The sequence below is a fragment of the Pristis pectinata genome, chromosome 5 (genome assembly GCF_009764475.1).
Source record: "Pristis pectinata isolate sPriPec2 chromosome 5, sPriPec2.1.pri, whole genome shotgun sequence".
NCBI classification, from domain to species: domain Eukaryota; kingdom Metazoa; phylum Chordata; class Chondrichthyes; order Rhinopristiformes; family Pristidae; genus Pristis; species Pristis pectinata.
In genome coordinates this window covers 88,043,228-88,331,585 of record NC_067409.1, presented here as the reverse complement: position 1 = coordinate 88,331,585, position 288,358 = coordinate 88,043,228, and the positions used below count along the sequence as shown (strand labels likewise).

Genomic DNA, 288,358 nt, shown 5'->3' with positions numbered 1-288,358 from the left:
ACAAAAACTAGCCTCCCCTCCATGGACTCTGTCTGTACTTCTCGCTGCCTCATGAAAGCATCCAACGTAATCAAAGACCCTACCCACCCTGGTCATTCTCTCTTCTCCCCACTTCCATCAGGCAGAAGATACAAAAACTTGAGAACACATACCACCAAGGTCAAGGACAGCTTCTACTGCTGTTATAAAACTCTTGAACTGACCTCTTGTATGATAAAGAACTGATCTCTAATCTAGCTCATGGCCCTTGCACCTTACTTGACTACCTGCTCTGCACTTTCTCTGCAAATGTAACAATATTCTGCATTCAATTATTGCTTTTCCTTCTGTACTACATCAATGTACTTATGTATGGAATGATCTGTGTGGATGGCAAACAAAGCTTTTCATTGTATCTCGTTACATGTGACAACAATAAACTAATTATCAATTACCATTCTATGATTGCAGTCTAGTGCCAACTTAAGTTCATAATGAAGCAGAGCCACTGGCTGCATAATGAACAAGCCACAACTGCAATGCCCGACAAACTGATAGCTGACCAAGCCACACCCCCAAACTCTGCAAGACCCAAACTTATCAAAATTCTGTACATTTCTGACAATACTCAGGTCTCACTAAAAGCTACTAAGATAGTTTAAAAAATGGGGAAAAAAATGGAAAATTTCAAAGAATGTCTAAAATACTTAGAAGCATTTAAATAAATACAAATAATTTACAGTCATAATTAACTAGTACTACTTCTCCCCTGAAGTCTCCATTGCTATAGTGGAAATTATAGAACTTATGGGCATAGTTTCAGAGTAAAGGATCATCCATTTCAGATGGAAATGAGAAGGAATTTCCTGAGGATTGTGAATCTTCGCAACTTTCTACTCCAGAGAGCTTTGGAGGAGGACTCTCCAATATATTCAAGGCAGAGATTAACAAACAAGCTACAATGGAGTCAAGGAGTGTTGAGAGAGAGGTGGAAGCGATGTTAAGGCCAAGATGGGTTTAACCAATGATCTTAGTGGAAAGTGGAACAGGATCATGAGGCCAATGGCCTACACCACCTTCTTTCTCTTATGTGCTTATGCTCTAAAACAGAGAATCACAGACAAAACAAGAACTTGCTGTACCAGTGTTTTATCCACATTTATCACTAGGGGGCACCAAACTAATGCAGTCCAAATAACCAGGTTCAATGTATAGAAAGAACAGCTGACTGCTCTGAAGTGTCTCACTGGATAATGTGCTCAAATCTCTGGAATGGGACTTTAATCAGATATTAGAACACAACTAGCTAAGGCTGCTGTATCTTTTCACATTTTGCTGGGATATCGGACGCATGCCCGGGAAAGGATCCGTGGGGTTCGTTTTTGGCAAAGTGTTCCACCGTTCGACTATCCTTCACAATCACAACCAGGACTTCTTTTGGATTACTGTTGGTACAACACAGCCACATCTTTTATGTTTGGTTCCCATGTTCTGCATGGGAGGTCTAGCTCAAGCCCTGTTTCTGTCAGGGAGGTGTTGAGGTCTTTGTTCAGGATATTGTTGTGGTTCCATTGAGGCCTCAACACTCCTCCCTTTTAACTGATGCGAGTAGTTGGAGCTCCTTCTGCAGTGGTTTCCTTGATATGAGATATACCTTGAGCTTGCCTTCCACCTTGCTTAACCAGATGTGAGGGACTCCCAAAGGTGTGATCGACAAAGCAAAGTAGAGAGGTGGGAGTGTGGGCAAGGTTCAGTGTCAGGAACTAGGAAACAGTCAGTGCTCTGGTAATGGCACACACGGTCATACTTAGTTGGTGTGTGTCCATGAGCAACAGGGTGACAATCTCCATACATCTCTCCGCTGCCTGATAACATCTCTTGAAAAATGCCATGACACTATACAAGAACTTAACCTGAAGAAATTAGCAAATGCCACTGCCTGGCCACCAGACATGTCAGCATTTTCTTAGTTCACACAGACAAGACATACTGTGGTATGGGACATGATCAGTTCTCAATGCTTTCCATCAAAGACAGCAGAAATTGTGGGGATTTCTCTCCACTGACAAGGCAAGAAAAATAAATCTCAGTCAACACTATTGATACTGAATTAGAATATTGCAGACTCACGTCTGACTCCAGAAAGTGGAGCACGACCCAGGTTGACATTCTGCTGCAGTACTGATGATACAGCATTCCTCACCATATCAGACGTGAAATCTTTCAGATAAGACATTAAAACCAAGTTCATAGTGATTTGAGAAGGTTACATCTGCCCTCTCAAAGAGAAGGGGAGCTTTCCCTTTGTCACAGCAAATATCCATGCCTCAGCCAAATTACTGAATCAAATTATTTATCTCATTGCTGCTGTAGAATCCTACTTTGCATTAATTGTTCTGATGCTCTTCAACAGTAGCCAGTCTTCAGATGTACTTAATGGGGAAGAAGTGGCTGCAAAGAGAATTATAAAAAGTTTCCTCCCATCCCGTGTCCTTTCTGGCCAGGAACTAGAAAAACCAACAATCCCATCTCTGTAATAAATAGAGTTCAATATTTTAATATATGATTTTTAAAAAAACTCATGGTGCTCTTCCCCAAGTTACTCTGTGTGATAGAATTTGAATGTCATTTCTCTTCCCCTGCACAAGTCATACTTGTGGGATAGTAATAACCTATGATTTTATAAAGGAACTTTATTCATGTGTAGTAAGCTCTTAAAACCAGCTGCATTGATTTCAGGCCAATAAAATGCAATAATGAAGGACCTTTTACATAGATATCCTTTATGTTTTCAATTATATTTTACCCATCTTACTTGAACCTCTGGTTTTAGTAATAAATTCAAATACTATGGGTTCCATTGATGATTTATTCCAATCACTTAAATTGGAATAGCTTAACTGGATGCACTGTACCAGGTAGCACAAGGCCATGTCCTCAATTGGTAACCAGCGCATCTCTTTTGGGTCCATTCTACCTTCCAGAAGATTTATGGCTCTATAAGTTGCCACAGCAACAGAAATAGTTCCAGATATCTGAGATGAAAACAACCCAGCGATCTCTCTCTCTCTCATACCTTATACTGTTCTGCATTTTCCCCAAAGACAGTGATCAGGGTTATTTTTAGTTTCCCGAGACCTGAATTTTGTCAGCAAGGATAAATTAGCCTGCTACAAAATTCAGAGAATGGTGCTGTGTATAAAGCACTCGTTAATTGAGATTTGTGCCTGCGCTGCATAGGCTTATAGGGTCATTATGGATTCTCTGGGAATTTAAGGCACCTGCTGCAAGCAAACAGGGGAGCAAAAGTCTCAGTGGCATGAATAGTAATTGTCTTTATAAACCTCCATTTTCTTTGAACACTTTCATTTGCTCTAACAAAGGGAACGGAAGCAAATGGCTGGATCAAGAATAACCAAAATCAGGTTAAACAAAAAAGCACATTCACCCCTTTCTGACTGGTCCTTAAGAGGTATTAAGCTATTGGATGAACATGTTGGGCAGTCAGTGGTGGGAAGTGGTAGGAAGTCGTGATGTGAAACCTCCAAATGTACATCTAGATTTGGCAACCCTAATGGCTCTTTGGTGAACGTTATAGAAAGATCAAATTTGTTTTAAATCTTTTCCTAACAAAATTCAACAAGATTCACATATGTTAAGACAGAAGTTGAGGTAAAAGCAGCACCCTTCAGAGTAACAAGCAATTCCACAGAGGCTCTCCCTCTTTATTTCAGTAGGTCAGTCATAAAATAATTGAAAACAATTTTGGTCAGCAGAACTAGGATTGTCAAATGCTATCATACTGTGCAACTAATTTGATGCTTATTACACTTTGCTTATATTTCTAGGCAAGCTTAAAACTTTAGAGAAACTGAAATATTTTCACAGCTGAATTCTGACAGCAGATTTTTCAATAGTTCTGAAATGTTTTTAAAAGCATATCAGTCAATTCATTGTTTAAGTTCTCAAATGTTAATTTTGGCTTTTTATCTCCAGAATTTTCTTCCTTTATATCCACGTTCTAATTACGGCTTTCAGTTGGCCCAGTTAAATCATATTTTTCATACTGTACTACACCAGAACGTTCCACATTCCCCAGCTTTATAAGCAGATACTAGTCTTTAGCTGGATTGGAGGGGAATAATAGGATGGGAAGGGGTTGACAGGAGAATTTGTCCTCAACTGCTGGCACTAAATACATAATGGAAAGATGGCTGCCTGTGATAATATGCTTCTGCAATGTTTCCTTGAACATGAATGCAGAGTTCAAGAAGCAGAATACAACAACTAGCTGCTACTAGATGCACATTTAGTGCCTATGACAGAGGAAGAACTTCTATGTATAGCTCTTAAGGCAAGTGCTACTCCACTCTAAGCAGATTTAAAACATTTTAGACAGTGGCATGCTATGTAATCTCAAGTGATTCCAAAGCATTTTTTCTTAAATGGGCTATCAGATTCATTACTTTTTTTTAAAAAGAAATTCTTCAGTTCTTTAGAAATTTTCTGTGATTCTTGAAAGAATTGCTTCCAGGCCATCACCTTTTAAGATCTCCAAGTGTCCCAATTTTATCACTTTGTTATGGAATGTGCATGACATAAATATCATGTACTTGGAGAATGACAACTGGAAGTCAAAAGCTAATGACAAAATTACAACATTGTTAATGCAATTTATTTTCCAGTCTTGTAAAGTGGAAGCATTCTTTTATAAGTAAGCTTGTAAAATGATGCGACAGAGTTTGGGATCAACTCATTAAATATGACAAAACATAAAATTTTGTGCCAATTCTGAATGTACGTTCTAACTGATCATTCTGCTCACAACGAGCGGCTTCATTGTTAAGCACTAGACTTTCATTTGTAGAGACTGGATTAAAGAGTTGTAGAATAGAATCCTTTCAGAAGATAAAGATATTGTTTCAAAAAATCTTGGACATTGTTACCCAAGGCCCAAGTAATTAGGGCTCCAAAGTGGAAAAGAAAATCTTTCTGGAACCCTGATTCCAAAAGCACTCTACCATTGGCTTTTTCCTTGCCTGACATCTGAAAAAAATAAATTGCTACAATTTGTCAACAATTTTATTGTAGCTATTCCAGGATGGGAGGAGGAGACCTAGATGGGCAATTGAAACGGGTAGAATTAAAAAAAAAATCACATTAATAAATGTTAAATTCACCCCATTGCAAAATGCCCAAAATTTAACAGTGTTAATCTGACCAAGAGATTATGGGCATGGTAATTGCTGGATATTCTCCCAGGGTTAGGTTAAACATGGACAGCATTGGAAACATGTCCTCAGTTTCTGGGCATTGCTACTTCACTGGGAGCATTTGCTGCTATCCGTGAACAAATGTGGAACAACTCTATTCCACATTATCAATACACAACAACAGTTCATGGGAAAGCTACATCCAAAACTAACGTAAAACACCTTCCTGCTGAATGCATCCCCACAAACTAGTTAGGAAATGACAATTCAGAAAATGAAAGTTAAAATCAGTTCAAATTTCTGAAAAAAACTGAGAAGCAGGCATTCTCGATCAGTAAAAGTGACTATTAAGTCGTGAAACCAACAGAAAAACAAAACTGACATACCTGTGAGGGATCAAAGCCTGCCATCCTTACATGGTCTGGACTAAATTTGATACCAGATTAACACCGAGGTGCCCTAACATCTGACCACTCAATGATATCAAACTCTTGAGATAATGCAACTAGGGTTAAGACAGTATAAAAGAACATTTTAGGGGCAATTTAGATAGGCAATGATCCCAAGTCCAATAAGATATTGGTGCAACATTAGACTAGAAGAAAATTTATCAAGTATTAAACTCTGAGCTTACCACAGTGACTGCATCATTAAGAAGAGATTCTCCAAAGACAATGATAAACAACACTTCATTAACATGAACCTCTTCAAACACAGCCAATACAGCTACTGGATCAACTGCAGCAATCAGACTTCCAAACAGAAGGAATTCCAGGAGGCCAGCATCGAGTTTTCCTGCAGAACAAATAGAATTCAGAAGAAACAGTGGCTTTCAGTAACAGCAACATTATAAATGCGATGTACTGACAAATGGAGATGCAAGCACACGGTCCACAGTTGAACCTTTCTCCAGTCCTTTATTATGCGTTGTTGGATGGTGGTGGTGATAGAGGGCATTACAATTGGGGCTCACAAAATTATGCTGCATTATCTAACAAGCCACACATACTCCTCCACTGTTGTGGTAGAGGTCATGAGCAATAAGTTGCAATCTTCCGATCAAACGTAGGATAGCTGGAAAATGACTATTCAATTTAAAGAATCAACAAAAGAACTTGGATTTACATGGTGCCTTTCATGACCTTTAAAATGCTTCCAGCCAAAGTAGTTGTTTTCAAATGTCAAACGTCATGTGGTGTACATGGATTTTAGTAAGGCCTTTAATAAGGCTTATTCAGAAAATCAGGAGGCATGGGATCCAGGAAACCTTGGCTGTGTGGATTCAGAATTGGCTCACCCATAAAAGACAGAGGGTGGTGGTAAATGGAGCATATCCTGCCTGGAGGTCAGTGACCAGTGGTGTTCTGCAGGGATTTTTTATAAATTACTTGGATGAGGATGTGGAAGGTGGGTTAGTAAGTTTGCTGATGATGCAAAGGTTGGTGGTGCAGTTGATAGTGTAGAAGATTGCTGTAGATTACAACAGGATATTGATAGAATGCAGATCTGGGCTGAGAAGTGGCAGATGGAGTTCAACCTGGGTAAGTGTGAAGTGATACACTTCGGGAGATCGAATTTGAAGGCAGAATACAAGGTTAACGGTAGAACTCCTAGCAGCGTGGAGGAACAGAGGGATCTTGGGGTCCACATCCATAGATCCCTCAAGGTTGCCACACAGGTCGCTAGGGTTGTTAGAAAGACGTATGGAATGTTGGCTTTCATCACTTGGGGTATTGAGTTCAAGAGCTGCAAGGTGATGTTGCAGCTCTATAGAACTCTGGTCAGACCACACTTGGAGTATTGTGTTCTGTTCTGATCGCCTCATTGTAGAAAGGATGTGGAAGCTTTAGAGAGGGTGCAGAGAAGATTTACCAGGTTATTGCCTGGATTGGAGAGCATGTCTTATGAGGACAGGTTGAGTGAGCTGGGGCTTTTCTCTTTGGAGAGGAGGAGGATGAGAGGTGACTTGATAGAGGTATACAAGATAAGAGACATAGATCGAGTGGACAGTCAAAGACTTTTTCCCCAGTGTGACAATGGCTAACACGAGGGGACATAATTTTAAGGTGGTTGGAGGAAGGTATAAGGGGGATGTCGGGGTAAGTTTTTTTTTTATATACAGAGTGGTGGGTGTGTGGAATGCTCTGCTGGCAGAGGTTGTGGGGGCAGATACATTAGGGACATTTAAGAAACTCTTAGATAGACACATGGATGATAGAAAAATAGGGGGCTATGTGGGAGGGAAGGGTTAGATAGATCTTAGAGCAGGATAAAATGTCGGCACAACATTGTGGGCCCAAGGGCCTGTACTGTGCTGTAGTGTTCTATGTTCCATGCTGTAATGGAAGATCGAATAGAAAGTAAGATCACGGTCAGGAAATATTTTACTGATGACAGATTAACAAGGCCAGGAGACCAGAGAAGTTACTAGCTCTTCACCAAAAAGAATCATAGGATGTTTTACATCTCATGTGAAAGATGATATCTTGGCCATAGCAGCACTTCCTCAGCTTTTTTTGCACAGAAGTGTTAGCCTGGCTCAAATCTCTGGAGCCTACATCCTTCTGACCTCCAGGACAGATCAACAGCCTAGTCAAATTACTCCTATGAAGTTAAAAGAAAAATATCTATGGTTCTCTTCACAAACAAAAGTTTGAGAAATGCCTCAGTAATTGTTGCATAGGTATAGCTCATTGAGACAAGAGGGTTTATTTATGGAGGGCAGCAGGTTATGGCTGAAAATGGAGATATGGAGCCAGACAACTACTTTACAATTTTGTTAGATTCCATTTGAACCCATGTAGGCTATTCAATCCCTTGAGCTTGTCCCCATTTTAATTTAGATCATGACTGATCAGTACTGAAATCCACTTGGTTTTCTTTGTCACCACATCACTGTATATGTTTATTTATTAATTTTGGTATTGAAGTTTGAATTGACAGTTATTTGGGGAAAGTAAACTTTCTGCTGAATTTGTCTCAGCGAGCCTCTGAAGAGCACTCAGGAAATCAGCAATACTGTTGCAATGAGGTCAGCCATGTACCCACACAAAGCGGACAAAAAAAAACAGAACTCCAGACTTATTCACATACATTTACAAACAACCAATGGGATAACAACAGTGACAGAACTCTATTGGTATATATTGACAGGAGAAGACATTGACAGGAGAAGACATCGACAAGAGACAACTTGGACTGCCTTTGGACTTCAGATATCAAAAACAGCTGCTTATATTTTGCCCTAGCTCACTTCCATTGGATAAAAAACTACATTCCAGATCTGTGCCTTACCCATAGCACCCGACAAGAAGACACCATAGAGGGAGAGGCCAGTTGTTGCAGCATTCCAAATTGTGCCAATGACAGCATACATGAGAATCGATCCGAGGTTGCCAAAGAAGTGTCGGTTGGGCATGAAATATCCAGCATCCAATACGATAGGTGGCAAGAGGTAGAAAAAGAAGACGGTCGGTGTTAAAGTGAAGGAGGCAGTGTGATCAGCTGCCCAGACAATTCCTCCCAGGATGAGACCTAACACAATCAGCAGGGCACTCTCTGGAACCACAGAGGTGACTTTTTCAGACAGGTGGAAAACTAAAGAGAAGGAAAATGGAAAATTAATAACCAGGAGAGTTTTTTGTGCCTGACCATGTTAAACAATCAATATAATCAAATAAATTACCCCACTCAGCAAACAGAGTTGAGTCGTACTTTGGCACCAAAAGACCCCTCCCCTATTTAGAATGTGCACAGTAAGCTCCCAAGATTGTGTCAGAGGCAGATTCATCATATTACCAATACATATTTTCTTACAGATGCAAATTATTTAAACTTGTAGATATATTTAAAAGAATGTTTAGCACATAGGCACTTGAGGGAGCTCCAAGCCTGGTTACCTTGCCTTGCACAAAATATTTGAATAATACTTAGGACACTAGGTTAGGACTTGAGTTGACCAATAGCATTGTGATCATATATCATAATACAGCAGTTCCTCTTCTGTAATAATGACACAAGTAAACATGCAATTGTGGAATAAGTACAGGCACTTCAAAACTGTGAACATGGATATTTTTAGATTTTTTTTTGTAACAGCATCATTTATATTTCTAAACTGCTGCCAAAATTACTTAACTACTGGGAATAAAAGCCCAATTGGCTTCATTCTCATTTCATCTCACAGCCCAAGACACACAATTTAATCATTCAATTCTAATTATTGGGCATATATTCTAAAACCAGTCCCTCTCTCATAACTGCAACAGATTCACAACCAAAGGTGCACATCTAAATTAGTTAGGTTCAAGATTTGTGAACTCCAAGACATTTGACGACCCATGTTTTCAAGAGACTTACTAAACTTCTGCACAATCTGTTCTACAATATAGACATGTGATTCAGTGACACCAAAACACCTTGAGCTCTGAAAAGAGGTTATCTATCATGGTGCAACCAGCACAAAATGAAAAGAAAATTGTGGATATCCATTCCCAACACGAATCAAATTTTTGCAAGCTTCTTCCTTCAGAATTTGAAGGGAATATTCCAATTCTTTTAGGACTCAAATAATGACAAGACGGAGTAGATGAAAGAGATAGAGAGTCTAGTAACATGGTGTCATGACAACAACATCTTCCTCAATGTCAGCAAAACGAGCAGATCATGGACTTCAGATAAAGGGGCAGAGCACATGGCCCTGTATGTATTAATGGTGCTGAGATGGAGATGGTCGAGAGCCTCAAGTTCCTAGGCGTAAATATCACCAATAGCTTGACCTGGTCCAACCACGTAGGTGTTATGGCCAGGACGACACACCACCACCTCTACTTCCTCAGAAGGGTAAGGAAATTTGGCATGTCCCCAATGTCCCCTTAACAATTTTAATAGATGCACCACTGAAAGCATCCTATTTGGTTGCATCACAGCTTGGTATAGCAACTGCTCTGCTCAAGACCACAAGAAATGGCTGAACTGTGGATACAGCACAGTCCATCATGAAAACTACCCTCCCCTCCATGGATTGTATCTATACTTCTCGCAACATCGGAAGAGCCACCAGTATAATTAAAGACCCATCCTACCCTGGACATTGTATCTTCTCCCTCCTTCCACCAGGTAGAAGATACAAAAGCTTGAACACACACCAGGCTCAAATACAGCTTCTACTATGCTGTTGTAAGATTCTTGAATGTACCTCTTATGTGTTAATGTCAAAGTAGAGTTGATTGTCATATGAACAAGTACATGTATGCACAGATGCAATGGAAAAACTTACCTGCAGCAGTATCACAGGCACAAAGCGTCATATAAGCAGCATTCACAAGAAAAACAAATAATACGCAACTTTTACAAGGAGGAACACAATTTGAACAAAAAAAACACTAAGTCCATTTTAGTGCAAAGCGATCAAAGTGGTCAGTGTTGCTAAACTGGAGTAATTAGAGTTTTACCAGTTGGTTCAAGAACTGAATGGTTGAAGGGAAGTAGCTGTATTGAACCTGGTGGTGTGGGACTTCAGGCCTTCTGTCTGAAGGTAGCTGCGAAAAGATGGCATGGCCTGAATGGTGGGGATCTTTGATGATGGATGTTTCCTTCTTGCTTCCTGTCAGTATTACCAATGATGGGAAGGGATGAGTCCACTACTCTCTGAAGCTTCTTACGTTCCTGCACATTCAAATTGCCGTACTAGACAATGATGCAACCAACTAGGATACTTTCAACAGTACATCTGAAGAAGTTTGTTACAGTGTCCAGTGACAAGCTGAACCTGAACCACCTTAACCTCCTAAGAAAGTAAAGACTCTGAGGCGCTTTCCTTGTGATTGCATCTGTGTGCCGGGCCCAGAACTGGTCAACTGAAATGTTAACACCCAAGAATTTAAAGCTGCTGACTCTCTCCACTGCCGATCCCCCAATGTAGACTGGTGCACATTCGCCCTCCTTCCCCTTCTTGAAGTCAACAATCAGTTCTTTAGTATTGCTGACACTGAGCAAGAGGTTGTTGTGGCACCACTCAACCAGGTGTCCTATCTTGCTGCAGTAACCTGACTCATCGCCACCCGTGATTCATCCAACAACAGTAGTATCGTCAGCGAATTTGAAGATGGCATTGGAGCTCTTTACACACAACCTACCTTATGGCCCTTATTGTTTACCTGTACTGCACTTTCTCTGCAATTGTAACACTATATTCCGCATTCTGTTATTGCTTTTCCCCTGAACTCCCTCAATGTACTTATGTTTTGAAATGATCTGTATGGATGGCTTGCAAAACTAAGTTTTTCACCATATCTCAGTACATGTGACAATAATAAACAATTCCAATTCTAATTAGGAAATATCCCTCCACAGTCTCCAACCTCAGAGCCCCCACACTGCCCGTGACCATCTCAGATAAGATTCATAAACAGGACCACCCAGGCAGGCTCAATGTTTCTGCCTGCTCTTGCCCCTTCAACTCTTTTCTTCATATCTGAACTCCATCCTGTCCCCCCCCCTGTTCAGTCCCTTGCTATTTATGTCCAGAACACCTCTCATGCCCTCCACCATTTTGATAACATCCAATTTCTTGGTCCCAACCTTCCCATCTTTAACATGGGCATCCAATTGCTGTACACTTTCATCCACCAAGGTGGTCTTAGAGCCCTGCATTTCTTTCTTGAACAAAGGCTCAATCATTTCTTGTCCACTAACACTCTCATCCACTTGGAGGAACTTGTCCTTACCCTCAACAACTTCTCTTTCAAATCCTTCCCACTTTCTGCAAATCAAGAGGGAAGCCAGAAGCACTCACATAGGCCCTAGCTACACCTGTCTTTTTGTTAGCTACAAGGAACAGTCCTTATTCCGAGCCTATTCCAGCAGCCCCACTAGCCACAACTCTTTCTCTGCTACATCGGTGCTGCCTCCTGCACTCATGCAGTACTTATCAACTTCAGTCTTCCCACCAACTCCCACCCTGCCCTCAAGTTCACCTGGACCATCACTGATACTTCTCTTTTCTGGATCTTGCTCCATCTCGTGAGACAGACTTGCCACTGACATTTTATAAATTCAACAATTCTCATTGCTACCTGGACCATACCTGCTCCCACCCTGCCTCCTGTAAGGATGCCACCCTTTTTTCTCAATTTCTCCTCCCATCTCAAGCTTCCTGTCAACTCTCCTTCCCATTCCCAGACTGACCTGTCTGCCCTCTGCCTTGTCTATTGCTCCAGAGGGGCCAAACACAAATTGGATGAACTTCTCATATTCCATGTGGGTAGCTTACAAACCAACAGTATGAATATTGAATCTTCCAATTTCACATAACCCACACCCCTGGCGCTCTCCTCCCACACACACACTCACCTGTTCACCTAGTTTCCTCTCCTCTTGCTCATCCGACCCGATTCCATTTACCTATCATCCCCTCCCCACCTGGTCCCACCTATCACCTACCAGCTTCCCTGCCATCACCCTCTGCCCCACCTGGTTCCATCTGCCCATTATCCCTTCCCCATCTGGTTCTCTCTCTAACCTACCAGCCTCTCTCCCATCCCCCTATGTATTGCTTTATTCTGGTAATCTTTCTTGTTCCCTCTCAGTCCTGATGCAGGGTCTTGACCCAAAATGTAAGATTACACTTTTGGCCTCCATAAATGCTACTCAACTTCCTGAGTTCTTCCAGCATTGTTCATCTAACTCAGAGCAGCAGGTTTAACTATTGAGCTATTACTTAAGTTTTCCTTTTAAATCTAAAGAGGAGTAAAATATTCTTTTGTTGGGATTTCTAGAACACAAAACACAGAATGATTAGTTTATATGACAGCCAGATAGCTAAAATTCTCACAAACTGAATTTATTTGATTTATATATCTCTATCTCTATCTCACAACATTGGATCCCAAGAAGAGTTTTATTGGTTAAATAATTTTGAAGTGTAGTCACTGCAATGGTAGTGCGGCAGTTAGCGTAACGCTTTACAGCGCTAGCGACCCAGGTTCAATTCCCACCACTGTCTGTAAGGAGCTTATACCTTCTCCCCGTGTCTGCATGGGTTTCCTCCAGGTGCTCCGCTTTCCTTCCACATTCCAAAGACGTACGGGTTAGGAAGTTGTGGGCATGCTATGTTGGCGCCAGAAGCGTGGCGACACTTGTTGGCTGCCCCCAAAACACTATGCAAAAGATGCATTTCACTGTGTTTCTATGTACATGTGACTGATAAAGATATTTTATCTCTTATCCTAAAGTGTTCTGTATTAGTGACAATAACCCAACAGCCATTAAATTTCCACACACACACTGAATTTTTTGAGACAGCTTTTCAAATATTAACAATGATTATTCAAGACAAGGAAACAAAAAACTTATCTAAAGAAAACTATTTAATGATCATCTTGTATCCAACGCAATAGTGATTGCATCTTAGAAAGTACTTCACTGGCTTGAGAGTGCTTTGGGGCATACTATCAAAGTAAAGGGTGTTAGGTAAATGCAAGTCAGTTCATCACTTCAATAACCCATATCTTCAATGTCCACAACACTTGGACTGGTCTCATTTTTAAGCCCAACATTCTCAATGATAGGTTATTGTGGCAGCAACCACTGACCCACAGAACAACAATTTTTTCTGCACGTTCAATATAGGAAAATTGCCCTTATGTTCTACAGGCTGGGTTTCTAAAGGAACCTTTCACACTATACAATAATTTCCATCTTCCCTTTTCCAGCAGTCATTCCCCATAGATGTTGAACAGATATTCCCCATTCTGTTACAGAATGCTACTCAGCTTGCATCTTCCACTGAACTGTTTCCTTCCCCTCTTGCCCAAGATGTACAATTCTTCAGAGAAAAATCAATGTGTGCAGTTATGAAGTCACAATTTATGAATATACAACTTTGGACTCTGGATCATGCAAGAAAGATTTATGTTAAATATTACAGAATAAAGCAGTTGATCCAAGTTTGCTTACAAAATTTTATGGAACATATTAAAAAATGGGTAATTAACATTTGCCTTTTATGTCTTTTATCTTTAAAGTTTGGATATGGTAAAGTGTATGTGTTCAGTGGTTTCTTAATCTTTAACAAAGTGATTTATTTTGGTATCAATATTGTTGCAAATTGTACACAATGGATATTTGACATGAATGACAAAGCTATAAAGTAAAATAATTTACAAGATTCCAAGGTCTCCAATCTTTCCTCGTTGGATGGAAAAGTACAGCCATTCTTCTCTCCACAGCACTGAGGTAACCCAAGTCCTTGCTTCCCAGACCTTCTTGCATTCACCTCAACATCAGTTCAAGATAATTGGTTGACAACCTTTCCTCTCCTCCACAACCCCCCCCCCCCCAAAAAAAATCACCTATTGGTCAATAATCAATTGACAAGGACAACTGCAACCCCCCAAAAGCAGTGAAAAGTACAAGCTCCTCCAAAGCAGCAAGGAACTCACTACCCTTCTGGCCTCAAGCTACATCAGTAGATAATGTACTATTGGTTACTTTAAAGCTGTCAACCCTTTGAAGAACATGTCATATGACTTGGTAGTCCTTGGGTCACAAAAACATTTACAGAACGCTCCAAAGAGACAGTCCATGAAATGCCCTTGAATTAACTTGTACACTTTGACTAAGCATTGCATGTCTCCTATATACAAGTCTGTACACTGCAGTGGATTTCATCAGAATCAATGAATCAGGGGATATCAGTAAATCAAGGATACCAGCACATATACTTTGCTACATCCAACCAAACAGTGCTTAGAAATAGAAACATGACACTCGAGGCATTGAGCACTGGGTTATGGAAAGAGAAACCAAGTTACCGTTTAAGTCAGAGACTTGTCATCTAGCATTGGATTTCAGATCTGAAACTTTAATTCTGCTTCTCTTTCCAAAAATATTTGTCTGATCTGCTGAGTCTTTCCAGCATTTATTGTTTCAAATTTTGCTTACTACCACATGGTATTAAACAATTACTGGCTTACCGCAATAAATTCAAATCAATAGCCTTTAGCTCAAGTTTGATATTGGTCCCTCAACAACTATATTCTGTCTGTGAAAAATCAAAATACCGCAGATGCTGGCAATCTAAAATAAAACAGAAAATGCTAGAAATACTCAGCAGGTTAGGCTGCATCTGTGGGAAGAGGAAGAGAGCTAACTTTTCAGGTCTAAAATCCTCCATTAGAACAAAGTGCCTTAGATAATAAGAGTTCTGATGAAGGCTCTTCGACCTAAAACATTAACTCTGTTTCTCTTCCCGCAGATGCAGCCTGATGTGCTGAGTATTTGCAGCATTTTCTGTTGTAATGTTATAATCTACATTCTGTCAACTTGTACTAATCAAGTACTCTATTCCCTACATTTTTCTGGAATTGGAATACAAGAACACAGTAATCTTAGTAAAGTCAAGTTTAGACTATTAATAATAAGCCTATGTGGAAACTGATATGAAATATAGAAGTTCAAAGTGGAACAAGTGGATATATTTCAATGAAATTCCTCAGCCCTCCAATGTCTCCATTTTTCAGGCCTTGTGCCTAGACAGCAAGTGCTAAACTACCCCATCATAGATGACATTGTGATGGGGCTTAATCCCATCTTCAAGCTTGGTTCACAAGAAATCACATCAACAGGGAGAATCTTGGATGAAGCTTTTACCCTTGTGCCAAGGCTACCTGTTCTGAGTTCCAGCAAGGTTAATTTCCAGGACAGTTTGCCACTCCAACTAAGCAGCTAATTCAGCAACCTCCAAGGCTTTGCTGAGTGATCCCACTGGGTTGCAACAGCAAATTGCTTATTTAAATGATTCTGAAATGGCTCTACACTCCAGCTCTAATACTATTCATTGCATGGGTTTATAGTAGCTCCCAGCTCATCCTTGCAGCAGACTCCTATAGATAGATGTTGCTTATTACAAAACTTTAACACAGAATAGGATTACTTTTTGCACAAGTATCTAACTACCATGTAATACGAATACTATGAATGATGACAATTTACATTACCTGAATGCACAGGCTACCTACTCAAGAAACGAAGGCTACTGACGCAAACCTACACTTAGCCTTTTCTTCTTTCCACCATATCCCTTGTCTGCAGCTGCAAAAACAGCCTCTTCAGGATAAGATAGGATAAGTTATCTTTATTAGTCACATGTACATTGAAACACGCAATAAAATACATCTTTTGCTTTGTGTTCTGGGTGCAGCCTGCAAGTGTTGCCACGCTTCCGGCACCAATATAGCATGCCCGCAACTTCCTAACCCGTACGTCTTTGGAATGTGGGATGAAACCAGAGCACCCAGAGGAAACACACACAGACATGGGGAGAACATACAAACTCCTTACAGAGTGGCAGAGAAGGCAGAGGCACTTATAGGTATATTACCATAAGTCACGTGTAGTCAGACTTGGAAACATTTCTTCTACATTCATGCAGAACTTCCAATTGCAAAGAACTGGATTGGGGAGAGCAGGTTTAGGTGGGTGCAGGGGGGTGAGTCACTGCACCCACCTAAATCTGCCCTCCCCAAAGGGTTGGGCAAGAAGAATGAAAAAGAATACATCTTTTTCCTCACATTATAGGTGCGAGCTGTGGCTCAATAATGGCGCTTTCAACTGAAGAGGTTTTCTTTCAAATCCCGTTCCAGGAAGTTTAGTACAGGGAGTGCTGCACTGCCCAAACTACTGTCTTTTAGATGAAATATTGAACCAAGAACTTGCCTGCCACATTAGATTTCTTTTGGAAGTAAATCAGAGACAAACATCATTCAACCTCAGTACCAGAAACTTCAAATGTAAACAATGGGAATTTGCAACACTCGATGTTCGGCTTAAGTTGCTGCTTTTTGGATGAGATACTAACCCAAGGACCAATCTGTCCTTTGTGAATGTAAAAGATCTGATTCAAAAACGAGTAGCAGAGTTCTCCCATTTACTACCTAATACTTGTCCTGCATCACATTAAAACCAACTGATTATCTGGTTGCTGTCTGTGGTACATCACTGCACACAAGTTAGCTAGAGTACTCATACTCAATGTCAGCAAGACCAAGGAATTGATTGTGGACTTCAGGAAGGAGAAGTTAGAAGAACACACACCAGTCTTCATTGAGGAGTCAGCAGTGGAAAAGGTGAGCAGCTTCAAGTTCCTGGGTGTCAACATCTCATAGGATCTATCCTGGGTCCAACACATTGATGCCATCATGAAGGCGGCACACCAACAGCTCTCCTTCATTACGAGTTTGAGGAGATTTGACGTGGCACCAAAGACTCCTGCAAATTTCTACAGACGTATAATGGAGAGCATTCTGCCTGGTATGGAGGCTCCAATGTGCTGGGTTGAAAGAAGCTGAAAAAGGGTTATAGACTCAGCCAGCTTCATCAGGGGCACAACCCTCCCCATCATAGAGGACATTTTCAAGAGGTGGTGCCTCAAGGCGGTGGCTTCACGTTGCTACCAACAGGGAGGAGGTACAGGAGCCTGAAGACCCACACAACATTTCAGGAACAGCTTCTCCCCTCCCCCCCCCCCACCATCAGATTTTTGAACAGTCCACAAACACAACCTCATTATTCCTTTTTTGCACTATTTATCTTTGTGACTTATAGAAATTTTCATGCTTGCACTGTATTGCTGCCGCAAAACATGTCAGTGATAATAAACCTGATTCTGAGTATTTCACTACACTGCGAAGTACTTAAAATATGCTTCAGGAAGTCCAGAGATGAGAAAAAGCACAATGTAAATGCAAGTCTTCCTTTTCGTGATACATTGAGCATTAATGGGTGAACTGAGTGAGGGATGTAGGAAAACTCCAAATCATCTTTAAATGCATAGAATCATACAGCACAGAAATGAACCCTTTCGACCCACCTCATCCATGCTGACCTTGATCCCCACCTACACTGATCCCATTTGCCTACATTAGGCCCGTGTCCCACTCCATTATTCCTAAGTACCTGCCAAATGCCTTTTAAGTATTTAACTTTACAAAATTGAATGCAGTGGTGCATTTCAGAAATGAGACTTGGCCTCTACCTCCCCCTGGAATGTACTGTCTGGTGAACAAAGTAAAATAAGTTGAGAAATCTTCTAGCAAAGTTGCATTTAAAGCAAATCATTCAAAGCTTGGAGCTAAATTAAATAACCTCTGCAAACTGGTGCAGTGTTTATGATGTCTGATTTGCCTGTTCCTCTTTCGCCAGATGCAGAGTACGCAACCAATTTGTGCTGCCTGATCATTTTGATGGTCCATACATTGCAGCCAGAGGAGCATTAACATTTACCCCCGGCCTTGAAGAAAGCTACAAGTAAAGATTGGTAATTGCTGTGGGGCAAACCCACTTTTCATTCCAGTGCCTTGCCAATAAAATGACTGGTGTGCCAACAACAGGTGCTGTGTAGTCAAATTGTGCAGCGTCATTGATTTTATTTTGTTTTTCTAGCAATCTCTTCCTTTTAAATTGGCCAAGTTCCAATGAAAACGTTGATGCTTGCAGGCAAATTTCATTTTTACTGTTTGCAATTAGGTTTTTTTTAAACTTGTGATCTTCATAGATGAATTTGTTTTAAAATCAGGAAACTCCAGGTTACTACTGTTAACCTGGAAATCCATCTCATATAAGAGACTTAAACATGCAAGGGAAAAAACAATGATACTTTTAACACAAGACCACACTGGCCCTTCCTTTCTCTGCAACCTTCTCCATCCATGCTTCCTTCCAAGTCTTCTGTTCCCTTCAATTCTGGCATCCTGTACATCTGATTTTTATTTTACCACCAATCTATTTAGCTGCCCGAGCTTCAATATCTAATTCTTTCCATCTCTTGCTCTTTTTTGAATAACACTCCTAAACTTAACTCTGATCAAGTTTCAATAGCCAGCAGGATGTCTGCTATTCAACAACGGATGTTTAGTAGCTGCACATCCAGAACACTGAATATACCTGGTCTTATTTTACATAATATGCCAACTTGTACCATCTACCTTTTGCTCCTCACAGCTACATCCATTGACCTGCCACAGACCATGTACATTCAAACTGGAAATTCTCATCTTCATATTTAAGCATCTAATTTTCCTTGGAACTTTCACTTTCAGCCTACAACCATTTTCAGCCTGACCCAAAGCTCTGCAATTGCCTCCAAATTTTCCACTCCATTTTGTTTAAGGATGCTCCTTAAAAATCTGCTCCAAATGTATCCTCCTTTGGTTCAGAGTACATTTTGTCTGATTATGCTCAAGTACTGTGTGATGTTCCAAGACATTAAAAGGTGATTTAGAAATTTATGTTAATATTGTTAGTTAGTCAGAAAGCCTCACCTCTCCAAGTAAAAATAAAGTTCTGAAAGGCATCTCAGAAAGGCAACATCATGAGGGACCCCCACCATCTGAGCCATGCTCTCTTCTCGATGATGCCATAAGGTAGGAGCTACAAGACCTGAAGACCCACAACTTCAGGGTTCAACAACAGCCTCTTCCTCGCTGTCACCAGGTTCTTGAATTGACCTGAAGAACCATAACGCTACCTTGGACTATATTTTTTTTCCCTCATTCTCAATGCTCTTAACTTGTTTTGTCATTTATGTATAATTTATGTTAATTTATGTTAACTTATGTTTGTCATGTTTTTAACGTACTGTGTTGCTACTGCAAATAGCTGAACTTCATGGCATTTATACCCTGTCTAAGCATGCCAATGATAATTAACTTAAACTAGCAGTCAAGTCAATAACATTATTTTCTGACAGAAGGCTCAAGACCTGAAATATTAATACATTTCTCCGAGATAGATCTGCCTGATTTGTTCAGTATTTCTAATATCTTCTGGCTTTACTTCAGACTTCCAGCATCACCAATGTTGTGATTTCAAATAATCTTTGCAAAGGCATATTACTAAAATAAATCCCACAAAGTTAAATGTTACAATGCTCCAAGTGGTACTGTACTAAAGGTAATCAACTCTCTAATCAGTAACAGCAACATAAACAGTAAAGCTGACTCTTTTCACAAGGCTGTTATTGGTATGATAAAACCAAATGTGGAATTACAAGTCGCTCTTCATTATGAAAGTGATAGTTCAATAGCTGGGAAATAAGCCAAAAATTTATGCAATCTATTTCATTCTGTAGGTCATGACAGACATTATTGTTCTTAGGCAATCCCTCAGGGTCAAGAATGACTTGCTTCTATTACAGTTCTGAAATCAATGATTGATGAGTCCTATGTGGAATCTACAATCTCTGCCATAGGAGAAACAGGTGGAAATTTAGAGTCGGTGGGTAGGTTGGGTTCTTGTATACTCCAAATGTTCACCACCTCTCCAGATACTACTCCACTACTTTAGAGTGGTCTTGGGCCAAGTATTCTCATTTGCTGGTGAGATTGTTAAATGTTTTCCAAGCATGTCTGGGGATCGCCCTCAAAATACTTTCTCTGTCAATTGGTTGTCACGGTGGAGTTCAGAGCAGAGTGCTTACATTGTGAATCTGGTGTCAGGCATGCAGACAATGTGACCCACCCATAGAAGAATCAGATCCTCATGTTGGTCTGGAAAATGGACAATGACAAAGGAGTGCCTCTCCTGTCAATGGATTTTTGCAAAAGCAGAGTTGGTGATACTTCCTCAGTATTTCGAGATGCCTATTGTCCATGTCTGCAATGGACATGCAAGGACAAGGAATGTGGAAATCTGTGCTGCTCAGTCGATCATATGCTTGGTGCTGGATTTAAGGTCTTGGTCTTAAAATACTCTTCTCTGCAGTCAGTCAAGGCTGTGTTAGCAAATTAGAGGTGACGATGGATCTTGTTGTCAATGCCCACCTTCAGTGAATAGTGATTTCTGATATATGGGAAGTGATCAGGAGCAGTGGTTTTCAGCAGCTGGTTGGTGAAGGACCTTGGTCTTGATGATGATCAACGTGAGACTCATCCTCTCTGTACCCTTCAGTGAAGAAATCAATAACAGTTTGTAGATCATCCTGCAAGCTAGTATTGTCAATGCCTGAAGTTTGGGAGACAGTTTTTTTGGGGAGTACAAGAGGTGATGAAGGTTCAGTAGATGTTTGCTCATCCGATAGAATAACTTCACTCCAGAGGAAAACTGGGAGAGAAGCAGATCTCTTAACATCCCACTGATGTTACTATAATACACTAAGTAAACTTGTCAATTTAACAACTGAAAAGCTTGTGGAGACAGAATGTGAGGCACCCCATATACAATGCCTTGCACCATCTCAGACCATCAAATTTCTTAATGTATTCACATTGCTGGCAAGGCCAGCTTTACTGCCTGTACCTTCCTGTGGCCTTCAGAAGGTGGTGGGGAGCTAGCTTTTTTGACCACTGTAGTCCTTCTGGCAAAGGTACTCTCAAAGTACTCTTTGTGAGGGAACCCCAGGATTCTGACCAGCGACAAGGCACCAATAATATGTTTCCAAGTCAGGTGGTGTGAGGGGAGGGGAACCTGCAGGTGGTGGTGTGCCCATGCATCTGCTGCCCTCATTCTTCTTGATGGTAAAGGTTGCAGGTTTGGAAGGTGCTATTGCAGTTGCCTGGATGAGTAACCGCAGTGCATTTCTTTAATGCAGCCACTATTGACCGGTGATGGAGGAATTAAACATTTAGGGAGCTTTATTGAGTGCTAATCAAGTGCCTACTTTGTTCTGGGTGGTGTTAAGTCTCTCAGATGCAGCAGTTGGAGCTGCACGCATTCATTCAATTCACTCATTCATTCACACTCTGACTTGTGAAAGGTACAAAAGTTTTGGGGTATCAGAAGTTATGTCCATCCTCTGCATGCCCTCCAGTGAAATCACTTCCTTTCTAAAGAGTGGTGATCAGAACTGCACATAGGACTCCAGCTGTGGCCGAAACAATGTTTTATATAGATGTACCACAATCCCCCTGCTTATGTTCTATGCCCCATAATGAAGGCAAAACATCTCACATGCCCTCTGGGTAGTTTACAACCCAATGATATGAACATGGAATTTTCCACTTCCAGGTAACCCACACCCCCAGTGCTCTCCACCCCACACACTTCCATCCATCTAGTTTTCTTCTCCATTTGTTCATCCCTCCTATCCCCTCCCCTACTTGGTTCTATCTGCTCATTACTCCCTCCCCATCTGGTTCCACCTATCACTTACTGGCCTCTATGCTATCACCCACCCCACCACTCCTAACGTGCCATTTTATACTGGCAATCTTTTCTGTTCCCTCTCAGTCCCGATGCAGAGTCTCCACCTGAAATGTCAGCTTACACCTTCTGCCTCCACAGGTGCTGTTTAACCTGTTGAGTTCTTCCAGCATTCTGGTTTTATTCAAATATCCCATATGCCTTCTTTACCATTCAAACTTCCTGTGCTACTGCCATCAGGAATATTTGGATACCTACACCAAATGCTGAAGCAGCTCAACATTAACCAGGCCAAAGTAGTCCACTTGATTAGCACCCTGTCCGGGAATGATACACCATAACTATATGATGTGCCCTCTGCAAGATGCAGTGTAACAATTAACCTAAACTTCCTTCTTTGATTAATGATTATAGTATGTACCTTGGGGTGTTTTATTATGTTACTGGCACCATAGAAATGCATCTATTTCATTAACTTTATTTTAAAGAGGTTAGCCTTCAATTTCATAATTATTCTGCAGGCCTAACAGAAGCATAGTTCAAGGTGGAGATGGAATTTACCCACAGGAGGATCTTGAAATACTTTTCAATGAAACCATATAAAACATTGATCTTTGGAGCTTGTTATCTGTAATTGCAATGATGTTACAATACCTTGGTTAAAGATCAAGAAATACCAGTGCTTTGCAAAGCTTCTTTATGAGCAAGCCCATTTAATTTTTCAAATGCTAAATATTAACTTAGAAACAAAATGCCTTGATTAAAGAAAGACTTCCATTTACCCATCATCTATCATAACACAAGCAAGTCACTCTGCAGCCAATGAAGTGTTTTTGAATTAGAAGTCACTGCACTAATGTCAGAAACACAGTCAATTTATACACGGCATGCGACAAAGACCACTTATCCTACTTTGTTCATCATGTATGAGGGATTAATATGGGCCAGGACACCAGTCAGAACTACACTGTACTTCAAAGTACATTCAAAGCTTGGTTATCGACTGTGCGCCGACTCAACAAGCGCCAGTTAATTAATAATGCTGATTGATCAAGCATAGTCCTGGCTACTCCCTTGGTGTCATCCCAATGCCAGCCTGTCTGTTATCTCAGTACTACACTCACATTGGCTAAGTCACTCCCTCGGCACTGTCCTGATGCTGGCCCATGGACTCACAAAGCGCTGCTCCGACATTGGGCAAGTCACTCCTTTACCATTGTCTCTCCATTCTCCCAGCTGCTCCCATGATCCTGTCCATCCAATGGCATGGCTATTCCCTCTGAAACAATGATTACTGAATCACACAGGTTTGTAAAATATCAGATAACTGAGCTTTTACTGTAACATGAGCTCTTTGTAGGCAGATTGGAGCTCGATTTAGATGTCATATTCAGATGACAACAAATAATCTATGCAGCATTCTGTTCTTACCTGGTAGTACAATCCTGTTTTACGTGCTCAGATTCTTGGAGTGAGATTTCAAGTCCATGACTTCTTAGCTCAGGACATGAAAGGGCTACAAATGAGGTCCAGTTGACACCAAGTCTCCAAAACATTTTTCCTTTTCCTTCTTTGATCCAAGTGCAAATCATCAAGAATGTCACACTTTGGGAAACTAAGTGGACATCAGAAGCCTTCCAAAGAGTAGAACTAATGTGAATAAATTATTAGTGCTCACATCCCTCGGGAAAGAAATGGCATCTCATTTCTTCCAATTTACGAGGTGATCAATAAATCTGATGGCATTTTATTAAAGATCTCTCTCGAACAGAAGCTGTCTGACCATAAACCTGGGCATGGAATTTAGTACTCATCTTGTTCTTGCCTTCTGGTTACTGGGGGGAATTTTTTTAAATAAGTGAAATGAGAGGTTAACTTGGCACGAGTCTGATGATTGAAAAGCATACACAACTAAAAAGTTTATTCACATTCTCAGCATTCATTGAACAGATAGAAAATCTCAATATGTAGGCACTTAGAGGATCAGATAAGTAAATAATAACTAGGGGATCTCCTTTCTCTCAAAATCCAAAACTATTTAAGTCCAAGACAGGACTAACAGTCACAAGGGTTGTTTCCCACAAGAATCACTTCAGATGAGTGAAAGTGAACAGAGTGACTCCTTGTTTATACTAATTACACTGAATTTAAGGCTCAAAAATGAGCCATTACTAATCGATGCTATGTTTTTGGGCCAGAAGAATGTCCATTCACTCTACTTCAACTAACCTTATCGGCACATTGCTTTTCATTTTCCTTTGTGTACGCACTTACCTTTCCCTTAAAACCACTTATTTTACCCAGCTACTCCACGGAGGAGTGCATTCCGCATTCTAGGCATGTTGGGAAAAGATTTCTGAGTGGATTTATTAATGACCATGTAATAGGTACAGCCCTTGGTTTTCAACTTCCAGAGGAATCATCATTTCTACTTCATTAAACCCCTTCATAATGTTATGGACTTTTATTCATGCTTAATGTAGAATATTGTACAACCTAGTACTGTGCTATGCAAATGTTAATGACAGTTATTTGAATTGTTTATTCAGACAGTCACATCAATATGCATCAGCAGATAATGAATGAGCAGTGGTTATAGATGGCACTGAACTTCAGTGCCTGGATCAACAACATATGCTGAAGTATCTCAAAGCTTTGAGAGTTCATCACTAATGGGAGGAAGGACTTCATTTCTACTTCTGGAAGTTTAAGGTATTTACAAAGGCCAAGGTGGCCAAAATAAAACCACCAAGGTCATCAAGGCAGATTTTACAAGACTATTCAAGAATAAATCCAGCTGGAGATATCTTTCAGAGGTTCTATCCAGCAATACTGGATTGGACATTAGCAAAGGCAAAACTCAGCCTTTCAAAACAAAAAAACACTACTGAGGTGCATGTTTGACTCTCAGGATAATATTATTAAAATTACTCCAGCAACTACAGAGAAACATGGTTTTCTGCAAAACTGGTGAAACATTGATGCAAAATCCACCCTTTCAACATCTTGCACATGGGAGGTGTCATCAGTAAATGAGAAGGGAGCATGAACTCATTTCCTTCCACTGCTCACTCAGGTGACATCTCCCTCTTCACAAGAAAAGCATGCACTTCCGTTGCAGTTTTTATATCCTCAGAAAATCCTAAATGACCTGTGTAATGGTTCACTTTTGACCTATAGTGACTTCTGTAGTGTCACATGCCACCCAATGTATCAAAGTCCAACAAATGAGATAGAGTGAACAGATTGTCTCCTTGTTTATACTAATTACACTGAATTTAAGGCTCAAAAATTAGCCATTTGACATTACTAATCAATGCCATGTTTTTGGACCACAAGAATGTCCACTCAACTTCAAATAACCCTACTAGCTCATTGCATTTCATTTTCCTTTGTTTGTTTTTCCTTTAAAACCACTGCTATATGCCTCAACCACTCCATGTAGGGGTGCACTCCACATTCCAGGCATTTTGGGAAAAGATTTCCCCAGATGGGTTTATTAGTGACTAATCGTTACAGGCTGTGGTTTTGATCTTCAAGAGAAATTATTATTTCTACTTCATTAACCCCTTTCACAATTTTATGGATTTCTATCAAGCCACCCCATAGCACTCCTTTGGGCACAAAGGAGCTCTTGCCAATTGAAGCATTTCTGACAAATAGTTCTGATATCACCCTTTGGGAGGAACACTGCTCAGAACACCAAGAGAAATTCTGTGCTCTTCTTCAGTTAGCCCAAACAAAACGTTATGACAACTCAAGCAGCAGATAGGCCTTCAGTTTTTCTCTTCTTAGCCACGATAGACTGGTGTACCTCAATTGGTATTAAATGAATATAGTATAAGATAAAGCTATTCAACCCATTGAACGTAAAGTAAGCTCAGCAATACAAAGGTCTTGATAAGCTATATAGTTGCTTTTATTGCATAGTGACTGGATTCTGGACACAGTTCCTTGCTGTCATTAAACGTTCATGATGTTATATGCATGCAAGATTTTTCTCCTGTTAAGTACTTTGCAACATCCTTGCCACCTTTAAAAGTGCCACATAGACAAATGTTGCTGAAGATGGGGAGATTCAGATGGCCAATCAGCTACCATTACACATTACTTTAACCAACTGTACCTCTCCTGTTTCATCACTGGATGATTTGTGACATACTAAACTTCAGAGATGCAAAAAATCAATTAAGCTTTTTACTATAATGAGAATCCACACGTTTGTTGCACCAGACTTGGCTGTTTCAATGCACTGCTGACTTTTTTGAGCATTTGATAAGCACAGCTAGGAGAGGATGGCCATGGTTCAGTGGGCGTATGAATGGATGATCTGACAAGTTTTATTTTTGGTGGTTTGTTACAGGAAGGAACCATGCTGGCATTGACATCTTCAAACACTTGTGCTTTTCTGGTTGTCAGCATTGGCAGTGAGACCACTCCCACCCTCTGAGGCAGCAGATTGTGGCTTTTAGGTCTGAATATTGGCTAACACTCATGTGCAATATAGAGTGAATGCTACACCATTAGAGGCACCACCGTTTGGACGAGACAAAGGAACTGTCTTCATCTTCATGCTGGCTGGAAAGCTGGAGACATTACTTCAAGGCTACATAGATTGTGTGCTGCATTTACTACGAGTACCTGCATTTCAAAATGACTTCATTGACAGTTCTACTTTGGAACATTGGAATGTACTCTGGTCACAAAGGCGTGATATCATCCCAATTCATCCTTTAAGGGATGGAAAGACAATCCAATTAGAAACAGCAAAGAAAGCAAGGATGAGGAAAAACTTGCATACATATATCATGAACATTTAATGTCACCAGTGAAGCATGTCCAGAATGTAATCACAGCTGTAATACAAGCATATAATAAAAACATGGGTAAGGAATGGCCAGCTAATCCAACAAACCTACCCCATACTCAAGAGAGCCAAAGCATCTAACATTTAATGGTCAAATACGCCAAGAAATGCTGTGGGGAGCCTTTAAAAGCAGAAGAGGTTCAGCTGGTTAAAGCAGACTGTAATGGTAGCAGGTTGGCCAGCTGAACCTCCCCATCTTCAGCAACATCTATGTGGGACTTTTAAATGTACAAAGCACTTCACAATAGTGTCATCATAAAAAGGTCGATGGGGAGTAACATAAACAGTGTTAAAGCAGCTGCTATTAAGAACTGTCTCAAAAGGAATGCAGAGAGTCAAAGGGCAGGGATTCTAAAGCATGGAACACTGTTAAACATATAGCTGGGTACCTCCTCCAGAAGCACTGCAGCACTGGAGGCAGAGGTGGAGGAGACGGGAAAACCAGGTTTTTATTAAGCTAATTTTTTGAACAAATGCAGTCTCGGTGTTAGGGCAGGAAGTAAAGAAATGATAGATAATAAATTTTGTTGTGAACTGTGCAGTGCAATATTGGATGACTGTGTGTTTAAAAATAATGAAGTGAAAAAAGCCAGTCAGCAGTAGATTGAAGTAACCAAATCTGGTGCAAACACATGGATTTTCATTATAGTAAGAAGCTTAATTGATTTGCTGTATCTGGAAAGTTTAGTATGTGATAAATCATCAGTTGCTGAGATATCACTGAGTGGCACAATCCTTCCCACTGGATTGAGGTAATATAACCTTAAGTATTTACAACAAATCAAGAGACAGGGGCTGTGGGGAGGAGGAAGGGGGGGGGGGAGGAGGAAGGGGGGGGGGAGGAGGAAGGGGGGGGGAGGAGGAAGGGGGGGGGAGGAGGAAGGGGGGGGGAGGAGGAAGGGGGGGGGAGGAGGAAGGGGGGGGGAGGAGGAAGGGGGGGGGAGGAGGAAGGGGGGGGGAGGAGGAAGGGGGGGGAGGAGGAAGGGGGGGGAGGAGGAAGGGGGGGGAGGAGGAAGGGGGGGGAGGAGGAAGGGGGGGGAGGAGGAAGGGGGGGGAGGAGGAAGGGGGGGGAGGAGGAAGGGGGGGGAGGAGGAAGGGGGGGGAGGAGGAAGGGGGGGGAGGAGGAAGGGGGGGGAGGAAGAAGGGGGGGGAGGAGGAAGGGGGGGGGAGGAGGAAGGGGGGGGGAGGAGGAAGGGGGGGGGAGGAGGAAGGGGGGGGAGGAGGAAGGGGGGGGAGGAGGAAGGGGGGGGAGGAGGAAGGGGGGGAGGAGGAAGGGGGGGGAGGAGGAGGGGGGGGAGGAGGAAGGGGGGGGAGGAGGAAGGGGGGGGAGGAGGAAGGGGGGGAGGAGGAAGGGGGGGAGGAGGAAGGGGGGGGAGGAGGAAGGGGGGGAGGAGGAAGGGGGGGAGGAGGAAGGGGGGGAGGAGGAAGGGGGGGGAGGAGGAAGGGGGGGGAGGAGGAAGGGGGGGGAGGAGGAAGGGGGGGGAGGAGGAAGGGGGGGAGGAGGAAGGGGGGGGAGGAGGAAGGGGGGGGAGGAGGAAGGGGGGGGAGGAGGAAGGGGGGGAGGAGGAAGGGGGGGGAGGAGGAAGGGGGGGGAGGAGGAAGGGGGGGGAGGAGGAAGGGGGGGAGGAGGAAGGGGGGGAGGAGGAAGGGGGGGGAGGAGGAAGGGGGGGGAGGAGGAAGGGGGGGAGGAGGAAGGGGGGGAGGAGGAAGGGGGGGAGGAGGAAGGGGGGGAGGAGGAAGGGGGGGAGGAGGAAGGGGGGGAGGAGGAAGGGGGGGAGGAGGAAGGGGGGGGAGGAGGAAGGGGGGGAGGAGGAAGGGGGGGAGGAGGAAGGGGGGGAGGAGGAAGGGGGGGAGGAGGAAGGGGGGGAGGAGGAAGGGGGGGAGGAGGAAGGGGGGGAGGAGGAAGGGGGGGAGGAGGAAGGGGGGGAGGAGGAAGGGGGGGAGGAGGAAGGGGGGGAGGAGGAAGGGGGGGAGGAGGAAGGGGGGGAGGAGGAAGGGGGGAGGAGGAAGGGGGGGAGGAGGAAGGGGGGGAGGAGGAAGGGGGGGAGGAGGAAGGGGGGGAGGAGGAAGGGGGGAGGAGGAAGGGGGGGAGGAGGAAGGGGGGGAGGAGGAAGGGGGGAGGAGGAAGGGGGGGAGGAGGAAGGGGGGGAGGAGGAAGGGGGGAGGAGGAAGGGGGGGAGGAGGAAGGGGGGGAGGAGGAAGGGGGGGAGGAGGAAGGGGGGGAGGAGGAAGGGGGGGAGGAGGAAGGGGGGGAGGAGGAAGGGGGGGAGGAGGAAGGGGGGGAGGAGGAAGGGGGGGAGGAGGAAGGGGGGAGGAGGAAGGGGGGGAGGAGGAAGGGGGGGAGGAGGAAGGGGGGAGGAGGAAGGGGGGGAGGAGGAAGGGGGGAGGAGGAAGGGGGGAGGAGGAAGGGGGGGAGGAGGAAGGGGGGGAGGAGGAAGGGGGGGAGGAGGAAGGGGGGGAGGAGGAAGGGGGGAGGAGGAAGGGGGGGAGGAGGAAGGGGGGGAGGAGGAAGGGGGGGAGGAGGAAGGGGGGGAGGAGGAAGGGGGGAGGAGGAAGGGGGGAGGAGGAAGGGGGGGAGGAGGAAGGGGGGGAGGAGGAAGGGGGGGAGGAGGAAGGGGGGAGGAGGAAGGGGGGGAGGAGGAAGGGGGGAGGAGGAAGGGGGGGAGGAGGAAGGGGGGGAGGAGGAAGGGGGGGAGGAGGAAGGGGGGGAGGAGGAAGGGGGGAGGAGGAAGGGGGGGGAGGAGGAAGGGGGGGAGGAGGAAGGGGGTGAGGAGGAAGGGGGGGGAGGAGGAGGGTTGTGAGAAGCAAGAGACTTGGAGCTGAAAGCAGAAGACGACAAGGGTTGTGGAGGTGAAGGAAAATGCAGGGATTTGACAGGTGGGGGTGAGGGAAGGGGTGGTGCAGAAATGAGAAATCAGGGTAGGGGAAGGCAGAAGCCAGTGGCAGGAGAGTGAGGGAGGGAGGGTAAAGCAGGACATGGGGAAGACAGGTGGTCTGAGTTGGATGGTAATTTGAGTAATCTTCACTCTCTACAGCCACACCTGGCAACACAACGAGTCCGAGCAGTTAAAGAAGCATTGCAACTGTAAAGAAATTGAGGAAGTTTAAATAGCTAAAACAAGCAGCTCTAAAAGAGAGTTACTGACCAAATCAACTCATTTAAAAAATCTATATATAAAAAAATTATTAACCTGAAGGGGTCATTTTTGTCATCATGAATACAACATCCTAATTATTGAGTCATAAGAGCAATACAGCATGGAAACCATCTCTTAGGCTCATCAGATCCAAACTGACCATTAACCATAATTTTACACTGATCCTACATTAATCCCATTTTTAAAAAAATATTTCTACCACATTTTATTCAACTCTCTCCAGATACAAACACTCACCTACACACTAGGAGAAATTTACAGTGGGCAAGTAACCTATAACCCTGCACATCTTTGATATTTGGGAGGAAAGCAGAGCACCCGGAGGAAACCCACGTGGTCACGGGGAGAACATGCAAACTCCATACAGACAGCACTCAGGATCAAGATTGAACCCAGGTCTCTGGTGCTGTGAGGCAGTGGGGCTACTTGCTGCACTACTTCACAATTCTTCACAAATTTGCACCTCATCCTGAGCCAAATGGCTTTCTGCTGTTCTGTAATTTTCTATAATTCTACACTAACTGTTCAACTTCGATCAAACATTGTGACTTTCAAATGGACCTTACACATTCCTAAAATGGATTAAGTAATTCCCAAAATATTTCTGCACACACCTCTCAAACGCCAAGGCTTTGTGCATGCCCAATTTACTTCAACCTACAAAATAAAAGGTCTGAACTTTCAAAAAGCTATTAAAACTCATTAAGATTACTAATTTTGTAAGGAGCTGAACAAACCTCAAGGCACATTACACAAAGTACATTTATAATACATCCCAAGTTAATAGGGTCAAGGCAATGAAAGACAATTCTATTCGCAGTAACAGCATTACAATAGCTCTTTAGGGGGAGCCACTTCTGACAATAATCACCATCTGTTGATCAGAGGTCGCAAATCAGACTTGCTTTAATATTGGGCCCCACGCTTTTTTTGTAACTGTTTAAATAGACTAGCCTCTTAAAATATTTTAATGCAGATGTGACAAGATTTGCAGTATCCATACCTAGGGCTATCAGGTTGGTGCTGTGTGGGGGGAAACCCTGGAAAATACAGCAAGCTACTTTTTGGATGTGTATTTCTCCCAAGGGAACTGGTATAACCTTTTATTTGTTGTACCAGGTAATCCAACTGCTTCAAACATTGGAACACGTAGTACTCTAAAGACATAAGATACAGATCTTTGTGATTAATTCACCATAAACAAAAAATACAGTGAGAAAGTTGGATATATGTTGTTGCAGAATAAAAGAAATGTTTCTCTCCATGAAGTGAATAATACCCTTAATGTTAGCAAGTTTTGCAGTGTTCAGTATCGCTCACACTAAGACTGCTTGAGTAATTTGAAACGGGAAAATTGGGAGAGAGTAAGTGATTTTTGATTTCCACTTCTACACTTCAGAGAGATTAATTTTGCAGTAACACCTAACTGGTAATTTCCACCACCCAGCACAGGGCAGCAGCTGCCTGGGAGCATCATGTCCTGTGGCAAGTCACACAAGCCTGACTTACAAATATATCCCCCCATTCCTTCACATGAAAGTCAGGGACCTTGCTACTTAACAGAATTTTGTGTACATCTTCACTGCATGATCAAGGCAGAAGCCCTCCACCACTTCTCAAAAGTGACAAACATTTGCAAGGATATGTCAATTATAATAAGATGTTAAATATTCCAGAGCAACTAAGCAATTTATCCATGGCTGTTCTTCAAAACACCTGAAGGTACCTCTCTCAAGTAATCTGAAAGGAAAGATAATTATTGTGGCCTAATAACTGTGCTGCCACCAAGTGGCAAGTCAGGGTGTAACAAATGACATTTTCAACAGAATTCATAATTTCAGTTTAAAAGCTTTAGTAGTAAAAGGAGTAAACTTTTTGGCCAATCTGTGTAGAGTTTGCAATGCTCCTTGTGACCTCAGATTCCCTTCAGGTGCTCCAGTTTCCTCCCACCTCCCAAAGAGTGCAGGTTGGTAGGTTAACTGGACACTGCAAATTATCCCCAGTGTGAAAGTGAGTGGTAGAATCTTGGGGGAGTTAATGAGATTATGGGAGATGAAAATGAATAATGAGAGATGAAATAAAGTGGAACTAAAGTAGGATTAGCACAAGTGGATTGTTGATGGTCGGTGCATACTAGATGGGCTGAAGGACCTGTTTCTGTGCTGTATATCTTTAGGACTCAATGACTCAAGCCTGCTCAATCATTGAAGATCATGGCTGATCTTCTACCTCAACATCATTTTCCTTCCCCATCCCCATATTCTCAGATTTCTCGAATATCCAGAAAAGACCATTCTGTTTTGAAAGCAATCAATGACCAAGCTTCCATTGCCTGCTTTAGGTAGAGAATGGCAAAGATTTGGTACATTCTAAGTGAAGGGATTTCCCTTCATTTCAGTCTTATTTGGCCTACCCCTTATCTTAAGATTGTGACATCCTAAGTTCAAGACTCCTTAGCCAGGGAGAACATTCTGCTTGCTTCTACCCTGTTGAGGCCTCTAAAGAGTAATGTACTTGTCAATGAGATCAGTTTTTTCCTTCTAAACTCGATATAGACTATTGACCTAGTGTTCTCTATTTCCTCACTTGACAGACCCAAGGGAACTGCTCTGGTGAAACTTCACTGTATTTTCTCTATTTCAAGTAAGAGACCACAATTGTGCACAATTATCCAGGTGTCATCTTACCAAGGCGGCAAGTAGGGCTAGGGTTGTTTACTCCTGTAAATAAATCCTCTTGCTTTAAAGGCCAACATACCAACTGTCCACTGTAAATTCCCATTTCATCCACCTGACTGCTGCCCAGGAAGCACATTGCCTAGAGTTTACTGGATAGAGGGAAAGATAGACTCATTAGCTTGGGCTGCTCTAACACTGTTATCAGGTACCTCTAAATTAAATTTAGTAGAATCCTGCCAGCAGGTCCTTCAAACCCAAGTGTCAAGTACAATATATTGTTACACTCAGAAGGAAATATTTTTTTTAACGAAAGGTATACTTTCCCATTTCAAACTGATAAATCATAGTTTCACATCACTCCCCAATACTGCTTTGAATAGAAAATAGGAAAAGAAATTTTTAAGGTAAAAATAAAAATTAGGATTTTCACATTACGCTTGAGGCAGGTTGGGGAACAGAGGAGAAAGAATAGTGTGATTTATGGTTTACCCAATGAGGTCAATGAAAGCAAGGGATTCTGACAGAGAAGTGACAAGAAAATTAGGACATTATCCACGTCAGAGTGAGCATTTCTCACACCACTACCAGCCACAATCCCACCACAGGCACACACTCAAGATATACAGGTTTTTGTCCCTTCATTGAAGCTCATTCAAGAACACAGGTGGTTTCATAAATTGCTACTTAATGCAGTATTTCAGAAGCCTGGCTTATTGGAGTCAGTGCTTGAATTCTTCCAATGTGGCAAAGTAACCAGGCTGCTTTTTGTTTAGCTATGGCTTTGCAGCATTTAACTTGCCTAAAGCCAGGCAAAGAGGAGCCACTCTTTGATTCTAGCTTTTAAGGTGGTTTTAAAAATAATTGCTTTGTTTCCTAAGGCTACTGTGTACTAAGTATGCCAATGACTTTGAAGTGGGGAGGAATATGCAAGCTTATTCAGGTACGAGTGAAAACCTGGTCTGTTGACATACAATGTTCAGCTGAACGCTACTAAACTCAGCCTTGAGATTCTTTTCTGCAGGCAGTGAAAAATGGTCAATTAGATAGGTCATTAGGAACAAGATAGTTAGTTTCCTCAATTGGTAAGTCAGAGTCAAACTGAAGCAAAAATGAAAGCTTTTTAAAAATATTAACTTTTACACCTAAACAAAGCCAAAAAAGTAGAGAAAATAAAATGGAACCAAGGCATCTATCCAACCAAGAGCAAAGGATGGTAAGCTGGCCGATAGCATTATTTCCCACAAGCTTAAAAGGAATTCTCCAAGGAATCTTGACCAATATTATTCCAAATGAATCCACTTTTGCAGATCTCTCATTGCTGTTTGAGAGATCTTGATATGGACAAATTTAGCTCCCAGATTTCCCTACCACAAAGCTCTTTCACACCCTGGGACTTAAAAGGCACTATACATGTAACTTACAATTTTTAACATTCATTGCAGCAATAAATATATATTACAAACATGCTTTAACTTACTTCATATTGATTAGGAGGGGCTAATCAGGAAGAGTGGGCAACATTCTTGGAATAGCTATGAACAATTGGCCTTGGGAAAGATAATCATCACAAAACATCTGCAATCCTGCATACCAAACAGCCTCATAGAAGGCACTACTACATTGTTACTGCAGGACAGTAACCAGAATAAAATTGCTACTTGGCATTAATTATAGCCAGAAATATACAGAGTGTATGTGAGTGATTTGGTAGATTTACTCATTTGCTGAAAATACTAACCTTGTGTTTACTGATCATGAGAATATTTTGTATATGGTAGAATATTCTTGACCATTAATGATTACTGCAATTCCTCTTCAATAGTTTGTACAAGACAACTAAGAAATAAACAAATCAGGTTTTCCTTCAACAGATTTCCATCTGGATGCTGAGTATATGTTGTGTTGCTCTCTGGAAATTCAATGACTGGCATTAAATGCTTTTGTCATCACTGAGGTATAAAAAAATACACTATTTGCATATTTCCTCAATTTAATAAGACAAGTTTATGAGCAAAACTTTCAGAGGGTCACATTGTCCAAGCTTTGCCAGGAAGTCTTATTATATGAGTCTAAGTCTGTAAGCAAGCATATCAAACAGGCACAAGAGATTCTGCAGATGCTGCAATCTGGAGCAACACACACACAAAAGTGCTGGAGGAACTCAGCAGGTCAGGCAGCATCTATGGAGATAAATAAACAGTCGATGTTTCAGGTCAAGACCCTTAACGTTGACTATTTATTTCTCTCCACAGATGCTGCCCGCCCTGCTGAGTTCCTCCAGCACTTTTTGTTTATGATACCAGACAGGCAATCAGACATCAACATTGAAAAACCAAAGTGGTCCAATAATCATGCTTGATGATTTGAAGCTGCCTTTCAGAGGCATTATTATATCATTGGTCAGTCAGATGCAGCAGGAAGCTTGCTGTGGAAGTCAAGGGCACTCACATCAAGGACATATTCACAGTTGAGGAATTCTTTGAGGTGTTCCTTCCAGCATAAGCAGACTGCCTCTCTGTTGTCAGTAAGTTCATGTCAATATTTGACTCCAAATGGTGTGTCCCCTTGGCTGTGGTCTTGACAGAGCCGAAGAATCTACATGCCATTGTTACCAGCAAATTTCTGGACCTCCTGCACTCTTTCCACCCGTTATCTGTTCTTTAGGTCATGGGTTTTCTTTTGCACCTCAGCATTCAGGTGCCTGTGGAACTCTGAGGTACAATAGGGCTTCCAATCCAGGAATTCCTTGCGTTTGTGTTTAATTAGCTTGTGGGTCTCTAATCATTTTCACTGAAACAATATTGGTTCTTTCTGGTAGAGAGGCCAAGAGTCTCCTCATAGATGGTAATTATGGAGCACTTCAGGGCAGTCCAGACATACTGCAGCTTATGCTAGCTGGGAGTTGACAAATTATTTGAGGCACTATCTATAGAGCTCTCTATATAAAGTCTTTGAGACCCTCAATATTGATCTTTCTATGGCATCATCTTTGTTGCTGTTGTTTTAGGGTCAGGATGACAGAGTTAAAGCAGATTAGGAAGTACTCAGGTGATGGCGATGCCATCAAATGTCAAGGTTAGGTAATTAAATTCTCATTTTTAAGAGATGGTCATTGTTTGGTGTTTTTGTACAATGAATATTACTTGCCACTTATCCTATACCCGAATGTTGTCTAGATCTTGCTGCGTGCAGGCATAGATTCGTTCATTTGCTGAGCAGTTGTGAACAGAATTGAACATTGTGTCATGATCAATAAATGTCCCCCCCCTTCTGACCTTATGATACATGGAAGGTCACTGAAGATGGTTGGGCCACTGGATATCCTATAGTGAAGTACCAGGCCTGGGACAATGGACCTGCAATAACCAATAATGTTCTGCAGTATGACTCCAACCACTAAATTTTCTTCTCCTTGATATCCATTGCCAGGGATCCGCAGTGCACACTGGGTCAAGTCGCGCATTGATGTCAAGGGCAGTAACTCTCGCCTCACTTCTGGAATTTGGATTTTTGGACATTGGTGAGCAGTTTACCAGTGAGCAAGTGCCACTAAGAATATTGTCATTGACACCTTTCATTGCCTTGCTAATGATGGGGGTAAACTGACTGGGTAGTCATTAACCAAATTGGGTTTATCCATTTTTTAAAATTATGAACAGGATTATACCTTGCCAATTTTCCATATGGTCAGGTAGCTGCACGCATTTTAATAGCTGGGTCTGCAGTTGGTTCTTCAGCACAAGTCTTTGGCCCTACAGCCCAGACATCCACCTGGTTCTATTGCCTTTGCTTCTTGACTCATCTGGTGATTCAAGATGACTGAAGACTGGTTTCTGTGATGGTAAAATAATCAGTTCTCTGACTTTCATACAATTCATAGATTCTATTCAAAACAAAAATAGTCAGTCGGTCATGGCACATTCTTTACAAATCCATGTAGAATCATTGATCGACAGAAAACATTCCATGTTGTTCAGGAAATGCATTTTATAAATTCCTCCAAACGGACAAAGCTAACACGTCTAAGTTCCTCGTTTCCATTTCCCACTTGCCTTTAATAACAATATGATGTGTGTCATTTTCTATTCCATAGGAACTGTTTGCAAATGAAGATATTAGTTAAGGTTTCTTTAATGTTTTAACTCTCCTGTGATGGAAACCATTTGATGGCAACCATTTGATGACTCATTTATGCCATTACTTCTTAATGTCTCTCATCATTATTATATAAATTTTGGTCAGGCCCCATTCCTGATTCATTATTGGTTTCTTCATAATGTCCACCGTAGTATTCCATTCTTCAATTGCAAATACCACCTCAACATGTCTGCCATTTATTTATTTACGATAAATCACCCTAAGCAGTTTGAGAGACTCGCATTACCTTGTACTATATCTTATTCCTAACTATAAAAGTAACATCAATTGTTCCCTTATAATTTTCTTGTCACATTCCCTCTGTCATCCTTAATGTTAGTTCTGTCAGTTCCTTCTTTCTTCCCTTTCCCATCTGAGCATTTCTCATGTTCTTTTTATTCTCTCCCTTATGTCTTTAGTCATTCATGGTTTTTTTTAGATCAAGTGGTTTGTCTTTTAGGATTTTAAACTGGCTCCGTATAATATTAAATTTCTTGTTATTAAGAACACCTCCCACTGACCATCTGTTATTTTATTAATAGAACTTCTAGTTTACCATGCACAGCCTTCTCCTCATGTGGAAGCTAAATCATGAATCTCAGCAGCTTTTTTTCCTTTCAAATGCAAGTTAAAATTCTATCATAAAATAATTTCAAATAACTAAATATTCACATACTGTTAAACTGTTCGCCAAATCTGGTTCATCACTTAAACTGAATCATTTCTGGTTCAAAGAAATGCAGAGAGAAAAGGTTAACAAAAACTGCATTAAATACCCTAAATACAAGTCATCCATTATCCTTATGACCAGTCACTCCACTTATCCTAACCTGTATTACAGGTAAAACCACAACACCTATGCTCCATGACTTTTTGCTCTTCGAATTAATACATTCCACTACTTTACAGCCATTACCAGGGCACCAACATACAATTCTTAGTCGAGTTATTTTCAATTGTTTAACTGTAGCACCTGAGGCCTTCATTTAATTAAATCTCCTCCTTAATCAAAAGGCCAGCGTCTATAAGCTATTTTCTCCATCTGTCCTTTGTACTTTTATAACCTGGTATATTTAGTTCCTGATCCTGATTAGTCTAGCAGCCTTGCCTTAGTACCTACTACCACGCCATACTTCCAAGTTGAATTTATGCTTGCAGTTCATTCAAATTGTTTCTTATATTCTAAGAATTTGTACAAAGAATGCTTTTTTGGGACATTCACTGTAACCTTTCTTCCATTTTAAAGTGATAATTCATTTACTTACAGGACATTGGCATCACTGGGAATTCATGATTTAATGTCCATTCCCAATTGCCCTCTAGAAGCTGACCATTAGCCATCTGCCTGAAATGGTGCAATCATCCTTGTGAAAGCACTGAGTGCGATTTGATTGTGAGTTGCCAGGATATAAACGTGGCAATCTTTCTCTAGATCAGGAGGACACATGGGTTTTCATGAGAAACTGCTGGTGGCAATTTTTCCATGGGCATCTTGGTGGGAGTGGTCATGAGTTTGGTAGGTTCTACCGAAAGAGCCCAGACAATCTGCAGTACTACTTTGTGCATCTATGGTGCAGCAGTGTTAAGAGTGCCTACACAAATTTCTTGCCTCCAGATTTCTCATTTCTCCTGTTGTAATCACTTTCTCCTTTAGTTCTACCTTTACATGTAGTGCCAAAAGCGTAGTTTTATTTTGCTCTATTTTTGCTGTAGAACAATACTAATTTTGTTCACTTAGCCTCTTTCTATTCACAAGTTATAAATTCTTCAGACCAGCCGTCTTTATTCTTTCTGTTGGGAGTTTGGCCCTCTTCAGGTAAAGCTCATTGTAGTGATATAGTTCCTTCCTGTCCCAGTAAAGGAACCAAAGAGCCATGAAATGGAAGCCCTCTTTCACACATCTCACTTAGCCACATGCTGCATGCTTGCCTCTGTTTATTGCCATATGGCTTAGGTAATACTCCAGAGATTATTGGAAAGATGTAGCATGGGGTACCCAACAGCACACAGTTAAACTGGAGTTTGCAAAACCTATAGAATTAGCATTTACAGTATATTATATAAAACACATTGATATTAATCAGAGATCATTTTTTGCCATGATGCTTACTTCCATCACAGGATCTAATTGAGATTCCCAGCTGTTTTAGTACATAATATTGACACTGCACCAATATTCACAACCATCCTGGATAGAGGTTTTAGAAATACAAAAAAGTAAAGTTGGAAGTGCTCAGCAGGTTCATTGGTGCCTGACCCAAAGAACTGACCCTTTCTCTGCCCACTGATGCTGCCTGACAGCATTCCCAATTTTTTTTTCAGGTTTCCAGATTCTCTGACTTTTCACTCCAACCACCAATATATAACATTGAAATAAAGCCTTCAGGAAGTTGAATTTAACAATTAAGATGTACTTTCTAAACACAATTGAAATAGCTTGTTTGAACAGAAATCTCAGTCTCCACAAGAAGAAACAGTCAGGTCTTTAACTTGGAACAAAAGCAAAATACTCCCTTCAATTGCACACCAAAGCTCAAAAGAATTAGTGGGTAATGTTGAAGGATGTGGATAAGTGTAATAAAGTCATGAATTTTACACACATCACCAGGCTGGACTTTTCCCTCAAAAGGCAGCAGATCTCAGATCTGTCAGCTTTCATCTACCCAAGTGAGTCAAAGCTCAGGACCCCAAATGCAGGCAGCAGTCCAACTGTTCAATGATTTTGACACTTGGACCACATCATTGAACTCCTCCTGGAATCAAACAGGAGCACACAGACTTACACAGATGTTTTAGATCTTAAGCTGGAACTTGTTCCTGGTGAGCATTAGGCCTTTTGGCTTAAAGAGAAATCTCAAGTTAATTTTATTTAATTATATTGGGGTGAGCGTGACGCTATTACAGCGCCAGCGATCAGGGTTCTGTTCCCGTCACTGTCTGTAAGGAGTTTGTACACTCTCCCATGTCTGCGTGGGCTTCCTCCGGGTGCTCTGTTTTCCTCCCACATTCCAAAGACGTACGGGTAGGTTAATATGGGTTTAAAAAATGGGCGGCAGGAACACGTTGGGCCAGAAGGGCCTGTTACCACGCTGTAAATAAGATAAATAAATAAGCGACTTAGTTCATTTTTTAATTTACATGGAAATACTGCTGAAAAAGATTAATAAGATAAATGGTTTTGAACTGCATATGCCACAAACATTTAGGTGACAGCTGGAAAGCCTGGGGCAGGCTCTCACTGGCCATCAAGGCGATGTAAGGGGGAAGAAGACGTTAATTATACTGACATAGAGACTCTGCACTGCACTCAACTTAACAGCCAGCTGTGTCCAATGAGTTCTTTGTCTTGAAGTGCACCCAAAGGCAAGCGACCAGCTTGAGCTGCTCACTGGTCAGCATTAGACACTCCTGCATTTGCAAATCCAATGGCTTCACAAGGCTCTCATGCTGATTGAAGCTGTATCATTAACATTTTCCGAAAAACAAAAAGGTCATACTATTTCCGTAGCTGGACAGACCCTGAAATGGGTAAACAGAGGGTAAGTAAAGATCAGCTATGATCCTACTCCATGATAGAATAAGCCTCAGGGGCTAAATAGCTGTTCCTATGAAAGGGATGTTGTGGAAACCAAAAACAGTAGGCCAGAGATAACCGTAGGGTTTAAGAGGAAGGTTTGGGAAAAGTATATAGTGAGGAAACTGTCGGTATGGGAAGGCAAAAGTAAGGGGAGGAGCAGAGGAACAAGTCAAATGGCTGAAGGTGTAGTTTATTAGATAATAGCAATAATTAAATGAGGGCCAAAGAGAAACAATTCTGAAGGAAATCAGGAGGAAGTTGCAAATTGATTTGAGGTTTAGGGGAAGGATCCCAAATACTCCAAAAGGAATGAATCCAGGTGAAGTACTGCTCACCCAAATGGTAGAATTTGTCAACTGCGAGCTGAATAAAATGCCAAAGGTTGTCTTCAAGTTTTGGTCCACTTTGAGGTAAAGGTATAAGCTCCAGGTTTTTCCTCAGGATGATAGTTGTCTTGAGCCAGGATAGTGTCAAAAGACAGCAGTCCTCATTCCGGGACTCCATCCAGCAACAGGCAGGCAATATAGGGGACTCCAGCCAAACTGGGTTCTTTTGCAATACCCAGCTATTAAAACTTAGCTGCATCTACTGTCAACACCCACAAATAAATACTGGTACTGTGAAACACCAATAACCCAAGCACCCTTTGCCCTGCAAGGAGCCAAAACAAAATTGGAACAAGAAAATGTAAACCTAATTCTTTAAACTGGTCGGGAAGAATATTGCCCTTGGATATCCTTGATCAGAAGCTGTTGCTTACTTCATACTTTTTTTTAAACAAAGTGAGTGATTAACAAATGTTCCTGTCCATTTTATGAAAAGACATTCTAGAGTTCTAATGTCTGCTTTTTAATTACTATTGCATACCAGTACTTTTCCACTGAATGGCCTGCAATAAATCACTAAGGAAATGGCAATAAAGCCATTACTGCTAATTATGTGGAACTAAATTTTCACTTTTGTTCTTTAGAAGACACATTAGCTATTATAAAGATGATGCAGAACCAATTTTGCACCCCACTCTGATGCACATAATCCCACTCTCCACCTCCAATATTTCTTTTTTTGTAAGGTTAATTCTTGTTTGAATCCAGTTCCATTGAGTTTTAGGTTAATTGATTGTTGGATATCATAACTGAGCACATTAGAAGTGTGAAAAACACACACACAAAACTAAATTAGTTTTAAAATAAATGGGTCACCAGTAAGACCAAGATGAGGTGAAATTTTTCCTGAGGGTCAGAAATCTTTGAAACTTTCCTCCTCGATGAGCAGAAGTAGAGACTTTGAATGTGTTTAAGGTAAAAGTTGTGACTAATTGATAAGCGAGGGAGTGAAAAGTTAATTGTAGATAGAGAGAAATGCAGTGTTGAGGTTACCGTCAGTTCAGCCAAGATCTTATTCAATGGCAGAGCAAGTGGCCTACCCCTGCTCCTAATTCCTATGTTTGAATCAAGGATGACTTTCTTACCCCTCAAGAGAGGGGCCTGCGTTCATATACAAACACTGGAGATCTTCAAAGCCAAAGATGTAACATTTGAAGTGCACTGTTTTTTGGATTGAAACCAAGCAAACAAATTGCATGTGGTATAACTTCACAGATGGCAATAAGAAAATGATGAGTTTTGTCAATGGAGGTTTCAGAGCCCCCATGTGTTAACAAAATAATCAAGGCTTGATTTTGGACTAGCCAGATGTTTGAGGGAATGAGAGCATGGTATGAAATGGGGAATAGGGTGGTGGTTGTCTAATTGGTTGACAATGTTTCTGTTAAGTCACTTGCTATCTTTCTACTATGTTACAAACTACTTAAATCCAATAAAAATAGGATAATCAATTTAAAGGGTAAAACAACTGGATCTCTAATTGAGGAAACAGCTTCTCCCAATGCTCTCTTCCTTCATAATTCCAGATCTAGTACCCTAATATCATAATCATCATAATTGCTAGGATAATCAAAGAAAATAGAAAGATTAATCTAGAGCAGTTTGAAGTTTCTCTCCAAGAAATGCATACTGGTTTCATTCAGGGAGCATTCTTCTGGCACTTTTGGATATGGACTCAATGCAAATAACACCTGCAGCTGTAAACTTCAAATGCTAAAAGAATGCTTAACCTCATGTTTGCTCATTACTCATCAGTAATTCATAACGGAATGGTGGAATGACATTTCCTGTGCCTATTGGGATTCTCAAAGTGCTTTACAACCAATGAAATGTCACCGTTGCAACATAGAAAATACAGCTCATATAGACAACTTTGCAATAGTGACTAGACAATCTGTTCAAAGCTGTTACTTTAGGGATAATGGTCATAACACCATGTGACCTCTTTCATCCACCTGTAGAGCAACTGAGCTCTCAGTTTAAGTTCTCAGTCAAAAGACAGAAGCTGACAGTGTAGCGCTTTATCACTGCTGTATTGTGTTGAAGTCTCGAAGATGGGATTTGAACCCAGAACCTTTGAAAGGTGAAACTGGTTACCCAGCTAACTACTTTTTCAATTTTTAAGCTAAAAGTCTGAGCATAAATGACAAGCAATTTGGTATATAAATATTTATATAGCAAATGCCACAGGAAACAAATCCTCCAAATAAAAAGCTTTTGTCCAGCCCAATCCAACCCTCTAGTAATGACGCAATCTTTAAATGTTACGGCAAAATTAATGAAGCATAGTTTGTAGAAATTAAGTGAAGTAAAGCATATTTCAGTGACCCTTTTTAAGCCTCCATTGATTAAACAAAATTGTTTGGCCAAGCCTAGACAAATTCTATTGCAGTTCTCTTTCAAACCTAAGCTGGGTACATATTTCTGTTGACAAAGGAATAGTAAACATTATCTTTCAATTGCCACTTGAAAAGATGAAGAGGTGGCAATGCTGGAGAATTTGAAAATTTCAAGCCAAAGAATTTAAATATTAACATTAACACCAAGACAAGACTAATGTAGCACGTTGTTCCAGTATTTGTATGTAATCATCCAAACTCAATCAAATGGTATAGTTTCAAAGAAAATTTATATTTGAAATCAAGATTATATTGGTGAAAGAGAAACAAAGGACTGCAGATGCTGGAACCTAGATGAAAAATACTGATGCTGGAGGAATTCAGGTCAGGCAGCATCTGTGGAGAAAAGCAGGTGGTCAACATTGCTGGTCAGGACCCTTCTTTAGGACTGGAGATAAAAGGGGAAGTCCAAAATATAGGAGGGAAAAGCAGAGCAGTGATAGGTGGACAAAAGAGGGGAGGCAGGGTGGGCACATGGTGGTGATAGGTAGATGCTGGTAAGAGATAGTGATAGGCAGGTGCAGGGGAGAGGGGAGAGCAGATCCACCAGGGGATCGGTCAAAAGGTAAGGAGAGAGGAAAAAAAAGAAAGTGGAGTAGAAAAAAAAGAGATAGGCTAGGAAAGGGAAGAAAAGAAGAAACATGGTTGGGGGAGGATGTGGGGAAGGGGTGCGGTGATTACTGAAAGTGGGAGAATTCAATGTTCGTGCCGTTAGGCTGCAAGGTTCCAAAACGGGAAATGAGGTGCTGTTCCTCCAGTTTGCGCTTGGAATTCTCCTGGCAGTGGAGGTGGCCGAGGACTGACATATCAGTGATAGCGTGGGAGGGGGAGTTAAAGTGACTGGCAATGAGGAGATGCAGATATTGGTGTCGACTTGAGATTTCTTCTTATTAGCCCAACATCACACAAAAATTCTTGATTAGCCAACATTTAACCTATTGCAATTTGTGGGATCTTCTTGTGTACAATTTGGGTGTTTTGCCTTTATAACAGAAATTCCATTTCAAACACAAAATATAAACAAATCTTGAAACAGTGAACCTCTTGAACATTGAAAATCACATAAATACTACAAGATTTTTTTTTAAAGAAATAGGATTAGTGATTCAGCTATCAATAACGAGGGACAACATTACAGGATTAAATACAAGAGATTGAGAAGGAGGGATCGAACACTATTTAGTAGAGATGCTATGGAATTTACTACATTCTGTTTCGGTCATTCATCCAGAGTCAATATTAGATTAGCCTGATGGATCGATAAAGGATAATTAGATTAAATGATATGGAAACAGAGTGGGTAAATATTTATGTTGTAACTTCAGTTCATCTGTCTGCATGTAATTAATTAGCTGAGAGGCAGACTTGCTCCAGAGCCTCAAGCACAAATTCCAAACAGGCACTATAGTGCAGTTCCATGGGAAGAGTTCCTTCAGCAGTGACATCCTTAAGAGAAAATACTCAACTCACCTCCTTTAGACGTGGAGGTTTCTTGGTACTTGAATTTACTTCAAGTGCCATGGCTCATGTTTACCTTCACTTAGTCTCAGTGGACTAGATTTCCCAATTATTTTCAGAATGCTATTTGTGGGGGCTTGCCGTGCCTCTAATGCCAAAGTAAATACATTGCAAGAAGTTTCTCATTGGTGGCAAAGTACTTCAGAATGACCAAGGTCATAAATGGAACTTCACAAGATGCAAGCTTGCATCTTGGGAGCAATGAGCATCATGCACAGATCAAAGTAACATTCAACTAACCCCATGCTCTAGAAGAGAGTCCTATAGTAAATACTAACGATTGATTGTAGCATATGGGAATTCTCAAATTCATTTTGAATTTTCGCCCTACCTCCAACTTTATCAATCTTTGATTCTTCCAGCTGGTATTTCTAGCATCAAATTTTACACATTTTCTGTTTCATAATGAATATTTGGTGAATTTTACTCAAAACTGTTCACCATTTAGCCATTGTTTCTTTTTAATGTAAAAGTTTGTATATTTCATAAATTTAAACCTATTTTGGATAATTACTTGGAGAGCATCTAGAACATGGTACATCGATCAAAGGCAAACAAGGAGTTGGATTGGCTGGTGGTCAGATTCCATCTTATTAGCCAGCACACCATACCCAAAATATGAGACATTGCTGATGAAGAGTTGGTCTAGATTGAACTTTTGGTGACATTTGCAAGAAGCGGACTGTTCTTAAAGAGTCAAATATTGGTCAATAATAGTCTGAAAACTTTAAATTTAAAGATAATACATTATCAAAACATAACATGGTAATACATAGTCATTGAGTTAAACAGTGGAAAAGGTGACCTTTTGGCCCATCATGCCCGTGTTATCTCCTGGAAAGATCATCCAATTAACCCCATCCCTTCAACATGCCAGTCTCCAAACCTCCACACACTATTCCACCCACCCCCCCCAACACTGCATAGCTTGCTTTTGCCAGCAGATATGCCATTGTTTTAACAAGTTTGCTGTCATTATTGAGCCACACTTTTAGCCATTCCAGATTGACACTAGCATGCAAAGCACTATAATCTTGCCTGCCCATTTTCTTATTCCCATTGGTACAAAATGAACAAAAATGATGTTGCACTCTTTGGAATATTGTTCTCACAAAATCTTGTATTTATTTGCCCCATTAAGGTTATGTAGACTGCACAGGATCCATTGGGCTGGGAGAGGATACTGGTTCTTATTGTCTGCCACTGGGAAAGTCATCACTGGGGTTCTTCATCAATAGCCTCATTCCAGAGGCTAAAGAGTTGCTCCCCAAATCAGTATTACATCCATCCAGATACACATTGGATATGATCTGCACTACCCAACAAACTCAAGAAAAATGCACGAAGTAGCATCAGCTACTATAACTGGTCTTTCTCAACCTCATTGACATCTTTGACTCCAGCAATCAAGAGGGAACACTCACAAATTCATCTGCCACAGAAATTCATCTCCATTTTATGTTGTTTCATGACAGCATGCATGCCATGAAACCAAGGTCAATAACAGTGAAGACGGACGTCAAACAAGTCTGCGTCCCAACTTTTCTCAAGCTTTATCACCTCCAACAAACTCCACAAGGAATTAAAAATAATCTCTAGAATTAATGGGAAACTGTTCAAATTCTGGAAACTACAGTCTAAAGCAAAGGTCACCCACAACTCAGCAGTCAAGCTGAAGAAAGCAAATGATGCTTGCGTTTTTGTGCCCTCATCGACCAAGCTCCAAGCCATTGTTGACTTTTCATTGAAGCATAAGAAATGAGCTTTATCCTCATCTTCCTAAACATAACACAAAAGCACTCATTCCCCCATCATTTAGCAGTCTGAATCACGTTCCAGATTATTTCTTCTGAGAACTAAAATACTCACAAGTTCCGAATCCATTATCAAATGGGGAAAAAAAATGAAACATGGTATATTTATGAGTTTGTTTCTTTTCTCTTTGGTTTCTCTCCAACAAGTACCGTACAAAATCTTTCAGTTTGATATATATATCATCTGAACATCTCTTGGTAATTTATCAATTTACGCAAAATATCTAATACTAAATAGCACAATGCAACGTCAATTGACATTAGGATTCAAGGACTTTAATTGTTTAAGGTGAAAAGACGGGTATTACATCTCCTGCAGTTGTGTGGAAAAACACGTTGCAGTCCTCCAGGCTATTTCTCACCCCATAACTTGAGGTGATCCATCTGTGATATTGGCTCAGTTATTCTCTCACCTTTGGCTCAGCCTGACCTACTGGACATATCTCACAGCCCTGCATTTTGCAACATTGTGCACTCTGTATTATCATCCTCTACCTTCCCTCATTGACCCGAGGATCTTTACAATGTAGCCCTGTGGCAACCCTGGTCTCACCCTATCAGAAATGTTCCCTTTCTCCCTTCTGCAATTTAAAACTTGGTTTTCTCTCCTCGCCCCCCCCCCCCCCTTTTCTCAGTTCTGATGAAGGGTCTTCAGACTGAAACATTAACCATTTCTCTTTCCACAAATGTTGCCTAATTTGAGTGGTTCCAGTATTTTCTGTTTATATTTCAGTTTTCTTGCATCTGCAGTTTTTTGTTGACTTTAGTAACCACTTAGCCTTCCTGGATTATCAGTCATCTAAACCAAAAGGAACAAGCAGGAAATTGTTAATTTCAAACTGCATACAAGAGAAAGGACATGGCTTTTATAAAAACTGCTGCTGAGTCTCCTCAGGCAGTTCCTCAGAATCAAGAATGAATTGTTTCCACACTGATTTTGTGCATTCTGAGGTGGTGAATGAGGCCAATGTAGGAACCATCGACTCTTCCACAAATGAGACAGGTGGTGGCTCATGGATGGGTAGTTTGTGAGTTGGTGTGCTCCTTCCACCACCAGTGTAATTGGCCCCAGTGTGTAGGTGCATGATAGAAGCTGAAGGATGTTGAAGGGAACTTGGGGTGAATAGAATGGGATCAGTGTAGCATTAGAGTAGAAATGGATGCATGGTAGTCAGGACAGACCTCATGGGCCAAAGGGCCTGTTTCCATACTATATGCAGGCAAATGAGTTGGTCAATTACAATTTAGTACTTATGCTGCATTCCACTGCACACTAGTCACAGCGTCAGCTTCCAAGACATTGAACATACCATCCAAGTTACTAAGACAAAGGAATTTTGCCACACGATACCAGCAACTCCAATTTGATTCTGACATTCAGTACCATCTGCATGGAGTTTTATGTTCTGCCCATAATAGCGTGGGTTTCTCTTTGATTCTCCAGTTTCTTGCCACATTCCAATGACATGTTCGTTGATTAATTGGCTATTGTAGATTTCCCCGAGTACAGATGTGTGACAGGAAAATCAGGGAAGAGTTGATAGGAATATGAGAAAGAATAGATTACAGGAAGAAAATGGGACTGATGGGAATGCTCTGAGAGCTGACATAGACTTAAAGGATTGAATGGTCTCCTTCGAGGTCCTGAGAAAACATGAGAAGAATGAGAGAATGCAGATATACAACTTAAACCCAATATACCCCACCTCACAAGTTTGTTCAAGTAAATGCATTACGGAGTTAGCATGTCCAAGAAGTGTCTTCTTTCTGTTGTGAGATTACCAACAATTTTAAACCCTACTTTATTCTGTGTACATTTCAATCTGAAATTTTTCCTTTGTTTTTTTTCTGAAAATTTATTTGTGCTGCACTAAAATGTTAAGACCTCCCACAACCACTAAATCAAATTTCCATAACCCTACCATATCCAGTACAGAGTAGTGGAAGAAAGAAATCTAACAACCATCATGATATCAAAGTTGCTTTAAAAATCACATTCTGAACTGCAATAGGACCCCACTGTACAATTATGAGGAAATGCTAAAGCAATTACAAACATCCCTAGCAAATCATCTCAATTTTCAGAGGACTACACCAAACTAACATCAAGAATCATCCAGTTTGGCTCTCTCCACAAGTTGTAACAAGTACAACGATGCACTGGACAAAGACAAGGCTAAGCTCACCACCCAGAGAAGTCACAACTGTTGTGCTTGCAGTGCAGGGTCACTCTATTGGAATACCCCAACACCATTGTCACGAGGGTTGCATCAGGTCAGGAAGACCCGTCAATATGTTTTCATGGAAATTAGGAATGGGTGACCCATGCCACCTTGCAAACATTACTCGTGCAGAGGGTTAACAAATGTGAGTATAATCTTTTGTATTGTATATAATTAATCAATCCTCCACATCTTTAGGCTCAGATGCCAAACACTTTGCCAAGCTTTCTCAAAGTATGAATTGTTCATTACATCTGATTTTAACCCCACCCAGCTGCCCTTGGTGTCCCTTTGTGCAGTAACCTCTCCCACCTTTACACTTACAAGAGTTGACAGCCATTTAGAAAAAAAGCAGCTCAATTTAGTTAAGCAAATAATTGAAACCAACCAAATGTTTACCTGCAAAGTGGTGAAAAATTATCCAGTGGTTCTATTGTCCACGTATGGGAGATTGTTTTTGTCAAGTTAACTTTCATTCTAGGTTTTATTGGGTGCATCAAAGAGATACTGTAAGTAAATCTAATTGATGCTGGTAGCAAATTATAATTCAGAAGTAAAACAATGCTAAGATTAGAGAAACTTCAGCATAATCTATTACATTGGAAACATGGTTTCCTAAAGAAATAGATTTAAGCCATACATATGGGATTTAAATCAGAAATCCAACTGTTCACAGGTAAATTGTACACTGGCGTGTAAAAATAAGAACAAAACAGAGCATTGCTTTTCCAGTCCCCCTACAGCTCATCTCTAAAAGACTACACAGACTATTATTCCTGATCCCTAACCAATCTTTCAACGAACACAATTTTATCATCTCCCTTCAAAACAGCAGCAGCCTGCAAAATCTCCATGACCTATCCCACCCCTAACTGTTTCTTCTCTGTGACTATGTCAAAGTTGAACTCTGTACCCTTATCATCCCTGTGATTCCTCATATTTCCTTCCAACACAGGTGGTGGGCCTTCAGTGCAATTCCATCAATTTCATTCCCCCATCCACTTTCTTGGGACCTATTCTCTCTCACGTGCCAATCCCTGGATTCTCTACCAGTAAGGGTAATTTACTGAAGCCAATTGACCACTAATCTGCACATTTTTGGGACCTGGGAGAAAACATCACCATCTGGGGAAAACCCATGACGTCACAGAGAGAACTTGCCAATGCCACAACACACAGCAGAGTTCAGGATCAAACCCAGTCTCTGGAACTGAGAGTCAGCAGCACAACCTTGTATGCCCCTAGGATTATGATACCAGGTGGCAGAGGAAGACAATCTGTACAATTACTGTAATGGGACACTTGCCGTTTAAAGGATCTGATGACAAAAAACATTCACCGCAGTGTGATCTTGAATTTGGTCATTACTTAGTACTGTGTGAGGCCATCAGATAACCACAAAAAGAGAATAAGTAAATACTGGAAACATTATAATTGAAGTAGAGAAGGTAACCAGGCAGTACACCAAACATCATGGGTGCGAAGGAGGGGTAGTAGGTGAAATAGCTCATGCTAAGAAATTGTTCAATTCTTTTTTTCAATTATTCAATTATTCCTGTTTTATACACTGCACACTTTCCCATGTTATATATTTTCTGGTTATTATGCACAAGCTGCAATTCAAATTAGTCCAGAATACCATTGCTATAGATTAAGTATTCTAATTGGTCACTGACTTATGTGCATCTTCAATTAAAATTATAGTGTCACCCAGCATGAACAGGTCCACTGGCCCACCATATCCTTGCTGACCAAGTATCTATCTGTACAAATCCAATTTACCAACATTTGGTCCATAGCGCACTATGCCTTGACAACTTAAATGCTTGACCAGATGCCTCTTAAGTTGCTTCCACCGCCTTTTCAGGTAGCGTGCTCCAAGTTACAACTATCCTTGGGTGGAAAAATTTCTTGATCAGATCCCCTCTAAACCTTTTGGTCCTCACCTTAAACTTGAGACCTCTGGTCTTAGACACCCTGTCATATGGAAAAGGTTTCTTGGTATCTACCCTATCTATGCCTTAACACTAGGAACCCACGTACATAGAGGCACATAACACATTAAGTCCTACAAAAAAATATGGTTTCTTCTCTACTGAAGGATTTTTTTTTTGGTCTTCTGGCATTAGACAAACAAAATCAATGGCTGAACATAGATGGAGCACTTTGGGGAGTGATCTGGAGACATACGGATCTGTTGAAGGAATTAAATTGCATCTTGCAGGGTGCGCCCCTGGGACTCCTCTTAACTCTGACCCACACCAATGGCCTGGATATTGAGAAGAAATGTAAACTCTCATTTTGCTACTAATTTAAAGTTGTTTTTACACTCAGATTGCAGCATCTTGGAAACCATTTAATTACAAAAATATATTAAGCACTGGGTTATACCAGTGCCAAGCCTCAGAATTCCAGCTGCTTCTTCCAAAGTTTCAACCAATGATTGGAAGTCTGCACGTTAACTGACTCTGCTATTGCAGACCTCCAAGACTGTAAAAGCAACTGCAATCGGTAGGGACACAATAGTTTATTTCTTTGCAATATTCAGGTCATTGGTATATTAATCAAAAGAAAGTTAAAGCATCACACACTGTAAGATTCCATTTAATTCCTTCCTCTTTCCTCTTCAGCAGATCAACACACTTGCAAAACACTGCTGCACTGTCTAAAGTGCTCCATCTATGTTCAGCTATTGATTTTATTTGCTAAGTGCTAAAACTTTTTTTAAAAATCCTTCTCTAGAGAATAGCCCAGTTATAAATTTGATACGAAAAGGGTGTACTGAAGAAACTAATTAACAAAGTAACACTTAAATCGATAATAAGGTACATTAATGATTGCTCAAGAGGAACATCAGTTTTATTTTGTCCTCATTGATAGTTCCTATGTAACCTATCGAAAATAATGAACAAAATAAATATCAAAGAACCACCTTGCAACTTGAAATGTCCAATGACCAAATTTTTGGTATGTTAGCATTGTACATACTTGACTTTGGACATACTGGAATAATAGAAAAGGAGATGAAAAGTGGAAAGGGCACCTCACATCATAAACCTTATGGAATAAAGTAGGAGTTAATTAGCACACATTTGACAGACACCTGTTTCCAAAGCACATTCAATAAGATGCCACATAAAAGAGGTTATTGAACAAGAGATCATAAGATTGAGGGTAAAACAGAGGATTGGCTAACTATTGGGATAAATAGGTCACTTTCAGACTAACAAGCTGTAACTACTTAGGTGCCACATTGATCAGCCTCAATTACTTACCACCTACATTAATAACATGGGTGGGAATTTTCTGACAAAATAAGTGGAAAGGCAAGTTGTAAGGAGGATGCAAAGATTGAAAAAGGATATAACAGATCAAGTGATTGGGCAAGTATTTGGCAGATAGAGCATAATGTGGATAATACAAGTAGAAATATGAGTTTAGAAAACAATATTGCTTAAATAGAGGAGTCAAGAATACTGCCACAGAGGGACCTAGGTGTACTTGCATCCTCACTTCTTGTTTCATGTACAAGTACAGCAAAGTAATTTGGAAGGCAAAAGGATGCTGATCTACTTTTTCTGGGAAGGATGGACTACACAAGCAGGGGCATCTGTAACTGTATGCGTTGTCGGTATCAGTGAAACCATTTGGTGTAATGCATACATTTCTGGTCACTTAAGGAGAGATGTACCTTGTTTTGCAGCTTATTTACTGGGATGAAGTTACTCCAGAATCCTTGAATGACCTCCTTTTGTGCCACAGGTCCATATTGGCTCCTATTAGAGTCACGAGTCCCATTACCCTATTTCTTTCTCATAGTCCTCAAAACTCTGTTGCATGCCTATCTAATACACTTTTGATGGTATGACTGGATGGTTTCCACCACCTTTACAGTCAATGAATTCAAGATCCTAACTACTACAAGTACAAAAAGACTTTTGTTGCATCTCTTTTACACTTGCGCTCCAGGTCCTTGAACCATCTGCCAATGAAAATAATTTCCCTCTATTTACTTTGTCTAAACCAGTCATAATTTTGTACATTTCTATCAAATCTCCTCTCAACCTTTTGTTCCAAGGGAGGAAATAATCCCAGTTTCTCCATTCTAATCTTATAGGCAAAACACCTCATCCTGTCACCCTTCAAGTGCGTTTTTCCCACATCCCCATCTTCCATAAATTGTGGTGAAATATCTCCCCATTTTCATTTCATCCCTTACCTTAAAACCATATGCCCCAGCTCTAGATTCCACCATGGAGAAAGCATTCTCTCAGCATTACCCCTATTAATCCCCAACCAATGTTATTTTAATAAATTGTTGAGATATGCCAGCTGTTGCCCAACCAATATTTTGAACAGGACCAACCCAACTCTCCTGCTTTTGTACTCTATGGCTTGTAATCACAGGATTCACAACAGAGCAGGGTCAAATAGTTACATGGCACACCACCATTCTATGTTCTTATGAAATGTTCTTCCAGACTCCTGGAGAGTTGTTGACTTATGGTGGGCATGCCTATCCTGACAAATGATGCTTGATTGAAAGCTTGCACTACTTTCCTTAATAATAGAGAAATAAGAAACTGCATTTTCCTAAACTACTGCATTCCAAGAGTGCATTTATACTGGTGAAGGGTTTTAGAGATGTCCTGAAGTCATGAAAGGCATTAAAATAAATGCAACTTATGCAATTTTTTCCCATTTACCTGGTACCTTTTATGACAAAATGTCTTACAGCCAGTTGATCACTTTTGAAGAGTTATGGGATAATGACTATGATCAGTTTTAGTAAGGGCTTCAAGGATGGGAGCCCTTCAATATCTTCTTTAGGTAATACAATTGGGATCCTTCACATTCATTTAGAGGACAAACACGGCCTTGGTTTAACATTTCATCTGGAATCCTGCACCACTGCCAATGAAGTACAGCCAAAGTCATAAGTAGGGAATTGCGCTCTGCAGACTGACTCAAGCTGAGATTACTATCACAGTGATATGGTCGACATCTGACGGCAAGTGAGCGACAAATAGCACCCATAATTGGAATCGGAATCAATGACAATACCCTCTGCAGGCAATACTGGCTTGTTTGCAATCAACAACACTTGGCTTCTGGGACAAGATGACTGAATATCAACTTCCTGCAAGGAGAGATTACAGGAAGAAATCCAAGCAGAGGAGCAAATAAAAAAAAATTACATTGAACCACTGTGTATTTGTCTACCATTTATGGCATTATTTCCTACAATCCTGTTTCAACCTCAAAGCCTTTCCAGAAGACAAAGCACAGGACATGCATCATACCATATTTGTGCCATGAAATAACAACTTTGTCCGAAACAAAATACAATGTCTAGTGTCAGCACACAACCCACGCAAACAAGCATATCTTGACTTTCTTCCAAAGTTAGTACAAACAAAACATTTTTTGAACCAGCATGGTTTCCACCTTTATGTATCAACTAAAGAGCCCAAAATATTTAAGCTTCGTCTTCAGGAAATTTCTCATGAACAAGAGAAAAATGAAGGAATAGGAAACATCCACATAAATATTGTCCCAGAGACTCCCTACAGGGCTCAGTTAGTAAAGTCAGTGTTTGACTGAGCCATCGAGGAAGATCACTGTCCACACCATGAGTTTCTTAACCTTACTGTAGGAGACAATACCCATGCTGTGCATCAGCTTCAGTGCCACTTTTGTAGGGACAGGATTCTTCCAATCCTTCTTCAGAAATTTCCTCTTTGGTAGTTCAGAATTATTTTCTTCCACTCATGGGTTCTGAGAATATTTCAGAGGCTTTTACTGGAACCACAGACTCTGACACAGGTTAATACTTGTTTGGAACATTAGGCACATGTTCTTCTGTTTGGGAATACCCTCCAGCTCCAACCATAATAGAGACCCAAAGCATGCAGTGCCTTCCCAATTATCCTCCTCCATTTTGAGCGATCACAGGCCATCAAGGGAGAAAGATCAAATCACACTTAACCTCATAGCAGAGGTAAGCATGGTGACTTAAACAGGTGCCAATACAGTGACACTTGTGGAATCAACCCTGGTGTGAATTGAGGACTGGTTAACAGACAGAAAGCAGTAGGCAATTTTGAGTACAAAATTAAAGACATCTTGTTACAATGGGAGCCTTGATGATATTGCATTTGGAATACGTGTAGGTCAAGTCTTCCTACCAAAGGAAGTATACATTTGTGATAGGGTGCAACAGTGGTTCATCAGATTAAATCCTGGGATGCTAGAGAGATGTCCCATGCAGAGAGATGACAAACGAGAACTGTACTCTGGTGTTTAGAAATACAAGGGGTAATCTTGTTGTAGTAAGGGGTAGACACAGTTAATATTTCCCTTGGAACCAGGGATCACAGTCTCAAAACAAAGGGTCAATCATTTATCTACAAGAAATCTCTTTAGGCAATGGGTGGTGAATCTTTGGAGGGGGCTGTGAAATATCAGTTGCTGAGTATATTCAAGACAGATCAATAGACTTTTAAATATTAGAGGAAATTAAGAGACAGATAGGTGGTCAGTCCAGGTGAGGAATTTTGTTAATTTCTGTCCGTCAAACATTCTGGCACAAAAATTGAACAAGTGTGGATTCTCACTTCAAGCTTTAATTGCTGAAGATTTAAAATTTTACCGAAAACCACTCATTTTAACCATTTTCTCAATCCAATCTTCTCTTTTGTTAAACCTAAACCAGCTGTGATTCACACATTAACTTGAAACCTTGCACCATTCATTTTGTAATCCTTCAACAGGTAAACAATTGAAAGAGTGAGAGTGGACAAAAAGCAATTAAAAACTAAAGGACTAAAATCCCACACCTGGAATAGAATTGATTGGTTAAGGGCCTCCCAGCAATTTGCATTATTTACTCAGTTCTTCAGCACAAAGAGGGCACTGGGCCTTTTCTATCTCACTCCCTACAATTTGCAGACCAAACTATAATAGGTCCTACATCATGTGCTCCTTCTCCAGGGACCCTGGGCATAAATGTAACCTCAGGATTTGGTATTCAGGATGGACATCCTAATAGCCAATTGCCTGAATCAGTGAATGGACACCATTGCCAGGCCCAGGAGGACACTGACAAGGAGTCCACACCACGGCCACCCACTCTCCACACCCCCCACCCAACCAGATGCCCAATGTTCAGGAGTGTGGTTCTGAAGTGAAGCCAGGTCTTCAGAAAACCCCTTCAAGACCTCAGATAGGGACTGAAACCTCCCACATTACATATATGGTACATGGACTCACTCAGGCTATGGAAAGTATAGGCAGCCTGGGAGTCCACAGTTGTCGCATCGAGAATTACTGCCTTCAATAAAGGATGTTCTATTGATCACTTAAAAAAAAGATGGCAAGTTCTTTTGCCTATTAAACAGAAATTTTTGGATCATTATCCCTAAGGCTATCATTCCACTGGAATTCCCAGTAAACTCTCAATGTCCTTTATGTACATCTATATCTTCCTCTCAATTTCAATATTTGCTTTCTTATAACAAATCCTCTGAAATAAAACTTCAATTTGTGACCTCAAGATGTCCACATTACAGAACTCAACATTCAGAAACTGAACAAGTCAGAAAAGCAAAGGATGTTTTACTGGAATGTTCCTCAATAAACTGACTGGATCTTGCTGTCCCAAGCTGCACTTCATTATTAGATTAGCGTCAGCCACCTGATCCCCACCTCAGAGACTGAGGCTGTAGGCTCAGTTCCCACCCCAAATAATTGAGCACTGAACTCCCAGTCAAGATTCCAGTACACTACAAAATGGTGCACTGGTGGAGATGTTAAACCAAGAACCTGAATATTTTTGAGGTGAAAGTAAACAAAAAATTGCTGATGCTGGAAATCTGAACAGAACACAGCAAATTCTGGAAACACAAAGCAGATCAGGCAGCATTGGTGAAAGACAAACAGTCAACTTTTTAGGCCAAACACCCTTTATCAGAAGTAGGAAAGAGACAACAAGATAACCAAGTTGCAGAGAGGGTGGGAAAGGGACAGAAAGGACAATGGGAATCCCTCTGAAAGGGTGGAGCCAGGGTTGTTGTGTAAACATATAGTTAATTGGACAGTTAGAAGGTGACATAGATGTGTCTTGTGTTGTAAACAGCAGATTAGGATGGCTAATGAAGAGCAAAGAAAAGACTGAACCAATATGGATGACCAACAGCAGACACGGCCAGTTCTGATATAGCAAGTATTCAGAGGGTGTAGAATTTGATAGAGTCCAGAAGGTTGCAATGTGCCTAGATAGAAGATGAGGCATTTTTCCTCAAGCTTGCATTGGGCTTGGTTATAATAGTGCAGGAGGCCACATAGATAAATCAGAGTGGGAGAGGGATGGCGAATCAAAGTGGTAGGGAACAGGAGCTCAAGAGTTGCTCCTGTGGACTGAATTCAAGTGCGCTGCAAAGCAATCACCCAATCTGTGTTTGGTTTCTCCAATGCAGAGGAGACCATATTGTGAAAACCAAATACAGTACATTAACTTACTTGCACTTCTGCAAATCTAATGCTTCGTCTGGAAAGACTGCATGGGTCCCTGGATGGTGGGAAGGGAAGAAGTTAAAGCACAGACGTATCCACTGTGGTTGCATTGGAAAGTGACGTAGGACATGAAGTAGCTGGTGGGGATGGAACAGTGGCCCATGGAGTCATGAAGCGAAAAGTGCCTTTGAAATGCTGAACGGGGAGGGGAGGAGAACGCTGGTGGGGTGAAAAGTAAGGTCCAGAGGAACTCTATCCTTGCCCTATTCAAAGAGGGAGAGAGAGCAGAAGTGTGGTCGAGAGCTCTGTCCAGTGTGGTAAAAAGGAAACCACAGTACAAGGAGGAAGAAGGAGGCACCTGTGTAAAAAGTCTCTTCATTGGCGTGAAGACAACAGATGGAGGAAATAGGATAATGGAATGGAGTCCTCAACAAGAGTAATAGATGTTTGTGGCTAGCCTTTCCCCAGAGAAGATACAAAAAAAAGGAAGTGAGAGCAAGAGGTGGCCTATGTGAAGATAATAGCAGGGTGAACATTGGCAGCAAATATAAATAACTTTTCCAGTTCCACATGGGTCCAGGAACATCACCAATATGGCTGATGTACTGAGAAAGCAGTAGAGGGAGGTGGTAGATGAAGTGAGTGGAAAGAATGTTACGGCATCACATCCAAGAACAGAAGCATTACCCCAGCCCCATGTCCTGGCCGATAATTGTACATCAAACCACAACTAAAACTGTTGCATGAACTTGCTGCATTTCCTAAATCATAACAGAGCCTTCACTCCAGAAATACATCATTGCCTGCAAAGCAATTTGGGAAGACAAGCCTTATTTACCTCACTTTTTGGTCCAGTCATCTAAATACTGTAGTTGTGTGTTTTGGTCATACTCAGCTGAAGTTTGTGGGAAAAGGGGGTAAAAGAGAGATTGCGTCACAGTCAGTCCAAGCAGAGGGCACAGCAAAGTCTTTGAACTGACAGCCCACATCCACAACTCAGACAATAACTTGGGGAAGATGTGCAACCCTTCCAAGTGCATGAACCTTCTCTCCTTTAAGAGGATGCAGAATATTAGTGTCACAGTAATACTGTCAAATTATTTGTAATGTTTGTTTGACAATGCAATCAATTAAAACACAGCTAACTTTAACATAGCTGCAGAGACCTACATGATGGTGAGAAACAGACACCTAGAATATGTAACTAAAAATATCAACTTCAATCCAAGCAGTCCTATTATACATTTTCAAAGCAATTTATCCACACAGCTTTTCTAGGGCATGTAATCTAAAAGTAGGTTGCACTAACAGGGACAACCCCAAAATGAAGAGAGTGGAGAGAGTCCCAATAAAACCAGTAGAGACCCCAGATCGCTTACCAATTTTGGCTACACTGGCCACCAATACCCAGATTGAGATGACGTAGGGTTCCTTAACATCATGCCACTGGAAACTGACAATATGGTAGTCTGAGGTGGTCGAATTGGCTTCTGCCGACCTGGATTGGAGCTCTCCAGGGACCGAGTTGGATCCGCTCTGCTGGTGCCAACTGATGGCTCCTTCCACCGGGCACCAGAGCAGCCAAGCCTGGGCGAGCAGAAAAGTGACCCATGAGATGCAGCTGGTCCCACTCACGCTCGTACACCTAATCGCCATGTCGTCGCGCTCCTGGGCGATCAGATCCCGGGAGAGACTGGTTCGATCACTTAAGTCAAACTCCGGCCGCTCTATTTATAAAACAGGTCAATTAAAGGAGGTGGGGCCACTCGCTCACCTCGGACTGAATTACAGTACCTTCACCTCCAGTTACAGCAAGACTTCGCTCCCCTGCCAGATAACTAAATGAAATCCTTCTACTAAAAGTGACTTATGTCACCCTCAATCTGTCAGCAAGGAATGCCTTTCCCTCCTCTCCTTCCGCTCAAGTGGATCATATCAAAATCATTCCACGGAGCCGAATGTCCATTCAAAAACGTGATCGATGTTGCTTGCTTTCGGCCAAGAGCCGATCAGATCCGTCACCATTCATCGCATAAACCGGGCGCCCAGCTCACTGAAGGTTCCCGGGATCCCGAGAGTGATACAGGGGACACCGCCAGAGCTCTTCAACCCGAGCTACACACCGCAGACCCCGTCGATTTCGTGGCTGAACTCGTGTCAAATACTTGTGACATCCCCCGAGACAAAAAGAGGTCCGAATGTCAACATTCGACCACTAGTATGGCTAATTTACAAAACCTAAACCGCAGGACATGTTCAACAGATTGAGAGGCAGATTGCGCGCCCCCACCGTTGGAATGATTGAGGGGGTTTTGTACCCCTATTCTCCGCTCCAATTATAAACACCAGAGTCACACAGCATAGAAACAGGCCCTTCGGCCCAACGTCCATGCCGACCAAGATGCCCATCTAAGTTAGTCTCATTTGCCCTCGTTTGACCCATATCCCTTTAAACCTTTCCTATCCATCCAAATGTCTTTTAAATGTTATTGTACCTGCCTCAACCACTTCCTCTAGCCAATTCCTCTACACTTAAAACAGAATATGCGCCAATTTTTAACCTGACCCTCTCCCCACCCTCACCCCTAAAATTTGAAATAGGTGGAAGAGCTAGTTGCAGCATAAGGTGACCTCGGAGAAATCAGATTGTCTATTTAATCACACAAGTGACTACATTTCCATCGTGACCACATACCCTGGAGACAAGATTATTTCTCTCCACTCCCACCCCCTTCATTAAAAATATGTATTTTTCATTACATTGTAAAGGTCAGATTTAAAAAGAATTGTTGGGAAAAGAATGTGAATTTTAGCAACACACAAAATGCAGGTCAGGCAGCATCTATGGAAGGAAATAAACAGTCGACGTTTCTGGTGGAGACCCTTCATCAGGACTGATGATACAATTTTAATTCTCTAAGCTGTCTGCAGTGAAAATGGAACTTGCAGTGTCGCAAGCATGTTGTGAGACCGTCAGCATGAGTCTGTGATAAAATTTATTGGCTACTTGTCCCAAAATACGACACGTTGTTGAGTATCCAGCTGTCACAATTGAGAGAATGTGTTCCTGAGTATAATTTATGACACTCACCAAGCAGTAGAATGCATACATGGTAGTGTAGTGGTTAGCGTAATGCTATTACAGCGCCAGCGACTTGGGTTCAATTCCGGCCACTGCCTGGAAGGAGTTTGTACATTCTCCCCAGGTCTGCGTGGGTTTCCTCCCACATTCCAAAGACGTACAGGTTAGGAAGTCGTGGGCATGCTGTGTTGGTGCCGCTTGCGGGCTGCCCCCAGAACACACTACGCGAAAGATGCATTTCACTGTGTGTTTCGATGTACACGTGACTAATAAAGATATCTTATCATTATATTAAGATATCTTTATTAGCCACGTGTACATCGAAACACAGTGAAATGTATCTTTCGCGTAGAGTGTTCTGGTGGCAGCCCGCAAGCGTCGCCACGCTTCCGGCGCCAACACAGCATGCCCACGACTTCCTAGCCTGTACGTCTTTGGAATGTGGGACGAAATTGGAGCACCCGGAGGAAACCCATGCAGTCATGGGGAGAACGTACGGACTCTTTACAGACAGCAGTGGGAATTGAACCTGAGTCGTTGGTGCTGTAAGAGCGTTATGCTAACCGCTACACTAGAAGTTACCCATTTAAAAAAATATCCCCCCCCCCCCCCCAGTAAGGTATGAAGCTGAGAGAGATTTGCTGGTTGTGGTGACACCATACATGCTGTTAAGATCAGATCTGTTGGAAGTTTCAATATTTGACCACCTATTTAGATAGATGCTTCCACAACCTCAAGGCCAACTAAATCTCTTCACTGCTGTTGCCCTTTTGAAATGTCACCACCATAATATTGAATAGTATGTGCACAGTAGGCTTCCTCAAACAACAATATGATAATGACCAGATAATCAATTTCCATAATGGGGAAAGAGATAAATATTGTCTGGGGCACCTGCAAGAATGCTTCCACTCTACAATAGTGTGTTGCCATCTTCCTTATCAACCTGAGGGAGCAGACAGGGCCTTAGTTTAACATCTAAAAGACAGCACCATAAGCATGCATAGCATTGGCAACCTAATGTAATGAATTCATTGTTCAAAGAGTCTGGCATAAAATGCAGAAAAAGGATTGCAACTGTTTACAGAAGGTTACCATCTGGTGCTGCACTGCTGAAGCCAGAATTGATCACAAAATATTTGATTTAGACACTAAGATCCTACCTTATTCATGGTGCCACAACTGTGGAATAAAATTAAGAGCATTTGTTTCTAATCAACATCCAACAGCAGCCAGCATTTCAGTTCTCACTTGGGCAGGGTGTGTTCCAGACACAAGTGAAGCAGCATCTGGAGATTGAGAATTGTTGGGAAATAGGATTGCTCATGAACAATGGACTTGGACATTTTTAGAAAGAAGGCAGATCAAGCAAAATATGAATAGTAAGAAACAAAAGGCTAGAGGAATTCAGCGGGTCAGGCAGCATCTGTGGAGGGAAGTAGGCAGCTGACATTTCCGTTCAAGACACTTCATCTGGACTGGTGAAGGGTCTTAACCCAAAATGTTGACTGTCTATTTCCCTCCACAGATGCTGCCTGACCCACTGAGTTCCTCCAGCTTTTTGTTTGTTGCTCCATATTCCAGCATCTGCAGCCTCTTGTGGCTCCATGAAGAGCGAGCCCTATTTCATCTGCCATGCCTTCAATTATATTTGCTGCATTTTCTCAGCTCTTTCAGTATCCATGGATAAGTCTGTAGACCTCATTCTTGATTTCAAGTGATCCAGCATCCAGTTTTTTGGAGGAAGGAGTAGTGTATGGTGTGATAGACACCATTTGAAAACAGATGAGAGAAAATAATGCACAATCCATCAAACCAGAGCAGAATAAGTGATAAAAACAGAACAGTACAGCACAATACAGGCCCTTCGGCCTGCAATGTTGTGCCAACCTTTAAACCTCGCCTAAGACTATCTAACCCCTTCCTCCTACATATCCCTCTATTTTAAATTCCTCCATATGCTTACATAGTAATCTCTTGAATTTGACCAATGTACCTGCCTCCACCACCGCCCCAGGCAGCACATTCCATGCCCCAACCACTCTGGGTAAAAAAAACTTTCCTCTGATATCTCTCTTGAACTTCCCACCCATTACTTTAAAGCCATGCCCTCTTGTATTGAGTATTGGTGCCCTGGGAAAGAGGGACTGGCTGTCCACTATCAATGTAAACCTTGTGGAGGAAAGGCACAGGTCATAGAAAGGTAGAACAGGAGCCAAGGAACAAATCAAAAAATTCCAGTCAATACATTTTTTGCTGGGAATGGTATAGAGATCAATACTTGATACTGCTTCGGCAACCTCATGTAATAACTATCATTGTTCAAATAGCCTAGTATAAAAATGCACAAAAGGAATTGTAACTGCTTACAGAAGGTGTAAGTGCCAGCTATGGCTCAGTTACTGTACAATGCTCTCGACTCAGAGACACAAAGTTATGAACGAAAGTCTCTTCACTCCTCAGACTTGTTCATGATACATTCTGACAATTCAGGACTGTCCAGAGAGAATGTGGAATTAATAAACGTTGCCTTCCAAGTTCCATCCTTTAAACTTCAGCTAATGAAAAACACTGCTGCTCCGACCCTCTTCCTCTTTACCTCCCATTCCAGAACTTACTGAACTAATTGATAGCTTGTCCAGCAAAACCTTTTAAATGTAAGATTCTCAATCATTTTTTCAAATCCACATCTCCAAGAACTCCGCATTTAGCCACATCTGTCTTCTCAATATCTTTTACCCATTCACTGGCAGAATTTCTCCATTCCCCTCTCCTTTTTAAAACTACAAAAGATTTGAATCACTTTTTCCCTACTAGATCCTGTGAGACTTGGTACCAGACAAAGAGAATGCAAGGCATGAAAATGCTCTTGATGAAGAATTGGAGTTTCATGAATGGGTATCATAGTCAGGAGTTCTTCCCAGTTGCCTCCTCCCATCCACTTTCTCTTGTTCCTGCCTCAGATGTTTACCATTGAAGTTGTTGAAAGGGTGGTGACTTCATCCTGAGAAATTTGCATAGCACTCAGCAAACCAAATAACTATTAACACTGATTATTGCAGAAATCCCCCTTTTATCAGAGTAATGGAATCATTATCTGCTTCTGTGCACCACAGGTATGCCTTTAAATCACATTTTATGGAGTAGCTGATGTATCCATGTTCCTCATGCATGTGTGGTTTACACACAAATGTTGCACGTCATGTTGCCAGAAGGGACCCTTGTTACACAGTAGTCATCTTTGATTTGACATGGTGGGTTGAATGTGGGAGGTTTTCATGATGAAGAATGAAGGCACCCTGACAGATTGTCAAGATAAATGGAGGCACTTCCTATGGTCTCATCATCTGGGTGGTGAGGGAGTGGAAATACCTTGAGATGATACCTCATGTGCTTTACCAACTATCATGCCATGCTGTCATTGCCACCTTCACCATGCAACAGCACGAGATCCTCATGAACATGTGCTCAATCTTCCTGCAGTTGACTGGAAAAAAAAGTGAAAAATAACCATTTCTCAAGTACTTTAATGGCCTGTCTTATGCAACACCGGACTGCAAAGTGCAAGATGTTACAGAAATTTCCAACTCAAAGCTGGGAAGAGCCCAACACATGCAAGTTTACTGGAACAGCCGCCCCAGCAGCCAAACTGTGTCTTTGGCCTACTCTGAGGTTGCAGTTATATCTTGAGCAAGTGGTAGTTTGAGCGAAGACATCCTTATTGAAATCTATGCACTATGCAACATAGTTTCTACATCGAAGAACAGGTTGGACTAATTGCTGCCCAGACCGCTTGATAAATGTATTAAGGAGATGTTGTCTTCTCCATGTTCCAACACAGCATGGTCTGCACAGCTCTTTATCACCAGTCATGCTAGATTTCAGGTACCTATACCTGGAGCAATTGATTTGTGCAGCTGACAAGGTCTGAACAAAGTCCTTCAGCACCTGCCACACCTTCCCTGGGGCTTTTTGCAACTTGAAACAATTGAAAGTATCAGGTGTATAATTAGAGCAAGAGCTAGTGAAAAAATGGCAACTAACCTCAAAACATTGATGATCCCTTTTAATAAATCTGCTGACAAAAAGAAGCCTTACTGTTGCTGAATGAAGCTATGTCTGCTTAAAGGATATTCACTGAGACATCAAGCTGCAACATTTCAGTACCTTCATCAAGTCAGTGCTGCACACTGGCATCATAATCTGGCAGAGCTTTTACAGTGGTGGGTACTTGCTGTGTATGCACCAACACTGACCAACAGTGTCCACGTTAAACTGTGTGTGCATGTTTCAGACACCAATTGAGCCTATTCGATACCAATATTTCACAAAACATAAATGGCCAAGACTTTTGCGACAAAGGCTATTGGACCCAAAATACAGCCATCAGATAATAAAATGTTTCAGTTGCCTACAAGAGGACATGGAGTTTCACATTATCTCAGGACCTTGTTGGCAGTACATAGGGTTTCAGAGTATCAGGACCCAAACAGAAATACATGGGGTTTCACAGTGTATCAGGATCCTACCAGGTCTATTTTACCGAAGATAATATTTGGGCATAACCACTATTTTTTAATCATTGAAATACCAAAATATTTAGTTTTAGATATTACTGTACTTCACAGAACATCCTGCAGCAAAGGGAATCCAAAAGCAAAATATAGCAGATGCTGGAAATTTGAAATAAGGACAGAAAATGCTTACAATATTCATATTAGGAAGGTCATCAACCCAAAATGTTAACTCTGTTTCTGTCTCCACAAACGCTGCCAAGCCTGCTGAGTATTTTCAAGAAACAAAGGGCACACTCACAACCTGTTAATAAGCAATTCATTGTGGGGTTTGCACTCTAGATTGTTAATCATTTAAAAACAACATTTTAGCAGAACTAGAATTATTGACCTGAAGTAGATTACACTTCTCATTAAACATTATCAATGCAACCATAACTCGCATTCAATTCCAAAAGATATCAAGAAGCTTCATGGATGTTTAAATGTTTAACAAGTGTGGTACATAGTACAAAAAAAAATGTTTCTGTAGAGCAAAGGGTACGAAGGAAGTTTTTCCAAAAGAAAGGGATTTGGCAGCATTTAGGAATCAGATGACCAAAAATGCTGAAAGTGTGTGGAGGGTGTTCAAAGTGGGAGGAGGAAAATTACACAAAAAGGTTGGTCAAACAAAATACTTGGAGGTAAAGTAATTGTGAACCAAGAGGCTAAACAAGGTTACAAGGATTCCACCAGTTTTATAAAAAGGAAATCATTGATCCGAATACAAAAAGTATAGTTGGCATTGGGGTAGTCAACTAGAGGAAATGATGAACAAGGTCAAGAGACATGCAGCAGAGTTTGGGCAAGCAGTAACTTAAAGAGTGGTAAACAGAAGAGAAGCAAGCAGCATATTGGCATAGCCTGGATATGAAGGTAGTAACAGCAAATTAGGTTAACTGGCAGACGCATGGCAAATCATATTTAATGCAGAGGAATGAACTAATGCACTTTCACAGGAATAATTGAGTAAACAAGAAATAAATAGTATTATTTTAAAAGGAATGACAGAACAGAGACTACTTGATACCAATCAATGAATGTGGTCGGATCAGCCAAGAAGATTTTTTTTTAAAAGTATAAAGTCTAACAGAGTACAAAAACAAAAGAAATTTTAGTTATATTTTCCAAAATAATGGTTTGGCCTCAGCTAGGGTACAGTGTTCAGCTTTGGGCAGCACAGAAAAGAACTGGAAAGAATTATATCAAGGCTTTGGATAGGGTGCAAAAGATCCATACCAGACTGGTACCAGAGATGAAGGGGTGCCTGAGGCAAAGACCCTCAAAATTTGAGAAGAATCTGAATTACAAGGCATAGTAGCCTATGGACCAAGTTCTGGAAAATGGGATTCATATAGAAAGAACCCGATTATCAGCGTAGATGTGGTGGGCCCAAGGGTCTCTTTCTATAGTGTACGCCTCATTGACTCTGAGGAAATTCTGTTATAAAGAAAAACTGGAACAGTGATCCTTAAAGCATAAAGTTAAGAGGAGATTATTTCAAAATCATGAATTTTTTCTTTCTAGTTTATCAAAATAAGTTACCAATGGCAGAGAAATAAGGAACTAGACAACAAAGATTTAAAGTAATTGCCAGAATAAAACAGTGGGTTGTGAGATCTAGGTTGGATTTAAGTGCACTGGATAAGATAAGAAGATAAGCTATTTTTATTAGTCACATGTACATTGAAACACAGTGAAATGCATCTTTTGCGTGGAGTGTTCTGAGGGCAGCCCGCAAGTGTCGCCATGCTTCCAGCGCCAACATAGCACGTCCACAACTTCCTAACCCATACATCTTTGGAACATGGGAGGAAACTGGAGCACCCGGAGGAAACCCACGCAGACACAGGGAGAACATACAGACAGTAGCTGGAATTGAACCCGGGTTGCTGGCACTGTAATAGTGTTACGCTAACCGCTACACTACAGTGATTCATACACAATATCAGTCAAGAATGAATTGGATGAAGGAAAAAGGATGTGGTGAGAAAGCAGAGTGCAACTAAATTAGGTAGCTCCAAAATGCTTTGTGTGTTTAATATTGGTGGAAGCAGGTAGAGCTTGTCTTGGAGAGGATATGAAGGGTTTGATATGAAACTCATATACCCCATGTATGATGGATATGAAAATCAGATGAAGATCATACTGGAAATTTAACCACCTGGAAGTAATAGTCAGGTACAATAATGAAATCCATGCCCAAGGGGTTTAATTAGTGGGATGGACCAAGATGATGACTTCCATCTGTCAAGATAGAACTCAAGTGAATTTTAACTGACAGTACAGGCAGATAAGTCATGCCAAGTTAGCAGTACTTCTAGGCATGGAGCTAAGCTGTAGTGTGATAAAAGAAAGCAAGGACAACTTGAGTTGACAATGCATGGCTAAGGAAATTGTAACAGAGAAAGTATTGCTCAAAAGACAAAAAATGCAAAAGTTCAACAACATTTGGCAATCCTAGCCTGCATGACTGTGACAAGACTATCAGGAGAAAGCATGGTGTAACATGTTGAAGGATCAATGAAAAGAAGGATACACTATGTTCTGCATCACACAGGTCATTGCTCACTTTGGATGCAGCTGCTTTACCTGAAGCTGGATCAGAGAGATTTCATGAGACTGGACTGGAGAAAGAAAGCTGTGATATTCACAATCCTCACCGAGAAAGTGAATGGATAAAATTGGAAAGCTAGCAAGGTTAAGACCACATATCCTTTGCAAGGAGATAGCTGATAAAATTACCTTTAATATCAAGGTAAAACAATAACCCCAGAGAAGACATTGCAATTGGCAATTTATATGCTTACAGTATAAGCAGAGGGGCCCAGGAATCAGTAGATGGACCCAGAACACAGTGTGATCAGGGATTATGGCAGATAGGCAGAGGAAGAAAGAAAAGTACAGTGAAAAAAGAAATTACGAAGGAAAGAGATATTATGGAAGAAATGGAGGCCCAAGATGACATAGTAATTTTCTTCCATTCCCTCACCTCAACAACATTGCATCAGTGGTTTGATAAAGTTTGTTCTGTGTCCAATATAGATGAATTGTGGTCCTTTCTTTCTTTAACAACACATACAGAACCACAAGATCACATCAATAATTACATCAGTGAAAGGAGATATGGACTCATATGCAGCAATACACAAACTGTGTAAAAGGGAAACCATTGCTATTTAAAATACCATACACAAGTACCTACAGAAAAAGCTCAGAGAAAAGTTCCTTCACTGTTATATGTGATATATGCTATCCAAAATATCCACAAATTACATGAATGTGAAAGCTGTATTTCAGAAAAAATTGCTCTAATTATTTTACAAGATAAAAAACGGAAAGGAGGAATATGGCCACATCATAGCAATAAGCAGCAATCCTTTGTCATTTTGTCAGGAGGTAAGGGAAGTCAACAGAAGTCAGTTAGTGAAGAGGAAACTAAACAGCCAGTTGTCAGTTTACTTCCACAATCCATCCCTTAACTCCCACTCCATTCCATCCAATCAGCAGCATGCAAGTACCTCAATGATTTGCAGGTAACAATTGCACATGATGCAATGTAGGACAAGAACAAAAAACTTCAAACCATTCTTCCTTCTTTTATTCAGTGCAGTATGGATTCATCAAGTTTGCACATACAAACAAAACTGGAAAAGAGAGATACCAAGATAGAAAGTCTGTGATTACACCAGATCTTTATCTGGAAATTGCCGATTAAAAAAAGATGTGGGTCTCTATCTCTCTAACTAGAGAAGAAGAAAACTTCACATTTGAATCCTATCACTTGGGAAGTGCAAGCATTTAACTATTATTTACTTAGAAACAGTCAAGATCAGAAGCAACACAAAAGGAACTGCAGGAACTCAGGGGTCAGGCAGCATCTTGGAGGGAAATGTTTCAAGTCGAGACCCTTTCTGAACTGAAAGAAAGGGGTAGATAGCCAGTATTTAAAAAGGTGGAAGGGGTGGACCAAGAACTAGCAGGTGATAGGTGGATCCAGGGGGGATGGTGGGGGGTGATAGGCAAATGAGGGCAGGAACAAGATCAGAACTAATGTGGCTGGAGAAATGTGGGTGCAAAGAATACCTCATTAACACTGCAACAGTCAGCCCCTTTGAAAGTGCTTTTATAAACAAAGTAGTATCTGCATATACATAATGATAAGCAAGGTTTTAGAAGCCCAAAGATTAGAAAAGGAATCAGTGAGGCTTGGGAATGGAAGGCTTCCTTTCAACAATCAAAAGCTCACAAGAAAGACATTTGACCATTTATGCCCAGGGTGAGATTTTTTTGGTGAGTCAGCATACCCAGGGAGGAGACACACACAGATAGACTGGAAAAAAAGAGTGAAAGGCAAAGAGCAAGAGTGAGAGAAAAACATGCCAACAAGAACAGCTTTTGTCGTGCAAAGTTTGGTGGAATAAATCTAAGAGGAACACTAATTTAGTCATAACTGATCTTATCTTTTACAGATCCCAATTCATTGTTGCATTTGCAGCATTGTCTGGGGTTTATGGCAGATTTCAAATTGTCTCAAGTAATGTCAACACAGTGTAAAAGTCAGCTGATTGAAAATACTGTGGTTATGTTGCAAAGTCAATGCCATTTTAAACAGCCATAAAAATTTGATAGCAAGAGCATTACATTTGCTTGTAAATGAAGTATTGTAATCTGGCAATCAAATAGATTGCAGTGTGTTATGCAACAGAAAAGGAAAACATTTTTAAACTAAGAGCTGCTGCTTGTATCTAACTTGCATAGATTTCAGCCATCACCCCATTTGCTGACTTATATTGACACCCAGTTCAGAAAATTTAAATACTTGCATTCTAGTCAAATCTGTCCTGGCTTCTACCCTTTCAAATCCCCAACATCCTTCAAGTCCATGAGCCTTCCAAAACCTCCTGCAAGTTTGGCCTCTTGATCGCTCAATTTCCTTCACCTAACTCTGGCAGACTGCATTTACACCCTCCCTAATCAAATGAAACTAGAGGATGAAAACCACCTTTTGATGCCATGTTAGTTTTTTCCCTCAATAATCTGTCTCCTAGAACAATAAGATATGGTGAAATTGAGCAAAGCAAGTTATTGATCAAAATATCAAAAAATCCAAACAAAAAGCTAAACTCAAATTTTTAAAAAATTGAATAAGGGCAATAAAGGAAGACAATCACATTCATATAACATTTTTTCATGGCCTCATGGCATTCCAAAGCATTTTACAGCAATCATTGAAATAATCATTACTAAAACATGTCAGCTAATATACACACAGACCAGCTTTGCAAATGACTGGTTAACTTGTATTTGCTCTTTCAGAATGCCATGAAATCCTCTGCCTGGATAGAGGAAACAGTGATATTTCCTGCATGTGACTGCACCTTTGACGATGCATTATTCCATATATTCCCCTGTATTATTTGCTCAAATTTCTAAGGCAGTTTTGAACCCCCGCCCCCACCCAACCACCTGATTCATTGGTGACATTGCCCCCACTGAGCCAAGTTTGATAGTTAAAAAGGAAATTAGAGAACAAAACCACCATAGCAAGTGAGCAATTCTCCTTCATTAGCATCAAAGGTGAGGGAACAAGGAAAAATGTTTAATTTTCTGTGCCATCACCATCAGGGAACCACGGTGTATCTTTTTGCCTCAGAACAGATCACGCAACACCTCCAGGTAAAGATTCTGGTTACTGTCTTAACCAGATATGCAAAGTCACCAGGAGCCCAGTACAGTAAATGATTTAAAAACAAAAGTGTCCCTGTACTTGCTTGCAATACAATTTATGGTAATGTTATTAAAGCAAACAAGCTCAAACAACCATAAAATGGTTGCAGTAGTACAATAAACTTTAAAGACCAAAGAGGAATTATTTTTAGTTCCAACTAAAACAGTACACAAATACTGTTTGTCTATGTTCATGTTGCAAATATTTTACAGCACAATGAATAAGCAATTTTAGGTGGAATTAAAGGAAGTTTGTACTACATGCACCCTAAGGGCTAGCTGGGAACTAGGCTAATTCCTGGAATGAGAGGGTTGTCCTTTCAGAAGCAGCTAAAGGAGCTGGATTTGTATTGTTTAAAGTTTAGAAGAATGAGGGGCAATCTTATTGAAACTTGTAAATATCTTGGGGGGGGTGTGGTTTGGCAGGGGAGATGCTGAAATGTGGGAGATTCGTAAACAAAGGGACATAGTTAATCGCAGTGGTTGGTGAATATCTAGAATTCTCTACCCTGGAGGGTTGTGGAGGATGGATCATTACAGAGGTAGTAGATAATTTTTGAAAGATTGGGGAACTGAGGGTTATTTGGAACTGGCACAAAGAGGAATTGAGGCCTGGAGCACATCAGCAATGACCTTATTGAATGGTTGGGCAGGCTTGAGGGATCAGGCAGTCTACTCCTGCTCCTATCCTTTCTGTTCATGAATACAGCTGTTTCTCTCAACTTTGATGTCAGGGACCAGCCAGCTAACTTTCTAAACTGACTAGGACCTCTTTCAAGTTCCCAGCACTTTGTGTCCAGTTTTCACTACTAGATTTATGTATACAAATTTGAAACTAAATGAATTTGCACACACTGGGGTATAAATAAATTGAATAATCTGAAACTTGTCCCATTTAGTGCAGATAAAATAAAAAGCTTCCACTACCCCACCATGTTGAATTTTAATGTTTTTGAAGAAACCTTTGACATGAAGTGAGCATATTCATTTCTTTTTAAAATGTAGGTCCTCTCTCTCTATTATAGGCAAAAGTTAATTTATACACAAATTGCCCGCTGCTCACCAACCCCCACTCCCTTACCTCTGCTTGTGCTCCAGTCTCCAGCTCCCAATCTTAACTAGAAACCTAGCCCACAATCCCAGTCTGCAGCTCCAGCCACATACCCATCCCACACCCCTTACCCCTTCTTGCCATACACCTGGCCCACTACTCCTGTCCTCCTGCTGAGACACGAAACTGCAGATGCTGGAATCTGGCGCAACAAACAATCTGCTGGAAGAACTCAGCGGGTCAAGCAGCATCCGTGGGAGGAAAGGAATTGTCAATGTTTCAGGTCAAAAACCTGCATCAGGACTTCTGTTAATTGAAAACCCAAAGTGAAGCTGCAATGGATTGGAATGTAAAGTTACTATCAGCTCTTTGGGATTTTGTGAAATTCTGCTCCATTCAGACATTAAAAAGTCCGTGCTATTTTACTCTATTTCTCAAAATAATTTTTTCAATCCAAGCTGACAAATTCGTGCAGATACTACCACTGCACTGATCCAAGATTTGGTTGATGTAAAAAACTGGTTTAAAAAGTATACCCAAAAGGAGAATTTACAAAAATAACATGTTTCAGTACATTCCAAGTGTTATTAACTTGAGTAAATTACTTAGTACTCTCTCCCACCACCCCCCACCGCGCCGCGCCCACACCCCCCCCCCCCACCAATTTATAGTTGCAATTTGGAATATGTGCACATGTGCATCACCAGTAGATCACTTCCAAAATCTGGACAACATTATAATGTAGTAAGGTCCTTCCTCTCACTGCATTACAGATTGTGTCAACTCCACATTTTAATCACAAGAATTTTTATTTCACTTAACTGATATCCTTTTCCCTTATCTTAGGTTTCAATGTAAGTGCCAAACCACAATAGGTAACTTAATACAATTGACTATATAGCAAGCACTGAATCACCAGCTTCATAATGATGCCACTGCAATATATCTGCTAAGCTTCAAGACCAATTTTCAATCTTAAGGCAGAGATACAATTTAATAACCTTGGTTGATTTTATAATATTACAGCATGATGCTTGATTGAAGTCAAGAAAAATAATTCAGTATTCTCTAGGCTTCAGATTATGCTTGCAAATGGGGAAAAAAAGGTAATAAAGGCAAATAAAATGCTTGGAGAGATTGAAGCAGGGTCAATAATAGGAGTACTATAATTTAACTTAACCTTCCCCATTGCAAGATGACAACTTTGAAAGTCTGTGATGCAAAGGCACTGGGTAGGCCACAGCTGGAATATAGCATGCATTTTTGGTCACTATGCTTTAAGATTTAGGTACTATTTATAAAACCCAAGATCCAGATGTTTGAATGAATCAAACTCTGATAACATCCAACTGCTTTTAAATCAAAGTTAATAGTATGTTGAACTAAACAACTACAAGTCAAAGCATGATGCTCAAGTGCTATAGTGCCCTAACTGGTGTCTGCTGTTGTTTCTCAAAACACAGGGGAGGCATTTAAGAGCAAAGCACAACCACATTGAGTCCCAGGTGACAGAGTCAAGGAGAACCTGGATAAACTAGGATGTTTAACTATGATTGATAATTTAATGAAATGGAGATGGTGGACAATACAGGCAAAATAGCCAGAAAATTATTTCAAATTAACTTTGTCGAGCAGGACAATGGGTAGAAGAAAATTGTTTATAGTTCTTCAGTAATTAATACAGAGCAGACTTTTATGTTAAAAGGGTTGAATACAAAATCCTAGAATTATTTAAGTAACAATGGTCATACCACAAAGGTGGAAGGTGATGTTCTATCATTCTTCAATGAAAGATAGGCCAAAAGCGTTCCTAACCTCAATTATTTTGTGACAATTGGATATTGTTCATTGAAAGTATGTTTTTCATTGATTGGGAATTACATAGTTCATTATAAAGTCAAAACACTGACGGAAATGAGAACAATGAGAAATTTAGTTATGCAATAACTGACAAGGAAAGATAAAACAATTTACAGCTTTATGGCATAAGCCTTAGACAAATGTACCAAATATATAACAATCATGTTTAAATTCCAAACCACGCTCTCATTATTTGAATATTGAACTTTCTGATTACTCTTGGTATATTATTAAACATCTGTCAGGAAAATGAGCTTCAAAATATTTAGGAAACAAAACCTTTTAAGAAAGGTCTAGCAGTCTTACATTCAATGAAGTATTGTGTGGATGTCAATTTTCACACATTTTCTATGGCTCACTAAAAGACTGATCAGCATTATCCCTCACTTGTGGTGATATGACCAATTCATTTTTAACAATTCCAGAATCAGTCTCCAAATATTGTAACCTACATTCTTATTAAGCAGCTATGCTAACCAGTTCTTTTATTTTGGAAAAATGGTACATATTTGGATCGATTTTGTGCCAATCAGGAAGGGGTAGAAATTAGGTAATTTTTTGCAACTGCATCTCTAAGTTAACATCATTCATACTACTTGACCATTTGAGTCATCAGTATCTCCAATCCTTTTTAAATGTCTCTTATCAAATCACAAAGATAAACTTTTTTTTATTGTTCAAGAGAACTGAGGAATCAATGACGCATGGGCCACAAGGCATGTCCTCTGTCAGTAAGGAGTCACCACACTCTATTGGGCATCAATATTTTCATCACTACAAGTCGCAGCAACAATTAATGACTTCAAAACTGTCATAAAAGTTAAAGCAACTTCATCAAATCTGTCTTATCAAGATCCACTAGGCCTTAAATTTCACACAAGTATTCGTAAAAGATGTTTTTGTCAACTACACCCACCATTATGAAAATATGGAAACAACTTTGCAAATGAAATAGAGATCTGTGTGAGAATTCAAGAATTATTCAATATGATATAAGAGGGAAGTTTCTGCAACAAGTATTAAACAAAAGGACAACAGGAAATGTGCACATGTGAACATGAGAAAAAATTGGAAATCACTGATACTGCCATAATTATTTACCAGAAAAAAGGACCATTCCCAAAACCTGCAATTATCCTAACTAAAGATACAAGATGTAAAAGGCAGTGCGCTGAAGGGAGAAGGAGAATTTCATTAGCTGGAACCTCAGATTGAAAATGCAAGTTGCACAGGAATACCAGTTGCCAACAGAGTGGAGCTGATTGGAGAATGAAACTAGATAGGATGCATTTCCTAATGCAGAAAGGAAAAAATATGTTGGATGTAAGACAGTCTAAAAACTGTTGTCACACAATAGGGTACTTGGAACAAGCCATTCTCTTGGTTAAAAGCATTACAACCACAGATCTTCTATAAAACTTCATATACTTTTACTTACACAGCACAGTAACAAGCCCTTCCAACCCAACAAGTCCACACTGCCCAATTACACCCATGTTTCCAAGAACCATTTTGCACATGTACTAAAAATAAATTAGTATGGACTTATGCAAGAGTAACTGACATTTATATGAGCACCTTTAACATTGCAAAATTTTCTAAGGTATTACAGAAGAGTGCTGATCAGTCAAAGAGGTTGGTTTACCAGTCAATCACATTTAACAAAATAAATGTGCAAAGCCAATAAATGGTTCAAAAGATTTGTTTCAAAATCTTCAACCAGTTCTGTAGTGTCAACCAAAGTATTCCAACACTATAGACTAGACAAATCGGGAGACCATAGTCAGTGCTGATTGGTGATAACATCTCCCCGCTGGCAATCAACACAGGCGCAGCTCAAGGATGCATGCTTAGCCCACTGCTCTATTCTCTCTACACTCGTAACTGTGTAGCTAAGCACAACTCAAATGCCATCTATAAATTTGCCAATGACCCCACTGTTATTGGCAGAATCTCAGATGGCGATGAGGAGGAGTACAGGAGTGGGATAGATCAGCTGGTTGAGTGGTGTCACAATAACAAACTCACACTCAACATCAGCAAGACCAAGGAATTGATTGAGGACAGGAAGGGGAAGTCGGGAGAACACACTGAGGGGTCAGCGGTGGAAAGGGTGAGCAGCTTCAAGTTCCTGGGCATTAACATCTTGGAGGATTCACAACGAAGGCACGCCAGTGGCTCTATTTCATTAGGTGATTGAGGAGATTTGGTCTGTCAAAGACGCCTGTAAATTTCTATAGATGTGCAGTGGAGACCATTCTGACTGGTCACATCACAGCCTGGTATGGAAGCTCCAATGCAGAGGATTGCAAGAGGTTGTAGATTCAGCCAGCTCCATCATGGGCTCAACCCTCCACACCATGGAGGACAGCTTCAAGAGGCGGTGCATTAAGAAGGTGGCATCCATTGCGAAGGACCCTCACCATCCAGGACATGCCTTCTTCTCAGGGAGGAGCCAAAGGAGCCTGAAGACCCACACTCAACGATTCAGAAACAGTTTCTTGCCCTCCACCATCAGATTTCTGAACAATCTACGAACACTACCTCGTTATTCTTTTTTTTTGCATTATGTATTTCATAATTTCTAGTAAATTTTATGCCTTTTCACTGTACTGCTGCTGCAAAACAACAAATTTCATGTCATACAAGTCAGTATAACAAATATGATTCTGATATCTACAACCCATAAGAGGTCATTATTTTGTTGAAGGTACCCATTTTAATGTTGTTGCAGCTCTACTAACTAATCATGCCAAAAGAATGTATTACGTTTATTATAAACCCTACATAGCTTTCAAGAAGTCATCAATTGTCCCTCAGCCAATAAAGCACTTATGAAATAAAACAGAAAGTGCTGGAAATACCCAGTAGGTCAGACAGTATTTATGAAGGGAAGGTTTCCCTATCCATGGATAGAAAGCATTTTCAGGATTTTCTGCCTTATTTCAAATTTCCAGCAACAGCAGTATTTGGCATTTGAAGTACTTTTGAGATCTGTTCACAGTGGTAATGCAAGAAATGTGGCAACAATTTACTTGAACCAACTCCCACATGGATATAATTGCCCTAGATCATTGATTTTATTTTGGTTGGTGTCAGACTATTAAGCAAAATTTTATCATTTCAAAGAAGTTTAACGGGACCTTTTCAATTGCCAAGGCCAAAAAGAACCAAATTAATACATCATACAAAATAGGCATCTGCAATATTGCAACGCTCACGTATTATTGCACTCTAGCATCTGTCCACCTTCTCTGCTCAGCTTCCTGGAATTGGGCTTGAATCTATAACCTGCTGAATAAGAACTGAAAATGATACATCGAGCAAAGATGGTCCAATTTTTAATCAGGTCTTGAAGTTCACCTTCGATTCAGACACGTATGGCAAGCATAGTATTTTAAATTAGGCGGATGTAGGCTCAGGGGTGGGGGAAGAGGAGGAGGGAAAGAAAATGGACAGGGAACAGAAGCCTCAGTTTTCTGTACTCTGGATCTTCTTGCAGCTACTTGATGATATTTCACCACACTGATGCCATTTCTTCCGTAATTATTATACTCCTGAAAATTTGCAACAACCACACTTATGACATTTTATTACAGGAATTCTTTTGGAGCTCTTCCTGGAAACTGGGAACCTGCCTAGTTTAAAAATGATACGACCCAAGAAGAAACAAAATGATCAACAATACCAGTAGTTGCAGGTTCTAGAATGAGTTGCCTTAGATAGAAGATTAAAAGGCAATAGATTGAGAATTCACTTCCAGAATGAACGGTTGAGCCAGAAACCATAGCAACATTCAAGATTTCATGGGACTGACAGAAGAACTGAGATGAGATAAAGTAAATGAAGCAGAACTGAGCTTGGCTAGAGGGTTAACACTGGCATGGGCTGGTGGGTCAAATGGCCTGTTCCCACATACAAATGGAGGCAAGTTGCTCAAGTAAAGCACTGTCCTATTTTGCTATCTTGTTTGTGTTACACCTGAGTGGGAGTGCTCACTGAACAAATATTTGAGTTCTGAAATCAGAATAAGTATTCCATTGGCCAGGTCAGATTCTTTCAGTACATGATACTTGGCATAAAGTATCAGACTCGTGAATATTGCAAAACCTACAATATTTCCCATCCTCTGCCATGGAAACTGCAAAGAGCAAACCTGAATTTAATTCATTGCAAGAATCCAACAGAATATTTTGCATATCTAGTTCAAATGAATCTCTTGTAGTTTAAAATAGAAGCAGAGGAATTCAGACTCCACACAAGCAAAAAATGAAGTTATCAATCAACTAGAACACAATTGTGAATCTAGAAGACATTTTAAATGTTCAACATAGAGAATATCTATTTGTAATACCTATTGTCAATTGCTTATGTTGCTAACCTTTCAGTTTCTGAAGCATTACACACTTCCAATATCTACATGTCGCTGCTAATAGCTTCTACATTTGACAAAATGACTTCACTTGTGGTATTAGAAAAGCTAGAGTGATAAAATAATTACCATTTTCCTTGAAAGTTGCTGTTCAACCCAGAAAGCTGGAAATAAACCAAACTATCAGAAAATGAGAACAGAGAGCCAAACTGATATTGGAGAAGAAAAAACTCGATGTAGCAACAACAAAACTACCAGCAGGAATGCACACTTTCACATTTTTTCTATTCCCCATTTAAAAAAAAAGTAAATTGACCAAGATGAGAAAATTAAATTAAATGCCTTTCTTCCAAATTGCAACAGCTCTAATCAGATCCCCCAGGGAAAGTCATGGAGGTCTGTTTCACCAATAGTAGATCACACAGTAGCTTCAATGGAAGTTGACGACAGTTATAGGCTGCTATTCATAATGCTACATGAAACTCAAGGCCCGAGACAAAGCTCTTGACTGAGGCTAGTCATTTTGAAAAATGCCCAACGTTTGCCTGATGGCAATCAGCATCCTCCAGCTGCACTTCTGTCTCATTGGGCTGCTTGCCATGTATGCTGTCCCTGCTGTAGGTTTGCCAACATTCTCTAGGAAATCACAAGATATTTGGAACTTCTCAAAAGGAGTGCCATAGTTACGTCATCAGAAGCCCTGAGATTGGATTAGACTCCCCTGCTCTTTCCAATCCCACCATAGGGCATCTCTCACCCCTCCCACAGAAAGGATTATTTTCCAGCCTTTTTCAAAAGCGTCATTTGTCCATTTTTTTCCTTACTCTACAATAGCTCAGCATTTCCTGGCCCTCACCATAGTTAGAACAAAAAAGTATGGTTATCCTCATACTTTTAGCTAAGGGCCAGCATGCAAGGCATCCAAGTTTGCTGAGGGCCTGAAAATAGGTGACAGCATGCTGCAGTGAGGATATTTGGATTCTGCAACCAAACATAGATAGGTTGTGTGAAGGGGGGCAAAACTTGACAAATGGAAAGTGCGAGGTCATGTACGTTGTTAGGAGAAACCAAAAGGCAGATATATAACCCAAATGGAAAAAGTCTGCAAGAGGGCAGAGGGATTTAGGAATTCTTGTGCATGAATCACAAAAAGTTAGCGTGCAGATGTAGCATATAGTTAGGAAGGTAAAAGACATATTGACCTTATTGCAAGTAGGTTGTTTAAAAATAGAGTACATTACAATAGACAGGTGTTGCTCAGACCACACCTGCAATATTGTATACAGTTGTAGTCCCCTTATCTAAAAGGATATACTGACATTGGAGTCAGTCCAGATGAAATTCACCAGGCTAATTCCTGGGATGCCTCAGCTCCAGTTCATTCCTGACCTCCAGTCCTGTCTATGTGGAGTTTGCATATTCTCCTTGTAACTCTGGATTTCCTCAAGTGCTCACATCTCCTCCCACATTCCAAAGATGTGTGGTCAGTCAGTTAATTGGCCACTACAAAATGCACCGACCGTTTAAGTGATAGAACTTGCAGGGAATTGAGGAAAATATGGGGAGAATAAAATAGGATTGGTAGATAAATGATAGTCAGTGCAGAATTAATGAGCCAAAGGGTCCATCTTTGTCAACGAATGGCTAAAAATGCTGGATCTGTATTCTTTGAAGTTTAAAAGTATGAGGAGTTATCTCAACGAAACAATAAAGATCCTAAGGAGGTAAGACAAGGTAGATGTTGAGATGATTGCATGAGTGGGAGAGTCTTGAACAAGAGGACCAAGCTACAAGTGAAGCAATCATTTAAAACTGAGGTGCATTGGAATTTCTTCTCAGAGGGTGGTGAATCGCCAGAATTCTCTACCCGAGGTCTGTGGAGGTGAGAACATGAAGTATTTAAAGAGGTAGATAATTTTCTTTGAATTATCAATGATAAAGTGTAGATCAGTGACCATATTGAATTGAAGGGCAGGCAGCCTACTCCTGCTCCCATTTTCTCATGGGTGTCATTTCTATACATACATTTGCCATTTACTTCCTTCACTGTTTGCTTGTTCCTTTCCATTGTCTTCTTCTTAAACCTACGCCTTATATCAGGTTTTTTTTTTAAATTTCCTTCTCAGTATGACGTACAAGTCATGAGCACCACTAGATTAAAAAAAAGGTTTGGAAGCATGTTCTGCCACACCTCAAACAAACCTAGTGGTAATTCATCCTTCTGAAGTCCATAGAATGTTACATTGTGCAATGTAGTTGCCTTTTTTTAGGGCTGTCATGACAGCAAGACAGGAACAATAATCAAAAGTACCTCAATAAGTTGTTATTTATTTTAAATATTTGAACAATGCACAAATTATTTTATTTATAAAGGCAAGACCTCATTTACATAAATGAACAGAAGCTATAAGGTTTTATGTTCATCCTCAGTTTTTCAGGTCCACAGAACTTACTTTTATATTACATACAATCATTTACTTTTGAAGTCCATAACAGGCAAACATGGTAATCAATGTTCACCCAAAGATCCAACCAGAAGCCATGGGACATATATCTAGCTAACTTGTTTGTAATGTTAACTGAAGGATAATTATTGGCCAAAGCAGAGCTGTTGTGTTAATCTTCCAATAGTACCTGGGATTACTTTCATTCTACTAAAAAGAACAGTTTAACATCACAGTCAAAAGCAGCATCAGTTCCAGATTTGCTAAAATTCCCTGACCTATGTCTGATTCACTGAGCAATCTCTCTCTCTAATTATGCCAAGTTAATTAAAGTTCCAAGTTCATTTTCTCTGGTTATGGTATCAACAGATCCAGAGACTGAATAACATCTTGTTATCTGGCTTCTAGAATGCCCTCTTTTGAGTTAGGCAATTTACTAAAGAATGTATGCTGCAATGACATGACCTGAAGCTTACAACATCTCTTTATACTCGCACTTTACTGGCAGTGTTTAAGTCGTAGTACCATAAATACAGTTATCAAGTTAACGTGGTGGGTAAGCCGCTATATGAAATATCACCAACTCATGTAAATTCAAAACTTCTGGAATGTATCAAAGATCATTCAAACAATTGACCATTTACATAAAATATCAAACGATCCAAATCTGCAGAACAGTGTTCCCGTATGAGTTTGCACATCACTGGGATAAGGTGGTAGACTGGGTTTGCCGAGTAATAAAACAGGCAATGTTTTAAGTCGAACTTCTTGCTCTCCGCCTCTCCTTCCGTTTCCTCCTCCTCCTCCTCCCCCCAAAAACTTGCTTATATACCTCTGGAATTGCAAGTCCTGAGATGACATTCTTGTTCCTATTCTTTACTTGAGACTCCTGTTACTAGCTCCATCATATGGCAGTGGGCGAGTGGAGAAGGAGAGGGGGGTTGGGTGGTGAGTGGGTGAAGAAACATCACTCTAATCCTAGTCTCATCACAAGATCTTCCATACATTTTTCACCTTAAACTCAAGCATCAATTGGGAACAGGAACTCTGGCTGAACTAATCTGCTCTCACTGCAATGATACAAAGGGCATGCCACACCAAGTGATGTCAGGTGATTCATTCTCATCTGAGCAGCACAACTGGAACTGTCCTTAAGTGATTCAGATCCACATTAGGTTATCAATTCCACCAACAAAAGCAACTGGGTGGAGAGGTTAGAAGAAATTAATTAATACCTTGAATTAAATCCCTTCCAAATATAAATATGTCAATTATTGAAAATCCAAAATAGTTCCTTTTTTCCTTCACACAGCATAATAAAATGATTAAGAATAATCTTACTTATATACAAGTTATTTTTACTTATTTTTCTGAAGCACAGCCACAGCATAATAAAATGATTAAGAATAATCTTACTTATATACAAGTTATTTATACTCATTCTTCTGAAGCACAGCTATTTTAGGTTGCTGCTCTCTGAAGTTAAACCTTATTTGAAACTTTTCCTGTATTATTTTATCCATTGACCTCTTTGCAATTGAGGTCAATCTATTATCTAGGTTGTTCCCATGGAAAAGCCAGTGATGAAGCTGAAAGAATCAAATACAGAACTGCAGAGCAGCAAATACCTTCAGTGTCTCCTTCAGCCACTTCCACTCTACTGTGTTACTAGATAACTGTCAAGGAAAATCAGATTCCACATTGGATATTACCATGAAAACTTGTCCCAAAAGTGCTCAATCTCCAGGTCTACTATACTGACAATGGAGGCCTTGAAATCTGTGGACAGGTTCTGAATAAATAATGCAAAAGCAAGGGCTCAGCATATACAAAAAAGAACAATCAGAGAAAGCAGTCGTTTCCTGTTTAAATCACACCAAGTGTCCTACCTCACAGCTCTGAAGTGGCCCCAAACAAAATCTTGTGCACTGTTTACAGCGGCAACCACAGTACAGCACCTCACTCAACCCCAATGCAACCTTTGGTAATGCTGACCACAAACCATGTGCCATTACCTAGTACTGTCTGGCTCACCTCCATTTTAACCTCAGTGAAACTCATAACTGCAAATGCTGAAAATCTGAACTAAAAAAATGCAAAATGCTAGAAAAACCTCAGGTCAGGCAGCATCTGTGGAAAGAGAACAGAGCTAATGTTTCAGATCTTTGATTTGATGAAGAATCTTCAATCCAAAGCTCAATTTCTCTTTCCACAGATGCTGCCTGACGTGCTGGGTGTTTCCAGCATTGTCTGCTTTTATTCCTTTTTAACCATTATCTCAGCCATAGGACCTCCACTAGGGCCTTTTCTCTGCAACCCCATACTGCAGCTTCTGGAATTCTACAAAGGGTTACTCTCGGCAATCTTCCCTCCTGACCCTTTTCAGTTGAGGGATGCTCTAGAAGGCTTCACTCAAAAACATGAGATCAGATTCCACTTGTGTGTAGTTGACATCTGGCTCTTTAATAGCTTCACTGCTCCAACGTTGTCAAGCCACTTAACTGATTTTAAGTCAGGCATCGAGCACAATTTCCTCCAAATAAAATTTGAAAAGTTCATCTTCAAACCATGCTCTATATTTTTGTCATTGATTTTCCTGACTGATATCTCAGATTTAAGTAAATTATTTTCAAACTTAGCTTCCTATTTGACCAGGCAGAGAGTTTCTGATCCTTCCCCAAATACTTTTAGTCAAAGGCTGCCTATTTCCACCTCAGTAATATTGCTCACTTCTTCTGTTTGAAACCTGCAAACAAACCTTCATCATTCCGGCATTCATAAATATTTTAAACTGCACCAAATAGGCTCCAATCTTTGCAACTTTTCCAAGTCTCAGCTCCTAAGCAAACATTGATTAACTTACCCAAGTCGATGCCTGGACATGCTCAGTACCCCAGCACCAAAATGTTAAATTCACATTCAGCTATTTAAATACCTCACGTTTTATTTTGCCTCTCTAAATCTCTTAACCTTCCAACTGTCTAAATCTAGCTTCTTTGCTCAGACTTGTGGTCTCTCCTCCCAATTTCTCCCTTTCCTCATTTGATGTTTTTTGGTTACACTTCTGAAAAACTTCAACTGCTTAACATCTGTATAAATCTTTCATTATACATCTCTCCATATATTCCAAGTGTTTCATACAAGTCATCACTTTGTAGAAAAGAGGCTGCTTTTCAACTCACAGGGCACAGCTGCCACTTTACACAAGACAATGGCATACAACCAGTGATGAGATATATTTAGTCGATCTACTTCTGATATCCTTTTTGAGTGAAGAATTTTGGCCAAGTAAGCAAGCTTTTGGTCTTCTTATAAAGATTTAAGATAATGGAGCAAAAAACAATCTGCAGGAGGAACTCAGCAGCTCAAGCAGTATCTGTTGGTGGTGCTGGGTGGGGGGGGGGGTGCGGGTGAGGGAAGAGAAGGAGGAATTGTTGACATTTTGGATCAAAACCCTGCATCAGGACTTCCCCCCCCCCCCCCATAGATGTTGCTCAACCCAGAGTTGATCCAGCAGATTGTTTCTCCAGATTCCAGCACCTGCAGTCTCGAGTCTCCATTTAAGACAATAGACTGGACTAAACTCAAGCAAAGACATGGTCCTAGCACTCAATGTTTAAAAAGACACAGCGAAAATCCAACCTGACAAATACCAGGCCCAAAATCCAGTAACTGATCCACACAACATGCACCCCAAATCAGTTCACCTGTGAGTTTGTACATTACCTTCTCAATCTTGGTTACCACATAAATAAAACAAAATAAGCATTTTAATGCAAGGATAGCCAACTGTGGTTCATCAGTCACATGCAACTCTTTTGCAGTTGGCCTCTTAAAGTGTAAATGTACTCTTTGGCACTAACTTCTGCAGACACACAACAGCACATGGTTCCTGCTAATTTGGGCTGCCAGACAATAAAACACACAACACATGTAGCAATGGACTAAGAATCTGACTGATGCACTCAAACTGGATTCAGCCTTTGTGGAGAATGCAGGTGGGGTGTTGGCCATCTTCCTACAGAACGCAGGGCCTGCGCAACCCAGCTGTTTGTGTCACATTCATCCTTCAGTAAGAAAACCAGAAAAACAACTGGAAACTCATTTGTTATTTTATGGACTATTGCTGGCACCAGATATCCTGACGGGAGACTTGTTCCAAGTGACAGGAGACGTCCATTTCAACCCTTCCAGTTCACAGGGCTACCTCATCCCCCGACTACTTTTCCCTCTCATCTATTCTCCCCACATTCCCATCAATTGCTCTTGGTTCTCCCACTCACCTACACACTTGGGAAATTACAGTGGCCAATTAGCCTACCAATTCGCACGTCTTTGGGAACGTGGGAAGAAAACAGGAGCGCCCGGGGGGGAACCTATAAGGTCACAGGAACAACGAACAAACTCCAGAACAAAACCAGAAAATGCTGGAAAGGTAAGGCCGCATCTATGGGAAGAGAAACGGAGTCAACGAACTGAAAAGGTGGTGTGCTCACGAATGGTCTCCGACCTAATCTCTCCCCACAGATTGCGGCCTGACCTGCTGAGTATTTCCAGCATTTTCTGTTTTTGTTTTGGATTTCCAGCATCTGATTTTATTTTCATGTACAAAGTTCACACAAGCAGCACCATCTGTCACAACTGAAGCCGAGCTACTGAAGCTGTGATCTGCGCCATTGTGCCGCACTTGTTAGATGGAACATTGCAGAAAGGAACGAACAATCTAGACCGGACAACACAACATTTATCCTCTGAAAGCAATTCCAGTTTCCAGAAGATGTACGGACGGGATGGAGAACCATCAGGCTTCCCGCTCTACCAATAACGACAAGATGCTGCACGTGTGTGATAAGCCTCTTTCTATGGATTTTTGTAAGGTAAATTGTTAGCAAATAAAAACAAAGACAAAAATATATTCTTCTTGCTGTTCTCGAACTTCCAAATATTACTGGACGTGCCTCCTGAGGTCAGTTGATATGGTTACTCTCTCCCAGGGTGACGAGAAATTGGTGGTACAAGTGATGCCATCACTGACACCTCTGAACACCCAGTTCAGGAACGACAGTGAGCAGAGTGAACTCTCTTCCTGCCAGCTGTTTTGGTCAAGAGCTTATTGCCTGGGGCAAACAATCAGACGAGTTGCAAATGACTTTTAATTAGTTCTATTTATAGAGAAAGGTACACGTAACGCAGCTCAGAATATTTGGTTCTGTTCAGAAACATATAAAATAAACGATAACATGTTAAATAAAGTGCTTTTTAATGGTTAAAATTGACCCCTTGTTGAAAGTTATCACCTTGACATACACGCCCTTGAACAGAGTACAATTCGCAAAGGTTCTAAGCCTCTGGTGATAGTAAGAACCATTGTAGAGTAGGTCAACTTTTTAAAGTGACAGGCAGCCTGGATTTAACAAATCCTCTCAGTTCCGCTTGCAGATAATTACCCCCACTTTAACTCCTGCTATATTATATGGGCATGTACCATCACCAAGCCCAGATTCATCTTCACGCCATTTCATCCGCAATTTACCCTCTCTAAAACAACTTCTGTGATCCACGCTTTAAACTGACAGCATCACAATGACCTCTCACAGTGGGCAACTCACCCGACAAGGCTGGAAGGTGAGATTTATCGAGGGATTAACGTTAAGAAAAAAAATGCGCATTGTACATTACAACGTAGCCCAGTTAGACAGTAAGAAAAACCTCAGTAACATTTCTTAAGACAAGGTTCCATCACTCACCTATCTTCCCCAAACTGGCCACCAGGATCCATACTGCTATAACGTAAGGGGCTTGGACATGTTCCCAATGGAAGGAGACAATGTGAAAGCCAGGCTGGTGACCATCCGTCTCATTACCTCCGTGAGACTCGCCGTGTTCGGCGTCGCTCTGGGGATGCGCTTCCTCTACCGAGTGGCAAGGCACCGGATAGCAGAGCAACAACCCAAGACCCGTCAGCAAGGCACACCTGGCCGCAAACTCGCTCCTGTCTCTCCCCATCTCCTTCCGTGAGTGTGACTCTATGTGTGTGTCTGCTTTTGACGAGATCCTGAGTGAAACCGGTTCCGAATACTCGAACCAGCCCTCCCAGCCGCTCTATTATAATCTCGGCCAATTAAATGTGGGGGGCGAGTCAATTTGCAAGTCAACTAAAACACCAGGGGACGAGGCGGAGGCAAAGGAAGGGGGGTGGCTTTCATTTTCACACTTCATCGTCTATGTCAAATAACGTATAATTAAACACATCGTTCCACAAGCTGTCAGCAGTGTGGGCATCCTAAAATGTAGTTTTACACCGCTCCTGCGCTTATCTCTCGTCACATTTTTCGTTCTTGGATACTTTTAACTTAAAAAGGGCATTGCCTTCAGGAGAAGAACTCTTCAAATACTTCGTCTGCCGCGCGTCTAATTCCAACCATGCCATAAGGTTCGGTTAAACAACTCACACCCGTAACATTCGAGCACAAAATTGTTAAAGTATTAAAGAAACATTCAAATTTGTGAGAAAGGAAGAACCTTGAAAATGGTGGGAAATGTGAAAATCGCAACGGAGATATTTGGGAAATGAAACACAGAAGTCAGAAAGGAAAGAAGGAAACTAATAACAAATGAACTTGCTCCGCAACTATCCATTGAGTCATATAGATCCCACACAGGTAGACCGGTTTGATCAACTGTGTGCGCTGAGTTCTATTACAGTCTAAACTCTGGAATTTCGTCCCTCAGCTTCTCTGGCCATTTGTCATCGCCCGCTCCCCCTTTGAATAGTCCCTCTTTGACCAAACTTTTGATTACCTGCCTTAATATCTCCAAAAACAAAAGTTAGTGTCAATTTTGGGGCTGATTATTTTTTTAATGACAACAAAGATGTTGTATGAAAGAATGGACGTTTCAAGGGGTTTCAAAATCCTTGGATCTGGGAAAATGGGGGAAACATGCCCAACCTTTTGGGAAGTGTGTACACACTGAATGTCGGCAGGGTTCAGCTCAGCTGTGATAGGTTTTTATTTATTTATTCAGGGATGTGAACACCCTGCAAAACTAGCATTTATTGTCCATGTCTAATTACCCTTTAATTGAGTGACTTGCTTGGTTACTTCACACAGTTGTTAAGAGTCACATACAGGCCAGACAAGGGAAGAATGCTAGACTTCCTTCCCTGATGGATATTAGTGAACCAGATTGCTTGTTACATAAATCCACCAACATAAATGCTGACTTTTATTCTGTATTTTAGTGAATCACTTGGACTTAAATTTCTCAGCTGCTGCGGTAGGATTCACATTCATATTTCCAGATCATTAGCCCAGGGTTTTGGATGGTAGTCAAGTCAGTTAACCAAGACGCTATCATACCTCAAGGTCATCAGCCTTCCTCACTTCAAATACTCACCCATTAATTAACCAGGGGATGGTAGTGAGTCTCCAAAAACCACATCCATGATGCCTCAGCAAGAGTTGATTATAGCCATTTTCACACTGGACAGTAAAACCAACATTGTAAGTCATGCTGTCTTGACAGGAGCTTCATGGTCTTCTGTTCAATGAATCATAAAAACCTAAGGTTAAGAAGAAAACAAGAAAATAAGCCGGTTTAAATTACTTCCATATGCCAGGTCTCAGTCTATCCTTGTAGGTTGCAGCTACTTAAGTGTTTCAGGTGCTTTTTAAATATGATAAGGGTTTCAGCCTCCACTGCCCTTTCAGGCAATGAGTTACAGAACTCTACTTATTCCTAAAGCAAAATAAAATCTTCTCATTTTGTCTATCAATTAACATATCTATTCCCACAAGTGATGAATCTTTCTGACAATCAGACATAAAAGTAACAAATTTCTTACTGGTACAGTCATGTACTTTTTTATCAATACAATCATATCAAGAACAGAATGTTGGCCATTTTCTTTCCTGTATGCCACTACCAGCCTGTTTTGCCTGATTTTCATCTCTGTTATAAATGGAATTAGGTTGTTCCCCCTAACCCTGTCTAGGCTTCTAATAATTTCATACATTTCCATTAATTTTCCCCTCAATTTCCTTTGTTCCAAACAAAACAACCCCAGCCTATCATTAGCTCCTCATGACTGAACTTCTCTAGCCTTGGGAGTATCTGTATAACTTTCCACTGAACTTTATCTCGTGCAGAGCCTCTGTCATGTGATAACCAGAACTGTAATCTAGCTGGTGTTTTATATAGTTTTAGCATGACCCCTGAGCTCTTACATTCTGTTCCTCAGTCAACAAAGACTAGTGTCCTGAATGCCTCTTAATAAAGTCTAGTATTTCCTATGTCTTAAAGATTGGCAGTGAGGTTCATTGAGTGGGGAGAGAGATTAAGAGAGAGAGACTGAGAAGCTGACTGGTTTTCCCAGTATTACCAACACAAAAATATACCCAGATGACTCACTCATATACCTTATTGAGGGGAAAATATATAATATCTAAATCATGCAGAATGTGGAAAGAAAGTGAAAAGTTAAAATCATAATATTTACAACAGTTACAAAGTAGTCCAGTCCATTTGATGCCCACCAATCACAGAAGGCTTCAAGTGCAATGACTGATGCTCTCTATTGATCCAAGGACACCTAAAGAAAGATAAAGATTCGAGCAGCCTGGACAGTTGGATGGCTTCCTAGGACATTGTTTTCCTTTCCAATGATTTCAAAATCAGGTATTTGAGCTTCAATGCAAGGGGAAGGTGAAAAAAATCAGAAGGGATGTGATTTGTTGTTAAAGAGGATGCAAAATTAAAATCTAAGCAGAGGTGATAATGGATTCAGAGAAACACAAATGCTTTTTATGTCTAGATAATTGACATCCATAGGTTGGCTTTGTTTAATGAAATTCTAATTTTGTTGAAAAGTACAGATTAGAAGAAAAATAGCATCAGTGTATACAAAAGAGAATCTTAGACTGCTGTTTTAAAGCATATCACATATCTAGCAACAATCCTTTAAATCGTCAAAGATTGGATGGAAGAAAAGTATTAGCACTTCCATGGCACTTTTCACACCTTCAGGTGACTCCAAAGTACATTAATTAAATATTTTTAAAATGTGTTCGTTGTTCATATCAGAACAAGTGCAGCAGGTGATTTGCATTTAGCAAATATCCACAATAATCGGAATAACCAGAGCTGAGTGACGAGCTTTTCAGTTTCCCTTCCATCAGTTTAATAATCCAATCTATCCACTACCATGACTGTCATGTGTATAAGATCCAAAGCTACAAGTCACCAAGCCTCCTTTGATGCACATCCCAAACTCACAACCTCCAGCACCTTAAAGTCAAGGAAAAAGGAACACTATCATCTCCAAACAACATTCCAAGATGCATCTTCATTTGGTCAAGTTCCTGGAATTCCTGTCCTTAGAGAATTGCGGCAGCATGTTAAGCACAGACTGCAGTGATTCAGGAAGATGGCAGTCCATCATCTTCTCAAGGGCAATGAGTGAAGGCAAAATGATGCCAGCCTTGCTAGTGGAAGGAATGAAAAGAACATAATGACAAAGGGTAAGAAATAGGAGCAGGATTAGGCCATAAGGCCCCTTAAGCCTTTCTCCAACAGCCAGTAAGATCATGGCTGAAATGATCTGAGCCTCAGATCCACTATCTTCCCTGATACCTATGTCCTTTGACTCCCTGATCTTGGTTTAATAATTCAGCCTCTATTTTGGTAATGCTGGGCAATGGTAGAATATCTGCAGGCCATGGGCAATGTCATGTATACACTTGCAACACTAATGTTCCATTCATGGCTGTGATATTAATAGAGAGGGGACTTTCAAGTTGAGGATGGAATGGGGAAGCTGGTTTGTGTTGTGAGGGTGAACTCTGAAGTAAATTCAGAAGGTCAGAAGCAGCAACCTCAGCTCTGTTGAATCAGTTCACTTCCAGATTAAGCTGTGCAGTAGGCTTGAAGAATATTAGCATGAAATGATCTCAGATTTATTTGAAGGGACAGTGCAGAAATGAAAACTGGATGTATTCTGATTGGATAGTAGGTATGAAGAAAGTGCAGCACCCAAATTCCATGAACCAATGTCACAATTACAGTCAAATGCACTTAGAAATTCAATGGACATGCTTTTCCCCAGAAGTGGGTGAAGGAGGTGGGTGTTTGAAAACTCATGGCTCTCAGTGCATCCTCAGCCTTGAAAACAATGTAGTTTAGTGACCAAACCATGTCTTGGAAAATGAGTATATGTGCAAATAGTTGCTTTTGGTTAGGGCCCTGCCGCTTTCTCACCATCTTGCTAAGTGTTCTCCATCAGATCAAATCTCTCAACTAATAGACTATCAGCAACACATAAGCCTTCCTTTTTTTGTTCACTTCATCATGTTTGTCTGTTCACTACTGCTGCTTCAAAGCTCCAGAGATCTGGGTTCGATCCTCACCTTGTGGTAGAGTCTGTGTGGAATTTGCACATTCTCCCTGTGAGCACTTGGGTTTCTTCTCGGTGTTCCAGTTTCCTTGCACACCTAAAGACGTGCGGGTTGGTAGGTAATTGATACTGCAATTTGCCCCTAATGTAGGTATGTAACAGAAAAATAAGGTGGTGGGGGAGGGGTGTTAATGGGGATACAAGCGAGAAAACAGGATTAGTATAGTAGGTACTTGATGGTACAGTATAGATACAATGGGCCTTAAGGTTTGCTTCTGGGCTATATGACTCCACGACTATTGCCACTCATGCCAATCCTTACACAAAGTGTTGCATCCATCTCACAGTCACCTTCACCAAGTACATGTCTATTGGGGTTATTCTTAACCTTCATCCACAGGTGAGCACAAAATGGGAGGGGAAGGAGAAGGCTGGAGGTGGCCCACCACACACACTTATCTCACTGATGCAAAGTTAGCTGGTCCTGGAGTCAAATCACATATTTGTGATCTCTTAGCTGGCAACAGAATTACAAGTATCATTGACATATATATGAGAGCAGGGAAGACTGAATATGATAATTGTCAAGATTGTGACTTTGCAATGACTAATTCATAATCCTTTAATTGTCTTTCAGAACTCTCAAGCAAAAGTTGCAGGACATTCTTGTGGATGATTACTCAGAGGACTTCCTTCCTTCTGATGGTGCAATGCAACAACTTGTACAGTCAAGCACTGCATAAATACTTTTGATCACATGCATCCATTTAGACAGTTGAGATTTCATCTGGGTGTGGCAGATTTGACATTGAATTTCTCGGCCAATTGTCCATCACATACATTAAAGCATCACTTTCTAATGAGTCCACATCCACTATAACTCAGCCATGCAGGTGACACCTGCCTCCTTAAACAAGATGGCAGATGCCATATCTGTATTCTTACAAGCATCTCCCAATCTGATCTTGCAACTATGAAAGGGTCCAATGTTGAAAAAGCTGTATTGACAAACATGCATTCTGCTAAAAACATGTTAGGAAGAGCCAAGACTCTAGCTACAATAAATGAACATATATTAAGGTGGGGCAATGACAAGTTTAATTTCCTACTTAAATTGCTGTTCAAATTTACATCAGTTTCTCTTGTATTTCCCAAGCCCTGGAGGATGAGTTAAAAAAATTTGCAAAGACTGCATTGACATTTCCTTAGTACCCACATCCTGCTTTAATTAAAACCTTGACTTTGGTGTGTAGGTTCCTCTTTGGCATCCAAACATATATCCATTAAACTGGAAGTGGAGGCACTGGAACCAAGTTATACACCCACTACGAAAGCCAAACTCTTTAACTCACCACCAGCTACCAAGCCAACTATTCTTGGAAGTTAAAACTATCATGAACTCCTGAAAGTGCAGCACTCATTCAATACTGCACTGGCAGCCCAGACATTATGTTCAAACTCTCTAATATAGCCTCAACTGATGATAATCTCTGTCCCTCAGGCAACAGCCAGAGTGATTCATTAAATTAAATTACATGGTGGTAATTATAGTTATGATGGAAAAAAAATTACATCCTCAATCTCAAAGGAATCTCTGGCCATTGATTGCATAAAACAGAGAAGGAACATTAATGATGGCATCATCAGGATCCCACAGAAGCCCAGCATAAATGGCAGCAGGATTGAACCATCTATCAAATTATCCCCTTAAACTTTCTTCCCCACCTCTGGAAGAGTCTGCTGTTCTACAATGTCTCATCAACCACCTCAGAACCAAGAGAACTGCCAAAACAAGTCATCCTCAATCCCAAGGAACTGCCTAAAAAGATGAGGATTAATTTTGAGGATGACATAATCAGTTTTGTTCATTGATGAGATACAGTGCTCATTAATGTAAATGATACATTTACTTAAACATGCGACAAAAAATACTGGAAACTCCCAAAATGGTTATGTAGTATTTACGCAGGGGGAAAATGATCAGCATTTCAGGTCGTGATATCTCATCAGAACTGGAAAGAGATAGGAATGCATCTGGTGCTGAGTAAATACAAAATCAAGGAAAGAGGGAGGGCAAGAAAGAACAAAAGGGAAGGACGGTGATAGAATGAAACCAGGAAAGAATAAATGTCAATGGGGTGATCGTGTGAGGTACAAGGAGATGTTAATGGACATGAGGTAAAAAGAAGAGTAAATGGCATTGTAAAGTCCTTATCAACAGCTGCTATGTGATATTGTTGTTAATGTTGCCAGTTGAGGGTTGTAAAGTGCCTAAATGGAAAATGAGATGTTGTTTCTCAAGGTTCCATTCATCTTGTTTAAAATAGTTCAGGAGATCTAGGTCATACTGGGAATGGGGTGCAAAATTAAAATGGCAAGTAGTCAGATGACATGGGCAAAGGTGTTCAATAAAGTGATTATTATGACATTAGGTTTCACTTCAGTAAACCTACTTTATAATAGTATTATTATAATTTGGATACTGAAAATCCCAAAATCAGTCACTGAAACAAGACCTTTAGCACCATGTCAAGTATCCATCTGTACTAATCTCATATAACAACACTTGATCCAGGCCTTCCATGCCTTAGTGATTCAAATGCTTGTCTAAATATCCCCTAAACGTTATGAGAGTACCTGCCTCCACCACCATCTTAGGCAATGCATTCCAGATTCCAACCACCTTCTGAATGAAAAAGTACTTCCTCAAATCCCCTCTAAATCCTTACCCTAAACCTATGCCCCCTAGTTTTAGATAGTTCTGCTTGAAGGAAAAGTTTCCTAATATCTGACTTATATATGCCCCTCATAATTTTGTAAATCTATCAGTTCTTCCCTTAGCCTCCTCCACACCAAGGAAAACAAACCCAGCCTATTCAATCTCTCCTTGTAACCAAAATGTTCCATTCCAAGCAAGATCCTGATGAATCTCCTTTGCACCCTCTCCAGTGGAATTATGTCCTTCCAATAGTGAAGTGACCAGACTGTACACAATACTCCAACTGTGGCCTAACTAACAGTGTATAAAGTTGTATCATAACCACCCCCCCCCCCCCACCTCTTACATTCTGTGCCCCGGCTAGTGAGCCCTAATGAGGACAAGTATCCCAAATCCCTTCTTCACCATCTTATCGACCTGTGCTACCACCTTCAGGGACTTTGGACCTGTACATTAAGGTTCCTTGATTCCTCAAAACTCCCGAGACACCCCCACCGTTCATTGTTATGTTCTATCCTGACCAGTCCTCCCAAAGTACATCACTTCACACTTAACAGGGTTAAATTCCATCCACCATGGCTCTGCCCATCTTACCAACTGAGGAAAGTCATCTTGTAGCATATGACTACCCTTCTCACTTCAACAACTGGCTTCCTAAATTTACTGTACTAATTCCTACTCCTATAACCAGATAAGCACCATCTGGAAAAAAAGAATGATAAATAAAGGAGCTTAATGTGCACAACCTCAGGTAATTTCTCAAAGCCTGAATCTTCTCGATGCTACATCCTGTTATCAATATCCATTATACTCACTGCCCTACACCTTGATGTTAAAATTTCGATTCTTGTTCTCATATCTTGACATGGCCTGAAATATGGATTACATCCTGCATTTATGCTGCACTTTTCAAAGGAAAGCACCCTGTCTATTAAGAGGGACACCAGAAGGATGGACCAAAATACTGGTAAAGAGATATATTTTAAGAAGGACCTTGAAAGGAGAGGGAAGTCCAGAGGGTGAGACCAACACAAGTAAGATGAAAGAGAGATGGACAAGGAGATCTGAACTATCTGATTGGAGAGCTGGGGGGAATCATCAGGCTGGATGAGACTTCAATGACAAGAAACCCAAGGCCATGCAAAGTTGTAAATATTAGGATATATGGTCTAACTATGATAACAGGAACGAATGTGGATCAGCAAAGACAAGAATATTGGGTGAGGAAGACACAAGCAAAAGAAAACACGGGTAATAATAACAATGTTACAAAAACAGAAAACGCTGGGTGTACTCAGCAGGTTGGACAGATCTGTGAAGTAAGGAACAGAGTTAAAGTTTCAACAAAGAAATTATATTCAGCTAATAAAACACAATTTCTCAACCAAGTAAGTTTTAATGCCATCTAATTAATTTAATCTTAGTTGTGTCAGCTGTGGCTCAGTTTGCTCTCATCCAAGTTAGAAGTCTGTTGGTAAAAGACCCATTCAGAAGACTTGAGCACAAAAAACAAGGCTGACACTCTACTGCAGTTTTGAAAGAGACCTGCTCTGTCAGATATGTCATCTTTCAGATGAGACATTAAACTGAGGTCCACTCTGTCACCTCAAGGTGACATGAATGATCCCATGGTATAATTTCAAAGAAGAGCAGATCAATTGAGATCAATATTTATCTCTCACTCAGCATTAAAACAAATTATTTGTTCATTGTTATATTTCTTTTTCTGTGGAAGAGCAAATTGCCTGCTGCATTTCCCAGAACAGTGTCATCACTTCAAAAGTACTCACTGACTGTAATGAGCTCCAGGATATGAAAGATACTATAAGAGTGCATTTTTTTTCTTCTTTTCCTCAAGTGAAAATAATGTGATTATTAACATATAGGCCTTGTCCATTCTAGCCCATGCTACTGGTGGTATATAATTGATGTACTTAATGTGCTGACGTGATACCTTTGTGATGCCAGCAACTTTGATCACAGGAAGAGTCAGAATTTTTTAACAAATCATTTCTGGCTTCTTTTGTTTTCTGTCACAAAGCCAGTGAGAAGAAGGAGCTGGGTGTGAAATGACGCAGGATGGGAAATCAGTACTGCAGCCTTTCTGTAAAACACATACCTTTATATAAATGAGACAAATTGCAGGGTTAAATTTCTGACAAGAATCCATGTTGAGGAAGCATTAGTACTTATTCTGCTCTAATTTTATTTCTGTTTCCTGTTCCCCTTTCTTAACATATGGATTCAGATTTATAGGGGCTTCCTGCCCTCCCTCTGGATTGTTACTCATGGTTACTCATGTCCCCGGCAAGATTCATCACATGACCCCAATAACTACCATCGATCGCCCCATTCACCCAACTTCTTGTCCTCTGCCCTCACATCACCAATGGGAAAGCAAGTACTATTATCCATTGAGATGATTCTTGATGTTCAAGTCAAATAGTTTCACGACCACCCACCCCACCATCAATATTTTTTGAAACTCAAAAGCAAAAATACTTCTTTCAATTTTCTTTATGTGCTATTTGATTTATTTCCCAGGCCTGCCACATCAGTGTCTGGCAGATTTATTAATTCCTGGACATGATAGATCAGATGAGGAGGTTTGTTATTTTTACCCAGAACAGATATCAGTTGTGGTTCAGTGATCTTCTCTAAGCCTATCAGTTGTAAGTTAAGCTCCCACTTCAGAGTCTTGAGTACGTAATCCAGGCTGGCACTTCAGTGGAATACTCAGGAAGTGTTGACTTACAGATGATATATTGGACATTCTGAATACAGAGGTTCTGGTGCCCTATTTGAAAGGGGAATTCTCCCAAGAGTCCTGGCCAATATTTTTCTCTTAAGAAACATAACAAAAAAGAGATTTTCAGGTTATTTACCTTATTTCCCCAAGTGGGGCCTTGAATTTGCACCACCAAGAGAATTCATGTTTTCTTTAACAGACAAACAGAGAATGCCAGAAACACTCAAAAGGTCAGGCAGCATCTGTGGAGAGAGAAGCAGAGCCAACGTTTCGGGTAATGACCTTTCATCAGGTTTTCTCTGACTTAATCATGGTCAATTAAGTTTACCCAGTGAGCGTGTATAGTGCAGGAATAAAAATGTCCTGCTGAAATGATATAGAGCCTTGGTGAATGCTATGTACAGTTAGGTCTTCTTACCTAAAACTAAATGATACAGCATAGCGCAGGAACAGGACCTTCAGCCCATGATGTTATGCTGAACTACATAAATTTGTAATCAAACATTTTCCATAGTGAAGGTTCATTGGACTGGTTACTGGAATTGCGGGTTTGCCATATAAGGAGAGATTCAGAAGACCAAGTCCGCAGTCTCCAGAGTTTAGAAGAATGAGGGAAGAACACATTGAATCCTACAAATTCTTACAGGGCTTAACAGACTGGATGCTAGGAGGATGTTTTTCTTTGCTGAGGTTCAGATTCTCGGAAATAAGGGGTATGTCATTTAGGACTGAGGTGAGCAGAAATTCCTTCATGACAAAGGAGCTGAACCTTTGGAATTCTCTAACCTGGAGGACTGTGGAGACTCAGTCATTGAGTTCATTCAACACAGAAATCAACAGATTTTAGATATTAAGGGAATCATGGAGTATGGGGATAGTGCAGGCAAATGGTGTTGAGGTAGAAGCAAAGACATGGGGGTGGAGGGTAAGGACAGCATGATAGCACAGCAGTTAGTGCGTCTGCCTCATAGCTCCAGAGACCTGGGTTTAATCCTGACCTCTGGTGCTGTCTGCGTGGAATTTGCACATTTCACCTGTGATTGTGGGTGCTTTCCCTGGATCACCCCCCAGAGTAAGTAGTGATAAAAGAATCATGCTGGGGTTAGGAGCACGTGAAAGAGAATAATCTGCAAAGTTACAGGGAAATAAAAGGGGGATTGGGACTGAAAGGATTGCTCTGCTGGGAGCCAGCATAGATCAGAGGGGCAAGATGGCCTGGTATTGTGCCTATTTGTTATGTATTTATGGTGTCACAATTAATCTCTCCCCTCTACTGAGCTCATTAATTTTAAAGTGCATTTACAGTTCCAAGAGCTTGACTCCTGATTTGCCACATCACAACCTTTGTATTGATTTCAGGAGTTCAAGGGTTTAAATAATATCCTATAATAGGTTAGCCTGAGTTTATTTGTTTAAAACTAGAAACAAAGATGTTTCTTGCCAGTGACGCAGGATTTCACCATCATAGTTCAGCTAAGATACTCAGTGTCAGAAGTCAATTCAACCACAAAGATTTCAAAAGTCAGCCAGATCCTGTCCACTCCTGTTCACTATCACATGACACCCATTGCTCAGTGGACCTCAATGGGATTTACAGAATAATAATCAACAAAAGGAATGCTGGTATTTTGTAATTTCTTCACACATCACATTTCCACATCCCAGAGACAGCTCAAGGTGAAGTTTGTCTCAGGTATTTATAACACATTAAACCTGGGTCTGTATCTGAGGCTTGAGACTCAACACAAATCAAAGTATAAGCTGGTATAGATAATACTAACATTGTATTTCAAATTACAGAGGAAAAAATTTAATAAATTGTGAATGAAGATTAATCAATGGTGTGCAGATAAATTTAAATTTGATGCTTTTTGGAGGGTCATGCACATGCAATGTTAATCTTTTCGGCAAATGTGTGTACATGTTCTCATAACTTCATGTAAGACATATTTTAGACTGTTATTAGGAGAGGCTGTGTTCGCAATCCGACCAAGGGGAGTGACAAGCCCCTCCTCTTGCTACCTTTGGGCATGTCCCAGATTTGCTCAGTGAAATAACTGTGCCAAGTAAACCCTCAGTGCATTTGTCACCATGTGCTGAATTAGCTGGACACAATATTTGGCTTTTAATGCCCTTTGATTAAAGAGGAGACAATTGGCTCAGATTCCCATGCCTGATGGCTAACTCACTGACGGTGGTGGAGAGAGGGGGTAAGTGAAGAAAGGATTGAGTTAAGTACTATCCCCCTAACCTCCACTTTCCAAATAAAATCCATTGACACTCATTGCTTCTTGATTTTTTTTTGCCATTTCTGAGAAACATCCCAGAGGAAAATCATGGAAACATTGAAAAAGAACTGGTAAGAAACAGAAAATGCTGGAACCATTCAGCAGGTCTTCAACTTGAAATGTTAACTGCTTCTTTTTCCACAGATGCTGCCTGACCTGTTGAGTGGTTCCATGTTGTATTTTTATTTCAGATTTCTAGTCTGCAGTTTTTGATTTCCACTTACGTTTGGACAAGCACTTGAATTGCTAGGGTATAGTAGGCTAGGGACCAAGTGCTGGTAAATGGTACTAGTATAGATTGGACAAGGGTCAGCATGGACACAGCTGAAGGGCCTGTTTGTATGCTGTATGACTCTATGACTCTACTGTTTTAGTTTCAATTCTTTTGAATACTTAACACTATTAACTGCTCAAACTTTGATGAAGGAAAGCAGTTGGACATCCAAGCAGGCTATGGTATAGTCATTTTCCAGTTGAGCATGGGATGGTGGGTGCCAGGAGACCGGAAGTACAAGGTGGCAGTTATAGGAGTGTGAGGGTGGCTTAGCTAAACCACCAATATATCCCACCAAAGCAAGGACCCTGATTTTAATGTACGTTCATGGACCCTGAGGCAAGAATTAGTCCTCATGAAACCAGGTGGTCAAGAACTAGGCATAAAAATATCGCATTTAACCCATTCTTATAACATTCCCTTGTAGCCCCTCCTGTTGATCCTGGTTTCATAATTAAATGTTGAGCACACATGCTATGCTACCCATTTGTAACCAAAGTTACAGTAAAGGAAGGACATGTCCTCAGGCTATGAAAGGAACAGTAATGCTACCCAACCCTATTGCACTCTGGGTCACTGTATACTACTGGAAAAACAGGATACAATAAAATTGCAGCACAGAAACAGGCCATCCAATCCAAATGGTCTATGCCAATATGTGCACTCCACAGCAGACTCCTCCAGTTCAAGGTTCAACAATACCCAGTATGAAGAGGACCAGCACTGAAAATCAAAAAAAGCTGCAGATGCTGATAATCTGAAATAAAATGTAAACACTCATCAGGTCAGGCAGCATCTGCAGAAAGAAACACTATTAATGTTTCAGGCCTGGGACCTTTTATCAGAACTAGGAAAGAGAGGAAACGAGTTAGTTTTAGGTAGCAGAAAAGGTGAGGCGGTTAAGGATAATACTGGAGTTATAAAACTATGGATAGCAGATATTCATTAAAATGAGGACACTAGAGACTGCAGAACCAATCTTCAGGAATTAAAACCTGTTCACAATTTAACTTTAACTGATACTTTAAGGCTATTGGAACCAATCACTGAGTGTGGGAAATTCTGATTCTGTCCCATTGAAACTACACAGGGGAAGACAATAGATGAATGTTCATGTTAATTGGTGGTCATTGAAAACTTCAGGATGAGATCAGGGAAGGCATTAAGTGGCCACCTCCTGTATTAGCAAATTGTTAAAGGTGTATCCCTGCCACTTAATGCACAGTTCAGTTCAGATCTGTTTTGTCACTTAATATTCTGGCTAGTTGTACATTCAGGAAGCCATCCCTCAACACCGTAACAAAAGAGGTATATTTTGGGTGTCTGGAGTTTGTGCTGAGTTTTTGGACCAGCCACCAATATCGAATATTCAAAGGGGTTCTGCTAGTTGGGATGTGCTATCACTGTAAATATGTAATTCTGCTAAGTTACCTGTCTATATTCAAAATGTTGAAGTTAAGTAGGTGATTATAGCCATTTACACTGTAGTTAATTATTTAAAAATTATAAAACATTGTGTCGGAAGAGGATCCTAGATTCTCTCCCAAATATCTGCTGTGTAAATAAAGATTTTTAAATCTCCCAGTTACAGCTTCCGTGTGGCTGTTTAGTCAGTCACATCAGAGGGGATGGGCAGAGCAAAGGAAATATCTTTGATAGAGTAAGACCAAATGACCTAACATATGGGAACAGGTAAAATCAGATTAAGCTTCTTTTTCAGTGCAATGTGTTGCTAATACTAAGGTTGTGGGACATGCCGCGAAGGCCAGACTGTACAAACAAAAACAATCTGCAGTTGTGAATGATAGGTGTTGCACTTCTTGAGGTTGCATGGGAAAAGGCCATAAGAGGGAGGTGGCAGATGGGGATGGAAGAGCAAACCAGGGAGTCACAAAGGGAGTGATCCCTTCAAAATGTTGAAAGTGGAGGGAAGGGAGGGGAATGTAGTATGAACCTGGCAGCTGGATCTTTTTGGAGCTGGCAGAAATTGTTAAGGATGATCTGTTGAGTACAAAGGTTTGTGGGGTGGAATGTAAGGACCAGGGGAACTTCATTCTTTCTCTGTCTAGTAGGATAAGGGGCAAGAGTAGAAGTGTAGGAAAAAAAGCATTGATATCACTGATCAGCATTCATTCAAGGCTCACAGATGAGGAATTGTTGCTTGAATGAGGTAATGGACAGTATTATATCTGAAGGGAACTAAAACTGTAAATTGAAAAAAAACAGATGTTCATATAGTCCCTTTCATGACATCAATATACTTCAAAGATTATAAAGTCATGTATGTGCTTTTGAAGTTGTCACAATAATAAAAAGGGAAATTCAGTAATAAATTGTACCATCAGCAGAGAAATAATAGCCATATATTCTGTTTTAAATCATCATTGGTTGGGGGATAAATATTTGCCAAGATATCAAGAGAACTCTCCTGTTTTTCGTTAAAGAGTGCCAAGGGATTTTTGAAAGTGACAACACAGGTAGATGGGGTTATGAAGAAGCATATGGCATACTTGCCTTCATAGGCTGGGGCACAGAACAGAAAACTCTGGGTGCTACATTGTCAAGGGAGGTGGTAGAAGCAGATACAATAGCAACATTTAAGAGGCATTTAGACAGACCCATGAAATGGCAGGGAATAGAGGGACACAGACCATGTGCAGGCAGATGGGATTAGTTAGATTGGCATCATGGTTGGCACAGATATGGTGGGCTGAAGGGCCTGTTCCTCTGCTGTACTGCTCTATGTTCTAACTTTGCAAAACACTGGTTAGACTTCGCTTGGAGTATGGTGTGCTGTCCTAGTCGTCACAAAATAGGAAGGATGTGGTTGTGCTGGAGAGAGTGCAGAGGAGATTCACCAGAATGTTGTCTGGATTGGAGGACTTCAGCTCTGGGGAGAGATTGGACAGGTAGGATTTGATTTCTCTAGGATTAAGGAGGCTGAGGGGTGACCTGATAGAGGTATATAAGAGGCATAGATAGAGTAGATAGTCAGGATCTTTTTCCCATGTCAAGGGTATCAAAAACAAGAGGGCATAGGTTTAAGATGAGAGGAAAGAGTTCTAAGGAGGATTTGAGAAGTAAGTTTTTTTACATAGAGAGTGGTTAACATCTGGAACTTGCTGCCAGAGGAGGTGGTGGAGTCAGATTCAATCACTATGTTTAAGAGACATTTGGACAGGCATGTAAATAGGAAAGGCATAGAAAGATACGGACCTAGTTCAAGCAAATGGGATAGGTGTAGAAGGGGAGAAAGCCCCGTCTAATGAAGGAAAGCATACCATAATGCCTTCCTCACCACTTTGTCTACCTGTGTTGCCACCTTCAGGGAACTATGTACTTGTACCCTTAGGTCTCTCTGTTCTACAGCATTCCCTAGGGCCCTGTCATTTACAGTGTACATCCTGCCCTGGTTTAATTCCCAAAATATATCATTTTACATCTGTCTGAATCAAATTCCATCTGCCATTCCTTTGCCCCCATTCGCAGTTAATCTATATCCTTTTGTTACCCAAGACAACCTTGTTCACTAATTTTGGTGTCATGCCACCTACATTTTCATCCAAATTGTGAATACTTATGACAAACAGCAGGGGACCCAGCACTAATCCCTGCAGCACACCACTGGTCACAGGCCTCCAATCTGAAAATACAACCCTCCACTACTGCCCTCTGCATCCTTCTGCCAAGCCAATTTTGTATCCAACTGACTAACTCAAACTGGATCCCATGTGATCTCACATTCTGGACCAGTCTACCATTCAGGACCCTCTCAAAAGCATTGATAAAGTCCACGTAGACAATGTCTACCGAGCTGCTTTCCCTCAATCCTTTTGGTTACCTCTTCAAAAATCTCAATTAAATTTGAGATTTAATTCCCAAGCACAAGGACATGCTGACTATCCTTAATCAGCCTTGTCTTTCCAAATGCAGTTACATCTTGTCTCTCAGAATATCCTCCAGGAACTTTACCACCACTGATCACCAGGTCACCAGCCCGTAGCTCCCTAGCTTGTTCTTGCAGTCTTTCTCAAATAAAAGCACAACATTAGCCATCTTCCAGTTTTCTGGTACCTCATCCGTGGCAAAGGAAGATATAAAAATCTCTGCTAGGGTCCTAGCAATTTCTTCCCTTGCTTCCCACAATGTCCTGGGGTACACTTGGTTGGGCCTCAGAGACTTATCCAAGTTCATGCACCTCCAGACCATCAAAATTTCCTCTTTCTTTAGAGACTGCAAATGCTGGAATCTGGAGCAAAAATCAAACTGCTGGAGGAACTCAGCAGGTCAGCAGCATCTGTAGAGGCAGAGGGATGGTCAATGTTTTGGGTCAAGATCCTGCATCAGGACTGAGAGTGTAGAGAGAAGATAGCCAGTATAAAGAGGTGAGAGGGATGGGTGAGACAGAGGCTGATAGATGATGGGTGGAGATAATGAGCAGATAGAGACATATGGGGAGAGGGGAGGGGAAAGGTAGAGACAAAAACTGGAAGGTGATAAGTGGAACATGGAACGGCACCATGCACATATCCTGAACATGTTTAGTGATTAGTGAGGGAACGGTGCAGCTGCAGCTACACCTCGACCATCTGCCCACCAAGCATGTGTACCAGTGGCTTTGTCTTAGTTCTCTGGAATAGTGTCCCAAAATTTATCTGATTTCCACCTCCCTTTCTCTACTTACAACTGCTTCTCACATCCCTATCCTTGACCAAGCTTTCAGGTACCCAGCCCAATGGCAAAATACTTCAGATACCGAGAATCTGCATTAAGAACAGAACACGCTGGAAACACTCAACCAGTTAGGCAGCATCTGTGAAACAAGAAAGCAAGCTAACATTTCAGAATGACTGCCCTTTACCGGAACCGTAGAAGAGAAAACATTTTGGTTTTAAGTTGCAGAGTGGGGTAGGGCTGCATAGGACAAAGAAAGTATTTCTAATAAGGTGAGGCCGAGTTTGCCCAAATCTACAGAATCATCTGATTAATGAAATAATCATAGTTCTTAAGGTGCTGAATGGCTTGCTCTATTCCTTAGTTCCTAAAATAACTTCTAACCACTGCTGTTCTCTGATGCACTGTAACAAAGAATCAGATGTTTCACCATGTTTTCATGACCAGGGATTCAACACCTGTCATTCGTTCTCTGATATAATGACTTAAAGTAAATCGCAGCAGGAAGCAGAAAAGACTGAACAATATCTCAGTTACTTTTAACATGTGCATAAACTACCCTGTAACTTGGATCAGGTGTTAAGAGTTCATTTGGCAGGCAATTTATAGATTGAGCTGACAGTGATTGAGCTGAATCTGAACAAAGAGCAAAGCTGAACAGAAAATGCTGACATTACTTGACAGGTTTGGGCAGAATCTGTGGAGTAACTGAATAAGTTAGTTTTCATTTTGAAGAGATTTTTCCTTTGTTATACAAGGGATCATTAACATACAGGCACCTGAAAATCAATGTCCAATTGAAAGTTTGTAATCTAAAGAACAGATGGTGGGTGGAAAAGGTGCAGAAGATCCAGTAACTAGTTGATAACTATGACATGTGTTAACAAGATCATCCATAGCCCAAACACCCAAGCATCTACTCTGCTTAAAGCCAAGAGGAGAGGTTATCAATGACAGTCAACAGCCACCAGAAGTAGCACTCAAGATCTCCTCAACCAAGGTAGCTTGCTATCACACTATCTGCTACAACCTCACTGCTATTCTGTCCCAGCAAGAGGCCAAAAAGGCCATCAGAAGTTGAAAAATAACAAGCCATCTGGAGCAAAGTGCCCACTGAAGCACTAAGAGGAGGTAGAGAAGTATTTCCAGTGTGAATTCTTCGCCTCATCTCCCTCATCTACAAAAAGAAAAGAGCATGCCAGCGAATCATCAGATGTCACAATCAAGACCATTTTTAAGATAGGAGATAAGTCCCATTGGTATTATTACAGAGCAGAATCCTTGCTGTCTGACACAATTTGCATCAACCACCTCCTCCCATTGACTGGAAGAGTCTTCCCCAGACTCAATGTGGATTCTGCTCATCTTCACATATTAAGTACAAAAGAAATGTACAGGGAGTAGCCTCAAACATTATTTGATTTCACAAAACCTCAACTCCACCATAGATTATGAAGGATTCTTCTCACATTTGGCTATCCCCCAAAATCCATCCGCTCCACAATGACATGCAACCTATAATTCTCACCAAAAGATCCACTCCAAACCTGTCTCCAGAGGTGACTGGGGTCAAGTAAGGCAGTGTCATTGCATCGGCCCTCTTATCAAACTTCCTTACAATACTTCACCTCATCTCCAAAAAGCTTCCCACAGGAGTGGAATTAATCTGCTGGGTGAGTGAAAAACTGTTTAACATTTGTTGCTTTCACTCCAAAACCAAGAATACATCAAAATCCATCATTGAGTTCCAGTGTGCAGATGACATTGTGCACAAACTGTGGTCAAGCTCCAAGCCATTCTTGATTCCTTCACTAAAGTGTAAGAGAGGACATTCCTTCAACTGCACATTCAGAAGACAAAAATCCTTTGCGTACCTGGCTCTAACATGCCAATAATCAAGACCAATGACTAGACTCTGGTTAATGTGGATCATTTTCCATATCTCTGGATCCATCTCTCAGCTGGGGATGAAATTCACCATTACTGCCAATGCCTTTGGCTACCTATGGAAGAGAGTGTCTGAAGATTAAGACCTCAAACATGGCACCAAGCACAGTGATCTATCAAGCAGCAGTAATCCCTCTACTCCTTTGGGAAACAAGGACACCTTATAATTGGTGCTTAGAACATTGGAGGAATACCACCAATGCTACTTCTGCTGAATCTTCCAAATGGCTGGATAGGCAAATCAATTATCCCAGACTAACAGCCCCAGCATCAAGGCTTTGCTCATGGTTAATCAACTTTAATAGGTGGGCCACTACATCCACATGCTTGATAGCAGATTCCCAAATCAAGAACTCCATTCAGAGCTCCACTATGGCATACAAATTCAAGGAGGGTTGAGAAAAGGCCTCTTTGATAAACTGTAATGACTGCATTGACTCATTGGAATCCCTGGCCAAAAACTGCTCAAACTGGCAAAGAAGTACTTGCATAGGGACTCAATGCTTTGAGACTCTCAAACAAGGGAACATGGAGGCCAAATACAAACAGTGGAAAGATATGCAATAGCCCAACCTACACATCCTCTCTATCAAGCTCCAACTGCCCTGCTTTTGGTAGAGTCCACAGATCCTGAGTAGAACTCCACCACCACCTCAGAACTCACAGAACTGTAGTGGAAGCAGCTCATCCTCAACCGAGGGATTGGCTAAGAAGAAGAGAACGCTGGGTTTAATACTGAGGTGGATTTTAAGGTTGCAACACATTTGTTAAGGTACAAGATCACAATCATTAAGTTGTCATTTCAAGTAAAAGATCAATCCAAATCCATACCTGGCAATTCCATACCTACCAGAAAGTGTGGCATTTGTGACACTATCATCCATCCTGTAAGTGGTGAAATAAAATGAATTAACAATATGAGCCATACAAAATTATGGGTGACTCATGGTTTTCAAAATATTGCTCAACCTCAGACTTTGAATGAAAATAAATGGAGATGCATGTGGATGTACTTGCACAAGCCCAAAGGAAATTGCTTCATACAAACTTACAATTAGGAGCAGGAGTAGGCAACTCAGCCCTTCAAGCCTACTCTGCCATTTAACAAGATCGTGGCCAATTGTAACTTCAACTCCATATTAGACCTGGTAATCTTTCAGCCCATTGCTTACAAAATATTTATCTACCTCTGTCTTATATTCAAAAACTCTTTGAGGAAAAATGTTCCAAAGACCCACAAGCCTCTGAGGAAAAAATATTGCCTCATCCCCATCTTAAATGGGCAACACCATTTTTTTAAACAACTCCTAACTCTAGGTGCTCCTACAGGTGGGAACACCCTCTCCACACCCATCCTGTCCATCCCGGTCAGGATTTTATATGTTTCAATCAAGTCACCTCTCACGCTTCTAAACTCCTGTGGATACAGACAAGTCTGCCCAACTTTCCTCTGAGACAACCTGTCCATTCTGGGTATTAGTCCAGTAGAAACAAAAAAAAGGGCTGGAAATACTTAGCAGATCAGACAGCACCTGTGTAAAGATAAACAGAGTTAATGTTTCAGGTCAAAGATCCTTCATCAGAACAGGGAAAGTGAGAAAACAATTAGTTTTAAGTTGCGAAAAGAGTTGGGGAGGGTGAACAAGACGAAGGGAATATCAATGACACAGTGAGGCTGGGGTTTCTCTGGTTTGATTAATAGATTAATGAGGACATTTAGAGAGAGAAAAAAGAAAACAAAGAAAGGAGACATGTTAAAGCTGTGAAATGCAGGTCAGAGTTGGTACTGAACCTGAAGCCAAAATGAATACTGGAAATTCCCAGCAAAACAGACCATGTCTGTGGAAAGAGAAGATCTGAGTTGACATTATAGATGAATAGCCTTATAGCAGAATTGATCAATTCTCAAATGGAAAAGACAAGTTCGTTGAAATTGTTGAATTCAGTATTGAGCCTGGAAGGCTGCAAAGTGGCCAGATGGAAGCTGAGGTGCTGTTACTCAAGCTTGGGTAGGGCTTTGTTGAGATATTGCAGAAGGCCACAGTCAGAGTGTGAGTGGGATGGAGAATTAAAATGACAAGCAACTGGTTATTTGGCCACTGTAAATTGCCCTTAATGTGTAGGTGAGTAGCAGAATTTGGGTGAGAGTTGGTGGGAATTTGGAGAGAATAAAATGAGTTACATTAGGATTAACCATTGTAGAAAATGGAGGTGATGGATTCACTATCTCAGTCAACTCCATCACCTCCATCTCCTGCAATGTGTGCTTGATCATTGGCTGAAGGGCCTGTTTCTGTGCTGTATCTCTCTACGACTCTTTGACAATTGTGGACACGTATTAAAGTGATTGTTTCTGTCAGTGCTCATTACACCCAAACAGTTACTATAAACAGTGATGAGAAGATCAGGTGAAGCAGTATGACTCAACTGGCAGGGGCACAAGATTTTCGCAGTGTCATACTGGGAACATGTAATTAAATATTGCAACAGAGAATGCTGTAAGTTTTAAAAGTTCACGATGTATGCTGATCATATTAATAGATACTTTGTTATTTTACATTCTAATTAATAAAAAGACATAGAAGGACATGGCAATAAATCTTAATTGAGGGAATGCATTGCTTGCCAGCAACATTTGCAGAGGAGTGTTCACAATTTTACTCTTTGTGGGAACATCATGGAATCTCCATGAATCACATTTAAACGTAAGATCACATTCCAGGTAACTAATTCAGATTTCTATTTGCTGAAAATCTAGGTGGAACCTGGAAATAAATAGAAGTTTTTAAAACAATATATAAAGGCACTTTATGGTGCCTTTCACAACAACTAAATATTAAAACATATAATTTTCTGTTAAACACGTAAAGTGTTGTAACTAGGAAATTTGACAGCACATTTCCACAAAGCAAGGTCCAATACAAGGAGCTATGAGATAAAAGATCATAAGATCTTTTTATTTAGTAATCTTAGTTGAGGGATAAATAATATCATGATATTGGAGAAACTGTCCTCTAGTACTGAAGTGTTATCTTCTACCTGAAGGGACAGTCTAAGTTTCTACTAGGTAGTTTAAGTAGGTTCACAATGAAAATGACACTTCGACATTGCAGCACATCCCTGCCATTGCCACTGGAATGTCAGATTATGTTCTTTCACTTTGGAGTGGGGAGTGAACTCAGCATGTTGGTGAAACTGCTACTACTGAGCCAAGGTGGATATGAGAAGGCTCCAGATCTTGTGCCTCTCATTGAAATATTAACAAAGGTGCATAGTAAATAATACTGAATTACATACCATTACTGGTTGACTGAGGTATTCATTCCATTACTTCCATTTTCTGCAGTGGGAATAGCGGTTTATTCATGATTCAATTCCATGATAATGTCAATGTAATGGTGACGAAGTGCTAAAGGCCTCCCAGTTGAAGCAATAATCTAATGAAGGGTCTCTGACATGAAACATTGACTCTGTTTCTCTTCCCACAGATGTGTCCTGACCTGCTGAGTTTCAGCATTTTCGTTTTTGTTTTAGATTTCCAGCAATTGAATTTATTTTGATTTTTACTTGAAGCAACCATCTTTTTCCCTTAATATCACAAATACTTCAATCAAATCACCCCTTTAACTTTCCACATTTCTGGGGAATACATAAATTCCAGCAACTGTTCAAACCTATTTCACCTTGATCCTTATAGCTCATAGGGGCAATATTAGAATGTAGAATATAGAACAGTACAGCACAGGAACAGGCCCTTCAGCCCACCATGTCTGTGCCAACCATGATGTCAATCCAAACTAATCCTATCTGCCTGCACATGGTATATATGCCTCTATTCCCTGCCTGTTAATGTGCCTGTCTAAATGCCTCTTAAATGTTGCTATTATATCTGCTTCCACCACTTCCGCTGGCAGCACGTTCTAGGCAGCTACCACCCTCTGTGTAAAAAAACGTGACTCGTAAATCTCCTTTAAGCCTTCCCCCCACCCCCCACCACCTTAAAGCTATGCCCTCTAGTATTTGATATTTTGACCCCGGGAAAAAGACTGACTATCTACCCCATCTATGCCTCTCATTATTTTATATACTTCTGTCAGGACACCGCTCAGCCTCTGACGCTCCAGAGAAAACAATACAAGTTTGACCAACCTTTCCTTATAGCTAATACTCTCTAATCCAGGCAACATCCTGGTGAACCTCTTCTTCACCCTCTCCAACACCTCCACATCCTTCCTGTAATGCAGTGACCAGAACTGCACACATTGCTCCAAATATGGCCTAGCCAAAGTTTCATGCAACCACAACATCGCTTCCCGATTTTTATACTCAACACTCCAGCCGATGAAGACAAGTATGCCATACACTTTCTTTATCATTCTATCTACTTGTGTTGCTGTGGGGACTAATACAAGAATATGAGGCTTCAATAATAGTACACACTGAACTTGCACCCCAAGATCCCTCTGTACATCAATGCTCCTAATGGTCCTGCCATTTATTGTATACTTTCCTCTTGCATTTGACCTCGCAAAGTGCAACATCTCACACTTGTCCAGATTAAGCTCCATCTGCCATTTCTCTGCCCAACTGGTCTATATCCTGCTGAATCCTTTCCTCACTATCTACAACTGCCAATTTCTGTAAACTTACTAATCAGCCCATCTACATTTTCATATTACAAACAACAGAGCTTCCAGCACTGATCCTTGTTGAACACAACTGGTCACAGACCTCCAATCAGAATATTACCCCTCCAACACTAACCTGTCTCTTCTATGGCCAAGCCAATTGTGAATCCAATCTACCAAATCTCAATGTGCCTTGTCAAAAGTTTTACAAAAGGCTTTGTATACAACATCACTGCCCTGCCCTCATCAATCATCTTCGTCGACTTCTCAAAAAACTCAGTCAAGTTGAGTCGGATAAGAGCTTTTATTCTATCATGTTCCAAAAGTAATGATGTCTAAAGACATTGGCTCATCACAAAACTAACTAAATTTTAAATTTTTTTGCAAATGGTTTCTTTTCATACATTCAGCCAGGAAGTACAGTGAGTTGTCTGCAGTGCACCGCCACTGAAGCCACACATTCTTTTATCAGTCCACAAACTATCTCACGCATCATGTGGTGTATAAATGTGAATGTGCAGCAAAGTAGTGGTTCCCATCATTTTTAAATGAAATCTCCACTTATTCACACTCCCTATAGTATGCATGCATCTTCTTGCGATTCTCCATTAACACCTGGATTGATCTTTGGCTGTCCTTGGGATTCTTGGGGATTGTATGTAGCTCCTTGGATGATGCAGCAAGCATTATTCTTACTTTCAGGGCAATTTCCAACTAAATGCTCTCAGTATTATTCAAGCTTCAAGGATCGCCTGTGATCTTTGGTACCCAACAGCCCACCCCCTTCTAACCAGCCATGAGGATCCTTCATCCCAAGTTGGGAACCACATACACTACAATGCACAAACAAGCCATTCTTCCATCAATGAACTTTTTTGAGTGTACTAATTTAACAAATCTATACTGAAGGGGGAAATACAGCAGAAAATATTGGAAACACTCATCAGATCAAGGGGTATCTGTGGAAAAAGAACATAACTACTATTTCAGGACTAAAGTTAGACAATGCATTCCAGAAAAAAAATGTAAGTAATCTGATAATATTTTGAATGAAAGCTTTGATTCCTAATATGGTTTTATCAGGTCAAAGATCCAATGTTTCCAAAACATTTCGTGACAAGTTTAAGCAATACCTGGAGAAAAATCAATCGATTAAAAATGAACAATAGTGGCCCGGGCATTTAAATTTGAATCGATAATTATGAGACAAATTCGCATTTTCATTAATTTCAGGTAATTATTATCTTTGGCTAATATTAAGGGAGGAAAATAAACTTTCATTTTTAAGTAGCGCCGTTCACTACGCCAAGGCGCGAGAATTTGCACACAATGGTTTCCAATATTACAACAATGTCTAGGCTTGAAAAGTATTTCCGTAGTTGCAAAGGACATTAACACTCCCTGTGGTCACGATAAATGCGTTCTCCCCCAAATTAAGACTTCGCCAGTTATTGACTGATTGCTTTAATTTGTGTTCGAAGTTCTCTATCCGAACACAATCAGAGTCCCCGAGAAAGTCTGTGAGTTGTCCCAAAGTTTAATGCTGCATGATTCATGTGGAAGTTTAGTAGTTCTACGATCTGATCTGTTCATCGCACTAATTCCTTTCAATTTGTGGCAGTCACTTTCCCGCTTCTCGCTGGCGTTTCCAGCGCCTTATCCTAACGGCCAGCAAGTGGAACCTGATGTCACGGAACAAACTCAGGCTCCGTCCGGCGTGAAGCTTACCGGGTTGAGTGCTGGACGGCGAAAGTCAGTAGTCGGCACTGCATTTTGTCGTGTACCACTTCCTGTCAAGGTAGGCTAACAAGCGATCGCAAATGAAAGTGATCAATGCCAGCACTCACAGGTTTAGCATTTGGAGCAAAGACAACAATCCATATCCTTGCATTCCCTCCTGGAACCCTGTCGATAGTGGCAGGTAGTATGTGTTGTTGAAATCGGATTTACTCCATTGTTTCCGTCCTCACTATTTTATGACTTTGTAGAGTTAAATGGGTTGTCACAATATCGATCAATACCGTTATCGAGTTTAATACCTGTTCCAATGTATTTTAAGATATAATTTTTTGCTGGGAAATAAAATGTAAACTAAAGTGTGGACGGTCTAATACAACTGACTGTGAGTACATGATGGTGTGAAGACTGGCAATTATTTGTCGAATATGTCTTTTCTTGCTCACACATATGATGCTTGCGACAGAATAAAAGCTGAAACAACTGGGCAATTCTGGAACAAGGAAGTGTTTTAAAAATATTTTCCCCTAACTGTGGCCTCCTTTTTATTATTGTTGATCAGGTTCTCAATCGCATCTGTGCCATTTCCTGTTAGTTTACTCTTGCCACTTCTTCCACCCACTGTGTTCCCCTTGTCCTCACCTTCCACCCTGTCAGACTTCACATCCAATGGACCAACCTCCAAAATTTCTCCCATCTTCAACGAGATGCACCCTACCACAACACATCTTCCCCTCCCCTTTCAGCATTCCACAGGTATTGTTCCCTCTGCATCTCCCTGGTTCACTCTTACATCTCCACTGACATCCTCTCCCTTTCTCCCAGCACCTTTACAATGCAATCACAGTAGGTCTAACTCTTAATCCCTTTTAACTTTTCCTTTCCCACCATCTGGGAACAGTTGTTCCACGTGATTCACTTGTACTTCTTACAACCCAGTGCACTGGATTTGTTGTTCATCATGTGGTCTTCTCTATATTGGAGAAAAATGCTGATTGGGTGATTGCTTTGTAAACACCTTTGTTCAGTCCACAAAGTTGACCTTCAGGTTCTAGTTGCCTTTCACTTTAATTCTCTGTCCTATTCCCACTCTAACCTCACTACCTTTGACCAAAGAAGCCCGTTGTAAGTTTCACGAGACCTTTACTTTCTATCTGGGCTGTTGCAGACCCCGGGGCTCAAAACTGAATTCATCAATTTCAAATAAACAGCCTTTCCAGTATGTGTTGGAACTATCCAGTTCTGATGAAAGTTATCCACATATAACATCAATTCATTTTTTCCTTTCCCAACACATGTTGCTTGACCCACTGGGCATTTCCATAATCCGCCTAGAGTCATACAGCTCAGAAACAGACCACATCATGTCCACACCAACCATTAGGCATCCATCTACATCAATCCCATTTTTCCTTCTTGCACCACGACTCCATCTCATCCTCCATCCCCAATCCATCCTTCTGCCACCCATCTACGCTCGGGGAAATGTTGAGTAGACAATTAATTGAGCACCCAGCATGTATTTGGATTGTGGGACGAAACCAGGGCACCTGGAGGAAATCCATGTGATAGCAGAGAGAATGTGCAAACTCCACACAGTCAGCACCTAAGGTCAGGATTAAACCTGGGTCTCTGGAACTTTGAGGGAACAGCGCTAGTTTCTGTGCATTTCCACCATCCTTTTGTTTTAAGATTTCCAACAACTGAAATATTCTGTATCTCACAGTTCCAGCACTTCTTTCTTTCCTTGGTCTTTTTTCATCTCTTTTTATTCATTCCTTTTCCAGACACCTCAGCTGCAAGCCTTTACCACATTCTTTCAGCCAGCACTACTGACATTTGCATCATTAAATATCTTTTCGTATCTACCCCATCACAGACATTTCTCTTGTCCTCTTCATTCCCTTCTTAGCAACTTTTCCCAGTTCTAATGAAAGGTCAAAAACATGAAACATTGACCTTTTTTTTCTCTTTGCAGATGCTGCATGTATCTGCTGAGTATTTCCAGCATTTTCTGTTTTGCACTTTGTTGCTTTTCCAGTGTTTGGACATAATTTTGTTTGTATCTTCTCATGGTGGGTGAGGGAGGGGAGCAATGGGTGAACTGTCATTGCATTCATTTAGGTGATTATGCTTTTTTATTACATTCATGGTGCTTAACTTGCTTTCTTTCCCCAGATTTCAGCCCATCTCTCAGGAGGAAATCTCTCACTGCTCTGTCATAGTTCAATGGACACAGTTAACAGGCTGTGCTAATTCTCAGAATAACTTTGTTGGCCTTTGAGATGGTTCAGCAGAATTCACTAAAATGATAATTTTATTCAGTTAAACATTGGAAATCAAAGCTATTTTCTTCAGTCCCTGCTACAAACCCTGTTGCCTCTACACTAATTCCATTCCTCTCTCCATCTCATCTAGTGTCAGGTTGGACTAGATTGTTCACATGTGCAGCTTGTAGGCTGAAATTCTGGCATCCTTAACCATGAAGCCTGTTTACTTCCTCTTCCATAATATCTACTGTCTGCATATCTAACTCAGACTTTGCTGCTAAAACTCCCATCCATATCTTTGTTACCTTCAGACATGAAATTTCCAAAGACTTAAGATCATTGAGATCTCTGTTAGTTATATCCCAACACAGGGACCTGTCCTTCATGGGCTCCTACACCAATAACACTGTGATTTTAAAATATTCTAACTCTGGTTCAAATGTGTCCATGGCCAGACTGCACCCTCCCTTTTACCTCCTTCAGTACCTTAATCCTCCTAATCTGTTTTTCTTTGCCCTTTCATTTCAACCCATTATGGTGGCCTTGCCTTTTGCAGGTCAGACCCTAAACTCAAGAATTCCCTTCCGGATTGTTTCTGCATCTCTATTTCTTCTCTTTCAAGGTATTCGTTAAAATATACTATATAGATTAGACCCTTTTGTTTTGGTGGGTATGGCCACAATTGACTAAATAGGCTCTTTCCATGCTATAATTCTAACACCTTTCCTAATATTTCCATCACTACTTTGCATTAATTCTGTCTGATTATGCTTATGTGAACACCTTGGAACATTTTACTAAGATAAAGCTTCTGTATAAATGCAAGTTAATGCTGATAACAAGAATAAAATATTAAATTATGAGGTTGCTTTGCACAGACCTTTATCTGAATTGATTGGGCTGAGGGATCTTCCAATGAGTTTTTCAAAATGATAAAATAATTTGCTTTTTATTCTTTGCTCTCTTCCATAATAACTGCAATTTTATTCTTTGTTCTTTCTCTCTTAACACCAGTTTTATTATTTCTTTCATTCTTTAAAATCACATAGCATGGAAACAGGCCCTTCAGCCCACTAAAACCACATTAATCATCAAGTTCCCATTCAAACTAATTCAATTTTTTTATTCTCCCTATTTCCCATCAACTCTCCCACATTCTACCCCTCACCTACATACTAAGCACAAATTACTGTGGCCAATTAACCTACCAATTTGCAGCTTTTGGGATGTAGGAGAGAACCAGAGCACCTGGAGGAAATCCGCCCTGTTACAGGGAGAATGTGCAAACTCCACTCTGGCAGTACCCAAGATCAGGATGAAACCTGGGTCGTTGGAGCTGTGGGGCAGCATCTCTACCAGCTGTGCCCTGTGCACCATAAGTCTTTCTCTCGCTGCATAAAGGTGTTGTGCTTTCCCTCTCCTACCAATGAATTGACACTTAAAAAGATCTGCCGAAAAAAAGGACAGAAACAGGCCATTCAATCCACATGGACTGTTCCAGTTTTTATACTCCACAAGCACTCTTCTCATTCTACCAACTTCGTTTCAACCATCTTATTGCATCTTCTTTGGCAGTCCCTCAGGATCAGGAATGACTTGCTTCCACGCTGGTTTTGTGCGTTATGAGGTGGCTAATGAGGCCTATGTGAGAACGTAGATCTTTCCACAGATCGGGCAGGATATGGCTGATGGGGTGGGCGGGTAGTTAGTTTACGTGGTGGTATCTTTCCATGCCTTTTTTTCATTCGCCCAGTTTGAAAGTATCTGTCATTTGCTCTTCCTATGTTGTTTGTTCTTTCTCTCTCCCTTCATCCCCCGCCCACAATTATTGCATTGTACAGCACAATAGTACTACCTGCTCTCTCTCTCTCTCCCTCTCTGATTTGTAGTAACGTCCTACATGTCCTCACGTTTCCTCTCCCCAGCGCAGGACCAAGCGGGAGGAGTTGAGCCGTCGGGCCCCGCCCTCCAGCTCCGTGACTGACAGGTCGGCAGCGTGACTGCGCAGTGAGGCCTGGTTTGAAAGAATGGCGTTGAAAGCGACGGAGGAGTGGGTGAGGCGCAGAGTGGCTTTGGAGGAGGAGCGGCTGGGTAAGGGCGAGGACGGCGCTGTTAGGGGCCGAGTGTTTTCGGTCTGGTTCAAGGGTGATTTGCAGACCCAGAGTGGGGGGATGGAGCTTGGCCTCTGCCCCTAAGCGACATCGGGTCAGGGTTCGTGGCTGTGATGCAAGGTTGGGATTAGAGTCCACGTCCTATCTTCACAAGGCATGAATGAAACACACCAGTCCTTTATTCTGCACAAAACACATGCATTACTGAGCATTGGTAAAAGTTCTCTTGCAACAACAATATCATTGCATCTTGCAGAGAAATCTGAAAGGTTGAATTAAACGCCCAGGTGTTGCCCTTAGTTGGCCTATGTTTTTATTTAAATATACGGTACTGAGTGCAGACCCATTACACGTACAACGACTTGGTATTTTTATTTTGGAATTTGCGATGTGTTAAAATAATCTGAAGCTGAGGTCTATGCTCATGCAAATATACCATGGATGCAGTGCTGTTGCTGCAAAATCAGTTTGGATTGAGGTGGTGAAGGGTTGTAATATGACTTGAGATGTTTGCATATGGGCTTGCATGCTGGCTGAATGAAGCTTTGAAAAATGCAGTCAGGGATAAAAGGCTGAGAACAGATACGATTCAGGTCTGTTTGATTTACGTGGTTCTTAAAATGAGCTTTTTCTTGAAGATTCTCCTTGAAACCAAGATGTCTCACCACGGTTTTGTCACCTGTATCACTATGTCGTTGATGTGGTACAGTGCTTGATATTTTTTGTAAACTTTGAGATATCTTAGTACATTAAAAGCACCACATTAATGCATGTTATTATATTCATGCCAGGACAGTGATTCAGTGTCAAATTTAGGATAGATATTGAAAAACAAATAAAAACCCTGCAGATTATGGAAATCCAAAATAAAATTAGAAAATGCCAGAAAATACTTAGTAGGTCAGGCAGCATCTGTACAGGGAGTAATAGAGTTAACATTTCAGGTTGATGACTTTTGCAACAGTAACCAAAAAGTGAAAAGATGTGGATTATGGAAATCTGAAATAGAAATAGGAAATGTTGGAACTAGATATGGCCTTGTAGATATGTTATATTGTTCCAAAAAGGTTGCCAGATGTGATCAGATACTGAAATTCCTTCTTAATTTGGACTGTTTTTAAGTTAATGCTCTTTCAGAATCTTGCGTCTTTAGGTTTCTGTATTTTTTAACCTGGTTTTGGCTTCCATATTTCCTTATGACATGGAAGGAAACTATTTCAGCCCTTTGAGTCCATGCCAGCTCACAGAGCAATCCTACTTTCCTTCTGACCTATTCTCTCCACAATCCTATCAACTCCCCCCAGAATGTACCATTCACCTGCACTCTGAGAACAATTTACAGAGGCTATTAAGCTACCAACCAGCACATTTTTGTGATGTGGGAGGTAACTAGAGCGCCCAGGGAAGTCCATGCCTTCACAGTAAACGTGCGAACTCTGTACAGGTAGTACCGGAGGTCAGGATTGTACCTGAGTTGCTGAAGCTAGTTGCTCCACCACGTGCTGCTGATCTGTATCTATTCCTTCAAAGTTTTATTGGAATTCCATCAAGACCGTGTTGGCATTTAAAAACATATTCAGACTCTCTTTCCACCACCTTTACCGGCAGTGAATTTCTGATTAAAATCTCTGCATTTAATTAAAAAATCCATGCATCTCCCTTACCTTTTTTAAAACTTTAAATCTATATCCCATTAAACTAATTGCTAATCGTAACAGCTTCCCTCAATTTAACTTATTATCACATCTCCTCTTAAATGTTTTTGCTCCAAGCAGAATAAGCCCAACATCTCTACTCTAACCTTGCAGCTGAAATCTCTGAGAGGAAGCCCGGCTGGAGGGCCAAAGTCAGTGGGATAAAATCTAAAAGTGTAAATTGGGGCAGCGGAAGAAGGGGTGGGGTGGGACCATGGAGCTGGGGTGGGTGAGTCAGATTGAATGTTGTATGGCATACTGGGATCCTAATTTTGAACAAAGCAGAGTTTATGGAAGGTGAGAGATGGAGGGCAGCAGGGAAACCATGAGAACTTGCACAAGATTATCAAAGTGACTGCACTGGCACCAGAGGGCCATTGTGGTTGATGCGGTGCTACTGATGGACACGACATGGACTTTGAGATTCTGTTCCAGGCATAAGCTTCAGAGTTTAGTATTGCACTGTATAAGTTAATTGTTAAACATATATAGCATATACTGGGTTGCAGGCTTTGGTGTGTTGGATTCTAAGGTCTGTGAAAGCAAACTTTATCAAGTTAAGAAAGTCAGAGGTGTTATTTAATGATGCAAATTAAAATGAAATGCTGATTTAGGAAAAAAGTCTATTTTGAAATGGAAAAGAGAACCAATATGAACACAGAAGTAACAAGGATTATATGAAGCCAGAAATAATAACTTGGAAATGGTTATTTTTGCTTATTCAAGGATCAAACCAATCACCATCAAAACTCTTCCTTATAAACAATTCGTATAAATTTGCCTAGACTATGCTGAGTAATGATAGCAACGTTTTGAATGTATACTAACATTCCCTGTGTAGCTGCCAGCAGCTGCAGGATTTTGTTGCATGCATGTGTAAATATGGGGATAAAAACAGAAATGCTGGAAGAACTCAGCCAGTCAAGCAGCGTCTGTGGAAAGAGAAAGCAGCCAATGTTGACCGTCCATTTCCCTCTACAGATGCTGGCTGAGTTTCTACAGCAGTTTGTTTTTTGCTCCAGATTCCAGCATCTGCAGTCTCGTGTCTCCAGCCAATGTTTCAGGTGAGTGAACCTTCCTCAGGACTGGGGAAAGAGTGGCAGGATTGCAATTTTCAAAGCAGAGCTTGGGGGGGGGGGGGGGGGGGGGGGGGGGGGGGGGGGGGGGGGGGGGGTGGGGGGGGGGGGGGGTGGAAGTGAGGTGTAAGACATAAAATTATGTGGAGCTAGGTTAAAACAGATCAGGTGATAAGGAGCCTGAGTACTAACAAGACATTTTAAAGAAACAGGATGAAAAAGGGACAAAAGTATGATGATGGGAAATGCTGCAAGAGCAGTTTACCTGAAATTGGAGAATTCACTGTTCATTCCAGAAGGTTGCAAAGCGCCTAGAGGGAAGATAAGATGTTGCTCTTCCAGTTTATTTTGGGCCTTACAATGGCAATGGAGGAAACCACAAACTGACAGGTTGGAAAGGGAGTGGGATTGAGAATGAAATTGGCAAACAACAGGCGGTTCGGGATCACCCCGCAAACTGAGCATAGGTGTTCTGCAAAGTGATCACTCAATCTCTGTTTAGTTTCTCCATTGAAGAGGAGCCCACATTGTGAATACTGAAAGCAGTAGAGTAGATTGGAAGAAGTGTAAGTGAATTGCTATTTCACCCGGAGTGATTGTTTGCTACCCTGGATAGTGGGAAGGGAAGAAGCGAATGGACAGGTGTTGCATCTCTGCCAGTTTCATGGGGATTTGCCATGGGACGAGGAATGGTGGGTGGAGACAGAAGAGTGAATCAGGGAGTGGTGAAGTTAGCAGGCCCTGCCAAATGGAGAAAGGGGAGAAGTGGGGAAGATGTGATAGGTGGTGGGATCATGTTGAAGTTGGCGGAAATTGTGCAGATTACAGCACGTTGAATACGAAGGCTGGTGGGCTGGAAGATGAGTACCATGGGACCTCTATCCTTGTTTTGTCCCAGGGAGAGGGGTGAGAGCCAGTGCGCAGGAAACGAAGTTGAGAGCTCCATCCACTATGGCAGAGGGGAAGCCATGTTTCTAGACAGGAAGGAAATTTCAAAGGCAGCGGAGCTGAAGGCCTCGTCATTGGAACAAATGCAACAGAAATTAAGAAATGGAAGAAAGAATGGTGTCTTTCAGGAGATAGGGTGAGGTGGTGTATAGTCAAGAAAACTGTGGGAGTCTATCTGCTTGTAATGGATATTAGTGGCTAGTTCTGTCTCCTTAGATGGAGATGGCAGGCTGAACTTCTCATGAAGTTCACTGTAGAAGAACCAGCAAGGTACTCAGGTGAATTGCTTTAAAAATTTTCTAAACAATTTAATGCCTGGTCCAAGGGGATTCTCAAATTTACTTTAATGGAAGATTATGGCTGTGAGGACTTCACCTAATTGTTGGGCAACTTAGGATGACTTTCAGATAATTATATTTGAGAAAACTTTTAAAAAAAATCTTTCCAATTTGTGTTCTGTGCAGTGCCCACTGAGTGCACTGTCAGTGGAGTGGTGCAAAAAATTAACTGTGAAAGAACTCAGTGGGTCAAGCAGCATCCGTGGAGGCAAAGTTCTGGTCGATGTTTTGTTCAGAAGTGATGCAGAGTCTTGGTGTGGGGTGGACTTTGGCAAGGCAAGAACAACAGTGCACCTTTATATTTTAGAATTCAAATATATATTGATTTCTATTGAGTGAGCTAATCAACATAGGAGGAGGAATAGCAGGGCAACTCAGACCTGTGAAAAGCACATCCTGTACATTGAAGGAAGTCCAGGAACTACTTGTGTCCTGGACAGCCGCAGGTGTAAGAAGCGTCGTCAGGTGGAGTAGATTGAGCAGCAGCTGGTGCCACCGCAATCCAACTGCAAGACTGAATGTTTTGTGGATTGCAGGTTTCAGGAAATAGTCACCTCCAGCTCAAGGGAGGGTGGTAGAGACTGTGTGACAGCCAGACCAGCAAAATAGAGCAGGTAGGCATGTAAGGAGGTCACTCCAGGTATCTTCATTTACCTGGCAGGAGAGAAACCCCTACTGTAAAGGCAGTTCTTTCAGGATGAGACTATTGAAGACAATGACAAAGGCGAAGATGAGGAGGATGAGAACTGTTTGAGATCTTCTGATAGTGTGGTAGTGCGATGAGAGCTTAACCCGCTGACGCAGAGATGGATCTTCATGCTGATCGGGGACCAATCTACTGCCTTTTTCCAGCAGCTATAACCTGCTCCTTCATGATGGCCATAATGACAAATCTGGCTGGAGGAGGAGGATTTAAAACGCTGTCAGGGTGACAGTAAGCAACTTGAGTGATGAGAACCCCATAAACTGTGATTTCTTCGTGAGGGAGGTTCTACTGGAATGCTGTAGGGTCGAGGCCCAGGATATTTACTGTCTCCAGGACTTCCCAGCTAATGGATATTTCAGTGTTACCTTTAAGAATGCTGCAGAATGGCAGAAACTGCTGCAAACTTTTGGGGAGAAGGGAAGTGAAGCGACAGTGCCACTGCAGATGGAATAGCCCACGCAGAGAGAACATATTATCACCATACACATGTTAAACCCATGTGTTTCCATTATAGATGCGCTTACTTTCTTGTCTGGATACATTGAGGGAGGAGGATACTGCATTAATAGGAGTGACTATTTGGGATTTGGATGAGCAAATGCCAAGTCATGCTTATGCTGAGAGTTGACGAAAAGGAACCAATCATCCACCTGCAGGTGTGCATGTAAGGAGGAATTTGTGGATGCATGGTGTATGCCAGACCACCCAGGGTGTGCTGTAACCTGGACATGTGGGAGCCCAGCGTAATGCAATCATCTGCAAAAACTGCAAAAAGGAAGGCCACCAGACCAAGGACTGTAAGGAGGCCCAATGCTGCCCCCTGTGTGGAGAAGCAGGCCATGCCCCAAACACACTTGTACTTATGCACAAGCAATACAAAGAGGGAGCTGGCAATATCACCTTGAGGAATGAGAACACCCCCTACCCTCGCCAAGACTCCAGCAGAGAATAAGATCAAGCAAAGTGAGGAAAGTCCGACTAGCTAAAGCTGTCAACCCTTGGCCTTTTTCCCCAGGAGATGGATCCAATGGAAAAGGTCCCACAGAGGAACAAGAATGGAATGGCAGGTGGTGAATAGGAAGAAAGGACAGCAGGCACCACCCAAGAGCCAAGGGGTTTCAGATAACAATGGAAGTGTGTTTCTTTTTTCTTTGTGTCCCTTCCATCTGGTCAGGCACGGTAGTGTAGCGGTTAGCGTAACACTTTACAGTGCCAGCGACCCGGGTTCAATTCCAGCCACTGTCAGTACGGAGTTTGTACGTTCTCCCCGTGTCTACGTGGGTTTCCTCCAGTTGTTCTGGTTTCCTCCCACATTCCAAAGACATACAGGTTAGGAAGTTGTGGGCATGCTATGTTGCTGCCGGAAGTGTGGCGATACTTGCGGGCTGCCCCCAGAACACTCTACGCAAAAGACACATTTCACTGTGTGTTTCGATGTACATGTGACTAATAAAGATATGTTGTTGCTTTCATTGGCCTGCATCATTGGCTCAGACAAATATCTGCAACCTCTCCCCATCTGAGGGTGAAGTCTTAATGGTGAGTCAATGGTGTGGCGGCATGGTAGTATAGCAGTTAGCATAATGCTATTACAGCACTAGCGGCCTTTGTTCAATTCCCGCCGCTGTCTGTAAAGGAGCTTGTACGTTCTCCCTGTGTGTCTGCGTGGGTTTCTTCCGGGTGCTCTGGTTTCCTCCCACATTCCAAAGACATACAGGTTAGGAGCTGTGGGCATATGTTGACGCCAGAAGAGTGGTGACGGTTGCGGGCTGCCGCCGGCACATTCTCAGTAACGCAAAAAGATGCATTTCCCTGTGTGTTTCGATGTATGTGTGACTCATAGATAGATAGATATTTATTTATGATGCAGGCCAATGAAAGCAACAAAATGGAAGGGACACAAAGAAAAAAGAAAAATACCATCCAGAAATCTGCAGGGGTAGTAATCAGCCTGTTGCACCCTAGCTCTGAGATTCTGGAAGCAGTACTGCACCCGATGTATCCTGGGAGACCAAGAATACCAGCTTAGCCCAGACACAAGACAGACTGATCTTCCCTCAGCAGCACCGCCAGCTTCACCGTAGGGGAGATCAGTGCCAGTACCTCAGCCAGAAAAGAGTGCAACGGTTTGTGAAAGATGTGGGCACAAGACAACTGACTGTGGCAATGTGACTTTGAACTTCAAAACTACAAACTATGGATGTGAAAATCACATTAATCAATGTTGTGCAGTGTGAAAAGCACTGCACAGTGTGTTGCCACCTTGGAATACCTGGCCAAGGTCAAGGCTGACGTGATGTTTTTGCCAGGGTGCGACCTACTGCAGCTCCACAACTGTTGGATGTCATTGTGGTGGTCCTCTGGGTTGTTAATATGTCGGGGGCAATGATTACCACGCTTCTTGCCTGGGTGTTATTGCTGTGGGGAGGCAACCTCGCAATCACCAAAGTCAAAGAGGTGGTTTGAGGGTGTCTCCTCATGGCAGATGTGATATACTGAAATACACTGCTCTGGCTAATCAAAGCGTACGCCCTGCAGAACGAGTGACTGGCTGTCCTCCAGCAGCTCTCACTGCTGCTCTCAATGTTCTAGCCAGTAACTTCAACTACATCATTGATGTGGCTGGACAATCTCGCAATGCCAACAGCAGACTGGATAGTACCTCCAGACTCCAAGAAACGGTAAAAGATGCAGAGCTGTGTAATGTTTTCAGTAACCCTGCAAGTGCAGCACCACAGCAATTCTCTTGGTCAAGACTAGACGGCTCAGCCCAGTCCCGGATAGACTTACAGTCCACGTCCAAGACACTTACAGTCAGATCCACTGTAATCATACTGGTGTTTCTGACCACTGCCTCTGTCAATCTGACTGTCACCTACAGGAAGACTAGAAGGCAGGCAGGGCACATGGAAGACAAACATCAAGCTGCTGATCTCAAAAAATGTCAAGGAACTGAAGAGGGATTATGTAGGTTGGAGAACTGTGAAGCTTGTCTTTGAATCCCCAGTGAACTGGTGGGAAGCAATTGAGAAGAGATTCTTCATCCTCAGGTTTCATAAAGCAAGACAGAGTCGGTGGGAATTGGGTCAGTTCCAGAAAAGCTTGCAGAAGCTGCTCCTTCTGGAGTCACTGGGGTTGAATGTGAAGGAGGAACCCCAAAGGTGAATAGCAGCAAGTTTTATTCTTTGCCTTGGAATCTTTCAACATCATCATCTGATCCAAAGTTCGTTCCATAGAGCAGGATGAGACACCAGTGTTACTTTCTAATGGTTCATGGGGTGCTCCATGATCCACAGCCTTAAGAAAGAGAAGGGCTCACCAACATTCTCAGAGCTGGTCATTTTGAGGAGCTGTAAATCTTTCTATGCTGGTCTGAACAATGGAAAGGCCACACACAACTGATGCCTCCTGGAACCTTCTGTCCTCTATCACTGATGTCTTAGACAACAGCATGCAGGAGAGTCTGGACCAACCACTAATGCTGGAGGAGATGACGACTAGCTCCATCCATTCTCTTGAGCTGAATGAACCTCCTGGAAATGACAGCTTACAGGGTGAGTTGTACTCTGTGGGACAGCATGGAAGCGTTGTACACTTCCAGCAGGACCCAGACCCACTGAAAGTGTACAACGCTGCACTTCTAGCTGGCAGCATGTCAGAATCTGTGTGGAAGGGCATCCTCATCCTTACCTACAAGCAGAGAGGGAAGAGGGAGAACATCAGGAAATAGCAATCTATGTTACCCTTGAATGTGAGTTACAAGATTGTGTCCATGGTCATCACCAGTTGGGATAGGTGATCCACCCAGACCAGACCTGTGCTGTAGATGGCAGGAAAATATCTGACAATGTTGCATTACTTTAGGCTACTACCAGCTACAAGCAGAACGTGGGTTTGGGCACTTGCTTGGTCAGCTTGGAATAGAACAAGGCCTTTGACAGAATATTGCACACATATGTGATGGATGTACTCTCCAAAATGGGCTTTGGGGGGAAAATCAGGAATTGGATATAACTGCCGTACACAGACATCAGTGCAGTCCAAATCAGTGGGTGGGAAACAAAGCTTCCTATCAAATCTGGAGTCCGGCAAGGTTGTCCTCTCTCTTCTGTTTTGTTTATGTGTCGCGTAGTATCTGTTGCCGAATTCATCAGGAAGGATCCAGGCAGTGATAATGTCAGCCAGTGGGGGCACTCAGATCAAAGCCTTCCTGTGCATGGATAATGTCACCATCTTCTGCTTGTACCCATGGTTGGCCCACAGATTAATCAGCATTTATGACCAGTTTGAGCTGGACTCGGGGGAGCTAGAGTTCCTTACAGGAAGAGCAAGGCCATGGTCTTCAGCAACTAGCCCGACTGATCGTCTTTTTCCTTCACCATCAAATCTGACTGCCTGGGAGTGTTGAGGATCTGGTTCGGAGGAGCTAGGGCACGCAGCAAAAATTTACTGGAATAGATGCCAAGGTGAAACAAAAATTGGGACAGTGGGAGCAGCGCTTCCTCGATAGCTGGCTAGAACCTGGTCGTCAAGTGCGAGGTGCTCTCGGTGTTGCTGTGTGTGGCACGTACCCTTGCTCCTGTGCTGCGGCAGTCACCCAAACCATATTCCACTTCCTTGGAACATACTCTATCTGATGGGTCACAATGCAAGGGCTCTCCTGAGAATGGGGGAGAAAATTCATTCTAAGGGACGGTATGAACCTATATTTGGGAAGCTACTGATAATCAGAGATGGTCAGCATGCATTTCTTTAAGTAGGCTTGTCTCTGACTAACTTAATGGAATACTTTGGAGAAAGTAATGAGGACTTTTGTTGAGGGCAGTATATTTGATATAGCCTGTATGGATTTTCACAAGACTTTTGACAGGGTCCCACATGGAAGGCTGGTCAAAAAGATAAAAGTCAGTGGAGCTAAAGGCGGGTGGCAAATTGGTTCCAAAAGAAATAAAGCAAAGGATAATAGTTTATGGGTAGGTTTATGACTTGGAATAAAGTGGGATTACATTGGACTTGATGCAAGGTCCCTTGGTTTTGGTAATATAAATGATATAGATCTAAATGTAGGAGGCATGATCAAGAAGTTTGCTGATGATACAGAAATTGGTTCTACAATTGACAGTGAGCAGAAAAGCTATAGACTGCAAGAAGGTATAGACCATCTATACCTTCTTGGGCAGAAAAATACCAAATGGAATATAATCCAGAGAAGTCTGAGGTAATGCATTTGGGGAGGTGCATTGAGGTAAAGGAATGTACAATAATTGTAAGGATGTCGAGTGGAGAAATAGAGGGTCCTTGGATGTCCATCCAAAGATCCTTAAAGGCAGCGTTATATGTCATCAAGGTAGTTAGAAAGCCAGAAGAAATCACGAGCCCATTACCAGACTTCTGAAACATATACTCTATTTGGAGTTAAGTCATGGGGTGAGGTTATAGGTGAACAAAAGAACAGATACAAGGATATTCTTAAAACTTCTGTGGGGGGAAAAGAAGTGACATCCCCACTAACTTCTGGAAATCACTGATCATGACCATTCAAAGTGAGGATGGAAAATTCAGAATGACACTTTTTATTTAAGCACAGTAGATAGTGATTTTAAAATTTTCAGTGTTCGGGTCTTTTCTCGGTATGAAATATGACATTGAAAGTGGATATGATGACAGGCATAACTTAAAAGGAAATGGGTGGGAAGTTGTATGGGTGGGGCTTGATTGACAATACTGCATTAGGTGAGCAGAATGCCTTTAAAAGCAAACAGTTAATGTATAATATTAATACTTGGATTAGCAACCAGAGCCACTTTGACTAAATGCATCAACAAATTAATCAAGAGCTGAAATAAGGAAAAATGAAGTATGTACCTTGAATGGACAAAGTCAAACTGACAACAAGGAGGAACATGCAAAGTCAAGTTGAAAGAGTGACCAGAGGGGAGGGAGTCTGAAAAAACAGTCAAACTATAGGTGCACAAAGCATTTTGACTTGCCTTTTTGCATTCCCATTACAATCTTGCGTACAAAAGCAAAACGCTGTAGCTATTGGAAATCTGAACTGAGAAAAAGCAATGTTCGAAATACTCAACACATCATCTAACACAATGAAGGTTATCATTTCACGTGTATAATCTTTCATCAGAACTGGAAAGAGCTAAAAATGGAAGGAGGTTTAAGATACAGTGAAGAGTAAGAAGGGAGGAATGATCAAAAAGAGAAGATTTAAGATGAAGTTGAAGACAAAAGCCATTCAATAACAAAACAGATGATGGTGCAAGACAAAAGAATGGTAATCTGAAAACTATAAAACAAAAGCAAAATTTGGGTCTTCAAGAAGTACGGTCTAATAAGATTATGTCTTAATTACTATATATCCAAGTTGAAAAGCCCAAGTGCCTGGTCATTGTTAAAGACTCTGATATAGGGAATCATCGTCACGACTCGGGGCTTGAACAGTATGTAAGGTGTATCAACCATCATGTTTGATTATTATCATCTCTAACCAATGTTCTACCATTCTGTGCTACTGTTTAAGATTCAGTTACCTATGTTGATTACTACTAATTGAGTAAACATATTGGGCATTGAGTCATCTGATATATCTTATTCTCATTCAACATTCATTGCTATTTCTTCACTTTTTGTGGAGTATGAAGGTTTGTTATTGTTCTCCTATCTAAAGTTCAGAAATTATATAAAGCCATTTAAGATTAAAGAATGGCAATAATTAATAACTAATCGAACTTGCAGAACAAACCCCCCAGTCTGTATAGATTGCATCTGTGCAAATTAATTGCAGGGAAGATAGCAGAAGTAATGCTACATACAGTGGCATGCAAAAGTTTGGGCACCCCGGTCAAAATTTCTGTTACTGTGAATAGCTAAGCGAGTAAAAGATGACCTGATTTCCAAAAGGCATAAAGTTAAAGATGACACATTTCTTTAATATTTAAAGCAAGATTACTTTTTTATTTCCATCTTTTACAGTTTCAAAATAACAAAAAAGGAAAAGGGCCCGAAGCAAAAGTTTGGGCACCCTGCACAGTCAGTACTTAGTAACACCCCCTTTGGCAAGTATCACAGCTTGTAAACGCTTTCTGCAGCTAGCTAAGAGTCTTTCAATTCTTGTTTGGGGGATTTTCGCCCATTCTTCCTTGCAAAAGGCTTCTAGTCCTGTGAGATTCTTGGGCCGTCTTGCATGCACTGTTCTTTTGCGGTCTATCCACAGATTTTCGATGATGTTTAGGTCGGGGGACTGTGAGGGCCATGGCAAAACCTTCAGCCTGTGCTTCTTGAGGTAGTCCATTGTGGATTTTGAGGTATGTTTAGGATTGTTATCCTGTTGTAGAAGCCATCTTCTGCTTTTTTTTTACAGACGGTGTGATGTTTGCTTCCAGAATTTGCTGGTATTTAATTGAATTCATTCTTCTCTCTACCAGTGAAATGTTCCCCGTGCCACTGGCTGCAACATAAGCCCAAAGCATGATCGATCCACCCGCGTACTTAACAGTTGGAGAGGTGTTCTTTTCATGAAATTCTGCACCCTTTTTTCTCCAAACATACCTTTGCTCATTGTGGCCAAAAAGTTCTATTTTTTCATCAGTCCAGAGGACTTGTTTCCAAAATGCATTAGACTTGCCTAGATGTTCCTTTGCAAACTTCTGACACTGAATTTTGTGGTGGGGATGCAGGGAAGTTTGGAGAGAGCGTGCAGAAGCGCGCGTGCACGCGCGCGCGCACACACACACACACACACACACACACACACACACACACACATGCACACTCTGGATCTTAAGCAATGCACTAAAGTGTCAACCAAGATGTTTGTGTCAAGCTTCAGAAATGGGACTTGACCCCACAACTTCTGACTCAAAGGTGAGGAAGCTACTGGCTGACCCTCAGCTTACATAACAAAACACAATTTATGTATTTAATTGGCAAATTTACTTTTAATGTGGATAAATATGAGGTGGTGTATTTTGATAGCAGGAATTGTGAAGACGCATATAACAAATGAGAAGAATCATAGATTTTTATAGCACCAAAGGAGGCCATTCAGCCCATTGTGCTTGTACTAGCCAAAATGGAGATATTTAAGCTACTTCCACTTCCCAGCTTTCTGTCTGGGACAACAGACTAAAACTGGTAGAGGAACAAAAGGATCTGGGTGTGCAGTTATACAGATCACTGAAATAGCGACTCAGTTGTTTGCACCACTGCAACGTCCTGGTCTCTGTTCTAAGTAGATTTTACAGTCAGCTATTAGCCTTTCATTTTGTTAGTAGCATAGTCATTGATTATGCTTGGAGCATCTCTGTAAAAGATATGTTGTTCATGACTCTTTGCTACTTTTTACCTATCAATTTCAAAGCCATTTCTGTCTTTTACTGTGTGTTTCTTTGTCCTTCTAGAAGTGAATTATTGTGCTGTTCCCGTTATATGTTGTTACTCTGCCTGGAGATTTATTTGTTTGAATTGAATAGCCTTTCATCTTAGTAATCAGAAAAAAAACATTGATTACATGTAAGGAATCTTTTTTAGGACAGATAATTTTACTTAAGCTTTTCTTTATGATTTTACTTCTGCTTGGTATTGTGATCCTAAATTATTTCACTATTAGTGACAAGTAACATTTGCACTGCAAAAATCCTAGACAGTGACCATTTCCAACAAGAAAGAGTCCGACCAGCTGATATTGACATTGTCGAGTCCTCCACCGTAAACATCCGGGGGTGAGGGGCTGTGACCATTGATCAGAAGCTCAGTTGGGCCAGCCACAAAACTTCTGTGGCTACAGGAACAGGTCGGAAACTGGGTACTCTGCAGCAAGTGACTTATCTCCTGACATCCTAAAGCCTTTTCATCATCCATATACATCAGTAGTGCAATGGAATACTCTGCACTTGCCTCAGTAAGTGCAGCTTCAACCACTGATGGTATTGGTGTATCATTGTCATATGTACCAAGATCCAGTGAAAAGCTTTTGTTTTGCATGCTATCCAGACAGATCATGTCATACATAATTTCATCAAGGTAACAAAAAGAAAACAGAATGCAGAATATAGTGTTACAGTTACAGAAAAAGTGCTCAGCTTAGAGCGATATGGGCCGAACGCAGGAAATTAGGACCAGCTGGGTGGGCGCCATAGTCAGCATGGACTGGTTGGGCTGAAGGGTCTGTATCCATTGCTCTATGACTCTGTGATTCCATGACTCTTGAGCTCAACACCACCCAGGACAAATTGTCCCATCCAACGCACTAAATATTCATTCCCTCCACCACCAGTGCACAGAGTTTTCATTGTGTACCATCTGCAAAATGTATTGCAGCTACTTTGTCAGCACTTCCCAAATCTCTGACCTCTACCACTAAGGAGGACAAGGACATCAGGTGCACAGGAACATCACCAACTGTATATTCCTTCGTAAGTGGCACACAATCTGACTTGTCATTATAGCACCATTGCTTTATTGCTACTGGGTCTAAATTCTGGAACTCCCATTGCATCAAGCACTGTGGGACCAGCTTCACCAGAAGGACTGCAGTGGATTATGAAGATAGCTCACTGCCATATACTCAGGCAGTTAGGGATGGGCAATAAATGCTGGCTTTGCCAGTGGTGCACGTGCTCTGAAGAAAGTCCCTGTAGTGTGAATTCCAGTTTCTCTGAGGTTCTTACTATCTGGCACCAGTTCTAGAATATCTCTGGTGGCCAACGACAGTGAAGCTGATCACTTTTTCTGTAACTGTAACACTATCCTCCGCATTCTGTTTTCTTTTTACTACCTTGATGTAATTAAGTATGGCATGATCTGTCTGGATGGCACACAAAAGCTTTTCACTGTATCTTGGTACACATGACAAGAGTAAACCAGTCAGAATTCTCACAGCAAACTCAAATTAACATTTTAAATACTTGAAGGAGTGAAACAGAATGAAGCATACATATGAAGTTAAAGTAAAGGAAATATAACTGGACAAAATAATTTTTGAAAGCATTTTGCATCCCATCAAAATCTCTCATCAGAATTTTGGTCCAACTTTATGCTCTGTCAGCAAGGTGCCTCACATCAATTTGAGAAAACAGGAATGTATAGCCTTCCTTTTCTTGCCAACCTTCTATAACCCTACAGCCCTTCGAGGCATCTATTTTTAATTGAATTGCTAATTTAAAATGCGTTTATTTTAAGTGTTATATTTAGTTTTGTTTTTATTTATAATATTCGACAATTTTCAATAATATTTTAAATAGTACTTCATTGTTCTAAGGTCAAATAATCTTCTTGACAAGTCATAGGCATGGAGATGGGGCTTAACTGGCTCTTTGCATTTTACGGGGGATTTGCATTTGGATAGCCTTTTGTTGTACAGAGCTACACCAGTCAGTTGTGAGGCGGGTTCCATGAGAAATTCGCTTGGGATACTGGATAGAGTAAGAGCAGATTTGGCTCAATGTGAAAGCTAAACAGTGAGAACCTGAGCTCAAATTCTGAGCCATTTCCCGTACTCTTTTGCCTCCATACCTCCCTCTTCTTCCTTAAAACATTTCTTAAAATCCATTTCTTAAGTGAGTCCCTTGTCCTTGTATCTATTCATGTTTTGAAAGTGTACCCATTAAAGGCCTTGGATCATTTTATTATATTAACAAGTATAAATGAATGCAAGTTATTTTTTGTGAGGCTATCCAATTCAGGGCCCGGCACAGTGTCTAATATTTGAGCAGGTTATTTACCTGACGGATGGTAATCCTGATCACCTTGAAGGCAGATGAGTTTAAGTTCATAGAAGGTAATTGATTTCCATGTAGATGGACTGTATGATGGGGGTGTAAATAAAACAGTTACAGTAAATGATTAATGGAGACATGAAATTTCTTTGCAAAACAAATCCAGGAAGTGACTTTTTTTTGAAGTGACTTTTATCTTTCTCTGATTATACATTTTTACTGTCTTCTAATTCTCTCTGCATATTTGGTTTCATTCTTTTTTTTAGTTATTTTTCTGTATATTTTGTTCATCCCATGTATTCAGTCTTGCTGTTGATTTCCTTGTCCCTCATCGTTAGACATTGAACCTAGGGCACTGATGGCTGCACGCCTTCTGTAATTTATGAGGCCAGTGATTTGTAATTTGTAATCAATTCACCAGTCAGAAAGCATCATTGAAATGAAATGTGCTGACTTTCAGCCAAAACCAAACAAAAGAGGAGAGTGCAATGGAAGTAGGAAGATAGATTGGAAATCTACAATTCAGACTTGACAAACTGGATAGCTGAGGGGTATATACTGCAGGGTGTACCTCTTAAATTTACCTCACGTCCATTCCAGGAGAAAATCTCTGTGCAAATCAGAATTAAGAGTTTGCTGCAAAGATGATTTTTTTTTGCATAGTACTCAATTTTCCTGCTCTCTCTTCTTCTCTTGCCCTTTTTCATTTTTCTGTTTTGCCTTCTACTTGCCTTTCAGTCCTTCAGTGCCTTGAACATGTTTCACTTCAGTAAGGATCGGGGTCCGTTGTTAAAATGACTGTTTGTCACGTATGAATCCAGATCATGTCTTTTGGTTATTGATCATGGGAGGCATTAGAGGCAACCAAAATTCCGTTTCTTACAAAACACCAAATACTGGTATTTTTGGAAGTGTGTGAACCCAAATTGATTTTTGTTTTAACTTTTCCAAGATTGGGAGTCGTGGAGTGACACTTGCACCTGGTGCTTATAGATTGCAGGCTTGGAATAACTCTTCCAACTTACTGATTTTTATTGGTTTAACTGTAGAACATAGTGCTGAGCCTCTTCCATCAGTCATGGTTTGGCAGCAGTTGGAGTTATTACTGTGATCTTCAGTGCCCTGAGGATAGACAGAGGGAAGACACCAGCAAACTTTTGTTTCTAATCATTAACCAGAGTTTTTTTTTCTGGAAAATGTAGGTGTGTGGATGTCAGGCAAGAGCAGGATTTGGTTCAGCTGTGATATCTTATGTGAGCAAATATTTATGTGGAGTTGTGGGCACTGCCCCCCTCCAGGGTCAGCAACTTGAGATGTGAATGATGGGGCACTGGGGGAGGGGGACAGGGCAAAATATTTCAAAAGAACATGAGTACAATATGTTTGTAGTTTGAAAAAGTTGTATTAGGTGTAGTTCCCGCTTCTGCATTTAATAAGAACAGCAAAAATTATAATAATTTTATGGTAAATGGTTGAACTCTCCTTCTTAAATGGTGATTGCACTTGCGAAGTGTAATAAAAGCTGATTCTTTATTTCTGCTTCAGCGGATGTACGATCTTTGTTCCTGCCAGGAAGTTGTGAAGAAAAGATCACGCATCTTGGCAAGTCTCTCAAGAACTTTACACGCCTTAAATTACTTGATCTATCCCGTAATTCTTTGATTTCATTAGAGGTGAGTTTTTAATTGTCCATATTTAAATCTAACTTAAATGCATGATATTCAGTTCAGTTAGTCAATCTGCAGCATTACTGTCCTTGCATCTTGTATTAGTAGCCTTCCATAATATTCATAATTGCGGCCTTATTAACGTCTTGTACAACTGCAACATAACATCCTAACTTCTATATTCAAGGTCTCCTCTTAGACATTATTGGCAGTTTATCTCCAGCCTAACTGAGATAAGTTAGATTCACCACAAATGGCCTTAGTTTCCTTGGACTTTGCAATCTTCTTGCTTCCAGGTCAGAAAATCTGGTGCCACTCCAAAGGTGTTAGCACAAAATCTACAAGACAGTCTATTACAGTGTAAAATTGAAATGATGCTTGAATGGAGATCCTGTCTTTCAAATTAAATCAAAGTCCCATCAACTTTCTCATATGAATGTAAAAGATCCCATTGTACTTTTCAAAGAAGAATAGGGAAATTTTCACTGGTATTCTGGCTAATATTTGGTCAAAATTACTACTGTAAAAAAAAATTATCATTAGCAGAATGCTATCTGCAAATTGGCTGTCATATTTCTTCTACTGCAACATTTGAAAAGTACATCCTAAGATTGTTTTAACTTGATTTATGAATGAATAACCATCCCTAATTTATAAATGAATGTATGAACATAGAAAGGAATATATTTTCTGCTCTTTTTATAGCAATCAAAAAGAAACTCTTATCTACTTGAGCGACATGAGCTAATATTGTGAAATTACCAAATTACTCTTCAATGTGCAAATGTGTTATCATTTGTTAATTTTTACAAATGAGTAGCTGAGTTAACTACATTTTTCATTAGCAAAAATGACCTTGAGCAGGGAACGTTTTGATTATCAGAGTACTGAATCGAAATAAGGTGCGTTTCTCTAAGCAACATTGTCATGCAGGCTTCTTTTTCAAGTGACGTGTTTCTTGTAAGAGCATCTGCCGTGAATTCTAGCAGGTGGAAGGCATCACAGCAAAGTTTACTCTTTCCCTTTAATCACACAAAACACATTAATCAACAAGGGGTAACTGGATAGCATTCACAATGGTGCCTGCTGTTTTTTTGTCACCCTTTCTGCAGTCAAGAAATAATGAGGGAAATTGTCACTTCTTCTTTTCCCAGTGATGTGCTGACTGAGATCAGCAAACTCAACATAAACCAGTGATAAAATCAAAAATCTTTTGATCCACAGAGGACATCTTTTCACCACGTCATCAGGGTAGCCCTTATTGAACCTTCAAAGCCTGATTGCGATTGCATAGTTTTGTTTGGATCTTTGTTTTGTTAATATTACTGACCTCTCTTCTGGAGTAAAATCTGCAGTACAAGGTTAATTAAAGATGGAAGCTTGTTATTTAATAGAAAAATATTTTAATCTTGTTATTCTCAAATGATTCATTCAGGGTGATTATAGGTACAGAGAGCTAATATTGGCAAGGACTACTGTGCATACTCTTGCATCATCTCTAAGGTTGCATAAAATCAGGATTACAGTTTTCCTGAGACCACACCCTATTTCCTGTATATTTCAGAATAGATTCCAGTATTTGTTTCTTGGTTGCTATGGAGTAAGGAAATAGGGTCAGAAAAACTGCAGTGATCACATACCTGGAAAAAGTTTGGAAACAAGTTTAACAGTGACACGTGAACTAATGAAAGGATTAGATAAACCACCATGTTGATGTAAGCCATACATTTCAACTTTAATTTGATCACTTGTGCATCCCTGATTTTCCATCCTCTGCATTTATTGGTGATGCCTTCAGCTGGCTCAGCTCTAGTCTCTGGACTGTATTCCCTAACTCTCAGCCTCTCCACTTGTCTCCTTAAAACCTACCTCTTCTTGTCCTAATATCTCTTCATGGCTTGGTGTCAAATTTTGTTTGAAAATACCTTGGATGTTTTACTGCATTATAGATGTTATAAATAATAGATGTATTTATAAAAGTGCAAGTTGTTGGTAATGTAAATCGATTCAGGTGGTCAATATACGCCTTTACAAAAAGCCTAAGAGCAGAGCAAGGTGATTCTTTTCCCAGGAAAAAGTGAATCTTTCAGATGAGTTGCTAGTTTGTGAAATTGATGCTGATTTGTTAACTTTTTAATGACAGAACTGGACTGTTTTTGGCTGGGTCAGAAGAAGTGAATTATAGAATCACAGAATGGTTGTTCATCAAGAGAGCACTTGATCTACCAGAGCAACTCATTAGATTCACCCCTCACGCCCACCACCTGTCCCAGCCCTTTCTCTGTAGTCTTGCAAATTTTTCATTGTCATATATTTATTGAATTTCCTTTCAAAGGCCATAATAGAACATATCTCCAAAGCGTCTGCAGACAGTGTACTTCAGATTCCAATGATATGCTATGTTGTTCTTCATATACAACCTTTTGCTATGATCCTCTACTAGCCAACTTCATACCCATGCAATTAGTGTCCCTTTTACGTTAGGTGCTTCAACTTTGTTGGTGAGTATGTTATTAACACCTTATCAAAAGCTTTCTGGAAATCCACATACACCACACCGACTGCATTACCCTCTTCAACTCTTTCTGTTACGTCATCAAAAAATTCCATCAGTTTGGTTAAACACAATTTACCCTCAACGTCCATTTTGGCTTGCCGAAATTAATCCATTTTCTTCTGGGTGACTATTAATCCTGTCCCAGAACAATGTTTCTAAAAGCTTTCCTACCACATATGGTTTAACTGACTGGCATGTAGTTGTGAGGATTATCCTTGCTTGCTTCTTTCAACAAGAGAGTAACATGTCACCATTTCAGTGGTCTGACACCACCCTGGCATCCAAAGAGCATTGGAAGATTATGATCAGTGTCCCTACAATTTCCTCTAGTACATCCCTCAAAATTCAAACCAGTCCTGGTGCCTTACCTGCTTTATGTCCATCCAACCTTCTAATACCTTCATGCTATAAGTGTTTAACTTTGCCATTACCTTGGAAGCACCCTCTTCTCTGATGAATACTGATGCAAAGTACTTACTTAGATGCTGGCAGCAGTGTTAAGATACTATGCACAAGTGCCCATTTTTGTTATTAATGGGCCCCACACCTCCATGTATTACCTTTTCATTATTTATATGCCTATAGAGCACTTTTGGTTTCCCATTTATTACCCAGAATGTACAGCACATTTGGGCAAACCAATCCATGCAGTCTCCTTCCTACCTTTCCTCTTTTGTTTCCTTCTCCTCCATATGTTTGCCTTGTCTCCAGTTAAATGCAAAACAAAAACAGAAAATGCTGGAAATACTCAGCCAGTTAGGCCACATCTGTGAGAAGGAGAAAAGTATGAATGGCATCGAGCTATACGGTATCCACTTCATCAAAAACCTTTTATAGTTTTAATGGCTCCTATTACATTAGTCTTTAGTCTTTTTTCAATGGAAAAAGGACCCAGGCTTTTCATCCTTTACTGATATATAAACACTTTTGCATTTCTGTTATCATCCTTGTAAATCTCAGCATTCTTTCCATTGACTCTTCATAATCTGAATGCAGTTGTGCTAGCATGGTTGAATTAAGGTTTTTGATTCCACCCCTCTAGAAATAAACCCCAATGCTTGATTGTTTTTTTACATGGCCTTCCTTGCTAACCTGTGGCGCAACTTTTAATGAATAGTGTATTTGTACTTTAAGATCTCTTTGTTCCTCTACCCCACCCAGACTCACACCTTCTAAGTAATAAGTAATCTCCCTTATCTTCCTATAAAATGTACTACCTTCATTTATCGGCATTGAATCTCTTTTACCAATTGTTTGCTCATTCTGCAAGTTTATTACTGTCCTAGAGCCATAGTCACACAGCACAGAAACAGATACTTCGGCCCACTCTGTCCATGCTGACCATCAAGAGCTAATCCTAACAAACACTATCTGTTGACATTTGATCTGTAGCCTTCTGTGTCTTGGTAATTCAACTGCTCATCTCTGTACTTAAATGTTGTGAGTCTCTGCCTCCACTACCCTCTCAGAGAGTGCATTCCAAATTCCAAGCATCCTCTGGGTGAAAAAATCCCCTCTAAATCTTTGACTCATTATCTAAGCCTATACTCTGGTTATAGATACCAGTACTATGGGGAAAGGTTTGCTATTGTCTCCTTTATCTAAACCTCTCATAACTTTATACACCTCAAGCAAGTCATCATTCCTCCTCCCCACAGCCTTCTCCACAAACCCAGCCTATCCAGTCCCTCATTATAACTGAGACACTCCATCCCAGGCAGCAACCAATTGAATTTCCTCTGAGTAATCGCTCTTTTTTTTATACTGTGGTGACCAAAATTGCACAGAGTATTCCAGATGTGACATCACCAGTGTTTCATAAAAATGTACCATAACATTCCTGCTCTTACATTCTATGCACTGACTAATGAAGACTAGCACTTTGTAAGCCTTCTTTACCACCCAGTCTACTTGTGTTGCCACTGTCAGGGACCTTTAGACTTGTACAGCAAGTTCCCTTTTGAAAGTCACCCTCTTCAGCACTGATTTAATCCAACAATTTTTACTCATTAATTTTTTTAGATCTGGGAATTCCAGGATTTAGACAATGAAGGAATGGCACTATATTACCAAGTTAGGTTGCATTGTGACATGAAGGGGAACACTACAGCTGGTGATATCCTCTTATGCCAGCACACATCCTTTTTGGTGACAGAGGTCCTGGGTAGTCTAGGCAAAAAACTGCAGCACATTTTGCAAATACACACTGAACCCACAGCCTGCTGATGGTGAAGGGAGTGAATGTTCAGGGTGTGGTGGATAAGGTGCCAATCAAGTGGCTTGGTTTATCCTGTACGTTGTTGAGATTCATAGGTTTTCTTGTAGTTGCATGCATCTGGGCAATGGAGTATTCCATTTTGAACTCGACTTGTGTCTTGTAGATGGTGGAAAGGCTCAGGAGGAACCAAGCATTGCAGGGTACATACCATCTGACCTGCCTTTATGGTCACATTATTTATCCAGGTGAACTTCTATAATGAGCTTTCGATCGAAGTGTTTCTGTCAAAACCCAAACTGGGCATTGGTGAAATATCTATTGGGGTATAAGTACCACATGATAGCAAGATTGATGGCATCTTTGTCACTTTAATGATTAAATGTAAACTGTACTACTTAGCTGGATAGGATTTATATCGGATTTATCCTGCTTTTTGTGAACGGAATGAACCTGGGAATTTTCCATGTTTTATGCTGGATGACAGTCTTGCACTGGAGCAGCCTGAACAGATCCTTGACTAGTTCAGTATTACAAATGAGATTTTGCTTTATCCTGAAACTTTTCCTGTATCTTCTGATTTTCATCTGCAAATTCTGAAATTGTATTAATTAAATAGCAAACAGCAGTAGTCCTAGGCATTAATCCTTGTGGAGAATCTCTCCCCACCTTCCACTGTAAGTAGCTACTCTCTGCTCCCATTATCTGCTTTCTCTTAAAGCCAGCTTGTAAACCCTTCTGACTTTCTGCATTAAAGGGTACATTATTGAAGATTTTAAAAATGTAGATAAATTATATTTTGTATATTACCATTTCTGTTTTCTCTGTTGCCTTGTCAAAATATTCAATAAGATTGATCAAACAAGACGGTCCCTTTTGAAATCCATGTTGATTACTCATTGTACTTTCTCTGTTCTGGACATTCTTTTGTTCTCCCTTTGTGTTGGGCATCTATTAATTGTCCTACAACTGATGTTAAGCTGACGGGTTTGTAAATCCCTGGCCACATTTTCCCCCTTTCTTAAACACAGATATTTGCCTGTTCTCTGGCATCACAACTTTTTCCTGTAAACTACTTATGAGCTTGTTAACTATTTAAACGCTTTTAAAATGTGTGGACGAAATCCATCTGGATATGCACAATTTTTTATTGGATATATTAAACAATATATTTAGTCTAATATAAACTTTATATGTAGTCATAAATAGGACTAAAAGAATGGTTCTGCTGAAACAATTTGAACAGTTGGGAATGAAGTTGAAAAGTAAAACCACAAAGGTGATAATCTTTGGATTATTATCTGAGCCATAAACAAATTGTCACAGGGTTAGCAGGTGAATAGCATGACCCAAAGATTGGTTAGGGAGAAGTGGGTTTCCATTTATAAGGCACTGGCATCAGTTCAAAGAGAAATGGGAGAATTTATAATGGGGAACAATTAAATGGCAGAACAGTTAAAGGAATACTTTGGTTCTGCTTTCACAAAAAAGAGCAATTAACTTCTCAGAAGTGCTACGGAACCAAGTGTTTAATGAAAAGGAATTGAATTAGTATTAGTGAAACATAGTAGTAGTGGTGGAATTAATAAGACCAAAAGCTGATAATCTGCCTTCCAGAGTACTAAAAGATATAGCTGGAGAAATAGTGGATGAATTGGTTGTCACATTCCAGATTTCTATTAATTATAGAATTATTCCTGCAGATTGGAGAAGTGCACCTGTTCAAAATGTTAAAAAGGAGGGAGAGAGAAAACTGCTAACTACAGACAGGTTAGCCTCATGTTAGCAGTAGGAAAATTGCTTTTAACTTTAAAGGATGTGATAATATGGCACTTTGAAAGTATTAACAGGATTAGAGAAAGTCATAGAGAAGGGCAGGGGAAATGTTGTTTGACAGATCTGTGGGAGCTTTTTGAGGATCTAACTGGTGGAATTCATTGGATGAACCAGTAGATGTGGTCTGTTTGAATTTCCTGAAGACCTTTGATAAAGTCCCACATAAGAAGTTGGTGTGCAAAATTAAAGCACTTGGGATTAGGGATAATATACTGACATGGATAGAAAATTGGTTGAGAGACAGGAAACTGAAAGTAGCAATAAGTAGATTTTTTGGGATGCAGATAGAGACTTGTGAAGTCCTTTAGGTATCGGTGCGTGGGCCCCAGCTATTCACAATATATATGTCAATGATTTGGATGAGGCTTCAGAATATAGTATTTCTCAGAGTGTTGATGACGCAAAACTGGGTGGGATTATGAGTTATGAGCAGGATTCAAGGTGATTTGGATAAGTTGAGTGAATGGCAGATGCAGTGTAATGTGAACACGTGTGACGTTATCTGCTTACAGCACACCTCAAGGATGCATGCTTATCCCACTGCTCTGCTCTCTCTACACTCATGACTGTGTGGCTAAGCACAGCTCAAAAGCCATCTATAAATTCGCCGATGACACCACTGTTGTTGGTAGAATTTCAGATGGTGACGAGGAGGCATACAGGAGAGAGAGAGATCGGCTGGTTGAATGGTGTTGCACCAACAACCTTGCACTCAACGTCAGTACAACCAAGGAATTGATTGTGCACTTCAGGAAGGCAAGTCAGGAGAACACACACCAGTTCTCATTGAGGGTCAGCAGTGGAAAGGGCAAGATGCTTCAAGTTCCTGGGCATCAACATCTATCCTGGGCTCAACACGTTGATGCAATCATTGAAGAAGACACGCTGGCAGCTCTACTTTGTTAGGAGTTTGAGGAGATTTGGTATGTCACCAAAGATTCTTGCAAATTTCTATAGATTTACCATGGAGAGCATTCTGACTGGTTGCATCACAGCCTGGAATGGAGGCTCCAATGTACAGGATCGCAAGAGGCTGCAGAGGGTTGTAGATTCAGCCAGCTCCATCATGGGCACAACCCTCTCAACCATTGAGGACATCTTCAAGAGGCGGTACCTCAAGAAGGCAGCAACCATCACTAAGGACCCACAGCATCCGGGACTTGCCCTCCCTACTGAAGTCCAGGACTGTAGTATTCAAATCAGGTGACGGTGACCTGTACAAGAAATCGAGATATGACCTCTGTAAAGCTATCAGAGATGTCAAGAGACAATACCAGTCCAAAATAGAGTCCCAGGCAAGCCATCAGTTGTGGCAGGGCTTACGTGCTATAATGGGCTACAAAACTAAGTTGGACAGCATCGCCGACAACAGCGCATCCCTTCCTAATGAGTTTAATGCATTCTATGCACATTTTGAACAGAAGGGGATTGGAATATCCCCAACCATCCCGACAGCCTCCAGTGCACCTGAACCCACAGTCAATGTTGCAGACGTAAGATCAGTTTTCCAGAGAGTGAACCTGCGGAAAGCATCTGGCCCAGATGCTGTCCCTGCTGTGTCCTCAGATCCTGTGCAGATCAGCTGGCGGGGGTATTTGCAGACATTTTTAACCACTCCCTGCTTCAATCTGAGGTTCCCACCTGCTTTAAGAAGAGCACTATCATCCCGATACCTAAGAAAAGCCAGGTAACGTGCCTTAATGACTACCACCCAGTGGCTCTGACATCCACCATCATGAAGTGCTTCGAGAGACTCGTCATGGCACGCATTAACTCCAGCCTCCCAGACAACCCCAGCCCACTGTGCTGAGGTCAAGAGGGTTGAGAACTTCAAGTTCTCAGGAGTGAACATCAACAATGGCCTGTCCTGGTCTAACCACGGTCAAGAAAGCTCACCAGTGCCTCTACTTCCTCAGAAGGCTAAAGAAATTTGGCATATCCTTGTCAACCTTCGCCAATTTTTATTGATGCACCATAGAAAGCATCCTATCTGCATGCATCACGGCTTAATATGGCAACTGCTCTGCCCGTGCCCACAGGAAATTGCAGAGAGTTGTGGACACAGCTCAGCACATCACAGAAACCAGCCTCCCCTCCAGGGACTCTGTCTACACTTCTTGCTGCCTTGGTAAAACAACAGCATAATCAAAGACCCCACCCATCCTGAACCTTCTCCCTTCTCCCCCACTCCCATCGGGCAGAAGATACAAAAGCCTGAAAGCATGTCAAGGACAGTTTCTATGCTGCTGTTATAAGACGATTGAACAGATCCCTAGTACGATAAAATGGACTCTTGACTTCACAATCTACCTAGTTATGACCTTGCACCTTATTGTCTACCTGCACTGCACTTTCTTTGTAGCCGTTACACTTCATTCTGCATTCTGTTATTGTTTTACCTTGTACTACCTCTGAGTAATGAATTGATCTGTATAAACGGTATGCAAGACAAGTTTTCACTGTACCTTGGTACATGTGACAATAATAAACCAATTCCATTTTCAATTCGTCTCATTACTCCTATCGGAGAGGAGGTACAGGAGCCTGAAGACCCACGCTTAATGATTTAGGAACAGCTTCTTCCCCTCCGCAATCAGATTTCTGAATGGTCCATGAACCCATGAATGCTACTTAATTATTCCTTTCTTGTTGGACAATTTATTTATTTTGTAATTTATAATAATTTTAAGTCTTTGCACCGTACTGCTGCTGCAAAACAACAAATTTCACAACATACAAGTCAGAGATAATAAACCTGATTCTGATTTAAGTTGGCAAACAGAAAGATTGGAAAATATTGAAGAACACAGATCTGTTCAGGAAAGCAAACATGCAGGTGAAGTAAGTAGTTATGAAGGCAAATGATATATTGGCATTCATTGCAAGAGGTTTTGAGGAGCAAGGATGATTTATTATAATTGTACAGAATTTTAATGAGACCATAGCTGGAGAAATGTATGCAGTGTAGCGACTCACCGCACTGGCATCGAACCGGCTCCCGACATCGCGATGTCGTCGGAGGCCCCGATCCAAGATAGCGTGGGGCCCTCCTTCTTCCCCATCGTTGAGCTGGGAAAGCCCACGCGCGGGAAGGTCAGGTGACCCGCGCGTGACGTCAGCGCGGGAACTGTAATGGCGGAAGTTGTCGGATATTAAAGGCGCACTGTGCCCCTGTCAGCATTCGACCTCTGATTTCGAAACCAGCGACTCTGTGTCTTCTTTTCGTAGTGTGTAGCTAGCCACTACAGCAGTTTGGTTTCCTTATCTAAGAAAGAATGTATTTTCCGTAGAGTCAGTGCATCATAGGTTCACCAAAATAATTAAAGGGATGGTGGCTTTGCCTTACGAGGAAAGAGTTGAGTGGATTAACTTTGAACTCTCTAGATCTTAGAAGAATAAGACAAGTTCTCACTGAAACTTACTGAGTGCAGGGAGGATGTTTCTCCTGCCTGAAGAGTCTGGAACTAGGGGTCACAACCTGACAAAAAGGATTAAGGCATTAAGGATTGAGATGGGGTGGACATTTCTCCAAACAGTTGCTGAAGAAATTCTCTCCTTTGGAAGGCTGCAGAGCCTCGGATATTAATACGGTCAGGGAATATAGGGTAATGCAGGAACATGATATTGAGGTTGAAGGTCAGCCTTGATCAAGGTCAGCCTTGATTATTTTTTTCCATAGCCTGAAGTTATTGCCATTTTCTGTCATAAATTGGGCCATATAGTCTCTTGAACTAATATCATTTGCATCAGATTGTTGGTTAAACAAAAATGTGCCCCTTTTTACCACATCATTGGCATTTTTTCCTCTTCTGGAAAGTCATGTATCTTGCTTTGAATGGGTAAGAAATGTATACATGAGCCATCGCAATAATGGAGGTTAGGATGAATTGACTATGATCTTTTCCTTTGAGCATTTGCACATGTTGATAAATATCAACCCTTAATTAACTTGTAAGTGGTGGTTGAGGAGAGTGATATGTCATCAGCTAGGTTAAACTGTTGGTCTTCAACAAGTATGTTGATCTCACCAAGTGTAATGGTGATGGATGTACATTTGGATTTTCTGTTCCTTCACAAGAAAGCATAAAACTAGCCTTGGTTAATGCTGCTGATTCCTGTCCATTTTTGTTTTGTGTGGTAATTTTAGGACTTGTAAAATACTTGCTCCTGTAATATACGAAATGCAGCACAATAATCTTGGTTGATAGAAAACATTAGCCAGGATGCTGGAGTGAATTTCCCTTCCCTTCCCTTTGAAATAATACCTGTGGATCTTTTGCATCTGAGAGAGTAGATAGACCATCCGTTTGGTGTCTTCTGAAAGACAGCACTCCAACAATATAACATTCCTTCAGTATTGCACAAGAATATTGGCCTGTTACTTTGTGCTTAAGACTTTGGATCGAAGCAGGAGAACAGGGCAGGCATGGTAGTGTAGTGGTTAGCGTAACGCCGTTACAGTGCCAGCAACCCGGGTTCAATTCCGGCCACTGTCTGTAAGGAGTTTGTACGTTCTCCCTGTGTCTGCATGGTTTTCCTCTGGGTACTCCGGTTTCCTCCCACGTTCCAAAAGAATTTTGGAGCCAGAAGCGTGGTGACACTTGCGGGCTGCCCCAGAACACTCTACACAAAAAGATGCATTTCACTGTGTGTTTGATGTACATGTGACTAATAAAGATATCTTAAATCTTAAGAAACAGGAGGAGGAGGAGGAGAATAACTACTGCAATAACAACTGTAGGGATTGTTTCAGGTGATTTTACATTTCTACATTTTTTTTTGTCAACCTCAGAGCTATGTCAGGTGGCCTTTTTGGAATTATTTTTGAAAATCTCTGTTGATGAAAGAATCAAGAAATAGGGGTTGTTCGATCCTCTGTATTTTATTAAAGCTGGTTGTTGTGCATTCATTATTGTCGAGTAAGGATTTAATTGTTTATCTGCTGGCTATCAGTCTTTGATCTGTGCCAGGAAGGATAACCTTAATCAATTGTTTCAGTGCTCCCATTTAAAAATCAACATCTACGGTCTGCTAACCAAAACAGACCAGCTTTAATTTACATGTAGCTTTCCAACTCTTAATGGTTCTCCTTATCACACAAAGGATGGGTTGTAATGCATTCCTGTTCATGGTCAATAACAAATGCAGTAAGTTTGAGTTTGTTCATGCCCTGGATTTTGTGATCAATGGCATAGTTATAGTGCCTTCCATTTAAGTAATTGGCTGCAGACCATGAAGTGTTCAGAGGTTTTGAGGCAACACTTGCTTTAATTCAACATCTGAGCAAGTGTATTGCTCTTCATTGGGCATCTCAACAATATATATTCCAAGCTCTGTTGTGGGAGGAGATTACCAGAGAGGTACTCTCTGGTAATCTGGTTCAAGGTTGTGGTCAAAGATTCCTTGAAGTGTAATAACTTCATTGATTCATGGGAACTTGTGTACCACTTCCTGTCCCATCTTTGAAAGAGTCTGTCATCTCAGAATTTACAAAATCAGAATGGAAGCAAATTATCCTTGATCCTGAGGGTCTGCCAAACAAGGAACAAGAAAATATCTGTTGTCTGAATATTTTCAAGAAAAAGCTTTTTTTGATTAATTAGACTGAAGAATATTTACAGAGACATGTTGGGTCCAAACCACAAAGTAAAAATAAGATTCAGATAATGTACTGAAAGCTAAGGAAAATTTGAGAGTAGCTAAGTTTAAGAGGGAGACAGATAATGGAGAGAATTGGCAAACATATTGTTAGTTTAAATTCTCCAATACTAAGTAAGTTGTCAAGAAATGACACATTTGTAAAACTAAATGTGTAGGACAGAAGAGATTACCCAACAATAATTATGATTTATAATGATTTAAAAATTCACTCACTGCTGAATGCAACAGCTGAAGATTTTCTGTGTTGTGGAAGTTATGTTGTTGGCATTTTTTCCAACTCCACACCATTGCATTGCTTTTGGTGTCCTGTTTATTGGTGAGCAATGTTACTGCACATCCAGTGGAGGAATCAGTTATCTCAGAAGCTTCTCAGTTTTCATGTTTAAATGCACATTTGTAGACATCGATGTTACTGTCCAGTTTTCCCCATAACACTGGTGAACATAAGTAGCATCCCTCAGAAAAACAAAATGCAAACCCTTATTTCTGATTTCGACTGATTGTAATCTGTTTGAAACCAATTCGAAATATAACTGGCCCCAATTTTGCTTCATAAAACTATTTTTACTGCTTTAAACAATGCATACTTAAAACAATTCTTCCAAATTTTTATGTATTTACACCTTGTCTATGTTATGCATGCAGGGGATTCAGCACTTGGTTCATCTGGAAAAGCTCAACCTATATTATAACAATATAGCAGATTTGAAAGAGATTTTCCTCCTTCGTAACCTGGATAATTTGAAAGAACTCGACTTGAGACTGAATCCTGTGTCCAAAAATGAATCGGACTATCGGCTTTTTGTTGTGCACATGCTTCCCAATCTTAGAGAGTTAGGTAAGTACCCTGTTGATCTGAAATCATAATAACAGCATTCATTCCTTTGCCAGCTGAACTTCATGGTGGCACTCTCACTCACGTCAGATAATCATGGGTTTGCGTCTCACTTCAGCTATTGGATCAGCAGGCTGACACAGTCATCAGGGAGCCTTTTGATTGAGTTGTTAAATTTTGTGGCCTTGCCTGCTTTCTCAATAGATCCTATGGCACAAATGGAAAAAAAGGAGGCATCGTAGCCAATATTCATCAAGCGGCTGACATCTGAAACAAATTATTTGATCATCATCACATTGCTGCTTGTGAAATCTTGCTTTATGCAAAAAGACTGCCGCATTTATTATGTTGACTACCTTTCAAATGAAAAGTATTTATTTGACAGTAAAGTTCTTTGCAAGTCCCTTGGTCGTGAAAGGGGCTATAATACAGAAAGGTCAATCTTTTCTAGTGGATAACAATTCATTGTTGAAGTATCTTTAAAAAGCATGGTGTTGCTTTCTTTGAAGACTGTCATCCTTGTTCATCATGATTTTGATAATTGGGCATACAACAGTCAAAAACCAAGGGGTGTGAGAAGCTAACACTAAATTGCTGTGATTCAAAACATATAAAACATGGTAAATTTTTGAACTAAAGAGCTGAATTGTACCTAGAATCACCTCCTGTGATTCCTGCACATCTGATTAAAAAGGGCCTGCCGCAACCCAGATCAGGTGATGGAATCTTCAAGTCTTGGAATCTTCAAATCTTGAAGCCCCTCAGGCAAAATTTTGTCTTCTGTTAAAGCTGCCACTGAATTGAATGGTTTGTGAACATTTGATATTCAGAGACATTTGAAAACTATTGAAATTGAAGTAAATAATTAATAATTTTCATAATTATATGCAAGTGAATTGTAAAACTAAAATCAATGAAAATCATTAAAATAAAACAGCACTATTTGAAAGAAATAACTTGCCCTGCACCATGCAAAGGATTCAAGTGGCATTTCCCCAGCATTATCCTGAGGTCCTTTTAAGAAGATGTACTTCCACTGGACAGCATAGGCAATCCAGCTGCAGAGAGTTGTGACAAACTCAGCCCCATGTAGTTTCTCAGTAAGTCCTGAATCAATTGTATAAATCTGGGACATAATTCAGGTTGAAGTATTGAATGCCAGAAATTCTGACAATGTTTCAAGCCAATATTTCAAAATGATTGAAGTAATTACTCTGTGCTATGAACATATTAAGCCTGAGAAATGTTTTTAATATGTTTTTAATATTTTGTATTTTTTGGTTCAAGGGATTGCTGATTCTGAGTAATAGATTTTCAAATATTTTGCCATAAGTGAACATCAGACAAGTAAATGTATCGGTTTTGGGGTGCATTGTTAAGTTTGAAAAGCAAATCTCAAACTTTTGAAGATCTTGAAGCAGAATTTTAGGATTCGGGCATCTTTAGTCTGAAAGGAGCTCTGTTCGTCTCTGGAATGAATTAAGTACTATTATGTAGTCTTTGGAGCACTGAAACAGGGTATTTGTCTTAATGAGTCTACGTTGTTTCCATGCATACTTACTTTCTTAACTCACTCCATCAATATATCCTTCCAAGTCTCTGCCCTCATTTTTATCTGGTTTCCTATTAAATGAATCCATAAAAATTGCTACAATCTCTTCTCGTGGTAGTGTTCCACAATCTTATCACATGGTAGGCAAAAAAGTTTCTCCTGAAATTCCAATTGGATTTATTAGTGATGATCTTATATTTATTGTTTTGAGTCTTGGTTTGCTGTTGAGTTGAGCCTCCAAATCCATACCCTTTCCATCGTACACTGCATACTTTGACTTTTGCAACATCACTTCTCCACCCCCCACCCACACCTCCATTGCCCTCTTATTTAAACCCATATCCGTGCGTTTGTTAGCTTCAGCCATGACTATTCCAATGTCTTCTGGCTGACCTCCCAACATTCACAGTCAGTAAACATCAGCTCATCCAAAATGCTGCTGCCAACTTGGCACCAAGTCCCGCTCACCTTTTTCTGTCCTTGACTGATTTGCATTTTCCTCAAGATCTGTATTTTTTTCCACAGTTAAGTTCCTCCATAGCTTCTCCCTTCTCTAGCTATGTAACCTCTTCGGTGCTGTTTGTCCTCTTGTAGGTCTTTCTACCTTTTGCTTTCTTGGCTCTAACTTCAGCAGTGGAGACTTTATGCTCTGAAATTAAACCCGCACCTGCCCCCCACCCCCCCCTTCCCTTTGACTCTCTTACTTCTTTTCTTATTATCTCTCTTATTCCTTTTCTTCCTACAGTATCTTCATTAACATAATCAAAGCAGCAGATTTAATGAATACTGTAAGTGTATTCTTTTCTGGTTTAGTGTCCATTATGGCATCTGCAAACTGCCGTGGGACTTTTTCTGTTAAAGACACAATATAAGGCAGTTTATTAGTTTCGTCCTTAAGTACTAGACTAATAATCTCACTTTTTTTAAAAGCTGGCTATCCAGTTAGTAATTGTGTAACAATATTATTCACTTGTCAGTTATGAAAAAAGGTAAAGATATTTAAATTTAAAGTAACAGGAAATGTATTAGTGGATTTAGATGCTTTTTTTAAATCCTTATATCATAGTGTAGTGCAAGAAGAATCAGGTGAACTTATTCTTAACACCACTTTGTCAACATATAAAACGAATGAGCATCCACAACTGTGAAACTTTACGATAGCCGAATGCAGAATAATCTGGCCATTACCTGAAGCCAAGGAGTTTAAGAGAATGTTTTTGAGCAAGCAGTCACTGTTGGCAAGAATGATTACTTTAAAAGTTTCGGATTTGGGTTTAAAAAAAAAGTTAACAGAAAGCAATTGGAAAGGTTGCTTTAAGAGAGCAAAATCTGCCTATGCCAGCTTTAGCCCACATGAAACTCCTGCCTCAGACCAGCATGATGGGCCACTTGGTCATGGCAATTGAGAATGTGGAATAAATAGCAATGTGCCGGTGATATCAACATCCTAAGGTTAATTCCTTTTTAATACATTCTTTTGAAACAATGTTGGCCAATAAGATTTCCCAGAAAGAAGACATCCTTTTAGAAATACAATAATGGATGTACACAGTTTGCTGCATTTGCTTTTGAAGCTATATTCTCATTCTCTAGCATTGTGAAACTTGAAGCAGAGTAGCAATGCAGCAAGAAGCTCCTAAAAACTGTTTGATATTCTGCACGAAAATGTGTTTGGCTACAACGAAAAATGAATACCAATACAAGATCTTTTTCTTTGTCCCTGAGAAACTTACAGTTGCATTTGAAGCCGTGGAAAGAAGATGCCATGATGGTAGCAGGTGCACAACAGGAAAACTGAAAACTATTTTGAAGATGTGTACCTTGAAAAATTTAGAGAATTAAGGCAGCTATTAGGGCAATCAATTTGATATGGCATTTTCAAGAGAGTATTGGTTGTTTGCAGACACAAGACACTGGTGCGGATGCAGAGCAAAAAAACAAACTGCTGGAGGAACTTCGCGGATCAAGCAACATCTGTGGAGGCAAAGGGTTGGTTAGTGTTTTGGGTTGAGAACCACTGTCAGGACTGAGAGTATAGCAGGGGGATTGCCAGTCTCAAGAGGTGAGAGGGAGGGGTAAGGCAGGGGCTGGCAGGTGAGGAGGGAGATGATAGTAAAATGGAACCAGATAGGTGAGGGGTGGAGTCGGGAGACTGGTTGTTGGGTGATAGGTAGAGACAAATCAGGAGAGAGAAGAAAAGGGGGCAGATTGTCTCAGGAGACAAACTATCTACTGATATTTACGATAAATCCACTGACTCCCACAGCTACCTTGATTACAACTCCACCCACCCAGTCTCTGGTAAGGATGCCATGCCTTTCTCTCAGTTTCTCCTCCACAACATCTGTTCTCAAGATGAGACATTCAGCTTCAGGACATCTGAAAGTCCTTTTTCAGGAAAAAAAAAGGCTTCCCTCTCCTGTGATTGAAGGAGCCTCATTGACATTTCCTCAATTTCCTGCACCTCTGCTCTTCACCACCCCCCCCCCCCCCCCCCCCCCCGTCCCTCCCCATTCATCCTGACAGCACAGAGTTCCCTTGGTCCTCACCTTTCACCCCACCAACCTTCACATCCAGCATCTTGTGCTTTGTCATTATCGCCAGCTGCAACAGGATCCCACCACCAGTCCCATCTTTCCCTCCCCACCCCTTTCTGCTTTCCATAGGGACCACTCTCTCTGTGGCTTCTTGGTTCATTCATCCCTACCCACCCACACCTCCCCATCCCCTGGCACTTCCCCCTCCAACTGGAGGAAGAAGTGCAATACTTGTCCCTACATCTCCTCCTTCACCACCACCCAGGCACCCAAAGCAGCCCTTCTCAGTCAGATAACGATTCACATGCATTTCCTCCAACCTCGACTACTGCATTCAGAGCTTTGATGTGGCTTCCTCTACATCTGTGAGACCAAGCATAGACCAGGTGACTGTTTTGCAGAGCATCTACTTTCTGTCTGCAGTGGCCATCCTGACTCCATGCCATTTCAACTCCCCCTTCAAATTCCGAAACTGACCTGTCAGTCATTAGCCTTCTCCACTGCCATGGTGATGCCAAACGCAAATTAGAACAGCACCTTGTATTCCATCTGAGTAGTCTACAGCCATATGGTATGAACATAGAATTTTCCAATTTCAGGTAACCCATATTTCCTGTCCTTTCTCTCTTCTGGTTCGATCTGCCTATCGCCCACACACTGTAACTTCTGATTCTCCTATCCCCTGGTTCCATCTGCCAATCATCTCTCCCTTATCTAGTTGCACTTATCACCTTCCTTACTTATCATATCATATTCCAACATCTGCATCCTCTTGTTTCCACTTATCTTCCAGCCTCTGTCTCAACTTCTCTCCCCTCCCCCCACCTGACCATACCTGCCCCCTTTCTCTCTTCTTATCTCTCTCTACCTATCACCCACCAGCCACTGCCTCCCGACTCAACCACTGCTAGATCTGCTTCCATCTGCCCATCATCTCCATCCTCATCTGGTTCCACCTATTGCCTGCCAGCCCCTACCTTATCCCTCTTTCTCACCTCTTTATACTGGCTATCTGCACTTACAGTCCTGATGCAAGGTCTCGACCCGAAATGTCAACTATCCTTTTGCCTTCACAGCTGCTGCCTGACCTGCAGAGTTGTTCCAGCAGTTTGTTTATTGTTTGTATGTATTCTTTGCAGAAATATTGGAGAATAAATGCAAATGGTCATCCTGGAAAATGAAGGGATAAAAGGCAGTGAATGGTTAAAACAAAATTTATATACCATTTCAATGGGAAGCATTTTTAACTTATCACTTTTTTTTCTATTAATGATCAGAATTGAGTGGAGTCCACCTCATACATGTTTAGCCTCAATATCAGCACCAAAGTTTATTAGAATATAAAGTGTAAACCAGTACTCTGAAGTAACAACAAAAAAACAATATGGTGGTTTGTACTTCTATTAACAAAACTACATTTCAATACTGTGTCACTTTGAGACTGGGATTTGCATGTTGATCATTGTTTGAGAGGAAATAAATTTCCCTTCATGCTTTTCTAACATCCAACTTTCCAGTTGATTCCTGCCCCCTCTTGGCTGTGGGTAATGAAAATACCACACTGGCTGGTTTCTCAATGAATCTTTGAATAAATCACTTTGATAGATTTATTTGTATCAAACCTGGCCCCAGACCTGGTTTCATGGAATGGAGTTCTCCCTGAATAGAAGACTAATATTATCACATATTACTTACTTTATTTATCCTACCATATGCAAAGATTCATTTAGTTAATGGTCTAGGATACATTTCATTTTAAATGTTGAAAGCTGTTAAAGTGATTTGATATCAAGATGTCTTTATGACATCAGAGCTGTTACTGTGACATGAAGGTACTGTGGACATTGAAATATCAGTTTATAAACTCACCACTACAATTACTTGTAAAAAAAAACTGATTTTCATCAAAAGTGAATACAAGAATGCCTCTCTGTCTTTTCCATCTCTTCTGTGGCAAGAATATGCTTTGGGTCACACAGTAACTGCTTTTCTAGTTTTTCTTCAAGGTGAGGAGAGATACTTAGGCGTAATAACTACTGTACTGCACATTTTACAACTAATTTTTATTTACTAAAATTGCAGTTAAATATGAGAAAAATTGATGATATGAAACATTGCATTTCCATCAAATGAATGGCTTTTGAACTCAAAAGCAAGACAGCAATGTTTGCACTATACCATTGGACATTTTTCATTACCACTTGCTCATTTCTTGACCTTGTAAATAAGTGACCACGGTCACTCAACAAGCTTACATCTTAACTATCCCTCATGTTTAAGCCATTAATGGTACTCTTTAAAAGAGCTTGGTTACATGCTCACTTTTATATAAGGTGCTTCCAGTTCTTGTTTAACTGTGTCACTCAATGAATTCACTCAGTTGTTACTTGAAGGAGTCTTGAGTCCTTAAAATTCAATTAGGATTCATTAAACTTTGTAGAAATAAGCAAGTGATAAGTATAGATAATATTGTACTTTTATTGATACAAGAGCTACAATTCCAAAGGGAGTAATATGAATTTATTCTGTTTTTCAGGACAACATGAAAAAAAGGTACATACTGTACACACCGTCTTTCTCTTTATCATTTCCTCCACATGCTTTCTGTTATCTCCATTTTCATTTAAACTTTATTTACATTTTATAAAGCAGCCTAATTTACTCAATGTCTGGCTGGCATGTGCATGTGATACATAGTGTGCATGTGATATTCCAACTGATCCTACTTAATCTCCTTGTTAGCTGTGCATTTTGACATGTTCTATCTTATTAGGATCAGGAAGTTTGGGGATGAGAAAATTCTTGCATGGGCATCATTCCTCAAAGATGTTTCTGATCTTTATTATTGCAGGGTTGTGAGATGTTACTTGTATGACTCCAAACTTCAGGGAAAGTTTGGAGGCAGCCAGCATTGTACATCTGTACTTAACAGTTCATCCTTGGTTTCAGGGCTATTCAACTGTTTGAGAGCATCAGTGTACTGTGAATCTTCAGTTTCACTTGCTGCTGAGGGATAAATAACCCTTTGGTATCAGAGACTGTCATGACTGTGAGAACAATTAACTGATGATGCATCATCAGGCAAAAAGAACTGGCTGATAGCTGAGACCCCTCTGTGTGTTAAGCACTCTCTTCTTCATATGATAATGCAAGTTCCATCACATTTGTCAAAAATTGTCCTTGACAGCTGCATTAATGGGAAGAGAAGTTTACCTTCTTGCTTCTATAGGATTTGCTAATCTCTTAAACTTGAAGTTTCTGCAGCTCAAAGTTTATTGTAATTTCCTCCTATGTAGTGATTGATTTGTGCCCGAAAACATTCTACTTCTATCTTACAGCCCTCAGTGCTGGTTGAGACAAATATGTTTTCTCAGGCCATCATATAGAATGAGGATGAACTATAGGAGGCTAATTTGCTGAGACAGCTTAAGAAAATATGATGAAAACTACAACAAATATGTAGTGCAATTAAATACCAATGGAAACTTGTAAACAAAACAGATGAGCAGAGGAAATATGTGAGGAAACATGATATGGAGACCCCAACCCTCTGACAATATGTTACTATTTCTGAGAAGATCAAGTACCTTAAGTACAATATTTTACTTCCTATGTTATTTGGAATCTTGCTGGCAGTCTTGACAACAGCTTGACTATGTCTTTTCAAATAATGTTTTCCCCAGATGTTCCACAAATAGGAATGTACTTAGAGGTGTTTTTTGTACTGGATAGTACATGACATTCATTGTACTGATACAGTTGGAGATCCCTTGAATTTTGAAGCTTAGCTGGGACAAAATATTCACGAGTTGAGAATGAAATCTCATTCAAGCTGGATGGAGCAACAGCTTTGCTAATGTGGTCAAAAGTAACTGGTTAACTTACAGGCTTTTTTTCTCCTGACTAAAAGGTCATGAAAAATCAACTCTACTATGATCAAAATTTGTTTTTAATTTGGTAAGTATAGCTGTTAACTTTTGTAGCACACCCTCTGACAATATGTAACTATTACTTTAAACTAAAATGTGATGTCTTGCAGACGATCGACCAATTAGAGACAGTGAGCGGAAAGCAGCATTGATGCACTTCAGTACGGATCAGGCACATGAGTTCCATGAATATCCTGCTCAGGAAGCGGAAAATGTAAGGTGAGAGCAAAATATGTTAAAATAAAATTGGAAGAATCTGACACTTTGATATATTGATAGAGGTTATATTTATATACAAGCAGTTGATCCACTTCATTGTCTACAGTGATTGCAAGATGTTAAAAGAATGGGAGTTTAATACTAACAGCTCTACTATGTATGTGTTGACCTTCTATCCCAGAACGTTGACCTCCACATTGTTACAATTCTTGAACCATTGAAAAGAGGCACTTTCAGTTATACATTGGGCCTTGAATTGAATAGTTTGTTGAGGATGATCCAGTGGAAGGGGCAACACCGGAGAAGGAATGTACTAAGGTCCGAGATCATTGGTAGAAGAATCCTGGAAGTAGTGTGAAGGAAGCTCCAGCATCTCACAGTGTTTTGCATTCAAGGGAAGCTGAATTTAAAAACAGTTGATGGAGGGTCTAGGACTTCGAAAATATGCCAGAGGATAGCAGGAGTTAGGTGGTCCAAGGATCTATTGGGCATGCGAAAGGATGCTTGAGCATAAGCAGGCATGGTTTGCTAGCACTGGAGTTTCTGAGATAATATTGGAGGCTGCAAGATCTAGTTGTCTTTTGGGGAAGTTAGACCAGGAAATTAGGACTCAAACTGCCATTGTTTCTTTAAGCTCTGGACTTCAAAAATCCTTTGCATCATATAACTCCCTGTAAGTCTTATCCTTAAGGTAACTGAAATCACTTTTTGGACTCTCTGATCTACTTAGAATGAATAGAAGAGCAACGTGGATTACTCCTGTGGCCTTCTGATGCTTTTTGGGTCACAAAAATGTATAATTTAATACATCCTTATCAGATATTGCTAACATAATCTTCATAAACTAATTTGGATGTTTAAAAGAAATCTTTCAAATATCTTTTAATATTTTGTTTTTACATAATTTCCTATCTTTCGTCCTATTAAAACTTTAATCTGCATAGATTTTCTGTCTATAAAACCTTACTCCCTGGTGTGACATTTTTAACTCTTTTATTCTTCATTAGACTTGTAATGTTCAATTCAGATTTTAAAAAGCTGGTCTACAATTGCATAATCTGGCTTTTTGGTGATATTGTTTCACAGTTCCCAGTGCTTGCACCATCCATACATATCATTGCATCTCATATTGGACAAACAGTATTAACCATTTTCCATACAATTTCAAACATGTTACTTGTGACATTTAGCATGCCAGGGCAGCTTAGTAAGCTCATACCTTCTACTTATATAAAAACAGAATATGATGGGAACACTCAGCAGGTCATTTAGTATCTGTGAAAAGAGAAACAGTTAACATTTCAGGTCTGGCACCCTTCATCAGAACATATTAAAACTTTAACAGGTTTTTTTTATTCTCTATTTAGCTGACATAAAAGGCTCTGCTTATTGTAAGCAAATTTGAGGCTTCAAACCATTTCAGTCAGGCCTTCACACCAGGTTCAGATTGTATAGTCCGAGGATGTGCCGTGTTTTTAATTTCCCAAGTTGCTTCAGTATCACCTTCAGCTACACTGAATGTGGATAACATCTACCGCACTCCCCTGGTCAATATGCTAAGTTACTTCCTCAAATTTGTGAGACAGGATTTCCCAGGAACAAAGCCATGCTGACTATCCCTAAACAATCCATGCCTTTCCAAATGAAGATAAGTCCTGACTCTTAGAATGTTTTCCAATAGTTTTCGTACCGCAGGACTTTAGTAAGCCCTTTGACAAGGTCCTGCATGATAGGCTGGTCCATAAGGTTGGTGCACATGGGATCCAGAGCAGGTTGCAAATTGGATCCAAATTTGGCTTGGTGGTCGGAGGCAGAAGGTGATGGTGCAGGGTTGCTTTTCTGATTGGAAGTTTGTGAGTAGTGTACTATAAGGATTAATGCTGGGACCCTTAATATTTGTGATATACACTGATGACTTGGATGTGAATGTACAAGGTATAATCAGTAAGTCTGCAAATGATACGAAAATCGGTGGTGTAGAAAATGAGGAAGGTTGTATAAGGCTACAGCATGTTATAGATCAGGTGGAAGGTTGGGCGGAGCAAAGCAAATAGAATTTAATCCTGACAAATGCATGGTGGTGCACTGTGGGAAAGCAAACTGGGAGGAGACGTACACAGAAAATGGCAGGACCCTAGGGAGTGTTGATGAACAGAGGGACCTTGGGTACAAGTCCTAAGATCCCTGTAAGCAGCAGCACAGATGTGGCAAAGAAGGCATAAGGGATGCTTGCCTTTGATGGCCATGGCATGGAATGCAAGAGCTGTGATGTCATGTTACGGCTTTATAAAACATTGGTTAGGCCACACCTGGAATATTGTGTGCTGTGTGGTCACCGCACTAAAGGAAGGATGTTATTCTGCTGGAGAGGGTGCAGAGGAGATACACCAGGATGTTTCCTGGATTTGGGCATTATAAGGAGAGACTGGATAGACTAACACACAAGAAACTGCAGATGCTGGAATCTAGAGCAAAAACAAGCTGCTGGAGAAACTCAGTGGGTCAGGCAGCATCTGTGGAGGGAAATGGATAGTTGATGTTTTGGGACAAGACCCTTCATCTCGACTGAAAGAGTAGAGGGGGAGGGGTGGGGCAAAAGCTGGCAAGTGATATAGGTAGAACCAGGTGAGGGGTTGATTGCCATATGGATTCAGGTGGCGGAGGGAGGGGTGGAGACAGCAACAGAGGCTGGGAGGTGATAGGTGGAGGCAGCAAAGGGCTGCTGATGTTGGAATCTGATAGGAAAGGAAGGTGAAGCATGGAACCAAATAAGGGAGGTGAGGTGGGCAGATGGGAACAATGAGGGTGGGGACCCAGTGGGAGGAGTGTGTGGGTGATGGGCAGATGGAGTAAGTGGGGGAGACGAAAGAAACCAGGTGATATCTTTCCTCAGATTCTACCATTCACTTGCGTAGAAAGGGCGGTTTATACAGGCAAATTAATCTAACGGCTAGCTTGTCTTTGGAATGTGGGTGGAAACCTGAGCAGCAGGGGAAACTTGTGGTCAGAGGGAGAATACAAACTCCACACAGCCGTGATCAGGAAAGAATTTTTAATGTGCTTGCTTGGTTCAGTTCGATGTCCTCAGTCACCGGGGGTGTCTTTAATATGCCATTTGTACAGCAACTAGCCACATGTGCGTGCATGCCGCAGAGATGATTCAGGGATGTCCACTTACACCAGAGGTCAAACCATAAGGCCCCATCTTTTATGTCTTTGATAATCTATTGGGTTCTCCTGCAACTGAAAGGAGAACCCAAATGGAGAAAGTGTAAATTTGATATCAAAGTATCGTCTTGCAACAGATATTTTTCCTGTAACTAGGGTTTAATTTTTTTGGTTTTGTCCAATAACAACTGAAAATCTGTTGGCTTTTGTGGAAAAATCTGTTTTTATTTTCACCAATAAAATTCCATACTGGCTGTAAAGGTGAATTGTGCAGAACAGCTCTTTTAAGAATGTTGTGTGTGACTTTCAAAGTACATTAGTAGATGACTGACCAATCCCTTTGGACTGTGTGACGTGCTGGTCAGTAGTCTGACAGAGGTGAAATGTGCCAGAAGAGTAATAGCTTGGGTGGAAGTGGAAGTTGTGCATAATAACTTGAAAGAAAATATAAATGTTGATGAAGAAATAATGAAGTTAATAGCTGAACTAGTCTGTAAATACCATTGTGTTGTCATTTCTGTGGCTACCAGCAAAACTGCTTGTCAGATTTAAGAGCATCTATGCAATGAATCTCATGTAAAGATCAAAAGTCTGGTCTCAGCTAACAGAACTCGTAACTAAAGTGAAAAAAACACATAAGGAAGATGGAGGATGTTACTGATGAATTTGTTCTGGTCATTATGTGAACAGCGAACACATTGAAGCAAATGGATGGACGTCAGGTGAGCTGGTTTGCAACAGAACCACTATACTAGGAACCCTGCCAAGGGTACACCAGCTTCACTTCAGGTACTTGCTGGAGATTTTCTGAAGTGATTTGTGCTGCACTGAAGATTGAAGATAGTTATTAAGCTTGGTTGAAGTACCCTTTAGGTACATAATAATCAAGTGGTGATGAGAACAAGAATGAGGGGAACACTTGCAACAGTTGACATGGAAGTTGTACAAGAACACAATTCCCTCTTTCTAGCAACAGTGCTTAGGAAAGTTCTCAACACGTACAACAAATTGTGCATATAGAGACTGGAAGTTTGACTGAAGTTCTCTTTTAATAACCAAAATTAATTAATTTTAGTGAATAAACTGAACCAAAACTTAAACTGAAAAATTTAAATGTTGTCTGTAAGCTAAAGGGAGGCCAACATGTTGTAATCTTGAGCATGTTGATAAAAATTGCATAAGAATTTCAAGAATTGGATTGGCATTTTCATGTTTATAGTTCCCTTCAAATGTTAATAAATTATTTAGATTTGAATTATCTGTGAGGTTATATCACTCTTAACTGCATTAAAACTGATGAGACAGTTATGATACCTTGATGCAGATAATGTTTCCTTGACTTGGTTTGCTTTGGGATTGACTCCACATATGTTGACTATTCTCCAGCATCTCATCGTAGGAACTCAGTACATTTGATTAATGGTGACCATTTGGACATAAGTGCATTATAGATGCAATGAGCCTTTTCTTCATGATAATCAGACTTTTGTACACTTCATTGAAGGATTATTAATACATTAATAATCAGGTAAGGAATCCCTGGCTATCTATTTCTAATCTTTCTTAGGCCAGAGATGCTGAGGTCCAATTGTAATCTTCCTTCTAATTATCCTGGCTTACAGCAAATGATCCATTTTGGCTGATGATCTAAAAGGAAACCTTGGTTAAATGATATTTTTGCAGTGGATGGTATATTTTCTGAATAAGCGATGTGTTGAGCATTTATTCTTGCGTGTTTTCAGGTCAAATTGAAAGTAAACAGGGTGAAAGACATCGATCGTTGGAATATAGTTTTTCCTGTTTCAGTCTGCTTTACCACCAGCCTATCAATTACAATATTAGCGGAGTTTCCTTTATTTGTTTTAAACCAGGTATTTCCAGCTGCCTCAACGTGAATCTTTAATTTCCCATGCAGCTGCCTTTGTGCCTTGCCTAAATGAGTTTGCTAGCGTACTTGGACTGGACCTGCACTTGCTGCCTGATTTAAGAATGCTTGGACTTGTTTCATACAGGTCCCTGATAGCAGAGAAAGGTGACATTTAGAATTGTCATGCTGGTTGGTTTGGAAACCAGAATCAAGGGAGAAAGAATGTTCTGCCAATCAATTAAGTAGACAATTCATAGATTAAAATTTTGAGTATAGATAATTTAATGAAAATGTTTGTCCCATTTGGGCTAAAATCCAAGCAGCAGAAAAGGCCAGGACCCGCATACAGCATCAGATGCAAGTTTAGTCGTGGTAGATGAGAACAGAGTTCAGGGCAAAGATAGACAGCGACACACTGAGAGAGTGAGACCAACAAATGTAGGACAGCTGAGAGGACGGCCAAGAGCAGGAGACCAAAATCGGTAAGAGAGGGTCAGACTCGTGTCAAATTGGCGACTAATAAAGATAAGTGAAAATCAACAGGATAAAAAGGTAAGTGGAGGGAAATGGTGAGAGAGAGTGAGTGGAATGTTCGGGGATATAGCATGACTATGATATAACAACAAGGAAAAACTACATAATTACCACCCCCACCTCCATCTGCAAGAATTAAACTATTTTAGGACATTGTGTGTGTGTATGTGTGTGTGTGTGTGTATGTGTGTGTGTATATATATATATATGTGTGTGTGTATATATATATATATATATATATATATATATATATATACATATAGGTTTATTATTGTCACTTGTACTGAGGTACAGTGAAAAAAACTTGTCTTGCATACCATTCGTACAGGTCAATTCATTACACAGTGCAGTTACATTGAGTTAGTACAGAGTGCATTGATGTAGTACAGGTAAAAACAATAACAGTACAGAGTAAAGTGTCACAGCTACAGAGAAAGTGCAGTGCAATAAGGTGCAAGGTCACAACAAGGTAGATCGTGAAGTCGTAGTCCATCTCATTGTATAAAGGAACTGTTCAATAGTCTTATCACAGTGGGGTAGAAGCTGTCCTTAAGTCTGGTGGTACGTGCCCTCAGGCTCCTGTATCTTCTACCCGATGGAAGAGGAGAGAAGAGAGAATGTCCCGGGTGGGTGGGTCTTTGATTATGCTGGCTGCTTCGCCAAGACAATGAGAGGTAAAGACAGAGGCAAGGAGGGGAGGCTGGTGTCCGTGATGCACTGGGCTGTGTCCACAACTCTCCGCAATTTCTTGCGGTCCTGGGCAGAGCAGTTGCCGTACCAAGCAGTTGTACATCCAGATAGGATGATTTCTATGGTGCATCAGTAAAAGTTGGTGAGAGTCAAAGGGGACAAACCAAATTTCTTTAGCCTCCTGAGGAAGTAGAGACGCTGGTGAGCTTTCTTGGCCATGGCACAAACGTGATTTGACCAGGACAGGCTGTTGGTGATGTTCACTCCCAGGAACTTGAAGCTCTCATCCCTCTTGACCTCAGCATCATTGATGTAGACAGGTGCATGTACACCGCCCCCTTTCCTGAAGTCAATGACCAGCTCTTTTGTTTTGCTGACATTGAGGGAAAGGTTGTTGTCGTGACACCATTCCGCTAAGCTCCCTATCTCCTTCCCGTACTCTGCCTCATCGCTGTTTGAGATACAGCCTGCAACGGTAGTATCATCAGCAAACTTGTAGATGGAGTTAGAGCAGAATCTGGCCACACAGTCATGAGTGTATAGAGAGTAGAGTAGAGTAGAGTAGAGGGCTGAAGACACAGCCTTGTGGGGCACCAGTGTTGAGAATAATCAAGTCAGAGGTATTGCTGCCTATCCTCACTGATTGTGGTCTGTTTGTTAGAAAGTCAAGGATCCAGTTACAGAGGGAGGTGTTGAGTCCTAGGTCTCAGAGTTTGGTGACAAGCTTACTTGGGATTATTGTATTGAAGGCAGAGCTGTAGTCAATAAATAAAAGTCTAATGTAGGTGCCTTTACTGTCCAGATGCTCCAGAGCTGAGTGTAGGGCCAGGGAGATGGCATCCGCTGTAGACCTGTTTCAGCGATAGGTGAATTGCAGTGGGTCCAGGTTGTCTGGGAGGCTGGAGTTGATGAGTGCCATGACCAACCTCTCAAAGCACTTCATGACAGTGGATGTCAGAGCCACTGGTCGGTAGTCATTGAGGCATGTTACCTTGCTTTCCTTTGGTACCAGGATGATAGTGGTCTTCTTAAGACAGGTGGGAACCTGAGATTGAAGCAGGGAGAGGTTAAATATGTCCACAAATACTTCTGCCAGCTGATTAGCACAAGATCTGAGCACATGGCCAGGCACACCATCTGGGCCAGATGCTTTCTCGGGTTCACTCTCCAGAAGACTGATCTTAAATCCTCACTGGTGACCATGGGTTCAGTTGCATTGGAGGCTGTCAGGGTTGTGGTGGCAATCCACTTCCCTTCTGTTCAAAACACGTGTAGAATGCATTAAGCCCATCAGGAAGGGATGCGCTGTTGTTAACTATGCAGCCCGTCTTCGTCTTGTAGCCTGTTACGGCATGTAAGCCTTGCCATAAATGACAGCTGGTCTGGGACTCTATTTTGAGTCGGTATTGCCTCTTGGCATTCCTGATAGCTTTCCGAAGGTTATGTCTCGATTTCTTGTACAGATCAGGATCACCAGATTTGTGTGCAGCAGTCCTCAACTTCAGTAGGATCTCCCGGTTCATCCATGGTTTCCTGTTTGGGAACACCCGTATTGTCCTCTTCAGTACACAGTCCTCCACACACTTGCTGATAAAGTCTGTGATGGTGGTGGCATACTCATCTAGGCTGGCAGCTGAGTCTTTGAACATGGACAAGTCCACTGTCTCAAAGCAGTCACGTTGGAGCTCATCTGCTTCCTCAGACCAGCACTACATGACTCTCTGTACTGGATCCTCCCATTTCAGTTTCTGTTTGTATGTGGGGAGAAGGAGCACAGCCTGGTGGTTTAATTTCCCAAAGTGAGGATGAGGGGTGTCTCAGAAGGCATCTTTGATGGTTGTATAGCAGTGGTCAAGGGTGTTGGCACCCCTGGTGGAGCAGGAGATGTGCTGATAGTAACACACTCTTGAGGTTGGCCTGATTGAAATCCCCTGCGATGATGAAGAGGGCCTCAGGGTATCCTGTCTCAAGTTTGTTGACCACAGAGTATAGCTCATTGAGTGCAGGCTTCATGTCCGTCTGTGGTGGGATGTAGACTGCCATCAGGATAGCTGAAGTGAACTCCCTTGGCAGATAGAATGGTCGACACCTCACCGTTAGATATTCCAGGTTGGGTGAGCAGGAGCTCATCAGGACCATCACGTACTTTATTCAGATTCTGACCACACTATCAGGAAGTAAATGTGTTTTCTGGGATCCAAGTGTAAATCTGAATTGAGCATTTTAAAGCAAATAATGTATTCAAGTACACTGAAGAAAAGTTAGTTGCTCTGCCAATTAATTACATGCTTTCACAAACAGAGTAATCTAGCAGGAACACGAGATACTGCTAATCACTGATATTAAAACTGAATTGGAATTACCCCATGGCTTACATTAATTATTGATATATTTTTATAGCTTTTTTCTACAAAGTTCCTGAGCATGGGTTCACAAGGAGGTATAATACAAGATTGCCAAAATGATAAATGATTTATGGTACTTGTGTAGTTTGATTTTCATTGGACTTTACTCTTTACCTAGAGTTTGAGTAGCAAACATTATTAATTGCATTTTCAAAATAACTGAATTTGTAGCTAATTCTCAATTGGTAAAGTTAATTACATCTCATTGCACAGAATCTGTCATAACCAAGAACTCAATGACCATTTTGTGATGCGCAAGAACTGAAGATATACTATATGTATACAAATCTTTGAAGGTAGCAGGACATTTGGAAACCTGTTTTAGAAGGACAAAAAGGATCCCTGCTGTTATTAATACAGGAATTAAAATACAAAAACAAGGAATGTTTGCTAAAAGTGCTGGTTAGGCCATTGTGTTCAGTTCTTGGGCTTTAAAAATGATGTCATGGTATTGGAGTGCATGTGGAAGAGATTTGTTATAATGGATGCAGAATGGGGGATTTTGGTTATGTGAAGAGACTAGAGATTTGAGGAAGTCAAGAGGGAGCTTTATAAAAATGTTGAGAATCATGAATGATTTTGACAAAGCAAATTAGGGAAAATTGATTCCAGCGGCAGGAGGACCAGTGACCAGATAACACATTTAAGGTGATTGGGAAAAGAACCGGGGATAACACAAAGCTTTCTTTTTACTTAGTGAGTTGCTGTGATCTGGAAAGCACTGCCTGAAAGAATAGTGGAGGCAGATTCAGTGGTAAATTCAAAATAAAATTGGATAAGTGGTTGAAGAGAAAAATATAATGAGACTGTGGATTAATTTGATTTGATATATAAGAGCAAACAGGCACATGAGCTGAATGAGCTCTATTATTCCATTATTTCTAGTTATTTTTAGGAACTGCTTGTTGATTAAAAATCACAAGTAGCAATTATTAACATGTCCTGGACCAGATCAAAATCATTATTTATTATAATAAAGCATACAGTTCCAGAGTGGATCTGATGAAATGTGGAGCAATCAAGTGATGCTTCCTATTAATTTACAGGTGAAAGGTAGAATGTTGGTTAGTTGCTTAAATAATTATCCAGAATCCTGAACTTGCGATCTAGGTGAATAAGTTTGGTTATGGGTACGTTTGGAATAAAATGCAAAGGATAAAAAGTATTTTTATGAAGTCCTAACTTGATGGACTAATGTCCCTTAGGGAAGAAAACCTGAGCTTGTATGTGATTCCAAATCCACAGCATCATTCTCGGTACCAAAAGCAGATGTGACAAAGACATTTTAGCTCAGTTGACTTTGCAAAATCCTCTTCTCTTGTCTTCAGGATGTAGTGCCAGAATTTACAAAGCTGCAGGGGAATTTCTTGTTTAATTACACCTCGTGTCTTCCCTCAACTGATTAATCAGTGTTTCTTCATATTGAATGCCATTTGGAAGAAAGACTAAAAATTGAAAGTGCACAGAATACATTATGGACAGGGGACTTGGATCAACTCAGTAACACTATTACTAACTCAACTGTGATGCACTCAGTGAATCTATGATAGATGTTGAGATCCAGCAGAAAGGGAAAAGTCTACTTGACCTCGTTCTTGCCAGTCTTCCTAAAGTATTTGCGTCTTGCTGGTGGGAGTAACCATCACCTACCATCGACTATCTTTGTGGAGGCAGAGTACCTTCTTCAAACTACCTCCCTTTTTCCATTAACGTGTGCACTACCACTGTGTTAAATAGGATAGCGGGCCACAATGGGGAATCATTGTGATGCTCTGGGCTGCTCACAGGAAGTGTCATTAATCCTCATAAGATAATGTGTTATAATTTATTTCCCGTGGGTGACTAAGTGATTGTAATTAATAGCATGGTATCTCATTAGCTAACAACAGCAAACTAAGTGGCATTCATTGTAAACAGAATAGACCATAACAGAAGCTTTCGAAGGCATATTTTATCAAATGATTAACCAAAATTAAAATAGTTGCAATTTGCATTGGAGCTTGAGGATGCCTACTTTGGACCTAATAAAGGTAGATAAGAGTATTTTCTAAATGGCAAGCTTGGAATTTGTAAAGGAGTGGAAATATTTAAGGTTGCAATTTTAGCAATCATTAACATCCACTGAGTGTAATTGTGTCAGTCATTTATCTTAAGGGACTGAAGTACATAGAGATGGAAGCTTTGGTTAGATGCTATTTACAGTCCTGCATTCAGTTCTGTGCAGCACCTCGCAGAAAGAATATATTGGGTTTGGTGAGATGGACCAGTAAATCCACTAAAATGATGTCATTAATAAAATGGTTAAATTATGAGGACAGCTAGCATGTACTTTAACATGTACAGGAAACTACGAATGATTTAGTTGAGGTGTTTAAGATCATTAAAGGATTTCATCGGAGGGATAGAGAGAAATTACTTCCTCTTGAGGAATCCACCACAAAGGGCATAATGTTTGAATTTGACATGTCTTTCCATCGGCCTTTCAATCAGTGTCTGAAACCACTACTTTCACAATCTGTTGGAAATCTGGAATTCTTTTTGCCCCTCATCCAAAAGTTATTGAGCTTAGGTTAATTGAAAATTGACTTGTAGCTTTATTTAGTCAAAGTTATTAAAGGTAATGGAACAAAGACAGTTTGATGTATTTCAAACGCAAATGTTGTGATCCAACTGAGTGAAGAACGACTTTTCCTAATTTCTTCTTAATTGTTTTCAGAATAAAGTTATTAGTGCAGAGTATGTTATCCAAGGACCACTAGTGCTTTGCCCCTGTTCTGTGCCTGATGCCAGATTTGTTGCTTTACTTTTCTGTGGATCTCCACCTGTAATTTTGGATGTTACCCATGTTGAGACTTGGCACTTGTGAACACTCTACCCTTTTGTTCTGCTAGAGATGCCTGTAGCAATAAAATTGATTCTGAAATAGTGAGCAGAACTTGAATAAATTACCAGCTGTTGACAGCATCTCGCTTGATTACTGATGTATATCAGGCACGGATAGCAGAAGCTCAGTCCACTGTTCACCCACCTTCAAGCAAGCAATTCTGTTCCATTTGTAATTATGCAACTCCATTTTTCTGAAGAAAGAGGATAATTTGTGTGCCTAGACCAGTAGCTTGTTGTTACTTGTCTATGCTTAGAATAATTTGAGCTGAGAATGGGATAAAAGAAGCAATTGTATAAACAGAAGTATTGTATACGACACTGGTTTGTGGGCTACATCCAGCCTACAGGATTGTTCTTGCACAAAGATTTTTCCTATCCCATTTGGCTGGATGTCTGCCTGCCTGCCTGCATTTGCCTGGTTGGCTGACCCAGCCAGCCTGTGAGGTTTGCAGTGGTCCAGGCTCTGCATAGTGTTAGCATTATAACAACAATCTGCTGGAGGAACTAAGCGGGTTGAGCAGCATCTGTGGAAGGAAAGGAGTTGTAGACGTTTCCAGTCAAAACCCTGCATCAGGACTGCACATTATAATGTTAGCATCATAATTCTGTTCAAATGAAGAAGTGGTTTTATTGGTTTCCATCTGAATGGTGAAATCCAGGCCAAGATCCACTCTTGTGCAGCTGCTGTGCACAGTACATACCCTGCCGTAAGGACAACACAGGGCCACATAATTGTTAATCTTTGATTGGACCATTCAGATAAAAACCCTTTCACCTCTTCAGCCCTCCAATACTAAGAGCTCACAGCAAGACCCTGGGAAATGTGGGCCGCTTCCCAAATCTCTGGAGCTACCTCTTGGCAAAGGCCGACTTCTGTGATGAAATTCATTGTCATTTTCAATGCACTGGCACAGCATGTAGTCAATTGAGGAAAAGGGTCTCTGAAGATCAAGACCTTGGATCTGGCACAGAATTCATGGTTTACAGGGCAGCAGTAAGACCTTGACTACCTACAGTTATTTCAAGGTACTGGAAAGATACCACTGAAGCTGTCTCTGCTTCGTTATCCTCTCCCAGACAAACAGCCCCAGAATTGAGGCCCTAGTTATACTCAAGAGATTATCAGGCAGTCCGATGAAAAGATTCAAGGATGCGCAACATTTCCTGTAATTCCAAGGAATCTTTGGCCATGACCACTCAAAGTAGAGAAGGAACCTTCGACATAGTATTGAGAACTTCTGAGTTCATGCATCAGGAGCACACTGAAACTCTGTCTAAGTGAAGGAAGCAGTGCACCACCTCACAAACTTCCCACCTGGCTGCTCTGTGAGGCATCCTCTGTCTGTGGAAGAATCAACTGTTCCTACACAGTCTTCATCAGAACCCACAAAACCATCGTGGAAGTAAGTCATCCTTTATCCTACCGGACTGCTTAATAAGAAGAAGACAATGCCCAAATCATCATTGATTTTCACATAGAAGCCTGTTCCCTCCTCCAATCAGAAAGAGGCTCAAGTGCTTTCAAAAAGACATGGGAGATCTTGAAGCTGCTGGCAAGATGGAAAGCAGCACCAGAAAAGTGGCAGGTGGTACAGCAGGGAGCTGATTGGGAAGAAACAAAGGGACAAAAGGAGACATTGAACATGAGAGAATCTGAGGCCTGAGAAGAGAAAAGGAACAGATGAGAGAAAGAAGAGTGACAGAGGAAAAAAAAATCTAATATTGACCATGTCAAAGATTCCAGAGGCTTTTTTACCTTGCCTGGAGAACTTGTCATGTCCTGGCTTTTCACCTAATCCTTTACATCAGAGCTCATAAATATCAGTTAAGCACTGATACTTACACTACACCTGTGCGAATCCCCACAGCATCTGGCGATCCTGTGATCTCTGTCTCGGAGGTCACATCAGAACGTCCTTTAAGAGGGTGAACCCTCGCAAGATATCAGGCCCCGACGGTGTACCTGGCCGGGTACTGAAAATCTGTGCCAACCAACTGGCTGGAGTTTTCAAGGACATCTTTAATCTCTCACTGCTGCAGTCGGAGGTTCCCATCTACTTCAAAAGGGCATTAATCATCCTGGTGTCCAAGAATAGCAGAGTGAGCTGCCTCAATGACTATCACCCGGCACTCAAATCTACTGTGATGAAGTGCTTTGAGAGGTTGGTCATGGCTAGAATTTATGCATGCATTTAAGGTGAGGGGGGAAAGTTCAAAGGAGAACTTTTTTACACAACCCTCCCCACCATGGAGGACATCTTCAAGAAATGATGCCCCAAGAAGGCAGCATCCATCATTAAGGACCCTCACATCCAGGACATGCCCTCTTATTTCTACCATCAGGGAGGAGGTACAGGAGCCTGAAGACCCACACTGAACATTTTAGGAACAGCTTCTTCCCTACCGCCATCAGACTTCTGAATGGTCCATGAACACTACCTCGTTATTCCCCTTTTCCACTATTTATTTATCTATCTACCTATTTATTTATTTGATAACTTATAGTAATTTTTATATCTTGCACTGTACTGCTGCCGCAAAACAACAAATTTCATGACGTATGTCAGTGATAATAAACCTGATTCTGATTCTAAATATCTGAGTTTTGGTTCTAGTCTGAGGTTGGTTGGTTCTGATCAACTGAAAGCTAGAATATGAAGAGCATGCAAACAGAGCAGAACTTTGAGAGGATTTGATTGGCTTAGTTAATTAGACAGCAGTGGTGTCCGAGTTTGAATAAAACACATGATTCATTTTCCATTAACAAACAAAACTGCACCACAACTTTAATGCCTTGGAAGTATTTTATTCAATCAATTAACACTTTAATATTCCATTTTTTGTAGACTGCTAACTATGCCTGCAGAACAGGCATATCTAAGTTCTGAGCTGCTGACAGCTAGATTATTAACCTTACATGATCATCATAATTCTAAGCTTCTGCTTTGAAGACTTACCATAGGAGCGTAGGAAAGTACAGAATTTGAAAAGACTGCTGGTCCCAAAAATCACTAACCCCCTCAAAAAGGTGTTGATGTTACCCTTTAGATTTTTTCCAAGCTATCTGATTCCTGTAGCTTCTGGGGTAATCAAATGTCCTTTTCACTCTCTTTGATGTAAAGTTACTGTTTCTTATCTGTGTACTTTGTTTATTTTAAGACTGAATCTGTGTGTGTTATTCTAAGGTTCATAGCAACCCCATGAACATCATTAGTGTTAAATTCAATTTTTTGAGGTTCAATTTTATCTTTTAGAATAGTATCTTTGATACTTCCCTCAGCCTTCTGCTGTCTTTGTAAACAATCCCAGGCTGGTTTCAGCAAGACCATCTAAAAGCCCTTGATTTTTTATCTGATGTACTTCCACTCCAGAGCCATTTTTATGACCACTGTTTTCATTTCATTTCCTCAAGGAACGTTTACCCATCTAAAGCCTATTTGTCCCCTTAATCCTTCTGTTTGAATTTTGATGGCATATATAAACTTAAAACAAATTTATTTTTGTCATCGCTAGATAGTCAATGTCTTGTGACATCTTCTTATACGTATTTTAACCTGTTGATGCAGCCCCACTTAAAATCACCCTTGATTTTCTCAGAAACTTGCCTCTTCCATGCATTTTGTTATTTTTATTTTTTATTTACAGCGTGGTAACAGGCCTTTCCAGCCCAACGAGTCCACGCCACCCATTTTTTTTAAAACCCAAATTAACCTACCTGTACGTCTTTGGAATGTGGGAGGAAACCGGAGCACCCGGAGGAAACCCACACAGACACGGGAGAACGTACAAACTCCTTACAGACACCAACGGGAATCGAACCCTGATTGCTGGCGCTGTGATAGCGTCGCGCTAACTGCTATGCTACCGTGCCGCTGCCGTGTTTTTGAGAACCTTTTCCATAATAGCATCAAAAATCTGGGTGGTAGCATGGCTGTGGAATTTCCACTGACCATTCCTGTTAATACAAACCTAAATTGCCTTCCTTAAAGAAACACGACACAAGGCACTCCCAGAAGCAGAGTCAGCCAAAATTGTCTTGTATTCAGTTTTTTTAAGTTAAATAGCTCTTGAGAAATTTAATACATGTTATTATCTTCATGAGGAACAGAGGAACAGGAATTAGCCGTTTAGCTTCTCAAGCCTGTTCTGTCCTGTTCGGGAAGATAATGATTGATCTGTCTTCTAACCCTTTACTTGCCTTTGCTCCATGTCCTTTAATACTATTGGATAACAAAAATCTTCCGATCTTCAATTTACAGTTGTCCTAACAGCAGCTGCTGTTTGCAAAAAATAATTGTAAACTTCTGTCAGGCTTTTGTAGAAATATTTCCTCAGTTCACTCTTGAGAGATTTATCTCTAATGTTTAGGATGTGTAATATTTGAGAAGATGTCTTTCTTTAATTGCCTAATCAGTTTGATTTGTATTTTGAAAGTATCACTCATATCATCCTCTAACCTAAATTCCTGGGAGTACAGTCCTGTCTTGATTAATTGTTTTACTGATCCACCAAGTCTACTGCATTTATGACTACAGTGTACCCCATGTTACGGCAGTTTGGGTAACAGAAATTTGCCCTTATGGAACTCTCAAATCAGTACCAAAAATTTTGAGATATGAAATTTATGGGGGGGGAAAAAAAAACCTAAATAAGCACAAAATGCAAAAGAAACAACAATGTTTTTCAATTTTCGTCAAGGTTTGTGTTACAGAAAATCGCAAAATGGACAGTTTTCCAGAAATATAACCCCTCAATAATATGGAGTTGTACTGTACTCTGTCATATACCTGTCATGATGCCTTTCTATGTTGAAAGCTTCAACCTTATCAGCCTTCAACCTTCAGAGTTCCTGGAAAGGCGATCATGGTCTTGATTATGTATTTTACTGATCTATTTAGTATATTACTATATTGTATTCTTGTCATGATACTTCGTTATCTAGTAATGAAGAAATGAACCTAGTCTTGTGTTGTGTAAGGTATTACCCATTCCTGACACAAATTATTGTGGTTCTTCAGGGACTACTGGTCCTCTTGTATTTCTCCTGAACTTCAATCTGCATGTCAGATTTTGAACAATGGGTGTATGTTATTCGGCCAATTTACTCTTTGTATAATTTTCCCCACCTATACACTTGTGCATTGGCTGTAATTATGACTGAGGATCCAGTTCGTGTTTGCCTTCACCTGCCTAGAAGCACATGCTATATTACTGCCCCAGCTGAGAGCAGGAGAGAAATTGACCTTGGGATGTTTCTATAATAAAAACAGAAAATGCTGGGATTACTCGGCAGGTCAGGCAGCATGAGTGGAGATAGAAATAAAGTTAACATTTCAGGTTAATGACCCCTCATCAGAACATATAAGTTGTGGAGACCATGGTTGTCTGGGTGAAACGGTTGGTTTCAATGCAGTTTGAAAGAAAGGGAATTGAATACTAGTTAATCATACCCAATTTGTCTGGAAGAGTGTAAATAGTAGATGATGAATGAGGGCAGTTAGAAAAAATAATATGCCAGACTGAGATGCCAAACAGCAGTTGCATGAAATCTGAAACAAAATAGAATTGTGGCGACTCACCGTTTAGTCGGGCGAACCGGCTCGGCAGTCGGGTCGCGTGGCGTCGGAGCGACGAGGCCCAAGATGGCGGCGGGCCTCGTCTTTCCCGAGCAACGGGGAGAACCCGCACGCGGGAAAGTCTTGATGACGTAGTACTTACGTCATTGCTGGTTGCTTTGGGCGGGAACATTCTCCCTTAAAGGGCCCACGCAAGGCGGGAAAATAACCACTTCTTGTTCGACAATCCTCCGACTAGCGTCTTGTTTTATTTCGCGGTAGCAACCGCTACATTGGTGACCCCAACGGTCCAAACGGATTTTGGACCCGCGCAATGGCCGACAGCACAGCAGCCAACGCAGTGGCCCTCAAGCTGCCCACCTTTTGGTCACTTCGGCCCAGCGTCTGGTTTGACCAGGCCGAAGCACAATTCCACCTTCGGCAGATCACCTCCGACTCCACGAAGTACTACCATGTGGCTAGCTCTCTGGACCAAGAGATAGCTGCCCAGGTTGGAGACTTCATCCAGTTGCCTCCGGAGGAAGATAAGTACCCGGCTTTCAAAGACCTTTTGATTTGGACCTTCGGCCTCTCCCATCGTGAGCGCGCCGCCCGCCTGCTTCATCTGGACGGCCTGGGGGACAGATCCCCATCCGCCCTAATGAATGAGATGCTGGCATTGGCCGAGGGACACAAGCCATGCCTGATGTTCGAACAGGCCTTCCTCGAACAGCTCCCCGATGACATCCACCTGTTGTTAGCTGACGTCGACTTCAGCAACCCCCGTGAGGTGGCCGCCCGGGCAGATGTCCTGTGGAGGGCCAAGCGCGAGAGCGGTTCGTCCGTCAGTCAAATCACCAGGCCGCGAGCCCAACGCCCGCCTCGCCCGGCCCCAGCAACCGAGCAACCACACCCCAGGAACGCAGACGACGACACAGGTGACCAGCTGTGCTTCTACCATCAGAGGTGGGGTGCGGAGGCCCGTCGATGCCGCCCACCCTGCAAGTTTCAGGGAAACGCCAGGGCCAGCCGCCGCTGATGGCTACGGCGGCCGGCCGCCGACACAGCCTCCTATTCGTTCAGGACAAGAAATCTGGACAGCGTTTCCTCGTTGATACTGGAGCGGAGGTCAGTATTTTGCCCCCGACCGGCCGCGACACTCGTAACAGGCCACCCGGTCCTCTACTCAATGCCGCCAACGGTACAATGATACGGTCTTTCGGCACCCGTACACTTCAATTACAATTCAGCGGCAGCCGTTTTACCTGGACCTTTACCCTTGCCACGGTCGCCCGACCACTCCTAGGAGCTGATTTTCTTCGGGCCCACAATCTGTTAGTCGACCTGCGAGGGAAGCGGTTAGTCCACTCTAGCACCTTCCAGACCTATCCCCTGGGAGAAATCAGCACACCAGCCCCGCGCCTGGACTCCATTTCCCTTCCTGGCGACGATTTCGCCAAGCTCCTAGCCGAATTCCCATCAATTTTGGCACCTTCGTTTACGAATTCTAGGCCCAAACACGGGGTACGACACCACATCATTACTACAGGGCCACCCCTTCATGCCCGAGCACGACGATTACCTCCAGACAAGCTCCGCCTGGCAAAGGAAGAGTTCCATCACATGGAGGAGCTGGGGATTGTTCGCAGGTCAGACAGCCGCTGGGCCTCCCCCCTGCACATGGTCCCCAAAGCCACCGGAGGGTGGAGGCCCTGCGGCGACTACCACAGGCTGAATGACGCTACCACCCCGGACTGCTATCCCATCCCTCACATCCAGGACTTCGCAGCGAACTTACACGGGGCCCGCATCTTTTCCAAAGTGGACCTCGTTCGGGGATACCACCAAATCCCGGTCCATCCGGATGACGTCCCCAAGACTGCGATTATCACCCCATTCGGCCTGTTCGAATTCCTTCGGATGCCGTTCGGCCTTAAGAACGCCGCGCAGACCTTCCAGCGGCTGATGGATGCGGTAGGCCGAGACCTGGACTTCGTGTTCATTTACTTAGACGACATAATGATCGCCAGCCGTAACCGCCAGGAACACCTTTCCCACCTCCGCCAGCTGTATTCCCGCCTCTGCGATTTCGGCCTCACAATCAACCCATCCAAGTGCCAATTCGGACTTGACTCTATCGATTTCCTCGGCCACACAATCACCAGCGACGGGGCAACACCCCTACCCGCCAAGGTGGACGCTATCCGCCATTTTGCCCGCCCCGACACAGTCAAAGGCCTACAGGAATTCCTGGGGATGGTCAACTTTTACCATCGGTTCATCCCTGCAGCAGCCCATATCATGTGCCCTCTGTTCTCGCTGCTGGCTGGTAAGGGCAAGGACATCACCTGGACTGACGAGGCTGCGGCTGCTTTTATTAAGGCCAAAGACGCCCTGGCAGATGCCACGATGCTTGTACACCCTAGGACTGACATCCCGACTGCCCTCACAGTGGACGCGTCCAACACCGCGGTGGGTGGGGTACTGGAACAGCTACTCGAAGGCCGTTGGCAACCCTTGGCATTTTTCAGCAAGCACCTTAGATCGCCAGAACTGAAGTACAGCGCTTTTGATCGGGAACTTCTAGCACTGTAGCTGGCGGTCCGGCATTTCCGATACTTTCTAGAAGGCAGGCCTTTCACCGCTTTCACCGATCATAAGCCTCTGTCCTTTGCCTTCTCCACAGTCTCCGATCCCTGGTCAGCTCATCAGCAGAGACATTTATCCTACATTTCCGAATTCACAACTGACATCCAACATGTCTCCGGAAAGGATAATGTCGTTGCTGATGCACTTTCCAGACCAACCATCCACAACCTATCCTTGGGTGTCGACTACGCGGCCCTAGCTGACGCACAGCAAGCCGACGATGAACTGCCCAGCTACAGAACCGCAGTCTCAGGTCTGCAGCTCCGAGATTTCTTGGTTGGTCCAGGTCAGCGGACCCTACTTTGCGACGTTGCGACTGGTCAGCCCCGCCCTATTGTCCCTGCAGCCTGGCGGAGACGTGTTTTTGACTCGGTACATGGGTTGGCGCACCTGTCCATCAGATCTACTGTCCGACTGGTCGCCAGCAAGTTTGTCTGGCATGGCCTGCGCAAACAGGTCAGTGAGTGGGCCAGGACTTGTCCGCACTGCCAGACGTCAAAAATCCAGCGACACACCAAGGTCCCACCACAGCAGTTCGAGCCTACCCGTAGGAGGTTCGACCACATACACGTTGACCTCGTGGGCCCTCTGCCGGTTTCAAGAGGAGCCCAGTACCTCCTTACCATCGTGGACCGGTTCACGAGGTGGCCTGAGGCAACCCCCCTGACTGACATCACAATTGATTCCTGCGCCCGGGCACTGCTCACAACTTGGGTCTCACGTTTTGGTGTTCCGGCCCACATCACTTCAGACAGAGACACCCAATTCACTTCCAGTCTCTGGGCTGCATTAGCGAACCTGCTAGGGACGCAGCTGCACACCACGACGGCCTACCATCCTCAATCAAACGGGTTGGTGGAACGTTTTCACCGCCATCTGAAATCGGCCTTGATGGGTCCTAACTGGGTTGACGAGCTGCCTTGGGTCCTGCTCGGCATACGCACTGCCCCCAAAGAAGACCTCCACACTTCGTCAGCTGAGCTTGTGTACGGGGCGCCCCTAGTTGTCCCCGGGGATTTCATACCTGCCCTTCGGGACCAAGGGGAACAACCCCCCAGCAGTCCTACAAAGACTGCGCGAGAAGCTTGGCAACTTGGCCCCGATTCCCACCTCACGGCACGGTTAAGCCCCATCCTGCCAGCCCAAGGAACTACGGGACTGTAAGTTTGTTTTCGTTCGCAGGGGCACACCTCGGGTGCCATTGCAACGACCATATGAGGGACCGTTCCGAGTCATACGGAATAATGGATCCACCTTTATTTTGGACATTGGAGGCAGGGAACAGGTTTTCACGGCGGACCGCCTCAAACCGGTCCATTTGGATCTGCAACAACCTGTCGAGGTTGCAACGCCGCGACCGGCCCCCTAAGCGGCAGCTGGCACAGCCCGCGGACCTTGGGGACTGTATCGCCGGTTCTGGGGGGGGGGGGGGGGGGGGGGGTTGTATGGCGACTCACCGTTTAGTCGGGCGAACTGGCTCGGCAGTCGGATCACGCGGCGTCGGAGCGACGAGGCCCAAGATGGCGACGGGCCTCGTCTTCCCCGAGCGACGGGGAGAACCCGCACGCGGGAAAGTCTTGATGACGTAGTACTTACGTCATTGCCGGTTGCTTTGGGCAGGAACAGTCTCCCTTAAAGGGCCCGCGCAAGGCGGGAAAATAACCACTTCTTGTTCGACACTCCTCCGACTAGCTTCTTGTTTTATTTCGCGGTAGCAACCGCTACAGAATACTAGAAAACTCAGTTGTAAAGGTAGCATCTGTGGGGAGAGAACAATTGACTTAATTATCTTGCATCAGACCAGTTGGACACAAAGAAGAAAGCTGTGTATCTGAAATTGTTGAACTCATTATTGAACTCTGAGGATTTCATTATTGTTGGACAGAAGATGTGGTGTTATTCCTCAGATTGCATTGGGCTTTGCTGAAACAATGTGGGAAGCTAAAGGCAGAGAGGTCAAAATGAAGTAGGACAGAGAATTAAAGTGATAGTGACTGGAAAAACAGGATCAACATTGAAGACTGAATAGAGTTGTTCCACAAAGCAGCCACCCAATCTGCATGTGGTTTCTCCAGTGTCAGAGACCACATCATGAGTGCAAAGAAGTACAAGTGATTTGCTGCTTCGCCTGAAAGGTGTTTATGGGTCCCTGGATAGAGGAGAGGTGTGGTGTAAAGGGGCAGGTTTCGTATCTTCTGCAGTCGCTTTGGAAGGTCCCATGAAAAGGAGTGCAGTTGGCCAAGGTGGAAGTGTGGTGCGAGTTGAGAAGTGGAAGATATTTCTTGTGGGAGGAATCTTGTTGAAGGCAGTGGAAATCAGGAAGGATTCATTTCTCTCTCTTAGATTAAACCAAAAATAATTGTGTCATCTGGACAGCCATGGTATCTGCTCTGACACAGATATTCCCTGTGTTCCACCAATTTGTCCCCTTGCTCTGCAGATGAAATGTGCTTGTTTTTTTCATTTTTCCAGTACTGATAAAGGGTCAGTGATCTGAAATGTTAACTCTGTTTCTTTCTCCAATGCTGCGTGACCTGCTGAGTTTTTCCAGCATTTTCTATTTTTATTTCAGATTTCCAACAGCTACATTGTTCTACTTTTCAATTACTGATTTTTTTTCTTTTTTGTATAATTTAGTTAATGGCGCAGTGGTCTGACCAAGGATTTTTTTCAAAGTTTCAGTATTGTTCCATGGCACTTATCAAATTGTAGCATGGGTGTAAGCGCAATAGAACTGTTTTAAAGCGTGGTTTGAAAAAAACAAATCATCTTCACCGCTGTAGTTAACACTCCTGGTCCTGCATATAAGATATCTTTATTAGTCACATGTACATCGAAGCACACAGTGAAATACATCTTTTGCGTAGTGTTCTGGGAGCAGCCCGCAAGTTTTTCGTTTTGACCTTGCATCTTATTGTCTACCTATACTGCACTTTCTCTGTAGTTATGACACTTCATTCTGTATTGTTTTACCTCGTACTACCTCAGTGCATTGTGTAATGAATTCATCTGTATGAACGGTATGCAAGACAAGTTTTTCACTGTACCTCGGTACAAGTGACAGTGATAAACCAATTCCAATTCCCCTTTCCCTTCAGAATAATAACATTTAAATTTTGCATTTTTACCTTCTTAAAACTGTCGAGAGCTTCAATTTGTTTCCAGATGAAATTGTATTTTTGCACATTATGTTTAGTATACCGTGATCATTGTTCACCTTGCAATCATGACGCAGAAACCAAGAGGAGGTTGAGTTACAAGTTTGGAGAATACCTCCTTTCAGTTCAGAAGCATGATCTTGAATTTTCAGTCACCCACCTCTTTGATTCTCTAACTCATTCCCACTTTGACCTGTCTCCTGCAGTATTCCAATGATGCTCAGTGTAATTGGAAGAAAAAACATCAAGATATTTCCATTAGGCTCATTAAAACCTTCTGGACTCGATGAGTTCAGATAATGATACTGCATCTGCATTTACTCTGGATCTATCTTTTGTATCATTGCACCCACTTTTATCCTTGCATTATCATCATCTCTTTTGTCATTTAATCTTTCTTGTTTTTTGGCAATGACAGATACATAAAAGAAACTGAAAGTGTTATACTTTGGAGGAGGTGTCAGTGAATTTTAATTTCCATTGAGCCTCCTTAACAACCTGACTCTGGCTCTTAAAATGATTTTTTTTCTGTGTAGATTGCCATTCCATTAAATCAATATTGCAAAACTCAGTGAATTATATATTTGTTAACTTAAAAATATTTTCTGTGTATTGCAATTTTTATTTTGCATGTGTTAAGTGCTTAATTTGTTAGCTAAAAATTGTACTGTTTTGTTATCTTTGAGAATTCTTTAAGATAGTTGGTTAATCAGCCAACTTGTTATCATACCTTGCTAGGTCCCCTGACAGCAATCATTGCTGAACAAAGCAGTCTTCATGGCTGATTCTCCTCTTGCATTTTTCACTCCTTTTAACTCATTTTATGGGCCAGCCACCTAGACCTATAGACCTGTAAATCTCCACATGCAGGAGTTTGTTAGCAAAGTCAACAGAGGAAAAAAAACAAAAGTTCAAGCTTAAAATGTTGTTTATTTCAGCCATTTCTGCAATTTGACCAGCTGAAATTGGTTATACACCCCAGCAAAAATGGCCAGCTTTCCCTTCTTGATGGTTGTTTAGCTGTTCATATGTTTGGAAAAAGGCAGGATTAGGCCTTGTGTTGATTCAGTTCATGCTTTTTGAACCAGTTCTCTAAATTACTGATTTCTTTTCTACTGTAGGCCCAGGCACCCAAGGGCAGAGTTTGTGGGCTCATTGGCAAAGAAATACTCAGAACTTGATAAAGATGATGAAGCTGTTTTGAACCTCATTGCAAAGTGTAACTGGAACATGAATGCACCTGCGAGAATCACAGGTTCGGTGAAGAGTATTCCTGAGGCCGAGTTGCATAACATGCAAGGTAAGAATGTTGTGAAATGTATTTTCATTACCACTTTCAATAAAATACTCAAGCCCTTTTGTTAAGGGAAGTATCTGCATCATTAATTCAGTGATAGTAAATATAAGACTAGAAACCAATTTAGCTGACAGAAATCATATTCTTTTATATTTTCCAATCATTAGTTAGTCAGGTTTTGTCAATTCCTTATGTCAAAGACAAAAACATTCAAACAAAATGCAAACTTGCTGTATGATTTCATTTTTCTGATCTGTGATTATATTGACACTGTCAGTGCATTAACTTGTCTTTTTTAAATCAGAGGCTTTTGAAAAAAGATTGAATCTATAATCTTTAAAGTGCAGTTTCCTTCATAACTAATGAGAAATCAGAGAGAAAAAAAACAAATGGTTAATTATGCAGCACTTCAGAGAAAATTTACAAAACTAATACTTCCAGGTTACCTTATGAGGAAAGGTTGGCTTTGGTTGGCCCAACACTACCTTGGACTATATTTCATTTTCTCTCTCTCTCTCTCTCTCTCTCTCTCTCTCTCTCTCTCTCCCTCCCTCCCTCCCTCCCTCCCTCCCTCCCTCCCTCCCTCCCTCCCTCCCTCCCTCCCTCCCTCCCTCCCTCCCTCCCTCCCTCACTCCTCCCCCTCCCTCCCTCACTTACTCCTCCCCCTCCCCCCTCTCTCTCTCTCCCCTCTCTCTCTCTCTCTCTCCCCTCTCTCTCTCTCTCTCCCCTCTCTCTCTCTCTCTCCCCTCTCCCTCTCTCTCCCTCTCCCTCTCTCTCTCTCTCTCTCTCTCAACTTGTACTAATGTTGTTATGTTTATTTTTGTCATGTAAGTTATGTACAATCCTTCATGGTGGGCTCATCCAGAAGAGTGAGATGCATGGGATCCACAGTGACTTGGCCGTTTGGATTCAGAATTGGCTGACCCAGAGAAGATAGAGGGTAGCGGTTGATGGATGTTATTCAGGCTGGAGGCCCATGACTAGTGGTGCTCTGTGGGGATCTGTACTAAGACCTCTGCTGTTTGTGATATATATAAATGACTTGGATGAAAACATGGATGGGTGAGTTAGTAAGTTTGCAGACGATACAAAGATTGGTGGTGTTGTAGATCATATAGAAGATTGCTAAAGGATACATTGGGATATAGATCAATTGCAGATATAGGAAGAGAAATGGCAGAGTTAATCCGGGCAAGTGTGAGTTGTTGCACTTTGGAAGATCAAGTGTAAAGGGACAGTGCACAGTTAGTGGCAGGACCTTTAACAGCGTTGATGTACAGAGGGATCTTGGTGTCCAAGTCCAGAGCTCCCTGAAAGTGGCCACACAGGTCGACAGGTAGTAAAGAAGGCATATGGCATGCTTGCCTTTATTGACCAAGGCACTGAGTTCAAGAGTCAGGAAGTTATGTTTCAGCTTTATAAAACTCTGGTTAGGCCGCACCTGGAGTATTGCATTCAGTTTTGGTCTCCCCATTATAGGAAGGATGTGGAGGCTATGGAGAGGGTTCAGACGAGGATGCTAACTCAATTAGAGGGCATGTCCAATAAGGAGAGGTTGGACAAACTTGGATTGTTTTCTCTGGAGCAGCAGAGGCTGACGAGAGACCTGACAGAAGTTATGACAAGTATAGATAGCTGGTATCTTTTTCCTCGGGTCAAAATATCTAATATTAGAGGTTGTTTAAGGTGAGGGGAGGAAAGTTCAAAGGAGATGTACAGGGCAAGTTTTTTTTTTACACAGAGTCATGGGTGCCTGGAATGCACTGCCAGGATTGGTGGTGGAGGCAGATATGATATAAATGTTTAGATAGCCACATGAATTTGCAGAGAATGGAGGGATATGGACCATGTGTAGACAGAAGGGATTAGGTGTCATTAGCTTAATTAGTTCAGCACAACATTGTGGGCTGAAGAGCATGTTCCTGTGTTGTACTGGTCTATGTTCTAAATTATGTTTGTGATGCTTATAATGTACTGTGCTGCTGCTGCTGCTGCTGCAAAAACCTAATTTTCATGGCATTTATACCCTGTGTATGACAATAACCTTCAACTTGACAATATCCAGGGAAGTACAGAAGAGTGAGGGGTGACTTGATTAAGACATATAGATCCTGAGGTGCCTTGACAGGATGGACTTGGAGAGGACATTTCTTCTTGTGGGAAAATCAAGAACCAGAGGTCACTGTTTAAAAATAAGGGGTCACATATTTAAGATAGAAATGTGGTGAATTTTGTTTTATTCAGAGGGTCATGAGTCTTTAGAACTCACTTCCTCAAAAAGCCATGTAATCAGAATCTTAGAATGTTTTTAAGGCAGATGTAAATAGTTGCTTGGTAATCAAGGGATTGAAAGTTACTGCAATTTGATGGGAATTAAGTTGCAATCAGATCAACTGTGATCTTACCAATTGATGGACCAGGCTTGGGGGACTCAGTAGCCTGCACCTGCTCCTAATTCAATGTGCTCTTATGAGACTACAGGCAGACAACTCAGAAAAGTGAGCTTGGAACAGTAACCATAGAAAAAGTCTCTGGACTAGGGAGACATTCAACAGAAGGTGATGAGACAGACCATTTAATCCAGAAGGTCTCTCAACACATAGAGCCAACGCTGCTAGTAATGGCCCATGTTCCTTCACTATGCTGGCCAGGGTACAGTCTTGAGCCCCACGTCTCAGCGTTGAATGGCTGCACTACTTGCCCCAGCCCTTCCAATGTCAGCCCTCACAAACAGGCTCTGCGCATTGCCTCTGTGACTCACTCCACTGAGCCATGTGGCAATGAGAGCAGTTTAATGGTTTCTTTGCTGCAGGAGCACCAGTGGCAGGCTCAACCAGACTTCTGGTGTACAATGAGCAGCAGTGGAGAGGGCAGAAGTTGACTCCAGGTTCCATGCACTGCACTCCTGTCAGCTACACGTGTCTTTATAGAACTATATAGTGCTATAATGACTCCTTCTGGTGTTGTTTCCACTGGAGCATTCTTTCCTGGGAATGTATCCTGTGTGCCAAGTGAGGTACTACGTTGCTGTTTAGCCTCCCCATAGAACACCAAAGAGTTTGCAGAGAATGCTTGTATGCATGCAGGCATACACCTTGAAGATTTATCACTGTCAGGTTAATGACGTGTGCGGAACTGATGCATTTAGCCATGTCTTTCTCTAGGGCACAAAGAATGCCTTGGATACTGAGCTTGAAGGAATCAACATACTGACATACATTACAATCTGAGAGTCATTGATGCAAGTGATCAAGGAGTTGGCCAGACAAGATGATAAGTGCAGCACCTGAACTGTGTGATTCAGAGAGGATGGAAAGGGGCAGTGTGAGGTTGAGCCTGTTCTTAGACCATACCTCCACATGACAGATGAACTGGGCACTCAAGGTGGCCTGATTTTCAGAGACAAAAGGGTAATTGATCCTAAGCTAGGAAGGTACATGATCAAGCACGTTTACTCTTTGCATTTTGGAGTGAATGGATGCTTTTACAGAGTGAGAGAAGTTTTCCGTTGTCTGAGGACATCAGGGGCCATACAGAGAAATAGGAGATCTTTCGAAAGGAACCAACCAACTGAACAGTTCACTCTCATCAAGTTCTGTACAGTCCCTGGGCCAGTGTTGGGTTAGGTTTGTTTCATCTAGAAGAGAAATTGTATCTGCTAACAGTGGTGCACCTTTAATCTTTTTTGAATGCAAAACCATCAATGCTGTGACGGTGGCCAGGAAATGCTGTCATCTTTGACTAATCCCAATTTGAGCATGCTAATCTTCCTCAAAACCCCATCCCAAGGCATGACAAGCAGTGTTGGTGCAAATACTTGTTTATATGTATTAAGACTCTTTCCAACAATGTAAAGATTTCTGGAGTGAGAGGTGCAAAAAAGGGAGAAGGAAAACAGGCAGCTAAAAGGTGACAGATGTACTATTTGAACAGAGATACCAAAGACTTTTCACCCATCAGAAATGGATACTCCCACCAGACATAGCAAAGGGCATTGTGATGTGACATGCATTCCTTCTCAGAAGAAGAGGCCCCCTCTCAGGCAGTCCATCAAAAAAGCCTGATTAATGAACGCAGAGGTGGGAATACCAGCAGATGCACTATTAACCCTACTAAGTGAGAAACGTACAACGTGGCAACAGGTGCTAGGAGAAGTGCAACCAGTTTAAACCAGATCTGGAAGGATAGTCCATCAACCTGAGTATCATGAGGATTTTGTGCCAAAGTATAGGGAGACTAGACAGTTACTTTGCATGTTTTTTTTCTTTTTCCTTAGACATTCATTGCTTGTGTAATATTGCTTGTGTATTCCTTTAAGAATAACTGCTCCCTTTGTTAATATATTGTTTCATTGGAAATGTTGAATGGGCTGGAGCCATTTGCTTGAGATTTGGCCTACAGAAACAGAAATGTGCTCTCCATTTCAAAGAGTCTTTTTGTTTCATTTTTAGTTTTAACTTACCAGCTGTTCTCCAATATCTTAGCTAGAAATACTGATATTCAATTCACTCCATATGGTGAGAAATGGCTGAGAACACTGGATACAGCAAAGGCTCGGGGACCAGACAACATCCCAGTGGTAGTACTGAAGACCTGTGCACCAGTGCTTCACAATCAGTTGGTAATCTAGCCAAGATGTTCCAATACAGTTGCCCAACTGGCAGCCAAAAAGGTGGAAAATTGTCTAGATACTTCCTGATCACAAAAAGCAGGACAGGTTCAGTCTGACTCTAATTACAGTCAATGTACTTCCAATAATCAGGTAAATGATCAAAGCTGTTGTCATTAGTGCTTTCACACAGCATTCACTCACCAATGCCCAATTTCGGTTTCATGTGGACCACTCTGCTCCAGACTTCATTGTGGCTTTTGTTCAAACATGGTCCAAAGGAAATAACTAGTGGAGTACTGCAGGGATTGGTTCCTGGCACCTGATTTTTTTTAGTATTTACATTAATGACCTGAAGAAGGAAAACGATACGTAAGATTTCCAAGTTTGCCAATGATATGAAGATAAGTAGAGGGGCGTGTTGTGATGAGGACATTGTGATTCTTCAATGGGATATAGATAAATTGAGTAATTGGAGGAAAGCCTGGCAAATGGAGTTTGTACAGGGTGTTGGTGTGGCCACAACTGGAATACTTGGCATAGTTTTGGTCCCCTTACCTTAAAACAAAAAGGATATAGTATCATAGGAGGCAGTCTGAAGGAGATTCACTGGGTTATTTCCTTAGGCTTGAGAGGTTTATCCTATTCAGTGAGATTGGGTCTGTATTCCTTGAAGTTTAAAAGAATGAGAGGTGACCTTACTTAAACATATAAGATCCTAAGGGACTTGACAAGGTAAATGTTGAGATGTTTTCACCAGTGGGAGAGTCACAAACAAGGAACTGTAGTTACAAAACAAGGGGCTGTCATTTAAAACTGAAGTGCTGAGAAATTTCTTCTTCTGCAGGGTAGTGAACATCTGGAATTCTCTGTCCCCGAGGATGGTGAAGACCAGATCATTAGATGTATTTAAGGTGGCGATCGAAAGATCAAGGAATTGGTACAAAAGAGCAGTTTGTGCCAACATAGATCAGCTATGATCATATTAAATAATGGGGCAGGCTTGAAGGACCTGGTGGACACTCCCATTCCTGTTTACTTGTGTTAAAAGAACTGAATTCCAGTGGTGAGGTGAGCATGATTGTCCTTGACATCAAGGTAGCATTTCATCCAGTTTGGCATCAATGCACTCTGGTAAAATTGAAGTCAATGGGCAACGAGGGGAAGACCCCTGAGAGGTTGAAGTTGCACCGGAAGATGGATATAGTTGTCAGAGTTTATTCATTCCAGCCCCAGAACAGTGCTGTAAGAGTTCTTCCAAGCAGTGTTGTAGGCTCAACCATCTTCAGCTGCTTCATTAATGTGCTTCCTTCCATCATAAATTTAGATATGGGGATGTACATGGATACTTGTACAATGTTCAATGCCATTTGCAACTCCTCAGTAAAACTCCTCAATAAAAGAAGAAGTCCATACCTGTATGGAACAAGACTTCAACAAAACTCAGGATGAGTTGACAATTGGCAAGTAACAACTCATCGCAGTGGTCTTGCCACCTATTCTTGACATTGACTGGCATTAGCATCAATCATTAATACCATTCAACAGAAACTGGACCATGGCAACAAGTGCTGATCAGAGGCTGGAATAACCTGCGGCAAGTGATCTGACATTCCAAGACTTTTCCACCATCCATAAGTCAGGAGCATTATGGAATACTCTCCTCTTCCCTGGATGAGTGCAGCACCAACAGCTCTCAAGAAATCCAACGTGACCCAGGACAAAACTGCCCACCTGATCGGCACCTCTTCAACCACCATAAACATTCATTCCCTCCATTACTAGTACACAGTGGGGTCAATGTATATAATTCACAAATTATGCGGAAGTCACTTGTCCAGGTTACTTTGACAGCATTTCCCAAATCTATAACTTCTGCTGTCGTAAAGGATAAGGGTGGTAGGTACATGGGAAAACCACACTCCTGACCTGGAAAATTTTGAAGGTCTTATTGCCAATAGTCCAAGTCCTGAAACATTCAACACCGAAGTACTGTGAGAGTGCCTTTACCAAAAAGATCAGAGCAGTTCAAGAAGGCTGCTTACCATCATCTTTTCAATGTCACCTAGTGATGGACTATAAATGCTGGCCTTGCCACCGAAGCCCAGATCCTAAAAATAAAATTTAAATTTAAAATAAAATAAAATTTAAATAAAATTTAAAAAAATCTTACAGAAAAACAAAGCTGAGCATTTTGTTACCTGTTCAGGATAACTTGCTCTACAAACGAACATAAAAGATCACTTACTGAATGTGGGTTTTATCTCCCCTTTCCTTTTCTGGTGTGGTAAATGTCTTAATTGATCTTCTCCCATTCTCCCACAAGCTGTGTTTCCTTGTATCATCTGCTACGTAAATAAGACAAGTTGTGAACACAAATTAAGTAGTGTGACTCAAAGAAAATCTGCATCTCAACCAGGTTCTCTTATTTTGGTGCTGGATGCTGCATAGCAAGTAATTAAATTTTACCATCAAAGGTGTAAATGTCACACATTATGGGGAAGTTACTTCCTTAAAGTAAATAGTTTGCAAAGTCATACCAGTAAGGAAGGACAAGTCATATATCATTCCCCACAGGAACATTAGCATTGCAGATATTCTGGTCACACTGGATAACTTTAATATGACAGTTGTGAACTTGAATATAAATATATTGCATGTTATGTTTTGTTCTACTGACAATATTAAACAGTGAAAGGAAAAGGTGTTTATACTAGGATTGCTGAGCAAATTTTAAAAATTGTTATTAATTGCACAATTTTTTAAAAAAAATTGAAAATTTCTCAACTGACTGACTCATTGGAAAATGCCTTATATCCTTTGATGACGTGATTTAAAATTCTAGCCATATTCAAATCCCTCTCTTAGTTCACAATGTCTCCGTGGAACATGATGCCGAAGAAGAGAACTACTTCTCTTCTGCCTGTACATGATCCATATCCCTCCACCCCTGCATATTCATGTGTCTAACAGCCTCTTAAGTGCCACTTTTGTATCTGCTTCCACCAGTTCCCCTGGCAGCCCTTTCCAGGCACCTACCTCTCTCTGTAAAATAAGAATGCCCCTGCACATCTCCATTAAACTCTCCCGCTCTCACCTTAAATGCATGTCATCTCCTTATAGCTCATACCCTCTAATCCAGGCAGATTCCTGGTAAACTTCTACTACACGTTTTCCAAAGCCTGCACATCCTTCCTATAATGGGGCAACCAGAATTGCACACTTAAAGCTCTGTGTAAATGCAAATTATCGTCATTATTATTGCTGCAGGGCAGTAGATGGCCCAGTTAGATTGTCCTGTTTCCTGTTGTTTGATGTACCTGAGTAATCTTCTGCATTTAACTTTATTGCCACAGCTTGGTAATGGTCTTCACAGTTCTTTCAGTACTGCAGCCTGAACCTTTTTTCCAATACCAATAGGCATTTTAAAATCTTGTAAAATTACGTGAATTTGATAATATGGTATCTGTACCAGTAGTGATTTTCATAAGTGGTTAAGTTTATTAGATTGATATGTAATTTGGGGAGGAATTTAAGAAATTCAGGGTAAACATAGTCACACAAAAAAAAGACGGAAACACCAAATCTGGTGCCCCAGAATGGCAAGGTGCAAAGCAATTGTACATTAAGGCCAAAGAGGGAAGATTATATCAGACTGAAAATAGGTGTAGAAAGTGCAGGGGTAATATTAAAATGAAAACTAAGAGGGGGTGTGAGAAACACTGGCAGATAAAATCAAAGAAAATCCAAAGAAAAAAATGACAACTAAGAGTATGTTCTGTTAGGAATCAAGAAGGTATGTGTGGAGTAGGAAGATGTAGGTAAGGTACTTCATGAAAACCTTGTGCCTGTCTTCAAAAAAGGATAATGGTGATGTCCCAGTTGTAGAATAGTGTATGAAGGGATGGGATATACACAGTAAAAAAAAATGTGAAGGTACTTAACATCTTTATAAATGGACTGATTTCCAGGCCTGGATGAAATCTATCCCAACCTTTTAAAAGAAGCAATGGTGAACATTGCAGAGGCTTTGACGATCATTTCTCAATCCTGGTTGCAGAAGTGGTGCCAGATAATTAGAAGATGGCAATGGTTGCACTGTTGTTTAAAAAAAGAAAGGATAAAGCAAGTAATCGGTGGGCAAATTATTGGAAATGTTTCTGATGAACTTCAATTAGAAAATTACAGATTAATTAGGTACTGTCAAAATAGATTTGCTAAGAGAAGACCATGCCTGATTAGCAATTGAGGAAAGTTCTAAATTGTAAGAAGGTACAGATGATCCTGTCAGTTGGACTGATAGATAGCAAATGAAATAGAGTCAGACAAGTATGAGGTAATGTAGTTGGGGACATGAACGTGTGGAATGCAGAGAATATGAGAAAAAGAAAGCTATGCTGAAGCTGTATAGAATCTGCATGACTACCATAAACAATTCTGGTCACTACATTACGAGAAAGATATTAGTTCACTTGAGAGGATGCAAAGGATACTTAAGAGGATTTTGTCAGGATTGGAAAATTATAGTTATCAGGAAAGATTGGATAGGCTAGCCCTATTTTCTTTGGATCAGAGGAGGCTGAGGGGAGATTGAATTGAGCAACATCTGTGGAGGGAAATGGACAGTCAACATTTTGGGCTGAGAGATAGAGGGGAGATAGCTAGAATAAAGAGGTGATGGGAAGGGGTGGAGCAAGAGCTGGCAAGTGATAGGTGGATCCAGGTGAGGAGGGGTGATAGGCAGATGGAGGAGGGGAGAGTGGAAATAGTGACAGAGACTGGGAGGCGTTAAGTGGAGGCAACAAAGGGCTGCAGATGATGGAGTCTGATAGGAAAGGAATGTGAAACATGGAACCAAATAAGGGAAGTGAGATGAGCAGATAGGAACATTAGGGGGAGGGGACCCAGTGGAAGGAGTGTCTGGGCAGATGGCATAGGGAAAAGGAACAAGGTGATAGGGGCTTGGGTGGATGTGGGGCAGTGTAGGAGGAACTGGGTAGATCAAGAGGAGAGAGAAAAGGGACAGAGGAGGAGCAGGTTACCTGAAACTGGAGAATTCAATGTTCTTGCTATCAGGTTATAGACAACCCACGTGGAATATGAGGTGCTGTTCCTCCAGTTTGTACTTAGCCTCACCCTGGCAGTAGAAGAGGCCAAGGACAGACATGATGGTATGAGAATGGGGAAGAGAATTAAAATGGCTAGTAATCAGGAGCTCTGGATGGCCATGGCAGATGGAGCATAGGTGCTCAGCAAAGTGGTCGATTAATCTGTGCTTGGTCTCGCCGATGCAGAGGCCATATCGAGAGCACCAAATCCAATAAACAAGATTGGGCAGGTACATGTGAATCTCTGCCTCACCTGGAAGGACTATTTAGGACCCTGGATGGTGGTAAGGGAGGAGGTATAGGGACAGGTGTTAGAGCTCCTATGGTTACAGGGGAAAATGCCTGGGGAGTGGGAGGGATCAGTGGGGAGGTATGCGCAAACCAGGGAGTCACAGAGAGAGTGGTTCCTGCAGAAAACAGAAAGGGATGGGAAGGGGAAATGTGGCTGGTGATGGGATCACGTTTTAGCTGGCTGAAATATCGAAGAATGATGTGCTAAGTATGTAGGCTGGTGGGGTTAAAGGTAAAGACAGAAGGAACTCTATCCTGTTCTGTCTCCAGAGAGATAGGGTAAGAGCAGAAGTGTGGGAAACGGGAGATGTAGGTGTGGCCTCCGTCAACCACTGTTGTTGGTGGGGGGGGGGGGGGGGGGGGGGGGGGGGGGGATGGTGGTGGTGGAGATGGAATTGTGTATAAACTTATGTGGTGCCTGGATAGAGTAAATATTAGGGACTTATTTCTCTCTGCAGAGGGGTCACAAACCAGGGGGATATAGGTTTAAAGTAATTTGGAGAAAGAGGACAAGAATGTTCACCAGGAGAATTGTAAAGGTCTGGAATTCACTGTCTGAAATGGTGGTAGAGGCAGAAACCTCCATGATATTTAAACAATACCTGGATGTGCTCTTAAAAAGTCATGAACTGCAGGACTATAGACCACATGCTGGAAGACATGATTAGGCTGGGTAGCTCTTTTTGATCAGAAGGGACATGGTGGGCAGAATGGATGCCATGTACCATTAAACAAAAAATTCTATGAAGTAGAATCATACAGTAACACTTCTTTTTGGTTGAAGTCAAGGCCTCCTTTTCTAGCTATCTGTTGATTAGCTATCCACCTCATTCTCAAATAGCTGTGGCAAGGTTATGATGGCCTGCTGTAATAAGACATACTAGTTTTTTTTTGCTAAGAGCTTTTGCTAATTACTAAGCCTTACTAGGTTCATACTCGATTCTAAGCTGTGCTTGGTCCTGATTCGGTGAAGGAAATCATAGCTAAATCTGATGCTGTCCTCAATCGATGCACCTAATAGTGCACTTCCCATCAAAATTTTTTCTTTTCCTTTCTAGTCCAGGAATAATAAAATTCTTGAAAGTATTCCTAAAGCCACGCTGGAGATTGTGTAACTCAGTGCTGATTATAGATTGAACTTGAGGCATTCTCTTTGGCTCAGCTTTCTGTTAGTGTGACATCACAGAATAAGCAATTGTATCATGTTTATACTTGATAATAATTGACAAAGGATATATTCATTGCAGGAAAATGGTATCAGCATTCTTTCCTGCTATTATTAATCCAAGGTATTTTGCCAAAAAAATACTTTATGGTTTTCTTCTCCAACTTGGTTTGTGCCACACCTATTCTTGTTAAATAGCTAAACTGCTCCAACTTGGCAGAACAATCAAGTCCTCTTCATGTAATTTGTGGGCAATTATTATCTGATACAAAACTGAATCACACAAGCGGATCACTGCTGATAGTACATCATTATGGTCTGGCAGTTCTCCACATAAAACTTTAATTTTCTTACCATTGGACTTTACCCAATAATCAGGGAGAGTGTAAACACATGAGAAATATGAACCCATGTTCCTCTGAGCAGGTGATTTCAATTGAAATACAGGTGGTAAAATTACAGAAGTATAACTGTCCAAACTGTTCTGCAGATAAAGGTTTTTGAGAGTGAACTAATGTAGTTATTGCTATAATACAGATAAATGTGTCAGATAAGCAGTTGATCTGATTTTGGTGCCATTGGTTAAGGCGTATGCCTTGGCTAGGACTTTAAGCAGTGCTACACGCACTCAGCATTGTCAGATGCTTTAGAGTGGGGCCCTAAGTCATCAATCCACAGAATCTGCACAAATAATACTCCTGAATCAAAGCTGACATATGTTGAGACACCAAGCTTGAAGCAATGTTTCTTTCCAAAAACAGCCTTCAACAGTTTAAAAGCATTTTTGCTTTACTGCATACTTTTTGGTGTTCTGAATGTCGTTGTGAGCTCTGAATGGATTAAACTGAACCTTATTCAGTATTGTTTTACATTGAATAAAAATAGTTTACCGTGGAACTCAGAGTCAAGGACCTTGGTCTTTGCATAATCAAGTGAAAGTTTGCACACGGTTCTTCCTGAGGCTGAACTGCAGTCAATTAATTTATGGTTTTATCCATCATGACCTCTATAATTAAAAATGACTTATCACTGTTAATGATGTAACCAAATTATTGATCAATATACACTTATTGTTTTGCTCAGTAGCCATCAGAAAAATAGCATGCTTCTTGTGAAGACATTGAAACATAACCATTGCTGGATTAAATCTTTAAAATATATCTGGGAAATTCTCTGCTTTTTGATGAGCTGACTGCTGTTCCAATTATTGCATTGTATTTGCAATGTAATCCATTTTGAATGATAGCTTTCTGATGAGAATCTTTAACCACTCCTGTTGTACAGTCCTACAAGCTCTTTGCACCTTCGTTAAGTTACTCCCTTTGATTAAATTTTTATGTCGCTCTCTATCAAACTTCAATGTGATTTCAGTGATGTGAAGTCCCTCGGAATAATATTTTGTTGAAGGTGCCATGAAGTTAGAAACTGATGTTGTAGTTTCCCCTGAAATATATTTATATTATTCATTTGCACTAATCCACCTGGTAGGTAGCAAATTCATAATTCTCATCGTTCTCCAGGAATAAAAAGAAAAGGCTAAAAAAATTAGAGGCTAGAAGTTTGATCTTTAATATGTGATAAAATATTTAACATTATGGTGTTTTAACTGGTTTTAAATTTGCTGGTATTTATTGTGGGAAAAATGTTGAGAAGGGTGTCAGAAGAATGCACTGCTTTCTTATGAATACTGCCAGGTGATCTTTAATGTCCACATAAAGCACTGAAGCAGATAGATTGGGTTGGCATACACTGTGAGTTCTCTGACAGTACGTGGTTTTAGTGCATTACAGTGGTAATCTCGATAGTGTGCACAGATTCTTGATGAGAGATTAAAATTGTAACTTTCTAATTAAGAGAAGTAATATCAGTCAATTGTACAAATGTGTAGAGTTCAGAATGTGTCCAATATGGAATTTGATTCACTAGTTTGATTACTGAACACAAAGAAACAATGTTGGAAAGATATCTTAAAAGGTGCCTTAGATCATCTTTATTTTTATTGTATATAATTTCATTTTCAAGAATCTTGGCTTCTTCAGATGGCAGTTTTGGAAATTCCTGTGTGTATGGATTGTTACAGGGAATCATTTACCCAGAAAGGTTTAAAAGTCAGTCTTTTGTGGTTATATTGTTACAGTCGCAATCACTATATAGTTCCAGTTGTGGAATCAACATCCTTCAATTGAATGCAGAGCATGGTGAGGTGGAGGGTGGAGGGCTAGAAGAAGAGAGGGAGAGATGCCAGGTGTAGAGAAGGAAGGAGGGGGTCAAGTGCCAGGCAGCAAGAGAGAGGGAGAGGGGTCTAAGGGAGAGTTGGAGGAGGACAGAGGGCAAGCATGACTGACGGTGAAGAGATTCAGGCACTTATGCATGTGTCCTTGACTCTGTGGGATAGGTGATACCTCATAACCCTCCAGCTCACTCTACCAGAGAACCAGCATACTGAGGATGTGGCCAAGGAGGACTTCTACTACAAACTGGCCTAACAAACTGATCCTCTTGGGTAACTGCCAGGCAAAATTGGTAAGGGGGGAGAAGGAAAGCTAACTTCAACAGACTTCTCCTCCTGACAAAATGCTTCAAGCATGGTATTGTTCTAACCTGCACAGTTTCACTAAAGGTACAGGCATAAGACCTCATGTTAACCCCCCTGATCTAGGAATGACATTTGTTATATCATTGTCTGAATGAGACTGCAAAGCTGTCCATGTCACCCGTAACGGGATTGGTACCGATGGTGGTCGGATTCACCATCTCTTAATCCATTCTGTTGTCCCATCATCCTGGCCCCAAAAGAATGGTGTTGGAGCTCTCAACGGCCCTGCAATGGTGGCTCTTCTCAGACAGTGCTGCACAGACAACCTGGTCACCCCAACTTAACAGGAGTTGCAGAGAATCCACAGTGGGACTGCCCTAAAGTTCACCATAATTAGAATCTGTGAAGAGACTTTTGGTTTCTCTACTGGAAAACCTCAGGACTGGTTTGATGAGATTATCCAGAAGCTAATTAACAACAATTCTTAAGTGTTCCATTATGCTTCAGGGGAGAAGAAGCAGCTCTATAAACACCTGAAGGCTGAGTTTCAACAGAAACCCGTTATTTAAAGAATGGATGGTGCATGGAAAGAGTGCAGAGGTCCAGTACCTCACTCATAACCATGGCCTGCACGGATTCTTCATGTTGTTCAGGCCTTTTGTGGCACAAACAATCAAGGGCCAAGACAGATGAACTGTTCAAAAAAAGGGAGGCAGTTAGCTCTGAAGAACTCAATTGTGACTCTGCCTTTAACATAAGCGCCCTTGACTCCTTTCTGTAATAATCCACCTGGTCTAGCCTCACCACCTCCTGTGATCATGAATAAGTCAGAAAGGCCATATGCCAACTGAAAAACAGCTAGATCTTCAGAGCAGACTGGAACTCAGCACAGAGAAAATTCAGTCAAAAATTCACCACCTCATTTACCACATTGAGGCCTGTGGGAGATCATTCATGCCATAGTCATAACCATCTTCAAGGCACAAGACAAATAAGAATGTGGTAACTGCAGCAGGGTCTTCATACTGTCCACCACAGGCAGATTCATATCCAGAGTTCTTCTAAACCACCTCCTACCAGTGGCTGAAGAGCTGCTCCGCAGATCACAGTGCAGTTTTCATTCAATAAAGGCATAATGGATATGATCTTCACAATCATCAACTCCAAGAAAAGTTCAAGAAGTAGCATCAAGCTTGGCCTTTTTTTCGATTTCACAAAAGCCTCTGACTCTTGACATGGGCATAGTATCCTACTCCTATTGAGTTGCCATGCACAGATGCCGCTTGTGTGTTCTTTTGAGATGTGGGCTCCCTATAGCAGGCAGCTCAAGGCAGTGCATGATACTGCAGTAATCCTTTTATTATTATTACTAGTCATTAGGATTGTTAAATTAAAACACCATTTTATAATACCCGTTTTCATTACAACTTGTGTTACCTTATCTATAATTTCAAATTTATAGTGTCTTATTTATCATTTATATTTGATTAAATGTCATGTCGTAACTAAATACAGTATTATTTGAATATATTATAATAACATTGAAAGAAAAACATTGACTTAAACTTAACATTCAGAGAGCAATTGAGCATGCATCTGTTAAAGCTGATGAAATAACTCCAATTTTTATTTGTCATTATTATAAGTGACATAATAAAAAGATGTGATTATAACAGTGACAGAAGGCTCAAATCAATTACGGGACAAAGGACATGATTTACAAGTGTGTGATTTGGCTGTCCTAATTCAGCAACATGTAATTTTTGTATTCAAACACATGTAAAACCTACAAGAGAAGAGAGCAATATCAGTAACCAGCAGTTTCATAAATTTAAGAAGGCTTATTAGAGGCTATTTTGAGGACAGATCCAGAATTTTGCCATACTGTTCTAGCCTGGTGTAAGCACCAGTAACATTTATGATAGATCTTTTTTTAAAAAATGATTAGTTTAGCTGTAGTTCTTTGTCATTTATGGAGTCCTATGGCTTCAGCAGTCTTACTTAAGTACAAAGAGAACTACTTTTCCAAAGTCTCCCATAAGAGCTACTAACTTTCTTTATCCTGCAACATTCTTTAATAGTACACTGAAGATTATTCATGCTTTTCATGGTTTAAAAAAGCAATTGAATTTTCTCTTGAACGTTTTCATCTTTCTGCTGGTACCAACATGCTTCATGTTTTCAAATTGTTAGTTTTCAGTATAGTTTCCTTTCTGAAATGAAAATCAGTTTTGAAAGCAACTGTTAGAATGAGTTCATTGCTTTTATACCTGAACACATTTTTAATTGTGGCACATGGAGGCAGGTGAGGAAGTTGATAACACACCCTTGTCTTTTGCCCTGGCATAGGTAAGTTAAGCTTGTTCAAACCTCCTCTAAAAATGCAAGTTCTCTTTTTATCCTCTATTTTGATATCTTATGCCACTGGGTATTACCTGTTTGAATTTGTTTTCAGCATTGGTTCAGCTTTGAATTTTGGATGTAACAGTAACACAGAATCAATGTGAGTACGGAATTAACAAGGCTTGGCAAATTCGAATTTGCATTGCTCAGTGGCATGAGAAATGTGTCATTAAATATAAATGAAGTTCACAATGTAAAGGTCCATAGGAGATCCTGTAGACTTGTTGAGTTCTTTCCAGAATAGAAATATATCTACAAAATCAGCCTGCACAGTGATGCAACTAATCACATCACATAATGTACTTTACAACTATGTCTTCTATTATCAAGTCAGCCTAAAAATGTGAATCGTGAATGATAGATGACCGGCTAACTCAGACTGTTCAAGGAGTTTTAACTTGGAATAGTATGCAAGCTGTAACATTTTTGTTAAAGTGACTTTTGCAGTTCAGGTTCTTGTCCTGCACTTATTTTGCCGATTATGATAAAACAGCAGCTTCCATAAGCCAAGCATGTCCCCTATGAACCCAACTTTCCCTCTAGTTATGTAGAGCCTAGTAGGTTGAGGTTGATCATTAATCCCTAAAATCAGTGCACTACTAGTTACTTAATAGGCCACGTACCTATCTTGTTCTATCACTTCAAAAAGCAGGAATTAGCTTGAGAGCAATGTTAATGTATGCTGAAATTATGTGATTAAAATAATCAGCTGAAGCTTGGTATTTAAAATTGCAGTACAATTGGAATTGGTTCACAAGTCATTTCAGAACAGCCACAGCTTGCATTTAAATATTATTACAAAGTAAACAATCCCAAAATGCTTCACTGATGCTGATCAGACAAAATTTGCCACATATCAGGAGGTATATTAAGAAATGCAAGGACTATGTTAAGGGAGGAGGGTGAGATATAGATATTTAGAGAGGTAATTCCTGATGTTATTAGTAAGCAACAGAAGAAATGGTTCATTTGAGGATCTGATGCAGTACATAGACAAAACAAGTTCCAGTTGTCTAACAGAGTTTGGATGCACTTCACAGAACTGACTATGATTCTAAATTACCAAATATACGGTGAAGTGTCTTGGGGTATTCTCATGGTGGTCTCTTGGAACATTATTATAATATATGTAGTTTGTATACATGTATGGTCAAATAATTGGTAAATTTACAGCTTTATTGGGTGGAGTGTTGTACAGGTGCAGAACTGCAACCCCCTCCCCCCCCCCCCCCCCCCCCCCCCCCCCCCCACTGGAAAACAGTAAGAATAAAGCCTGTGTAAATTATTATATCAGATTTCTGCCATTTTGTTCAGTTGAGTTCTTTTTTAGTCAATGTTTCTTGTGACACAGATCTTTCACATGTAGATTTTAGATTCCAGAATTGACCACTCCCCATTGTAAATGCAGCAATAATTTATTCTCAATTTGAATTCTTCAATGCAAGTTTGATTCTGCACTTCTATCGCATTGGTATTACTCTGTGGAGCAGATTCATACTCCAAAATTGCTAGCAGTGCCAATTGGAATTGAACACTTATCTTGCTCCATATCATTGGTTTAATAATAGCTGCTCATCCTTTCCCCAAAGGTATTCACGAGATTGCCGATGCAAGAAGTCAAGAATCTGCAGTAAGAAATACCTCACAAGCAACCAGGTCCTGGCCGGTCATCACTCCTAAGGTTTAAAGACTAGTCCTTACTATTGAGAGTAAATAAGAGTACTGTTTTTATGTATAACATTATTAATATCAGTTTTCTGTAACATTCAGAGTATTTCCTGATGCAGTAAGAACATTTCACAGGAGGTAATTGCAGAGATAGTTTTCTGATTAACCCAAATCAAAACGGACAAATTTACAAAGGTGCTATTTGTGATACTGGCTTCTGGTTAACAGAAAATTGATTATTTGTCTTCCCTCTGTGCTTTGTTTCCAATTGACACTTATTCATTTTATTACATGTCCTAGTATTTTAACCTGTTATTTTCTGGCAGCTTCTACCAGCCTCTTTTTGTTATTATCATATATTAGTTCATACAGAAAATGCTGCTTCAAAAAAGGCACACTAGAGTTGCTTTCCCCCTCAGTCACTTCTGTAACTAATGAACACAGTGAAGGCCAGGCGTTATATTTAACGTTAAGACAATGGAGGAGCTGTCGCAAAACATAAATTTCAGAATAGCCTTATTACCATAAAGTTAACTCTTAGAAAATAGATCTCAAATTAGCACAAAAATATTTCAACTTAGGATTTTTTTCTTGTTTTGCCTTTGTATTTCCTCTTCTCAAAATATACTTTTCTCCTTAAACACTGATATTGTTTTTTATGGGTAATAGAAAGAAATCATCTAAATTATCTTGTTTTTAAAAAGTAAAGTCATTTCATATATGTTCTGATTATTCTGTAATAGGGACCAGTTTTGATCAAACTTCGTTTCTCAACATCTCCCACACAATTACAAGCAGCAGGTTTCTTAGTGGTACAGTACTTTACATCCCAGAAGCAAAATTGTTGGTAAATAGCCCATTGCAATAAACATCCAAACAATATCATGATTATTTTAGTTTCTCAATGGAATCTCAAACTGATTTAAGAATCTTTAGAGGCAATAAATTTCCATTTGACTATCTGCTCTTTCAGGGGTAGGAATTCACAAGGTTAGCAATTACAGGCAGTCCCCCGTTGACAACAGGGTTCCATTCCTGAGAACTGTTCATAACCCGAACTGTTCATAAGTCAGAAATGAACAAAGTGTGTGGGAGAGGATCACAGAAACAGCTGTGGGAAGAGTGGCCATTAGTCAACCTCACTGACTCAGTAAGTGAGTAAATCTGCTCAGCGCTCCCCGCTCTGCTAAGCTCAACCTATTTTGGTGGCTCGGGATGGGGTGGATAGAGAAGGCATATGGAAATGCCCTGTCCCCATGGATTTGCAACAGCTGGCAAGCCTATCCTTATCCATCACGTTGGTCTCCCAAGCATTTGTTTATATGTACAGGGTGTCCATAAGTTGGGGGTTCATAACCTCGGGAGGACCTGTAGATGCAACATGTTGCAACACCATTCAAATCTTTAATTAAAATTGAATGGCTAAAATTTAGAACAAAGGATACAGAATATATAAAATTAAAATGTGGCGTTTAGTTGCTGACTACATAGCTGAGAATGAAGTGTTTTTTTTCTCTTTTCATACTAAATTGAAATACTCTACCAAATTGTTTTTAAACTGCCAATGCATATCCTTCTTTTTACCTAATATTGAATTGTTACAGTATTTGTGGAATGCACCAAGTTTGGAGTGTGTATTGTAAGCTTAATTGTCCTGCTTGATTCCACAGTCATTTCTCTTCAATCTTTCCTCTTAAAATAGCTTACTTTAGTAACTGTAGCACATCAAAGTGTTCATGGTCTATACAGGTTCAATGGAGTGAAAGATCACTTTTTGAATTCACATTTTTTTTATTGTTCCTGTTCCTGTGAATTATTTGTTAATACTTCCTGGTATGTTTCTTAATTCCATTTAGGCTGTCATGAATTCACAAAAGAAAATATCTGTAGAATGTCAAGAACCTAGTGAAGGTAATTAATTTTCTTTGATGTATATTTTGCAAATACTGTTAAATATTCCAGTAGGACTGATGAAAGTAAGTGCATTAAATTTGTCATATTGCTTATAAAAAGTAGCCCCGGTTTTGTTTTCTTGACTTTGGTGGTGCTGTGTCTCCCTACAAACTTAACTGTACCCTCAGTCTGCCATGTGGTCATTCCCATTCTTACCTCCAAAATCATCTGAATTTCTCCAACCCTGTTGACTGATATTCTTCATACATTATTTTTGCTGTGATTTCCATGTCCTCATATTATCCCTGCTCCTCACTACCTACTCGTTCTCCCAAATGCTCTAGTCAGTATTCAGTGTTATTCTGGGCTTTTCTTCTAGTTCCTCTTCCCCCATCCACCCCATTCCAACTCTCTCTCTCTAAACTCATCCCAACCATGACACCTGCTCCCATGATATTGTCCTCGACAAACTTCCAACCAGTTAGCCAGTCAATGATTTCTGTGATTTTGTTGCATTTGCCTTGAAATTTGGCTATTTTGCACTGATGTTTTCGGTATTATGTGTATGAAAATTGATGTTTCTGTAGTATAAGGTTACTTTAAAGTATAAAGTGATCTTCTGTATTGACTCTCAACCCCTGGTAATGTAAACGGGCGGTTGCCATTGCAAATCATGCTTGCCCACTTGAGTCGCATTCTATGGTGCACTCGTATGTAATGACATCATTTTTAGTGCAATGCCTGTTTGGAAATTACTGCATTACAGTGATGCACACTTGTAAACTAAATTACATCTGTTGTTGGTCACTCATAATCCAAGCAGGTTTTCCTGGCACCATTCTGCAGATACATAATTTTAAAGGGGCGTTCACATTACAGGTTCTAGCTTAGTGCTGGGAAGAGAGGTTGGACCCCTTCAAGTTATTTACTTACTGGTCCCTCATCAATAATAGCCCCATCCAATCACACCACCAAAAATCCTGACTCTTGCCCGATTCAAGGACCTCCACACACATGGATCCTCCCTGCCTCAGAACCCTGGTTGATTGCAGCCTCGGACTTAACTGATATCCTGTGGCAGCATCTGGCTCTTCAAGACTGGCAACCAAAAGCCAAGTCAAAGTGGTAAATTATGTGGAGTGATTTAAAGGAATGGAGAGTGGGGTGAGAGAAGTGGCTAGTCCAAAAGAGATTACAGGGAATGGCAGCGATGAGATCAAGGAATGATTGCAATACAAAGATGAGAATTTTAAAATGAGGCAATGATAGAAGGGAAGGCAGTGTACATCATTAGGTGTAGGTCTGTTCGTGAATGGCATCGCCTGTTGATCAGTCTTTGCCCCCTGCTGATATCATCCACAAAATTCTCTCACTTCACCATTTCCCCCCAGTACTTTCATGACAAAGCATACATATCCAGTTTCACCACAAGTAAGATGGAAGCTACCTCCAATTGGACATTAAAGCTACTGTTTCCAACTCTGAATTTCAGTACTCCTGCTATTAACAAGTCTTCCACAAGTTGAACCAGCCTATGCAAAACTTTGATGCCATGTTAATCCAAAGCTTCCACCTGAATTGAAACATTTTTGATTTCTGGATTCAAATTGTTCACAATAGTCCACCTTCTTAGCCTCTACCTATATAAACTTTAAGGTTGTTTAAAACTCAATTGCCTAAATCTGCCACATTATGTCTCTTTCACTTATCACTCCCATACTTTCAGACTTGCATTAGCATCATGTTCCAACATGAGAATTTTACATTCATCTCTTGATCCTTCTTTGTCTGTAGCTCATCCTAATAATGAAGTTTCTTCATGGGTTTTGTTCCTCTTGTACTCCCTTTGTATTCTACCCACCTTTGCCACATGGTTAGAGTTAGAACTTCAGGGAGTTGCATCTTTGGTCTGTGGAGATTAATCTGTCCATTTCTCTAGATCTCCATCTTCATCTCCAACTCTCAGTTATGAAGTTGACAGATACCATCTTTGTCACCAAACTTTTAATCACATTTTATAACTATGCTTCATTGGATCAAAAGGTACTCTTCTATCTTTCTCTTTGGTGACCTTCCCAACTCCTCTTGTAAATTTTTTGGGGGGTATTTTCTGAATTAAAGGTACAGAAAGACAAACTACTGTTATTTTCTACTGAAATTTCTTTGTGATTATGCAAGGCAACAGCAGTAACTTAATGAGCTATGCTCATTTTGTATTTAGTCTGGATATGATTCAGTGAATCTACAATATTTTTTAATATCTTAATAATGTGATTACACTGTTATAATTATATATAGTAACTCTGGAAAATAATACCAGATTTTGAACTTCAAATTTCCACACATTTGTCATATCTGATTAGGTAAAACACAGGAAAATGTAGTCCCAGAATCTAATTGCCATTCTATTTCATTTATGGAATCAGCTAGTATTGTCTGTAATTGCCTTAACTATTACATTGATGATCCAAATTATACTGTAATTCGCACCTGTTATACTTAAATGTCACTGTACATTTCTGTGTATCTATCTGGTGTGCTGAGGAAACACAGTAATATTGATATTTCTTCAGCAAAGAGATAAAGATGATTAACATTCCAGGAATAAACACACATCCATAATGTCTATTCCAATTTATATCATAGAAGCCAAAACACAAAATATTTTTAATAAAATGATTCTAAAACAAAACAGAAGTTGCCACATGAAATTGTATTTCACACTTGCCACATGAAATTGTATTTCACACTTGCCACATGAAATTGTATTTCACACTTGCCACATGAAATTGTATTTCATAGACTGAACAAAATAAGCCAAAATCCACCTATGGGATTACATACATGAGAGTAATGTGACTTAGACATACATCATTGGCAATAAATAAGAATGATTCAAAAATGAATGACAAGAGCATTAAACATCTTAGAACAGGTAGTCATAGTTTGTATAACATTGAAAGATAAAAGAAGAAATAATAGAGCTGAAGGATAAAATTGCAAATGTAACTGACTCAAACTGGCATATATAAAATATTCTAAAGGTTGAATATGACAAGCCCCACTGCAAACTTAGGTACTGGGTTAACACGACTGTACTGGAGGCTTTAAGCTGAGACTCAGCTGCTTTTTCAGGTGAACATACAAGACCCCAAATGCTACTTGAAGGTGACAGCAGACTTTCATTACTTCCGGCCATCCCAAATTGCTTCACAAGTAATTAAATAACTGTAATGCCATTTGCTGTTATAATCAGCTGTTAAAAGTACAGTCATAATAATGTGAAAAATTGCCTAGTTGTGTCCTGCTCACAAAAAAATTGGCAGATTAATGAGCATTTGAATTATAAGGGAGTCAAGGGGCATAAGAAAAGAAAAGGAAAGTGATGATGAGGCCAAAATTGGATCAGCCACAATCTTATTAAAAGGTGGAGCAGGCTTGAGGAGTCCATTGGTCTACTCCTGATCCTGTTCCTTAGGTTATTATGTTTAAATTAAAATAGCTAATTATCACCCCATTGGTCTACTCTTTGTCGTCAGCAAAGTGAAAGGTGATGTTGTTGGAAGTGCCATCACACAGCAGTTACTCTTCAGTAATCAGCTCACAGATTCCCAATTTGGGTTTCTTCAGGACTACTTGGCTATGGACCTTATCACAGCTCAAGTCTAAACATGGACCAAAGAGCTGAATTCCGTAGGTGAGTTAAGAGTGACTGCCCTTAACATCAAGGCAGCATTTGACTCAGCATGGCATCAATGTGCCCTTGTAATGTTAATGGACATCAATGGGGAAACACTCCAGTGGTTGGAGTAATATGTTATTCAAAGAAAGAACACAAAAGAGAGTGCAGATGCTGAAATCTAGAACAAAACCAGAACACTAGAAGAACTCAGCGGGTCAAGCAGCATCTGTAGAGGCAAAAGGTATAAGTTTCAGGTCAAGACCCTGCATCAGGACTGAGAGGGAAGAGGAAAGATTGCCAGGATACAGCAGTACATAGTGGAGTGGGATAGAGACTGGTCGATGATAGATGGAGCCAGGTGGGGAGGGGATGATGGGCACTTGGAACCAGGTGGTGGGAGAGGATGGAAATCATCCACTAAAAGAGAAGAAAACAAGGTGGACAGGTGGGTTTGTGTGGGAGGAGAGTACTGGTGGTGTGGGTTATCTAAAAGTGGAACATTCAATACTCCTACCATTATGTTGTAAACAACCCACAAGGAATATGAGATGTCAGGCACGGTAGTGTAGAGGTTAATGTAATGCTTTTACAGCGCCAGTGACCCGGGTTCAATTCCGGCTGCTGTCTGTAAGGAGTTCGTACGTTCTCCCCGTGTGTCTGCGTGGGTTTCCTGCGGGTGCTCCGGTTTCCTCCCATATTCCAAAGATGTACGGGTTAGGAAGTTGTGGGCATGCTATGTTGGCGCCGGAAGCATGGCAACACTTGCGGGCTGCCCCCAGAACACCCTACGCAAAAGATGCATTTCACTGTGTGTTTCAATGTACATGTGACTAATAAAGATACGTTATGTTATTTTTCCAATTTGCATTTGGCTTCTCCATAAGTGATGGTGAAAGCCGAGAACAGACAGGTCATTATGGGAGTGGGAAGGAGAATTAAAATGACATGCAACCAGAAGCTCGAGATGGCCAATGTGGGCAGAGCAGAGGTGCTCCACAAAATGGTCACCTGGTCTATGCTTGGTTTTTTACCAGTGAAGAGGAGGCTACATCACAATCACTGAATGCAGTAGACCAGGTTGGAAGAGGTGCAGGTGAACCTCTGCCTCACCTGGAAGGGCTATTAAGGGTGGTGAGGTTGGGAGGTGAAGGAGCAAGTGTTGCACCTCCTACAGTTGCAAGGGAATGTGCTGGGGGACAGGGAGGAATGGGTGGGGAGGTCTGAGCAGATCAGGGAGTGTTGAAGCAAGCAGGCCAAACGCATATTGGAAGAAAAACACCTCATCTTCCGCTTGTGTAGCTAGCAACCCACTACCTGGTTCCAAGTGCCCATCTAGTTCCACCTATCACTTACCAGCCTCTCTACCACTCCCCAATGCACTGCTTGTATACTGGCAATCTTTCCTGTTCTCTCTCAGTCCTGGTGCAGGGTCTCGACCCAAAACGTCGACTTACACATTTTGCCTCCACAGATGCTGCTAAATTGTAGCAGGCTAATTTTGGGGGAATTAGGCAGAATCTAGCAGAGCTGATTGAGTGAGCCTCTTTGAAAAGAAAGGAATGAATGGCAAGTGGGAGGCTTTTAAGAATGTGATATTATGTTAACCTCTACACTACCGTGCCTGACATCTCATATTCCTTGTGGGTTGTTTACAACATAATGGTAGGAATATTGAATGTTCCACTTTTAGGTAACCCACACCACCAGTACTCTCCTCCCACACAAACCCACCTGTCCAGGGACAGCATGTTCCTGTTAGGGTAAAGGGTAAACCTGGCAAGTTTAGGGAACCCTGTTTGATGAAAGATATCAAGGCTCTGGTCAAGAAGAAAAAAGGAAGTGGGCTTGATAGCGATAATTTATGATTTAATTATGAAAATACGTCTAGAATCATTAGACAAAATTAAGAATGAATGGGAAAGTGAACTCCAGACATCTATACCTATAGAGACTTGGAAGAAAATTCTTCATTTAGTCAATACATCTTCAATGTGTGCCAGACACTCGTTGATACAGTTTAAGGTAGTCCACAGGACCCATCTGTCCAAAGATAAGTTAGCTCGTTTCTATAACCATATAAATCCTATATGTGATAGATGTCAATCGAATGTGGCTTCTTTGACACATATGTTTTGGTCCTGTCCTCTTCTGGAAAAATATTGGAAAGACATTTTTAACATTATTTCAAACGTATTGAAGATTGATTTACAACCTCACCCTATCACTGCAATTTTTGGATTACCAAGGATAGAGTCTGGCCATTTATCTCCTTCCACTAACCGTATGATTGCTTTTGTTACATTAATGGCCAAACGATCCATTTTGCTTAAATGGAAGGATCCAATACCCCCTACTACTTTTCAATGGTTTTCTCAAACTATATCATGTTTAAACTTGGAAAAAATTAGGAGTGGTACTGTTGATCCTTTGCTTAAATTTGAAGATATTTGGAGTCCATTTATTCAATATTTTCACATGATGTAGATCCCCTTTCAATAACTTTCCAACTTGGAGGAACGGACTTGACGACATAATATTGCTCTGTTTCTACTGAGAAATTTTAGCCCAGTTTTTTTTTCTTTTTTTTGTTGTTTGTTTTTCTTTTAAAAAGTTTTTTTTGTTTAGTTTATATTGTTTATAATTTTTTTTTCATTGATTTGGGTTTTTTTTAAAATTTATATAATAAATCTTTCCTTTCTTTTATATTATATTCATTTACTAAGAGATCGTTGGATCTACAGATTTTTTTTATATTTTATTGTTCTTTATGATTATGTATGCTATGATTGTTATCCTGATCTCTTTGTATTACATGTATAAATATTGATGCTATATATCAATCTGTATTAATTTGAAAATTAATAAAAAGATTGAAAAAGAAAGAAAGAAAAAAGGAAGCATACATTGGGTTTAGGAGGTCAGGGACAAGTAAATCCCTTGACTACTATAAAAAAACATTTAAAAATATACAAGAAGGAAATCAGAAGGGCAAAGAGAGGGTATGAGATGAATCTGACAGGTGAGGTTAAGCAAAATCCTAAGAGGTTCTGTAGCTGTATTAAGAGTAAAAGGCTGGTTGAGGTCCAATCAGAGATCAGCAGGACTGCCTACGTCTCAAGCCGCAGGAGATGGGTGGGATTTTTAACGAATATTTCTTAGCGTTTACTGAGGAGAAAATTATGGTTGCTCAAGAGAAAAGGGAAGCAAGTGGAGATGTTTTGGAGAACATTCATATTACCAGGGAGGAGGTATTTGCAGCTTTACTGCGCATTAATGTGGATAAATCCCCAGGGCCTGACTGAGTACATCCTTGGACTTTATGGGAGGCTGGAGAAGAAATTGTGGAGGCCCTTGCAGAGATATTTGCTTCATCGTTAGCCACTGGTGAAGTTCCCAAAGACTGGAAGGTGGCTAATGTCATTCCGTTAGGATAGCAAGGACAAGCCAGGGAACTACAGGCTGGTCAGGCTGACTTCAGTAGTGGGGATGTTACTGGAGGGAATTCTGAGGGACAGGATCTACTAGCATTTGGATAGATAAAGTCTGATTAGGAGGAGTCAGCATAGCTTTGTACGTGGGGAAGTCATGTTTGACGAATCTTTTAGAGTTCTTTGAAGAGGTAATCGGAAGGGTAAATGAGGGTAGGACAGTGGATGTTGTCTCTATGGACTTCAGTAAGGCCTTCAACAAGGTCCCGCATGGTAGGCTGGTCTGGAAGGTTAGGTCCCATGGAATCCAGAGAGAGCTAGTTGGTGGATTCAAAATTGGCTAGGAGGTAGGAAGCAGAAGGTAGTGATTGAAGGTTCTTTCTCGGAATGGAGGCTGGTGACTAGTGGTGTGCTTTGGTGGTCAGTGTTGGGACCCTTGTTATTCATTTCTATAAATGATTTGGATGCAAATGTACAAGGCTTGATCAGTAAGTTTGCAGATGACACTGAATTAGGAGGTGTTGTTGATAGTGAAGAAGGTTATCATAGAGTGGCAAGGAGTGGCAAAAGGATTTCAATACAGGTAAGTGTGAGGTGATGCATTATGGTAAGTCAAACCAGTGTAGGACTTGTACTATGAATAGTAGGGCACTGGGGAGTGTAATGGAACAGAAGAACCTAGGAGTACAAGTGCATAGTTCATTGAAAGCAGTGTCACAGGTAGACAGGGTGGTAAAAAAGATGTATAGTACGCTGGCCTTCATCAGTCAGGGCATTGAGTTTAGAAGTTGGGACATTATGGTGCAGTTGTGTAAGATGTTGGTGAGGCTGCTCTTGGAGTATTTGTACAGTTTTGGTCACCCTGTTACAAGAAGGACGTGGTTAAACTGGAAAGACTGCAGAAAAGGTTTACAAGGATGTTGTCAGGACTAAAGGACCTGAGTTATAGGGAGAGGTTGGCCAGGCTAGGTCTTTATTCCTTGGAACATGGGAGCATGAGGGGCGACCTTATAGAAATGTTTAAAATTATGAGAGGCATAGATAAGGTTGGATGGTGACAGTCTTTTCGCTGGGATAGGGGAGTCCAAGACACGGGGGCATAGGTTTAGAGTGAGAGTGGAAAGGGTAACAAGGGGCAACTTTTTCACACGGAGGATGGTGAGTACATGGAATAAACTGCCAGAGGAAGTGGTTGAGGAAGGTACAATACATCATTTAAGAAGCAGTTGGATAGGTACATGGAGAGGCAGGCTCAGGGATATAGGCCGAGTACAGGAAATTGAGACAAGTGGGTAGGAACTGCGGTCGGCACGGACTGGTTGGGCCAAAAGGCCTGTATCCGTGCTGCATTGCTCTATGACACTATGATCCACTGAGTTCTGACAGCATTCTGTGTTTGTTCTTGTACAAAGAAAGATGTTTATGGTTGTTGAAGGTCATTCATCCCAGCCCCAAGAGATCACTACAGGAGTTCTTCATATTAGTGCCATGGACTCAACTACATTAAGCTGCTTCATCAATGACCTTCCGTTCATCGTAAGGTCAGAAGTGAGAATGTTTGCTGATTGCACAATTTTCAGTTCTAGTTACGACTCCTTGGCAAATGAAGTAGTCCACACCCACATGCAGCAACACCAAGACAACGTTCAAGCATGAGCTGATAAGTGGCAAGTGCCAGGCAATGATCATCTCCAACAAGAGAGAGTCTAACCACCTTCCCTTAATATTAAACAGCAGTAGCGTTATTAATTCTCCATCATTAAATCTTCAGTGTCACCATTGGCCAGAATTTCAGCTGGACCAGCCAATTAAGTACTGTCTTCAAGATCAAATTAAGGACTGGGTATCCTTTGTTGTGTGATTCAGCATCAGACATCCAAAGCCTTTCCACCATTTACAAAGCTTAAGTGATGAGGCTTGTGGAATACTCTCCACATACCTGTATGATTGCAGCTCCAACAACAATTAAGGTAATTCAAAGCAAGGCAGCTTACTTGATTTGCGGTCTATTTCTCATCCTAAACCCTCCGCCGTCATTGCACAGTGGCTGCAGGGTGCACCATCCACAAAATGCACTGCAGTTACTTTAGCAGGCTATTCCACTAGCAGCTCCCAAAGCTGTGACATCCACTCCCAAAAGGGACAAGGACACTGGGTGCATGAGAACACTACCACCTGCAGGTATCCCTCCACATTGCACATCATCCTGAAATATTTTCGCATTCCGTCATCATTTGCTGGGTCCAAATCCTGTAAATCCCTGAGCAACAGCATCATGGGAGTACCTTTGACAGATAGAGTGCAGCACCTGAAGAAGACAGCTCTCCATTATCTTGGGCAATAAATCCTGGACTGGTTAGCAATGCTTAGATTCTAAATAATGGATCTTGATGTTATTGACAAACTTAAAATTGTGTTTTTGTCCATCAAGTCATTTATAAGAAGGCTAAATAATTGCAGTAGTCAAAACAAATCCTCGCATGACACTTCTCATCACATCCTATCAATGTGGAACCTGCCCATAAACTTTACCCTTTTCCTCCCTCCTACTCAACAGATCAATTGGATCAGATAATCTTTGCTTTCAATTCCATGAGTTTCAACTTCAGCCAACAATATCTTATCAAATGTTTTCTGGAAGTCCATATAGTTGTAACAATTTCAGAATTATTATTTAGCACTTGCTGAGATTGTCAAAATGAAGGCAAATTAGCTGATATAATGGCATGGGAAGCTGTGTGCTGACTCACAGCTGTAGCAACCCAGGTTCGATAATGGTACTATGAATTACAGTTATTAGCTATTAATGAGCTGCTTTGAATTACCCTGAATGTAGATGGCTGTTGGAAGAAATGGGTTGGAGTTGATGGACATGTGAGGGAGAATACAAAGAAAATAATTGAGGGTAAGGGATTGCTTTCAGAGTTGGCAACTTGATGGGTTGAATAGCCTCCTTTATGTCATATGGAAATATGATTGTCTTCTCGCAGTTTATGATGGAACAGCTTAACAAAGCAGGAAACAACTTGTTAAATTTTGTTTGTTATGATTTGGTATCGGACCACCAGTTGTGTACAGTTTTACGTTTAACATTGCATACACACAATTTTAAAAGAGTAATAGATTAGATTTTGGAGTTCCTTATTGTTTCTACAATCGGCTTGCACTTAGATCCTGAGTTTTGTCTGTGTCTTTTATATATCCTGAACAAAGCCTAGGAGTCATACCTGCAGGTCAGCTGGGTGTGTTTGCCCATTCTCAAAAACTTAAGTCATAAAGTGGGAACAGTTTTCTACAAGTGATGACTGATCCTTCAGTCCAAGCACCATCCCCTTCTGTCTTGTTCATCAGCTTTATATATTTTACCAAGTATGATTGTTTCACAGTTTTTAAACTCCTGTGAATCATTTGACTCTCAGGATATTTGGAGTTGATTTAGCATGGTGCTCATTGGACAACCTGGCATTACTCCATACTTTTATTGGTCCTAATCAGATCATTCAAAAATCACATTGTTAGTGAAATCAATTTCAATTAATTAGAGTTTTTTCAGTGGAAAGTACACAGAGCAAGCCCTTGGATGATATACAAGGCTGTGCTTGCATCAACCTGCCTCCAGTTTGTGTTCAAGGTCCAGCTTCCTTGAGAATAAGTGATTTTATGTATAATCTTGTGCATTTTTTTATGTAAGTGATAAATTTTAGTTTCATAATGAAAATGATTTCTTAATATCCCTTCCCTGTAGGAACAAAACTCTAGAATCATTATTAGCGATACCCATAGGAGCAAGGTGTTATTTTTGCTGCTGTTAGTCTCAGTGTAGTCATATAGCATCATAGAAAATGTGCAACATTTTAACAATTTTAAACACCTTGGGTGCATTACAATGTCGACATCGCATAACTCTTGGCATGATAGCTAATATTATACAACTCATTTATATCTCCTTAACAGTCCACAAGGATAGTGGTTTGCTCATTTATCCATATCCTACTGCATCTTGTTTAGATAGACCATGTGAAATTTTTTTTTTTGTTGTTGTTTTCATTTTTCATCAGTGTGGCAAACTGTTAAGAAGCAATTTGTCAGATTAGCAATGTGTTTTCAAACTGGCTTGCAGTCTTGGTCAAAGTTCCCTTGGATTCAGCCTCCCTTTTACAGCTTCCATGGCCTTCAACCCAGAAACTTCTGATGAACCAGCTAAGATTGATATGTGGTAAATAAGAGGAGATTGGAACCCATTTTCCAGCTTTGCACAGTGTGCAGAATCTGAATGATGACATTTATCTCCCCCGTCTCACTTATCTCTCATTCTTTTTATATCGTCCGTTTGCATTGACTGCTGTCATAAGGATATATTGTAAGTACGTGAACAAGTAATTTTTGGCAGTACCATATCTACTTTTAGCCTCTAGACATGAGACTTTAGTTTTCACCATTAGATGAAAGTTTTTATTTATTCATGCGATAGGAACATCGTTGGCAATTATCATTTATCCTGTATTGCACCGTATTTGAGGGAACTTAAGAATCAACTGGACTGAGTAAGGACAGCGGATTTCCATATTCAAAGAAATAAGTGAACCAGCTGGCCTCTTGTAACAATCCAGTATATTTTTAGTCACTATTACTGATATTATCCTTTAAATAAATGTGGAGATATATTCGAACCTCCCTGCTGCCATGGTTGGATCCAAACTCATGGATTCAGATTAATTGTCCAAACTTCTGAATACCAGACCAGTAGTTAAACCACAGTGTTACTGTTCCTTTCTTGAATGTTGAATTCAAGTTGTCACCCAAAATTTCCTTAAATTTGATTTCTCACATTACAATTGTGGCTGCACTTCAAAAGTACTTAAAGTGCTCTGAGATGTACTGGCCATAAAGTGCTCTGAGATCTACTGTAGTTACGAAAGGTGCTATACAAATGCACTTTTTTTTTACATTCATTTTCATACATTTTTTCTTAAGACCATGTTGCAGATCTTGACAGAAACAAAGAAATTAAGAGCAAATTATTATAAATCACACAATCAAGCAACTTCCAAAAAAAAACATTTTTTATATTAACATTTATAGCCAGACAGACTTACAAACCAGAAGCAAGATCTGTGCTCATTATAAGTTACATCTTCTAGTAATAAAAACAAGGGAAGAAAATGAGCTAGGCCGAATTAACTTATTGCTACTATGATCTGTGGGAAGTTGATGCAGTGGAACATATACAGATAGGCAAATTACAATCAGTAGTTGTCAGTCTAGGAGAAGACGGTTAGGGAATCTTTGCTGGTTTATCACTGGCAGTGAAGTTTCTGTGTGACAGAAAAACAAAAGCTCAAATTTATTTCACTTGTCCTCTTCCAATCATTACACCAACAAAATATTAATCAAGCTTGGGTGTTGGTGAAATTTTTCTATTTCAATTCTGAGCACGCTGCTGATCTTGTATTTTGCTCTTGCACTATTCTGTTTATTGATTAGCCTGTAAATAAATCTGAGGATACAGTTTTAATTCAATGCATATTAGTTTATTAATGAGGTGTTTGGGAGTGACATGAGATCTCATGCCATCCTCAGTACATTATGTAACACAGTTGGGAAGGAGTTAGTTGCTAATCCATGACACAATTTTATGATTATGGGGAACTCTGTTCATGGGAAGTGCCCTGTGCTTTGAGTGGAGACGTACTCAATTTGTAACAATTCCTGTTTCAGATATATCACCAGAACGTAATGACTTTGAAATCTGTACTGATTGTTGTTTCACTGAAGCTAATTGATTTGGGTAATTCTTTAATGTTCAATTGACTTCCAGTTCATGGAACAATTAAATGTGGATGGTTTAGTGTAGCATTTGAGAACAGGACCGAGCCAGCTCAGTGTCTAAAAGTGTAGGGATAGATGGAACAAATTTCCTAGAACTAAGTGATAAAGAAGCTGAGATTCAGGAGAATTAGTTAATGGCAATAAAGTTCTTTAATGATGCATTATATGATGTCTCATGATCACATAGACCAAATAGAGAGGAGGAATGGCAAACAAATGAAGGGAAGGCACAAGAGAACAATCAATCAAATAAATTGAAAGAGACATGTAGAGACAGAAAAATTGATAGAAAGAAGCAAAGCAGAAAAAGGATAAAAGGAAAGGATTTTGAAATAGAAAATTTAGACAAGATGAAGGAGGACCTAACTTTTTCCCTAAATTGTGGAGGCATTATCTGAATAATCAGGCCAGCCTAAAATAACCAGGACTGGTATGGAAGATTTCTGTGGGATTTTGCTAGGGTGTGGAGAATATTGAGGAACAGAGCTACCTTGGTGTACGTCCAAAGATTCCTCTAGGTTAGATGGATTAGATGATTAATAAGGCATATAGGATGCCAGCCTTCATTTGGCAGGGCATAGAATATAAGAGCAGGGAAGTTATGTTACTGCTTTATTAAACATTAGGGAGGCCACATCTGGAATATTGTGTGCAATTTTGGTCACTGCAATGTAGAAAGGAGTGATTGCTCTGGAGAGGATGCAGAGGAGATTCACCAGTATGTTGCCTGGGACAGATGTGAGGTGAGACTGGATAGGATGGCTTTGTTTTCTATGGAGTAGAGAAGGCTGAGGGGAGACCTGATAGAGGTGTGCAAAATTATGAGGGGTATAAATGGGGTAGATATTAGTAAACTTTACCCCACAGCAGAGGTATCTATAAGCAGAAGGCGTAGGTTTAAGGTATAGAGTATGAGGGGATATAAGGAAGAATTTTTTTCATCAAGCAGGTCGTTGAAATTTGGAGTGCACTGGCTGAGAGGATGGTGGAGGCAGAGACTCTCATAACATTTAAGTATCTACATAAGCACTTGATTTGCCAGAGTGTTCAAGTTCAAATTTATTGTTGTCATAGGCATACATACACAGGGTATAAATGCCATGAAAATTAGCTTTTTGTAGCAGCAGCATAGTACATTACAAGATGAGGACAAACATAAGTTAACATAAACTTAAATTATTATTAATTATACATAACTTACATGTGTCCAAAATAAACAACACTAGTGCGAGAGAGAGAGAAAAAAAATATAGTCGGAGGTAGTGCTAGGTTTCTCAGGTCGGTTCAAGAACCTGATGGCAGTGGGGAAGAAGCTGTTGTTAAACCTTGAGGTGTGGGTCTTCAGGCTCCTGTACCTCCTGCCTGATGGCAGCATCAAGAAGAGGACTACAGACCAAGTCCTATAAATTGGATTAGTATGGATGTGTACTTTCCGGTCGGCATAGACATGGTAGGCCAAAGGGCCTGTTTCTTTACCATGTGACTTTGTGACTCTATTGTTAATTATTTGTCGCTGTTTTTCCTTGTCCATATCTTTGACTCCTTCTAAAGTATGTAAATGTTCCGTGACCAGGTACAGGAAACCCACACCTCTTGGACTAGAACTAGGATTCATTACCCAACCCAGTTTTTGACAGAATACATACCAGAGGGTTCATGTATGAGTTGTTGTTTCCATTGCAGTGTAGAAACCAGTGTGCAACTTTTTTTTTAAAAGAAGCAGTTTACAAAATAAATGCTTTGTTTAATTTTCAGTAGTCCTTTTTAAACACTGAATGCCTGTGCTTTGAATTCAAGAGGGCTTATAAGATTAACAATTTGTGGTGGATTTTCTTTGATGCCTTTTGACTTTTTGATTAAATACTTCAATGTATAAGAAACTGAAAATGTAATACTAGATCTTGGCTCAAGATCTTGGGAGTTACAGCATCAGTCAGGACTCTTAATCATCCCAAGATAATTTTTAAAGAAATCAACAAACTATTTAGAAGTAGAGAAAATATAGGGATGTTTGTTTTTTGGTTGTGAATGAGATCATTCTAGTAATTTGTTAAGAAGGATCTATGTTAAAGGGTGAGTCAGATAATCACTTTTAAAGATATAAATTTCAGCATTAGTTATGCCATTTCCATGGAGTTTCTGATTAGTTAATAGGGCAAGTCTTTTGTTTAATGTAGGAACAGAGATCATTGTACATGTAACAACAATTGTCACCCGATTAAAAAAAAATCTTACATTGGCCAGTACATAAAATAAATGTTTATTGTGAAAGTCCAGAATTTAAGTGAAAATCAAAGAAAACTGAAATGAAAATTCAAACTCAGCAGATCAGACATCATCTGTGGAAAGAGAAATAGTGTTCTGACAAAGGGCTTCAGTCTTGGCATGTTGACAATAGTTCTCTTTCCACAAATGCTGCTTGACCTTATGAATGTCTCAAGTATTTTGTATTTTTATTCCAGAGTTTACGTTTTTGGAAAATAAGTGCGCTAAATCAGCAAGTATAATTATAAATTCAAATTTTCAGAAAGAGGAGTCAAGGTCAAGGAGCCTGGTAGATGAATGCATCATTGAGTATAATCCTTAACCATCTAAATGAAGAATGTGCAGTATAACACACTCACAGTTGCGTTGTTGCTGTCAGGTGACAATGTAAACAGCTTTGTCTTCTCGGGTACTTCTTCCCACTCCTTCAAATCTACTGTCATTATGCCTGTCCTCAAAAAAAACAATAAGCCCTCTGGCCCTTTTCTATCCCTGCTTCCTCCAAAGCCATTAAATGTGTTATAGTTTCCAATATAGTACCACCTTTCTCTGTACTCTTTTTTAATCCCACTAATCAGGTTTCCACTTCTGTCCCACACTGGAACGATTTTGGTTAATGTTGATAATGACAGCCTATGTGATTGTGATCCCTTTCTCCTTGTTGTTCTTTATATGTTGGCAGCCATTTACCATACAGTCCTCCTCCACTTGTCTTCACTTGACCAGTTCCATTCTCACCTATTCAGATGTTTCCAGGGAATCACCTGTAATGGCATTTCTTCCTGCATCGTTATTTTGATGTACTTCAATGATCTTTACTGATCCCCCTCCTATTTCTCACCTACTTGCTGCCCCATGATAGTATTATCCAAAATCACATGCTTGCTGGCAATATAAATATTTAAGTCACCACCAATTAATACCTTCACTGAGTCACCACTATCCAGTGCTAATTGAGGAGACATTTTCTGCAACTAAATATTGGAAAGACTAAACCCATTGTTTTCAGTCCTTAGCACAACCTTTCTTGCTTAGCCAGCAATCCCATTCCTTTCCTCAGCAGCTGTCTGAAACTGAACCAGACTGTAATCTTGGTGTCATATCTAATCTCTGTAAGAGCTTTTGGCAAATTCCCATACCATGACAATGATTGCATATTTCCACCTCTGTGAAATCCTGTCCTGGTTTGCCGCTCCTTACCTCTGTAATGTCCTGTACAAGTGCAAGTGTCTGCTGCGGGTATTCATAACAAGGAGGCATGCCCTAAGATTAGAGTTGGACTGTACAGAGTTGATATCACAAAGTGGTTCTTCAAATAAAGAACAGAGGAAATCTGAAGCATTCCCATTAGGGATCAGTTGAGAATTTCAAAACTGAGATTAATTGGTTATTGTTAAGTAAAGATACGGTGTTGCAGAGCCTAGGTGAATGGATGGAGTTAACTGCAAAACAGCCATGATTAGTGACAGAATAGTCTCAAAGGGGTGAATGGCCTCACCCGATGAATCTAGATCCTGAAATCTGCTATTACCCTCCCATCACATTTCACCTTCTTGAGTGTTGTCATCCAGTGAGAACTCAGTCCACAGACTACTTCTACAGCGTCAGAGCTAATCTGATGCACCTTTAGCCCCAGGACTAAGAATCATATATCAGAAGATTAACTAGATAAATTGTTTTTTGAAGCAGTCATTCAATTGATCTCGTGCCTCAGTTGTTTGGACCTATACACGATTCTTTTTCAGGTATCTATCTAAGACCACATAGTTCTAGAGAATGCAAATAGCAAATAAGAAAAAAGTGCTTGAGAAGTCTTTTTCTGTGTGCTGTCCCAGCCATCCATCTTCACATTCCATCATTTTGATTAGTCACAGGAAAGGAATTTTCACAAGTTGTTGATAATGTTACATTTTTTTGAAGCAGTCTTTCAGAACATCCTTGAAGCATTTTCCCAGTTCTCCTGGTAACCTCTTGCCATGACAGAGCTCATAGGAGAGCATCTGCTTTGGATCAAAGCTAGCTGAGTGGAAATAAAGCCTTGATGAAGGTGTTGTTGGCCTGAGATTGGCCATTGATATTGATTTGCTTATGCTGCCAATGGATTTGAAAGATTTTACAGAGAAAGCATTGATGGATCTCTCCAATGGCTTTGAAGTGCCTGCTCTAGGTAGTCCATGTCTCAGAAGCACATAAGAGGGTGGGGATTACTATAACATTGTAGACCATGAACTTAATTCTGGGGTTTGAAGTCTTGATCTTTGAATGCTCTTTTCTTCAGATAACCATTATCAATGTCTCCCTTTTCTGAGAGGTGGCTCCAAACACATTGAAAATTATATCTATTTTCTAGGGTCTCATTGTGAACACATTGGGGCATTGTTATTTAGCAAGGAAGATTGGGAGAGGACCTTTGCTTAGCAAAGGTTTAGCCTATTCTTGCAGCAAATAAGATGAAGAAAGCTTGGAACTCAGCCTCCAGTTTGCAGATACACAAGTATTGTCTGCATACTGCAGTTTGAAGATCGAGTTTGGAGTGACTTTGGTTTTAGAGTGAAGGTGGTGTACATTGAACTATTTCCCATTTGTCCTGTAGATTAGCTCCATTCCACTTGAAACCTTGTTGGATGGGAGATAGTAGGTAGCAATGAAAAAGATTGAGCAGAAGGTTGGAGGAATAATGCAGCCTTGTTTGACCCCATTCTCCATCAGAATGTTGTCCATGATAAATCTTGTAGGTTATAGACACTGACTGTATGACATCATGTTGCAGATGGAGAATTGAAACATATTTCTGATGGGCATTTGAGAAGGATTCTCCATCTTCCTCTCGATTGGGAGAGTCTTATGGTTTTGTAAGATTGAAAAAGGCAACATAGTGGTTGATCCTGATCCTTGAAGTTTTTTTGGGTTGTTATTGCAAAGATCGCCTCCAATATACGTCTTGATTGATACAATTCACACTGCGATTCTGGGTGTATCTCTTTGGCCACTAGGTGGACCTATGCAATAACTTTTCACTGTGGCAGAGAGCAGGGAGACTCCTCTGTAGTGACAGCAGTAAGTGGTTATGATAACAATTCAGTGAGGTCCCCCAGCATATCATCCTCTTCCCAGATGTGGGGGACGAATTGGTGTCTGATATTCCTCACCAAAAAGTTTGAGAAATTCAGCAGAAATACTGCCTGCACCAGTGGCTTTTCAGTCAGTGTGTGACCTTTTCTGACTCTTGGTCTGGGATGCTGGTGAGACTGGAACAGGCTGAGTGCTCTGGAATGGAAGTCAAGGACAGAGTTTCACTTGAGAGGGTGCTGGAAGTGATGCTTCCAGAGGACACTGCTTAATTCTTCAAACTCCTCTTCCCACCTCTTGTTTTCATCTTTTGCACTCCATTCTCCTTCCTGCTGCTTGCTCCTCCCACTGAAAGCCCCATGAAATGGCTCAGGAGAAGGTAAATTTCTAGTCGTGGTGGAAAGATGAGTTGCTGCCTCGGTGAGGATGAATCTGCTCTCAACAAATGGTGAGGAATACTAACAAACAGGTCAAGAGTGGGACACTTCATACTGCCAAAATCAAGCAATATTGGTATAGCAGCGTCAGGCCTTCAAAAGCTTTCAAACAAGGCTAAGGCAGGGTCCATGCTCGATTGCAGGCCTCAGACAATGCAGTCAGTGGGACGGGGGAGAAGTTGTTCAGGCAGCACCATTTGATCAAGTGAAACCTTTCCTGCAGTCTTGGCCAAACTTGGGCATTGTTGAATGGACAACAGGATCTGTTGCAGTAGACCTGCTATCTCATCTATCTCCTTTAACTGGTCTTCCCAGTTCTACTTTAAAATCAACTCATAATCTTGGGGCACTCTTTCTCAAGTTAACAAGTGCACACTTAAAGCCAAAATGCTTGCTGACCTCAGTGGCAGACAAAGCATTCCAGATAAAAGGTAAATCACTTGTCAGGTGTAAACAGCAAAACATAACTCAAATGCCAATGTTTTACAAGTTCCCCGTCTTTAAAGTAAACCTGAATTCTGATGTGCACACCCTGTAACTGAAAACTTGTTTATTCCCCCTTTGGTGGATCAACACTCGATTTCACACCAGCATGAATGCCTTTATACTATTGCAACCTTTCAGTAATTTCAGGAGGATTTAAAGTGGGGGAAGGGATAAGCACTTCAGGTGCAGTCATAGAATAGGCAGTCTTACATCCTTTTTTTTAGTCTTTCCTTGTCAATGTTGTTATTGAGTGGTTCAAAAATAATGAGCCAGATTTTCTGACTTGCCACTCGTAGGCCTTTTCTCTCAGCAGTTGCAGCCGCAGTGCACACCATTTGATGAACTTTCAGTGACATTGCTGAATCCCCAAAGGATTTCAGCAGTCCATCTCATTGTTGAATTCTACACCATGGCAAGGGACCTTCAGCATGCCATGAAGTTCTTGTCTCCAGTCTTTGCACATGCACTGGTGATGTCATTTCACAGGCAACTGCCATAAAAGCCTTTGGTGATGTTCCTCGGCTATATCCTATTTTCGGGTGGGGAGGTGCTTGGAGGCCGCTTAGCCTCATCAGTCAGCACCTGCAGAGTCAGATGTCCTGGTAAGATGCGAGGTGCAAGGCATTAGCGAGGGGTCATCTTGAGTAAGTGAAGTAAGGGAGAATTTAAAAAAAATAAAAGTTGGATCTGACTACTATGCATAAGAAAAAAGGAGTAGGCCATCTAGCCCTTCGAACCTGCTCTGTCATTCTTCAAGTTCATACCTGATCTACTTCAGCAGTTTCTAGCACCATCACCCTCTCCTTTGGTGTTCAGGGTGAAATCTGGGCAATAGTAGTTGAAAAGTGTTAGGGAAATCTGTAAGTTCTGCATCTTCATTGTCCTCAGTCCCCTGGCCTGCCACCTCTCCCCAAAACAAACAGCTTCACAGAGTCAGAGATAAGTTTATGTAAATGCCCATCTGTGGTTTGAAACATCTGGTCCAATATCCTTTTAGAAGGGTCCATTCTATTTAATCATGCAGCACATTCAGCATTGCCACTTGCCTGTGCTTCATGAGAACTCTGGATGGTTTGCTTTTGCAGGTATATCCTGTTACTTCGTAAGAGTTGCTATTGAATCTGCTTCCACCAGGCTTTCAGGTTGTGCAGCACGAAGTACAAATCTCGCTACACAAGAAACTCTCCTTATCACCATTCTGATTGCTTGCTCTCTTGACAGTTTCTCCTAATTCACTTTATCAAAACCCCACACAACTTGAAATACATCTATTAAATCTCACTTAACCTTTTCCCATCTAAGAAAAACTGTCTCAAGTCTCTGGACAAAAGCAATATTATTTTCCTGTGACACTTTTTTTCTCAAGGAGAATTGGAAGTAGAAATCTGGAAGACCTACCTCAGAAGGATATCAAGAGCTTTCAAAAATGAAATTTATAATTTCTTCATAGACGAGGGTATAAAGGGACATGGAGCAAATATGGATAACTGGAATTAAGATGTAGTTCATCTCTAACCTGATATTATAAAGAAGCAGACTTGAGGGCCTGCTGTTCATATGTTCATCCCATCAGCACATGCATTCTGAATCTATTCCTTCAATCTAAAAACTCTGCCGTTCAACAAATCATTGCAGTCTTTCATTCTACTACCAGTCTAATCATTTACAAATTTTGGAAGATTATTACCAGAAGAGAGATTCCTGTCACTGATGTAATGTAGCATCAGTTTAGGCAAATAAAGTCTATGATGTAGTGAGCACTTAAATAGTGACGCATTTATTGTATTTTCTTGACAGTTGAAAGGAAATTGCATTTCAGATTCTGGAAAGCATTCTGATATTATCCCTTTTGCACATCATGACTAAATTGTTTTGAGTACCTGAAGATGAATTGTAACAATATTTTGCTTTTACCCAGAATCTAATTATGTCTACACATCACCTCATAATCAGTATCAGTTTGGCAGAAAAATCACAATGATATCTTCTGCTGTACTAAAATCGGTTAGGTGCCAACAGTTTGCAATGTTGACACTTGAATGCTATGATTGAAATGTTGCTTAGACACCCACTTGTGCTACCTTAATCAGAAACAATAAGGACAAGGAAATAAGTGTTTTTATCGTATTTAGTGCTTTGTGTTCTGAAGTTGTCAATACAATTGTAATATACAGAAGCTGAATTTACAGATCATATTTATGAATGCATTTTGCTGTTGCTAATGTCAAAGGTTGGTCAAAACAATTCTGATGTCTGAAAAATTGAGGCTGGTCCTTTCAGGGGTGAAATTAGCAAGCTCTTTTTGTACACAGACTTAGAACTCTTCCTGAAAGAGAGCTTGGTCACTAGAAATTTTCATTCCTGAGACTGACAGCTTCTGTTTTGCAAGGCTACTTTGTATATGCAGGCAAAGTTGTCGTACAGATCAGCTATAACCTCATTAAATACACAGGCTGTAAGTGGCTGAATAGCCACTCCTGTTCCTTTTGTGGTTAGTGAATTTTATCTGTGTGTTTTAACTGAGGGTTGTACTTTTTCCTTTTGCCTAGACAATCAGTCATTACCCAATGATTCCTGTCCACGAACTTGTACCATAGCTTGCAATACAGATGCCACTGCACGAGCTGGTCGAGTAACATTTGCAGATGAAAAATCACGAAAGTTTTCTGCAGGGGACCTCAACTTGAAATTTCAAGATGAGGCTGAGGCCTACCACAGGGTCACCTCCCGCCCTCACTTCACCCCACACCCAGGTACTGTACTGTTTTAATATCAACAATTCTCTACCAAATTACAAAGGCAGGAAAAGCCTCACCTTTGTCCAGTTCATATTTTGTCCCTAAGCACATTAGTCAGTTGATTGAGCTTGTTGTCATTGATAAGTGCCTGGCAGAAAGAGCAGCGTCTCATGTTACAATGGTGACTTGTGTGTTGGTGACTGATGGAAAATCTACGAGAAATAAATTTATACATTTCAGGTAGTGAATTTAAAGTGAAATACATAGGGAATGCTGAAAACTGATGCTCTGGATTGGTTTAGTTGTAGTGCAAAAATGCAACATTTTTGTGCAGAATGTCAGTTAACAGTTCATCATCCTTGGGTAATTAGCTGAGATTCAATTTTCAGTACAGGAGTTTGCAGCATGGAAGTGAAGAAGGCTCTTTGTCAGAAACATTCTAAACTCATCCCACAGTTATTTCTTCCCATTTTATCTTATTTACTTTCTGGGCAAATGATTCTTATTTCATTCCTGTTTGTAATTTGTTTCGAGATGGTTATTGAAGTAAAGGATTTCTTGAAAAGAGTGCCACCTGCTGCATTTTAGTTGCTTTGCAATGCTCAACTCTCCTGCAGATAACTATGGGCTACTGCATTTTATTCTGTATTTATTAATTGAATTTCTGGAGAAATGTCACAGTAAGTTTTTCTGAGACAGCACTCCGATTTAATCATCATTCGATTGTGCATTCTTCTGTCATGTCTACATAAAGTTGGCATCTGATACCGCGACATCTCTAGTACCTCTGTATTACCTGGCTACTTACCTTGGAGAGTTGCAGGTTTTTTTTTAGCTAAACTCTGAAACAAGAATCCATACCTCTGCCACTAGTTCCCCTTCCCTAACTACTAGAGGGGCTGTTGAATAATTCAAAGTAAGAAGGTTTAATACTTTATTTCTTTAACAACATTGTTTTCAGGACTTTAAAAGCCAGCTTGTGATTTCTTCAAGCATTGAGATTAATATTACATTCATCTTTTGCATCTTTATTAGATGAAACTTTGGGGAGCAGATTACACAGCTGTCTTCTATTCTGGTAATATGTAACAAACAGTGAGTCTCAGTTGGGACCTCTTCCAGTTGCAGTGTGTAGTGCATGTAGGCAAGGAATAATAAAAAAGATACACAAGACTGACCAGTTGTGATTAATCGCATTTACCTCTGGCACTATCTTAATGTGCTTTTATAAAGGCATATTTTGCTCCCCCACTTCACGACTGATTTATTTGAGGACTGATAATTTCTTCCAAATTCAACTTGATGGCTGTGGGGAACGTGATTTGGATTCAACTCCCCAGGACAGGGAGAGTGAGGCACTTTTAAAGGTTCTATTTTCACAATAAGATAGTAAAGCCTCATCTATCCTCCAGATTCTATTTAAAAGATTCCAAGGTGCTGTTCAAAGGAAGGGGGAGTTCTCTTCAAAATCTTGGTCAGCACTTATTCCTCTATCACCAGGACAGAAACAGATTAACTGTTTATATATCTAATTAGAATTTGTGTAGCCTTGCTATGCGGAAATTGTTTTCACCATTAATGTATTATGCAATAGTGAATTGACTTCAGAAGCAATTCGTTCTGTAGGGCTTTGGAACCTGTTACAGCATGGCAAGTTTATCTTATACATTTGATATTCCCCACAGGCTCCACACGTAATCCTTCTGCAGCAGAGCATCCACCTCCTAGATCATCAGCATCTTGCACTTCCACTGGTGTCATGCCAGCCACTGATGTGAATGAAGAGAAGCAGAAGGGTGGGGACCAACCTGCCAGAATGTCGCATAATCACCCCACAGCCGTGCTGAAGCTACATGGTGGACATCCCACCACAGCCCCGACTGCAACAACTTCCTTCCGCTGCCAAGTGGAGGAGCCGCATCTCAAGAGGCCACTTGTACCTCAGAGATCTTGTGGTCCTGAGCTGAGGGGCAGTGATGCTAGCAATAGATGCTATGAGGTGAGTTGCTGTAGATAAACCGCTGCCCACAGAGGAGAGGCAAGCAACTTCACCATATAAAAGATCGTAATTATGCTAAAGCAAAAACCAATGTAGTGTGGATGTTGGAAACTGAAATAAAAATGCTGGAGAAAGTAATCCAGTAGTACGAGCTGCTGTGACATGAAATGCTGGCTGTTTTATTTTGCTTGTTAGCATTTTCTATTTTTATTTTATATGCATTGATTGGCAGAATTGGAGTGTCGTTGGCACTCAGTTTATTCAGACTAGACCAAATTATTGATGCAACACTTACTGTCATTTTGCTTTGTGTAAGATTACACTTGCACTAGCTGTTTCCCTCCAAAGAGTGCCACTGTTCTCCCTCATTTAATTTCTGTGGGAAGGTATGATTCATTAATTGGTTCTTGTTTGACATATATCAAGCCCCTATTCTAGAACACACTTTTCAGTGTCTGTTTGAAAGTTACTGCCCTCACTTTTGTTTTTGATGCCAGCATCCAAATTGTACTCATGCAGTATCTCAACCCCAAACATTGACAATTCCTTTCCTCCCACAGATGCTGCTCAACCCACTGAGTTCCTCCAGCAGATTGTTTTTTTTTGTTCCAGATTCCAGCATCTGCAGTCTCTTGTGTCTCCATGGTATATAAACAGGATCCACTGAGCTTCAAACCCTGTTGCACACTGGCATCAGTCAGATGACTGTCTAATATGGACTACCTGGTGACAACCCCCGTAGTTCTTCTGTTTTCAGTTTGTACTGCATGAAAATTATCCAAGAATGGATCCATGGCTCTAAGTGTGATAATCAGAATGTGCAATTAGAAGTATTAAAACTGACCAGTTTCTTAATATTAAAATTCCCTGCAGCAATATTTCTCAGTTTAAACAGGGTTCCCAGGTCTGTGAGCAGGTCAAATGACAATTCTAAATGGTGTGAACCTCTTCTCATGCCAAGTAATCAAGTTGAGCCAACACCATACCCAGTAATGGTAATGAAACAAGAACAGAAAATGTTATATTTATTCAAGTCAGGCAGTGGCTAAGGAGGAATAAACTGCCTAAGATTTCAGGTCAAATCATCTTTTATCAGAATGAACTAACAATGCTCTCCTTTGGGGAAAGATTGAGTAACCTCACTCACAACGTTGAAGGTACAATTGGTAATGGATTTCTGTTGTGGCTTCTGATAAATCATTAATATAAGTAGACTATTACTATATTATTGGTCAGCACTGAACAGATGTTTAGCCATCGTTAGCTGGAGCAAATGCTAGACAGCAGTTTGCTGAAAAACCAGTTTCTTTGGACTATAAAAAGTCACAGCAGAATATTTTAAAATCAAGAAGCTGCAGATGCTGGAAATGGAAAGCACAGAAAATAGTGGAAATGCTACAAGACCCATTGAATATTTCCAGCATTTTGTGTTTAAATTTGAATATTTAACTCCTTTTCTTTGTTGTATGATTTCCATTGTACAGAAAGTTCAGTCAGTACCTTGTGAAACACTCGCAATGGATTGTCCAGCAGTTGATCAAAACGTCTTTAATCCAAGCTTCATGAAAAGTTTGCTAGATCTTGTTGACAGATACTGGAATGGATTTAAGTCACTTCATTGTAATGAAAAATTTCTGTGTAAGTATTTTGTTGCTTGCTTTGATAAACATGTTTATTTCAAAGGGTGTAGTTGTGCTCTGCCCTCCCCACTTCCTCGATGTAAGCCCAGCATCAATGAGTAGATCTGTAGCCTCCGAGTTAGAATTTCATCAAGGGTTCAACTCCTGCTCCAAATACTTGGTGCTTCAGTGCATTACCAAAAGAGTACTGCTCTGTCAAAAGTTTTCACTTTTGAATAATGCTTTAATCTGAGATCCTGCCTGCCCTTTCAGGGAGATAGAAAAGATCTAATGACGCTATTCTGAAGACGAGCAGAGGAGTTCTTCCTAGCATTTGGCCAAAACAAGCTTCAACTCAAATGTGAATGCCCACAATGTCCTTCATAATCTGTGAGGCACTTCAGAATGTCCAGATGTCATGACAAGTTCTGTATGAAATAAATTCCTTTTTTTTTTCTTGTTATCATTGGTTCGACTCTGGGCAACATTTTTTTAAGGCGAGGGCCCAGATGGGAATTTAAGTTTAATCACTTTTGAAGAAGCACCTCAGATAGATGCTGAGGCATTTACCTTTGTTTGAGTGTATTGGGTTAGGTCTAATAGAAATACCATAACATTCATTCTTCTTCATAACAGTCTAAATAAGAATATACATGAGCTTCATCCTCATTGGCGTAACACATTTAAAATTAAACTGTATTCCTTATTGAATTTAAGTTTGGTGAAGTCATGATTTTAGCATTGGCGTTATCGTGAGAAAACCATCTACTGAACCCATGATGGTTCCACTAAATTAACTTATGCCTTAATTATTAGACCCCCAAGATAGTCGCACTCAGTAATGGTTGCATAGGAGTACCCATCTTCCTTAACTTAAATGTTTTGCAGTCAGTATACAGGTTGGTCAGGAATCCTATCCACTAGACATGTTATGGAGCTGCTTTCTGATGCTCCAGCTCCTGAGATTATCAGATTTTCAGAGGCCTAGTTGGAAAACCAAAAAAGTTAAATCTTCCTGCCAGTAAGAAGAGATTATCATTTCATTGCCTTAATATGAGAGTGTTTCAATTGAAAGCATCCCTCTCTCTGTACTAAATTTTTTTATTCATTTCAAAATGTGAAAGAGGAACTGCAGACAGGTCGTCTGATAGTAGCAAAAGGATAGAATTCATGTGATTTAATTGGGACACCTATGGTTGAGACAGAAAATCAGGAAACCTTACTTTAATATTTTTCCCAATTTATAATTAGAATTAACAAAGGACATTATACTTATTGTTCATATTTCTTTATCCGATCTCTCTAAGAGAAAATTTAATACAAATTTCTGTAGATCACCTTTCCTCTTTACCCCTGTTCACACCCTACCCTGCCATGCACTTCCGTTCTCCCCTTTCTCCTTGTTCATTTACTTTCTACACCTCCTTCCATCCTTCCATGCCCCTTCGTACTCTCCATACCCTTCCCATTCTCTACTCTCTACTCCTCACCTCTTTCCTCCCTTTTCCTTCTTTCCCTTAGCCTCACCTCCCTAGTCTATTCACTGCTCATTTTCAACCACCCCCCCCCCCCCCCCCCACCACCACCATACAGGGCTTTTAGTATGTGATTTACCATTCACTTTTCTCTTTGTGTGGTTAGATCAGGCAGGGAAAATAATGTCAGCCTTGCAGGAGGACATGTTGATCAAAAACTCATCAGAAGAAATAAGTATGTTTCAAGATGAAGCAAACAATTTGAAATCAGAGATAAAATCTTTGGAAAACTGTCTTTGCCAGCAAAAACAGCAGTATACTGATGAACTTCAATCACTCTCACTGCAGCTAACTCAAGCTCAAAGAGATATGGTAAGGATTCATTAATTCACTGTGTGAAAGGCAGACCATGTGATTTTGTAGTATTTTAGTTTACTGTGGTGTTGTAGGACACTCAGTGCCTCAAGCCTGTCTGTAGTTGATCTGTATCAATGCTTCCTGACGACCTCTCAATGGCATAGCTCTAATTTTCAACTAATGCATTATCTCATCAGCTCTCAAGAATCCTAATCCCTTGCCAAAAATTTGTCTCGTGCTTCATCACTGACTCAGAACTAAGGTTGACTCTGAATTAAGATTCCAAGTTCATATTCCCAATGTTACCAAAGACCACCTCCTTATCTATCTCTGCCCTTGCCTCAGCCTAATAGTTGAATCCCTCAACTGTTACCAAGGGGTCACTGCAAGTCATAGAGTCGTACAGCACAGAAGCAGACACTTCAGCTCACCACGTTCATGCCAGCTGTTGTACCATTGTAATCCCATTTATCCGCATTAAGTCCATAGCCTTCTATGCCTTGACAATTCAGGTACTTGTCTAGATGCTTCTTAAATGTTGTGAGAGTATTTGCCTCCATCAGTTCTTCATGCAGCACATTCCAGACTCCAACCACCTTCTGTGTGGGAAAAGTTCCTCCTCCTCAGATCTCCTCTAAACCTCCTACCTCTCACCTTAAACCTATGCCCTTTTGTTTTAGACACCCCCACCATGGGGGAAAAGAACTTTTACTATCTACCCTACCGATCGCCTCGTAATTTTATATACGTCTACCATTCACCCCTCAGCCTCCTCTGCTCCAGGGAAAATAAACCCAGCCTATCCAGTGTCTCCTCACAACAGAAATACTCCAGTCCAGGGAACAACTTGGTGAATTTTCTCTGTACTCTCTCCAGTGCAATCACATCCTTCCATTGTGTGGCGACCAGAACTGCACACAATACTCCAGATGTGCCCTGACCAATGTTTTATAAAGTTGTAATATGACATTCCAGCTGTTATCTTCTGTGCCACAGCTGTTGAAGGCAAGCATCCCATATGCCTTCTTACCACCAATGCACCTGTGCTGCCACTTTCGGGTATCTATGGACTTGTACCCCAAGGTCCCTCTGTTCATCAATACTCTCTAGGGCCTTACTGTGTATGTCCTACCACTGTTTGCCCTCCCAAAAGGCATCACCTTGTACATGTCAGGATTAAATTCCGTTTGCCCTTGCTTCACTCAACTTTCCAGCTGGTCACAGATGGTAGCTGAGGAAATACTGTCTTGCTTTACTCTAAAGTCAACTCTTCCACTGTTTTCCTGACCAGTAGTAGATGGAGCATATTCTGCCTGGAGGTCAGTGACCAGTGGTGTTCCGCAGGGATCTGTTCTGGTATCCCTGCTCTTTGTGATTTTTATAAATGACTTGGATGAGGATGTGCAAGGGTGGGTTAGTAAGTTTGCTGATGATACAAAGGTTGGTGGTGTTGTGGATAGTATAGAATATTGCTGTAGATTACAACAGGATATTGATAGAATGCAGAGCTGGGCTGAGAAGTGGCAGATGGAGTTCAACCCAGATAAGTGTGAAGTGATACACTTCAGGAGATTGAATTCGAAGGCAGATTACGAGGTTAATGGCAGGACTCTTAGCAGTGTGGAGGAACAGAGGGATCTTGGGGTCCACATCCATAGATCCCTCGAGGTTGCCACGCAGGTCGATAGGGTTGTTAAGAAGGCGTATGGAGTGTTAGCCTTCATTAGTCGGGGTATTGAGTTCAAGAGCCGCAAGCTCTTGAATGTTGCAGCTCTATAGAACTCTGGTCAGACCACGCTTGGAGTATTGTGTTCAGTTCTGGTCGCCTCATTATCGAAAGGATGTGGAAGCTTTAGAGAGGGTGCAGAGGAGGAGGATGAGAGGTGACGTGATAGAGGTGTACAAGATGATAAGAGTCATAGGTCGAGTGGACAGTCAGAGACTTTTTCTCCAGTGTGACAATGACTAACACGAGGGGACATAATTTTAAGGTGATTGGAGGAAGGTATAAGGGGGATGTCAGGGGTAAGTTTTTTTTTTACACAGAGTGGTGGGTGTGTGGAATGCATTGCTGGCAGAGGTTATGGGGGCAGATACATTAGGGACATTTAAGATAATCTTAGATAGACACATGAATGATAGAAAAATAGGGGGCTATTTGGGAGGGAAGGGTTAGATAGATCTTAGAGCAGGATAAAATGTCGGCACAACATTATGGGCCGAAGGGCCTGTACTGTGCTGTAGTGTTCTATGTTCCCATCTTTCATCCAGAAATCTGCAGCTCATTTCCAAATGTACAGGGGGTAAATGGATAGTTAAAGTCATCCATTCATGTACTTATGCCTATAATATCACGCACAGCCAATGATGTTCAAAGTCTGATATTGTGCTTATAAGAATTTGATATGGTGGATGCTGATTGGCTGGTTTCCCAGACAGGGGAGACCAGAAAGTGGTAGCATCATCACAGTGGACAAGTGACTATTAAGAGCTAAGGTGAGAAGAAATTTCTTCATTTGGAAGGTTATGAATCTTTGGAATACTCTACCCCAGAAGGAGTTAGAAGCTCAGTTACAGAGAGAATTCATCCAAAATTCATACATTTGTGAGCTGTAAGATAAGCAGAAGTGGGGTTCAGGCAGGAAAGCAGAGTCACTTAAAATGAACTGCATAAACCATTAATAGAATGGTGGAGACTCTTCTGGGGTCACATGGCCTAATTGAGCTCCCTTTGCCATCCTTCAGTGCAATCACCTTCTGCATTCCTCTAGCTGTAACCCCTTCCCTTCATCCGACCAATGGCAGCTTTGCCTTCAACTATGTAGCATTCCATTCCAGTACCCTTTGGTCTTTTTATTTCTCTCCTCCTCATTTAAAATAATCCTGAAAACTTTCTTTTTTTAGGACCTTGTTCTAATGTCTCATCCTTTGTCTGTTCTTACCAATTATTCTTCAGTGAACAGTGTGAAGTTTTGGTATATGAAAGGTGTGATGAAAGTGTGGCTAGTTGCAGTGCAACTAATAATCGGTTTAACACTTATAACGCTGCTCCTTGAGGTAACTGACTTTTTTTATTAAAGAGGCTGATTGTTTGGGTATATGGCCACTTGGGTATGTGTGGAAAGGCCATGAGTTTATTATTGCCAAGTATAACAAAATTCTTTGTATTGTTTTAAACATAAAAGATTGAATCATATACTTGAAGACAGAGAATGAAAAATGGATATAATCTTAATAGTGGTAGAGTTAGGTGAAACATATGGACTTGTACAATGGCTTTGTGTTGACAAATAGCTTGAATTGTTTTATAGTGTGATATTTCACTTTCCCAAGCCAGCCCCAGGAAAATCAAATGATGATTGCTGTCATCTTTTGTCTTTCATAATTTTTCAGCATGTAACTACTTGCAAATCAAGTACAATAAAATTCTGGCAAATAATTAAAGTAAATGTTTTGTCCTTTTCCTCTCTGATAGAACTATAACACTTCCATTAATCCTGCCTAACTGTCATTCTGTTTTAACAGGAAGTCATGAAGAATCATTTAAATCAAACTGTGGATGAGAAAAATCAACTACAAAATCTTCTGATAAAACTAGAACAAAAAGCACATAATGCTTCCAATTCCACAAGCCAACAAGTTGAAGGTGAGATGTCATGTGAACTTTTTATTCATTCACTTGCATTGTGTAGATAGTATGAAGTAATGTGTATTTTAAAAGAAAAAGCTTGTTTTACGAGTAAAGACTAACCAGTTTGCAAACTGTGCAATGACTAACCCTACATCTCTTGTGAGAAAGGGAATTCATCCACTATAGTTAATTTATCAACACGTTTGTTGAGACTAGTAAGCTATTTCTTCTTATCAGAAGGTTTGAATGATCTCAGCTGGTTGCATTTTAGGATTTTCAGGACCCGAGAAACCATTTGTAATTAGTTTGCTTTCTCACCAAGACACCTTTTGGCTTCTCTCAAGTCAGTTGATTACATTATTGGTTCCAAATTGAGAAGTAATGGATAAGGACCCACTCCAGGACTTTCACACATCCAAAAGTGTAATGTGGGTGGTGCCATCTGCTGGATGTGAATTTAAATTGGCAACTTATTGGCCTGAGATATTAAACTGTTTGCCCTATTAGGAGGCCATAAAAATTCCATGGCACTATTTAACATAAGAAATAGACAAGCAAATTCCCCAAAGAATTTTGCTTTTAAATATTCAAGAGCCCAGAGTCATGTGAAAATAATTGACTTTGTTGCAACTCCCACTTTCTTTAAGGTGGCAGATGTTACCCGATCTTGGATGGCTAGTCCTCGGAGGTTTCCTATGGAGTGCATGCATTGACTGACTTTGAGAATTTTTGGTCACTTTTTATACAGTCGAACAACAGGCTGGTGTGAACAAGTAGGCAGGCCCAAGCCCCCCCCCCCCCTCTCTCTCTCTCTTTTGATCTCTCCAGCAAACCCATGTTTTCACATGTTTCAATGGGTTTCACGTTCTTCGAGTGTACAATATATTTTTGTTTATTCCTCTAATCAATATCTGACTCTGTCTGGTGACTGCCTGACAAATCTAATCATCCTGTAAACATGTCATCCATATCTTAGTTTGTCAATATCCTCAAGGTGGTTCTTCACATCCTCCTTCGTACTCAAAATCCCACCTAGTTTTTTTTTTAGTTTGATCAGCAAACTTGGAAATATGACATTTCATTCCCCTCATCCAACTTGCTGATATAGAGTGTAATTATCTGAGGCCCAAGTACTGATCCCTACATTCACCCACTTGGTCAGCCTACCTATCTGAGCAGAATCTATTCCCACTTTTGTCCAATTAAAATAAATCTTAATCCATTACCCCTAATTCTATATGCTGCTCTGATTGTTAACCAACCTCCCGACAAGACTTTCAGAAATCCAAATTTATCATATCCAATTGTTCCCCTATGTCCATTCCACTAGTCACATCCTCTAAAGAACTCCAAGATTAATCATACAAAGGTCAATAAGACTCTGCTCAATCCTACTGTTTTAATGTATTCTGTTATTACATTATTTGTAGTAGATTTCCAACATTTGTCTTACTAGTGTATGAGCTTCATGCACACACTTCGGAGTTCCTGATTTATGCCATTCTCAATATTATAGTTAGTATTTTGTGTCCTACAAATAATTCCTACAATGTTTTCTGTCCATTGTTATTTCTTGGCTTGACCCAAATTTATTCTTGTTTTCCTTCATGGTCTACTGTTGTGCCAAAATAATTTCTCATCTTTACTCTGATCACCTCCCTTATTAATGGTGCTACACCACCTCTTTTCCTTTTTGCCCAAAGCTGAATGCCCTGAAATATTTATAAGAGGAGGAGGACATTTCTGCTGTTTCCCAGCCAATATTTGTCTTTTCGCCAATGTTTCTGGAACAGATTATGTCTATACTTGAGACCTTGCTATGCTTGAAGTAACTACTTCTGTTCCCTCCACAGCAACAGTGACCACCCTTCAATAAGTAAAATATAGATTTGAACAGCACCATTGCTGCAAATATACTCTTCTCTTGTGGCAGAGGCTTGCCTCACTTTTCTGAGTTTAATTTCTCTATTTGCATATTTAGATCTGCAGAAACACAACCAGCAATTGTGTTGCGAGATTGATAGTCTCAAGCATCAGACCCAGTGTTACATCAAAATCCAGGAACTGACTGATAAGCTCCAGGAAAGCCACAGGTAATAGCAATTAAGTTGGGGGGCAGTGAGGGGGGGGGGGGAGATACAACTTTGCAGGAGTGCTTAGACCACAAGTATTTACAAATTCTGCCAAATGACTATAAACAAGTAATTCTCGTAATCCTTCTGTAGAATTTTACCAAAAGTGAGTGACAACTGCATGCTGCTGGAATAGGCTGGTTTTCCATCAAATCTCTGGGGGAAATTCCTTTTCAGGTTGACTGCTCTTTAAAAATGCATTGCAATTTTAGCATTTACTTTAATAATCCCACTCTGGGGGCGTCCTTAGATTTTCAGTATACCACTGGTTCCCTATTTTCCCTCCCTCTTTATGCCTTGATCAATCTGCTGTAGTCTACAGAGAATGCAACCTTGTATACAGAATCGGCTTGTTCAAAGAAGAAAGGTAGTGGTAGAGGGGTGGTTTACTGACTTGAGGTCTGTGACCAGTGGTGTTCTGCAAGGATCAGTACTGGTTGTAATATGTAGACCATAAGATATAGAAGCAGAATTAGGCTTTTCGGCCCATCGAGTCTATTTGGCCATACAATCATGGCTGATTTTTTTTTCAAACCCATTCTCCTCCTAACCCCCTTACCTATCACGAACCCATCAATCTCTGCCTTAAATACACCCAAAGACTTGGCCACCACAGCCATCTGTGGCAACGAATTTCACAGATTTGCCACCCTCTGGCTGAAGAAATTCCTCACCTCAGTTTTAAAGGGACTTTGCCCTCAGATCCTAGACTATCCTACTAATGGAAACATGCTCTCCATATCCACTCTATCCAGTCCTTTCAGTATCCTGTAGGTTTCAATGAGATTCTCCCTCATCCATCTGAGCTCCATCAAGTACAGGCCCAGAGACATCAAACACACCTCATACATTGAGCCTTTCATTTCCTAGCATCATTCTTGTGACCCTCCTCTGGACCCTCTCCAGAGCCAACACATCCTTCCTCAGATATGGGGCCAAAATTGCTCACAATATTCCAAATACGGTCTGAGTACATCCTTTTATGTTCTAGTCCTCTAGAAATGCTAACATTGCATTTGCCTTCTTTACTACCGATTCGACCTGCAAGTTAACCTTATGGGAATGCTGAACTAGGACTCCCAAGTCCCTTTGCACTTCTCATTTCTGCATTCTCTCCCCATTTAGAAAATGGTCGACACATTTAATCTTCCTACCAAAGTGCATAACCCCACACTTCCCTCTGCTGTATTCCATCTTCTTTGCCCATTCTCCCAACCTGTCCCAAGTCCTTCTGCAGACTCCGTCTCTGCGACACTACCTGTTCCTCCAACTATCTTGGTATCATGTACAAATTTCCTTCATCCAGATTATTAATGTATAAAGTGAAAAGTTATGGAAATGAAAAGTATATACAAATGATTTGGATGAAAATGAAGATGGTCTGATTAGCAAGGTTTGCAGGCAAGATGAAAATTGGTGAAGTTGTAGATAGTGAAGCAGAATATAGATCAGTTGGAAATGTGGGCAGAGAAATGGCAGATGCGGGTTAATCCGCACAAGTGTGAGGTGATGAATCTTGGGAGGTCAAATGCAAAAGTATATAGTAAATGTCAGGACCCTTAGGAGCACTGATATACAGAGGGATCTTGGAGTGCAAGTCCATTGCTCTCTGAAAGTGGCAACACAAGTGGATAGGGTGGTAATGACGGTGTATGACAAGCTTGCCTTAATTGGTCAGAGCATTGAGTATAAAAGTTGGCAAGTCACCTTGCAGCTGTATAAAACCTTGATTAGGCCGTACTTGGCGTATTGTATGCAATTCTGGTCACTACACTGCAGGAAGGATGTGGAGGCTTTGGAGAGGGAGCACAAGAGGTTAACCAAGATGTTTCCTGGATTGGAGTGTATTAGCTATAAGGAGAAGTTGGACAAACTTGGATTGTTTTTTTCTGGAGCATCAGAGGCTGAGGGATGACCTAGTAGAAGCATATAAAATTATGGGCAGCATTGTTAGAGTAGATAGTCTATCCATGCTCCTTTTAAATACTAGAGGGCATAAAGGTGAGAGGGAGAAAGTTTAAAAAGATGTGCGGGGCAGTGTTTTTTTTTATATAGAGTGTGGTAGTTGCCTGGAACATGCTGCCAGGCATGGTGGTGAAATTGACACGATGTGGCATTTAAGAGGCATTTGGACAGGTGCATGAATAGTGGTTGGAAAGCTCAGTCTCTCTAATGTTGATAGTGACAAAACATGAAGACTTGAATGCATCACAGCCTTGAGCATTGTGTAAGGGATACCTTTATTCCTAAAATTCAGTGGGAAAGGGACAAAGCCTGACTTGGTTCTGTATTGATCTTCTATAAACAATTTAAAAATTCTGCATTCATATTTGTTGTCATTTAAGAGATCAGCAAAAAAAAATTCTCATGAGTTTAGCGTGTTTTTCCTCAAAGAATCTCAATTAATCAGAATCCTATTGTAAGCATTTTAGCCAACAATGTGATGAACTGCTTTGAATGTAGTTGTCAAGCACAATGTGTGTGCATCAAGACAGCTAGATAAATGACCATTTATATATTCTGTTACACGTTGGCTGATCTTTGTTTACCAAGGCAACAAGGACTAGCTCCTTGTTTTAGAGGAGCATAGTGACAGAAAACAAACCAAGCATCTGCTACTGAAACCATGACTTTTTTTTACATCTACCTGTCTTGACTGTCAAAAATCCTAATCAATTTCAGATTTAAAACTATTACTTGAGCTACTTTGAGAGTGCCACACTTTTTGTGTGAAGCACTGGTTCATACTCTTTACAAAATGTCCTGGCCCTGATTTTACATCCTTGTCCCTTTGTTCTAGGTTTCCTCAGCAGTGGAAAAAAATATTTCTATTTTATCAATTATTTTCAAAATTCTTAAAAACTATAATAAAACAGCCTTTACCTTCTATATCCCAGGGAACACAAATCCTAGTTTAAGTTATTTTTCCTTGCAATTTAATGCTTGGAACTGTGATAACATCCTTGTGAATCCATTGTGCCCCACTGAAATAACTGCAAATGATGCGGAGTTATCACCAACAGCAGGCCCTAGCACCAACTGCTGATGGTAATATTTGGTATCATTTGCAGTTGCCAAGTGACTGGACTGGCAGCCAGAGTTCTGCACCGGCAGCCAGAGTTCTGCATCATTAATCCCACCATGGCAGGCAGGAAATTTAAATTAATTAAAAAATATGCTGTCTTAGTGACAGTATCCACAAAACTACCATTTGTACCATGCTGTTGTAAAAACCTACCTGGTTCACTTATGACCTCCAGTTAAGGAAAACAGGCATCCTTACTTGTCCTGGCCTCTACCTGACTCTAAAACTAATGTAGAATTTCTTTGAATATTAACTTTTCCTTTTCTAGACAAGAGGGAAGTAATAACTATCAAAGAAGGAAACCAAAGAGACGAGAACCCACACTTCGACCAGTACCTCTTTTATGCCCTTCAGAAGCACTGAAGGAATTAACTGTTAGTTAAAATATAGCACTAGACAAGTTGGTAAGCTAGAAAGCAGATGAATCTCAAGGATGTGATGTTTTACATCCCAGAGTTTTGGAAGAGGTGACTTTAAAGATAGAGAATGCTCTTATTATCTTCTTCTGTGGTTGTATAGATTCTAGAATTGTTCCTGTGGATTGGAGGTAACAAATGTGACCCCAGTGTTTAAGAGGGAGAGATGGAAAACAGGGAACCGAAGATCCATTAGCCTTATGTTAGTGGTAGTGAAAATCTGACATAAGTAATAAGAGAGGTGATGAAAGAACACCTTGAAAACAATAATAAGATTGAGCAGAGTCAACGTAGATTTATCAAAGGTAAATCATGTTTGATTCGTGTTCTGGAGTTCTTTTATGTAACCAGTAGAATGGATAAGAGAACCAGCAGATGTGGTGCATTTGATTTTACAGAATTTTTCGATGAAGTCCCACAAAGGAGGTTGGACAATAAGGTTAGAGCACTGGAACTGGGGGTTATGCACTAACATGGATAGAGAATTGGTTACTAGATGTAAATAAAGGGTGGGAATAAACATCATCTCAGATTGGCAGGCTGCGGTTGACGGGATACTGCAGGCATTGGTGCTTGGTCCCCAGATATTCACAATCTATATCAATATCTTGGCTAAGGAAATCAAACGTCATATATCCAAGTTTGATGATGATACTAAACCAGGAAGTATTGTGAGTACAGATGACGATGTGTTGGGGGATATGGACGAGCTGAGTGAATGGGGGAGAACATGGCAGATGGAATATAAATGTGGAAAAAAATCAGGTCAAACACTTTGATGCATAAATCAGAAAAGTGGGATGTTTGTTAAATGGCTAGGAATTGGGTGGTGTTGATTTTCAAAGGGGCCTAGATGTACTTTTGTATAAGTCATTGAAGGTTAACTTGCAGGTGCAGCACATGATATGGAGGCCAAATGGTAGGTTATTTTTATAACAAGGAGATTTGATTACGTGAGTAAGGAACTCTTATTGCAAGTGTAAGCAAGACCACGCCTTGTGTACTATGTGGAGTTTTCATCTCCTTACCCAAGAAAGGATGTTATTGCTGTAGAAGGAACATAGTTAAAATTCACTATACTGGTTCAAGGGATGATGGGTTTACCTTTGATAGGCTTGTATTGCGTTCTCTAGAGTTCCAAAGAATGAGAGGAAATCTCATTGAAGCTTACAAAATTGTTAAAGTACTTGACGTTTAGTGGCAGGTTGCACAGTTTAAGAATAATGGGTATGCCATTAAGGATTGAGGTGAGAAGAAATGTCTTTACTCAGAGTGATAACTCATTGGAATTCTCTACCCCAGAAGACCGTGGAGGCTCAGTCATTGAGTTCATTCAAAACAGAGGTCAATAGATTTCTGGAAATATTGAAGGAATCAAGGAATATAGGGATAAACGAGGAAAATGGCTCTGCGGTAGAACATCAGTCATGTTGATGAATGGTGTAACAGGATTAAAGAACTAGGTGGCCTGCTCCTGCTCCTATTTCTTATGTTCTTTAGTAAAACCCCTACCTCACCTCATGTAATGGAGCCATGAATGTTTTATGCTCTTACAATTGCTCTTCCCCCTGACCCATACCTGGTCCATTCCCTTCTCTTCCTACACATCCCACTACCCATTAGCCTTCCTCTAGCCCCACTGACTCCCCTTCCAGCATGACTGGGTAACAAGATGTATTCAATTGGAGCTGATAATTGTTAATTAGGCTTGCTTTGTTCTGCTGTTACATCTTGGTTAAACTGACGAGGATAGCAAAAACCTGGTTTAGCAAACAATCAGCTTTCAAGGAAGTAAAGCAACCACATTTAAGTGGCATGTGTGCACAATGCTTTTTGTCTGTTTTACCAATGAATGTAAAAACATCAAAATACAAGGTACACATGTTCAGCATGACACTGTTGGAGTGCAAGAGGGGGAGCTGCACTGTAAGAAAGCAGAGACATCATGCAGTGCAGAAATGGGTCCTTCAGCCCATTGAGTCTGTGACAATCATTAAACACCCATTTACAGTAGTCCTGTCAACTCCTCCCAGATTCTCCCACTTACCTTCATGTTAGCAGCAATTAATATCTTTGGGTTCCTTTAGGGCCATCTTTTTCTGGTCCAAGACCTTAAGGTTATCTCTGTTGCTGGTTCACCTGTTGCTCATTTGATCCAGAACACTGGGGGTGCCTGGATCTGTAATTGAGTTATCCTTATAGCTTGCTGTGAACTATTATTTGTTTTCCTTTTGCATTGGATGCAAAAGGAAAACAATGCCCAGTAACCTGTGAAACAGTGGTATCTTTTTGTTCCAATTCAAGATGCATTTTACCCACTTCTTGCCTCAACCTGGTCTGATTTACAACTCAAGTTTCTTTCTTCCCTGTACATATTATAACACCTTCCATCACTTTGGCTCCTACCTTTAAGCAATTGTGCTCAGAGTGGAAATAAAATCTGAGTACCTCAGTAAAGAAGCAAGAGATACTAAAAATGTATGAGAAGGAGAAAAGATGAAAGTGGGCAAACCAGAGAGAGAGGCATGGAAACAAGAGCTCTTCAAATTATGTGGAGAAAGGGGAAAAAGTCAAAGACCTATTAAAAGAGGAGAAACAAGAATGGGTGGGTCAACAGAGCAGAGAAATTGTTCTAGGAATAAATTATTTCATTTGCAGAATACTTAGTTATAATACATACACTTTGTCTACATGAAAAGTCAATTTAGTATCTTCAGCACTAGGTTACTAAAAGTGAAATATGTAAATTATATTGAATAAATAGCAAAGGTCTGTTTCAGTCAATAAATTAGAATGGACAGAATGAGATATACTCAGGTTTGTGCATGAAAAGAATGAGTACATTACTATGTATGGAACAAGTCAGGGGTTGGGAAGCATTTTGCATAGGAATTTGCTGGTATCAGGATTACATAAATGTGGGTTCGGCAGGATTATTAACAGTCATTATTATTTGACTGTCTCCAAGCAACCTGGCGTAATATTTTCACACTATCACACTGTAAATGTGAAGTAGTATTCTGCAATTCCTTGGTTTAATATCTTACAGCTTTTAGTTTGAGATATAACAAACTTGAATTCAATGCAGTCATGTTTACATTACTTAGTGTCCTGTGCCTGATCCTTCCTTGAAAACAAAAAAAATTGTGATTAGCTATTATAAAGATGCAAGTTAGATGATTAGCAAGAGAGCTGCATTAAAATTATGAATTTTAATTATCAACATTGTTGAGATTAAACTAATTGCTGTCTTAATTCCAGGGCCCTGGTATGCACAAACGAACATCTGCTGAGAGAGCTAAATGAAATGCGAGCCCGACACAAGGCAGAAGTGGACCAGCTGCACTGGAGCTACATTCAGCTCAAAAAAACCATAGAGAAGCCAACCCACAATGTGACTATCACTGGCTGCACATCCTCAGGCAGAGACATGGAAAATCGGAGACGCTGAAAGAAACACAACATTTCTGTGAAATGGGCTAGGGAAAACAAATTACAAGGAGCCTGTGTGAAATCACTGTTTACTGACCGTACTTCCCCTTACGTCAATATAAAGTTTGATTGCTCATAGCAAGATACGTGTTAACTGTGTTTAAAGTACATGTACCAAAGATAGAAACTTAACAAATTTCCTTAATCAACAAGGCCTCAGAGATTTGTAATTCATCACTTTGTTCCTTTTTGTAGTTTTCCCTCCACTTTGTTCCAAGTGCCCTATAGTCTATTAGACTAGATGAGTATGTCATCAGTCTGTAACAGTGACAGTGGAGGAACATGTAGCTGAGATTCTAGATGGGTTAGAAACTGACAGAGAAAGTACTGAAAAAGGGAGCTACACTTAAAATGGATAAATCACCTAGTCCCAAAATAGGATGCAGCCTAAGGTTGCTGAAGGAGGGGAGGAAATTTCAGAGTTACTCGACATAATCCCACAAATTCAGAGGCAGTGCTTGGAGACTGGAAAATTGCAAATGTTATACCCTTGTTCAAATAAATGGTGTAGTAAATAAATCCGGTAACTACGTACCATTGAGCTCAACCTTAATGGTGGGGAAAAGTTCAAAAATGATAATCAGGGGAAGAATAAGTTACTTGCACAAAAGTGGATTGATAAAGGAAAGTCAGCATCAACTTGTTAAAAATGAATTGTCTAAATAACCTTGTACCACTTCATTAACAAACTAAGGGGTGTCCAGGAAAATGTGGTTGATATACTATATATGGACTTCAAAAGACATTGAAAAGGTACCATATATTAGACTTGTCTTCAAGAGTGAAGGTCATGTATGGAATCACAGGGTTTGTGGCAGTATGAATAGAAAATTGGTTAGGTAACAAGAAATAGTGAGAGATTTTTTTTTTGGAGTGGAGGGAAGTGTACAGTGGAGTTTCCCAGGGCTTTGTACTTGGACCACTTGTATATGGGTACAATTTCCAAACTGTGATAGGCTTCAGGGAGATGTAGACTATCTGGTGGAATTGGTAGATATGTGGCAGAAGCAGTTTAATTCTGCAAAATATGAAGTATTACTTCTTGGAGGATTGAGAAGAGGCAACATAACCTCAATTCTAAAAACAGTGCAAGAACAGAGACTTGGGGATTTATGTGCATAATTTGTTAAAAGTGGCAGGGCAGGTTCTAAAAGGTGGTTTCTTAAAAATAAAAGCATACAAAATCCTGCACTTAATAAATAGAGGCATAGCATACAAGAACAAGTTTTGATGAATCTTTATAAAACACCGGTTTGGCCAAAACTGAAGTATTATGTTCAGTTCGCCATGCTTTAGGAAAGTTGTTGAAAAGAGGAAAGATTGGGTTCAAAATGACTCCAGGGAAAAGGGACTTTAGTTTTGGAGATCGACTGAAGAACAGAGGAGGTAGAGAGGAATCTGATATTTAAAATCATTAAGTGTAGCTCAAGAAAAACTGTTCCCATTGGTGGAGGAGTCAAGTACGAAGAGAAATAGAATAAAGATGTGTGGCTAAAGAACCAAAACAGTGACAAGAGGATCTCTATTTTTTGTTGTATACACACAGCACATGATTAAAGGCCTGTGTGCAGCGCTTGTGATGGAAGTGGAGACAGTTTCAGTTGCATTGTGCAAAAGGGAACAAAGTAAGTATCAGAAAGGAAAGAATTTGCAGGGATATGGGTAAGGGGTAGGAGAGCGGAACTAGCTCGATTACTCCAATTTCGAGCCTATTCAGACTTGATGGAACCACATGGCCTCCTTTGGTGGTGTAACAATTCTGTAATTTCATTGCAGTCCTCTAGAAACAAGTCATATTACAATTCAACTTATTCTGAATGCTTAAAATATACTTCCTTTCATATCCTCTCAAATGTGCACTTTAAGTATTTTACTGGCACTCAAATATTTTGAAATTACAATACATCTTTGTCTATATTGGTATACTCTACATTGATACATTAATTCTGTGCAGCAGGCACATTTCATTAGTAATTTACAATTGCTTGAAATTCCTTAGTTATTTTAAAGTAACTTGAGTTTTTGCTACTACAATGAACAATGTGCAGTAAACCCATTTATGTCTTGAAGTGCAAGATAAAAATGTTTTTGCTTTTATTTCAGTGTATATTTTATACACAGTGAATATGTTAGTATTCATAGAACTTGGTTTGGTTGAAGATTGGCAGAAATTGATTTTAAGTTCATGCTTAATATTCTCATCACATCAATATGTCTCCTGCAATTATTCAACAATATTTAGAGGAAAATAGTCATTTAAATAGGATGAAGGGGAGAAGAAAGTTTAAAATTACCTGTTATACATTAAGTTGGGCCTCTGCAGCAGACAAATGGAAACTCAACAGTGGTGATTTGTAAGTGAAAAACAAATATCTCTCTCTCTCTCTCCTTCCCTATCCAGCTACTTAATATAATCTTTCTATATTAGCCATCCTGCTCTCTCATGTAACTTTCCAATAGGAGCTCTTAGCTAACTCATAACCTTCCTGTAGATAACCCTTATTGTATTCCTAGCATTTGGCTAACTCATAAATTTCCCAATGAAAAGTTATTAAAATTTAACACACAGTATTTACCTATCCTATACATGATTGCACTATAGGAAGGAATATTGTTTATATTGTTTGCATAAAGTATAGTGCCAGTAACCTCCAAAGTCTAAATCCTCAGTTCCTATGAGTGTAACTGATGTTGTTGAAAAAATTTCTACGGTGCTCTTACATTTTCAAAATCCGTCTTCCAGGAATGGGAAAGATAATGACAAGAAACTTCTGGTATGTACTTAACCTTTTTGTCAAAATGCCTAAACTATTTTGCATTTCATGTGCAGCTGAGACATCTGAAAATACCACAGGAATCCCCTGCACAAGCAGCAGTTCTAACCCCATATGTCCACCCTGCTCCTGTAAACAACAGCAAATTGTATTTATATAGCAACTTGAATGTAGTTTTACCTTGGAGAATTATCAAACAAAATTTTGTCACTGAGCCACACACAATATTGGGATAGTAAGTGGTAGATTTGAAGGAGCCCCTTATTAGGAGAGAGAATAAAAATATTTAGAAAAGAAGTTACTAAAGACAAGGTTGCTATGTTCCTTATCACTTTATAGGTGGAGGCATGGTTCCTTTAAATATAGGTAACTTACTTTGAGTAGCATCACAGAACAAGAGTATACCATTCAGCTCCTGGCATATTTCCCTCAAACTGTAGCTCACCTACCTATGTACCATAACCCTTGAGACCTATATCGAAATCAGGAGTAGAAAATCAAGTCTTTCCTATTTCCTCATTATAAATATCCTGTTTTTCTGTTAGGTTCCAACAAATAAAGCAATTTTAACAAGAAGTAACGCTTTTTCAATACAACAGCAAGTATGAAATAAAGGATTCAGTCTTGACCATGAACCCAGCACCAAGCTATCCAATGACATTTAAAATGGACACAAATCATCTGAAAATGCAAATGAGCTCTTACTCTCTTTGAACCAAGGGCAATAAAAGCTTCCTAAAGTGGAATATTTCATTTAGTTATATATGTAATTACAACTAAGTGACAGTAAACTAATTGCTGTGAATTGGACTTAAAAGCAATGTCTGGGAGCAGTTTTTCAATGTACTGAGAAGCATCCTGATCTGGGCTACAGATGAGATCATTGCCCAAGTCTGCTTGTTTGCTGGAGCAATGTCTTATCCTTAATTATGTGCAATTGCAGAAAACTATGAAGTGCCTGTTTTTTTTTTTACCTTCCCCCAGCAACCTAACCAAAATTCTTTGAAAGTAATTGTATTATTTGTTTATAAAAATGATTTCTTCCTTTGGTTGATTTGCCAAAACTAGTGATGTGGCTGTATTGGTGCGAAGTTTGTTCTGGAGTGAAGGATCCGTGATGTTTGCTTTTCAATGTGATGGAGATCACGTGGATTTTTGCGTAAAGAATCAATAGAGAAGTAGATTCCAGTTTCATGGAATTTGCCATGCAGTAGTTTTTAAAAAGCTTCGTCTATGACTTAAGAATTTTAATATGTTGAATCATCGTTCATAGATTAACTGTTTCAACCCTAAATTCCAACTCCCGTGGCTTGATGACATCAGTACAAGTCTAATATTGCATTAGCTCAGGGGCATTCAAGGCAGACAAGTTATAGATCCTGATGCAGGGTCCTAACTGAAATGTCAAGTATCCCTTTGACTCCACAGATGCAGCTTGACCCACTGAGTTCCTCCAGCAGTTTTTTTTTGCTCCAGTTATAGATCTCATTATTTTTAATATCTGTTTTTTCATTCCATTTGACTTCTTCACAGTTACTTTCGTAATACTAATGTATTATAGTCTATTTCTCCTCAAGGATTATTTTTGTTCTGTCAAATACCACAATCTCTTAAGGTTAAGTTCCAAAAACCTGCTTTCCTCCCTAACTATTTTCTGCTTTCTTTCACCGTTTCTCCATATGCAACAAGATTGACTTTAGGAGGTCTCTTCTTGTTTCCATTTCCCATTCTTTTTCTATCTGTCACTCACTCTATAGATAAGCAACACCTTGGAAAGCAATGCAGTTCAGGCTCATGCACCAAAGGATTGTTATGAGTTACGAATACTGCACTATGAGCATATATTAAATTTTTGGGATTCAATTCAGATGTTTACAAATGTACAGCGTATGTTTTTGAACTGTTCATTAGATTGTTAACATTTTGTAACAGAACCAGAAAGATGTAAACATTTATACTTGTAGAAATATTTATTTTGTAAGTTTGATACGACTACTACATGTTAAGATCTTTTATAACTCTAAATTAAATATTCTTTTGAAATAGTATTTAACCTTCTTGAGTGTTTAATTTATCTTAATTTGACTTTGTTGGCATTGAAGTTTTGGAATCAAATCTCACTGAAGAGAATGAGTTGAAGTTTCCAAAATTTGATATGAAAGTACAATAGGAGGTAATAATTCATCTGTTAACTTATTAAAATAGATTTTCCTATACTTCAACCAAAATTTTGCATTTAATTATTTTCCAATAATTCTAAGCCCAATTTCCCCTCGCTCATGTATTTTCCCCATTCTCGCTCCTCTCCTCTCCCCTCCCCTTCTACCTTCCTTTCTTGCCCTCTCCTCTTCTGTTGCCTCTCTCTCCAACAGTTAAAACAACATAGCACGATTTGATGAAAGCTAGTCCTGCACGTTATCAGCACCATCTTGCAATAGGTGGGCTCAGTGGGGCAGACCCTCCACTGCCCCAGACTTTGACAGCTGGTTGGCTGCTGCTGGGCCATGCTGCTACTTCCATCAGCTGCAGTCACCCTCCAAGCCTTGACACACGCACACAGCTGAGTGCAGCATCTGTACGGTCTCAACACTGGCAACTGACTACATGCACAGAATGGCTATAACAGCCACCGAAGCTCCATCTCGTGCTCATCAGTTGTCAAAGCTGTCACTATTGTTCAATGTTTATGAATCTCTTTTACACAAATATTTAATCACTGGGGAGCTCTCAACAAATGCACGCACACACAAATATGCTTAAAGTGGTTAAAGACATTTGAAGTAAACAATAAGAATGCTTCACTTACCTTTCTCCTCGCAGCCGACTTCTCCATGCTTTGAATGGGGCCCCATGCTGAGGGTCAAGAGGTAGGCTTCCCAAACTAGGAGCATCCAGTCATAAGAGAACATTGTTCAACTTGCAACAAATGGAATAAATATAGCCCGCATCAATATCCTCTATTTAAGTTTTAAACCTTAATTGTAGCCTTTTTTTTGCTAACGTAGGTCAGTGATTATAACTGGAGTCTCAAAACATAGAAACAACACTAACATTCACGGAGCAAAAAGCTTAAATGTCCTCAGAACTAATGGATTCAGCAGTACATAACCGGCATCTTAAATCGTTTTAAGCTCATAAATTGAAACCATGGTAAAGTAAGCTAGCAGTTCTGTAGAATAACATAATGGGGCCTCTGCCACAAGAAGTTAGATTAAAAATCCAAATGTTTTAGACATAGAAATAACAAAAGGATTAAATTCAGCAGTAAACACAGAAAAATTAGCTGCTTTTGAAATGTCATTCATTAGGAATTATGAAAATAAATTACACAGCACCCTAATAGTTTTATAAATGAAATTTTATTCCATAACTATGCTTACAAAATTTAGTCTGAGTTTCAAATGCACTTAGTGACAATATTTGGCAGTTTCTGATGATACAGATGGAGCTAGCAAAGCAGAAAAAAGAATGGAAAACTATGGAAAGAACTACTTAATATATGCATAGCTTGCTTCAAACCCTCGTGGCCTTAAGACTGTGCATCTTTTCACTTACAGTTTAGTGAACAAAGGATAAAATGTTGATTAAAAATGCTAGGCCTTGGGAAGATTACGACCAATGTTTTCAGCCATTACATCCAATTAAAGACTTCTAATGACATTTTCTTCCATCAAAAATTAATTTCAGAATATGGAATGGTAATAAAGCAGGAACTTAAAATCTCAGTGTCTCTACAGTGCAAATTAGGTCAATTGCAAAATCTGTCCCAAATTCAGAAGAGCAGCAGTCTCAGCTCAATGCATATGCCCTACTTACCTTAGTTTGTATTGAAGCAGCAGCAATCAGCTGTATCTGTGAAGTAGAAATTGTATCCTGTAATAAATTGCACAATGGGGACTATCTATTTATATACATTTTGATGTTAAGGGAAAACATTATTGGCCTGGATCATGCTCCTCTTCATCTGGCTGTTCTGAAGAGAACAGCTTTGGGTCAGTGCGTTCCTGACTGCTACACTTGTGCACTGCAGCCAGTGCATTTGACCTCCCACTCTGTTTCTGGACGCAGCACCACCTCCAGAGGTGAAGCCCAGTTGCACCTACATGAAAAAGATGTGTTTTTTTTTTATTTTGTTCATTTTTGTAATTCATTATTGTTCATTTAATTAATATCATTGAGTTAACTTATCAGTTAAATGCACATTTAAATAAAATTATTTATTTAATTATTTAAATCTAAGCTTTTATAAATGCCTCTGATTATCATTTGTATTTAGAAAGAGTTGAAGAGTGCCCAAAACTACAAGTTGTCTGAAAGCCATCAGGATCCACCAGCCAAGACCTAGCGGCTGCTCGCAGACCAGCTGCAGCACTGAGGCTTTCCTTGTGCCATGGGAAGTTAGTTTGGCAATGGGGATTGTGCAGAAGGATGTGGTAAACCCAGTGATTGGACCACAATAAGCATGATCCTGCCCATTGTATTTTTGGGGTGTCATTAATGATAAGTCCATCTTACCAGAACAATAAGGAATTGTAGTTTATCACAGTTTGGATATTTGATGCAGTTATAGTGCACAGCAGGTCTCTAAATCAGATATTTTTATAACATTTGAGGTATTTATTTTCTACATGAACTACCACAACTATTTGAAGCCTTTTACAACATGACAAAACAAATCTGGAACTATTTATTTCTGCTACAGCTCATCCTTTTTTCCTTTGAATGCTGAATTTCCGCAGTACCATTAAACAACTGCAGCGATATTTACTCAATCAGAGTGGAACAATTCCAACCAGGTATTAAGACTTGTATTGACAAGTCAGTGCTGGCCTGCTCTTGCACCATGAGACAATGGACTGAAAAACAAAGTACCACTTATGAAACCCACTGATTCGTCTTCTTCTGCGAAGAGGTGATTCCAAGTAAAATAGGATGCTGGAGAAAATGGGACTGGAATCAACAACCTAAACAGAAATAAGATGAGAAGGCTTAAAAGAAAGTATCTAATATTTTAGCAAAAACATTGCACTCCATTTTTAAAAAATTAAACATTTGGGGATTGCAAAATGAAGCATTACATTCTTTGGCATATTAAAATGTCATGAGTGGTTAAGTCAAGAGCTGTCCCCACATTAGTAATGGAATGTGCAGTTGGCTCTTGTGAACCTTGTGCACTGATAGTACTCATTCCATCTGCTAAAGGATGCAATTTGTCCTATTTGTCTCATGAGCAGTTCACAAAGTACAGCACTGAATTGCTGTTCAACTTTAACTGACTTAGGTTACATTAATTACTACCTTGTTTCCTCAACACAACCTTATTTAAAATTTCTTATATGCATTAATCCATGCACATTGTTCTTGACACCTCGATAACCAACTGCAGTCAACTTGTGCACCGGGGAGGTATCAGAAACAAAGAATTCATTGGGGGCACAGCTGAAAGTTTCATTCATTTCTCCAACAGCAGGACTATTCTATAAAGTGCAGAATCAATCTTCAGAAGCGTGCAAAAGGATGCAATTTACTGAGAAACTCCAAGGAAAAATATAACAGCTTAAGAACTGAATGTAGGTTTACCCCTAAGCAAAAAAAAGTGGAATGAAATGATGTTTCAGTGTGCCAGGAACATAGAAGGTGACCACGTACCCATTTGCAATTCCTCATTTAAGGTCAGTAAGGCCCACTGCCAATTTTTACACAATAGTTCTACTCCTTTTGAGAGAATCTCAGGTTGATGGATGGCAGAATTCATAGAAGCAGAATTAAAACCAAGTTCAGTATAATAATTTTAGGTTCTTGATATCATCTAAAGAACTAAATAGGCCAAGGGCAAAGGAAAAATATACTTCTTGTATGTAATTCGCGAGTCTGTTGCACAACAGAATATTAGTTGTTTGGAAACATGATCATCTATTTTTTCCACAATTTCCATGGACTTGAACATTTTCACATATGCAAAGATGCAGTAGCATCAGTCTCCAACTTTTCATCTCAAACATTTCAATGTCTGAGAATCATTAAAACTACTGAAAATCTCTTATCCCAAGTATTACGATATACAGAATGTGAGTGAATCATCTGTACCCCCTCATTACTTTCACTCAACTCTGGACTGATTTTAATCTTCACAGTGCCCATTCTCATCCAATACTTCATCTTAGGAATCATTACTGACTACAAAGTTCTTCATTTCTTTTTTCTGGGGTCTATGCATTTCAATTGCACTTCCTACAGCGCTGGTTCCAATCCTGCTCGATGCAAACAATGGAAATTCTTGTCATAGTAGATCTTAATGAAGGTTTTATGGGGGGGTTAAGTATATTTCTTTTGTGGCACCTCAGTGAAAGAATTCCATGTCCTTTCCATCAATCACATCATTAAGGGACACAATCATTAAATATTAGAGAACCATGTGTTGATAATGTGATGACTGCAGATGAGTTCTCAGCAGTATTCTCTTCAATGATCTCTGCATTTTCCCTTCAGAGAAAGCTATTCAATGACCGTGAATTCAATGACCATGATAACATCTCCCTGTCCATCCTGAACATCCAGTTTTGAAATTAATCTTGCATGGCAAGCAAGAGGATAAATCTCTGCACTAGATTCGTGGAGACCAACACTTCTGTTGCTCTTCCACGTTTCCATCCTTTCAAAATCTGCTTTTCTGATCACAAGAGGCTACTCCATTCCATTGTTTTTGTAGCACTTTTCAACGGGCATTTAGTAAAAGGTCGAAGTACTTTGCACTGTCCCAACAAATTCTATTTCGAGCAATAGCAGAAGTTCCAATTGTCAACAAGGACATTGTTGCAAATCGCCTAAAGCGATAGAATTCATCAAGATGAAATGGCCTTATTCCTTGTGACACTATTATCTGGAGGCATCCATTAGAAGATTGGGCATCTTAATAGGATACTCATGCCTTTCAGTGTTAAATATACTTGTTCAGTGAGAGTCATTGTAAAGGGATAAAAGATTTTCAGAATTATCCACATAGGTGGTGAGAGGAGGTGCTATCTTTACAGCTGAAGGTAGAAATGACTTGTTCCATTTTACAAGCTGTCTGAAACAAGTGAGACGATTTTCCTAGCCAACTGGAGATAAGTTGAAATGAGCAATGAATGGTTCCTACTTTTGATTCTTTCAGGCAAGATCATCTTGGGAGTTAAAAACATTCGCAGTGGAAATGCTGCCTTTGTTTAAAAGAAAAATTAATTATGCTTTGTTCCTTTTACTTTCTGGTCATACGTTCCTGCATGTTTGTATCCCACCACGTAGCCAGTATCATGAACCAGGTATTCTCTGCCTGCTCTTCCTCGGCCTTTCCCGCTCTGATCAAACCGTTCCTTGTGAGAACCGGTAAATTTTGAGGTGTCGGTAAGTCGAGTCAGTGTGGGAGAAAGTACAGTTTTCTGCAGGGAGACAATAAAAGCAACATTACAATAGAATGGAATTTTTGATATTGCAGGTGTGTACTGGGGCTTCAGCCTTGACCCAGTTAAAAACATTCTTTTATCTCAGAGTCAAAAGATTATGCATTCAGGTCCAATTCCAGTAAGAGCAGAAAATCTAGGCCAACCCCTCCATGCAGTACCGAGGAAATGCTGCATTGTCAAAGTTGACATTTTTTCATATGAGACTTAAAACAAAGAAGCAAAAAACAAACAGCTGGAGATGCAGTATCTGTCTGACCTGCTGAGTTCCTCCGGCATTTTGTGTGTGTTGATCCAGATTCCAGCATCTGCAGGATCTCTTGTGTCTCAGCGTTGATAAGTAAGGTGCTTAACAAGGTATACAGGATATTTGCCTTAATTAGCTGGGCAAAGAATACACTAACAGGTAGCTTATGGTACATGTGTATAAAACATTACTTAGACCACAGCCGGAGTACTCTGTGCCGTTCCAGTCACCATATTATAGGAAGGATGTGATTGCACTGGAGAAGATTCACTAGGAGGCGGTCTGCGTTTCGATAATGAGGAGAGATTGGATAGGCTACATTTGTTTTGCTTGGAACAGTGAAGGCTAAGGGGACTCCTGACTAAGGTACACAAAGTTATGAGGGGCAGAAGTTAGGTAGTGCGAAACTTTCCCCCTAGCAGAGGTGGCTATAATCTAAGTGCACAGATTTAAGGTAAGAAGGAGATTTAGAGGGTACTTGAGGAAGGAATTGTTCGCTCAGAGGGTGCTTAGAACCTGGAACACACTGCCCAAGGGGGTGGTGAAGCCTGTACTCTCAGAACATGAGATGAGCACTTGAAATGCCACAGCACGCAAGGCTATGGGCTAAGTGCGGTGGGTGTCATTCTGTCATCCATCTCTTTCTGGAAGACGGATGCAGTGTCTTTTTTCAACCTGACCAGCTCCCAGGAACAGACACCGAGGCAAACATTGAAACCCAACTGGAACATCACTCAACTTGGTGAAAGATGGGGTTTCGTCTGCCCAAAACTTGCCAGTTTCTTGGTGCAAGGAGGTGTCTGCAAATTAATGATGCAGACTGGCACATTCCAAGGTCTAGGACTATGTGCTGAGGTGCACTGAAGCTTCAGGCAATGACTGTAAAGGCACTGGGAGGGAAGGCCACAGCCGAGCACCACCACCCCCCCCCGCCCCCCCGCACACTGAAGGGCTGGAATTTGTGTAATGACCTCTCAATCTTATTACTGATGGAACATTTGTTAGAGAAAAATTGATGCCATGTTGATATCATGTAACTCTTGTAAGAATATGCCTTGTGTGACAGGAATATATGCATTGTACACCTCCAAATTTTATGAACAGATTATCTTTTTGGACAAATAATTAAGCCAAGCCAATTTCTGTAATCCAAGTGTTAAGAACTTTCAGCAAATATAAGTGACTTTATATAGCACCTTTTACATCTGCAGGATGTCCCAAGACACTTCAGAGCAAATTCATTAATTTTTAGTGGCATCACTGTTATTATGCAAGTAGTTTCATAGGTGTTTTGGGCCCACCTGAGCAGGTAGTCTGGATGCCAGATTAACACATTCCCTGAAAGACAACACCTCTGACAGTGCAGCCCTCCCTCAGTACTGCCAGCCTAGATTTCAGACTTGAGTGATGAGCATGGACTAATAATCGAGAGAATAACTGTTCAAATCTTACCATGGAAGTTTGAGAATTTGCCGTTTTTTAAAAAAAAATCAGTAATCAGTTAAATTAACTGTCAGGAATGTCATAAAAATCCAGCTGGTTCTCTAAATACCTTTAAGAAAGAACTCTGCCAGCCTTAGTCTTATTTACATTTGAATCCATCTGGTTCACTCTCATTCTTTTTTGAAGGGAACTAACAAGTTACTCAGGGAAGCCCACTACCACCTTTTCAAGAGAAGTCAGAATCAGTAACGAACACCAGCCTTACCAGTGATGGCCATACTCTGAGAACAAATAACAGAAAAAGTGTTTTAAAAAAATTTCCGACTTAATTTCTTTTTGCAAAAATTGTATATTGCTGCCACAAAATCCCTCATCATCACATTCTGTTAAAACTGTAAGAGTTTTTTTTAATGCATTCCACCAAAACAAATGTTGTGAAATCTATGCATCACAAAAATGACCCACTATTTAAAGAAACATTTTAGTGGGACAGCAGCTGTTGCTACACTTCCCCTGTACAAGGAAAGTGCAGCCAATCCTTTACGTAATAGCTGGATAGTCACTTTTAAATGTCAATTGTTGAGAAAGGTTATGCAATATAGTTACAAAAAAAAACAAACAAGCTTCTGACGTACCGTGACCCCTGATATTAGAGGGGAGTTTCCTTCAATCAACTTGTGAATCTCTTGGATTGCTTCCTCCTCATTCTTTCCTTTAAATCTCTTCTGCGCAAGTTCTTGAAGAGCATCTTTAAATTGATCAAAGTTGATAGTCCTAAAAGATTTTGGCCTGAAACACAGAGCTTCAGACATGAGAAAGACATTCTGGGCAATTAAAATAAAAAGCAGTTCCTGCCATTTTTGAAACTTCACTGGTTCCACACAAACTTTCATACTCTGGTCTTTAACATTCCTGCACATCTAGAATGTATTTCAACCATTGGGACATCCCTAAGGTCTTTATAGTTAATTAGCAATTTCAAACTCTTCTCTCCATTCCTACATGGGGAAGGGCAGCAGCCAATCTGCACACTGATCACACAAATAACAAAGAAATAATGACCAGATGATCTGATTTAGTGATGTCGGGTGGGGGAGGAATTCACAGTGTGTGGAATAAGTTAGAAGCAGCAAGCAGGAGAGGAGTTCAGCAGGCAGTCTAATTGCACATATGCCACATGCCCTGTGATATTTTACTGTGAGCCAGTAAGCCCAGTTTACTTCTATGTTTGGTGGCAACCCCTCTCTTTTCAACCACAAATAGAAAGCATTGAGTATCTCCCTTCTACGATCTAATCAAACAATTTCAACTTAAGCAATATTGTATCAAATGTTTGGAGCTATAGTAATCTCAGGATTTTTCTCCAAATACTGAAAACCTTGGACACAACATGTATTGGAGCTCTCATATCCTCCTGCAAGTTAAACCTTCAATTTCCTTTCTTGTCTAATCAAGTGTGCCAGAATTTCAGTGTCGGTTTTTCTAGATCCTCAGACTATTCCAATGCATCCTGCTGCCAATGAGGTACCTTTGAAAATAGTCACTATTCATCTGCACACAGCAAGCTCTCACAAACAGCAATAAAGTAAGCAGGCAGATTATTTGCTTTTAGTAATGATGGGAGAGGGATAAATATTGGTCCTGACACTGGCCAGAACTCACCTACTCCATTTCAAAATCTTGCTGAGAGATCTTTTATGGCCACTTGCCAGGGTAAACTGGGTTTTGGTATTACATCTCACCCAAAAGCTGTCACCTATGACAGTGCAACCTTCCCCCAGTACTGCACTGAAGTGTTATCCGAGAATATACAATGCAATCTCTAGACAAGAGGCCACACAGCCATACTTGTTTAATAATTTATATTGCTCATCATAAAACCTCAATACAAGGCAAGGTTCGCTTTAAGAAAAGCAAACTAATTGCAGTAAAAAAAATAGATAACATCCCCATTCCTACAGAATGTGGAAAGTGGCAAAATCTACAAGGCAGTGTCACAACTTGAATTTCAGAGTTTTGATTAATCACTTACACTTAATAAAATCTTATGGCACAGTAAGAGACCATTCAGGCTATCATAACTGCCCTTTGAAAGAAATTAGCTACCACTTCTTTCTTCCCATACATTTTTTTCCCTTTTCAAGTGTGTATTCCTTTTTAAAAGTTACATTTGGATCTGTTTCCACCATACTTTCAGGAAGTGCATTCCAGATTGCAACAACTTGTGGCGTTAGCTGTTCTTCATCTCATTCCAAACAACTGGGACAGAGAAAATAAGGGGGAAAAATTATTTTAGACCAATAATTACATTCACTTGATTCACTTCAAGAGAAGGTTTTGAAACCCAAGTTTTAGAAGAGAGTGGATAGATTAAGCTCACCGTGTCACTTCCAAACATAAATTATTCAAAGTTGGCTTCACAGATAAATATTTGAGGTTAATGTACTGCAGAGCCTCAAGCTGCAATATCCTCTTTAAATAAGGAGTCAGATTAGATATACAGAAATTAAAGGTTCCAAGGTTTGGAAAAATGTAAAAGTTCTACAATTCTAGCAGGCTGTGCATCAACTGGAGAGGCCGTAAACTGTGTCTTAGAGTCAGAGTTATACAACACAGAACACAGCCCCTTTGGCCCAACTTATCCATGCTGACCAAGATGTCTATCCGAGTTAGTCCCATTTGCCTGTGTTTGGCCCATAACCCTCTAGGGGCAGGCACGGTAGTGTAGCGGTTAGCAATAAAGTGATTACAGCGCCAGCGACCAGGGTTCAATTCCCGCCGCTGTCTGCAAGGAGTTTGTACGTTCTCCTCGTGTCTGCGTGGGTTTCCTCCGGGTGCTCCGGTTTCCTCCCACATTCCAAAGATGTACGGGTTAGGAAGTCATGGGCATGCTATGTTGGCACCGGAAGTGTGGCGACTCTTGCAGGCTGCCCCCAGAACACTTTACGCAAAAGATGCATTTCACTGTGTTTCGATGTACACGTTACTAATAAAGATATCTTAAATATTAAACCTTTTCTATCCATGTAACTGAATAAATGTCTTTTAAACATTGTAATTTTACCCACCTTGTGAGCAGTGCTTTAAGTTCCATTTTTGCCTAATTCTGCCTCCAGTACTAGAGTTGCATCAAATGCCATTCACTCAGTCCCTCTCTGCAGCAGACCTGCAGTGGTTCCTGCTCCAGCAATACCTTATAGCTTTGACTACTCATCATTGTCAATACCCTCCGTAGGCTTGCCCTGCCCAAGCTTTCCTTCAACTCTATAATCCATTGAGATTCCCTCCATTTCAGGCCTTTTGCACGGTTATCCACTGATTAAAGTGCACTTAATATTCCTGGCTCAGGGGTTTACATATGAGACAGGGAGGGAGATTTCAAAAAGAGGGGATGGGAATATAGGTTGAAGAAATAATCACAGCTGTGAGTGGGCATGAAGCTACATGGGTTAAACTGAAAAGAAAAGGGGTACTTACAATGTCGGGAGTGTACTACAGACCTCCAGTCAGACGGAGTTAGGAGAGCAAATCTATAAGCAATTTTTTGGAAAGTGCAAAAATTGATGCAGTGGTAGATTTCAATCACCCTCAAGAGATACAGTCACAGTAAAAATTATAGAGGGCACAGAATTCCCAAAATTCATGCTGAACTTATTAGTCAAATGCAGCAAGCCCAATGAGGGGATGTGGGGACAACTCTGAATTTAGTTTTAGGGAATGAGATTGTGTGGGTGAAAGTGAGATAGTATTTTTGTGGTAGTGATCATAATTCAGTTAGATTAAGCAGAGTTATGGAAAAAAGACATAGATGAAACCAAAGGAAAGGTTCTAAATTGGGTTCATGTCAATAGATTTGGCAGAAGTGGACTGGCAAGAGCCGTAAAACCATAAATACTAAGTAGAGGAGTTGGTCATTCAGCCCCTCGAGCCTGCTCTGCCATTCAGTAGGCCCATGGTTGATTCAACTTGAAGGTAATTCAGTCCAACAGCAAAAGGAGGCATTTAAGAACCCCAGGGATCAAGAGATCCTAGATAGACATGTTCTCACAAAGAGAAAGGGTGGGATTGCCAAATCTGGAGTGCTCTGGATGCCAAGGTGCAAGTAAGACAAGGTAAAAAAAAGGGCAGCTAATATACTAAGCACAGAGTAAAATACCCAGAGCTTAATATATTAGTAGACATATTAGTAGACATAGAAATGTAAAGAAAGCAGAGGAGTTATATTAGAAGGGAAATTAGGAAAGCAAAGAAAGGGTATGATTTTAATTACCAGTATAAAGGCAGCCCCTGGGTTACAGAAGACCTGACCTGCAGAGTTCCAACTTTACACAAATTCTCCCATAGCAAAAATAAACTTGGCTGCTGTTCATCCTTTTGAAAAATATCTCTGCAGCCTAAGGAGGACACTGGACTTTTTTCTCTCAAACCAGAAATTAAGTGATATCTTCCCACATCAATAACCCACAACTGTGAAAGGAACACAGGAAAAGGAAGCACATGCAAGGTTTGGGAAGCTTTCGGACAGGGATTTTGAGGAATATAGGGAAAGCTAAAAAGAACTGAAGCAAGTAACTAGGAGGGCTAAAGGAGGACAAAAATGCTGAGCTCGTCAATTTCATCAATTTTGCCTCCAACTTCCACCCTGCCCTCAGATTTACTTGGTCCGACTCCGACACCCCTCTCCCCTTTCTGGCTCTCTGCCTCCATCTCTGGAGACAGACTAACCACAGACATCTTTTACGAATCCACCGACTCCCACGGTTACCTTGACTACACCTCTTCCCACCCTGTCACTTGCAAGGATGCCATCCCCTTCTCCCAGTTCCTCCGCCGCATCTGTCCCCATGATGAGGCTTTCCATTCCAGGACATCTGAGATGTCCTCTTTTTTTTCCAGCAAACGAGGCTTCCCTTCCACCAAAATCAATGCAGTCCCACCCACATCACCTCCATTTCCCGCACGTCTGCTCTCACCCCATCCCCGCCCCCCCCCACCCCACAACGGAGACAGGGTTCCCCTTGTCCTCACCTACCACCCCATGAGCCTCTGCATCCAACACATCATTCTCTGCAACCTCCACCATCTCCAACGGGATCCCAACACACATCTTCACTCAACCCTCCCGGCACTTATCCCTGCAACCATATAAAGTGCAACACCTGTCCCTACACCTCCTCCCTCACCACTATTCAGGGCCCTAGACAGTCCTTCACCTTTAAATCTGAGGGTGTTATTTATTGCATCCGGTGCTCCCAGTGCGGCCTCCTTTACATCGGTGAGACCTGACGCGGACTGGGTGACTGCTTCGTCGAACACCTTCACTCCGTCCGCCGCAAAAGCAAGGATCTCCCGGTGGCCAGTCACTTCAATTCCATATCCCACTCTCACACTGACGTGTCTATCCACAGCCTCCTCTACTGCCACATTGAGGCCAGACATAGGTTGGAGGAACAATACCTCATATTCTGCCCTGGTAGTCTCCAGCCTGACGGCCTCAACATCAATTTCTCTAATTTCTGGTAACCCCTCCCCTTCCCCCCCCCCCCCCCACTTTGTCTTCCCTCATTCCTGTAGCCCTCTCACCCCTTCTCTTTCCCCTCCCCTGCCCTCATGACTCATGCCCATCTATTCCCCACCTCCTTCCCTTTTTTCCCACGGTCTACTGTCCTCTCCTACTGGATTTCTTCTTCTTCAGCCCTTTGCCTCTTCTACCTATCACCTCTCAGCTTCTCGCATCATTCCCTTTCTGACCCCATCCTCCACCCACCTACCTTCCCCCTCTCACCTGGACTCGCCCATCACCTGTCAGCCTGTGCTCCTCCCCCTCCCCTGACCTATTTCTGGCTTCCGCCCTCTTCCTGTCCAGTCCTGATGAAGGGTCTCGACACGAAACATCGACTGTTCATTTCCTTCCACAGATGCTGCCTGACCCACTGAGTTCCTCCAGCACTGTATGTGTTGCTCCAGATTCCAGCATCTGCAGAATCTCTTGTGTCTCCAAAAAATGCCTTTGGCAGGTAGGATTAAGGAGAATCCAAGGTATTTTATACTTACATTTGAAACGAGGATAACTAGAGAGAAGGTAGGACAATTCAAGGATAAAGGAGGAAATTGATGCTTGGAGTCAGAGGATGTGGGCGAGGTACTAAATGAGTACTCTATGTTGGCATTCACCAAGGAGAAGCACATGGAGGATAGTGTGATCAGTGTGGGGCATGCTAAAGTACTACACCATTTTGAGATCCACAAGGTGGTGGTGCTAGGTCTTTCGTAAGCATCAAAGTGGATTAGTCTCCAGGGCCCGATGGGATATATTCCAGGTTCTTGAAAAAAGCAAGAAAGGAGATTGCTGGGGTCTTGACCAAGATCTTTGTATCCTCACTCGCAATAGGCGAGGTCCCAAAGGACTCAAGAGTTGCCAATTGTTGTTCCTTTGTTCAAGAAGGGAAATAGGGATAATCCAGGAAATTATAGGCCGGTGACCCTCACATCAGCGGGAGGGAAGGTACTGGACAGGATTCTTCAGGATAGGATTTACTCACATTTGGGAAAGCATGGGCTAATTAGGGACAGTCAGCATGGCTTTGTGTGGGGCAGATCACATCTTACAAACTTGATTGAGTTTTTTTTTGAGGAGGTGATGAAGATGATTGATGAGGGTAGGGCAGTGGATGTTGTGTACATGGACTTCAGTAAAGCTTTTGGCAAGGTCCCTCATGGTTGGTTCATCAGGAAGATTAAGTTGCATGGGCTCCATGGTGAATTGGTAGCTTGGATTCAAAAATGGCTTGCCCATAGAAGACAGAGGGTAGTGGTGGAAGGGTGTTATTCCGGCTGGAGGTCAGTGACCAGCGGTGTTCTGAGGGATCAGTGCTGGGACTTATATATATAAAATGAATGGATGAAAATGTAGATGGGTTGATTGATAAGTCTGCAGATGAACCAAAAAATTGGTTGAGTTGCAGACAGTGAAGGAGCTCGTCAAAGGATACAGCAGGATATAGATCAGTTACAGTTATGGGTGGAGAAACGGCAGATGGAGTTTAATCTGGGCAAGTTGTGAGATGTTGCACTTTGGGAGGTTAAATGTAAGGTGAAAGTATACAGTTAACGGCAGGACCCTTAACAGCATTGATGTAGAGAGGAATCTTGGGGTCCAAGACCATAGTTCCCTGAAAGTCGCAAGTAGACAGAGTGGTAAAGTAGGTGTACGGCATGCTTGCCTTCATCACAAGGGGCACAGAATATAAGAGTCAGGAAGTCATGTCGCAGTTGTATAAAACTTTAGTTAGGCTGTACTTGGGGTACTGCATGCAGTTGTGGTCACCCCATCCTGGAAATCTCCACAAGTACACCACTTCACCTTCTCTGTCCACAGAAATAATTCCATCTCTTGCAGTCTTGCCAACTTCCTCCGTACCCCAAGACTTCTAATCTTCCCTGAGGTAGAACATCTAGAATTCTCCACAGTTCTCTAGCTAAGGCCTAATCACTGGTTTTAAAGTTCAAGCATGATCTCTTCATTTTTACCTACTTTTCTTCTATCTATAAACAATAAACTCACATTCCAACTTCTTAAGTTCTGAAATGTAATAGCAATTGGCACTTAAAGAGCAATAACTCTTGAAGAACCACCATCCTCAGCTTACTGCCACAGGAGCAAGCAAAAAGGAGGGCCTGGTGTTGCTCTTTATACTTTCCAAGTCATCAGCCTTAACTGGAATCACAAACTGGAAACAGGAAAGCTCCAAAGACATCACAAAATAAAAACAACACTGCTTACCACCTCAGAATAATACACGGAACGAAATAGAACACGTGTTGGCAAGAAGAATCCTCTCGAATGAGAGCCAGTCATTACAGCAACCCATAGGATAATACATTATCAGTGCCAGTAACATCCAAAACTGATGATTACAGGATTCCCTCCAGGTGACATTTTTAAGATCAATTTCAGCAGTTCACACTGCGATTTTAAAATTACAGACAGATATAAATCAGTGGCACACTTTGGCCATGGCTCCCAATTGGATTCATACCTCTATAAAAACTTACTGCTGTAATACAAATTCCTCAACAAATGTTCCATCCATTCACATAAGTGACTGGAGCTAAACCAAGGTGAATTACTACTGTCAGGAAAGGTTTTGCAGGTTTGGGAGAAAACAAAACTCAGACTTTTGTTCAAGCTGATGTGCTGACAAGTGTGTAGATTATGCTTAACCATTATTGTTCACTGACAATCTTTTGTTTAACGAGCCTCACTTGGAAATATCCCAGCCAGAATTCTATGGTATTTTACTATATAAAGCTACGTATCATATTACTCACCTTTGTCTATGCCACGAAGTGAAACAAGAATTCTTCCTATCATCCTAATTTTACCATGGACACTAGAACTATTTGCTTTCATATTTGAGACTGGGGCACACTGGTATCTATCCCATTCCATGTTTTGTGCTTATCCTCTATAATACGCCAATGAAACTGAATGGAAGCTCCAGGAACAGCAACTCATCTTCCAGACTCGATTGCAATAGCTTCAGATCACAATGATGTTTGCATTTTCTCAGACAGCAAAGACTGGTAATGGTTCTGCTGTTACCACTCACACCTCCCTTGGACCTACTTTTTGTTCTATGATCTTGCCTTGTGCTGTCGTTTAATCAGTGATAGCTTCCACACAACCGCACACCTTTTCCCTCATCTTCCTCCCTCTATTTGTCTCCTTTCCCTGCCCCACTCCACCCATGTACCACCACCAATCATACCACTTTCTAGCACTGAGCTTGTTTGAAAGCTGCTACATCTTTTTTCCCCCCAAAGGTAGAAGTGTCAAATACTAGAGGATAAGCTTTTAAGGTGAGAGGGGGAAAGCTTAAAGAGGATGTATTGGTATATTATTGTCACTTGTACCGAGGTACAGTGAAAATGCAGTGAAATGCATTGATGTAGTACAGGTAAAAACAATAACAGTACAGAGCAAAGTGTCACAGCTACAGAGAAAGTGCAGTGCAATAAGGTGCAAGGTCATAAGGTAGATCGAGAGGTCAGAATCCATCTCATCGTATAAGGGAACCGTTCAATATGCGTTTTTTTCTATCTTTACACAGAGAGTGGTAGGTGCCTGGAACAAGGTGCCAGGAGTAGTGGTGCAAGCAGATATGATAGTGGTGTTTAAGAGGCTTCCAGATACACACATGAATATGCAAGCAGTGGAGGAATATGGATCATGTGCAGGCAGAAGAGAATTAGTTTAATTTGCCATCGTGTTTGGCACTGTCCCTATGCCATACTATGTTCCTTCCAGTCCTGAGGAAAGGCCTTCAACCTGACATGTTAAATTTGCTTCTCTTGCCAGGGACTCTGCCGAAGTATTCCAACAATCTCTGTGTTTTTAATTCCAATGTCCAGCATCTGCAGCGTTTTGCTTTTACCATAATTTTCCCCTCCAATTCTGGGTTCAAATGCACTAAAGGTTAAAGTGCACCCAGATGAAAAAGAAACCACCAGTAAAAAGAATGAAGGAAGAGAAATCTGAATGAGCAAAACAACTGAGCAAGAGAGTAACAGCAAACTTGTCATTCCCATTAAAACATTGGGAAAACACAGACAGCAGGACGCAGCCTTTAACATTTCCCACTGATGTCCCTGCAGCTAACACCAGTCTGCTCTGATTCAGTTCAAAGGCCACAAGTTATGCCTGGAATACATTGTCTGATAGGGCGGTGGAGGCAAATTCATTGGGGGCTTTTAAGAGGGGCTTGGATGGGCACATGAATGAGAGGAAAATAGAGGGATATAGGCATTCTGTAGGTTGGAGGGATTAGCTATGTCAGCACAACATTGTGGGCCGAAGGGCCTGTTCTGTGCTGTACTGTTTTATGTTCTTTGTTCTAAGTGGTAAGTTCAATTACAGGATGTGGTTATCATCGCTGAGGATGATTTTTATCAATCAGTCCTTTTTGACCAAAGATGGTTGTGAAACTAAAGGCTGTCTTCTTGAACCCGTGTAATCCATGTGGTTTTTCTGCATTAATTGAGTAGTTTCAGGGATCAGTTAAGGTCACCACTTTGGTGTGGGTTTGGATTTATGTGTAGGCTCAGACTGGGTCAGGAGAGGATGTGTTATTCCTGAAAGACCATTAGTGAAGCATTGGCCTAAAATATCACCAAATAAGTTTAATGAGTTTTGTTCGAGAAAACTAAGGACTAAGTGTTGGTGGCAATCTGAAATTGAATAAAAATAGATTTTTTTGAGAATTAAAATCAGTAGACATTGTGATCGTGGGATGAATTAAAAAGGATACAACAGCCACCTCCTGGAAAATAGAGAGGGTGAAATGAAGTTGGAATGAAGAACTGGCAACCATGGTGGTGCAAACCCCATTTCACTTACCAATGTCCTTCTGGGATGAAAACTTGCATTCTTATATGCTTTGGCTTTAGACCCCACCAATGTGGTGGGCTCAAAACCAGTCTTTTTTTTCAGGGAAGGGGAACTAAAAACTAGAAGGTATAGGTTTAAGGTGAGGTGAAAGATTTAAAAGGGACCAGAGGGGCAACTTCTTCATACAGAGGGTGATACGTAAATGGACTGAGCTGCCAGAGAAAGTAGTTGAGGCACGTACGATAATAACATTTAAAAGACATTTGGATAAGTGCATGGATAGGAAGGGTTTAGAGAGATTTAGAGCCAAGCACAGGGAAATAGGACTAGCTTGGTGGGCACTGTGGTTGGCACAGATGAGTCGAGCCAAAGGGCCTGTTTCCATACTGTATTACTCTATGACTTTAAGCCTCCCAAATGTGTCAAACCAGTATAAACAAACATAATAAGAATAAAACTATACAGATCACAAAATATCTAGATTTGGATAAGACAAGGTTGGCAGGTTAATTGATTGCTACAAACTGTCCTCAGATGAGTGATGAAATTTTTTTGCGGGTGTGGGAAGGAGAGATGATGGGAAGTGTAGGAAGAATAAATATGGAATCCATGTAGTATTAGCATAAATGGGTGCCTGATGGTTGGTGTGAACTTGGGCCGAGGGCCTGTTTTAGTGCTGTAGGACCCTGACTTTAAAGGCACACCTAGGCCAGTCACCTGCATTTTCACCTCACAAACATCAGGCAACTTGGGTCTAAACTGAGAGAGCCGTCACTCAGACTAAACAACTGACAGCCTGACAATCATATCACAGAATCCTATTTTTGATCCAGAATTCCAGACTCCTCCATGATGATCTCCAGGAATGTCCTATTCCACCAGCAGGACCAAACAACCAGAAGTGACGCCGCAGGTAGGAGGTAAGAGCTCAGGATGTCCTCAAAGTTGACCCCGCACATCAGAAAATTCCTGAGGCATCTAATCAAACACAGACAAGGAAACCACCTCCTGATCATCACTGACTGCCCTCCCTCAGATGATGAATCAGTTCTCCACTTGTAAGAAGCACCGAAAGTAACAAGGGCACAGAATAGACTCTGAGGGAAGGGAATCATTGCTAATCGCCAAGAGTAGCCCAGTGACATTGTTACTGAACATTGTTAGTGATAACAAAGGACACTTACTCACCAATAAGCTGCAAGCACTGCTCAGATTGGGCTCCATCAGAACTATTCAAACCAGCCTTCATTACAGCCTTGGTCTGAACATGAACAAAAGAGCTGAGCTGGAGAGGTGAGGCAAATTTGCCTTTGACATTATGGAAGCACCTTACCAATGGTGGTGTGACGAAGTTTACATAAAAAAAATTAGAAATTTTGAAAACTTTCCATTGGCTCGATTCAAACTCAGAACAAAAATAAGATAGTTATTGTTTTTGGAGCAAATCACCTTAGCACCAGGACCCTGCCATTTACACCTGTTTCATCAATGGCCTTTCCTCCATCATAATATTACAACTGAGGATGCATGCCAATGATTGCACAGTGCTCAGCTTCATTTACAACTGCTTAGATAATACAGCAGTACATGCCCATGTGCACAAAGACCCAGAGAAATTTCAGGCTTAAACTGATGAGATGCAAGCAATATTCAGGTACTGATGTTCAAAGCAGCGGCCATCTCCAACAAAAGAGGGGTTAATCAACTCCTCTTGACATTTATGACAGCACCATTGTCAAATGCCCCAGAATCAACATATTGTTATCACCACTGAGCAGAAATTTAACTTGATTATCTACATAAATACTTTGGCTACAAGAGCAGATCAGAGGCTCGGTATTCTGCAGTGCGTGACCTACTTCTGCATTTCCACCATGTAAAATGCTGGGTCATCTCCAACAACACTCAGGAAGCTTGGCACCATCCAGACCAAGCAGCCCACTTGACTACCTGTCCAACCATCACATTAAACAAACATTCTCACCAGCAGGCTCCCCTCCAAGACACACACCAACCTGACTGCATCTTCAGAAATCCTGGAGTTCCCTACACAACTACTCTGTGAAGTAGCTTCCCCAGAAGGACTGTGCAACTTCTAGCTCACCACAACTTTCTCAAGGACTATTAAGAATGTACAATAAATGCTGGTGTAGATGGTATTGCAAACGTCCCATGAACAAATTAAAAAGAATCATTATAATTTGAACAGATCCCAAGAAAGAATCTATCTCTATGTTTCACTAAAAACATCACAACTTTAAAAATGCTTTGTTTAACCAAGAGATTACTTCAGGTGAGAGCTTGAACAGCTTGCGAAGGACATACTTGACTTTGGAAAACACAATGTCAACATCTGTGATCGTCACGTTCTTCCCATCTATGATGTTGCAGTCTTTACATAATTTTGACCAATTTTTGCCATTCATATCTCTACCCGTGGCTCGTGTGTCTCCATGAATGGCAAATTTCCTAAAGGCCTCTTCGAGGGCACTGAGATCTTGCAGTGCAGCAGCTCCCCCATCAGTGCCATTTGAATCAGACATGTGACATTTGGCTTCTTTCACTTTTGCCCGGCCACTCTTAGCCGCTCCTCTTACTGATTTGGCTTTGCTTTCAGCCATTTTGTTCCACCCCTGAGAAAAAAGGATAAATTTTAGATACTTAAGCAGAGAGCATTTCAAAACTACAAAAGACAACTGCTACATTTATGGCATTAATACATTGCATTGAACATTGTTTTCAAATGTCTTGACCATTTTTTCTATTTTGCATCTCTGCATTACCATCAATTCTAACTTTCCCCACCGTCTCTTATGGTAATATATTTTATATAAAACGGAGAGCTTCAATGACCCTATTGTGGTAGTCAGAGTTTGTGTTCTAATTAAGATTGCCTTGGTCAGTACTGATCCCTCAATCAGCATTACTAAATTAGATCATCTAATCATTTAAAACGATCTGCTGGACAAACTTAGCGGGTCGGGCAGCATTTGTGAGGGAACGAACTGTCAACGGTTCAGATCGAAACCTCGCATCAGAACTGACCGAAACAGTGACAATTCCTTTCCTCCCACAGATGCTGCTCGACCTGCTGAGTTCCTCCAGCAGATTGTTTGTTGCTCCAGATTCCAGCATCTGCAGTCTTGCGCATCTTCCTCTGATTATTTTTCTCATTAGAATCAGAGTAATACAGCATGGAAAGAGGCCCTTCAGCCCAACTTGTCCATGCCAGCCAAGATGCCCATCTAAGCTAGTTCCATTTGCCCGCGTTTGGACCATATCCCCTTCCTATCCACATACCTGCCCAAATGTCTTTTAAATGTTGTTATTGTACCTGCCTCAACCACCTCCTCTGACAGCCCATTCCACATCATTGCCGTCCTTAGGACTTCAATTTGGTACATCTAATTGCATGCCATTTCACACTTTATACAGGGAGTCCGCTTTTAAATTTTGTTTTCATTGCCCACAAAACACCTGGGGACACCCTGAAATTGTTTAAAAACACTGTATAGATGTGGGTCCATTTCTTTGATAATTTATAAATTTCATCTTCGCAGCCAAGTACTGGTATACTGGCATTTCAGTTATATTAAAAATGAATACTGGAGTGCCTTGGGTTTGGGTTAGGATTTCCTATCCACATGTCTTGTGCAAGGAGATACTCAAGATGCGATTACATTAAAGGCTTGGATCTGGCTGAGAGGAGAGCTCCATCTGGAATCCAGAAAACCATGCCAGTTGGCCCAGTGTCCAAGACACTTTTATGAGGCCGTTCTTGGTCCCAAGCTTCACTCATGTGAAATAATGGGTTATCAGAAATAAACCACAACTGCTGAGGAGCCTTTGACAAACAGAAAACCCATGCTTCCCCAGTATTGCTGTCCGTCCAAGCTGTTGGAATGCCACAGACATTCACAAGTCCAGCAGCTGAGATAATCCTGCATTGCTGGAGGAGCAGGTTTTCAAATCAGATGTTGAATTGTCACCTTCTGATGAAGACTCAGTAATCTGAAAAGTTAACTGTTTCTCTCTCCAGAGATGCTGCCTAACCTGCTATGTATCCCCAGCACTTTGTCTTCTATTCCTCAGTCCTAGACGTGCACCAGAGCAATTATGCACCGTCATTGTGCAGACCAGTTAGGGAGTTAGAGGTTATCATTTACACTTTGGACAGAATTTCAGAAGCTTACCAGCCAGATAAATGAGTAATCACCTGTGGATTATTTGTTATATTTATACCACTTTAAAACTGTTTTAAAAACCAGTATAAAAGATCTGTTAACAGGAATTACAATGCACTGTCAGTTTGTAGTTTTACAATGTATGAAGTTAAAGCAAGATTGTTATACTCATGCAGTATTTGACTCAACGGTCTGTAACAGACTTAATACTTTTAATACTGTAAATACAAATTCATCTTGCAGCAATAACCAGTTATTTTGCAACTGACCTTAAATTCACACCCTGAACTGCAAAGGTTCCCGGGTAAGTGATTGGAGAGGAGAGGTGCAAGTAAACGGGCAAATAACTATCCAGTTTATAATGGACAAATCCAGTAGAGTTCCTCTGGCTAATGTGCTACAGAAGCTGAAGTGCTTTTAATAACTGCTGCTTTACACGGCCAATAGAATCCCTCCAAACAGTGCAACAGAGTCATCAAGTACTGTATGCTCAATAACATCCCCCCTTTAACCTTTAAAATCCAGCACTTACTATGTTTTAAACAGAACTTGCCTATTATGTAGTATATTTCATTTTCTGAAAAAGTTCCAAAGCATTTTACAACCAATCAAGTACCTATGAAAAATGATCATGACCAGTGTCAGTTTGAGCAATGCAAATCCCACAAACAGCAATGAGATAAATGAGTAAATAAATTAATTTTGTTAAAGTCAAAGCCGAGTTTATTGTCATACAAACAAGTACATGTATGCACAGGTGCAATGAAAAACTTACTTGCAGCAGCATCACAGGCACATGGCATCATATAAGCAGCATTCACAAGAAAAACATAAATTAAACATAAATTATACACAATTTTTACAAGAAAGAACACAATTAGAACAAAAAAAAAGTCCACTTTAGTGCAAAGTGGTCATAGTGTTGCTAAACTACAGTGATTAGGGTTGTGCCAGTTGGTTCAAGAACTAAGTAGTTGAAGGGAAGTAGCTGCTCTTGAACCTGTGGTAGGGACTTCAGGCTTCTTTATCTCCTTCCTGATGGTAGCTGTGAAAACATGGCATGGCCCAGATGGTGGGGATCTTTGATGAAGGATGTTGCCTTCTTGAGGCAGTGCCTCCTGCAGATACTACCAATAGTGGGGAGAGACGTGCCCATGATGTTTTGGGCAGAGGCCACTACTCTTTGCAGCTTCTTATGTTCCTGTGCATTCGAATTGCCGCACCAGACCATGATGTAACCAGTCAAGATACTTTCAACAGTACATCTGTAGACGTTTGTTAGAGTATTCAGTGACAAGTTGAACCTCCTGAGAAAGTAAAGACGCTGGGGCACTTTCCTTGTGATTGCATCTGTGTGCAGGGCCCAGGACAGGTCATCCAATACATAAACACCCAGGAATTTAAAGCTGCTGACTCTCTCCACTGCTGATCCCCCAATGTAGACTGGTGCATGTTCACCCTCCTTCCCCTTCCTGAAGTCAACAATCAGCTCTTTAGTTTTGCTGACATTGAGTGAGAGGTTGTTGTTGCAGCACCACTCAATCAGGTGTCCTATCTTGCTTCGGTAAGCTGACTGTGATTCGTGCAACAACAGTGGTGTCTTCGCCGAATTTGTATATGGCCTTGGAGCTGTGCTTAGCCACACAGTCATGGGTTTATAGCGAGTAGAGCAGGGGACTAAACACGCAACCTTGAGGTGCACCTGTGTTGGTGATCAGCGAGGAAGAGATGTTGTTACCAATCCTCACTGATTGAGGTCTGCTGATGAGGAAGCTGAGGATCCAGTTACAGAGGGAGGTACAGAGGCCCAGGCCTCGAAGCTTGAAGATTGGTTTGTATGGGATGATTGTGTTGATCTGCTGTAGTCGATGAACAGCAGCCAAACGTACAGGTTCCTGTTGTCCAGATGGTCCAGAGCAGAGCAAAGAGACAGAGATGGTAATGTGAATTACTGTTTTACAGAAAATGCCACAGTATCCACAGAAGGCTGGACCAGCCAGTGTTTAACATCACCCCAAAAAGTAAGGCTCCTCCAACAGGGCAACATTCTCTCAGCACTATGTTAGAGTCTCAGCCCAGATCACCTGCTCGAGTCCCTGGAATGGGGGTTTGAAGGCACAACCCTTGGCTTAGAGATAAGAATCCTACTGATTGATCAGACTGTTCAAGCAACTCTGAACAAAAGCCAAAAGCACCTCCCACATTTTATTCACAAACCTCTACAGTGCTTTGTGAACATTGACTCCCTGACTAGTGTGGAGAAGCCTCAGATCTTTATTTAGACTTTCTAAATAAGCAAGTTTTGAGGATACCATAAAGTGGCCCACCAGATGGGTCATCCAGAGAATGGGTGCTCAAATCTCAAGAGTTTGAGAAATTGAGCTTAATTTTGAAAATATGCACAACTTCTTTCCTACAATTATCAAGTTCTTGAACCAGCCTGCACTAGACTAATCCTACCTTAGCAACAAAGCACTACAGACCATCCCTTGCACTACCATGGACTTGTCTCTGTGGTTTTTTTTACACTCATGTCTTGTTTTGCGCAATCTTTTTTTCATCACTGTCTTGTATAACTTGGGTATAATTTATGTTCGGTGTGTTGTCTGAATCCACGTGCCTGTGACAGTGCTGCAAACAAGTTTTTCATTGTACCTGTCCACACCGTACACGTGCATATAACAATAAACTTGACTTGACAAAATCTATTACCAATGAGACCAACCATGAAAGCATTGGATAGCCATAAAATCCACTGTTTCATTAACATCCTTCAAGGAAGAAAGCTTGCTGCCCCTAACAACAATTGCCAAGAAGTCACTTCAGTGCTGTACAAATGTGGCTGACTCTCAACTCTCCTCTGAAATGGTTGAGCAATCACTCAGTTGTATCAAACCACTTCAAAGAAGAAATCCCACCATTAACTTCTCAATCAAACTACAGTACCCACAATGACCTTCTCCCAGACAGGAAGATGTATAAAGTTACACTGAGAAGTAAAGGGATATCTTTACTCGTGAAAGTGAAAGCAGTGCATAGTTACTTATCAGTCTGACTTTCAGATAAATTACAACTGACTGCACAATGGGATTTGGATCCAGTGACTGGAAACATTCTCTTGATTTCATCTCACAGCCTCCTGCCTCCAACTGCTCGCACCGCAGGGAGCCCAGAAAAACCCTGATCAACGGGAATCCTCCATCCATCGCCATTAGGAAATAGAGACTTTATTCTCCCAAAGCAACTTTTTATTCTCATCTTCAATGAATAACAACATTCAAGAACATTAAAAAAAATCAGAGTGCCTCTTGTTTTTATTTCCAGGCTGGTTTGCACAGCAGTTTAATTGTAATTTTTGGAGTCTCCATTTAATCTAAGATGGTTGTTCAGCCCATGTAGAACATGGACACAGAGGAATTCGGAACAGGAGGCGGCTATTTGGCTCTTCGAGCTTGCTCTACTATTCACTAAGAACCTAGTTGATCTGATTGTAACCTCAAATATTCATCCTCACCCACCCCAACTAATCATTCACCCCACTACTTATCAAGAATATGCTTATCACTGCCTTAAAAATTATTCCAAGACTATTTCCATTGCCCTTTGAAGAGAGTTTCAAAGACTCGCAACCCTCAGAGAAAAATCTCACTCTCTTTTAATTAAACTGTGACTGCTGGTTCTGGATTCCCTCCCCCAAGAGGAAAAATCCTCCCCATATCTACTCTTATCAACACCCCTCAGGATAATATATGCCTTAATCAAGCTCCCTCCTACTTCTCCAAATCCTAGGGATTCACTCCTTTTCTACCAAACCTTTCCTCATAAGCCTACACACCCACTCCAGGTATCTGTATAGTAAACCTCTGAACTACTTCCAATGCATTTGCATCCTTCCTTAATTAAGGACACCAATATTGTGCTTCTGATATGGTCTCACCAATTCCCTACATAACTGAAGCACAATCCTCCTCATAATAAACAATATTATTTTACCTTTCCTAATTATTTGCTGTACCTGCATTGTCATCTTTTGAACCAGGACACCCAGATCCCTCTGCAGCTCTTAGCTCTGCAATCTCTCACCATTTAGATTATATTCTTTTGATTTCTCTTTCCTGCCAAAATAGAAAATTTCAGATTTTCTCACATTATACTCCACTTGCCAGATCATTTGCTCACTCACTTAACCTAACCATATCCCCTTGTAGCCACTCTTTTGTTTTCACTAGTGGGAGAATCTTGCCAACCAGGAAAGGACGCATTTCTGCCCACTCTCTGGTTTTGGTTAGCCAGCCAGTCTTCCACCCATGCCAATACAATGACCTTTTGTTTTCAGCAATAGCTTTGATGCAACATATTATCAGATGGCTTCTGGAAATGCAAGTATATCAAATCCTTCAGTTCCCTTACATACCTAGAACACATTACTTCAAGGTACTCCAATAGATTGGTTAAACATGATCTTGTTTTGACAAAACCATGTTGGCTTTGCCCAATTCCTTTAATTTTTCTAGTTGCCCTGCTATAACCTAGGACTGCAGATGCTGGATTCTAGATGAAAAACACTATGACGCTGGAGGAACTCAGCAGGTCAGGTAGCATCCGTGGAGAAAAGCAGGCAGTCAACATTTCAGATCAGGACCCTTCTTCAGGACTAAAGATAGGAAAAGGGGAAGCCCACTATATAGGAGGGAAAAACAGAGCAGTGATAGGTGGACAAAAGACGGGAGGTGGGGTGGGCACAAGGTAGTGATAGGTAGATGCAGGTAAGAGATAGTGATAGGCAGGTACAGGAGATGAGGGGAGAGCAGATCCACTGGGGATGGGTCAAAGGTAAGGGGGGGGGTTAGAAAAAAAAAGAGAGGCTAAGAAGGGGAAGAAAAGAGGCACGGTTGGGGGAGAATTACTTAAAGTGTGAGAATTCAATGTTCATGCCGTTAGGCTGCAAGGTTCCAAGATGGAAAATGAGGTGCTGTTCCTCCAGTTTGTGCTTGGAATTCTCCTGGCAGTGGAGAAGACCAAGGATTGACATATCTGTGACGGAGTGGGAAGGAGAGTTGAAGTGAATAGCAACGGGAAAATGCAGGATCGCGGTTACGGACGGAGAGCAGGTGTTCTGCAAAACGCTCACCTAGTCTGCGTTTGGTCTCACCAATGTAGGGGAGGCCACACTTAGAGCACTGAATGCAGTAGGTGATATTAAGGGAGGTGCAGGTAAATCTCTGCCTCACCTGAAACTTCTAACATTTTCCCAATGACAGAGGTTAAACTTACTGGCTCATAGTTCCCTGCTTTCTGTCTCCCTCCTTTTTTGGATAATAGGGTGTCATTTGCTTTTTTCCAATCTAATGGAACCATCCCCAAACCTAAAGAATTTTGGAAAAGTAAAGCATCATCTATTTCACTAGCCACAAGATCCTGGGAAAAAGTCCATCAAAAAAGTCCTCAGTCCTCAGCTCCAGCTTTTGCTCAATAACTCTTCCCTGGTGACTGCAATTTTCCTGAATTCCTCTCTTTCATTCAATTCCTGATTTACAGCTATTTCCAGGATGTTATTTGTATCCTTCATACAGTGAAGACTGATGCAAGTTCATCTGTCATCTCACATTTTTCTATTATTAATTCTCCAAACTCACATTCTATAGGACCAATGCACGCTTTATCTTCCTTTTTTTAAAAAAAATCTGCAGAAATTCTTACCCATCAGTTTTTACATTTCTGATTAGCTTTCTCATACTGTAATTTTTCCTTATTAATTTTTTTAAATCTTTTTTTGCTGTTTGCTATACACTGTCCAATCATCTTTACATGAGGCAGGTCAGAAAGGTGACTGGAGGAATACAATTCATATTTGGATAGAATTCATAAAGGTCTGCATCATTTAAGATGCTACACACCATTCATAAAGTAACATGTATTAATGGAAACTATACATGAGGATTAAAATCGCCATTCAGTCCATGTACAGGTAGCTCCTTCTCAAAAGGAAAATCAAACCTAATTCTGCTGCTTTGCTCCATCTTTCTCTGCTCCTAATACTTATCTCGTTTTTCCTCAGATACATTTACTCCTGGAGGGACTGTGTCATCCTGCAAAGACTAATTTGCTAAATTACTTCCCTAGAGCTTTGGATGACTGGGCAGTAATGTAATGACACTGAAGGCTTAATTACAAAACCTCTATACTATGCATCAGACTAAAATATCTGGCACCATGTTACCAGCTGTCTAACCCCTTTCTGATCTGCCATTCTCTTACTTTTCACTCAGAGGAAGATTCAACTAAACTGCTGATTTGCCATTGCCTGTTGCATAGTTATCTACACCCATTATCTCTTCCCTGTAATGTGCCATCCATAGTCCTGGGGCAATACTGTACTGTTTCTCTCCCCCCAAGAGATAAATGAAAGGATAGATTTCCCAGTAGCAGAATGGGAGAGGAACAACAGACATGACATTGCATTTAGCCACTGGCAGTTTCCCATTGGTTGGAGAAGCCAGAATACAGAAAGCAAAAGCCCACAGAGAAATTGGTTCCACAGCTCACTGGAAAACATTCATTGTGGTTTCATTTCTTTTTTTAAAAAATAGTTCTTGAAAAATTCAAATCGATATACCAGGTCTTTAATTGAGCCACAATAGGAGACATTGTGACAGGTGACAAACAACTCAAAGGGCTCAGCTTACAGACGAGTCTTAAAGGAGGCTCAAGAGGCAACGAGAGAAGACCCCAAAATCTTGACTGACAATGGTGATGTGACAATAATTATGGACGGGAAAGAGATTGGAACTGGAGGAAAAATGCAGAGTTCTCAAAGGGTCGATGGGCTGGAGGATGTCACGGAAGACTGAAAATGTGGAATGTAACTTTAGAATTAGGGATCTCTAGGCACCAGGTTACTCATGTGATTTAGGAATACAGACAGTAACAGGATGAGATCAAGTTTACCAAACAGAGAATAGCATCCCACTCAGGAAAAGTAAATACATAACATTGTGAGAGTCTCATCCAGTTCAGAGACAGATGAAAATGTTTTCATCTTCACTGCAGTTCAGTTTTACTCACAGCTACCCAACAATTCTTCATTGACACAAACTTACATTAACGGCTTTAGGAAGAGGGCTAACTTATGTTTCTGTTTATACTGTCATCGCCCTCTGGAAAAGATTATTGAAACATGTGGTGAGAATTAATTCTCTACAGTGTTTGTAAAAGGGAGTCAGACAAGTTCCTGAGCTGAGCCAATATGGCTTGCTATAGAGGGGGGAATGCCAGTCACCCAGTGTTTGGTTGATTGCCTTAGCAACCAGGAATTTGCCAACATGCTTTTGACCTGGTTACTGATATTCCGCGCCCCCCCCCCCCCACCCCCACACACACATTTTTTTGTGCATAGATAAGCACTGGGACACCACAGTACACAGATGTTTGATTTTCATATTGGATGGATTTAATGAACATTGATAGATCTTGCCTGACCTGCTCTGATGTTGAGAATAATGAAAAGTTCTGCAGCCATTTACAAATAAAAGTGGGAAGAATGAATTAAGATAATCTGATGGCCTTCCACATTTGTATCCATTCTTTGATCTGATAAAATACCCTTCAAATTAACCTCAATGGCTTTCAGTCATGAAGAAAGATGGGGAACAAACAAGTCAGTACTTCCAAGTTTTAATCCAGCACTCTGCCATTAAGTAGTGATTTAGGCAAGGGCAAAGTTGGCCTGCTGCTAAGGGTCAACTATTTAGAGTTAGTGGCTTTAGGAGAAGATGGCAGAAAACTAAGAATAAATAAAAAAAATCACATTGGATTTTTCACATCCTTATTAACAAGGTTAAATTAAAAGTCATAGTGCAGAAAGGAACTAGAAATATCCAGTTGTTTTATAAAAGCAGTATTTGACTGCATTATGGTACAAGCTCAATGTCAAGGTGAAGTTAATGAATGCAGATTCTAAACACTTTGTTGAGTCCAATTTTTCATTACACAGTCAACCGTGGGCTTCAGACATGCCTCCTGGCTGCATAAAGTGAATAAATTACCACAGTTCAAGAATATGAACTCATGGTGAGTGAAGTAGGAGTTGGTTTATTTTAAAATCATAATATTTAGAGGAAATGTTGCCATCCGGACTCCTTTGCAACATCAAATCATTGCAAAGAATTATCTTGCAAAATTATTCCTTGGCCATTTCTGAATATTTGTCTGTGAATAGCAAATTGCAGAGAGGGCGCAGTTTGACTGGATGAACTGCTGAGCCATCAGGTACATTACTAAACATATCACTAGGGAAGACCACAGCCCTCTACTGATATAGGGCAACAAAGAAGATAGTGCTCTGAATGCCAACAATCATCCTTTCAATCAAATTATAGAAATTTTAAAAATGGATAGTAAACAGAGGCAAAAAGTTTAAAACATATCAACAGAATGTTTCTATGACTTAACTTAAGACGATGCAAAAAGCCAACAGAATCTATCCAAACATTTTGATTCAAGTCAAGGGACTCCCTCGTTACTACAATTAAAGTCACAACTTAAGGATGTATTGTATACAATCACCTCTTAGTCACACCGAAACATGATTCAGAGCTCTTGCTCCTTTTTCTCTCACCTTATTGACTCAAGGCTAGTGTCAGCAGTGATGAATTATACACCTAAACAGTGCCACATCTTCCGTCCAGTAATAACTATTAAATATGTTCCCCAGCAAGAATGATCACAAAAAAAAGGAGGATCACGTACTTGATCAAATTAGTCATTCCTGCCTCAATGTTCTGCACAACTAATCAATGTATAACTGCACTGATAAGGTTAAATCTAGAAATATCAAACCAACTTTGAACAAACTGATTGTGGATTTATACATCGAGTTATTAATTGAAGGGCTATTGACCTTTGTAACAGCATAGCAGAAATAGGCTCTCTTTCAAGGAAATCACAATGAAGTGGAAATGCAAGGACAAAAGTATGCAGCAGAAAAATTTGGCATACAGTGATGCCTTGGCCCAGCTTTAATTTTCCAAGTGAATATTAAAACAGGATCTTTGAACCAATCAGTTCATGTTACTATCTTTGGTCCAAACAAGCAATATCCCAATCCCAAGGACCAATCCTGTCCCCTGATTTCTTTATTCATCTTTCCTTCAACCCTCTATCAAATCAATCCTTAAACACTGACATGACAGTTGACATAGTGCCATCTGATCAGGATATTATCACAATGCTTTTGGAAAGATCTTACTGTATGGAGATGGCAGCTATTTTTTCTTGCATTAACTACTTGTGAAGTGTACTCATTGTTGCAACTGGCTATAAACTGTAATGGCATGTCCTGAGGTCACGGAAGGCCCGATATTTTTCCTCTATTTCAATCATTAACTCTACCAGTACATTCCACAACCACTTTGTAAATAACGTTTCTCCACCCCATCCTAAATTCTCTCAAGTTTATCTTTTCACAACATCCCCTTGTTCTAGACTCTTTAATCACTGAACAGTTTTTAACTACTTCATTCCATCATTGCATCTCCTTTTTTCTAAAGATTTTTAAAAACTTTTTGATAATATTTTGGTTGTTGAACTTGGTCTGGCTGAGCAGAGTTTATCAAAATTATCATTTTTATTCAGTTTATCACAAGCTCTCTGATAACTAAAACTGACTTATTTTCATTCAAACCCAACTAATACCTGTTCCCATTGCAGAACTGTAACAAATATTTAAGAAATGTGACCAAACACAAACTCTTAAACCTGTTAGAAGTTAATCTGCTGACCTAACCTTTCTAGAATAGAGCATTCCAAGATTCCTAGTGCAAAGTTGTTTTGGAGTGATTTGTCAGCCTTTTTTTTATACAAACAAAATGAACAACAATGACTCCTTTTTCAATATGGGTTATCTGGATGCCAATGTAAGGAAAGTAATCCAGTCAGAGAGAACTGTGTAGTCTTTAATTAAAACAAGTTTTGTTCTAAAAACATACATGATACCTAGTAGCATGCCCTGCCGGGAAATGAGGCTAACTATTCATTGAATGAAGTCATATTTAAGTACTTAATGGAACCATTAAATTTCTACAATAAATTTCTTTTATACCATAAAATATTTTTTCACTGTGCTGCATAAAGGCGCAGCTTTGAACATGCTAGAATTGCATATTCTTAGCGTCATTCTTCTCTGATCTAGCAAGCATTATCTTTGACTAACAATATTAATCACAGTTTAGGACAGGTGCAGTTAAATCTACTCAAGAATATTTTGATAAACAATTACAGCATTCAACAAAATTCTTAGCTACCTTGCCTGTGCCAACATACATTTATACATTATTCCATACTGATAATGCCCAGAAAAATAGCTTTTTTTTTACAATAAAATGTTATAAAAATGTTTTTCCATACATTTAGCTTCTAAATTTGAACAGGGATAATAAAATCAATTGGTTTGGACCTGTGCAATGGCTTTGTCTTCTAATGAAGAGTGCCAAGAAATACTTTGACACCTGGAAAGATGCATTGTTTGTTTGGGGTGTGGCAAGCCCAAAGACATGTGGGTTGGCAGGTTAATTGGTTACAATACATTCCCCCTAACAGGTAGGTAATTGATGGAATCTGAGGGGAGTTCGTGGGAACATGAGAAGAATAGGTCACAACAAAAATTAGGGGTGGGGGAATGGGAATGCTCTGAGAGCTAGCATAGACTGGATGGGCCAATTGAGTTCCTTCAATGATATAAATAAATATGGAGAGTCAATGCATATATTTGCAAGATCAAGCTGCCACAGAGTTGTATTGTACTTGATGCCAAAGGTGTTGTCCACATTAGAACAAGTCTTCCACTGGAATGAACTTTATGTTTTTATATTTAAAGGGTACATGCCTACAGGTGGCTCCCAATGCTGGATGTCTTGGTGTGGAACCAGCTGAGATAGGTCTCTAAGTACTGCCGGAGGAGGCCTCATGTCCTTTTGTAAAGGCCTGCTTTGGCACAAGCGACCTGCATGTGGCCATAGATCGATTTTATGAAAATGCATCCAGACATACACTGCACATCTGAAAGTCTCATCACGCATTGAGTCAACTACACAGTACGTGGAAGAAAAACACAAATTTTGAAGTCAACATGATAAATTCCCGATCTCAAAAACAGAATAGTATATGATTGCAAAACACCATTGAATTTCTAGAACATGGTACCTTCAATTGCAAGGAAGGGAAATAACAGCAAAAGGAGATACAGGTGCACACACATTTTGTACCACTCTGCACACAAAATGTCAGAGCATCAGCATGTCACATTCCTTTGCCTCCTCATGTGGACACTCTCTACACTTTAGCCTTCACCATTCAAAATATCTGGTTTTACATCACGTTTAAATGGACTTGCCAAATATCACAATTCTTTAATCAAACAAGATCCACCCAATGATGAATGCAGGCTGCATATTCCTTGAAATCACCAATAATTCAAGAGCGAGGACAGAGTAAACATAGTCCCTTGAAATAAAAAGTGGGAGGGCAGAAAAATAAACACAATTTTTATATTGCACAACATTACTTCAGTAAAGCTCACCCCGTGATAAAAGTGTGGCTCAGTGACCCAACCTTTAGTAGACCACAACACACCACGAGTATCCTCCACGCACCATTCAAGAAATTAATCGTTGACCCAAGAAAGCAGTTTAAATTATACCACAACATTTTCATTCATTGACTTCCATTGTAAGTGTGCATAAAGGATTTTAAATGGAAAAATGTTGAAAGGTGCACTTGATTTTTATTTTAAACTTCATTCACATGGTATCAATAGAGATTACACTTTTTTTGTTTCAATCTGTTACTACAGGCAATAAGTACGTTGCAGTTTCTTCATTGGTAAAACTGACCACACAGACTGGTAAAAGTCTTCGGTTTGATTCCGAGACAACCTTCGGCTGCCACTTCACATGCACTTTTGATGAGACATTAAGTTGTTGCCTCTTATGAAGACACTAATTTGAAATATGGTGAAGTTTTCCCCATATCGTGGCAAGTATTTATCACTCAAGAAACATCTGGACATCATCACATAACAGATTAAGGATCAGTGGAATGCATAAATTGCTTGTTACGTCTCCTAGACTTCAAAACTTTTAATTTGGTGTAAAGCTTTTCAGGATATACTGAGATCATGAAAGGTGCTGAGTACACACCATTTCTTTCACTTAAATAGTCTGCATGGAAATGGTTAATTAGGATTGGACTAGGTGAGCAGTTGATACTTCTAGTTGTAAGTTCCTCATGCTGCAGGGGGAAAAATTGGTTAAGCTTCTACCTTCTGACCCAGTCTCCGCAGCACCCAAAACAGAGCTTTACACACAGACATATAAAGTGATATCTTAAAAAAAATAGGTAAATGGGTATGTTTAAGAAGCATTCTGGTGCAGGAAAGGGAGGTAGACAGGTTTAGGGAGAGAATTCAATAAATTAGGGCTAAATCAGGTGATATAACAGCCAATGGCGGAGTGATAGAAGTATTAAGGGGTCTACAAGAGACAGAATGGGTCTGAGCTAGGATGCTGACAGCTGTTCTGAAAAAGCTCTGGCTTGTGCAGGATACCAGCTGGAAAAAATACATTGTTCCTTCCAACCTTCACTATTGCAATGATGGTCAAGGATTTCAGCAGCAGATGGCCAAATGCAGGGATTTTTTTGGTCGATGATCCAAAGAGGAAGCTCACCTCAGTGTAAAATACTAAACTTGCTTTGGATTAATTCAGTCTCATACAGGGCAGGAGCTGAGCTGGGGAACAAACTTTGTGCTGGGATTGAAGACAAAGGCAATGGTTGGAGGAAATGTTGCCTTGTTTAAAGCAGGATGATAAAGAATTGGGACAAGTCAGTGCAGTAAATGGTGAGGTAATGTGGGTGTTCTCAGCTCACACCTAGAATCAGGCATTGTGTTTTTGCAATATCAGCAAAGAGCAGGGCATAAATAAGAAACAAGAGTGCTATGGTCCAAAGAGGAAACAACATGAACTCATGAAGAGAAGACATGAGGTGATGATCTGGCTTCAACTGCAGTAGGTACGAGTTGAATCAGGTGAGATTAAGTAAAGCTCCATCCAGTTGGACAGTGCCAGAGAGGAAGACATTTCAATCAGATTAAAGACAGGTATGGATTTGGTGGCAACAACACTTTGAAGAAAAGAATGATGTAGATGAAGTGGTGCTTTGCCAAATAAAACATCAAGACAAGGTACCTTGATGAAGGGTTGATAGTTGAGAGCTGGGAACTGATACCAACACCGGCCAATGTGGAGGCCAGAAGCAGTTGTCGTCAAGGGACCACCAAGTGGCCACTGTTGACAAGATAAACTTGGATAGGTATGAGGAAATAAGAAAGAAGTTGGGAGAACAAAAGAAGCATCATGCTGCTGCAGCAGTCAGCAGTTGCCACAGCTCCATCTTACAAAAGTCAGAACAATAAAATCTGACTTGTTCCAATCCATTTAAAATCAAAACAAGGCCTTGCAGGGTCATATCAGAAAGCAGTTCTTCACACAATGCACAGATCAAATGTTTTGCCAATTTAGTTTTGGTTCCACCTTGCAATTAATTTAAGTAATTTGCTGAACACCCACTCCCTTCCTAATTATTAAGGTGGAAATTAATAGGCTCACAGGAAACAGAGTAGGAAATTCAGCTCGTTAAGCATACTCCATCATTTAAACAGGCCTGGTTGAAGCACACCTCTATTCTATTTATCTGCTATATTCCACATCTCTTATAATTCTGTGTCCAACAAAATTCTACCAACATTAAACCCAGAAGTCTTATTTGATACCCACAGCTTTCCGGGAAACCATTCCAGACATCCTGCATCTCTCATGAAGTCACGTTTCCTGAGAGCAGCCTTGTATTAACTTTAGTTGATTAAATTGTCCCCTCCACATGGGGATAATTTCACTACTCCTGTGCCCTCGGAATATTTTCTATATTAAATCAATAAGGAGTGAGCTGCACAATTCATGCAGCCACTCTTCGAATGGAAGGGTTTTGATCTCTGACTTCCAAGAAACTCCTCGTCACCCCATTAAGTGTTATTGTATAATTAACAGCGTGCAAAAGTAGGGCAAGTTCATTCATGTTTTGATTCCTCACCTGAGGAAAAACTTGCCCTGATGCAAAATCCACCTGTAGTTTTTAAATTTGAGGAGGGTGTGACTGATCGTAAATCAAAACCCTGATTAATATCCCTCCCTTGCTAGTTTAACAATCTAGTCCCGATGAAGGGCCTCAACCCGAAACGTCGACTGGCTGTTTCCCTCTACAGATGTTGCCTGGCCCGATGTTCGTTTGTTTTTGCTCTAGTGTCCTAATTTAAACAACAGCTTGAGTCGGTCAGCAGTCAAAGCCAGGACCGGACAAGTAGCAAACAAACGAGCGACTGGAGAACTCAGTCTCTGCATGTGCGCATTTTTTGTTTGTTATTACCGAGGGACCAGCGAAATTCATTTCTGGCGAAAAGTCATCAATCCAAATTATTAGGATGCTGCCTGAACTGAGGAGTATTTTCTGATTATATTTCAGATTTCGAACACCTGCGGTATTTCACTTCTGGAGTACCTTCATTGGCCCGGATTACTGTTTAGCACAGGAAACAATGGCAGTTAAACCTGCTAACGTTTCCCCTGTTCTACACGTAACGCTGCCTCCAGATTCACACATGTGCAGTACGGGTTACAGCAATGTAAAATAGCAAGACAAACAAAAATGCAAATAAGCCACAGACTGCAGAGAAAAGAAACACCTCAAAGCACACAATTTTGAAAACTAGGCAAACCTCCCACATCCCCGTCGCCAACAGGGAGCTATCTACACACCTTGGAGTTAGAACTGAAAGTCAGGTTCCTGATATCACATCTTGCTTTGTGTTACGATGATACTTGAATAACCCAAAATATTAACCCAAAAGTTGAGAAGTAAAAGTACAACATCGTTCTGTACCCAAAACAAAACAATCCAAATTACAGAAAGGGGTGTTCACATCAGCAGCACTGTCTAGGAGGGAGGCAGGGGCGTAAAGATTGCAACACCTCGCGTTACTCTTCAGATACAAAGAGAACGTAGAAGACACAGGACAAGACCCAACAGACGGATCAAGCTGTCCCATACTCACAGCTACTCCTCACCGTCTCCGCACAGGCAGGTATACCAGTGCTCGTCCTGGGCACAGGGGGGCGGGCGCGGCTCGGCGCCCCATGGGACCCCATTGGTCCGTGCGTCTTGTCCCGGTCCCGGAAATCTGGCGCTCATTGGCGGAAGCGGCCATCAATCAGACTCGGTAATTGATACAAATGATCTTCGCATTACAGTCACTTTCACGACGCGGAGCTGCCATTGCCCTTAAATGGGAGATTCCCGGAGAACGGGATTCCCAGAACAGACTCGCGTATTTACTGTATGCAAGGTCCAATCGCATGCACGCTTCCGTGGCGTGAGGAACTGTATTGCAGTGCTGTGTGTCTGCTTAGGAGTGCGTGTGTTTGTCTGGTCTGCCTTCTTGCATTGATGTGTCTAACTGGCTGTGGCTGGCCGTGTCAATGCCTTCTCTGTAGTTGTGAGCGTATGTGGTTGGCAGTAGGTAGGTGTTCGTGTGGTTGTCTGGCTGTGGGTGCGTATACTCTACCTACATCCACCGGATGCATGTTTGTTTTGCGCTCTCTCTTAAACAGGTTTATGTGGCGTGTTTAGGTGGATCTGTGTGGCAGATTGTGTTTCTGTGGATACATGTTGAGTACCTGATATGTGTGCTTTACACTAACGTCGGATATGCACCAGATACAAATATCATGGGGTTATACCAGCGATTCAAGTATTAGAATGTTTTGTTTTGGACGAATCCCCTGCGCATAATATCCCATTATGTGAACTACTCGTTACAAACAGTAAGTCTGACCTATCACTTAATTCTATAGCTGTTGCAAACGTTTATTCGATTTCCAAATATTTCTTTTAGTTTATTTTCTGGTCCTCAACCTGAGGCTGAGATTTGAATCTCTTTCGGGTGGAGAATTGATGATCATTTGTTCCAGATTCCAGCATCTACAGTCTCTTGTGTCTGCATTGACCACCTTTGCAGTTCTTACTGAGCTTGCATCCTGGCCTCCTGCCCCATAGCCACCCAGGGGACTTGGTAAGAGTTAGAGGGAACTAATTTGACAGTTCTTTCAAAATGCTGAAAGGCCTTCATGGAATTGTGGAAAATTCTGGCACTGGGGACTATTTGTGTATCGTGGCTACCAGAGATCTTGCTGCTGGTTACAGTGCAGGACTGGTGCAGCTGAATTGCCAAGCACAGAGACATGGCACCTGGCAATGACCTCTGATCGAATCTTGTAATCCACATTAAGTTGCAAAAATGTTATCAATTTCTCATTTCTTCCCTCTCCCCTTTATGCTCATAGATGAGCTGATGATGCCCTTCCTCATAGATTCTGACCCGCTGCCAGCTGGAAGCACAGCACTGTACAACTTCCAGCAGGTCTGGGCCCATGATATCCCACAGAACCAAGTGCAACTCGGTTGGAAGCCATTGCTTTTGGAAGTTTTGTTCCTCTGGAAGAAGCAGATAAACCTAGCCAACTCATCCAAGGTTAATGAATGCTTTCACTTGTTGTTTTCTAACACATTTGAGATAGAAGATAGGAGGTTTGAAGAGGTAGTGCCTTGAGATCATACAGCTCAGTACATTAGGATTTGCAGATCATTTGTCAGACTGCAAATCCTTGACTGAGCAATCCTATTTCTTACAGTTGCTCACTGCAGACTTCTGCTGTGGAGAAGCCCAAGCATGGCACAATTTGTTCCAGGGAATAGACTCTGAAATGGATCCATTTTGGAGAACTCTGACACTTGCTATCTCTTCACTTCATTGTATTGTACAGCACAGAAATGGACACTTTCAGCCCACCTCACCATACCAACCATGATGCCCATTTATGCCAAACACATTTGCCTGCATTAGGCCTCTATCTTTCATTGCCTTCCTGATCCAAGTACCTGTCCAAATGCCTTTTAAATATTATAACTTGCTTCTGCCTCTATCACATCCTCTGAATATTCTGCATGCTATTCCAGAATTGCTCTCTTAAATTCTGAATACTTTGAGATGAGGAACCTCACGTTTGCCTTGACTGCTTCTCACCTATTCGCCAGGGAACTGAAGAGGTCGTACAGTTCTCAGACTTGCACAATCCTTTACAAGTTCCTTAATGTTTCTGGGGTCAGCAGTTTCATGTTCAACTTTTATTTCCACTGTTGTTTGGGTCAACAAGAAGTCTATCCTGGAGTGAACTGACCCAGTTGGTCTCAACCAGTTGTATTTGTGTTGCTCCAGCTTCAAGGTTATTGTAGACCACTGTATCTTTTACCATTTCCTCAGGAGACATTGTCTAGTTTGCGATTGTCTCTGTATTTCAAGGCCTAAACTTGCTTTACAAACAGTTACTTTGTTCCAGCGTGCCAAAGGCATATGTAAACTGCTGCACTTTCCGTAGGTTTGGAGATGTGTCCTGATCTCACCTGCAGGCTGAGATTTGCTGCAGATAAGTAGTTGACATTGTTGAGTGGGCACCCTACTTGGTTCTTGATCCGAGTTGTTTCTTTTGTCCAACTCCTCTGTTGTTATTACTCCCAGATTCCCAGAGCTGGGATGCATTTGATGCTATACCACTCCCAGTCTCTCAAAGCTGGGATGTACTACTCCTGGAGTTCCAAGTGAGAATCAGCTCCATATTTCACAATCTCCCTCTTTCACAATTTGTGCATCTTTTCTCAGTTTTATGAAGACAGCCATATTCACTTAAAACTTGTACCAAGATTTTCACCTACACCCAGATCATTTTTCATCTTAAAATAGGGCCTGTCATTTGTTGTCTCCTTTTCCTTTATGTATTAAAATAATCATTTTTTATTTTACTTGCCAATTTTTTTTTCCTATTTTAAACATGCACTCTGTCTTCTGAATTGCCTTTTTAATTTCACTGCTGCATTTTGTTCCTTTGGTGCTGTACGAGTGTGAGATCTGTATTCTTTCTAAGGCTGACAGTCTGTTGGAAATATTGTGCACTGTGCTCAGTTGCAGTAAATTCTAGATTGAGACTGTATGATTTCCATCCAACAGTTTCCAAACTTCCTTCTCACGACAGCCTCTCTCTGTGGCTTGACATTGGCTTGCATTCAGATACTGTGCCCTCTTGAACTGTGGCAACAGCACTATAAAAAAGATTTTTGTCTCAGTCTGGATTGCATTCAAGCCCAATTCACATTGTTTTAACCAACTGCATCAACTGATGGCTGTCTTCCATCCAACACTATTTTTTTCAATCTTTCTATTGCATAGGACTCAAAGACAAATTAAAATTGTAAAGAGCTGTTTTGGGTTGAAAACAACCACAGCAAAAAGACTTCTGGTATTTGTATCTTTTATTAAATAAATCTTAAAAGCATGAAACTTCTGGATATATTTCATTTGAGGGTTAGATTGAACACAGTTTTGGTAAAAGATCATGTACAGCTTGCTGTGTACAGAACCGTTTTTCTTTTCCAACAAGACTTTTGATTCCTTTGCCTGGATTGCAGCAAACGTACACTAAGTGGCATTAACACAGCAGACAAAGCAACATATTTTGGAATATTCACAAACAGATGTTATGAGAAGGGTTCTTTTGGATCTTAAAGGTAGAGGTATCTGGACACACAGTCTTTGTACTTTAAAAAGGAGGATTTTATTTACAAAGGCTGACGCGGGAACAGAATGTGAAGGTACAAATGCACACTCGCACTCGGGTGATCGCAAAACGTGGGGGAAGTCTCAACAGGGGTCAAGTGCACACACACGCAACAAACTAGTACAAATGATCAGGGAACGAACAAATACGTTGTCTGAACCCCCTGAATCTGGACAAACAACAGCTTTACGCTACTGGGAATCTACTTAGGATGCTCCTAGATCCCTGTGGAAGTGCATCCTCTCACATGTGGTCTTGACCCCGGCAGCAATCGGAAAAGAGAGAGAGCTGCCAACGTGTACCATCTTTTATAGGGCTGTAACTGAGTGGAGCCCGTTCAGGTAATTCAAGCAAGCCAATGATTCAGGGTCAAGAACAAAGGTGTGTTACCAAGCCAATCCTGAGGTATGCTCTTAATGGGTGGGGTGGAGCGGAACCCTTGATTGACAGTGGTGTAGCTTCCAACCTGATGGGCAATGCTATCATCCGACGATGGGGGTCAGTAGTGTTGTCACTGTCATCTGACCCCTGGCCTTTCATACTACAGCAGACCAAAGAGAAAATTGCAGAGATCAATATAAGAGATAAAGTGGACATTGATTAAGATATTCCTTGGGTTTTTCTTCCCAATTGTCCAAGGCATTATCTTACCATCAAGTAATCATACCAAAGCTGATTATCTGTTTATTACATTGTCATTTTTGTGGGTTTTTGCTGGATGAAAGTTGACTGTCACATTCCCATATTTTATTGTTAAATTGTGAATGTGGCTGGTGTCAGGTGTCCTATTTGTCAGATCACTCTAACCATAGTTATTTTGTCAACATTTTCTATACCAGTTGAAGAAATGCATGGTGTAAACTGGTTTGCACCAAATTTTACAATGTTACCACCTTTGGAAGCAGAGAAAATGTTTTTAATATCCATCAGTATGAGCTGCATGAATATGTACAAGTTAATGACCATCAACATCAAATATAGCAAATTAAATATCTTGACAAAATACACCAAAACTTCCAATTAGATCCAACAAAGTAAATACTCTTTTAAAAAAAACCATGGGAGGTGTAAGAGAAGAAAGAATTTGTACTGATGCAGCACTTTTCACAAACTCAGAAAGACAAGCACTTTATGGCTAATTAAGAACATAGAACAGTACAACACAGGAAGAGGCCCTTCGGCCCATGATGTTTGTGCTGACCAAGATGCCAATTTAAGATTAAGATTTCCTTATTAGTCACGTGTACATCGAAACACAGAGTGAAATGAATATTTTTGTGTAGATTGGTCTGGGGGCAGCCCGCAAGTGTCACCACGCTTCGAGCGCCAACATAGCATGCCCACAACTTCCTAACCTGTACATCTTTGGAATGTGGGAGGAAACCGGAGCACCCAGAGAAAACCCACGCAGACACAGGGAGAACGTACAAACTCCTTACAGACAGCGGCCGGAATTGAACCCGGGTCGCTAGCGCTGTAAAGCGTTACGCTAACCGCTACACTACTGTGCCTGCCCTTAATTAATCCCATTTGCCTGCACGTTTCATATCCCTCCATCCACTTCACGTCCATGTGTCTGTCTAAAAGCCTCTAAAATGTTGCTACGATAACTGCTTCCACCACCTCCCCTTGCAGAACATTCCAGGCACCTACCTCTCTCTCTGTAAAAAAAAAAAATTTGCCTCACATATTTCCTGTAAACTTCTCCCCTCTCACCTTAAAGCTACGCCCTGTAGTATTTGACATTTCCACCCTGTGAAGAAGACTCTATGTACTTTATCAATGCCCCTCATATATTTATATACTTCTATCTGGTTGCACCTCAGCCTCTAACACTCCAAAGAAAACAATCCAAGTTTTGCAACCTCTCCTCACAGGTAATGCTCTCTAATCCAGGCGTCGTCCTGGTGAACCTCTTTTGCACCCTCTCCAAAGGCTCCACATCCTTCCTATAATGCGGTGACTAAAACTGCACACAATATTCCAAATATGGCCTAACCAAAGTTTTATACAGTTGCAACATTTATGGAGACATAAGAGACGGCAGATGCTGGAATCTGGAGCAACAAACAATCCTCCAACTTTTATACTCAGCACTTTGACCAATAAAGGCAAGTATGTAGTACACCTTCATTTACCACCCTATATACTTGTGTCACAACTTTCAGACAGCTAAGAACTTGCACCCCAAGTTCCCTCTATACATCAATGCTCCAAAGGGTCCTGCCATTAGCTGTGAACTTTCCTCTTACATTTGACCTCCCAAAGTGCAACACCTCACATTTGTCCAGATTAAACTCCATCTGGCATTTCTCCACCCATATTTCCAACTGATCTATATCCTGCTGCGTACCTTGATAACCTTCCCCACTATGCATAACTCTGCCAATTTTCATGTCGTCTGCAAGCTTAATCAGCCCACCTACATTCTCATCTAAATTATTTGTATATATTACAAATAACAGAGATCCCAGCACTGATCCCTGCAGAACACCACTGGTCATAGACCTCTAGTCAGAATAACACCCCTCCACCACTATCCTGTGTCTTGTATGGACAGTGATGAACTTTTAAAGTGTCATCACTGTTGTAATACGGGATATGTGACAGTCAACTTTCTTCTAGTAAAATCCCACAAAATGACAATGTATTAAACAGATGATCAGTTTTGGTGTGATTGCTTGATGGCGATATAATGGCTTGAACAACTGGGAAATAAACCCTTGCTCTTCTGTGAGAGCTGGGGTGTAAATGAGAGCTCAAAGAGTATCATCTGGAAAATGGCACACATGACAATGCAGCACTCCCTCCACATTAACAGAAAATACTGGAAACTCTTAACAGGTTAGACAGTATCTGAGGAAACTGAAACAGGTGTTAACATTGCGGGTTTCCAGTATCTGCATTTATTTTAATCTTCACGTCACCATTTTGCCTAGATTATAGAATGTCAATCTTGATTATGTGTTCTGGAATGTGACCTGAACACATAACATACTGTCTCAGATGAATATGCTTCCACTGACCTACGGTTGACATAGCAAGGAGAAATTATGTTGCTATAAATATTAGGAGAATAATTTTAAGGAACAGTTCTGATCTGGAGAGTTAGTTCATTAAGTTCTTTGGTTCTAAAAATTTTTGGTTTTCAATTTCCCCTATATCATTCTGATGAATCTATGCTGCACATTGCCCAGGGAAATATTTGTCAATTTCCACCCCCCCCAACCCCCCCCCCCCACCACCCCAAAGATACAATGCCCAAGACCAAATGTGGTACTTCACGGCACTAACTCTAGATATCTTTCCACAAAAACTTGAGAAGTCAATTAATTTTCAGATGCAACAATCTTTGCCTTATGCAACAATTAAATGCAACCTTGTACCGATCAGATAAAGCATTTAATCCAAAAATCTAAACTAACTTTCACCATCTCACAAAATATTTCAACCTTCCATTATCACAGCCAAAAGATGAACAATATAGACAAACATTATTAGTGCCATATAATCCTTTATAAAAATTGATGATAAATGGAAAAGTTTCCATTTCTCAAGCAGAGAGCTAAGAATAAAGTCCTACACATCCTACTTCTGAAAATATTTACAAATACATTGGAATTAACTATTTGTTAATATTGTAGAATTTGCTGACTCGAGCTAAGAGTTTGGAAAGAAATATGTTCTCTCTGTAGAAAATGCCAAAATCTTTAAAGAATCAGTTTCCAAATTTGCTTAAATTATCCATGGGATAAATTTTCTCAGTTAATTAACACAAGAAAAACAGCAATTTAAAAGTACACAGAAGAAACAGGGTTATTCAACCCTAGATTTGAATGTGATATTTTGGAAGAAGAAATATATAGATGTCCCCTAACAACTGAAAAGATATGCAGGGGAGAGTATTCATCATTTCTTGAAGTGTTCTCATCAGTGTAAAGCTGTTGAAAAAAAATGGACATTCAGCCCCATCAAGTGAGCAAGAGGAATGGTGAAATTGATCGTGTGGTTTCACTAGTTACCAGTGATTTGGAATGGTGAGTGTAGTCTTGGGCATTTGGTTTTTAAAAGGACATCTAAATACAAAACAAAAATTAATAATT

The 288,358-nt window shown here is 40.8% G+C and overlaps 3 protein-coding genes across 10 annotated transcripts in view; 1 reads left to right on the top strand and 2 right to left on the bottom strand.

Moving 5' to 3' along the window:
- Nucleotides 1-86,783, bottom strand: part of LOC127570615 (sodium/hydrogen exchanger 3) — a 112,735-nt gene extending 25,952 nt beyond the window's left edge. The window contains exons 1-3 of the mRNA XM_052016334.1: nucleotides 86,441-86,783; nucleotides 8,487-8,789; nucleotides 5,827-5,987 (exon numbers count right to left, since the gene is read on the bottom strand). Coding sequence (XP_051872294.1) covers nucleotides 5,827-5,987; nucleotides 8,487-8,789; nucleotides 86,441-86,699 — 723 coding nt within the window. The 5' untranslated portion in view covers nucleotides 86,700-86,783. The remainder of the gene's footprint in view (nucleotides 1-5,826; nucleotides 5,988-8,486; nucleotides 8,790-86,440) is intronic.
- Nucleotides 86,784-110,689: 23,906 nt separating this feature from the next.
- cep72 (centrosomal protein 72) lies at nucleotides 110,690-243,822 on the top strand. 6 transcript variants are annotated; one of them, XR_007956402.1, is made up of 16 exons: nucleotides 110,690-112,286; nucleotides 116,298-116,463; nucleotides 133,518-133,645; nucleotides 146,554-146,746; nucleotides 154,872-154,980; nucleotides 179,014-179,192; nucleotides 196,891-196,982; nucleotides 198,826-198,880; nucleotides 220,608-220,811; nucleotides 222,482-222,795; nucleotides 224,280-224,433; nucleotides 226,056-226,261; nucleotides 229,772-229,892; nucleotides 231,859-231,970; nucleotides 238,772-240,627; nucleotides 241,746-243,822. XR_007956402.1 is itself a non-coding variant. In XM_052016693.1 (15 exons), the coding sequence occupies exons 2-15, from the start codon at nucleotides 116,400-116,402 to the stop codon at nucleotides 238,959-238,961; spliced, it is 2,121 nt and encodes a 706-aa protein (XP_051872653.1). In that variant the 5' UTR covers nucleotides 110,690-112,286; nucleotides 116,298-116,399; the 3' UTR covers nucleotides 238,962-243,822. The 6 variants fall into 6 exon arrangements, 5 of the variants coding, with proteins under 5 accessions (XP_051872653.1, XP_051872654.1, XP_051872658.1 ...); XM_052016693.1 differs by having other exon boundaries at nucleotides 238,772-243,822; XM_052016694.1 differs by lacking the exon at nucleotides 220,608-220,811 and having other exon boundaries at nucleotides 238,772-243,822.
- A 1,294-nt stretch (nucleotides 243,823-245,116) lies between these two features.
- LOC127570395 (tubulin polymerization-promoting protein) lies at nucleotides 245,117-280,793 on the bottom strand. Of its 3 annotated transcripts, XR_007956359.1 has the most exons (5): nucleotides 280,643-280,690; nucleotides 263,621-263,928; nucleotides 251,541-251,694; nucleotides 247,426-249,194; nucleotides 245,117-245,875 (listed from the first exon to the last, which is right to left on the bottom strand). XR_007956359.1 is itself a non-coding variant. In XM_052015940.1 (4 exons), the coding sequence occupies exons 2-4, from the start codon at nucleotides 263,914-263,916 to the stop codon at nucleotides 248,994-248,996; spliced, it is 651 nt and encodes a 216-aa protein (XP_051871900.1). In that variant the 5' UTR covers nucleotides 263,917-263,928; nucleotides 280,643-280,793; the 3' UTR covers nucleotides 245,117-248,993. The 3 variants fall into 3 exon arrangements, 2 of the variants coding, with proteins under 2 accessions (XP_051871900.1, XP_051871899.1); XM_052015940.1 differs by having other exon boundaries at nucleotides 245,117-249,194; nucleotides 280,643-280,793; XM_052015939.1 differs by having other exon boundaries at nucleotides 245,117-249,194; nucleotides 280,347-280,653.
- Between the last annotated feature and the right edge of the window lie 7,565 nt (nucleotides 280,794-288,358).

Coding starts and splice junctions, on each gene's coding strand:
- cep72 (XM_052016693.1), top strand. CDS start 116,400: ATGGCGTTGAAAGCGACGGAGGAGTGGGTGAGGCGCAGAGTGGCTTTG. Junction 198,881..220,607: donor ATGTCAAGAACCTAGTGAAG/GTAATTAATTTT, acceptor CCTTTTGCCTAG/ACAATCAGTCATTACCCAAT. Junction 220,812..222,481: donor TCACTTCACCCCACACCCAG/GTACTGTACTGT, acceptor TATTCCCCACAG/GCTCCACACGTAATCCTTCT.
- LOC127570395 (XM_052015940.1), bottom strand. CDS start 263,916: ATGGCTGAAAGCAAAGCCAAATCAGTAAGAGGAGCGGCTAAGAGTGGC. Junction 251,695..263,620: donor ATTGTGTTTTCCAAAGTCAA/GTATGTCCTTCG, acceptor TCTGTGTTTCAG/GCCAAAATCTTTTAGGACTA. Junction 249,195..251,540: donor CTCTAATATCAGGGGTCACG/GTACGTCAGAAG, acceptor GTCTCCCTGCAG/AAAACTGTACTTTCTCCCAC.